At 38.8% G+C, this 263,264-nt stretch overlaps 5 protein-coding genes and 1 pseudogene across 21 annotated transcripts in view; 2 read left to right on the forward strand and 4 right to left on the reverse strand.

Annotated features, from left to right (window-relative positions):
• DISP1 (dispatched RND transporter family member 1) overlaps window positions 1-45,132 on the reverse strand; it is a 198,749-nt gene extending 153,617 nt beyond the window's left edge. For 2 of the 3 annotated variants that reach the window (XM_025368557.1, XM_025368565.1), the window contains exon 1: window positions 45,035-45,132. The gene's annotated coding sequence lies outside the window, so the exon portion shown is untranslated. The remainder of the gene's footprint in view (window positions 1-45,034) is intronic. The other variant, XM_025368575.1, reaches the window with a different exon arrangement.
• Window positions 45,133-107,151: 62,019 nt separating this feature from the next.
• On the reverse strand, window positions 107,152-120,159 carry FAM177B (family with sequence similarity 177 member B). Of its 2 annotated transcripts, XM_025358361.1 has the most exons (6): window positions 120,053-120,159; window positions 119,362-119,498; window positions 111,340-111,528; window positions 110,978-111,044; window positions 108,177-108,274; window positions 107,152-107,817 (listed from the first exon to the last, which is right to left on the reverse strand). In XM_025358361.1, the coding sequence occupies exons 3-6, from the start codon at window positions 111,511-111,513 to the stop codon at window positions 107,680-107,682; spliced, it is 477 nt and encodes a 158-aa protein (XP_025214146.1). In that variant the 5' UTR covers window positions 111,514-111,528; window positions 119,362-119,498; window positions 120,053-120,159; the 3' UTR covers window positions 107,152-107,679. The 2 variants fall into 2 exon arrangements, with proteins under 2 accessions (XP_025214146.1, XP_025214151.1); XM_025358366.1 differs by lacking the exons at window positions 119,362-119,498; window positions 120,053-120,159 and adding an exon at window positions 117,623-117,760.
• Window positions 120,160-122,146: 1,987 nt separating this feature from the next.
• BROX (BRO1 domain and CAAX motif containing) lies at window positions 122,147-144,743 on the reverse strand. Of its 5 annotated transcripts, none has more exons than XM_025365982.1 (13): window positions 144,352-144,743; window positions 141,487-141,603; window positions 138,247-138,353; window positions 137,929-138,025; window positions 134,780-134,875; window positions 133,022-133,094; window positions 131,621-131,726; window positions 129,918-130,007; window positions 128,327-128,412; window positions 127,444-127,525; window positions 126,969-127,119; window positions 125,632-125,791; window positions 122,147-124,691 (listed from the first exon to the last, which is right to left on the reverse strand). In XM_025365982.1, the coding sequence occupies exons 2-13, from the start codon at window positions 141,585-141,587 to the stop codon at window positions 124,605-124,607; spliced, it is 1,236 nt and encodes a 411-aa protein (XP_025221767.1). In that variant the 5' UTR covers window positions 141,588-141,603; window positions 144,352-144,743; the 3' UTR covers window positions 122,147-124,604. The 5 variants fall into 5 exon arrangements, with proteins under 5 accessions (XP_025221767.1, XP_025221747.1, XP_025221786.1 ...); XM_025365962.1 differs by lacking the exon at window positions 144,352-144,743 and adding an exon at window positions 143,881-144,023; XM_025366001.1 differs by lacking the exon at window positions 134,780-134,875.
• On the forward strand, window positions 143,752-188,416 carry AIDA (axin interactor, dorsalization associated). 4 transcript variants are annotated; one of them, XM_025366024.1, is made up of 11 exons: window positions 144,802-144,852; window positions 144,959-145,089; window positions 153,449-153,518; window positions 162,384-162,437; window positions 162,804-162,858; window positions 168,956-169,019; window positions 169,578-169,684; window positions 179,876-179,998; window positions 182,660-182,782; window positions 186,172-186,289; window positions 186,434-188,416. In XM_025366024.1, the coding sequence occupies exons 2-11, from the start codon at window positions 144,980-144,982 to the stop codon at window positions 186,528-186,530; spliced, it is 921 nt and encodes a 306-aa protein (XP_025221809.1). In that variant the 5' UTR covers window positions 144,802-144,852; window positions 144,959-144,979; the 3' UTR covers window positions 186,531-188,416. The 4 variants fall into 4 exon arrangements, with proteins under 4 accessions (XP_025221799.1, XP_025221818.1, XP_025221827.1 ...); XM_025366014.1 differs by having other exon boundaries at window positions 143,752-145,089; XM_025366033.1 differs by having other exon boundaries at window positions 143,752-145,089; window positions 169,581-169,684.
• A 14-nt stretch (window positions 188,417-188,430) lies between these two features.
• On the reverse strand, window positions 188,431-243,507 carry MIA3 (MIA SH3 domain ER export factor 3). 7 transcript variants are annotated; one of them, XM_025365924.1, is made up of 29 exons: window positions 243,364-243,496; window positions 240,328-240,461; window positions 234,002-234,088; window positions 229,104-231,918; window positions 226,873-227,029; window positions 225,801-225,951; window positions 212,591-212,722; window positions 209,410-209,431; window positions 207,875-207,963; window positions 207,547-207,624; window positions 207,355-207,465; window positions 206,249-206,320; window positions 205,965-206,069; window positions 205,165-205,287; window positions 204,951-205,062; window positions 203,975-204,030; window positions 203,794-203,884; window positions 203,158-203,296; window positions 197,846-197,947; window positions 197,155-197,215; window positions 197,011-197,046; window positions 196,868-196,935; window positions 196,664-196,764; window positions 196,358-196,495; window positions 194,542-194,610; window positions 194,320-194,399; window positions 194,124-194,195; window positions 192,506-192,656; window positions 189,800-191,092 (listed from the first exon to the last, which is right to left on the reverse strand). In XM_025365924.1, exons 1-29 carry the CDS (start codon window positions 243,494-243,496, stop codon window positions 190,782-190,784), a joined length of 5,796 nt encoding a protein of 1,931 aa, XP_025221709.1. In that variant the 3' UTR covers window positions 189,800-190,781. The 7 variants fall into 7 exon arrangements, with proteins under 7 accessions (XP_025221726.1, XP_025221734.1, XP_025221709.1 ...); XM_025365918.1 differs by lacking the exon at window positions 194,124-194,195 and having other exon boundaries at window positions 225,801-225,946; window positions 226,730-227,029; window positions 243,364-243,507; XM_025365930.1 differs by lacking the exon at window positions 194,124-194,195 and having other exon boundaries at window positions 190,534-191,092.
• On the forward strand, window positions 216,403-216,842 carry LOC112633865 (annotated as a pseudogene).
• Window positions 243,508-263,264: the final 19,757 nt, after the last annotated feature.

Raw genomic sequence — 263,264 nt, forward strand, 5'->3', positions numbered from 1 at the left:
TACATATTAAAAGCAGAAAATACAAAAGACTCTCCAAATATGTGACTTTTTGCCTTCTTTGTGGTTAGTATTATATAAAGATTTGGTGAGGTACAATCAAGCAGTTTGGGACATAGTTCATGGGAAGTCAGCATAAAAATACTGTTTAAATATTCTCATCCCATCCCCATATTTAGAAAAATGCCTCAGTGAATGTGTAGAGCTCTGATATAAATATTTTCACATTAATGGAAGACAACTAAGTACATTGCTATACATATATTAGCCCTCTGCAAGTTATTTAAATTTATTTGTTTATATGTCTGTTTCCCCAACTAGCCTGTGAGCTGCTCACGGTAGATATCATATCCCATTCTATGCTCAGATCCTGACGCGGTGAGGTGCTAAATAGGTATTTGTTAAATGAAATGAGACATAGTCTCTGCCCTCAAAGAGCCTGCAATCCAGGACATCTGTAAGTCTAAATAGCTTAACTTTATCTAATATTGGACACATTTTTAAACATAATGTATCTGTATATAAAGAATATGAACTTTTGCCATTCCATACACAAAGTATAAAAATTAAGAATCCTACAAGTTTTTATTTTTTAAAAAAAGTCACTACTTACTTTAATTTTTACTTTTTTTGTAATTTACTCTCATATTGTTTGTAAAGTTTATTCCTTTTATATTGAGATGCTAATGGTTGCTAATATGTGTTGACCATTTTATACTACATAACTGGTACCATACTGACCATTTTATGTGCATTCTCATTTAATGTTCACAGTCACTCTAGGCGATAAATACTACACTGTCCCACTATCAGGCATGCAATTTAAAAAACAAACAGATAAGACAGAAGAATACAGTAACAGAACAATGTAGAACAGGATACAATGGAGATGGCATTTCAAATCAATGGAGAAAAGATAAATCAATCAATATTAATGTTGAAATAACTAGCTATCCATTCAGAAAAATAAAATATAAAATATTTCCCAAATAAATCTCAGGTGTACTAAAAATTAAAATGTAAAAAAACCAATAGGTTCACAGAAACCAAGACAAAAAAAAGGCATAAAAAGTAGTATGAAGTTTATTTTCATAAGCTTTATTCGTGACATAAAAGCCAGAAAAAAGACATTAAAAAAGAGAAAGATGGACAAAACTGACTATTTGCAAGTTTAAAATTACATGGCTCCTTCCTTTCTTCTATTATTTTTAACCATGGGGCTAATTCAAAAAAAAATTCATTCGGAGGAACTTCCTTCCCTCTTCCTTCCCTTTCATCCTTCTCCCTTCCCCCTGGGTTGCACATGGCTATTGGGGGTGGGGGTTGGTGTGTCTTACAGCAAAATATATTGACTTAATAGGAGCCAGGTTTCTACTGCAAGAGGAGGGAATTGCAAACATGGAAAAGGAAAAGGCCAGAAAATATATATATATATATATATATATATATATATATATATATATATGGGACTGGATTGGAATTGGAGGTATAGGTGTAAACTTAAAGTTATTTTTAAAGATGGTTTGATATAGAAAATAAATATGGATATATGTGTACCATCTATATTCCTGTGTGTATATGCACATACACATTTTTATATGTGTAAATACAATTTATAAGCTCTGTTCACTGACAAAACCTAAAAGAAATGATGTCTTCACAGCAATAAGCACACCCAGTGTTCAGATCTTTGTTTCTAAATACCATTCTCCACTAAAAATAACCAGGAACCTTGAGTGAAATGGCTGAGTACAGGGCTAGCCCAGGGAAAGTATAACATGAGCCTAGAATATCTTATTATGACAGAATTTAAGAAAGTTCTCAAATAACCATGAGGACATGTCAAAAGGACACAATAGTTAGCTTAACGTATGTTATTTCCACTGGCCATGCCTGGGATAATATGAGCATCAAAATAAATAAGGATAATACAATTTTACCTCTGTGGAAAGAATAATATGAGATGTCTGCATATCTAGACAAATACTGACAGAATATCCTTATTGGTGGTCAAGTTGTATTGAAAACAGAGGAGGGAAATACAGTGGAAACCACTTTAGTGGCATTTTTTTTAATCATTATTTTATATAGTAGATATAACAGTTTCACAACAAAATTTAAATACTGATGAAAAGCTACAAAAATTATCACAATGGAAATTATGTGATAACATAAAAAATTAGTCACAGTGAATTAAAGAAAAAATGTTTTCACTAAGAATCTGGCTGTTCCTCAACATGTATACATGTGGACAAGGACAGAATGTCCTGCTATCACATAAACTCAACAGTTTGAAAACAAAATTCTTCTCCATTCACCACAATGGAGAATCATAAAACTTCCCTTTGTCCTGTATTCCAGTTTTTGCCACAGGTCATACTACTTTCTGGAACCATAGGCCTTAGATTCATCTTTACTTCTACCTCCATGCTCACTCCCCATCCAATTCATTCTGTCTCTAAAATGTCATCAAATCTCTCCTCTTCCCTGCTTTTTTGATATGCAGAACTGCTATCCTAGTTCTAGTCATTATGAACTCACATTCCCTGTCTTTTCACTCTCATTTTTTGAGACGGAGTTTCGCTCTTGTTGCCCAGGCTGGAGTGCAATGGCATGATCTCGGCTCACCGCAACCTCTGCCTCCCAGGTTCAAGTGATTCTCCTGCCTCAGCCTCCCGAGTAGCTGGGATTACAGGCATGTGCCACCACACCCAGCTAATTTTGTATTTTTAGTAGAGACGGGGTTTTGCCGTGTTGGCCAGGCTGGTCTCGAACTCCTGAACTCAGGTGATCCACCCGCCTTGGCCTCCCAAAGTGCTGGGATTACAGGCATGAGCTACCACACCCAGCCTTTTCACTCTTTTCATTGCAACCTCCACACCGTCACTAAAGTTGTCTCTCTGTACAAACATTTTGAAAACAGAAAAAAAATCCATAGTCAACATACATAAAAATTAACTCAAAATGGATTATAGACCTAAACGAAAAAGCCAAAAACTACAAAATTTCTAGAAGAAAAATAGAAAGAAATCTTCAAGACCTTAGGCTAGGCAAAGATTTTTTTAGACCACATACAAAAAGTACAAGCCTTGTAAGAATAACTGATAAAATGAACTTCATCAATCAAAACAAAAATGTCTGCCAAGGACATTGACTAGTCACTAAAAATCCAGATTCACTGCGAATTGTTTTGAATATTAAAGCATGTCAAGTGGCTAATACATTTCCAAAAATTACATTCCAAAACAAATTTCTACCCCCAAAGTTATATATCATAGAGGGAGAAAAAAGTAAATTATCTTGTGATAGAGCTGACATTAAACCGTCTTGTTGAGATACAGATAGAGCCAAAACACACAAATACACACACATAAACAAATCAGTTCACAGTCATAACAAAAATAATTCAAAATAACCTAAACATATTGTTCAAAACTCCAGAAACTCACAAAGCACAGCATTAAGAAATATGTATTGTGCTCATGTAAATTGCATTAAAAATCTACATAATGTTTCCAAAACACTTGTTGAAACAGATTTAATATTTGTGGGATTTTTCTCTTTTACATGGAAAAAATACCTAAGTCAAAACAACTTTGAATAAAAAACATGCTGAGATTTTCTTTAAAGAGTCCTTTTAAGCAACAGTATCCATGGTCAAATGTCAAAACAACATATAAATCATTAGATTATATTTACTATCCATCTAATAATTGTCTTCCACTTCTTTTTTTTTTTTTGCTTTAGGATGACAAATGAACTGAAGAATTGATTTTGAATGCACTTACAATACTTCACTGTGCCTTTCTTTGGCATTTACCAAAAGCAAAGTAAATTAAATATTCTTTAAAAGAAAAATCATTTTGCAAAGCTCTTTAGCACTACCAAAAGCTAGCAATGGCAAAAACTGCAATTACGTTTGCACCAACCTAATATTTTAAGTGGAGATTTGACCTTTTTAACACTACATCACAAAAAGTCATTTTACCTTAATAAACTACAATTAGCAATTTTCCTGAAATATAGAGTCAAAAAGTTAAAGCATTCCCTTTTAGTAAATTCAGTTGGCTAAACCCTAAATGTTGAGTTTGAAGTTTTAATTGCTGCCCAGCAATTCCCATCCTTTTTTATACTAAAAATACCTCTTTCGTGGTCTACAACTAAATTTAAGCAATTGTTGAAGCTGCTGGGGAGTTATTCTAAATCTCACTTTGCTTCCCAGTGACTTAAACGACTCACACAGAAATACAATTATCAATACAAATCTCATTGTAATTGTTCCATTCTGTTTCCTTGTTACAAGGCATAATGCTGCATAATCCTTTTTTTGCATTCAGAAAAACTCAAATGTCTCACTAAGAAACAGCTTTGAAAATTGGCTCGTGGCCTATTTGCAAATGATACTAAGGCTTAAATACCTTTCCTGCAAAATTACACTAACTTCAAAATACTCTGGGATTAACCATTAAAATGTTTTTGTTTCGGTTACAACACTAATGAACACCAAATGTTAGAATTTGTTCTAATGGTGTAATACATCAAGGATTTTCTTAAAAGGAAAGGCTGGATCGGCTATCCATTATATAACTGAAGGCAGATTAGTCAGTACTGACACAGAGAATACTTGAAAGATTTAATACTTAAGCGTACAATCAAGCATAAGAAGTTTAATTCAGAAAACCTGCTAAATTAGCCATCATATTTTTTCCCTATAAAAATACCAAACTCCTGTTTTCTAAGCTACACTTGAAAGCCTTCCTTTCACTCCGTACACAAGCCACTTAACCTTCAACCTGATTTCCCCACTCCTATAAAATGAGGTGATGCTACTATGCTGTCTTATATCACAAAGGAATAAAAAGAAACAAAGGAAGCAAAAAGGGAATTGAGGGAATCTCAACACATCAGGTCTATTAAAGCCTGGTAAAAACAACTGATATGATGAGATTTTACGAAACAAATGTGTAAATGCTGTTTTAAAAATACAAAAACAAAGACTGGAGAATGAGCTACTCTGGATATATTCTAGAGATAAACATTTGGCATGTAAAAAGGTAGTACTTTAAGGACTATCGCAATTCCACGAGTGCCTTTCCTAGCCCCAACGCCACACTTCAACCGGGGTGTAATATATCTATATCTTCAGTGTAAAAACAAGAATGACATGATTTATCTACTTTTTCTGGGGCTTTTGCATCTTTTAATGCTGACTCTTCTGTGGAATGTTATCTGTTTGAGGCCTCCCCGATATCTAACCATCCTGGTTGCTACAAGTTCATCTTTCTCTTCCACCATGTTTTCATTTTTCTTTCTTGTCTTTTGATTGCTATTGTGATTTAATAGTTTGCCCTCAATCTGGACTTTTACAGAACTCAAGAAGCAGATGCTTTTCCTTTTAGTTAATTATTAATCACTCCTTTCAGCAATAATAGTCAAATGTTTGTTCTTGTTTGCTATTTTTATCACTGCTCAAAAGAAATTTCTTCCCCTTCCTTCATTAGAGAAGATCTCTCCCCTGCCTTATTTCCATGTTTCATTCTATTCTCAATTAGGATACAGATCACTCAGTAAATTTTTACAAGCCATACCACATTAGAAATTTGAAATAGACTACTCTATAAAGAAATGGTTTAGCAAGTAAATACTGTAAATAAGATACATGTAATAAAAGCTAAACCTTTTGAAAAAAAATTTTAAATAATGTCATTTATTTCAGAAGTACCTATATAATTCCAACTGAACTAATTACAAGTCACTGTTATTTATTCTTTAAAGGATTTCCACTCAGAATCTTCTACTTTGGACTATTTTGTTGGTATAATTTTAGATACAGCATTTGCAGTGATAACACTGCATTTCTTTAAAAACTATTGTTTGTTTTTTTTTAATACTATCTTAGATTTGCCTAGCTTCCTTGATTAGTCAAAAATAATGAGGTTTACCATTCTCTCATTATATATCAAGTGAGAGATTAAAGTCCTTGGTAAGTAATAGGTCTATAAATGCAAGGTCCAATGTTATATAAATTCAAGGAAGATGCATTGTACCTCAAATTTCTAATAACTTTTAAATGCCATTCCTAAAATCCATTTATTAACTATGAATGAACTAATAACGGCGTATTTTTGATGGGCTACTTTTCTGAAACCTCATCAAAATAACAGATCTACTGTTATACTGTCACAGAATATAGCATTATATACCAAAGAGCCGTCTGTGGAGCACAAAGTGCATCAGACAACCACAAGATTAGGAAAGAAAAGGTTCTGAGGTCAAACAATGTGGGAAATGTTGAGCTAAACAAAATTAAATCCATTTTTATTACCACAGGACTTCTTAGTACCATTAATAAATTATGTATACTGTGACTCTCCAAAGCCTGTGTGTTAACAGATGCATGTTTGTATGTTGGGAGGGGCAGTATTTATGCAATTGTTCCTCTATTTATGATTATAAAACCATATTACAGCAAGCCATCTCCCATGGAACATACTTTGGAAAATACTAATATACATGGACCACTGTCACTATTGATTGCTGTTTTTGATATTTAACATAAATCAATTTCTGCCAGATACTATATTTATAAAAGTACTAATTATTTAGGGAAAGAGGGAAGGCATAAAAAGAAAGTGTAGCTATTATCTCCTTCTAAAACAGTAATACCTAAAAGGACAAATAGTGTTCTGTCCATATTTAACCCTTCTGCTGTGGCTATAGAATAAAACAGACAATTCCTTTTTTTTTTTTTTTTAAATGACAGGTTTTATTTAACAGATGCCTCAGTGAATTTGGACATCTCATTTTTAATTAGGCTATCTGAGGGCTTTAAACAATCAAAATACCAAAAAATATCGCAAAAGGCTTTTAAAAAGAGCTGCATATAGCAGTAAATAAAATGTGAATTTAAGCACCTTGATTTGTAAACTATCAAACACAAACTTAAACTAGACTAGAGTTTGAATCTTCAGACCTCTTTCCTAGACCACTAAACAAGGCAAAGAATAGAAACACTCCAGTTCCTCAGGTACCAAAATAGCAGATATGGGCATTATCAGGTTCAAAATTCATTAGGTACTTATCACAAATGACAAAAATAATTGAAAGATGTCTAAAATTCCAATTCCTCTGGATTCCTCCTCCCATTTTTCCTCTGATATTTCAGAGATGCTTCAGTCAGAAAGAATACTTTACCAATACCAACAGAAAGAAAAGCACTCCAACAGTCACACATACATATTCCATCACATTTTGAAATAATGCCAAATTTTACCAATATCAACATTTTATCAATATAATTATTAGCATACAGACATCAAATACGTTTATAATAAATATCACTTTTTAAAATAAAACAGTATACTCACTAAAGAGCTTGATGATAAAAGACAAGTACAGTGAATATTACCATTTGAAAATTTCAATTTTAATAAAATTTACTGTAAATAACAACAAAAGCCTCACTAGTAAGGGCAGTCTTCTGGAGATGGAAATAATTTTTAGAGCTGGTACTTTTTTATTTTGAGATGGAGTCTCGCTTTGTCGCCCAGGCTGGAGTGCAGTGGCCGGATCTCAGCTCACTGCAGGCTCCGCCTCCCTGGATTCACGCCATTCTCCTGCCTCAGCCTCCCGAGTAGCTGGGACTACAGGCGCCCGCCACCTCGCCCGGCTAGTTTTTTGTATTTTTTAGTAGAGATGGGGTTTCACCGTGTTAGCCAGGATGGTCTTGATCTCCTCGTGATCCGCCCGTCTCAGCCTCCCAAAGTGCTGGGAAGAGCTGGTACTTTTTAAAAATAGGAGTCTGTCTAGTGTAGTGGTTAAACACATAAATTTTGGAACTCAGACATGAGTTCACGTCCCAGCTGTGACACTTACTAGCGGGATAACCTTGAGTGAGTACTTAACTTCTCTGTGCCTCAGTTTCCTCTTGTAAATGGAATATTAGCAGTAACCACCGTATAGAGTTTTTATGAGGATTAAATGGTTTGAGAACAGCACTAGGTACACAGTAAACAATGTATAAATGTTTGATAAACACATCTTTGTTTATGTGTTATGAGAGCCTACTAAAAAATAAAACTACTTAAAATAATGTATAATGAGCTTTTAAAAGAAGTCAAATATGTACAGAAAGAAAATAAAATATGCTAACAAAAGAAAAATTTACAGATGAAAAAGGTATGTATCCCACTACACTAATTAGCATATACACACAGATTTAGTCATTAATTAATTCATTCTTTCAAACATATATTAATAGCATTTTATATGTCTGGCACTGTGCTATGTAATGGAATCACAATGATAAATAAGATAAAATCTCTGTCCAAGATTAATCAGGTGATCTACTCACCTTTGCATTTATTATTATAATAATTTGATGACAGTTGTATATATATAGTATGTAACTAAATGGTATAACTATGCACAAAATTGGGGTTTTGTAATTATTTTTATTTTTTTAAGAACCCTTCTAAACATACTACAAACAAAAGCTGACCACTAGTGATACAGAGGGAGAATAAACATATCTAATCACGTGTTTTATTAACTCTTGTCTCAGAACTCAGTTGCTAAAGAATGTTGGAAATAATAACCTAGCTTTGGTAGCTAATCTTAAACTAATACTATTTTTGGTTATCAAATAATTTCCTTATTCTGAGAAAAACAAACAAAGAATAATTTGAAGCATGTAGTTTGCTTCTTTCCTCTTAGGCAAATTGGTGGTTTTCCTCACATCCTCAAACTTCTGTTATGGGTAGACTGACACTTTTCAACCTGCATTGCAGCGCTATGACATAGGTATCTTCTTTTTAACTAGGCCACTTACATCTTACAACTCTAGATTAGATTACTTAAGTATACACCATATACACAAAACTTCAATCAATACAAATAAATGTTCAAATGGTATTTGAAAGAAAACTTTTATAAATATATAAAAAGTATTAAGTCTACAGTCCTTTTAAGAGCAGACAGTAATGACCAAAATGATTATCTTCCTCTTCATGCTCTTGGTAGTTGACATTAGCAGCATATTCCTAAACTTAAATATTTAGGAAATGTGATAATACATTTTTAAGAACAGTCACTTAAACTTTCAGATTTCTCCATGCCTTGCTAGAATATTCCACTAGAGAAAATTAGTTGCCTCTGTTTATCTTTAAGTAAATTGATTTTTCTTAGTTTTTAATTGTGGTAAAATACATATTAACATAAAATTTTCCATCTTAAATGGCAATTTAAGTGTACAGTTCAGTAGTGGACCAACATTCACATTGTCATGCAAACAGTCTCCAGAACTTTTTCATCTTGCAAAACTGAAACTCTATATCCATTACACAGCTCTCCATTTCTGCCTTCCCCCAGTCACTGGCAACCACCCTTCTACTTTGTTTCTGTGACTATGACCACTGCAAGTACCTCATATAGGTAAAATCACACAGTATTTGCCTTTTTGTACCTGGCATATTTCACACAGCACAATGTCCTCAAGGTTCATCCATGTTGTAGCATGTGTCAGAACTTCCTTCCTCTTCAAGGTTAAATACTATTCCATTGTATGTAATGTCACATTTTGTTTATCCGGTCATCTAGGAATACTTGGGTTGCTTCCACCTTTTGGCTATTATGAATGATGCTGCTACAGATATGAGTATAAACTGATTTTTAATTGATTCATCAAAGTTTATACTGTCAGCATTACTGAATGGTACATATGAAAGGCAAGAAAAATAAATACAAAATAGATTTATCATATGGTTTTAATTTTTTTTTTTTTTTTGGAGACATAGTCTTGCTCTGTCACCCAGGCTGGAGTGCAGTGGCGCAATCTCAGCTCACTACAACCTCAGCCTCCTGGGTTCAAGCGATTCCTTTGCCTCAGCCTCTCGAGTAGCTGGGATTACAGGTGTGTGCCACCACGCCCAGCGAATTTTTCTATTTTTAGTAGAGACAGTTTTCACCATGTTGGCCAGGCTGGTCTCAATCTCTTGACCTCGTCATCACCCACTTCAGCCTCCCAAAGTGTTGGGACTACAACGTGAGCCCACCATGCCCGGCCTATCATATATATATATTTTTAAAGCGTGTTCCTTTCCATGGAATAACATAAAAAAACAGAAAATAACAAAAAGTCAATTTTTTTATTTGAATTGTCATGAAGTTCTATTTCTTTCACAATTAAGTTTAAAAGTATATCAAGTCAATTAAATGGTATCTTAGTCCACTTTGTGTTACTATAACAAAATAACATAGACTGGGTAATTTATAAAGAAAATAAACTTATTTATTTTTATTATTATTATTTTTTTTGAGACGGAGTCTCTGTCGCCCAGGCTGGAGTGCAGTGGTGCGATCTCTGCTCACTGCCAGCTCCGCCTCCTGGGTTCACGCCATTCTCCTGCCTCAGCTTCCCGAGTAGCTACGACTACAGGCGCCCACCACCATGCGCAGCTAATTTTTTGTATTTTTAGTAGAGACAGGGTTTCACCATGTTAGCCTGGAAGTTCTCGATCTCCTGACCTCGTGATCTGCCTGCCTCGGTCTCCCAAAGTGCTGGGATTACAGGCATGAGCCACTGCACCCGGTCAGAAATGTACTTCTTACCATTCTGAGGCTGGCAAGTAAAAGGTCAAGAGGCCCATTCTGGTGAGGGCCTTCTTGCTGCATCATAACATGGTACAAGGGCAAGTAGGCATGCAAGAGAGAGAGACCACAAGAGTAAGCTGAGCTCATTTTTATAATAACACATTCTCTTGACAACTCACCTCCTAGAGAACTAATTCTCTATATAATGGCATGAATCCTTTTATGATGGTTCTGCCCTATGACCGAGTCACCTCTTAAAGTTCCCACCTCTTAATACTGTTATACTGGCAATTAAACTTCCAACACATAAACTTTTGGGGAACACATTCAAACCATACCAAATGGTAATTAATTTTTATTTCTAACATAAACATATATCAAAACACTCTTTTTTTTTTTTTAAGTCAGGGTCTTGCTCTGTCACCCAGGTTAGAGTGTGGTGGCACAATCACACTTCACTACAACATTGATGTCCCAGGTTCAAGCAATCCTTCTATTTTAGCCTCCAAAGTAGCTGGGACTACAGCTGTGTGCCACCATGCCTGGCTAATTCATTTTTCTGTAGAGATGGGGTCTCACTGTGTTGCCCAGGCTAGTCTTGGAACTCCTGGGTCTCATGTGATCCGCCCACCTCCACCTTCCAAAGTGCTGGGATTACAGGCGTGAGCCACTGCACCCAGCCCAGCAAATACTCTTACAATTTTATGAGAAAGCTTAAAACAATGCCTGGTACTTTCATTAAACACCCTTAAAACTTCACTAATTCACATTTTTTCAAGCTCCATATTTCAAAGAGAAAACCTAAGATATCTGTTTTTAAGAAGCATTTAATCACATAATCAATGAAAGCTGCTTAAAGGCTTAAAATATCAAGGATGAGAAATTATTAAGTCTTGTACAATACTAAGCAAAAGCTTTTCTATTAGACAAATGTGCTTATGAAATGGACATAATACATATATACATGCCACAGCACTTGCTTCATCTTCTAGTTAATAACATTATTATTCTGTGTTCAATAATCCTAAAAGCTTAAATTATACCATTTAATTTCCATACCAAACTGGTGCTATTGTATAGCATTAGATATGCTACCTCATAGTATTCTTCTCCGAGCACTACTCAACAATAAATGCACTATTGGTCCTCATATTTACCTGGTAATTCCTTCCTTTAAGAAGTTTCAAGATTGTTTACTATGCTGCCACTGGAAAAAAATATGAAGTATCTACATGTACTTATATGGAAAGATATCTAAAATTCATTGTTCATGAAAAAGCCAAACTGCCAAGACAATTCTAAAAAGACACTCAAGTTTCTCAGAGGGGTCCGAATGGGAAGGTTAGTAGAAAAATACCTGTTCTTTTCGCTTCAAAACCCCATAGGGGATTTTTAAGGCAGTGAAACTATTCTATATGAACTGTGATGCTGGATACACATAAAATGATAACATTTGTCAAAACCCATAGAATAGTACAATAAAAGAATGAATCTTAAGGTAAACTTATGGCCTTTAGTTAATGTATCAATGTTTATTCATCAATTGTAACAAATATATCACATTGATGAGGATGTTAATAATAGAGGAAAACTGGAAGGGAAGGAATTAGGGGGTATAGGAAAGCTCAGTACTTTCCACTCAATTTTTCTATGAGCCTAAAACTGGTCTAAAAATAGTCTACTGATTAATAAAAATGAAAGAAAAGTGTAGTTATATTTTTCAATGACAAGTATAAGAAATATCTCTCTCATAATATGGGAAATAAAATTTTTTAATGTTAAGAACTCTTGGCCAGGCACAGTGACTTACGCCTGTAATCCCAGCACTTTGGGAGGTCGAGGTGGGTGGATCACTTGAGTTCAGAGTTCGAGACCATGCTGGGCAACATGGCAAAACTCTGTCTCTACTAAAAATACAAATATTAGGCAGGCGTGGTGGTACATGCCTGTAGTTCCACCTGTTTGGGAGGCTGAAGTGGGAGGATGGCTTGAGCCTGGGAGGCAGAGGTTGCAGTGAGCCGATTATGCCACTATACTCCAGCCTGGGTGACAGAGAGAGATCCTGTCTCTCTCACACACACACACACACACACACACACACACACACACACAAAATAATAATAATACATTTTTTAAAACCTCTAAATAATCATACAATTAATATTCAGATTCAGGAAATGAAATCAATACATACCATCTAATTGCAGGGCTTTCATTCAATGGGAGCACATATTTTGCCATTTAAAGTGGGTTAGTATCCAGAATATAAAAATGCATAGTATATACCAACTAAGAGATATCCTATGCAGGTGGGTCCCGCTTTTACCTCTATATACCAGATACTACACTACAAGGATCTATACTCTAGATCATTTCTCACCTTTTTTCCCTAAAATGCCTTTTGAGACAGGGTCTCACTATGTTGCTCAGGCTGGTCATGAACTCCTAAGCTCAAGCAATCCTCCCACCTCAGCCTCCCCAGTAAAATGAGACTGCAGGCCCATGCCATTCCACCCAGATTAAGGTCCTTTTTTGACCTTTTTTTCTCTATCATGTTCTCCCATAAAGTTTTAATACCTGAGTTTCTCCTCATTTAGAAAAATAATAATAAAACATTTAAAAATTTTTAATATCATAGATATACAATTATTTTGTATTATTATTAATAGGCAATCCCTCCATAAACTAAATTGCAATCTCTTGTTTCTATATCTTAAGGACCAAAAAGACGTAGTCAATTCTAATCAGCCCTTCTAAAATTTAATTGAGGATACTCTATATTGCACATAAGAGAGTTCAGAGAAGAGTTACTAAAGGTTTTGATAAATACTCCCAAATTGTTCATTAATGATTGTACTGTACAACCCTATCTAAAATATGCAATACTTATTTCAGAAAAAAATGGAGAACATGTCAAATATTATAACTTTTTGATGTATCAATAGTTTTTAACAGTATTTTCTACTTTGTTTATAGCAAATAGTACTTCTGCAATGGGAAAACCTTTATAATAAACAGTTTTAACTAGCTTGATTAAGCACTTGACACTTTTCCAATTTTCTTATTTAAATACAATTAATTTGCCATTCCATCAAAAGTGAAAAAGACAAGACTATGGCAAGAAGATAAAATCGTCATCAAGTAGAAACATCATAGGAATGGAAGAAAAGACCAAGTTCACCAAAGAAAAGTAAAAATAACTATTATCAATATTCAAGGAGAGAGATCCAGTATAGCATAGTGTTTTAAGAATGTGACTCAAGAAACAGAATGCATGGGTTTAAATGCCAGCTCTGTCTTTTCTTAGTTATATAACAAGGCAAGTAACTTAACTTGTCAAAGACTCAGCTACTTTATCTGGAAAATGAAGATACTAAAAGTCATTATCACACAGGTTGTGATCAAATGAGATAATGCCTCTAGCACAGAGACTGGTACCCAATAAACACCCAATAAATGTTAAAGACACAAAGACAGATGTATCAATATGTGGCACTAAGTAGGGCCCTTATAGCTCCTCAATTGCTCTACTAGGTAGGAACACTGCTCTTGAGCCATAGGGCATGCAGGTACACAGCCCCACTGTTTTCCATGAAGGTATCATTTGAATGATGACCAACTCATTACACAGAAGCCTTGTTCACAATATAGAAATTAACACTAATATTATGGAATATAAAAGAATAATCAAGAAACAGACAGTCATACATGAATATTGAACTGTATGACACCAGGGTCAGCATTCTGATTGGGAAGGCACAGAACCCTGAGAGTTGGATGATACATTTAAAAATCTTGAATCTCTGGAGTCCCAGAGTCCCAGGAACTATCAGATCCTGCAGAAATTAGCCTTTCCTTTGCTCAAGATGAAGCACATGCCTCTTCCTTACAAGATAACCTATGTCTTCCCAGATCTACCTCCACCTCTGGTTCTTGACCTCCAGACCAATCACAAATAACCATGTTTAGGAAGTGCTGAATCTGCTGAGGAGGAAAAGGTCTATATGGCTGAAAGAGCTGCACAACTTAGTCAACATGTAAAGCAAGAGCTGGAAGAACAGACTTAAGGCTGGATTCTGAAGACACTGGACCAAGGGAAATAGAATATGAAGTTGGATAAAAGAAGACTTACCTAACTGAGAGCACTCTCCCATTATACTGAATTTAACACCCTGACAAGGCCCCTGGAAATGATACTACAATATTAAGATGACTCTTGAAAGTTTGGAAAAAGTGGAGGCACACAGTAAGTGAAGGAGAAATGGCAGAACTGCTGTGGCAGATAGTAAATTTAGGGAATGAAAGGTTCCAAAGAAGTGGCCATGCTAGAGAGTCTATATGAAGGAAGGCTGAAAACTGCCTACTGACTATGCTCTATGAGAGGGCCCAAAGGGCATTACATTTCCCAAAGCATAAGCAATACACCAATGAAAAGGGCAACCATATTCCTGAGCTCAGTAGTGGCTGTCCTCATATTAATAGGAGATACTATGAGAAGCTGGGCTCCTTGAAGTACAAAGACCTGGCCCCCGTACCTAGATTTGGGACTTCTTTGCAGGTTAATCCCAGGTCTGGAGCTCCCCATAGGATCGACTGGTGTCTTGGATGCAGCTGCACTATGGATTAGCGTCTCCTTCTGTTGAATCTGCTTCACAATCCTTCACTTCCCCACAGGGGATGGTTGCCAAGAGGACTGCCAAAAAAATCTCCTGCATGCAAATTTCTGCCTCAAATCTGTGTATTCCCTGCAGAACCAGACCTAGGGCATTCTCACATATCTCAAAATGCTGGATTAAATCAAACAAACATTCCTTTAAATGCATAGTAAGAAATTAAACATTCAGAGGCCAAAAACAAGACAGGAACTGTAATCCAGAACAGTAAGCAGAAACTGATTATGGTTACTTAGGGGAGATTTACCAGCCTCAATAACCAAGACATTTGAATCTTAATACCTATTAACTGGCTGGAATGAGCACCAACCCTGGGACACAGAAAGTTAGAACTAAAAGACCCTCATAAAACCAAATTCCCCAAGTAAACATAACTATCTTGGTCTAGGTTCTAGGTGAACAAAAAAAATCTACACCAATAACTTAAATCCTGGGCCAGCCTTCACAATGGTTTGAAGTTCAAGTTTATACCACCTGTATGATCCAAGAAATTCAAGGCTCAGAAATGTATAAAAAGGGTGATCCCAGGCTGATAATATTCCTGAGATAACTAGCAGAAGCAAATGTAGAACTATTCCGGACCCATAGAATTCCCATATTTTAAAAAAAGCCTCACTAAAGATAAGCTCATAATCTAAAGCTGTAACGCACAAGAAGAAATAATTCACCATAAGGGGACAGCAGACACAAAAATTAGTAGGATTAGACATTAAAAAATTTCAACTGATAGTGCAGATGGAAATTATAAAATAAGTATATTTAAAATTATTAAACACATAAGAGACATTATAAAACATGAGAGAAAAAGAAAGACAATAAAAGACCAAAAAAAAAAAAAAAAAAAAAGACAATATCAAAAGACCAGGCAGATCTGAGGGAAAGGAAAAAACAAACAGAATTTTATATGAGCATTGAAATAAAAAAAAATACACACTGGGTTAAACTGCAGATTAGACACAGATAAAGAAATAATTAGTTTTTAAAAGGAAAATAGAGTTTAGGAAATTACTTAGAATGCAGAACAGAGATAAGGAGACAGAAAATAAGCAAATGGGACTAAGAAATACATAGGAGAGGATGAAAATGTCTAGCAAAATCTTCCATCAAATCAAGAAAGAATACAAAGGGAAAAAAAAAGCAATGTTTGAACAGATAATAGTTGAGAATTTTCCAAAAATGATGAAAGCCATTAATCATCAGATTGAGGAATCACCAGCATAACATATCCCAACTAAGACACAAAGAAATTACAAAACACCAATGACTAACAGGATATCTCAAAAGACCAGACAACAATGTCTCAAGATGAAGAAACTACAAGGTACACTAAAAACAAAAATTAAACAAACATAATAATAGTACATTAAGGAGAAGACTCTATGCTTGTATTATTGTCATTCAATAAGCATATGTGGAAAAGGGAAATCAGATGAAACAGCATATGAAGGAAGAAAACATAGAACCCTTCCTCTGAGAAAGAGGCATCTTGTCAGGCAACCAGGAATACAATTATTTTTTTTCTCAGGATTCATTAAGACAAGAGAAAGGAGGTAAGGAAGGATGAAAGAGAAAGGGAGAAGAAAAGTTTCTTTAGGAGGGACTATCAAAAGGTAGAATTAAAAAGTCTCTAAAGGCAAAAAAAAAAAAAAAAAAGAACGAACGAAAAAAAGGCTGGGCACAGTGGCTCAGACCTGTAATCTCAGAACTTTGGGAGGTGGAAGCAGGAGGATCCCTTGAGCCCAATAGTTCGAGACCAGTGTAGACAACATGGCAGCACCTGTCTCTACAAAAATAAAAATAATAAAAATTAGCCAGGCACGGTGGTATGAGCCTATAGTCCCAGCTACTCAGGAGGTGAGGTAAGAGGACCACTTGAGCCCAAGAGTTCAAAGGCTGCAGTGAGCCCTGTTCACACCTGGGCGACAGAGCAAGACCCTGTCTCAAATAAAGAAAAAACAACAAGAAAGTTAAAAGCAAAAAACAATCACAACTAAAGGATATTGTGGTTACCTCCCCAACATCCATGTTCCCTATTTTAATTTCTGAGTATCACTCCTGACACACATTCTATAAATTTTGGGGAAATATCACTACCCTTGCTCTAGAAATGGGACATGAGACTCAGATACAAGTTACTCAGTGCAAATGCTCCACCTTACTGGTTCAAGGGTCAGCATGGACTTAATTCAAGCCAGTAGGTCTAGACATGTTTTCTAGAAATTTCTCGGAAAGAAACTCTCTCTTCAACTGAATGATGTGATATGAAATATGATACCTGGAACTCCTGTAGCCATTTTGCAACTGTAAGGGAAGTCAGACTAAAAACAAAGATTAGAGCAAAGCTAAGAGAACTGCAGAGCAACAGAGCCACAGACTTGACCAAACAATATCTGAAGACTGACCTCTCTCTAAACTTTCCAGTTAATTAATAAATCCCCTTTCTTGTTTTAGCTAGGTATATTTACTATTATTTTGCAACTAAAAGCATTCTATTGGATACACATGGCACAAGGTTAAAGCTCTATTTGATTGATCACAAAAATTTCCTCTGATTTAGACTCAATATTGAGCTATGAAGTAGAAATTTATTATGTTAATAAATACATGTTGTATTTCAGAAATGCCTTAGGAAGAAAAACAAGACTCTGCCTGACATTGGAGATTTTCAGCAGACACACAACTGTAATTTGCCAGGTGCCAGGAAAACTGACCTTTCCCAACATCACAGGCCCTGTATGTGCTAACACAAATTATGCAGAAAGGGGCAAAGATGCTGCAGCCAAATGGAAAACAGCATTCTTAAATGAAGTTTGCTTCTGGAGAAATCCATATAGCACCAAACTCTTAAGTCTTTTTATTTTCATGCTATTTTGTTTAAATTGTCTCAATTTTTAAAAATTGAAGGATTTCTAATTAAAAATCAAAGACTGGATACATGCATTTATCTTCACTTGCTCCCAAAACCCCACTAACATGACAGTAAAGAAATGTTAAAAATTATAAACACTGAAGATAATGGCTGGAAGAGATAAAAGAAAACAAAAAAGTTAATAAAAGCTTGGAAGATGCAAAGCAGAAGTATAGTTTCTGACTTAGCAGAACAGAGAAAGTTGAAACCTAACATGTAGTTGAGAGAGAGACACCAGCCAGCCATGGTGGCTCATGCCTGTAATCCCAGCATTTCGAGAGGCTAAGGCAGGTGGATTGCTTGAGCCCAGGATTTTGAGACCAGCCTGGGCAACAGAAAAACCCAATCTCTACAAAAAATACAAAAATTAGCCAGGTGTGGTGGTGCATGCCTGTAGTTCCAGCTACTTGGGAGGCTGAGATGGGAAGAACTGCTTAATCCCACGAGGTCAGGGCTGCAGTGAGCCAAGATAGCACCACTGCATTCCAGCCTGGGTGAAAAAGCACAAGGCACTATCTCCACATGCACACAAAAAAGGAACACCAACAAGAAAATAATTCACAATAAAGAGTCCAGAAATGGGGCAGAGTTATGGCTAAGGCTAAAATCAGAAGGATGACAGAAAGTCCACATAAGGAACAATTAGATTTTAGATGCCCTGTTGGGTGTGGTGGCTCATGCCTGTAATCCCAGCACTTTGGAAGGCCAAGGCAAGAGGATCACTTGAGCCCAAGAGTTCAAGACCAGCCTAGGCAACATGGAGACTGTCTTTACAAAAAATTTTAAAAATTAGCCAGGCTTGGTGGCGCATGCCCATAGTCCCAGCTACTGAGGAGGATGAGGTGGGAGGATCACTTGAGCCCAGGAGGTCAAGGCTGCAGTAAGCTGTGATTGTGCCACAGCACTCCAGCCTGGGCAACAGAGCGAGACTCTGTCTCAAAAAAAAGAGAGAGTTTAAATGTCCCTCTACAACTCTGTGACTTGCATTCTGGCAGGAGAAAAGCAGTTTACTCTCTAGAAAAAAAAAAAAAAACAAAAAAAACAAAACTGAATCAGACAGATACCAGACTCTGGGACTACAAGCACAACTGAGTGTGAGGATAAGATACCGTACTGATGGCCAGGCACGGTGGCTCATGCCTGTAATCCTAGTACTTTGGGAGGCTGAGGTGTGTGGATCACTTGGGGTCAGGAGTTCAAGAACCAGTCCGGCCAACATGGTGAAACTCCATCTCTACTAAAAATACAAAAATTAGCCAGGCATGGTGGTGGGCACGCCTATAATGCCAGCTACTTGGGAGGTTGAGGCACAAGAATTGCTTGAACCTGGGAGGCAGAAGTTGCAGTAAGCCGAGATCATGCCACTGCACTCCAGCCTGGGTGAAAGAGGGGGACAAGGAAAAAAAAAAAAAAAAAAAAAAAAAACCAGATACTGTACCGAAAACAGGGAGATTCAATTTATACAGTGGTCCCTGATTTATAATAGTTTGATTTTACCATGGTGGGAAAAGAATATGCATTCAGTAGAAACTGTACTTTTGGTATGGTATGACCGTTCTGGTTTTTATTTTCAGTACAGTTTTCAAAAAATTACATAAAGTATTCGCTCTTTATTATAAAATAGGCTTTCTGCTAAATGATTTTGCCAAATTGTAGGCTACTATAAGTGTTCTGAGCACATTTAAGATAGGCTAGATTAGGCTTCATTAAGTTAGGTGTACTAAATGCATTTTTTTTTTTTTTTTTTTTTTTTGAGACAGAGTCTCGCTCTGTCACCCAGGCTAGAGTGCAGTGGCGCAATCTCAGCTCACTGCAACCTCCAGCTCCTGGGTTCAAGCAATTCCCCTGCTTCAGCCTCCCGAGTAACTGGGACTACAGGCGCCCGCCACTACGCCCGGCTAATTTTTTGTATTTTAGTAGAGACAGGGTTTCACCATGTTGGCCAGGATGGTCTTGATCTCTTGACCTTGTGATCCGCCCACCTCAGCCTCCCAAAATGCTGAGATTACAGGCATGAGCCACCGTGCCCGCCTCTAAGTGCATTTTTGACTTATGATATTCTCAACTTCCAATGGGTTCATCAGGATATAATGCTACTGTAAATTAAAGAGCATTTCTATACTAAGCAGTGAGATCACTCTCTACCTCTCAGTTCTCTTCCTTTGTTTAACTGTCAGAAACTAGTAGCAACTTGTACCTCCCAGGCAGGAGAAAGACTCTTCTTTGGAAAGAGAAAACAGCCCAAGAGAAAAGGCTATAGATAACTGGTCCCTAACCTTTTTGGCACTAGGAAGCGATTTCATGGAAAACAATTTTTCCACAGACCATGTGGGTGGGGGCAATGGTTTCAGTAGGAAACTGTTCCACCTCAGATCATCAGGCATTAGATTCTCATAAGGAGCTTGCAACCTAGATCCCTTGTATGCACAGTTCACAACAGAGTTCACACTCTATGATAATCTAATGCCGCTGCTGATCTGACAGGAGGCAGAGCTCAGGCCTGCCACTCACCTGCTGTGTGGCCCAGTTCCTAATGGGCCACAGACTGTTACCAGTCTACAGCCTGGGAGTTGGGGACCCCTGCTATAGATATTAAGAGTCAGCAATGTCTAAATAAAATAAATCTGATATTCAACTAACAGCCCTACAGTGAAACCCATGCACACAGAGTTTCCAAGATTTTTAGTATTAGCTAAATGTTTGAGGACCAACCAAGGAATGCTCCTATCATGAAATAAAGAAACCAAATCAAACAGAAAAACAAACAAAAATACAATGCACAAAGAAATTATTTTTTAAAAACTAAAATTATTTGGACAGAGGTGAAATTATAACCACAAAACAGTAATAGACTATAAAAATGAATGCTCAGAAAAGAAGAAAAGGCTTTGAAAAGTTTACTTATAATATTTTTGAGACACGGTCTCACTCTGTTGCACAGTGGCACAATCATAGCTCACAGTAACCTCTAACTCTGAGCTCATGCAATCCTCCTGCCTCAGCTTCCTGAGTGGATAAGACTACAGACATGTACCAATGCACCATGCTAATTTTTTTTTTTTTTGTAGATGGGGTCTCACTATGTTGCCCAGGCTAGTCTTTTAACTTCTGGCCTCAAGTGACCCTTCTACCTGGGGCTCCCAAAGTACTGAGATTAAAGGCATCAGCCATCGTGCTCAGCTGAAAAATTTAAATGAGAGCAGAACATTTAAAAATATATAACAATAACATTGGAAGAAAAGGCTTAGAAAATCTCCCAGACACTAGAAAAGTAAAAATTAGAAAATCAAAATCCAGGAGTTCAAATATTAGACAAAAGAAATGAGACAAAAGAAATTCTAGAAAAGAAAAAATGGGAATAAAATTTATCAGGGATATAATACAAGATAATTTCCCATAAACTCCAAGAAAACAAGTTTTAGAAAAACAGTAAATGTAATCATAATCACTGAGTAGCTCAAGTATGAATAATACATAATTTCAACAGTGAAGACACTAACCAAAAATAGTGATAACTCCATTAGGGAAAGAAAGTTGAGGGGGAAAGGGAAAAAACGTAAGTATAAAAAAGCTAAATCTTCCTTTGCCTTATTAGTAAGTCAACATACATGATTAAAATGGAAAAAATTTTAAATGGCAGCATAATATCGAGAGGATTATAAGTAGTTGCCTCTGGGGATAACCATTCAGGGATGAGAAAGGGTGGACCAGGGAACCAATGTTTTTCATTATATGCATTATATCATATTTGAGTTTTTAACATTAATTAAACCTATAAACTAACCTTTGTGAGAAACAATGTTTTATAACATTAAGTAACAAGAAATAGCTCTCCATAAATTTTATGGTATTTTGGTCTTAATTAAACGGTTTCTCATAAAAGTCTTCTTGCCCATTTCTTATTTTTTCATTCTAGATAAATTATATTTTTGGTTACCATTATGAATGACACTATAAAATTTTGTTCTCTAACTGGCTATTGCTAGTTATTTTATATACTTCTGTTAAATTGTTAAGAATCCTTGTTTTAATTGTTCTTAAATCCACTGATAATAGAAACTATTTCCATGATCATTACATTTAGCATTGCTCCCCACCCACAATAGATGGGAAGCAAATATTTAACAAATGATAGATAACACTGCTAGAGCACCTACTGATAATGTGTCACCCACTAAACTAGGCAATTTATAATCTCTAGCCTTCACAACTCTTTAAGGTAGCGTTTTGTTTAGGCCACTAGGTAGACTAATCAGCCGTAACAAAGAAATACCAAAAAAAACCAAGGGCTTAAAGAAGATAGAAGTTTATTTCTCTCTCACATAACAGTGCAAAAGTAAATGGATAACCTAGGGTGGAGAGTCAGCTCTGCTCCAGGGAACCCAGACTAGCCAGTCAGTTCTGCCGTCTTCATCAATTGGCGTCCATCTCTGGATCCAAGACTGCTGCCTTAATTCTTGTCATTTCCCAGCCAAAGAGAAAAAAGAAAAGAGGACATCCAGGACACATGGGTTTTTCTTTAAGAAGATGACCCAAAAAGTTGCCCGCATCTCTTCCTTGCACATCCCAATGGCCCAAACTTACTGGGCCCAATCTACCAGCATCTACCTGGGAAACACAGTTGGAAACACTTGGGTAGTCATGGGCTAGCTTAAACTTCAGGCAGGACTAGAAATTTTATTTCTGAAAAGAAGAAACGCAGAATGGCTACTGGAGTATATCTGGCAGTCTCTGTCATAGGTAGGTATTATAATCCCTATTAAAGATAAGAAAATTGAAAATCAGAGTTATTTGCCTACGGCCACATAGCCAGCAATGATTAAGCCAGGATTCAACTCCTCTTCTGTCTCTGGATCCCATACTATCTCCCTGCTAAATCATGCTAAATAACCATATATATATATAATATATATAATATATATATTATATATATTCTCTTTAATTTCTTGCTCAACTGGATGATTCTAACCAAATAGTCTTGGGTGTCCTCCTTAATACTATTTGTTTTATTACAAAATTTCCTTCCCTTAGGTGGGAAGGACCTTGATATTTAATTCTAATGCTCTCATTTTACACAGTAACTAAAACTCAGAGATTAAATGAGTTGTTCAAGGTCCCATAGCCAGTTACCGAAAAAAAAAGGGCAAGTAGAGACCCTGGGTTCCTCATTTTCATTCCAGTGCTCTTTTCACTATCCTATTCTATCTTCTAGTGAAAATAAAGTTTGTCTGTCATAATTATAGTCATTCCCAGATGTTAAATGGTTTAAAATGGTAATTTTTTTTCTTCCAAATGATAAGAAAGCACTAGTTCCAAGCAGATATTAAAGTTTGGTCACACATTACCACTTCTGTACATTTACTGAGAATTCATGAAGTAATGTTGTCTTTGGACTAGCATAAAGCTACAGGAAGAAACCTTCACAGTCACAGTAGTTTCTCTGTGTATCTCTAAAACCTAGCATTCTTACTTACAAACATCATGAGAGTAAAAGAATTTAAGCCTGTTTTTTTCCCCCAATTATGTTTACCTTCATTTCATGGTCACTTAAAGATTCTGGTACAAAGTGTGCCCTCAGAAAATAAAACAACTTATTCCTCCTATCTCAAAAGTCAAAATTATTCGTAGTCCACTAAAAGCTCTATTTGCTACTACTATCTTAAATACAAAATAGAGATCTAGGAAGTCTGCTGAATTAAGTTCAAATTTTTTAAAAATTTATTTTATTTATTTATTTTTTGAGACAAGAGTCTCACTCTGTCTGCCAGGCTGGAGTGCAGTGGCACGATCTCGGCTCACTGCTACCTCCTCTGCCTCTCAGGTTCAAGCAATTCTCTTGCCTCAGCCTCCCAAGTAGCTGGGATTACAAGGCATGTGCCACCACACCTGGCTAATTTTTGTATTTTTAGTAGAGACAGGGTTTCACCATGTTGGCCAGGCTGGACTCAAACTCCTGATCTCAGGTAATCCGCTTGCCTCGGCCTCCCAAAGTGCTGGGATTACAGGCGTGAGCCACCGCGTCTGGCCACTCGATTTTTAAATAGATGTCAAGGTTGCCTAAAAGTAGTATAAAAATTTGTCATTGCATACAACTTCTTTCCAGCTTCTCTCCTTCCTACTCCAGTAACAAGCTCCCCACTGAGATGATTCCAAATGCACCTGGTATTTTGCATTTAAACAAAATACATTTAAAATCATTTGGGAAAAAATTTTAAATATTTGCGAGGAAACAAATTATTTACATTGTTCATGTCATATAGCATGGTAGTGCTCATTGAGACTGGAAAATCAACTGTATTACCAAAGATTTTTTTAAAAAAGAAAAAAACTCCGATACGGAGTGAATATGATATAATAGGGATGTTCTATAGTCTGAATGAATCAAATTTAGTGTAAGAGAACCATTAATTATCTATGCCAAGTATACAAATATAATCCAAGTAAAATTAAAGAGTAAATGACCCTTTCAAAATTTGAAATTACCTTTTAAATGAAGCTGCTTCTGACAGCTTGGTATATGCCTTTTGAGTTACTAAATATAATTCAACAGAAATAAGATGGTGTCTGCTCTCTCAGAAATCTATGAAAGGAAAACATAATATATATTTAGTCTAAAAACAAACACCGAAACCCACAAGACCAACATTTGGCATGTTCATACTATATCAATAGTACTGTCAAATGATATACAAATAATTATACATTAAGCCTAGATCAAAAAATAATAATTACCACCATTAACTGAATCCCTACTGTGCACTTAGTACTGCACTAGGTACTTCACATGCATTGTTTTGCATCCTAACAACAACTCTGCAAGGGAAGTATTATTCTACTTTAAGGCATGGGAAAAACAGAGTCAAGTAAGTTGGATAACTTGCCCAATATCGCACAGCTCATGTGTAACAAAGCCTGGATGAGTCAAATAATTCACTCTCAGAAAACTAATTTGAAGGGTATATTTAACCTACTAAAAAGAATTATAGGGCTACTATCTGAAAATATAATCTTATCTATCCTCTATCACCACAGGAATGCTGATTTACATACATAAAAATATAAACAGGGTACCATTTTTTAAAGCAGTCTGAATTTCCATGTATAAGCTTAGTGTGCCCTACCTGGCTGTGACAGAATGTTTCAACAGTAAGACCTCGTGTACGCCTTTATGGTCTAGATCATCTTTCCCTGGACCCAACCCAAACTCCTATTCTGGCTTCTTCATTCAACTGCTATTCCTAAATTCCTGCCTATCTCTCTAAGTTTTACTGAAACATTTTTCATTTCAGGTTCCCATCTATTATCTTGTTTCTTTTTATTTGTGGCAGAAATAGAACTAAAAGAGAATCCCATTGTAACCACCCTCCCTCTTTACTTTTAAGGACCAGCCCACAAAGAGTTAGCTTATCTATCCAACTACAGGACAGGGTGCTATGCTCTGTTAATATCTTTTTTTTTTTTCTTTTGAAGATGAAGAAAGAATCATCAAATTTCTAAGGAAAGGGGGTAAGCAGAAGAAAAATGTTTTAAAGTTTTGAAACTTAGAAATAAATAAACACCATTCTGTAAGATGCTGCAGATGCAGCAGTACAAAATAGACGAAGTCTGTACTCACAGAGCTTACAACTTAAAAATTTGTGCCTTAGTGTTGTAGTTGCTCCAAATGATACTTAAGACACACTGCATGCCTCCAAAGACTCACCATGTACCAAGGACACTGGGCATTTAAACAGCTCTTTAGAATTTTATAAAATGCTTTCTTGGCATCTCATTTAAGTCTTATTGCAACAACCTCACAACAACCTACAACGGTAATGACTATTCCCTCTTTACTAATAAGAAAACAGATTAAGAAAACCTACATTTTGTGGCACAAATAATAAGAGAAAGAGCCAAGGTTCAAGCCTAGGTCTTCTAGCTCCAAATCTACTATACTAAAAGTCTCTGCATAAAAATGAATCTGGCTTCTGTCAAGTTAATTAGAGCTCAGTGCATAACATCTGAAATGAACACCTCATAACTCATACATCATACCATAGTTTTACACAGTCATGGCAAAGCAATGGTCATAGGAGGAAAGCAATTAAAGGGATGTAAATTCTAAAGAACAAGGCACAGCACCAAGCCTTTCCCTTCTCCTCAGAGAACCCCATTTCCTATACTCTCCACTGCAAGTCTTGCCACACAGTTTGAATATATAACTGAACTATTCCACAGTATCAGAGATCAAAAGTTAGTTTATAGTAATAAATATGTAGGGTACTAGAGGGTGGTCGTGGGGCATACAAATATTAAATACCACTAAATACCACTGATCAGAACCCATAGAAATGTCCTGGAACAACAAGTAGAGTGTACGGAAGAACCTACTTAATAATACCCACACTTTTGCTACACTAATATGAACAGTAGTGAAGTTATATTTGTGACTTATCTCAACTCTTATCACTTTGTTAAAAGTCTATTCTCAATCAGATATCTATCCTAAACTGTCTATAACAGAGGGTGGAAGTTGTAATTCTGCCTACTCAGTATGCGTTTCTAACCTTCTTTTCTGATTTAAACATCAGCAGCAACAACAAATAAACAACTACCTTGTGTTCGCAGAAGTCAAACACAGAACCCCCATGTCCTCAATTCCTTCCTCCAGTTGAAGAGATAGATGGGTACAAGATTATTTGGGTTGTGATTTATTTAAGGTGTGTTTGGGTTTTAATTTTCAACTTATTTAAATTTAAATTTAATGTGTGTAATCTAATTTAACTTACATTTACTTTCATTTTTTATTTCTTTGAGACAGAGTTTCCCTCTGTCACAAAAGCTGGAGTGCAGTAGTGCAACCTCGGCTCACTGCAACTTCCGCCTCCCGGGTTCAAGTGAGTCTCGTGTCTCAGCCTCCCAAGTAGCTGGGACTACAGGCACGAGCCACCACACCTGGCTGATTTTTTGTATTTTTGGTAGAAACGGGGTTTCGCCATGTTGGCCAGGCTGGTCTCGAACTCCTGACCTCAGGTGATCCACCCGCCTCAGCCACCCAAAGCGCTGGGATTATAGGTGTGAGCCACTGTGCCCGGCCTTCCTTTTAATTTTAAATTTGACTTAAAATTAAATTCAAGAATATCCAAAAGAAGTCAAAATAGCTAAAGTAATCCTGCATTTTAAAAGGTCTCAACTAAAAAACTTCTCTGTGAAATACTAAAATTTTTTATATTAATGATAAAATAGTTCTCTATCTCTTAGACCAGTAACCAAAAATGAAAGTTCTTATAACAATTTCTTAGACCTTAACATTAGAAATTTTTATAAAAATCAATGACTTGATGATTTCACAAATTTATCATCACAGATAGACTTAGACCTGTCTGAGAGGGTTAAGAAACTTACACAAGGTCATTAAGCCAACAAGTAGTAAATCAAGACTTAAACTTGGAAGTTTAGTTGCCCCAGGGCCTGTGAGATGAGTCTCACTCCATTGCCCAGGCTGGTGTGCGGTGGTGCAATCTCGGCTCACTGCAACCTCCGCCTCCCACATGCAAGTGATTCTCCTGCCTCAGTCTACCAAGTAGCTGGGATTACAGGTGCCCACCACATTTTTTTTGAATTTTTAGTAGAGACGGGGTTTCATCACATTGGCCAGGCTGGTTTTTAACTCCTGACCTCAAGTGATCCACCCACCTCGACCTCCCAAAGTGCTAGAATTACAGGCGTGAGCCACCATGCCCGGCTGCTATGTGATTCTTACCCACTCTACTTTTCTGCTTAATTGGTACCTGGCACACAACTGATACTCAACTGGTTACAAAATGAATAGATGATCAATCACCTCAGTGTTTCACAAACTTCAGAGTTTTCTCAAGATGGTACTCAAGGTCCTATATGTCCTAGCCCCAATCTTATCTTCCCTTACTCTCTAAAATGTATCTCATATATTATAACCAAACTGGTCCCTCAAACACATGCTGCAACTTCCCATCTTGTCCCAGGCTTCCTCTGCTGGGTACTTGTCCCCTACGCCTCTATGCCTCTACAAATCCTATCTTCAAGTACCAGTCCCAAGTCATTATGTATAAAGTTTTCTCTAATCTCTTTGTCTTGTGATGTCTCTCATGTGAACTACTATTGGGTTGGTGCAAAAGAATTGCAGTTTTTGCCATTAAAAGTAATGACAAAAAGCTTATTTTTTTTGACAAAAAGTGACAAAAAATGACAAAAAGTATAGAGCTTATTAAATTCAGCAATTCTAAGCTATAGGGTCTTTATGGACAATTCCTTATTCTATAAGAAATAAGAACTTACAGCTATTTATAAATCTACCTGGCATCAAACGTAGTTCCTATACACCATAGGCATTTATTATATATTTAATTTACTGAATTTAAGACACACTTATTATTCAAAAATAAACCTACTACCTCTGAAATAATCTCCCCATTTTTTACATATCATTGTCTAATTTATGATTCCACATGTGTATGTGTCCATACATATGTCAAACTAATCAATACTTAAAATGGGGTAGTAACTCTTATCAGATAACAATGCTGAAATTCTCAATGTTGACAGAACCCAGTTTTTAAAAGAACCATTAAAAAAGTATTTCACATTTGCACAAAGGTCAGCATATTAATGGTTCTGTACAACTAATCCATACACATATCCTACAGAAGAAAGAAGGAATCCAGGAACAATTTTAATAGTAAACATATATTTAAAACATTACAGGCATTCAAATCCAAAAGATCCATCAGTCACATGTGCCACCATAACAATTTAGGCGGGTTCTTCACAAATTTAGATATCATTCTTTAGGGATTAGGCTCCTTTCCCATTATGCCTAGAACAAAAAGGACCAGATCTAAATAAAATGCAGCAGTCACAGTCACACAGACACTTGAGTCACTGTCATCTCTGAAAGACAGCCACCAAATACCATATACACAAACTGATTTTATAAAATAAGTGAATGGCCTATCAGCCTTGCTAAAAGCTAACTGCTAATGGCAGAGACCGTGTTGGGAAGACCAACCAAAAAGTACCACAGAAATCTCTGCATTGAAATTTGTTTTAAAGAGGGTGGAAGGAGCCAGGCACTGTGGCTCACGCCTGTAATCCCAGCACTTTGGGAGGCCGAGGAGGGAGGATCACTTGAGGTCAGGAGTTCGAGACCAGCCTGGCCAACATGACTAAACCTTGTCTCTACTAAAAATACAAAAAAGTAGCCAGGCATGGTGACACGTGCCTATCGTCCCAGCTAATCAGGAGGCTGAGGCAGGAGAATCGCTTGAACCTGGGAGGTGGAGATTGCAGAGAGCCGAGATCGCACCACTGCACTCCAACCTGGGTGACAGAGCGAGACGCTGTCTCAAAAACAAAGGAAGGTTGAAGGAAGGATGGAAGGAAGAAAGAAGGCAGGAAAGAAAGATGAAATAAAAAGAAGGAAAGGAAGGGAGAAAAGTTCCAAAACCCATACACAAATTGCACAATCTTATTTTCATTGAAATGACCCCAAAAATAAAAATAAAATATACTTTCAAAGAGTCCTTTGAAAGAGCTGCTTGATTTCATGGTCAAGTTATGTGGTTTGTAAAACTTGAAGATATTCAAGTCAGTGATAAACACTAAATCACATGACCCACTTAAGGAACAGGCAGCGAAAAAATCATCTGGAGTTTATACTGGCTGTGCAAATGAATGTACTTAGTCATTACTGAACATCACGACTTACAAAGCAAGCAATTGTTTCCTTTCAAATCCTCATCTTTTCTATCAGTGCTAACAAAATTATTGCCAAAAACACTAAATCAATACCATCTGCTACAAAAACCTCAAAACATTAACCTTAACCCATTAAAAAATGTGAGTTAAACATCTTTTCAATTAAAATATTATTTTTAACAGTGTTCTATCAGGTAAGCAAAGCAAAACACAACACATATATCCTATGTAGGTAATCATATGAGAATATATGAAAAAAACAGAATATAGAAAATACTGCTCTAAAGTTATTTTCTATTTCTTGGCTGGGCACAGTAGCTAATGCCTATAATCCCAGCACTTTGGGAGGCTGAGGTAGGTGGATCACCTGAGGTCAGGAGTTCAAGACCAGGCTGGCCAACATAGTGAGACTCCATCTCTACTAAAAATACAAAAAATTAGCCAGGCGTGGTGGTGCATGCCTGTAATCCTAGCTACTCAGGAGGCAGAAGAATCGCTTGAACCTGGGAAGGCAAAGGTTGCAGTAAGCCGAGATCGTGCCACTGCACTCCAGCCTGGGCAACAGAGTAAGACTCTATCTCATGAAAAGAAAAAAAATTCAAAGAGAACTGATGAAGTAAGTTACCATCTCTTTGAAAACTGATATGCTTTAAGAAGTTAAGTCCTAAGAACAAATTTTGTAAAATTCCAATACAAAGATGTTTTGGCATTTTCATGGTAATTTCAGCCTTAATGTTACAAATTTTCTTAGAGCATCTGCTACCTAAACTTTACAACATGGCATCCCATGCACAGAGCAAGTAATCCTTGGTTCTTGTTTATCTTAGAAAAAGATGCAAGGGAAAACATACTTAATGTACTATTAAAAGATCTTTCTCAGATTTTTTTTCTTCCTCCAGAGGGCAGTTAATATAAACCTTCAGTAAGGGGAGTTTTCAAAAGTGCTTTTGGAAGTCATCTGTTGCTTCTTCATCAAACAAATAGTTCATTTCTTATGACTCTAAATGAAAGAGTTTTATCAGGTACTAGAAATTTTTTTTTTTTTTTGAGACGGAGTCTGGCTCTGTTGCCCAGGCTGGAGTGCAGTGGCCGGATCTCAGCTCACTGCAAGCCCCGCCTCCCGGGTTCACGCCATTCTCCTGCCTCAGGCTCCCGAGTAGCTGGGACTACAGGCGCCCGCCACCTCGCCCGGCTAATTTTTTTTGTATTTTAGTAGAGACGGGGTTTCACTGTGTTAGCCAGGATGGTCTCGATCTCCTGAACTCGTGATCCACCCGTCTCGGCCTCCCAAAGTGCTGGGATTACAGGCTTGAGCCACCGCGCCCGGCCTAGAAATTTATTTTTAAATAAATTTTAAAAAATCCTCTACGCATCCCCCAGCCCACAGGTTCAATACAAAATACTCCCATGAAGCACAATGACAACGTGGACTTTTATTTCTGGCAATGCAGCCCCATGGCTGGAGAACATCTAAAAATGTTGTATTAAGTGCTTAAAATTTTGTTTTAATGTATGGAAGAGCCAACAACAAAGTAAGAGAAATGCTCAAGGGCAGAAATAATTTTTTAAAAAGTACAAGTCTAGAGAGGTGAGTTAGTGCTGAAGCCAATGTTCCCTTGGGGAATCAACATATCCCTGGTGGAACGAACCTGATGGAGGACAGGAGCTATAGAAAATAGGGTAATAGGCAGCAAAACTTGAGGGCCTGTACAAAATGGAGAGCCTGAGCAAAGACTGTCTCACATAAAGCTCCTGAGGGGGGTAAATTAAAAAACAGTTAATCTTACAATCGATACACATGAAGGAATGGTCAGGGGAAAAAAGAGTAAATGCATATGGGTAAATCTAAACGCTGTTATTTCTGGGGCTGAAAGATCAAGTCCCAAAACCATAATATCTCATAAAAATAGTTCTTGTCAGAAGGAGGTTCAGGAGAAGGATAAAGATTGCATTTACATTTAGACTTTGTTAAGTATGGATATTAACAGTTCTATGGTAACCATAGAGAAAAGAAGAAATAGAAAACTTCCAACACAGTTCAAGGGGGGGAAAAAAACAAAAGATGAGAAGAAAGTATATGATATGGTAGAAAGAATTTAGGTCTTGGAGTCAGATATTCTGTGCATAAATCACAAATCTACATATATTTCTTCTAACCACAGACAAGTCACCTACTTTTAAAATTTCAGTTTCCTCATCTTTAAAAGAGGAATAATAATACAAACTTTTTAGCCTAATATTTGAGTTAACATGCAAGTACACTATACCTAGTACAGTCCTGAAACAAAGATTGTACACAGATACCTTTTCCTGTCCTGTTCATTTCATGACACGGAAGCATGCTCAACTAGTGAGGAGGTCATTATTTTAGGCTGCTGGATCAGACTATTTCAGCTTGAGTATCACAACTACTACATAGAATTTTTCCTTGACTTTCTATGTACTCCTTCCTTATTCAGGATTAAAAAGCTTCTAAATCAAATTATATGTAGTACCTCAAGTTTATTATTCCTAAACTATGCTTAAATATGTTTAGATTTTCACAAGGAAGATTAAGTTAAATTGAATGCAAATGCCCCTTCCACAGCAAAATGCCACGATTAACAATGCATATAAAATAAAACCCAGCTGTTACTTTTCAGATAGCTAACTACCCCTGACCTCAGTTCTAGAAATAAAAAAGAATGATTATTAATTATATAAATTTAAAGATGTATAACTCACCTATTAAAATTTGTCAAAGTTAAGAATGAGCATGTAATACCAAAATTTGATAAAATAACATCTTATTGCATGAAGATTATATCAGGAGTTTAGAAACTGTACTCCCAAAATTAAAGTGTCCAGTAAAAGCTTAGTAAGTCAAGCAATCCCAGTAACAGTATTATAAAAGTTGACTCTAAGAATAAAAAAAGTGATAAATTTAATTCAATAACCCACATATGGATGATCCATGCCCCTACCCCTTTTTATAATTCTCCAAGGCCAATTTTAAATTCTGAGTGGAATTTTTCTCTTCAACACAGGATGTTTCCAGAATTCCACCATCTGTACATTTACAGAATAAAAATTATGTATCTAAGACAAACTTCAAATGGCAAATCTGTCCCCCAAATTATAACATAATCCAAAAGAAGTACTGTACATGCTTTAACTGTTTGTCTCTACCGGTACAGAAGACTAACTTTAGAGCATATATGCCAAGAAGTCATCAAGGCGACACAATCCTTTTACCTGAAATAAAAATGCTAAAGGCAGAAAACGTCTTCCAAGAAACCAACTGGCAACCACTAAAACTAAAGATGAAAGTTTTATTAGAATGGAAATGGAAAACCTTGCATATATACACATACTCTAATAGAAAATGACATGGGGGAATGTTATATTTAGAAATCTTAAATAGGGGCTATATTATTTATAAAATGGGAGGTATCAGCTTTATAGTAAAAGAGTTAAGAGCTAAAACTCTGAAGTCAGATTGTCCAAATTCAATGGTTAAAGAAATTACATTTTAGTTAGTAGCTCCCTGATAGGAGTGGATAATCTTAATACCCATCACACAGCATTCAGCAGATATATAATAACGTAAAGGCCAATACCAAACAACCACAAATCATTTAAAAATTCTTAAAGTGTAGGCCAGGTGCAGTGGCTCATGTCTATAATACCAGCACTTTGGGAGGCTGAGGCAGGAGGCTCGTTTGACCTAGGAGTCTGAGACCAGCCTGGGCAACACAGTAGAACTCCATCTCTGTAAGAAGTTAAAAAACAAAAAAAAATAGCTGAGCATGGTGGTACACACCTGTAGTCCCAGCTACTCAAGAGGCTGAGGCAGGAGGATCACTTGAGCCCAAGAGGTTGAGGCTTCAGTGAGCTGTAATCACACCACTGGACTTCAGCCCAGGTGATACAGTGAGATCCTGTCTCCAAAAAAAAAAAAAAAAAAGTATTAATGTGTAAAGGACACTACTAATCTGCAATTGAGCCCAGAGCTCTAATTACTAATAATCAGGTTATAGTCTTAAAGGACTAAAGGAATATTACTATACTATACTGCTGCTGAAGTCATCTTGAGGGGCAACCATGAGGAATAATCAACTATACTAAGAAGAAAAATCCAGGATGGGCATGGTGGCTCAAGCCTATAATCCCAACACTTTGGGAGACCAAGACAGGAGGACAGCTTGAGCCCAGGAGTTCAAGACCAACGCAGGCAATGAAAGGAGACCTCTGTCTCTACAAAACAGTTTTTAAATTAGCCATGCATGGTGGTGCACACCTATAGTCCCAGATACTTGGGAGGGTAAGTCAGGAAGATTGCCTCAGCCCAGAAGTCAAGGCTGTAGTGGGCTATGATCTCACCACTACACTTCAGCCTGGGTGACAGAGCAAGACCCAGTATCAAAAACAAACAAACAATTTGGTAAGCACAGCAATTCAATCTGCCCAGCACATAGTTTAACTGCTGAGGGGGTGAGGAGGCTGGGATAACAATGTATTAGAGATACAAGCTATTCAGCTGGGCACAGTGGTGGCTCACGCCAGTAATCCCAGCACTTTGGGAGGCCAAGGCCAGCAGATTGCTTGAGGCCAGGAGTTCGAGACCAGCCTGGCCAATATGGTGAAACCCTGTCTCTACCAAATATACAAAAAAAATTAGCCAGGTGTGGTGGTGGGCGCCTGTAATCCCAGCTACTCAGGAGGGTGAGGCACGAGAATTGCTTGAACCTGGGAGGCAGAGGTTGCAGTGAGCTGAGATCGTGCCACTGCACTCCAGCCTGGGTGACAGAGTGAGGCTCCATCTCAAAAAAAAAAAGAGAGAGAGAGAGAGAGACAGGCTATTCCAAATGGCTTAGTTCTCCCAGGTTCCAGTGAGTTAAAAAAGGATCTATTGCAGAAAGTTATTAAAGTTTAGTTTGCATTTGACTTTCTTTTTTAAAATTTGTTAACTGACAGATAAAAATTGTATATATTTATGGTATACAACATGATGTTTTCATATACGCATATATTATGAAATGGCTAAATCAATATATTTGACCTTGACAGCCTATGAAAATCTAGGCAGTTTCTGAAAAAGTAACACCCATGTCTAAAACCTACAGTTGGGAATGAAAAAGAAAGACTCTGAAGAATGCTTGAATTCTTATACCACCACCTCCCCCACCACCAACATTCCCCACCCCTGGGGAGAAACTATTTGAGACCGAACTGTTAACTGGCAGCAACCACCATCAGCATCACCTGAACAGGCTTCTAGGGCAGCAATCTAATAACCACTCATTTAGTGGCCACTAATTTACTCTTCATTTCAAAGTGGTCTTTTTATCTAGGTTTAAAAAAAATGAAACTGTCTAAAAATTTTTTGCAGCAGCAGCGGCATATGGAAACACATTCATCATTACCCTCCATTATCCTTTTCAGCTGGCAATAACTTGGGGTTGTAAAGCAAAGAAAAAAGAGTTTGGGTGATTTTAATCAAACCTTGGATTCTAGCCCTGCCCTGCAGCATGCTGTAATATGAGAAAGGTTCCAGCCTCACATTCCAACAGAAACGAATTTTTATGTGAAGAGCCCCCCTCCATTAACTGCCACCTCTCCTTTCGTTACTGTTTTGAATCAATGCAGCAAATATTTTTAAAGTATCTGCTACTTTCAACTATGCTAGATGCTACATTAATTATGGTACCATCCTTGAAAAAAATAAATGAATTACATTTAACAAATGCTTACAGTGGAACAAAAGGAAAATAAAACACTTTTAGGAGTATGAAGACATACAAAAAAAAAAGTAGAATCAACATGCTGCTAACTCTTTCTAAAAAGTACTTTAAGTATCAGCACCAAATCATTTAAGGTGCTTTTGAAATGTAGAAGAAAACAGCGTATAAGCAAAAGCAGAAGGGCTTTAAAATAAGCTCCACCATTCACAGGTATCACAAGCTTAGACAAATTAATCACTCCAAAAGTCAAATATAAACATCTACCTTATATAAGGGTTGTTGTAAGAAATGAGTTACATTTCTCATTGCAGTGCAGTGTCTGGCATATATGATCAATAAATAGAGGCCAATATCATTAGGGGCATTTTCAACACATTTACTGGTGAATTTTCCTGTTTGGTGGAAAAAATTTATCATGTCAATAAAACTTATTACTGTTCTGAAAAACAAGGTAAAATAAGTTTCATAAATTAATATGTAACTTAATATATAAATTAGAAGTATTTATCTTATAACAAGTTGGGAGATGGGAAACTGCAACTAAGAGGCATATAATATTTCATCAGGGACTATTTAAATAAACAAACAAAAAAATGTAATGAGATTCTGAGGACCTGGAGAGGGAAAAAACGTATGAGAAGTAGCTATACCTATTAGTCAAGTTGAAAAAGGTCCTGTCTCCTCCCATTATTCTTCCTCCTCTTCTCAATTCCTATAGGGAAGAAATATGTTCTCAGATACTGGGAGTCAAAAAAAAAAAAAAGGAAAGAAAGAAAGAAATCTGAAGCAACAAGGTAAACAAGGAAGCAATCTACATATATTAAAATACTTTGCTAATTCTTTAGGTGAACAGAACTTTTCAGTTTTACAAGCTTCACTTCAAAATACATACACTTTTTTTTGCTTTTTACTTATTTATTTTTATTTATTTGCATAAATTTAAGGCGTCCAAGTGCAGTTTTGTTACATGGATAATGGTGAAATCTGGCCTCTTGTGTAACCATCACCCAAAGAATGTACGTTGTACCCATTTGCAATTTCTCATCCCTCACCCTCTCCCACCTTTTCCAGTCTTCAATGACTATTACTCCACATTCTACTTCCATGTGTATGTGTTATTTAGCACTTGTAAGTGAGAACATGTAGTATTTGACTTTCTAAGATAATGCCTTTCTAAGATATCTTTCACTTAAGATAATGCCCTCCAGTTCCATCTATGTTGCTGCAAAAGACATGACTGCGTTCTTTTTTAAGCTGCATAGTATTCGTGTGTGTTTGTTGTGTGTACATCACATTTTCTTTATCTAGTCATCCATAGTGGATGTTTAGGTTGATTCCGTATCTTTGCTATTGTCAATAGTGCTGCAATAAACATACTGAGTGCAGGTATCTTTTTGATATAATGATTAATTTTCCTTTGAGTACATACTCAGTAGTGGAACTGCTGAATCAAATGGTAGTTCTACTTTTAATTCGCTGAGAAATCTCCATATTGTCTTCCATAGAGTTTGTACTAATTTATATTCCCACCAACAGTGTATAAGTGTTCCCTTTTCTCTGCATCCTGATGTAATTTGGAATTAGGTCTATCAGTCATTCCACTATTTATTCTGAATTAACTCAGATAATTCAGACTAGCTAACAGGAGAGAAGCAGATTCCCTTTGGGAGAAGGTTAAGGGACAAGAAAGAGAAATGTACGATTTTAATGCATGGACACTTAGGAGATGAGAAAGCATCATTAACCAAGGAGAAAGTAACAGAGCAGAGAAAAGGAGGAGATTTTAAGAAGGTGTGCACCAAAGGCTATGGAACAAATATAATGATCAACATACCACTCACTGATATTTTAGCGGCAATAATTTGCCAGCATGTCTCACTCAAAGTGAAATGGTGCTGTAGATTACCAAAACTTATCAACTGTAGAACCGTGAAACAGAAAACCTTATAATTTGAAACACTGAGGTCTGGAAATATGCAGCTGTCCTATCTCATGATCCAATTGTATTAAATCATTTATGAAAATCATTATCATTGAAAATTCAATGTTTATTTAATTACATCTTTAAAAAACAGTTGGAATTACAGGAAAAACATGCAAACTTACTTCTTCCCTCAAAAGCCTCTGTCAAGCTTTGCTAAACTCTTTCTGCTTATAAATGTAGAAATACATAAATTTCTCAACTTAAATTTAAAACCTAGCATACAAAATGATATAGAGAGGTTCTTGTCAAGCTTGAAGGGTTCCAGAAAGAACTGCAAAGGCTAATAAATAAATCCTAATAAATAAATCTTCAAGCACTGCAAAGGCTCCTGAGAATGATAGCTAAACATACCAAGTCACTCTGATTCAAATGCAAATTCTACCAACCTTCTGAACGCAAGTGAAATGGTTTCCAGGTCTGGTTCAGAAAGAATTACACTACAAAGTTAAGGCAGATACTCTATGCCTCCTACCTAGTAATCTCACTACTGGATCTTGAGCCCAAATATGTCATTCAATCCTGTATAGTCCATTTTCACACTGCTATAAAGATACTACCTGAGACTGGGTAATTTATAAACAAGAGTAAACAAGAGGTTTAATTGACTCACAGTTCTGCATGGCAGGGGAGACCCCAGGAAACTTATAATCATGGTAGAAGGTGAAGGGGAACCAAGGCATGTTTTACATGGTGACATGGTGGCAGAAAAGAGGGAGTGCTCAGGGAAAACTGTCACTTTTTTTTTTTCTTTTTTTTTTTTTTTTTTTTTTTCCTTTTTTTTTGAGATGGAGTCTCTGTCACCCAGGCTGGAGTGCAGTGGCACAAGCTTGGCTCACTGCAGGCTCCACCTCCCAGGTTCAAGGCAATTCTCCTGCTTCAGCCTCCTGAGTAGCTGGGATTACAGGTGCCCGCCACCACACCTGGCTAATATTTGTATTATTTTTAGCAGAGACAGAGTCAGGCTGTTGGCCAGGCTGGTCTTGAACTCCTGACCTCAAGTGATCCGCCCACCTCAGCCTCCCAAAGTGCTGTGATTACAGGCATGAGCCACTGCACCTGGCCAAAAACTGCCACTTTTAAACCATCAGATCTCATGAGAACTTCACTATCACGAGAACACCATAGGGGAAACCACTCCCATGATTCAATCACCTTCTACCAGGTCCCTCTCTTAATACATGGGGATTACAATTCGAGATGAGATTTGAATGGAGACACAGAGCCAAACCATATCAAATCCTTAAGTGCTTTCATATCTTACGATGCATCATCCCAGAAAATGTCTTTTTTAACCAATTATCTTTGGAGCTGGCATCTGTCAAAATAGTTTATTTTTATTCAAATAGTTGTTTACTCAAAACCTGAAGGGAAGAACCCTTTAAAGAAAAATGTTACTTCAAATGCTTGTGCTTTCCACTCCTCTTCCCAACCCCATCTGAATAGTTACATTCCAAAGCAAAAAAAAAAAAAAAGGCAAGAAGAGTAATAAAATTAATTGGAGATAGCACTGTAGTTAAGAACATCATTTCAGTTTGAAGAGATGGAACCTGCAATGAAATACAGCCAAAAGGTGCATTGTTCATTCAAAAACAACAGCCCTGCTGATCACAGAGGTAGAGAAGTACTCTACATATGGCCAGACACACGCACCTGCTTAGAAATTATAAACTTGAAGGCAAAAGCATGCCAAAGACCCGTGGGATGGATAAGCATATTTCTGAAGTCACAAAAAAATAAAATAAAATAAATTTTAAAAAATAAAAATAAAAAAGACCTGTGGGAGTAACATACAGCTGTAGGAGGAAAAAGGGATCTCATTTTAGTGATATTTTCTAATAACACCCTCAGCCAGCTGCCATGTAAAATAAATGCTACAATTTATTGAGTACTATGTGGCAGGCATTATGCTAAGCACATTATATACATTATCTTGTATTTCCTATAATGACTATGTACAGTAGGTATTACTATGCATATTTTGCAAGTAAAGCATAAAGTTCAGTAACTTGCCTAAGGTCTCTTTTAACTGTGCTGAGATTGCAAGTGAGCAACAAATGACAATTATTATTATTACCATAATTCAGCTCAAATTAATGCCTGAAACCTGGCAAGCTTCTAGAATATCCATTTATGTCCTATAATGTTCTATACCCCAAGGAGTCCTTAAAATTCTCTTCTGGAGGGTTTCCAAGTACTTGGGTTCCAAAAGCACCATGCTTTCCTATCTTTAACTGCCTCCAGAAAGGAAGTCCTCTCAGTAACTTCTCTTGGTCCATGTGTTCCCTATCCTTAAGGTCTTTTCAAATACTCCTTGTGAATCACCCAATGGCTAGCTTGCAAATCCCTTCAAGCCCCATGGGTATCACACTTCACTATGTGCCCCAAGGAGTTATGTAGTCTACTCAGATATTTTATGATGTATCTACTCTCTGCTCTTCCTTCCCCTAATATAACTGAATAGCCCGACTATCACCTCCATTCTCATAACAATCAATTCATACTCCCTTAAATAGAGACTGAAAATCACCCTCCTTACAGAAAATTTGCCCTTGATTAGCTTCACTTAACTATAACTACTTTTGTAACAGAAAGGGCACTGGATTGGAAACAAAGAGATCTGGCCTCAAATTCTGGTTCTTTTACTAGGTATGGTACCTGGGTAAATCATCTTTCTGGGACCCTTTTGGTGAACATAAATGAGAGGAATCAGGCTAAATAAGCACAAAACTAATTCCCAGATCTAAATATTTAAGCAGAAAGATTAGCAAGAGCATAAACTTTAAAAAAAAATAGTTACAAAATTTAAAAATGTTTTTAAACACCTTAAAGTAAAAATATATATACAACGTATTAGCTGGGCGCGGTGGCTCACACCTGTAATCCCTGCACTTTGGGAGGCTGAGACAGGTGGATCACTTGAGGTCAAGAGTTCAAGACCAGCCGGGCCAACAGGGTGAAACCCCGTCCCTGCTAAAAACACAAAAATTAGTCAGGCATAGTAGCCAGTACCTGTAATCTCAGCTACTCCAGGAGGCTGAGGCAGAAGAATTGTTTGAACCCAGGAGGCCGAGGTTGCAGTGAGCCGAGATTGTGCCGTTGCACTCCAGCTTAGGCAACACAGCGAGACACTGTCTCAAAAAAAAAAAAAAAAAACACACATGTGTGTGTGTGTGTGTGTGTGTATGTATATATATATGTATATATAACATATTAAAACCACAAAAAGAGAGTAACTTTTAAATGTCAGAGAGTGGAGGGGCCATTAAATTGTCCATTTTCCATTCTTTGGCATGATGAAAACCCAGGTTTTCACTGCTTTTAAATCCCTTAAAAAGTAACTGGGCTATGAATTTTGATACTTTTATTAGTCCAGTCTCACACAGCTATAAAGAATTACCTGAATGGATAATTTAAAAAGAAAAGAGGTTTAATTGGCTCACGATTCCACAGGCTGTACAGGAAGCATGGCTGGGGAAGCCTCAGGAAACTTACAATCATGGCAGAAGGCAAAGAGAAAACCTGTGTGTCCTACATGGGTGGAGCAGGAGAAAGGACCAGCACAGGGGGAGATGCTACACACTTTTAAACAACCAGATCTTGTGAGAACTCTACCATGAGACAGCACTAGAGGGACAGTGCTAAACCATTAGAAACCACCCCCATGATCCAATCACCTACCACCAGACTCCACCTCCAACACTGAGAATTACAGTTCGACATGAGATTTGGGTGGGGACACAGAGCCAAACCGTATCAATATTCTCCTATTGACTATGCAATATTTTATATGCCCATATTAGTTTAATACACCAAAAGTATTTTAAATGCTGTCATGGTTAGCCTTATGTGTCAACATGGTTAGGTTATAGCACCCAGCTATTTAATCAAACACCAATTTAGGTGTTGCTATAAACATATTTTGTAGATGTAGTTAATGTCTACAATCAGTTGACTTTAAGTAAAGGAGATTACCTTCCATAATGTCGGTAGGACTCATCTACTCAGCTGAAGGCCTTAAGAGCAAAACCTGAGGTTTCCCAAAGAAGAAAGAAATCTGCCTCAAAACTACAGAATCAACTCCTGCCTGAATTTCCAGCCTGCTGGTCTGACCTACAAATTTTGTACTTGCCAACACCCACAATTGCATGAGCCAATTTCTTAAAATAAATCTCTTTAACAAATACACATATATATGTGATAATGGTCTGTTTCTCCAGAGAACCATAATGATACACTAACACAGTGAAAATCAAACGGGTACTATTTTGCTTCAAGAGGCTCCACCAGGTCATTCACACAAGAGGTGGGAGGGATTCCCCTCCCAGCCACCTGCAGGTAACCAAGGAGTGCATCATCTGTGTGGTATTTAAAAACTGTAACAAAACCAACTAAAAGTCTTTCTGCTATATTGTCACCAGGAGCTGGCAATTCTAAACCTCAGTGCTAAAATACTCTTTCCAACTATAGCAGACAGCTCCCACCATCAAGACCCCTAGTATGTCACTGGTAGTGGTCAACTTCCCCCACCCCCCATGCAAATCATTTATCCAATAGTTCTTCTATTCTTTAGGCTCTCAAAATTAAAAACAAAACTAATAATAACAACAACGGTTAAGGGCAATCAGTGTGTTTTCTATAATAGTTGCCATTGTGAGTTACAGCCTATCACTTTAATAGAAAAGTTCATCTATAGTGTCATGTGATGCCTCACTCAAAGCAAAACTGAGTCTACTTACATAATCCAACAAATTATGATTTAGTGTTAAAAGTATTTTTAAAACAACAACCTAAACAAGAGGTTCACAGTCATAACTACATGCCTAGAGGCCAGAAAATGTGCCAAGATTTATGGGATCACATTCAGCAGAATGGACAGGGCCCTACTAACAGGACTGCAGTGACTCATCCCCTTTTGAATCACCCTGAGACCCAAGTCATCTTGGTCACTATCGGAGAAAAGGCCTAACTCACCAGAAGAAAAGGACAGAAAGTGATACTAAAAGCAGTCAACCCTGTGTGAGTTAACCTCATTAAGGGCCACACGTTTCATCAGAGGCAGTGCAGCAGCTGGACCATAAGTTAGCAGATCAGCACTCTTTGGTAGCTCCTCGTCCAAAAACTGTACTTCCCCGTTGTAACAAATATTCTTGATTCTATCAAGTGGCGGGAAATGGCTTTCTAACTAGGGTATGCAGATAATTGAGAACGTACTATATAAGCAAATTGATAACCAAAGAGCATAGAACCAACGAGCTCAACTTAGCACATTACTTCATATTTTACAAACTAAAGATTAAGGAAGACAAATGTATGTATATATGAAGACAGTGTTTTGGTTATACCTATTTTGATAGTTCTTCCAATACAGACACTGTACATATTTCGGAAATAAAAAGAAATAGTGAATCTATAAAATAGCCAGCAGTTCACTGTACTTAATTGAAAACTGCCATTATTGGTTAAACTGTAAAATACATCTAAATCCTATGAAATAACAAAAATAATTTACCTAGATAGAAAGCTAAATTTACTAAACAATTAGAAGAAAGAATACAATTCCAAAGATTTTCCAGAATACGGGGCAATCAAACCTCAACATACCATTCATATATATAGCTAGCCCAACTTGCCCAAGAGGGCAAGTGTTCTTGTGTTTCAACAACGAGCACTTCCTCCAACCATGAACTAATGTCTAAAGACTTGCATGCTTTCTCAAGTGCTTTATTTCTCAAAAACCGTGGGAAAAGGTGGAAGAAAAATAAAATCAAGCCTTATCAGATAAACAATATTGTCTACTTAAAGAAATAAGATTAAATTGAGACATACACAGAAATTAACATGACAGTTAATTCAATTACTTTAGAGATCAGTGTTATCTCTTCATTTTGTAATTTGAAAACTTATTCAATATGCTCATTTACATATCAAGGCACTGTTTATGTTTAGGCCTTGCTTTACACTTGTAAATATCAGCAGTCCTCCTAAACATAAGGACATTATAACTGTGTATTTCACTCAAGCATAGATATTCAAGGCCATCAAGAATTTACAAACTAGCAAGACATCGCAGTACCAATATATATAAAATGTTCTAGTTTTCCTGAATTAGTTCAAGTCAGACCACCAAATCAGATCTAAAAGTTACCTGTAATAATACAGTAAACAAAAACGTCTAACAGTTGAAATATGAAACACCCGAAACACGCAAAGCAATCATCAACTCTCACCCTTCACCAATGACAGTGTTATGATTCTTCCCACTTTGTGACAAAATCCAATTCAACTACCATCTACTCCTTTCTAATTACACTGAGTGAGATACCATATTATGTAGATTAGGAAGCACATATTAATCACATCCAATAAAACATAAATACAAGGTAAATAACAACTAAATAATTACCTTTGGTAATAATAATGAGCCCACATACCAAACACTGGCCACTGGGAAAACTAAATGTGCTAATGTGTGTGTAACAACAGATCTTGGGTTATCAATATTTTTTAAAAACACTGATAATGGCAAATTTTTTTTATATATATATATATTCTCCTTATAGCAGAAATAAAAAGGAACAGTAATATCTTAAGAACTGCTAGTAATTTGCTGCACCCTGATGTAAAATTGCCTTTACTGGTTAAACTAAAAGACTAAACCCAACAAAATAGCTTTTAGAAAAAATGTGTTAGAAAGTTGGGCAGAAAAACAATGAGCTGCAACTGCAAACATTGACAGCACTGGCTTTCCATGTGATTATCACCATAATTCTAAAAGCATTTAGTTCATCCCATGACAAAGGAAATAAGACAAGCTAAACTCTGCAGGGTAGAGAGGAGTTCAAAAGGAAAACTTTGGTTGGCTTCCTTGGGTGAAGAGAACTTTTAACTACTATCAGTTTGACAAAGAAACGCAGAATGTGGGTGAAGCAAGAGTTCAAGCGGTCCCTAGGAATATACAATATTTTCCCGAAATCCACACGCGCGGAGCGGGATAGATTTCTTTTTAAAAAGTGCATGAATTGCAAATGAAGCAGTAGGAGTTCAGCATCCAATAGGTGGCTGGTCATCTTTCTGGTTCGTAAGGTCAAGACGCCCTTCTCATCTACGACCCGCAGAGAAGGACTGACTCCCTCCTCTCTAACCTCTCCCTAGAAGCCAACCTTTGCCATCTCATGCCACCCTCGCAGACAATCCGCCAGGACCCGGGACACGCCCCCACGAATGACTACTTTCCTCCGGGATGCATCTCTGCCCCATGTCATCCTCAACCTCCAGTCTCAGGGCCTCTTTGGCCTCAGGGTCCCCGGTGCCTCCCTCCCCAGCCCCTCACGGCTGCCCTTAGGGCTCTCCTGGTTCCCCGTTCTCAGTCCTGGCCCTTCTCGCACGCCTCGGGTCCCGGCTCTCCCTCCACACGCGCGGGAGGTGCCGCCTCTCCCGTCCCTACCCGGTCTCCCAGTCCCGCGGCGCCGGGCGGCGGCACGCCGAAAAGCATCCACTGAGGAAACAAGTGCCTGCAACGCTCCGGCTGCGAACTCACCTCCAGTCCGGGCTCTCAGATCCTGGCCCGGAGCCGGGCTTCCGCCTGGCGCGGTCCGCGTCGCGAGCGGGACCGGAAGTCCCGCCCCCCGCCCGCTCCCGGCCGGCTGGCCTCGCTTGACTACTGCTCCGCGGGAGAGGGATTGCTGGCGGCAGGCGGCGGGCGGCGGGCAAGGGGCAGAGGGCAGGGGAGCTTGGCTTGAAAGGGCGAGGCAGGCGCCAAAAAAATTCCCTTTCGCGCTCCTGCTCTTTCTAGTGTATCCATCGACCAGTGTGCAAATGCTTGACCAGGCGTCTATTCTGCTCAAGCCCAGTGAGGCACAAGATGACTCAGACACTGACCTCTGTCCTCACAATCTAGTTAAAAGTTGATATAAGTAAAAACAGAAGTAAATCACTCCGCAAGACAGTGCGATAATTCACATTATTATCACCTGCTGTATATGGCCTGTGAACAACCAGCCACTGCTGTAGGGACTGGGGATAGAGTGAACAGAGGACAGCCCCAGCTCTGGTGGAGCTTACACTCAGGGCGAGGAACTAGCTATAGAATAAATCTAGCTATAGAATAAAACTAGCTATAGAATAAATAAATAAATAAAACTAGCTATAGAATAAACAGCGGCGGCTCCCTGGGGAAGCTTATGCACAGAAACACAAATATGTAAGCAATGAAACCCTCAAGTGTTAGAGGCACTCTGGTGGTGCAGTAGGGAACGGTGCAACGTAGGGAGCTGGGCAGAGAAGGCTTTCTAGAAATAACGACTCTTCAATTGAGACTGAAATAAATGATGAATAAGAGTTGAAGGACAGTCAAGGTGGAGAAGGGCATACAGAGGAGAAGAATGGTGTGGAATGAGAGCTTGGCTTGTACCGGTAGCTGGCCAGGAGTTAAGCAAAGTGTCAGATGGCGGATGCAAGAGCAAGCATAATGAGAAAAGACAAGGCCAGATCATGAAGAACGTTGTACCTTATGCTTAAAAATTTTGGACTTCAGAGACTCCGTGCAACGGAATCCATGGTGTCATCTAAGGGAACAGACAAAACAGTGAGTCATGGGGTTGACTAGGGGGATTGTCCTAGTCATCAAAGAAAAATAAATAGATCATGAATAGCATGTTTTATCCTTGAGGATGCTTTCTCGAACTGCCATACCCAGATGTAAAGGCAAAAGATGGCTACCACAACCCTATAAAGGCAGGACCACAAGGGATCATACCCCTCAGGTTGCTGCATTGAGCAAATCACCCCAACCAAATGAGATACTAAGTGAAGTCACAGGGAACTATGGAATGAGCCCAGAAGAAAGAAGCTTCAATACCAGCTACAGTAATGAGGACTGTTGCATTTATTGTTTTCTTTGCTCCATTTCGTTCCTAATACTCTCTTGCACACCAAGCCCTTTCTTTGCCTTTTTAAAAAGGAATGGTATAATACATAAATTTTTCTTTTTTGCCGACAAAAGGCCATATGTTGCAATATATATGGAGATAGGATGACAGTAGAAGAAAATGAGGAATGGATATCATGTAGAAAGTCTGTACGTAGACGGCATAGCATTAACTCTAAAAGAGGTAAAAGATTACACCTTTGGGTTTTCTCCCATTGGTAAGGTTAGTCCATTTGTGGTGGTACATGAAATAACCGATTCACATAGCGGCAAAGTATGTTTTTGAAAGGAAGGGAAAAAGAGAGTGTGCATGTGGTGTGTGTGGTGTGTGTGTGTGTGCGCCCACACTGGGTGCCAAGAAGTAGAATGTAATAGACGCTCTGTGAAATGTTTCCTTATAGCTTCCCACAATTCCTTTTTTTGTAGGAATGGCTGAAATACATAGAGGCAGTCCTTTTATGGGCCACATATGCACAAGAGACCATGTCCTAGTGTGACCAGCTACGTGTTTGTTAAAGACTGAGGGGGATACCAGGATGCTGGACTTCCGGTGCTTAAACTGTGATAGTTTTGGGAAAACTGAGACAAACTGGTTGCGCTTACCATGTCCCCTGTCTACATTACAGATTAATTCAAAGGTGGTCATATCCTAAACCAGACCATTTAGACACTTTGCCCCAGAAATTTTAAATGAGACATAGAGAAACACAAAGAGAATATAGTTACTGAGTAGAACTGAGTCACAAATGGCAGTTCCCTAAAGAAAAAAATCTATCAAGACCCTTTACCAAAGACCCAGGACCTGCCCTGTTTCCTTTGGTTATAGGAGATATCCCTGTATAATTCCAAAACATTTTTTTTTTTTTTTGGCTAGTCAAAGAAGATTGCTGCTGCTTGCAACCAAAACAATCTTAAGGAGGTATTCATATCCAATCCTTGTTTAAGATAATGTGCTCCAAGAGTCCCTTCTGAATGGGCACTGAGCTGAATGCACAACAGTCATTGCCACAGCAAACCAGACCAGGTATGAACACTGAACTCAAACAGGCCTAGAAAGTCTCACGTCATGGATTTTGCAATGCACAATACAGGGCTCCACTCTTGCAAGCTAAATTAGAAATGTCGTCCAAACCTATAATTAGGTTAGGCATCAGTAAGATGTTCAAAACTGACGGGAAAAGGTGGAGAGCAACAGGAATGATGAGAAGGAAATAAGGATAAGGAGAGAAAGATGGAAAAAGAGAAGACTTATCTGAGAGGTGATCATCTTAGTTCCCTTTTTTTCAGTTTTTGATTCCCCAGTCCCTTGTGAGATCCAGCTAAATGTTCTGCCCTTAAGTTCTATGACAATTCCATGTCCTTCCAGTAAATCTCCCATTTGGCTAAGAATCGTTTTAGTAGGTTTCCCCTCTTAGCAATCAAACCCCAAGACATCAATTTATAAGACACAAGGTTGCCAGCTCATCCTATAGCATCCACCAGCGCTCTGGAGCCACTTTCTCTCCTCAGGCTCAAGAACAGGAGAAGGATTTGCACACCTCCATGGCTGCCTGGTCCATTCAGGAAAACCGTCACAATTACCATGGGTTTGATGACTTTAACTATTAAAATCACACAGGTGGGGAGAATCATGCAATCAGAGTGTAAAGCTGGAAGGAGACTTTGGAAACCATGCATGTCAACAGAGGAAGGAACTAATGCCCTTCCAGCTAGGCATAGTGGTTTTCCTAAGGCCAAATTGCTCGGTAGTCCCAGAGACAGGACTAGTTAACAATCTCCTCTCTCCCAATCCTGATCTTCCCAGTTAACTAACTGATCTTTGAATGTAGAAAGAGTGCAACACTTGAGGAAACTACTGTGAAATCCTTAAAAGTGCACTATTCAGTCTCCTCCCACTCAGCTCCTGATCTTTGGAGTTTACCCACGTCTGTATAATGGCATGAGCCTGACTGCAGAACTGTGAGAGCTATTCAAAAGCTATTTGTGGGTGACAATAGATAATGGACATGTGAATCTGAATCAGGAGAGAAAATTTTAAGGAAAATTTTCCTGCTTTTTTTTTTTTTCTGTACTCACCAACTGGCTCAGACAGGTAGATGGGTTAATTAACAGAGCTAATAAGGTTAGTTATTCATAAAGTTTATTTACACATTCTACATTCTCTTTGGTTCATACATGGGTATATGCCATTTCCTTACTTTTTTTTTTTTTACCACCAACATAAACATCGATATCATTTGCAGTTATGTCTGAAACTATATCCTCGTCCCTTTGTAATTTAGTGGCAATTTACTAAATTACTACTAAATCCAGTAATTTAGAAATTTGTGGCAAAATCAACTAGTCCACACTTGGAAGCAATCACAACAACATACTCTCTGCTATATTAACCATTTGGTGTAAACTTGCATTAACTACAGATTATGAATTGAGTGATAAATAAGGTCAGCCAGGATCTCCAATTAATAATTCCTAACTCTTCTGCAGCTTATTAAAGGCAAGATATTTTCTATGAAGATCTTAACAACTCTTAAAGTGAAAAATTAATTACTAAATTTAAAGTGCTATTTCCTTCCCACTCACCATCATCATCTCCAGAAATTTGGCACTGTTGCCCAGGCTGGAGTGCAGTGCTGCAATCTGGGCTCACTGCAATCTCTATCTCCTGGGCTCAAGTCATCCTCCGACCTCAGCCACCTGAGTAGCTGGGACTACAGGCATGCACCACCATGTTTGGCTAATTTTTTTTTCTTTTTTTCTTTTTTTTGTTTTTAGAGATGAGGGTCTCCTTATGTTGCCCAGGCTAGTCTTGATCTCCTGGGGTCAAGCGATCCTCTTGCCTCAGCCTCCCAAATTGTTGGGATTACAGGTGTGAGCCACCGCACTCAGCCCAGAAATTTTTCATCTTCCCAAAATGATACTTTGTATCCATTAAACAATAATTCCCCATTTCCTTCTCCCCTCAGTGTTTTGATCTAATTTTGTTTGTATATCCTGCAAAAATATTTTTAGCACTGATTCATATCTTCTTGAAGTAAATACATTTCTAATAGAAATAATATTTTGCCTTATTCAGCTCTTTACTCCTGTGGAATCCAAATAAAACATGTGATTTCCACAGGGATGCTGTTCTGCTTCAGACCGCTTTAAGACCTAAACCAATGGAAATTCCATGTGTAAAAGAAACATAACAGGGAGACTTGGCATGATACTCATTAACTAAAAACCTGGGTGGATGTGTTCCTAAGGATTTTTGTACACGTTAATACTTTTGAACTCCAATCCTGCTTGTTTCTCTGCAAAAGCAATGGGCATTCCACGTGTTTGATTGGTGCACAAGCCTCACTTTGTTTTCCTCCCAGGAAAATCAAAACTAAGCAGAGATACTCCCGCCAGAGAAAGCTTCACCTGCTAAATTCCACAGCAACTAATAAAACAAGCCTTTGTTTTCCAATAAAAATTTCACTCCATGGTTGGTAACTAAAATAGATCCACAGCTCTAATCCTAACTTGGAAATCTCACCAGTAGGTAAGTAACAGAATGAATTTTCAGTTCTGCATCTCAGTGATAAGAAACATTTCCTAAAACAGAATTAACTACAGGCTGGGAATGTTGAGGCAAAACTTTTCCTGTAGAAACAATGGATTCATGCCTTAAAGGGTGATACATCTCCTTTACATCCTGATTAGTTAGTGAGAAGTCACTTCTTTTATTTTTAGCATTCTCTTAAAAACTTTTAAAATCAAACAATAAAGCACAGGTTGATTATAGTTGCCTTGAGTACACGTGGTAGAACCTTAGCAGGTTATTTCTTTTCTTTTCTTTTTTTCTTTTTTTGAAACGGAGTCTCGCTCTGTCACCCAGGCTGGAGTGAAGTGGCAAGATCTCAGCTCACTGCAACCTCCGCCTCCAGGGTTCAAGCGATTCTCCTGCCTCAGCCTCCCAAGTAGCTGGGACTATAGGTGCCCACCAACACGCCCGCTAATTTTTGTATTTTTAGTAGAGACGGGGTTTCACCATGTTGGCCAGGGTGGTGTCGAACTCCTGATCTCAGGTGATCCACCCACCTTGGCCTCCCAAAGTGCTAGGATTATAGGCCTGAGCCACCATGCCAGGCCAGCAGGTTATTTCAGATTCCTCTGTATTTTTGTCCTGAGAGGGACCTTCTCCACACTGCGAATACTCACTACCCAGAAAAACGCCCTGCACATAGAGTTGCCAGATAAAATATAAGATACTCAGCTAAATTTGAATTTCAGATTATTTTGTAGCGTATGTCCCCAGTATCACACAGGATATACTTATAGTAAGAAATTACTCATTGCTTATCTGAAATTATATTTAACTGGGTGTCCTGCATTTTTATTTGCTCAACCTGGCCAAACCCTACTTACACACAAGTAAGGTTCTTTAAATATTTCTAAAGGAAAGTTTCCTTAAATATAATTAATGCAATTCCCCTAACCCCACCAAAAGTGTGAAAAGAACAGTTGACTGTCAATATACTATATAACTATCTAGCATTGTATACTTTTATTATTTTATAATACAAAACAGAAGCAAGACCAAAGGTCTGTGATGAGTATTAAGAATTAAACAGAAAGTGGGCCGGGTGTGGTGGCTCACGCCTGTAATCCCAGCATTTTGGGAGGCTGAAGCAGGCGGATCACGACATCAAGAGATGGAGACCATCCTGACCAACCTGGTGAAACACCGTCTCTACTAAAAATACAAAAATTAGCTGGGTGTGGTGGCACGTGCCTGTAACCCCAGCTACTCGGGGGGCTGAGACAGGAGAATCGCTTGAACCTGGGAGTCGGAGGTCGCAGTGAGACGAGATTGTGCCACTGCACTCCAGCCTGGCGACAGAATGAGACTCCATCTATAAAAAAAAAAAAAGGAATTGAACAGAAAGTGTGTAAGACTGAATCAGAGAAACTGACCTGATATCCATATGGCTATAAGATTAATAATTTATGGATCGGGTGTTATTTAGTATGGTAATCTAGGACGTTGCTTTCTTAGAGTGGACAAATGCTATCCAACAACCAATATCTTCATGTAATTACTCTTGAAGTGCTTTTCTGTGGATTTTTAAGGTCACGTTTTATTATTTTTATCAATTTTTTTCTCATGGCAGTCAAATAAGAATTTTGGTATTGGAGGAGTACAACCCAAATAATGTTGGAGGGATTTAGATTTATGTGGCATTTATGGAAAATGGAACATTGAGACTATATTTACAAATAAACATGCAGAAATTGCTGACTTTTCTCTCCACACCCGCATCAACATTCACTCCAGCAAAGCCAAACTGCGTATAATTTCTGAGACATCACTGCTGCCCTGACTCAAAGTCTTGTCTACATATGTCCTCTATGCTTCCAATCCTTCAGGCCTCAAAGTGAAGGTCCTTGCAAATGTCCTCTCTCCACCCCAGGTCATGCTTTTTTACCTAAACACAAAGGGTCACTGCTGAAACCCAATTCCACAAGTTCTGTGTGTGAAATACCTCCTTCGGTTTCTTCCTGCAGCCCCTCTCTACATGAGAGAGCGATCGATAACGTCAAAGACAGACACCATATTATCCTTATTAGCTTCATTAGCCTCTTGCCCAAAAGAACATTCTTATTCTTCCTCAACTAAGCATCGGCTCATCCATCTGGTCATGTAACAAACATTTAGAGAGTGTCTACTTCTAGATGCTGGGGACACATTGGTGAACAAAAGACAACAACTTCCGCTGTGATGGTTAATTTTAGGTATCGATTTGATTAACAAATACCTACATAGCTGGTAAAGCATTATTTTTAGGTGTGTCTGTGAGGGTGTTTCCATTAGTATACTGAGTGGTGAAGATCCACCCTCAACATAGGCAGGCACCTGAGGGCCTAGAGTGAGGCAAAAAGGCAGAGCAAAGGTGAATTCACTGTCTCTCCTGAAGCTGGGATACCCTTCTTCTCCTGCCCTGGAACATCAGAATTCCAGGTTCTCTGGCCTTTAGACACTGAGACTTGCACCAGCAGCTCCCTGGGTTCTCAGGCCTTTGGCCTCAGACAGAGAGGCCGTTGACTTCACTGGTTCTGAGGGTTTCAGATTTGTACCCAGCCATGCTACCTGCATCCCTGGGTCTCCAGCTGGCAGATAGTCTATCATGGGACTTCTCAGCCTTCATAATCACGTAAGCCAGTTCCTCTAATAAATCCCTTCTCATCTAGCTAGCTAGCTATCTCCTGTTTGTTCTGCCTATCTAGAAAATTAGGGCTAATATACCTACTCTTGCAGAGTTTACATTCTAGTTGGAGGAGACAGAAAATAATAAACCAATAAATAAATATGTTATAACTAAATATATTCATGTATCTAGCATGATGATAAATATTTATTTATTATAATTTAACAGGCTTAATTAACATAATCATAAATACTTTGGAAAAAAAATAGAGCACGATAAAAGGGCAGGGGTGGGAGTAGCAATTGCAGTCATCAAGAAGTGACACTGAAGCAGAGGCTCGAAGAAAGTGAAAAAAAAGTGACCGGGTGCGGTGGCTACGCCTGTAATCCCAGCACTTTGGGAGGCCAAGGTGGATGGATCACCTAAGGTCAGGAGTTCGAGATCAGCCTGACCAATATGGTGAAACCTTGTCTCTACTAAAAACACAAAAAGTTAGCGGGATATGATGACCTGCACACCTGTAATCCCAGCTACTCAGGAGGCTGAGGCACAAGAATCCCTTGAACTGGGGAGGCAGAGGCTGCAGTTAGCTGAGATTGCACCATTGCACTCCAGCCTGGGCTACAGAGCTAGACTCAGTGAGAAGGGAAGGGAAGGGGTGGGACAGAAGGGGAGGGGAGGGGAGGGAACAAGGAAGGAAGACCAGGGCAAAGACCCTGAAGCAAGAGCACACAAATCAAATTCTGGATATCCAGTTCTCTAGAATGCAACATGTTCAAACATATTTCACTTCCAGCTTAGGCCTAGACTGAACCTCCTGCTAGAAAGCTTGAGCTGCTTGCATTTCCATCTGCACAAGTCAGTCCAATGGACATTTCTTCTTTGCCAGTTGCTGTCCAGTAGACTTTGCCAATAGGGGGCAAAAGAAGGATACTGAAAGGAGACAGAGAAGGGACATTCTCTTTCCTGTGTGTTTCCTATTTCCTATCAGTATCACCTGGAATGGTCCTTCTCCCTGGGAATGGCTGTCAGGACCAGTTTCCAGCTTTTATCCTGCTTCCAAAACCAACTTCATCAGTTCCCCAAGAGTATCTGCTACTGAAAGGTGGCCCCTCCTCGAAGTCCCAGGCACCACTTCTGCAGCCCTTGCTCTTCCCTTTGTTCCTCCAGCCCTAGAGATGTGAGCTGCTTCCTGCAACTTCTGTCTCTCTATGACCTCAGTGCCCCCTCTTGCCTTTTCAGTTGTCCATCACCCACTTAGCCAATTCCCAATACTGAATTCACTCTGTTACAATAACTAATGTGGTTTCTTTTTATTGATATGGGGAGCTGGGAGGTAACCTTCCTGAAGTCACAAACAATGTTTTATTTGTCTCTGACTCTAAGCAATTAGCATGAAACCTAGCTTATAATAGAGTTCAATAATGATTTGTTGAATAAATAGTGAGCAAATGTCTTATCTGTTCACTGGCAAAGTAAATTCAGACAAATTCCTGGACACTTAACACCCAACCCCAACTTTCCCATTAAGTATTCAGAAAATTGCCTTGGCTTGCCTTGTCAGGGCCTTAATGTGAACAGCAACCTCCACCCCTCACTCCCATCAACCACACAGAGGGAGTCTGTGCCAGTCAGGAGGGAACACATGGAGAATGCAGGCAGGAACAACCACGTCCTTAGGCAGACCACCATTAGTCCGTGGAGGTTTTAAAACAAGAAGAGAGTGTTTGGGTTCAAATGATTTACTCAAATCATTAGAGATTGGCCCACTGCCCACCCAAACTCTGGCAAAACATGAGCCACTTTCTGACAGGGATTCATAGCAAGACACTAGTGGCTTATTTTCGTTTGGTCAGAAAATATGAAAGAACATCTCTCTGGGAATACCTGTGCATGAAGGAAATACCATGCCAAATTTTAAATGCTAGATTATATTTCTACTAGGAAATTTAGTTGTAATAAAAACGAAGCAAATGATACCTGAAGGTAGAGCAGAGTTGCACCAGGGCTTGCGTGAATGAGCATGCAATAAATATTTGCTAAGTTCTTCTATAGCCATTCTTTATCAAAGTTCTGATTTATGATGAAATCATTCGAGAGAACTCAGAGTGCTTTGCATCCCACAGCAAGCATATAAGAGATAAAATTTTGACACAGTATGGTTTTTGATGTACTTTTCCATCCTGGCCACTGTCTCAATACAAACTCTTCTGTTTGGATTATTATAACAGCCTCCGGACTAGTCTTCTTGCCACTAGCTCTGGGCCACACTCCACATTGCTATCAGTTATTTTTCTAAAACTCCCTTACTTAGTTCAAATCTCAGTTTTGTCCACTACTATCTGTGTGGTCTTAAGTAACTTACCTAACCTCTCTGTGCCTCAGTTTCATCATCTTAAAATGGGGATGATAATAGTTCTTACCTCATAGGGTTGGTACAAAGTCTAAGTTAATGTATCTAAAATACTTAGGACAATGCCCACCACAGTGAAACTGCAATATAAGTGATAGCTATTATTATTACAGTTGAAAGCACTAGTTGGCTTCATGTTGCTTATGGGATAAAATCCAATTCCTTAACAGACGTGGGTTTTCCTACTCAGAACCGCCAGTTATCGTTCCAGACTCATCCTCTATCTTTTCCCTCGCTACCTCTCCCCCAAATTACCTATCTTCTCACCCCTTCTGATAAAATCTAGTTTTCTCTTAAGAGGTTCCATGAAACAGACCTCCAACTACCCTGTCTTTCCAGTCTCTTCTTACTGAGTTTCTTTGCATGTGTTTTTCTTTGTACCTGGAATGTCTTCCTTCTGCCTCTTCAACTGTTACACCTTCAGGACTATCACAAATGTGACCCTATGAAGCCTCACAATGCCCTCCAAGAGGAGGTCATGAGTCTGGTCCTCTGGCCTCATCCACGGCTTCATATCTGTGTAGTGTTAATGACCGTACTACATGCTATCATTTACGCATTTACATAGCTGTCTCTTCCCACAGTAATTTACATTCCTGCAGAGCAGGAAATATACCCGAAAAGATGACTGTGCTTTCCAGTGACTGACATAGTTTGTGTCTGATAAATGACAAGGAGATAAACAAATCAACACATGAATCAATAGGGAAAAAAGCTATTTAAAACAGGCAGAAAGAATTGTCCATTATTTGAGACCTCCAAACAGATGTGAATGATGATCTTCCACCATTGCTTTAATGAGAAGTGGGTGAGTTTGGGCCAGATGACCTAACTTCTGACTCTAAGATTCCAAGAGAATCTGAAATAAAGCTTTGGTATGATGTGTGTTAGTGTATTTTGCTTAATATAAATGAATTCAAATTGGACTTTAATGTTATTATTTTATTTTACACCGTTCAATTTTTTAACTAAGAAGATATATTTAAATACACACAGACACACACACACACAGCATATGTAATATACCAAAAATTGGTTCTCTGGCTCATGAATAGTACAAAAGTTCACAGAAGAAAGAAAAGTTCACAGAAGTTCACTCATCTTCACTTGTATTATATGTAAAGGGTCATTCCCCAACTTGGACAATTTGAAAAATGCAAATTTAATCTGTTTCTTTTCAAAAACAAAGTCAGATACAGAGAAAGAAGAATGATAAAATGGTAGGTAAAGAAAGGTAGGTGCTATAAGGAGAGAGTTAAGGAACTGCCGTGAGACTAGAAAAAAAAAAAGATAATTGACAGTAAGGTGAACAGAGAGTGGTCTTAGATGACTCAGGAAAGCTAACTGTCTAAACAGTTCCAAATCTAAAATTAATGTGTTTATTTAAATAATACATGAAATGGAAAAAGTCAAGCAGCAAAACCACTAACAGTTTTTCCTTGACAAATATGCAGCATTCATAGATAGAAAAATACCTCTTTTCATTGAAGAAATTTCTCCCTATTGCAGACTCGGGTAGTTTACATTTCAGTGTAACATGAATCATTTCATAGAAGCAGAGGTGAAAGAATAAGCCTAAAATAAAATCACTTCTAGTTACTTTAACAAAACAAATATATGTTTAAAGTATTAAAATCATTCAATCTTGATGTGAAATGTAGTTTTTAAACAAGAAAAATAGTTGTTTTCGCCAAATCAACATGAAACACTTAAAATAGTCTATTACCCAACCAACTCAGTTTTCACCTTCCTCTTCCTGTGTATCCATAGTCTAAAGAAAAAGATAACTCTCTTGCTTTTTTTAAGGGCCCAAAGAGATCTCAGTTTACAAAGGTAGATAACATTCTTTGTATATATTCTAAGCATCAGTTTATCTTAAAAGCTGGACTTCCCTCAAACACTCCCAGAATGCCAGCATTCAGATATTCTTAAAACATCAAAAGCTATTTACTGTGGACTTTTTAAATGAGTTTGTTATGGTTGATAATAAACTTTTCTTGACAGCTAAAACATATGACAATAAAATATACAGTTTTAAACAATAAAAGTCTTTAAACCAAAGTGTCCAAATAAAAAGTATAATATTACCCAAAGCTTTAGACCAGTAATTTTTCTACAATTTTTAAGGGGAAGAAAAGTTTACTTTACATTTCATGTGGCATCTAGCCAGCAGATCTAATTGTAGGTTGGGAAGGGTGTAACTCGTAAGGGAAATGGGAGTCAGCCACCTTTGGTAAAGCTCATTATAATCTCAGGTATCCTATCCTATTATCCATGTAAGTATACTTATACTTGTCAGTTCACTGGAGGAAAGTTTTATTTCAAAAATTTGATCCCTGAACCTTTGACATGTAAGCCAATAATGATTTTAAATACTGCTGGGACAGGAACACTGAAAAAGGTAGGTTTCTTAGCAAAATTATGGAACATAATCATCACTCTCTCATATTTCCTCTGTGTTCCCACCCCTTGTTATGGTATTAACTAAAATTTGAGGTGGAAGCTGAAGAGGTCTTAAGCATTGATCCTCCCAGGAGTATTCTTTTATTTCCTTGGAAAATATTCATTTTAAAAAAAAGGCTTTCAAGAATTAATGAAATGAAGCATTAATAGTGGATTGACATATGGAACAGGAGGGCCTCAGTTTACCAGAACAGTGCTATGATCCCAGGCCCTTCCACTCTTCCTCCTGGGAGATGTGAAGCTCTGCAGAACTGCTGTCCCTCAGTCCATGTGCCCTTCCCCTTGTGTCTCTCCCTTCCCACCTCCCTCCTGTCCCTGCATCTAACTGCTCCAGTGTCACCATACATCCTGAATTCCTAGCTAAGAGTGAATGAATAAAAACAGATGTGCTATTTTGGAGAAAAATGACCTCTGGCCAAATCATAAACTAACTGAAAAGACCTGAAAGGAACCACCTATATGATGAGTCCTTTATCTGGTCCTCAGTTAAGGTCTAAGCACACAAATTTAGCCAGTATATTCCCTCCTCCTCATCAAATTCCTGCGTGTTTGCTGAAGTAGTTACCCACCTATGGTTCACATCAGACATCTTTCCTCTGTCCATTAGGGCTTGGCTGGAGAGTCTTTTGACCTGAATGATTTGTGTGAGCCTGCCTCAAAAAAATCAATTCTGGCAAATGAACTCCAAGTATTTGCAATAAATAAACCCTATCATTCTGGGATGGATGGCTTTCTGTTCTTGGACAGCTATTTTCTAGTTTGATGCTTCAGAACCATTGCCTGTGCCATTCCTTCCACCCACCCCTCCGGCTGTCTTGTACCAGCATTAGACTTTGCTCTTGGGCTCCTTGGTTTGTTTTTTGTTTTTTGTTTTTTTTCTGGTTCTCACCCAGAAAAATTTGCCCTTATTTCTATCATGAGAATGATTTCCGTTCTGAAAATATGATCCACAATATACACCAGTTCTTCCAGGAAAAAGCACATGCTCCCACACACAATTTTACATACAATTTCAATATACTCATGGATGATCCTGTTAAGTCCATAATCCCTTATCTTGGGAAACTGTGACGGATTACATAGGCAAAGTTAACCCAATCTATTAGAGACAAAGTATACCCTGCATTTATAAATGCATATGGTTCAACATAGCACAGTTCATTAGGGAACAAAGTTTGTGGGACTCTTTTTTTTTTTTCTTTGAGACAGGGTCTCACTTTGTTGCCCAGGCTGGAATGCAGTGGTACAATCTCAGCTCACTGCAATTTCCACCTCCCAGGTTCAAGCGATTCTCGTGCTTCAGCCTCCTGAGTAGATGGATTACAGGTGCCTGCCACCACATCTGGCTAGTTTTTGTATTTGCAGTAGAGACAGGGTTTTGCCTTGTTGGTCAGGTTGGTCTTGAACTCCTGACCTCAGGTGATCTGCCCACCTAGGCCCTCCCAAAATGCTGGGATTACAGACGTGAACCATTGCACCCAGCCTGTGGGACTTTTCTTGAGAAAACCATACTATCAGAACTAACCCAAAGTCTGCTCCCCTTAGGATACTTTCAAGATGTATAGAGTCAAAGATTCAGTCTTCACTTACTGTAGCTAGAGGAATGCCAACTAGTCTACAATTTTTGCCTAAGCCTCCATTTTTCTATTACCCAAAACATAATTTGAATTATCATTTCATTTGAAAAGTGTCACGAACAGTTTATATTTCCTTTTCCATGCCTTTACCTTCCCTACATCATTTTTTTTAGAGGTGAGGAAAAAGGAAACCTGATCAGGATAAGAAAATCCAACAGCATTTGTTAAGTACCTGTGGTGTTACCATTCGTGAGTTTCAGAGAGCAATTATGTGACAACTCAGGTTGCTGAAGTATAATCGAGTTAAGATCATTCTCATGTAGAACAAATCCTGAGATGTGAAGAACTTAATGGTGTCATTATAATTACTGAGGATTATAATTAATTATGGATTATGAGTGTCCATGAATTTGAAAATGACAGTTTAAGTGCAGTTTGGCTCTTTATGGAGACACTTTTACATTTATAGAGTGAAATATAAGGAATATAGTATTTTTAAAAGTACTTTCAAAGCCTTCTTGATAAAATCTATTATAAATCTCCAAACCACTAGTTAAGTTACTTTGAATCTGCAAATTCCTGAGTAAAAGGAGAGTAGATGGAAAAGGAGAGAAATAAGTAGAAATGTCGCAGTTGTTAAAAAGTGATATTTCTGCTATTCAACATTTTTGAGCATGCATACATTCTTACTACAGAACATTAAAAAGAGCATTAACAGCATGTTTGCAGGTTCAACATGTAGCCAGATAGAGTACAATGAAAAATACCACTGTGGGACATAACTCTGCAACCAGAGAAGGGATGAATTCCCGTCCCTCACATCTGCCTCATTGGACCATCTAAGGCAGGATGAACAGGCTGCTGTCTTAGGGAATGAGGGACCAAGGACCCAGGGGCTGCTCCAGATTCGGTGTTAAAGGAGGGATGTCCTGGTTAAGAACAGGGCTAAGGAACATCTCCTGAAGCTGTTTTCAAAGCGAGCCTATGGTTTTCTCTCACATTATAAAAAGTACTGCCCGTGGATTGCACTTATTTGGGATAGCTTGAGGAAGGGTAATGGAAGTTATCATGTGTGGGGGTTTCTTTAAAGTCCCACTCCGGAGCTTCTATTACACCTGCTTTCCTGTTTCTCCCACCCTCCCCATGCTGTTCTCAGAAATACCTTGCTAGCCACTCTTCACTGGATCTCTCGCCTGAGCCATACCCTTCTCTGCTTCCTGCCCTTCAGTGAGCTTTATTTTACTGCTAGCATCACCTCTACCTGCAAGTCCTGATGGAGGTGACCAGTCTTCTGAGTGAAGTTAGCTTACTGGAGGTTTCATCACCATGTCATCAGGGCGGCTTAAGATTCTTCATTAAGACCACTTAATGCAGCTGGGTGCGGTGGCTTACGCCTGTAATCCTACACTTTGGGAGGCTGAGGTGGGCAGATCACCTGAAGTCAGGAGTTCAAGATGAGCCTGGCCAACGTGGCGAAACCTCGTCTCTACTAAAAATACAAAAATTAGCTGGAGGTTTTGGCACACACCTGTAGTCGGGAGGTTGAGGCAGGAGAATTGGTTAAACCTGGGAGGCAGAGGTTGCAGTGAGTCGAGATTGCAGCACTGCACTCCAGCCTGGGTGACAGAGTGAGACTCTGTGTCAAAAAAAGACCACTTAATGAGTACAATTATTTCAGAGGGGTTTCAGTGACCAACCCTCATGGTGATAAAAGTGACTAGTTTCAATTAATCTATTCATTCAAGGGCTTTGCATGAATCTACTCATTTAATCCTTACAACAACTAGATATTAATTTTGCTCATTCTCAAGCTTTGTAATAAAGAGAGAGTATGTATTCTTTTGAGTAGCTTCATTCATTCCACATTATGGTCTTTCATTTCTGTGTAGCATTCCATTGAGCAAATGAGAATAGGATTTCCTAGCTTAGGTTTATATGAAGACTATTGTGTTAACAGCTCAACAGAGCAAGACAGGTTTTTTTTCTGTTTAATTCCAGCATGACTCATGTTTGAGTTACTGAAGTTCTTTAGACTTTTTTTTTTTTTTTTTTGAGACATGGTCTCGCTCTGTCGCCCAGGCTGGAGGGTGACAGCAACCTCCTTCCCCCGGGCTCAGATGATCCTCCCACCTCAGCCTCTGAAGTAGCTGGGACTACAGGCGCATGCCACCACACCCAGCTAGTTTTTGTATTTTTAGTAGAGACAGAGGTTCACCATGTTTGCCAGGCTGGGCTCGAACTCCTGAGCTCAAGCTATCTACCCACCTTGGCCTCCCAAAGTGTTGGAATTACAGGCATAAGCCACTGCACCAGGTCAGAAATATTTTCATTGCACTTTTAAAATTAAGGTTTAACTGAAAGAAAAGAAGAGGAAAGCATTTAGGGTTAAGAGTACTTGTTTGTACTGAGAGTTAGTGGGGGAATTCTGAAGCTATTCTGTGAGCCCTCTGAAGTTTTAAGGTGAATGCTAGATCTTAATAAAATTTAGCAAAGGGTATAGAAGAAAGGGCTTCAGAAGCTGAGGACATAACGTAGGGGACAGGAAAAAAAGAAGAAGTTAAATTTTTAGGTCAGAGTTCTCATTCTCTAGAAGTTAAATTTCCAGTAACTCTTCAATCCCAACTGGTTTCATACCTACAGAGAAGTGTGCTAGAGATCAACTCTGAATGTGTGTGTTTAACCCAAACTTCTAGATTTGGATACACTGACGCTTGAAGACATAGAAACTTGGATGGTCAGTTTCTTTTAGTTACCCCTTTTAAGTTCATAATTTGCAAGAGAATGGAAAATAACCCCACCATCTCTTTTTCAGAAAAGGAGAAAGTATATATTTTTGTTAAAATGTCAGCAAAAATGTATAATTCTCTTTATTCTTGCAGGAGTTTCCCCTTGTACAGATTAAATAAATATTTATTGAGCATCTACTGTGTGCAAGTCCCAGTAATAGGTACAGTAAGTACATATAAATGAGTGACAGACATTTCCTTCCGTTGAGGCACTTAAAATTGGGAGAATAGGTGAGTTAAAAATACAAAGAATCTGGACAGGCACAGTGGCTCATGCCTGTAATCCCAGCACTTTGGGAAGCTAAGGTGGGCGGATAACCTGAGGTTGGGAGTTCAAGACCAGCCTGACCAACATGGTGAAACATCATCTCTACTAAAAATACAAAATTAGCCAGGCATGGTGGCATATGCCTGTAATCTTTGGAGGCTGAGGCAGGAGAATTGCTTGAACCCGGTAGGCAGAGGGTGCAGTGAGCCGAGATTGCACCATTGCACTCCAGCCTGGGAAACAAGAGCAAAACTCCATCTCAAAAAACAAAACAAAACAAAACAAAAAAACACAAAGAATCAAAATTAAAGCTGCAGAAAATGAGGACTATGAGAAAGGCATGCGCACACCCAAAATGTGGTAAGGGAACCAAGAGAAAAGACTGGTAAAATCAAGTTTGGAACAGAGGAAAGTCTTTATAGAGAATTTGGTAATGGCATTGGCTTTAAAAGATGGGCCGATTTTGATAGTAGAGAGAAGATAGGGAGCTGCATTTGCCCAGTGAGGAAAACAGTAAGGGCAAAGCTATGGAGACTGGCATATTAGGAAAACAATGAATAATGCAACACATAATAATGCATAATAATAATACAAAAGAGAGATATGTTGACCCCTCCCTCCTGTGGTCCCAGTGTTCTGCCCAACACCATTTCTCCAAACATTTATTGCATTTACTTATTGTCTTTGTCTGCTAGGGCTACCATAACAAAATACCTACAGGCTGTGTGGCTTCAACAACAGAATTTGTTTTCTAATAGTTCTGGAAATCCAAAATCAAGACTGTGTTATGGGATCTTTGGGGTGCCATTTTTCTGGCTGGAAATATCTGTAGCTGGTGGTAACTTTGCCCAAATTTTGCTCGGGCCTTCTGGGCTCTTTTCTCCCACTTGGCTATAGGCAGGCTGCACTTGTCTCACACTACTGGCCTGGGCCCTATGCTTGTCAAGGATGAGCCAGGCATGGAATGGTGAGGGGTGTATAAATGAGTCTGGGGTCCGGCCACTGCAACCAGACAGACATGCTGGCTGCTGCAGTGGGGTGGGCAGCTTCAGGTGCTGGCATGGGTGCTAGCTCTCTGAGAAGCTGCAGCTGAACCAGATGCAACACAAGTAGCTCCCATGGTTGGCACTGGGGAATATGGTGACACCTGGAAGCTTGGAGATCCCAGGAACTGCAGGGCTTTAAAGAGGGAGTCACAGCCCTGGCTCGGGGAGCTCCGAGGTCTGGGCTCCTTGAAAGGCCACAGCTCATCTCTTCTTCTCTTTGCCTGCAACATGGCAAGCAAGGGGCATGTTTCAGCTCTGTTTGCATTATAGCTCTTTTAGCCCCCCCATTCAATGGGTCCTGAGTTCTTGTCCTGTGACGAGGAAGAATGAGGTATGCAGACAAGTGGAGAGTGGGCAAGATGAAGAGGAGCTTTATTGAGGGATAGAACAGCTCACTGTCCCACAGAGGGCAGCTCCTTTCTGTAGCCAGGGTGTCCCAGTGGCAAGTGTTCAACTCCTAGCAGAGAGGAGATCCTGGAGTAGGAAGCTCCTCTCTGCAGACAAGTTATGCCATTGTCTCTGCAGCTCTCAGCAGAGAGGAGTCCCTGGAGTGGGTAGCTCCTCTCTGCAGCTGTTCATCCCAATGTGTGCTCCACTCTGGATGAGCCCGGGACTTTTATGGGCCTCCGAGGGGAGGAAGTGTGTGCGATTGGTCCACGGGTGGCCATGGGTGGGCCTGGAAAAGGCACCATGAGTTCCTACTCTGGTCCATAGGACTGGCAGTCCAGCCCACAGTCTTCAGGCCCTCCCTTGCCTGAATGTGGAGCCTCACCAGGGATCTGCCCACTTCCACCCAGGAACCTGTCTGCCTCCAGCTGCCGTCCACGGTATCCAGGCTGTAGTTGACAAGGGGCACTTGCAGGCCAGCATCGAGCTGCCCTCAGCCCCCCTTGGCTTCCTTCCTATGCTTGTTGGTGCCCAAAGTCCAGAAGTGGCTGAGATGGCAAGGAGCTGGCATGTCAGTGCTGCCCCAAGTGTGTGCACACTTGGCCGGGCTCCAACGGTGCCTGGGCTCAGCCTGACTTTGCTTTAAGATCGAAGCAGGTGCCTACAGCAGGAAGAAGCCAGGCAGTAGGAGCAGGCACTTCCAAGCCTGTGAGGGTAGGAGGAGGCCTGCCGGGGCCCCTAAGAGTGTAGAGATGCCTGGGTCTGCAGCCACAGTTTGGGAGGCTGCAGTTGTTGGGGTGGAGGAGGGGCGGGAGGGGAGGTGACTCCTGCCTGCTTCATAGAGTTTGAGGCCTGGGTCTGCAGCCCCGGTTTGGGCAGCTGAAGCTGTGCACCAGAGGTTGGAGCGCCCACCTGCTCCTGGGCCCCAAGAGCACAGGGATGCCTGGGTCTGCAGCTGTGGCATCCAGGAAGCTCCTGTCCCAACTCAGAAGGGGTGGGGCTCCCACTCTCCCCAGCTCCTGGTAGCTTTATGGAGCATGCAGCCCGACTGTGCCTCCCTGCTGCAGCTGGCATGTTGGCAGCGGTTGCTCCAAATGGCCTGCCACTGTCATCACCTGGAAGTCCACGATCAAAGTGTTGGCAGGTTTGGTTCCTCCTGAGGTCTCTTTCCAGACTTGCAGATGGCTGTCTTCTTTCTCTCTGTGTCCTTATGTCACCTTTCCTCTGTGTGTGTGCGTCCGTGGTGTATCTCTCACCTTTTACAAGAGCACCGTCCTACTGAATTAGTTTCCTACCCTCATGACCTCATTTAATTTCTTTACCTCTGTAAAGGCCATATCTCCTAATACATTCTAAGGTACTGGCAGGTAGGATGTCAACATATGAATTGGGAATGGACACAATTCAATCTATAACACTTACTTAGTAACCTTCTGCTTATCATGAGGGAAGGGCTCTGGTCTTACTCATATCTCTACTCCATGTGCCTTAGTCCAATGCATGATACATAAACATTTCTTAATCCACTTTTTGTTGATTTAAAGGTAGAGTGCAGACTATGGAGGTTGAAGTCAGGTGATGGAGAGATTTAGATGCTAAGAATAGGAGTTTAAATGCTTAGAATAAAGAATGGGGGTGGGAGTTGTGTGGTGAGAAGTACTCTTCAAGAGAATTACTCTGTCAGCAATATAGAGGATTTGTTGGAGGTAAGAGGAAAAGGAGGCAGGAAAGTCTATCACTGTGGCCCAGGCCAGGGGCACTGAAGACCTGTTCCAAACCTTGGATGTGACAATTGATTAGGAATGGAAGCAAAGGAGAGAAAGCAGTTAAAAAAAAAAAAAAGTTTAGGTTTTTAAACTTTATTTTTAATTGACAAAAATAATTATGTGTATTCATGAGGTACAATGTGATGTTTTGATCCATGCACACATTGTAGAAAGATTAAATCAAGCTAATTAACATATCTCTCACTTCATCAATTTATCTTTTTTTCTTGTGAGATGTTAAAAATCTATTATTTTAACAGTTTTGAAATACACAATACATTATTATAGATCACTTAAACGTATTCCTTCAGTCTAAACTGAAGCTTTGAACCTTTTGATCAACATTCCTTCCCTTTTCCCACCCTTCTCCCCCGGACCAGCCTATGGTAACCACAACCATCTTTCTGCTCACTGTCTCTATGAAATTTACTTTTTTAGATTCCACATATAAGTGAGATCACCCAGTATTTGACTTTCCGTGCCTGGCTTATTTCACTTAGCATAACTGAGGTTTTTGAGCTTGATGACTTAAGAGAACAAGTGATGTTTCCATTCAAGTCAAAAGGTGGTGCTGTGGATGAATATGATGAGTTTGAGAAGCAGCTCAGCTACATGGATGCTACCTGAGAGATTTTCAATGTGGGAGATGCAAAGATAAGTTTAGTTCCTATCGCAATAGAAAGTTGAAAATGTGGGTCTGTTGTCCAAGAAAGAGCCGTAAGAGTAAGCTGCATGGTGGCCAAAACTTTGTCTGTTTTATTCACTCCTGTATACTCAGCTCCTAGTCAATGTCTGGCTTATATATAATGTTCAATAAATATTTGTTGAATACATGAAATAGGGATTGAGGAGTGATCTGCATTGCAGGCACTGCAGTGAGAGAGATGGTTGTTAAAATCGAGGGCATGAAAGAGGAGAAAGAGAGGAAGCAAGAATAAGGCCAGTTACTCCTACTTGACTTCAAATTATTTCACTGCCAATTATGTGAAACACAACAGGTAATTCTCAAAATCAAATAGAGAAAAATCAATCTCAGTACCTCTGCAAAAAAATACAGGCATTTGGGGGTGGGCAGGGTGTTGATAATGTGTTATCAAATAGCAACACCTAGTGATCATTCCCAAAAACAACATGGGGATTTTTCAATAAGCTTCTTAGTGAAGTTTTTCATAGAACTCAGACATGCAAAAAAGGAAACATCGAAATTACCAGTTTTGCAGGTGGTAGTAACGATGAAAATAATATTTGTATGACACTTGATAACATAAAATGCTCTCCTATACTTTATCTCGTTTGATAACTGATGGATATTATTGTAGAATAAAGGTGAGGTTGATGTAGAGAAGATAGTTGGGGTCTGGGCTACTTGTTATGATTGAATCTAGCACAGTGGTGGGCAGCCAAAGAGGAAGGTTTCATTTCTTAACAGGTTTCACTCCAACAATTTATCATAGAGTGTACGCAGGTCCTCACCTCTGCCTTTTGTTGCAGAAAAGGTGAGATATAAGCGGTGGTAGGCAAGAAAAAGGGGATTTAAAGAAGCATCTCTAAGGAGAGCCATGCAGTTACATGCACACACGCGTGCGCGCGCGCAAATACAAACACATACACATATGTATGCGCGCGCGCACACACACACACACACACACACACACACACACACACACACACACTCTTTCCCCTTCTATCCACAGGTGAAAACTTAATCCAGTTTGTCAGCCCCTCTTGTTGATTTGCATTTGAACCTCAGCAACCTTTTTAAATTTTCCTGCTCTCAGTCCTTGAATCCTGAATTCAGAGGCTGACTGCTCTGGGACTTGAATGCCAGTTCCAATACTTCCTTACTGCCTGACCTTGAACAAATCGCTTAATCTTCTGTGTCTCAGTTTCATCACCTATAAAATGGGAGTAATAACAGAGCCAACCTCCTAGGTTTGTTATGAGGTTTAAATGAGTTAATATCTCTCAAGCTAATTAAAAATGCCTATCCTATAATAAATGTTAGCAATTATTTTTCTATCATCATATTCTATTTGTTTACATTTTATGTCTTTTTCCCTGAACTTCAGTTTCCTTGAGTATAGAATACATTTTCTTCTTTTTTTTTAGAGATGAGGTCTCCCTATGTCGGCCAGGGTGGCCTCTAACTCCTGAGCTCAAATGATCCTCCTGCCTCAGCCTCCCAAAGTGCTAGGATTACAGGCATGAGCCACCATGCCCAGCCCCTTGAGTAGAGAATCTCATTCATCTCTGAAACCCTAACACTTAGATATGGCACGTAGTAGGACTAGGTAAGCAGTTAGCTTCAGAGATTTCAGAGGAATAGCAGGATGTCTGAAGAGTTTCCTGGAACATGCTGCTATTTAAAGCAGTTCATATTAGGGGAACCAGGCAGGCTGTCTAGTGTAGAGTTCTCAACTGTCTGCAACTTGTGAATGGGCAGTCTTGGGTAGTCTAAAAAGTCAGGCACAGCAACTTACAAGAACTAAGGATAACATGGGTAAAATGACTCAGGATTCAGGAACAGGACAGAAACTTTGATGTCAGAACTGGAGCAAACCCAAGGCTGGACTCTCACTGCATCTTTCCTGGATAGATTTGATAGTCTCCTAAGTCTCCCTTTTTTCAATTATTTCTCACACTGCCACCAGAGTTAGCATTCTAACACTCTCATTATGCCATTTCCTTGTTCATAAATTAAATGTTCAATGGCCCACTGTGTCAGCCATTGTCTCATTTTCAAACCCCTCTTCTATACTCAGCTTGGTGCTGCTGGGATCAGGACTTTGCAAACCACTTTTCTGTTTGCCAGCTGGTTCCAAGTTAGACTCTGCCAAGAGAGGTTGGTAGAGGGAGACTGCAAGGCTGGAGAAGAAAGAAGGAATTTCTTTCTGCTTCCTGTCAGTCTCACCCTAGTAATTCTTCCTTACCAGGCAGCAGCTGTTCGTTTAGTCCCAGTACCAGCACTTGGTTCCAGTTTGCAGTTTTTCCAACACTTACAGAGGCAGCCTGATCATTGTGGCTCCTTCAGAGACACCAGTGGCAGTCAGTCCATCCCCACCATGCCCAGAGGTCCAGGTCCCAGCCCCACAGGGCCTTTCCTCTGAGCTCAAAGACACCAACACTCCAAGGCCTGAGTTTTAGCTCTGCAAGGTTCTTCTTCCAAACTTACAAGTGTTTTTGTTTTGTTTAAATATTGATAAATATGTAACATGAAACTTACTACCTTAACCATTTTTAGTGTGCAGTTCAGTGGTGTTAAGTACATCCACATGATTGTACAGCCAATATCCAGAACTCTTTTCATCTTGCAAAACTGAAACTCCATACCCATTAAGTAATGACTCCCCATTTCCCCTTCCCCCCGTGTTAGTCCATTTTTGCACTACTGTAAATAACTGCTTGAGACTGGGTAATTTATAAAGAAAAGAGGTTTAATTTACCGACAGTTTTGCATGGCTGGGGAGGCTTCAGGAAACTTACAATCATGGTGGAGGAGGAAGGAGGCACGTCTTACACGGCAGCAGGTGAAAAAGGAGAGCGGGAAAAACCACTTATAAAAACATCAGATCTTGTGATAACTCACTCACTATCACAAGAGGAGCATGGGGGAAACTGCCCTCATAATCCAATCACCTCCCACTAGGTCCCTCCTCCACACGTGGGGATTACAGTTGGAAATGAGATTTGGGTGGGGACACAGAGCCAAACCATATCACTCCCACAGGCCCCTGGCAACCACCATTTCTATTTTCTGTTTCTATGATTTTGACTACTCTAAGTACCTCACCTAAGTTGAATCACACAATATTTGTCTATTTGTGCCTGGCTTATTTCACTTAGCATAATATCCTCAAGGTTCATCCACATTGTAGCATTTGTCAGAATTTACTCTCTTTTTGGAGTTGACAATATTTCATTGTAGGTAATTAAAACATTTTGTTTATCCATGCATTCATTGATGGACACTTGGGTTACTTCTGTCTTTTGGCTCTTGTGAATAACGCCTCTATGAACATGAGTGACAGTTTGGCTCTGTGTCCCCACCCAAATCTCATGTTGAATTGAAATATTCACTTGTCAGGAAAAGGGCCTGGTGGGAAGTTACTGGATCATGGGTGTGGATTTCCCCCTTGCTGTTCTCATCAGAGTGAGTGTGTTCTCACAAAATCACAAAACTTTAAACCACAAAATGGTTTAAAAGTATGGCACTTCCCTCTTCTCTCTCTCTCCCCTACCACCATGTGAAGACCTGTCTTGGTTCCCCTTTGCCTTCTGCCATGATTGTAAGTTTCCTGAGGCCTCCACAGCCATGCAGAACTGTGAGTCAATTAAACCTCTTTTCTTCATAAATTACCCAATCTCAAGTAGTTCTTCATAGTAGTGTGAGAATACAACATGTGTACAAACATCTCTGAGTCCCTGCTTACCGTTCTTTGGAATATATACCTAGCGGTGGAATTGCTACATTGTAGGTAATTCTATTATAATTTTTTTGAGAAACTGCCATACTGCTCCATACTTCCAAGTTTTAATAACTCCATATTCTCCTATTAGTTTCCTAAGCCCTAGGGAACAAAGCTTCTCCCTGAACCTGCTTCCTTTCTGATACCTTAGTTATTTTTAGTTCTTTAATACCTATTTAATAGTTATTTGTATTAAGTTGCTGCTCTTAAAATAACAGTTATGGTTAGTCTTTGTTGGAGATTAATTTTGTGGGAGGTGAACTTTACAAATTAATATTTAGTTACAGAGTATTCAGATTATATTATGATTGGATTTGAGGAATAATTAACAGTATTCTGATTGGATTCAGATAACTGTGTCCACTATTACATGACAAATCAAGGACAGGCTCTTCAGCACATCCTCCAAGTGCTTCTCATGCACTGCGCCACTCCCACTTGGCCCCAAACCAGCTTTCCAGCCATGTTCTTCATTTACCCTACCTTCCTCTCCAATGAGGCCTCTTCCCATTCTCCCCACAAAGTCTTCAGCCTGCTCACCCTATTTCCTCCTCTATATAGGAACAGCAGAACAGATGACTGGGTAAACCTGTTAGGTGTTGGACACCGCGGTAAGTACTCTCATGCATGTCATTTCATATTTTACTCAACCTTGTGTCTTAGACTGTTCGGTCTATTATAACAAATACCATAAACTAGGTGGTTTATAAACAAATTTATTTCTTGCAGTTTCAGAGACTAGAAGTCCAAGATCAAGGTGCCGGTAGATTTGGTGTCTGATGAGGACCTGCTTTCTGGTTCATAGTACAGCACCTCCTGACTGTGCCATGATGAAAGGGGCAAGCAAGGAAGCTCCCTTGGGCCTCTATTGTAAGGGCATTAATCCCATTCATGAGGGCTCTGCCCCAGTGACCTATCACCTCCCCCAAAAGCTCCACCTCCTAATATTATCACCTTGGGGGTTCGGATTTCAACATACAAATTTATCAAGGGACAGAAACATTCAGATGATAGCACCTTGTGTCATCATTTTCCTAATTTTGATCACAAGAGAATTAAAACTCAGAGAGGTTAAGTGACTTTCTTACGGTCATACAGCTAATTAGTTTCACAGCCGAGATTCCAGCAGCCTCAATATCTTTTTCCAGTGCTATGTGTCAAAACCCTATCTATTTTTCAACACTCTGTGAACATTCTACCTGTTCCATTAAACCTTTGCCAGTCCTTCTATGTGGAATAAAATCTTCGTTTTTCTCTTCACCAATAGCACTGTGTCTGAATCATTTTTAGAGGTGTTACAACATCATCTTACTTAGGTGGAGTTTCTGTTTACTATATTTTTGTCTCCTTGAGGGCAGGTATCATGCCTTCTTTACCTTCACACACCCACCACTGGCACTGAGCAGAGTGCCTTGTATATTATAATACCCAATAAATGTTGATGGGCTTGAACATCTAGGGATTACTTAGGGAGCTTTGCACCACCAGGATTCATCTCTTTGGAAAATGGCTATTTGGTTACCCTGTGACCCAGTGTTTGACTCTTGGGGTTTTGTAGGAGTCTGTATCAGTACAGTCAGATATTCCTTTTTCAGTGCTACAAACATATGCTGTTCACAAAGCTCACTGGAGGATCTCACATCTGGAATATAACCTCCCTTTGCTCCCAGGGTTCGGCTGCCTTGAAGTGGGAGGCATAAGGCCGTAAGGCAAATAATAGTGTTTAAGTCATTTGTTTTGTGTGGTTTCTATGTTTGTTGGGATTCACTTGACCAGCTAACATGGAAGAGGTTGAGATACATTATAATGACTGTTGTTTATCTCCTTATGTGCATTTACGGAGCACTTTGAAGGGATGTGAAAAAAGTGCTTAGATACTGTTTCAGGGGCATCCAGGACAAAGCCATGAGTAAAATCTAAGCATTGTGCCCTCTACAAGGGCTTCCAGATGAAGACAGCAAGCAGAGCGCACCTGGCCTCCACAAATCAGGCCATGTGTCCACTGGTGGTATCCTTCCGAGGGGGTGCCTTTTTCTCATTCACACAGAGGCACCGAAGGGTCTGGTGGAAGGGCCCTAACTGTGACCACTCCATCTGATGAAGTTTTGCCCCTAATTGCAAAAGGTTCCTAAAGTTTAGTCCATGGTCCATCAGAATTCCGTGAGTCACTTATGTCAAGAGATCCCTGGACCTTCTTGACGAAAACCTCTGAGGGAGACCAGGAATTTGTATTTTTAGCAAGTCCCCTTGAGTGATTCCAATGCACAGTCAGACCTGTGGATGCAGGTGTGTTGGCCATCTCTCACCCAATTTTTTATACTAGTATTTGGTCTTTTGTGCATTTTAGACTTGCCTCCCTATTGGGAGTGTAACTCCTGGAGGGTGGATATTCCACCATATAGTACATAGCCACTGAGCTCCTCACATGAAACAGGGTGTCAAGGAATGCATAAACTACGAGGGGCTCAGTTCCTCAACAACAGGAATTCATGAACCATATAAATGTCCATTTGATAAATACTGCTTGAGCACCTACTATGAGCTGGTGCTATGCCAGGGACTGAGGAGACATAGCTCTACCCACATGGTCTCTACCATCTGGGCTACAGGCAAATAAACGGGCAATTACAATAGATTGTGGCAGTGTACAAAGGAGAAGGGATGAGTGATGGGAGCCAGGGGAGAAGCAGCTTAGGCTTGGAAGGCCAGAGGTGCTCAGAGAATGCATCATGGGGAATCCTGGGAGTGAAAGGGTAGAAATCGTCATCTGGGCAAAAGAAACATGAGTGACAGCCTAGAGGTCAAAGAGAACTTTGTTAAGGGAGGCTGGAGAGTAGGTTCTAAGGAGAGGAGGGAGGTAAGGTTGGAGAGATAAACAGAAGCCAGCTCATGAAGGGCCTTGTATGCCACTGTAGGTACAGTGGACTTGGCCTTGGCATTAAGTGCAAATGTCCTTCCAGCACAATAGACCTTTTATGTAGGAGCAAGTTTGGAACCAGTGTCCTACAGCTTGAAGATTCCTGGCTCATCTGCTCAGGGTTAAAGGAAGAACATTGCTTTCCCCAGGAGGACTTCCAGACTGGCAATCTCCTCTCTCTGTTATGTCAGTCATGTTCCTTCCATCCCTCAGTGCTGGTGGGGGGTTGGGGGTAGAATACTAATATATAGGCCTGGCTAGAAAACAGTCCCTTTCATGGGATAAGGAAGATATATTGCAGGTTTAAGAGAATTGTTCAGTCTAGGAATTGGAAGAGCTGAAGAATGCAGTCTTGGCACAGGACCAAGAATACCAGGTGCTGAAACAATAAGAAAATTTAGATTTGGCTCTGCATGAGAAGACATTACTGAATCAATGTTAAATATTATGGTGATGTGGAAGATTACCTTTATTCTTAGGAGATAGTTGCTGAAGTATTTAGGCGAAAATTGTCATGATATCTGCAACTTACACACACACACCCATATATATACACACATACACACATATATCTATTAATATATCTATATACATACACACATATATACATATATATGAAAGCAAATGTGACAAAATATTAACAATTGGTGAACTGAAATAGAAGGTACCTCTATAGATGTTTACTGTGCTATTCTTTCAACTTTTGTGTAGGTTTGATATTTTGAAAATAAAAAATTGGGGGAAGAAGAGAAGAAAAGACTGTCAAGCATCTGGCACAATTCAGTTCTCAGACCTCAAGTTTCCTGTCCGTTTCTCTGAGATGATGGCAGTGCAAGATTTTCAACCTAGTTTATTGACAACAGGCTCAATTCAGCACTTTGGAGCTTCCAGAGTACATAAGATCTTGAAGATCTGTTTTGAAGTTGCAAAAATACAATTTCTGTCCTTCCTCAAAATCAAAACACACATGCTAAAAGACTAAGAAATTGTTTTGCATGCTCTGCAAGATTCTGTTGCTTTTTGTGTTGGCAAAGGATTTACACAAACAACCTAGTCAGCATTCATTTTTAAAATACCACATACAAAATTCAAAGAATGTTTCATTGTTTACGTTATATCTTCCTTGGGATTTTGGTTTTAAACTACCAGTTGAATTCTCATTTTAGGCACTCAAGATCTGTGCTGCTTTAAATAATTCAAGCACAACTGTATCATCTGTTCCCACTACATCCTTCACTCCAGAGATTTATAAAGTCTGTTTTTAGGTGATTGCACATGGACTTAAGAAATATAGCAAGGGGTTCTTTTGAGAGAAGAAGAAAATGACTTATAACTAGTGAATGCAATAAATGACATGAGGATAAGTATAATTAGCAAAGGAAAGCTGTATGCTTGAACAGTTTGCTCTGAGCTTCAACAAGTGGCACATGATATGCAATCTTCAGGAAAGTGATTTTTCAGGAAAACTCAATCTGATCAGAAATCTCTCAGTCTGCTTATCTTTTACCATCTATTCGTTCTGTAAGCATGTTTGGCAATATTCCTAAAGAAACAGAGCATGACCCCTTTTTCTAACGAGATGTTATCACACATAATTCACTCCCCATATTTCCACTGGATGTAAACCGTTGTACATTTCAGTGCAGTGAAATCAATCAGTCAGTGCTCCTCAAACTTTTTAACCTTTACCCAGAGAAAGAAATACATTTCCACAGAGACCTAATACACACACACATCTATAAAATCAAAACAAAAATTTCATGGAACTATTTTACTACCTGCTTTCTGATACTTTCTTTTTTATTCCACTTCTTTTTTTTTTTTTAAACTGATGTTTGAGGCTTATTTAATCAATTTCAAAACGTTTTGGTTCTGACCTTGAGGGTGAGGAACTCTGAAATAGAGGACTACCTCTTCAGACAAATCTTTCTGATGGAGAAATAAAACACCGAAATGGAAAAGAATAGGACAATTGTAGGTTCTTCACTCCACAGAGGTTTGGACAAAGAGCTAATGTCTGATAATTCAACAAAGAAAGTTCTCAGCACTGTGCATTCTGCCTGGCACATGATGGGCACTTAACAAATGCCAATCAGTGTCTGCAGTAATAGCATTTCCTACTTGATGTTCAGAGCACAAATCCTGAGAGTCTGCTTTTCTTTTATATCTTGTTTCTTAGCCTCTCCTCTGCATTGTCAGTGTTAGATACTACCACAGGCAGTAGTTTTGTTCTATTTTTTCTCTTCATACAATCAAATATCCTAGAACTGAGATTTCAAACATGAAAAAGGATCTGTTGGCTTATCAGCCAAAAGACAAAGTCTTTCTTTACTTTTCAGAGAGAGGAAAGAATTATGATTCCCAAGTCCAATTTAATTCTGCACAGATACACTGGAAATTAGCGTCTAGCCAATAACACTAAAATTTACTGCCTTATTTCCCTTCCTTCTGGAGACATATGGAGAATTGCTGCCCAAGAACAGCCCTCGCTGGATGGGGCATTTGGACACTGAAACCTCCTATTTTTGATACCCTGGAAAGACAGTCATGAGACCTCTAAGAAGGCAAAATGGCATCAAAGACTTAATGTTCTCTCCTGATGCCAACACTGTGGGTACTTCAGCAACACAATTAGATGAGAAATAGATAAGCATATTCCAGCAGGAGTCCAGATTGCTTAGTCCGCCTTCACTAGATTTCCAAGGTTTCACCATCTCTTCCCTATTCCAGCTAACCCCACCACTGAAGGCCCCAAGGAAAACAAGAAACTCTGTGGCTAGAGACTCCTGTCCGACTTTGTTGTTGCCAATCCCAGTTCCAGGGAACTGGAAACTCTTACTGCTGGTCTCCACCGTGCTTTGCATAGATAAGATTCTGCCCTCCATTGGGCATTGTCACCGTCTCTGCTCATCACTCCCAGAGCTGTGATCCTCGAGTTATCCAAGTCAGACTGAGTTTTGGTCACTTTTTTCAAAAAACCTTGTAGAATTAAATCACTTTTATATGTTGCAGTATTTTAATATATTTCCCCATCATGTTCCTTAGTAGTTCTCTCTTGAATGACTCATTATAATTATAAATGTTATATGACAAAAAAATTAAAAACTGTGTAATGTTCAAAATCACTGTAACCATCAACATTCACCTAAGTGATACCTGACACAGAGTAAGCACGTGTGCACACATTCATCTAAGTTCAACATCTGTGGATGCTCCTATGATTGTGCTTGAAGGCACTCAAGCTATTCTCTTTCAAAAGAATGAGAGTGTTCCCTCTTCCTCAGTTTTTTTGAAGAATGTGAGAAGGATTGGCATGAATTATTTAAGCATCTGATAGTTGGCAACCATGAAATCATCTGGTCCTCGGCTTTTCTTCGTTGGGAGATTTTCTGATTCAATCTCCTTACTCATTATTGGTCAGTTCAGATTGTCCATTTCTTTATGATTCAGGCATGGTAGACTGCATGTTTTCAGGAATTTGTTCATTTCTTCTAAGTTATCTAATTTGTTGATGTATAATTGTTCATAGTGGTCTCCTGTGATCCTTTGTATTTTTGTGGTTTCAGTTATAATACCTTCTCTTTCATTGACAATTGCATTTATTTCAGTATTTTTTTTTTCTTGGTTAGTCTAGTTAAAGGTTTGCCACATTTTTTACATCTTTTTAAAAAGCCAACCCTTAGTTTCATTGATATTTTCTATTCTCTTTCTAATCTCTATTTTATTTATTTCTCTTTTTCTTTGTAGAAGTCTCACTCTGTCACCCAGGGTGGAAGTGCAGTGGTATGATCTCAGCTCACTGCAACCTCTGCCTCCTGGGTTCAAGTGATTCTCATGCCTCAGCCTCTCAAGTAGCTGGGACTACAGGTGCGTGCCACCACTCCTGGCTGATTTTTGTATTTATAGTAGAGATGGGGTTTCACCATGTTGGCCAGGCTGGTCTTGAATTCCTGACCTCAGGTGATCTGCCCATCTTGGCCTCCCAAAGTACTGAGATTACAGGTATGAACCACCGCGCCCAGACGATTTCATTTATTTCTGCTCTAATATTTATTTCCTTCCTTCTGCTGACTTGAGCTTAGTTTGTTTTTCTAGTTCCTTGAGGTGTGAAGTTAGGTTATTTACTTGGTGTCTGTCTTTTTCCTTAATGTAGGCATTTATCACCATAGACTTTCCTCTTAGCGCCACTTTTGCCACATCTCGTAAGTTTTGATATGTTGTGTTTCATTTTCATTTGTTTCAAGATACTTTGTGAGTTTCTTTTGATTTCTTCTTTGATCTATTGGTTGTTCAGGAGTGTGTTGTTTAATTTTACGTATTTGTGAATTTTCTAAAATTCTTCCTATTGTCAATTTTTAGTTTTGTAACATTGTGATCAGAAAAGATACTTGATATGATTTCAATCTTCTTAGATTTAAGACTGCTTTTCTGGCCCAACATGTGATCTACCCTGGAGTAGGTACTGTGTGCTCTTGAGAAGAATGTGTGTTTGCTTCTGTTGAATGGAATGTTCTGCCTATGTTTGGTAGGTTGATTTGTCTATAGTTTTATTCACATCTGCTATTTCTTTACTAATCTTCTCTCTAGATGATCTATCCATTGTTGAATGTGGGGTATTGAAGTCCCTTATTATTATTGCACTGCTGTCTGTTTCTCTTTCTAGTTCTGTTAATATTTGCTTTACATATTTAGGTGCTCCAATGCTAGGTGCATATGTATTTTCAATTGTTTTACCCTCCTGATGAATTGACCTCTTATCATCATATTGTGATCTTCTTTGTCTTTTGTGACAGATTTTGTTTGTTTTTTTTTCAAGATAATGTCTGGCTTGCTGCCCAGGCTGGAGTGCAGTGGCACAACCTTGGTTCACAGTAACCTCTGCTTCCTGGGCTTAAGTCATCCTCCCACCTCAGCCTCTCAAGTAGCTGGGACTACAGGCACACGCCACCACACCTGGCTAATTTTTGTATTTTTTGTAGAGATGGAGTTTTGCCATGTTGCTCAGGCTGGTCTTGAACTCGTGCGCTCAAGTGAACCTCTCACCTAAGCCTCCCAAAATGCTAGCATTAAAGGCATGAGCCACAGCACCCGGCCTCTTGTGACAGATTTTGACTAAAATCTAGTTTGTCTAATATAAATGTAGCTACCCCTGCTCTCTTTTGGTTTCCATTTGCATGGAGTATCTCTTTCCACCCCTTCACTTTCAGTCTGTGTGCCCTTGAGACTAAAATGAATCTCTTGCAGTCGGTGTATTATTGGATCTTGTTTATTAATCCATTCAGCATCTCTGTGTCTTTTGATTAGTGAATGTAATCCATTTATATTTAGAATAATTATTAATAAATAAGGACACACTATTGCCATTTTGTTAATTGTTTGCTGATTGTTTTGGATATGTCAACAAAAGCACAAGCAACAAAAGCAAAAATAAGCATATGGGACTATATAAAACTGAAAAGCTATGGAACAGCAAATGAAACAATCAACACAATGAAAAGGCAACCTATGAAATGGGAGAAAACATATGCAAACTATATATCTGACAAAGGGTTAATATCAAAATGTACAACAAACTCCACAGCAAAAAAACAAGTAACCCAATAAAAAAATGGGCAGAGGATCTAAATAGGCATTTTTCCAAAGATGACATACAGATTGCCTACAGGTATATAAAGAAGTGCTCAAAATCACTAATCACCAGAGAACGCTAATCAAAAACCACAATGAGATATCACCTCATATCTGTTAGGATGGCTATCATCAAAAAGAAAAAAAAAAAAACAAGTGTTGACAAGGGCATGAAGAAAAGGGAACCTTGTACACTGTTGGTGGAAATACCAATTGGTACAACTATTATGGAAAACAGTATGGAGGTTCCTCAAAAAATTAAAAATAGAACTACCATATGATCAAGCAATCCCACTTTTGGATATATATATTCAAATGAAATGAAATCAGTACCTTGAAGAGATGTCTATATCCCCATATTCGTTGCAGTATTATTCACGATGGCCAAGATACGGAAACAACCTAAGTGCCCATTGACAGATGAATGAGTAAATACAATGTGTTAGATACAATGAAAGATTCTTCAGTCATAAAAAAGAAAAAATCCTGTCATTTGTGGCAACATTGATAAACCTAAAGGATATTATTCTAAAGGAAATAAGCTGGACACAGAAAGACAAATACTGTATGATCTCGCTTGTATATGGAATCTCAAAAAGTTGAACTCGGGCAGAAAGTAGAATGGTGGTTGCTAGGAGTTCAGAGTGGAGAAAATGGGGAGATGATGGTCAAAGAGTACAAACTTTCGGTTTTAAAATAATAAAGATCTAATATATAGCATAGGTGATAATAGATGGGTTAATTTGTGCATATCACAATGTATATGCACATGCTTCATCACATTGTACACCTTGAGTATATACAATATTTGTCAAATAAATATTTTAAAATAAAAGAGAAAAGAAAAATCATAATTCATTTTAAAACTATATATCAGTATTTAAATTGGTATCCTCATAGTTGTTTTTTTTTTTTTATCATTCCTACTAAATAAAAACTCATAGCCTGACATGGCGGCTCACACTTATAATCCCAGCAGTTTGGGAGGCTGAGGTGGATGGATCACTTGAGGTCAGGAGTTAAAGACCAGCCTGGCCAACATAGTGTAACCCTGTCTCTACTAAAAATACAAAAATTAGCCGAACGTGGTGGTATGCACCTCTAGTCCCAGCTACTCAGGAGGCTGAGGCACAAGAATCTTTTGAACCCCGGAGGAAGAGGTTGCAGTGAGCCGAGATCATGCCACTGCACTCCAGCCTGGACAACAGAGTGAGATTCTGTTTAAAAAAAAAAAAATCAGTAATCATATGGTAAAAATAATAATAATAATAATAAAAGAACAGAAAAATTCTTTAGTCTCCTTTTGTTTGTTTCCTTTCACTCCTCTCCTCTGCCAAAATTTGCAATCTGTTATCTATTCTTTCATGCTTCATTTGTATTTGTATAATCACATATAAACTATATTCAATAAGCTTTTCTTTTCTAATTAATGCGTGTTTTACAAATATGGGATCATATTATAGTTATTGCTGTGTGTCTAGTTTTTTTTTACTTTTTTTCCACTTGATACATTATGGAATTTCTCTCAATGGTATACATTCAATTCATTCTTTGGTTTTTTTTTTTTTTTGAGACGGGTTTTCCCTGTCACCCAGGCTGGAGTGCGGTGGTGCAATTACGACTCACTGCAGCCTTGACCTCCTAGGCTCAAGCAATCCTCCTAGCTCAGCCTCCTGAGCAACCACACCTGGCTAATTTTTAAATTTTGTAGGTACAGGATCTCCCTATGTGGTCCAGGCTGGTCTCAAACTCCTGGGCTCAAGCAATCCTACTGCACTGGCCTTCCAAAGTGCTGGGATTACATGAGTGAGACATCATGCCCCACTGCAACTCATTCTTTTCAATAATTAACTTATATTCCATGGCCTAATTGTATCACAGTTTCTTCCACCATATTGAAAGGCATTTACTGAGTTTCTAATTTTTTGCCACAAAAAAAACAATGCTGTGGTAAATAAATGTCTTTGTGTTTATATTTTTACATATTGGAATTTCACTTATAATAGATTTCCAGAAGGATTTCTCCATCAGTCTGTAAATTGTAAAACTTAAAATATATATCTGGATTGCTTTCCATAAAAGCTGTAACAATCCAAATTTCCACTGGCAATATGCAGAGAATAAGTTTTTTCACATTTTCATCAATAGTAAGTTTTTATTGTCTGCTAATTTGGTAGATAAGTTGAGATATCTCATTGTTACTTTAATTTGCATTTTCTCCATATTAGAAAATATTTTTGTTGGTTTATTGACCATTTGCATTTCTCTTCTATAAATTGACTTTTTATATTTATTTGTCTCTATTTCTGTATTCTGTTGATAATCTATTTGCAAGAGCCTTCTGACTGATATGCATATTCATTTCCTTATGTGTGAGTTATTTTTGTGGCACATACTTTTTAATCAATCTTTTTGTCTTCTGGTTTTGTTTTTATTTTGCCATATAACATTTTATATTTTATGTATCAAATAAATATATTTTATGTTTTATTGCCTCTAGGCTCCTGTCTTGATTAAAAAGGTTTCTCTCTCCAAACCCTAGCTTACACATATATTCTCTTAAAATTGTTCTATAGTTTTTGTTTATATACACAGCTTAAGTTTTTCTGGAAATTTATTTTTGTATATGGTGTGAAGTAGAGGCCCCAGTTTTATTCTCCTCTAGGTCAGTTGTGCCATAACCAATTTAAAATAAACCATTGTTTTTCCCGTTAACTAGAAATAGCAGTTTTGGCATACAGCCATGCATTGCTTAACAATGGGAATACATTCTGAGAAATGCATCTTTAGGTGATTTTGCCTTTGAATAAACATCACAGAGTGCACTTACATAAACATAGATGATAGAACCTACCACACATCTAGGCTATATGGTACAGCCCACTGCTCCTAGCCTACAAACCTGTACAGCTTGTTACTCTACTGATATTGTGGGCAATGGTAACACTGTAGTATTTGTGTATATAAACATAGGAAAGGTATGGCAAAAATATAGTATTATAGTTTTATGGGACCACTGTCATATATGCAGTCCACTGTTGACCAAAATGTAGTTCTATAGTGCCAGACTATATATTAAGTTATCATATATATACTGACATCTATTTCTGGACATTTTTTTCTCTTCTACTTTTCTTTTTGCCTATTACGATACCAATATCATAAGGTTAATACAAAGGCCAAGAAGGAGAAAATAGAAGTATACTTTTTCTATTGTCCATGCCCTAGGTGTGTAGTAGGCTATACAATTTAGGTTTGTGTAAGCACACTCTGTGATGTTTGCACAATGACAAAATCACCTAATGATGCATTTCTCAGAACATATCCTCATTGTTAAGCAACATCTGACTGTATGCCAAAAGCGCTATTTGAAGTCAATGGGAAAACAATGGTTTATTTTGTACTGGTTAGGACACAACTGGCCTGAAGGAAAATAAAGTTAGACCCCTGTTTCACACCATATACAAAAAATAATTTCCATAAAAACTTAAAATCCATATGTAAACAAAAACTATGGGACAATTTTAAGAGAATACATGTATAAGCTTGGGTTTGAAAAGAACTTTTTAACCAAGACAAACCTAGAGGCAATAATAGATAAAAACTATTCTCTTTGATGTGTTGTTGATAGAAGTAAGCGTCTTATATCACATGTGAAGTGGTATAATATCACTTGAATGTAGACTGTGCTATGTAAAGATGTACACTATAAGGCAACCAGTAAATTAACAAAACAAAGAGTTACAGCTAATAGGCCAATAAAGGAGATAAAGTCATATTTAATCCAAAAGAAGGAAGGGTAAGAGGAAAAAGAACAAAAAACCCAGATAAAACACATAAAAAAATAGAACCCCAACCATATTAACACTTATGTTAAATGTAAATGGTCTCTACATCCCAATTGAAAGGCAAACATTGTCAGACTGGTTGAAAAGTAAGATCCAGCTATGTGTTGTCCACAACAAACCCACTTTAAATATAGACACATGTAAGCTAGAGGTAAAACAGTGAAAAAAAATATCATCTTATGCAAACCCTGATAGAAAGAAAGCTAGAGTGGCTATACTAATATAGACAAAGTAGACATCTGGGTGAGCAATATTACTAGGGATAAAGAGAGTCAATCATAATGATAATGAGCAACTACCATAAAATTTTAGTACCTAGATCTTAACATATGTTTTAATATCTGGAAAGGCAAGTATCTTTCATTATTCTTCTTTTTCACAATTTTTAAAAAGTCTTTAACATTTAATCTTCTATAAAAGCTTTAAGATAATTTTATCTCATTAAGAATACAATGGTGGCCAGGTGCAGTGGCTCTTGCCTGGAATCCCAGCACTTTGGGAGGCTGAGGCAGGAGGATTGCTTCAGGCCAGGAGCTCAAGACTAACCTGGCTAACATAACATGACCCCATCTCTGAAGAAAAAAGAATAGAAAAGTGAATCTCATTGAAGTATATTCTATTTGCCTATTAATATTTGGAAGATTATATTGTCTTCCTAACTAAAAGCGTAGTTTTTTGTTAGTTCTTCTTTGATCCAGGATTTATTTAGTAAGGCACTTCTTAATTTTCAAGTAGAAAAAAATACAATTACCATCCTTTAGTTATTTATATTTAATGTAATTGGTATTTGATTAAAGAATGCTGCCTCAAAAAATATTTACTTTAAAATTTTTGTTAACCTTTATGGTCAAGGTAATACCAGCTTTGGAAAATGCTTCACAAACAATAAAATAGTTCTCTATTTACGGGACATAAAACTTTGGACTTTTATTCAGTCTTTATACGTCTTACGTTTTTTACTACTGTATCTATTGATCTGAAAGACATGAATTAAAATCTCTCAGAGTAACTGTACGTTTTTTATCAAGTTTTCATATTTTAATTAATTTTGACTTCATATATAATGCAATGCTCTTTAGTATATACATAATTATTACACATCTTCTTTGTAGATTGTGTCTTTTATCATTATATAATATTCTTTTTTATCCTGTTTCAAGCTTCTAAACTTACATTCCACCTTGTCTGATATTATAGTTGCCATTCTTGATTTCTTTTTGTTTGCATTGTATCTAGTGTTATTTGTCCATCCTTTTATTGTTAATCTTTGTCACCTTAAGCATGATATGTTGATATATCTGACATTTATAATCAAATACACTTATTTTTGTTTTTTACTCTATCAAAAAGTTTCTGTCTTAAATGGATAAAATTATCCTGTTCATACATAGTAAAATAACTGATGTGCTTCTTTTCATCACTTCCATTTTTATTTTTATTAGGTACTTTGTTTGTGGTTTTCTCTTTTCCCTTTTCATTGTTTTTGGTGGTGTAATAAAATTCCTATATAATTCTTGTGGGTTTTTTTGTTTCTGTTTTTGTTTTGTTTTAGTTTTGGTTTTTTGGGACACAGGGTCTCACTCTGTCATCCAGGCTGGAGTGCAATGGCACAATCATGGCTCACTGCAGCTTCAACCTCCTGGGCTCAAGCGATCCTCCCACCTCAGCCTCCCGAGTAGCTGGTACTACAGGCATGTACTACTACACCTGGCTAATTTTTGTATGTTTTGTAGCGACTGGGTTTTGCCATGTTGCCCCAGCTGCTCTCAAAATCCTGGGCTCAAGCAATCTGCTTGCCTTGGCCACCCAGAGTACTGGGATTACAGGCATGAGCTGCCGCACCCAGCCTTTTCTCCCTGTTAACTTGAAATTTTTACCATATTTTCCCATTCCTGATGGTTATCTTCTCTTCTCTGACATTTGTAACCAAATATATTTCTTGACTATTTCATCAAAAAAGATGCCACCTGTCCCCACCCAGGTGCTTTACTTACCACTGGTCTCCCTCCTAAGAATATGAAACCCTTAGAATGTTATTGCCCATTATCCATATCTGTTCTCCTGCCCCAAAATAAGATGAGACCCAAGAGTTGGTTTACTTCCCTTCTTTCTCTTTCCTCTATCCCTAGGTTTTGCTGAGATAATTTGGTACCTGTAATTTTAACTTTTTAGTAAATTTTTTCTTGCGGAAAATATTTTCTATTTCAAAAATTCAAATTCCACCTATATAATCCCACTCAATCATTATCTATTTAAATTTTAGTACACATTGTAAGGCTCATTTCTCATCGTTGTTTCCATCTCTTTTCTTCTTCTCTCTTGAAGTCTCTACACGGTCACATCACTATGGACCAAAGTCCATATTTTAGGACACACTCTTGATGTACTTTCGTTGGGTTTAGACAAGTGTATAGTGACATGTATCTACCATTATACTATCATACAAGGTAGTTTTTCCATCCTAAAAATGCTATATGTTCCCCCATTCATCCCTCTTTCCCACTACTATTTTTCACATGTAAGGTCTTTTAGATTTGTCATTCCAATCTTTTATTTTTATTATTTTATTTTCTATTTTTTTTGAGACAGAGTCTTGTTCTGTTGCCCAGGCTGGAGTGCAGAGGTGCAATCTCAGCTCACTGCAACCTCCGCTTCCTGGGTTCAAGCAATTCTCATGTCAGTCTTCCAAGAAGCTGGGAAGACAGGTGTGCGCCACCACGTTCGATTAATTTGTGTATTTTTAATAGGACAGGGTTTTGCCATGTTGGCCAGGCTGGTCTCAAACTTCTGGCCTCAGGCAATCCATCTGTTTTTGTTTTCTGCACCACATTTACTTCTCTGTATTTTTTGCCCTGTCCTTTGAGATACTGCTTCTGTTTGAGCTTTTGGGGAACTAATTAGTGTTTCAACCGTGAGTATCTTTTCCCTTCAATTTATCCACTAAATTTTTGAATGTAAGAGTTCTTTATAGTTCCAGAAAATACTTTGCTGTAACTTTGTGTCCCAGTTATATTTCCTAGAAGTTGCCTTTTCTGTGTATTCTGCTTGCTGTTTCTATCTGGCTGCTAGTCTTCATGAGTGCAGCATTATATAACTTTGCCTTCACATGGCTTTATTCACCGTTGGGACCCAGATCTACTTCCTTAGTGTGCTTTCAGCAGCAGCCATTCGGTGAGCTATAAGAAGACACATACATGGCTGGGCGCAGTGGCTCATGCCTGTAGTCACAGCACTTTGGGAGGCCAAGGCAGGTGGATCACTTGAGGTCAGGAGTTAGAGACCAGCCTGGCCAATATGGTGAAACCCCCGTCTTAATATAGAAAAATTAGCCAGGTGTGGTGACGTGTGCCTGTAATCCCAGCTACTTAGAAGGCTGAAGCAGGAGAATCTCTTGAGCCCAGGAAGCAGAGATTGCAGTGAGCCGAGAGTGCACCGCTGCACTCCAGCATGGGTGACAGAATGAGACTCTGAATTAATTTAAAATAAAAGAAAGAAAGAAAAGAGAGAGAGAGAGAAGAAGAAGACACATACAGCTGGCAAGTTGTCAGTTCCTTGTCAAGAAAGAAACCCTTTAACTTCCAGTCTCCTCAGCTATAGGGTGTGCTCTGCCAGCCTCAGGAGTAGGAAGGACCCAGCCTGCTTCTCCAATTCCCTCCATGCTCCCCACTTAGGGGCCAGGGAAACCAGAAGATCCCCCCAACCCCGCAATTCGCAGAGCACTTACAAAGGCTGTGGCTCCCCTTCCTCTAAGAAAACCCATAATTCACACACTCTAATCTCTGCCCCAGAGCTCTGCTGTAGATCTTCAACATCTGGTAGGATCCAGAGGGGAATAAAGTTCTTTCAAGGTTTTCTATGCCCCTGCTGTGGCAAAGCCCCAGGCCTTGTTCATATCCTCGAGAATGCACTTGCCTACTGCCCTCTGAGATCATCCACTCAGGACAGGTGACTGGTAGCTGGAGTGAGCAGAAGGACAGTATCAGGGCCTTACATTCAGTCTTCTGTACTCCTGTAAAAAAATATTTAAATGTTTGTTTTCTTGGTTGCTGTTTAAAATTATATGATTTTTAAACAATATAATACATGCAGTTTTTTAAAATAGTAAGAGAACCAAAAAGACATAATGCATTCCTAGCCGTATACCCATACGGCAGCCACAAAGATGTACTGCCCATAACTCCTTTTAAGAGAGATGCTGCCACAGGGAATGCGACTAACTGATAGCCTTCAGCTGTGGGTGACTCTAGGATCTGCCTCAGCTTTCTTTTTTTTGTTCTTTCATTTCTTTCCTTTTCTTTTTTTTGAGACAGGATTTCACTCTGTCACCCAGGCTGGAGTGCAGTGGCATGATCTTGGCTCACTGCACCCTCCGCCTCCTGGGTTCAAGCAGTTTTCCTGCTTCAGCCTCCTGAGTAGCTGGGACTACAGGCACTGGCCACTAAACCCACCACCATGCCCACCACCACAAAAATTGGCTAACTTTTGTGGGGTTTTTTGTTTGTTTTTTATTTTTTGAGACAGAGTCTCGCTCTGTCACCCAGGCTGGAGTAAAGTGGTGTGATCTCAGCTCACTGCAATCTCCACCTCCCAGGTTGAAGCGATTCTCCTTCCTCAGCCTCCTGAGTACCTGGGATTATAGGTGCCCGCCACCAAGCCCAGCTAATTTTTGTATTTTTACTAGAGACAGGGTTTCACCATGTTGGTCAGGCTGGTCTCGAACTCCTGACCTCAAGCCATCTGTCCACCTTGGCCTTCCAAGGTGCTGGGATTACAGCGCGAGCCACTGTGCCTGGCCCATTTTTTTGTGTGTTTTTTGTAGAGACAGGGTTTCACCATGTTGGCCAGGCTGCACCTGGCCTGCCCCAGCTTTCAAGCTGAGGCTATGTGCTTCCTGGGCAGTCCCCAGCCAAAAACTGGTCAAGAGAACTGTCACTTTTTGCCAACAAGGGACCCTTCCACGGGCAATCTTTGTTCTAGAGCTTCTCATTGGGCTGGCTGAGACTTTCTCAGAGCTGCCCTGCAGAAATATCTGAGGCTCTTCCTACCCAACCTCTTTCCTACCTCCTCTCCTTTCACAGCTGAGACGAGCACCATGGTCTGAAGGTTCTCCCTGCCTTCCCACTCCCTATGCCCCTTATCTTTCACAGATGTTATCCCCAAGAAATCTCTTGGGCTCCTAACTCTGTGTTAGTGTTGGCTTCCTAAGACCAACTGACACAATCCAAGAGAAATTCTTACATGTGAACATCACGAAACATGTACAAGAATGGTTTTGGCAATACTGTTCATAAGAGAAAAAACTGGAAGCCACACGAGTTCTCCAACTTTCATAGTGACAAAGAGGTACCACGAGTCATTTATTTACTTAATTAAAGACGAAGAATCTTAGAATTAAAATGGGGCTTTAGTTCAAAGATTTCAAACTAGCAGCCTTTGGGGACAAACCCATCCTACTGAAGTGTTTTGCTTGGCAGGCACAGCGTTATTTACAAATTTAATGCAAATGGCTCTAACCAGATTTAGTGTCTCTAGTTTTCCATGGTCTCTCCCACATAGTATTTTTACACTGGCCTGATTAACACATTTATGTTACAAACTTGATCATGTAGACATTTGAACTAACACCCTGTTAGTCCTGGAAATTGAGGCCAAGTGACTCACCCAAGTTCATATTCCTTAGTCCATACATACCTTTCCTGACCTTCACAGCATGCAATCCATGCCACTTGTATAGCTGTCATTTTTTTAAAAAGCATATTCAACAGGAGTGATATTCCCCCCAAGGAAGCAAAAATTGGTTCTGGGTTGGGGGCAAGAGTCTTGCTCTTTTTATGTATAAAATACAGATATACATATAGTACATAAATATGTATATAAAGTATATGTACAGTATTAAAATTTCACGGTGGGAGACAATTCAGAAAAGATGTCTGAAAAGGCCCCTTAGGGGACAATGATGTATAAAGGTTGAGAAACACTGAACCATACACTCAATAAATGTTTAGGAATTTTTTCTTTATGTAGGCACAGCAGACACAGCATTGCACAAAGCAAAACTGCTCCCTAATCTCAGGTAAGAGAGAGAGAGAGACTGAATTCACATGCCTGGGTTTGAATCTTAGATCTGCCACTTGCTGGCTGTATGACATTGGACAAGCTTAATTTTTATATTCCTTGGTTGTGTCATATGAAAAATGGTGGTAGGATAGTACTCTTTAAAGACTTGTGTGGATTAAACAATTGACATAAAGTAGTTAACATGATGCCTGGCACATGAAAAATGACCAATGAACATTAGCTATTAAGTAATATATGAATATATAATTTCAAATTGTTGCAGCCATGCTAAATATCAATTGCCTCTCATTTCCATATTCACCCTTCCTTGTTCACTCTGTGAAGATGGATCTGGGCCCTTTAATTTTTTTCCCTTTTGTTAGTTGGTAGTAGCCTTTGTCAGTAGAGGGAGCTAGAGAGACATTGAAGAAGGAGGATGTTTTCCTTCCTGGTTCTGAGGTGATCTCTCCAGAGGCTCCTGCAGCTAGGCGTGGCTTCACTACCACCTTGCTCCTGCAGCACAGGCAGCTTCTCCAGCACCAGGCCTCTGATGTGCACCCAGCAGCACCCAGCAGCACCCAGGAGACAGCAATGTCCCCAACATCCCTTCCCTCAGGTAGTTGTTGGTTTTTTTTTGTTTTTTGTTTTTTGTTTTCCCTCAGGTGGTTTTGTAACAGAATGCCTCCACTGAGACACCTCTCCATGAACAGCTTTTCCTAGCACCCTAAAGGGCAATTCTCTAGCAATTTCAGGGAGCAAGTTTCCAGCAAGTTCCATCAACATTAACCATAGTAATTTCTCTGCCACTCAGGGAACCAGGGCCTTGCCTTCTCCAATAAGGTTTGGATCTAAGCCCTGATTTATGAGGGCTCTTCCTTTGTATACTCTATGTCAGTCCTAGGGAAATTAGTAAATGCTGCTTCTATCTGCTATTTTTATATTCTTTAGAGTTCTCTGTACTTCTTACTAGCCAATCCCATGTTATAGTAATAATTCTTTATAGTAAACATTCCCTGTTCAAATTACCATGTGATTTCTCTCTTCTTTTTGGACCCAAGCTAATACAGCAGTCCTGAGACCAAAGAGTTCAAGAGCCACTGCCTTAGAACATTAGTTCCATGGGATATGAATAGCTATTAATTGGTGGTCAAAGTTTAAGACACTCTGAGTTAAGCAAAGTGAAATAGGATTCTCTACTGCAGGACATCTCAGAGGTAAAAAACATACTGTAAATCTGCAAGAAGGGATTCTGATATGTATCATTTCTCAATTTTATTTGACCATGGTGGGGTGTGTGTGTGTGTGTGTGTTAATGGAGCATTTTGTGGTACTGGTATTCTAAGGATCACACTATAGGAAATACTGAGTTAGCAGTTGTATCTACTAATTTGGAAACCACTTATTTGGCTGTTTCTTGGAAGTTGCTCACCTTTTTTAAATCTACTTTTTTGTCCCTTTATACACTACCTTATTGTTTATTCTCTAATTTATGGCTGCCCAGTTGAAGTTTTTTAATCTTTGTTTCTACAGTGGCAAATGAAAGGTTTTTACTTTTTCTTTTTCTTTTTTTTCCCCCTACTCTGGGGCACATTTCCAGATGTTCACCACAGGAATCAGTCTACAGAAGCTTCCAGTGTAATGGAGTGTAATATTTTTGTAGGTTGAGTCCTGGGCAAAGACAAACATTATAACATACTTTTTAAGTGGACTGGGGAGAGCAGTAATGGTCTAACCATTGAAAATGGCTTGCTCCATTAGGTTTCATATACAGATTAGTGGGTTGTTTTTTCCTTTGGAGTAATATGGGCAATTTTAAGTTTCTTCTTCCAGAAATATCAACGCAGAACAATGGTTTTTTCAGTTGTGTTGGAAACTGAGAAAGACTGTATGAAAAACTGCCACCTTCACATAGTAATTAAAGTCAGCTCACTAAATGTCACTACTGGATAACTTCTGAACTGTTATGCCTTCAAAAATATGTGACATAGGAAAAGATAGCTACTGATGACAAAGAATTGACTTACAGTAGTACATTCAGGGCCATGGAGAAATGTCAAAATTTTCATTTGCTCTTTAGATTAGGTGAAAAATAGACCCCACCCACCTTTCACCTCTAATCTTGACCTTATCTTTTTAATTAAATTCATTGTTGTGCCTTCCATATGCATAGGTCCTATGCTAGGTGTTATGGATACTACAAATGTACAGAACAGAATGGCCTTCCAGAGCCTCAGTGGGAGGGAAAGGAGCAGAAAGCCGGTATAGACATAGCCATATATGTATTGTCCTCATATTTGCATTTTAAAGTGATAAAGATGTCAGGAAATGTGAGAAGAGGGCAGGGGAAAGGAAAAATGAAAGGAAAGAAGGGGGAATCGAGCAAATCCTACTTCCATTTAGAAGCCAGGGAGTAGAAATAAGCTGCCAAAAACCTGGAGCCTGGTTAACCACTTCCTACCCAAGTTCTCCTACCCTCTTTCCATCCCCAGCCTAGGCACTGTCTTTCCTCTGGTATTAGAGCTCCTGAGATCAAAGATACACCACAGTGTGGTCATGCTTTTAATACCCTTTCACTTGCTGGGTATAAACGATGTGCCCAAGCTGCTGTGATGGCCCTGCTGGAGGAGGCTGTCACACCATCACTTAGATCATTTTATTTACAAACCAAGGAGGGATCCCGGAGGGTGCTGAACAATCCCATTGTTGGAGGGTTTATTTTTATTTTTATTTTAGAGCCAATTTGGTGGACAGAGAATTTCATTCCTTGTGGTAGGATATCATACTAGGGGTTCATATAAAACTTACTAGGAGTGCTTTTACAGACACAAATATCCAGGTTCCCATTCCAAGCCTCTTGAAATCAAGGTCTCCAAGGGTGTCTCTGTGATATGTGAATTTGTAAAAACTCATGGAGGAGATTCTTTTTTTTTTAGACAAGGTCTCTTGTTCTCTTGCTCAGGCTGGAATGCTGGAGTACAATGGTGCAATCACAGCTCACTGCAGCCTCCACCTCCTGGGATCAAGTGATCCTCCCACCTCAGCCTGCGCCCACTTTCAAGTAGCTGGGCACTAATTTAAAAAAAAATTTTTGGTAGAGACGAGGTCTCACTATGTTGCCCCAGCTGGTTGCAAACTCCTGGGCTCAAGTGATCCTCCTGCCTCGGTCTCCCAAAGTGCTGGGATTACAGGTGTGAGACACCATATTCAGCTAGAGATTCTTACATTCACCTATGATTAGGAACTGCTGCCACACAGGATCCCAGGTGCTCTCTTACACTAGGACTTAGAAAGATGCACAGTTTCTGTAAGAGAGCACCCAACAGGTGTCAGCAATTTGGGACCATCGTGTATCCTTTCCGCCCCCAAATTTTATTATGAAATATGGCCAAGTTCAAAGACTATGATAGTGAATACCCTTATATCCATAGCATCTTGATTCTATCATTAATATTTTACTGTCAGTTGAGATCACACCACTGCACTCCAGCCTGGGCAACAGAGTGAGACTCTGCCTCAAAAAAATTAATTTTTTTTTTACTCTACTTGCTTTATGATATATCTGTCCATCTATTCATCCCCCATCCATCCATGAATCCATCTTATTTTTGATGCATTTGAAAGTAAATTTCAGACAATAATATATTTCCTTCTAAATACTTCAGCATACAGATTGTTTTATTATTATTATTATTATTATTATTATTATACTTTAAGTTCTAGGGTACGTGCACAATGTGCAGGTTTGTTACATAGGTATATGCATGTCACGTTGGTTTGCTGCACCCATTAACTCGTCATTTACATTAGGTATTCCTCCTAATTCTATGCCTCCCCCTGCCCCCCACCACGACAGGCCCCGGTGTGTGATATTCCCCGCCCTGTGTCCAGGTGTTCTCATTGTTCAGTTCCCACCTATGAGTGAGAACATGTGGTGTTTGCTTTCCTGTCCATGTGATAGTTTGCTCAGAATGATGGTTTCCAGCTGCATCCATGTGCCTGCAAAGGACATGAACTCATCCCTTTGTATGGCTGCATAGTATTCCATGGTGTATATGTGTCACATTTTCTTAATCCAGTCTATCATTGATGGATATTTGGGTTGGTTCCAAGTCTTTGCTATTGTGAATAGTGCTGCATTAAACATACGTGTGCATGTGTCTTTATAGTAGCATGATTTGCAATCCTTTGGGTATATACCCAGTAATGGGATCGCTGGGTCAAATGGTATTTCTAGTTCTAGAGCCTTGAGGAATTGCCACACTGTCTTCCACAATGGTTGAACTAGTTTACACCAACAGTGTAAAAGCATTCCTATTTCTCCACATCCTCTCCAGCACCTGTTGTTTCCTGACTTTTTAATGATCGTCATTCTAACTGGCGTGAGATGGTATCTCATTGTGGTTTTTTGATTTGCATTTCTCTGATGACCAGTAATGATGAGCATTTTTTCATGTGTCTGTTGGTTGCATAAATGTCTTCTTTTGAGAAGTGTCTGTTCATATCTTTTGCCCACTTTTTGATGGGGTTGTTTTTTTCTTGTAAATTTGTTTGAATTCTTTGTAGATTCTGGATATTAGCCCTTTGTCAGATGGGTAGATTGCAAAAGTTTTCTCCCATTTTGTAGGTTAACTGTTCACTCTGATGGTAGTTTCTTTTGTCATGAAGAAGCTCTTTAGTTTAATTAGATCCCATTTGTCTATTTTGGCTTTTGTTGCCATTGCTTTTGGTGTTTTAGTCATGAAGTCCTTGCCCATGCCTATGTCCTGAATGGTATTGCCTAGGTTTTCTTCTAGGGTTTTTACAGTTTTAGGTCTAACATTTAAGTCTTTAATCCATCTTGAATTAATTTTTGTATAAGATGTAAGGAAGGGATCTAGTTTCAGCTTTCTACATATGGCTAGCCAGTTTTCCCAGCAGCATTTATTAAATAGGGAATCCTTCCCCCATTTCTTTCTTTCTTTTTTTTTTTTCTCAGGTTTGTCAAAGATCAGATGGTTGTAGATGTGTGATGTTATTTATGAGGCCTGTATTCTGTTCTATTGGTCTGCCTCTCTGTTTTGGTACCAGTACCATGCTGTTTTGGTTACTGTAGCCTTGTAGTATAGTTTGAAGTCAGGCAGCGTGATGCCTCCAGCTTTGTTCTTTTTGCTTAGGATTGTCTTGGCAATGCAGGCTGCTTTTTGGTTCCATGTGAACTTTAAAGTAGTTTTTTCCAATTCTGTGAAGAAAGTCATTGGTAGCTTGATGGGGATGGCATTGAATCTATAAATTACCTTGGGCAATATGGCCATTTTCACAATATTGATTTTTCCTATCCATGAGCATGGAATGTTCTTCCATTTGTTTGTGTCCTCTTTTATTTTGTTGAGCAGTGGTTTGTAGCTCTCCTTGAAGAGGTCCTTCACATCCCTTGTAAGTTGGATTCCTAGGTATTTTATTCTCTTTGTAGCAATTGTGAATGGGAATTCACTCATGATTTGGCTCTCTGTTTGTCTGTTATTGGTGTATAGGAATGCTTGTGATCTTTTGCACACTGATTTTGTATCCTGAGGCTTTGCTGAAGTTGCTTATCAGCTTAAGGAGATTTTGGGCTGAGACAGTGGGGTTTTCTAAATATACAATCATGTCATCTGCAAACAGAGACAATTTGACTTCCTCTTTTCCTAATTGAACACCCTTTATTTCTTTCTCTTGCCTGATTCCCCTGGCCAGAACTTCCAATACTATGTTGAACAGGAGTGATGAGAGAGGGCATACCTGTCTTGTGCCAGTTTTCAGAGGGAATGCTTCCAGTTTTTGCCCATTCAGTATGATATTGCCTGTGGGTTTCAGATAAATAGCTCTTATTATTTTCAGATACATCCTATCAATACCTAGTTTACTGAGAGTTTTTAGCATGAAGGGCTGTTGAATTTTGTCAAAGGCCTTTTCTGCATCTATTGAGATAATCATGTGGTTTTTGTCTTTGCTTCTGTTTATGTGATGGATTATGTTTATTGATTTGCATATGTTGAGCCAGCCTTGCATCCCAGGGATGAAGTTGACTTGATCATGGTGGATAAGCTTTTTGACGTGCTGCTGGATTCGGTTTGCCTGTATTTTATTGAGCATTTTTGCATCAATATTCATCAGGGAAATTGGTCTAAAATTCTCTTTTGTTTGTTATGTGTCTGCCAGGCTTTGGTATCAGGATGACAGCATACAGATTATTAAATGGAGTTTAATACTTCTTACAAATTTCATTTACGGTAAAATGTGTATTAAACAAAATGCACAAATCTTAAGTATGCATTGTGTAACCCAATGTACAGATCTTTGTATTTTAAACTGCTAACAAGAGAGAACATTACCATGACCCCAGAGAGTTCCTTCATGCCACTACCCAATCAATCCCCTCTCCTGCTTCCCACAGGAAATCACTGTTTTAATTTTTTTCAATCATAGATTAGTTTTGCCTATCCTAGTTTTTAAGATTTTGTCTTGTGGCATGTATACATATTCGTAGCTCATTCCTTTTTATTGTTGGGTTGTATTCCATTTTATGAATATGCCAGTTTGTCTTCCATTTTTAATTATTATAACACCATATATTCTTGAGCAAATAATCATTAGCATCAGACTGTATTTGTGAGGGATATTGCTACCTTGTACTGGGATCCACCTTGTACAAAGCAAATACACAACACGCAGTTACTTTCTCTAGGATTTTAAGTCTTAAGATATTAATGGGGCCAGGTGTGGTGGCTCACACCTGTAATCCCAGCACTTTGATAGGGTGAGGCGGGCAGATCACTTGAGTTCAGGAGTTCCAGACCAGCTTGGCCAACATGGTGAAACCCCATCTCTACTAAAATACACAAATTAGCTGGGCATGGTGGCTCGTGCCTATAATCCCAGCTCCTCAGAAGGCTGAGGCAGAAGAATTGTTTGAACCTGGGAAACGGAGGTTGCAGTGAGCTGAGTTTGTACCACTGCACTCCAGCCTGGGTGGCAGAGTGAGACTCTGCCCCAGTAAATAAATAAATAAATAAATAAATAAAGAAGGAGTGATTTGTGGAATATGAACTGTAGAGACAACTGAAAGAACAGATGAGATAGAATACTTTCAGTAGTGCTTTGAGTTTGTTTTTCGAGTAAACCTATTCCTGTGCCATGCATCTATTGTAATGATTTCTAATGTTTCTAACATTGCTGTAACCATATTTTACCATAATTACCATTTTATATATTTGCCTGTCCAATTAACTGGAGGCTCCTTAATGGCAGAGACTGCCTCCTTGGTATCCCCAGCACAGAACCTGGCACATAGTAAGCATTTAGTAAATGTTTCATGAAGTATTGAATGAAGAAAAAAAGCATTCATTGAATGACTTATTTACTCAAGCTTCTGCTTCCCAGTCCTTCTCTACGTAATTTAGGCAATATTTTCTTACGTCTACTTATTTCTGGCTGTGGAATATCAAATGTTGTACCAGTCACGTGTGCTTTGGTTTCTCACTAGACTAAAAACTAAAGGCAGGGTCAGGGATGTATCTTCTGTATCCCTTAACAGAGAAGTGGGGTGAAGTCAATATCACCTAAATGCTGGTTTTAAAAACATTTATATTTAGAATGATAGAACTCCCAGAAGGTGCCATGATCATAGAGTCCCAGCCCCTGGTTCTTCAAAAAGACCAGGTACGCCGAGAGGACAAAAAATGTCCTATGTATTTGGGTCTTCAGGACCCAGTACATGCCTGGCGGTAATTAGCATTCAATAAATATTTAGCAGAAACAACGAAAGAAGGAGGAAAGGGAGGAAGAAGGGGAGAAGAAGCTGGGAACTGAAGCTTAGAGTCATAAAATGATTTCGCCAAAACTTACATCAGAACCCAGACCTCTTCTTTCCTGGTCCAGCTCTGCTTCTGCTAAATTGTTTGAATTTTTAGCATTACTAATGTCAAAAATGGCATCTCTTTTCCTTTTACCGATGGCAATTTAATCATGAAAGCAGTTGCTTTGCTTCACTGCAGCTGTTGCCTCCACGTACCTGAAATGCCAGTGCTCCAGCTGTCTTGATTGAGAGGCCTAGTTTGCAAGAAAACAAGACAAAATACTTTGCTGCCTTAATTCCAGTGGGAATTTAATTTAATTAGCATCTGATTTACACAATGCACTTCTGACAGCTGTGTTTGTGGCGTCTCTGTGGAAGCAAGAAATTACCATCCATTGAAATCATCATCAAAGCTTATTTATCATCCTGCCACGTCTTTCCAGCCTTCAGCGTTGGGAACTTCTGTGTGTTTATTGCACATTCATGAAGGTTACAGTAAATAATACTCAAGTAAGTGCATCAGGATTTGTGGAGGGTTTAGTGCAGGCTTGTTCCAGAGCCTTAATAGGATGAATCTGAAAATGAGGCTTTGGAGGTTTGATCAAAGGACAGGTGTCTTTTAATGTTGAGTTTTTAAGAAACATTAAGGAACTCAAATGAGAGAACACTTACCACCTGGACAAAAAGGACATTCAACAGTGGCATTTGGAGCTTGTACAGTTACTGTTTGAACAGAGTAACTGTGAACTGTGAACTGGCTCAAGAAGAATGTGAGAGATTTGGGATGGACTTGCAATGAGGCCTCTCCTGAAGGAGAGGACTAGGAACCGAACTAGGGCAACCAAGGAATTGATGGTAAGGTCTTAACCATGTTTATGTTCCCTAGTGCCTAGCACATAATAAACAGTTGTTGAATGACTGATTGAATGAATGAGATCAGAGATGATTGAACTGGCTGCAGTTTTTGCGCCTAGTCGAGTCATTCACTGTACCCCTGTGTTCAATAAATGTATTATCTGAAGAATGATTAGCATGACTTTATAGATCATCATAATACCAGGGGGGGCATATTAGATGAGAGAGGTACTAGCCAAGTACAGAGAGGGGAGAGCTCACATCTAAATAAGTGTGCAAGGGAACCTTTCAAAGAAGAGGTTGCATTAGAGCTGGGTCTTGAGTGACACAAATGTTTTATTGGAGACAAGTGTTTTAATAAAGGAGGAATCTCAAGGACAGAAAGTTATGTGAAAAGAGATGAAAAAGCATGAAATAAGATATCTTTAAGGAGCAGGGAACTTGGCTTATAGAGATAAGAAAGGAAAGTTAGGCCTGGACATTGACTGACTTTGAAGAATTTAAAATTTTATTCTGTGACAATGTAGGACCTTTGAAAATATTTGAGAAGAGGAGTAACCTGATTAGATTCATGGTTTGCAAGAAAAAGCTCTGGCATAAAGGTAAAGAATAGACTGGCAGAGAGAAGGAGACTTTTCCTGTCTTTGCTAGAGAAATTTTCAGGGTTTCTGCCAGCAAAAGCAACAATCAAAACACAGGTCCATCAGTAAAGCCTGGAAACAGGATTAGTGACGCAGAAATGAGTTTCAGATGAATTATCAGGATTTAGCAATGGACAGATTGATGGCCGAGAGTCAAAGTGGCCCCTAAAGTACTGAAGTATCCAGCTTGGCTGACAGCAAGAATAGTGACGCCATTAAAAGAGGAGAAAGTTTAAAGGAGACACTAGTAAAATAAAAACTATTTTCTACTCTAGCATGTCATTCATACAACTGGCAAATGTCCACTTTCTTGGCACCACACCAGCTTTATAGAACAAGAACATTAGAATTAAAAGGCACTTTATAGATTTTCTAAGTTAGTGTTTCTCAAAGTAAGTTCCTCAGCCTGCTACTTCCGGAAATACTCCGTGCACAAGTGATTTTATGACCAAATACATTGGGAAATATTGTATACTGTGTATTTTTGTTTTGTTTTGTTTTTTTAAGACAGGGCCTCCCTTTGCTGCCCAGGCTGCAGTGCAGTAGCAGGAACATGGCTTACGGAAGCCTGGAACTCCAGGGCTCAAGTGATTTTCCCACCTCGGCCTCCCAAGTGGTTGCGACTATCTGCCTTTTGGAGCTTAATGAGGCATATTAGTTTATTAATACCCTGAAAAACTCTGTGGCAATGATACTTTTTTGTTTTGTTTAACCAAATTCCTCCAAAAAATTAAGTTTCTCAGATCCTCCTTTTTTATATAAAACTTATTTGGCTGCTGCAGTGGTTCACGCCTGTAATCCCAGCACTTTGGGAGGTCAGGTGGATCACTTGAGCCTAGGAGTTTGAGACCAGCCTGGGCAACATGGAAAAATCTCGTCTCCAAAAAAAAAATTAGAGGGGCATGGTGGCATGCACCTGTAGTCCCAACTACTTGGAAAGCTGACGTGGGAGGATGCCTTGAGCCTAGGAGCTCGAGGCTGCAGTGAGCCTTTTTTGTGCCACTGCCCTCCAGCCTGGGCAACAAAGCGAGGCCCTGTCTCAAAAAACAAAACAAAACAAAACAAACAATTTATTAATATTCAGAAGAACATACTTTAGGTAAAGCCAATCTAGTCCAAACCACCTCATTTCATAAATTAGAAAACCAAACCCATAGATAGTAAATTTTTCTAATGTCATATAACTTTTTAGTGGCAGAGTCAGGACTAGAATCTAATTTTCATGACTCATTATCCAGCGTTCTTCCCACCTCTCTAGGTTTCTAATTGCTATGAAGGTGATGATCGGTGTCTCTTTCCTAAACTACTATCAGCTGAAGGGTTTGAGACGCCATTTGCCCCATCCTGCCCACTTCCCTCACTTCCACCCCAGGCAAGAAGCTCTCTCAAACCCCTAAGGTTGGTGAAGAGCTTATTATGTGGTGAAGAGTATATTATTATATATGTTTCCCACACAATGACATGTCTCCTTAGATAGGGACTAAATTGAACCATTTATAACTGTATAAACATGAGGTGGAGGGGGTGAATATAACATATTTTGTTTTCCATAAAATCACACCTCCTATGGGAATTAATGCAGAGAAGGGCATAGGAATAATCTTTAGCACATGTTCTCATTGTCCAGTTTTCTATTTCTAGATATTATTGATAGGGGTTGAAGAGACCAAAGGAGATAAGGTAACACTGATGTGCCATTGGTATAGAGCTTTGATTAATGCTTTCACATACAGGATCTCAATTAATTCTCACCTTTCTTAGGGATGCTGGTTTTTTATTATCCTCATTTTGAGGACAAGTCTGATACTTGGCCTGTGTTATGGTCCCCCAGCTAATGACTAGAGATCCTGGAGTTAAAATCTAGGTTTCCTGGCTCTTGTCCTTTAATCTCCAAGTTCCCTTCTCAGATTCCAGGCATTCACGTTCCACCTCTGGTGGGAACTGCTGGGCCTGTCTTTTATCCACTCGCTGTCCCACAGCCAGCTGGATGGAAAGGTTTTAGTTCTCAGTTACGCAGTTCTATGTGATCGCAATTAATCTGTAGAAAGAGTGAACACAGGCCCAGGTACTTCTTTGTAAATATAAAGATGTTAAACGTCATTTGAAAGGTTTTTGTGCAAGAATGTGATAGTGTAAGCTGTTTAAATCTGGACTGTGTGAACTAAGATGAAGCGGAGAAGACAGCTGTCCTGCACACTGCATGATAAGAATATTGGCCAACTGGCCCATGTAATAGTTAACTAAATATGGTAGTTGTAACATCCTAAATGCATGTTGGGTAACAACTTTATCAGAGTTCTCTAGAGAAACAGAATCAAAGAGATTTATTTCAAGGGATTGGCTTACATACTTGTAGGGGCTGGCAAGTCTGAAATCTGTAGGGCAGGCCAGCAGGCTGGAAACTCATATAAGACTTGAGGCTGTAGAGGGTTTTTTTTTTTTTTTTTTTTTTGGTTTGTTTTTCTTTTTGTTGAGACAGGGTTTCGTTCTATCACCCTGGCTGAAGTGCAGTGGCACCATCATGGCTCACTGCAGCCTGAATATCCTAGGCTCCAGTAATCCTCCCACCTTAGCCTCCCGAGTAGCTGGGACTACAGGTTCATGCCACCATGCCAGACTAATTTCTGACTGTACAGGTGGGGTCTCACCATGTTGCACAGGCCAGTCTCGAACTCCTGGGCTCAACCAATCCTCCTGCCTTGGCCTCCCAAAGTACTGAGATTACAGGCATGAGCCATCATGCCTGGCTGATGCTATAGTCTTGAAGCAGAATTTCTTTCTTTTCAGGGGTTTGCTCTTAGAGACCTTCAACTACCTGGATGGGGCCCCAATCACATTATCTAGCATCATCTCCTTTACTTAAAGTCAACTGATTATAGATGTTATCTATGAAATACCTCTGCAGCAACACCTAGCTTAATATTTCATTAAGTAACTGGGTACTAGAACCTCGCCAGGTTGATATATGAAACTAGCCATTACATCAGCCAATGAGGAAAAGTTGATATTTTGATCAGTTCCTTAAAATTGGCACTAATAATTTTATATACAAAGTTTCGAGAACTACCTTCTTACAATTTGAAGAGAAAGAAGTAGGTTTTTCCACCATCACCACATTCTTGGGAGCTGTCTTACTCTTGGGGTCATCTCGCTCTGTCACTGAAACAAATTTTTTCCCCAAGACCCCAAAGACCATCATAAAATGCTTACCTTAGGACACATTTTCTACAGAAATTCACTCAATTCTGAAGAGAATTTTGTTTCTGCCACTTTGCCCTGATTTATATAGCCAGCCAGCCTGAGGGCAGGCTTGAAGATGACAGATTAAGAAAATGTTCCAGGAAAATAGTATCCACTTCCTTTTGAGTAATTTGTTGGGGGTCCTTCATTTTCTTTTTCCCAGTAAAAATAATTCCCACCCAGATTAAATTCAGACTGATAGAAACATGCCACTCCCCTCTAGTTCCCAACTTAAATGAAAACTTACAGAGAAGATTTGCCCTAAAGAGCTTTCACCACTTTTGCCCGAAAAGCTGACCACTGTGTTTCCCAGCTCTTGGCAAACCTATATAAGGTACCTGAGAATGAAAACGGTTCAAGGTGTACTTGGCTTCACTTTGCTGTAGGTAGAGGAAATAATTATATCTTGCAGTTGGAAGTGGTGTAATTTGGCAGAGGATAGAAACATTTACAGATAATTGAAGAACCACCTCACCAACAAAGATGAGAAAGACCCAAACAAATCTTGGCAGGACTGCCCATTCAGGGAAAGCCATTTGAAATATGTATGTATGAAGATAAAGGTGGAGCGGGGGGTGGGGGGCAGCGGGGCGGGGGGGGGAGTGTTGTTGCCTGTGTGCATTTGCTAAAGAGCTTCTTTGATCACTTGAGACTCCCTGAATTGTCACTCTGAAGGTTAAGGTTTATATGACTCCATCACTAGAAAGAGAAATAATAAAATTAACTTTCATTTACCTGCATTACGCACAATGGAGTATGGTCATAATAAATAACTAAAAACATCAAGAACCAGATACTTATTCAAATTTAGTTTATTAATTAAAAGACTTTCTGCTACATAATTTGTTTAATTGGGGATATTTCTGGCTTGGCAAGAGTCTAGGGCTTACATGTTGCTGGAAGGGGAAGTGAGTCACTCCTTTTCCAATGTATCATTGAATCTTGGAAGCTGCCAGATAGAGCAGGGCAATATGTTTTCTCCACATTTTGTTTAGCATCCATAAATTTACAAGGGGCAGAAATACCTCCTGGGAGGAAAAGGACTAGGACTGCAACTCCTTCTCTCAGGTTCAAGGGGAGAAAAATGAGTTAAGATGGGCTAAGATGACACTGACCAAGACCAGGTGGCATGAAAAGATAATAAAAGCTCAAGAGGAAATCTACTATAAAAGAGGGGGAGTCTGGACCCCTGACAAGTATACCAGTGTCCAGATTGTTGATGAAGAGCATTGGTTCTGATAGAGTATGGCCAGTGGTGGAACCTCTTCTGATATGGTTGTCCCCACCCAAATCTCATGTTCAGTTGTAATTCCCAACGTTGGAGATGTGGCCTGGTGGGAGGTGATGGGATCATGGAGGAGGTTTCTGGTGGTTTAGCACCATTCCCTTAGTGCTATCTTCATGACAGAATTCTTATGGGATCTGGTTGTTTAAAAGTGTGTGGCACCTTCCCCCTGTCTCTTCCTCCCGCTCTGGCCATACGAAGGGCCAGTTTTCCCTTTGCCTTCCACCATGATTGACGCCAAGCAGATGCTGCCATGCTTTCTGTACAGCCTGTGGAACCATGAGCCAATTAAACCTCTTTTATTTATAAATTACCCAGTCTCAGGTATTTCTTAATAGCAGTGTGAGAATGAACTAATACACCTTCCTACTGAGTCAACTTGACATTATGATTGTGCTTTGGTGAAAATGGTATGGTTCTCTGAGTAAAATATTTTATCGCTAAAAAGCTGTACTTTCTGGGAACCTAAACTTTTTGCTTTGGGATGTTCATGACTAATATTTCAGAGAAGGATTTTTCCTGGTATATTGAAAACCCCTTTGGGTGAATCAGCAGGTGGCAAATATGGGAATTGGCAGTGATGGTAAATAAAACAGCCAGATTCAACTTACAGGTAATGGTTGCCTGGTTAGCCCCCCCACACAGCGCAGTAAGGCAGGAAGCATATCTGATACAGCTCATTGAGTTTCATCTAGCCTTGAGGGAGTAAGGTAAAATCCCTGCACTCCTTCTGGGTGCATTATAGTTCTTGGATGAGTTTATCCTTGGAAGTCCTTAGGAATATTTAGGAATAAAAAATGCAGTAGTTATCCATTGCACTATAAGAAATTACCATAAAATTTAGTAGCTTGAAACAATAAACATTTATCTAATATTCTCTATGAGCCAGGAATCCAGGAGTGGCTTAGCTGGGAGGTTCTGGCTCAGCATCTCTCATGAGGTTGCAAGCAAGCTGTTGGCTGGAGCTGCAATCCTCTGCAGACTGGAGGAAGGCGGTCTTCCAAGCACGCTCATGTGGTTGTAGGCAGTCCTTGAGTTCCTCAAAGGTTGTTCACTGGAGATCCTTAGCACCGGTTGTTCCTTAGCACAATGAACTCTCCAAGTCTTAATCAGTTCAGTTCAGGATGCCATAATAGAATACTGTAGACTAGGTAGTTTGTAAACAACAGAAATTTATTTCTCATGGCTCTGGAGACTGGAAGTCTGAGATGAGGACGTCAGCATCATCAGGTTCTGGTGAGGGCACACTTCTGGGTTGCAGACTGCTGACTTCTCGTATTCTCACATGCTGAAAGACAGCCAGTTAGCTCTCTGGCCTTTCTTATGAGGGTGCTAATCTCATTTATGAGAGCTGCACCCCCATGACCTAATTACCTCCCAAAGGCCCCACCTCCAAAATCATCACACTGGGATTAGGGTTTCAACATATGAATTTGTGGGGGAACATATTCAGTCTGCTGCACTGGCTGAGTGTCCTCATAACATGGCAGATGGCTTCCTTCGGAATGAATGATCCAAGAGAAAAGTAGTGAGAAAGATCAAGACAGAAGCCATGGTATCTTTTAGAACAATCTCTGGAGTGGCATATCATTAATTCTGCCATATTATTTTGGTTACATAAATCACCCTGGTGCAGTGTGAGAAGGAACTACACGAGGTATGAATAGCAGGAAGTGGAGATCGTTGAGGACCATCTGAGAGGCTGGCCATACAAAGACTGAATGTCCTAATAATTTATCTGTTGGGAATTAAGGACCAACAGGAAAGTAGAGATTTTTGTCTGTTTGGTTGATAGTACCTTAAAAAAACAAAAAGAAAAAACTGGCACACAGCAGATGTCCAATTAATATTAAATAATGAATTAATTTTAATATTAAAGAAACTGTGGACTTATCCTGCAGGAACAGTCTGATAAGATCTGGTTGTTTGGTTCCATTTGTCCTCTTTATTATATTTTCCTCAAGATTCAACTGATTTGCATATGGTCACTGACCATAAGAGAATCTTTTCTTTTAGTGAAAAAGAAAATTAAATTGAGAGTATAACATTTGCTAGATAAAAATCCACTTCTTCAGTTCAAATATCACACTTTGTTTTGCCTAGTTCTTTTTTTTTTTTTTTTTTGAGTTTAGGAGCAGAAGTTTAATGGGCAAAAGAAAGAGAAAGGAGAGCAGCCCTCTTTCTCTCATGAGAGAGAGGGGTGTCTGAAAGGGAAAAGCCCACCTGGTTCCTTAGAATCATCAATAAGTGGATATTCAAGAAGTGGATAATTCTTCAGAAAAGTGGAAAAGTCAGCCGGGTGCGATGGTTCACACCTGTAATCCCAGCACTTTGGGAGGCCAAGGCGGACGGATCACGAGGTCAGGAGATAGAGACCATCCTGGCTAACATGGTGGAACCCCATCTCTACTAAAAATACAAAAAATTAGCTGGGCGTGGTGGCTGGCGCCTGTAGTCCCAGCCACTTGGGAGGCTGAGACAGGAGAATGGCTTGAACCTGGGAGGCAGGGCTTGCAGTGAGCCGAGATTGCGCCACTGCACTCCAGCCTGGGTGACAGAGCAAGACTCTGTCTCAAAAAGAAAAACAAAAAGGAAAGTGGAAAAGTCAAAAACAGTCCATTCCTAGGGCGATTCTGAAGCAAAATAGTAAGTAAACAGGCATAGATCGTTAGTATGACCGGACCCTTGACTGAAGTAACAAATGCTTGACTGCTAGACTTGGTCACTTCTTCTGCAATACGACAAAACCTTCAGATTTACTTCACCTTGACACTGGACTAACGGAACACGTCAGATGAAGAACTAAGACTGACTCTTCAGTGGGGACAAGTCATTCAGAATCCGTGAAACCAGGATTCTCATTCAATGTTGTATTAGTCAGGGTTCTCCAGTGAAACAGAACCAATAGGATAGATTTATAGAGACATAGGTAGATAGGTAGATAGACAAATAATTGGATAGATAGATACAATGAGATTTATTATGAGGAATTGAATGCATTATGATTATGGTGGTTGAGAAGTCCCGCAATCTGCCATTCACCAACTGGAGACCCAGGAAAGCCAGTGATGTAAATCAGTTTGAGTTAAAAGGCGTAAGAACCAGAGAAGCTAATGTAGTAAATCCCAGTCCAGGGGCAGAAGAAGGTGAAATGAGATGAGATATCCAAGCTCAAGCAGTGAGGCAAAAAAAAGGAGCAAATTCCTCCTTCCTTGGCCTTTTGTTTGATTCAAGCCTTCAGTGGATTGGGTGATGCTCATCTGCATTGGGAAGGCAACCCACTTACTGAGTCCAACAATTCAAATACTAATGTCATCCAGAAACACCCTCACAGATACACCCAGAAGTAATGTTTAATCTGGGCATCCTGTGGCCCAATCAAGTTGACATATAGAATTAACCTCATCAATATTAATAATAATAATTGATACTATGACTCAAGCATCTAATTAGAGCCACAGCTTTACATGCTTTTCCTTAATTTTAACATGAAACAGTCATGGGATACCTACCTAGCTCACCTCAATTTCCTTTTCCTGAGAACCATCCTTACCCAGAAATAGGTCCCATAACCATGTTGCTACTACAGGGCTCCATCTCCCTGGCCACAGTTGATTGAATTAGAGAGTGATACTTGACAAAAAGGAGCGAAACAGATTCTATTCCCACTATACTTTGAAATGGGGACGAAAGACTAGTATATCAGTCACTTGAACGGAAGAGTTATGAAGAGCTATAGAGTGGGCATCTTCCTCATGTGTGAGAAAGATGAGAGAGGGACAGAGAGTATCTGTTGGGTGCTTGCTTGTCACATTGTTCAGATCCTATTGAGACTAATCTCCCCTTGGCATCCATTTGATAACTCAGTGTACTTTCCCCAAAATTCTTTTTTGTTGCACAAAGATGGTTCAAATTATATTTGCTTCCTGCTTCCTGTCTCAAATCTGTTTTATATCTGAGAATGTTGAAAAGTTGAGTAACTTGCACAGGGCTACTGGGTTACAAAGAGGCAGCAGAGCTGAGGTTAAATCAATATCATATTAACCCTTGAGCCTACCATTTATCTCCTATGCCATTAGAAGAGAGTGTTTCCTTTTCTCAGCTATCTTAGGAGGCTCAGACTCCCGTAAAATTAATTATAGTCATGTGACTTGCTTTGGTGAAAGAAACATACACAGAGGTGACATGATTCATTCTTAGTGGAGATATTGATTGCCACTGCTTAACTCTCCATGCTGTTCCTTTTCCAGCAACCCCGAAAGCACATCACAGTATGGAGGAAACATAAGATCAAAGAAGCATGCAACACTGAGCTATCACATGGAGAACACCTGTCTGGGAAGCCACCTAAACTGACAGTGGACTTCTCAAGAGAAAGAAATAAACTTTCTTATTTTAGGACACTGAGATTTTGGAGGTGTCTGTGCAGCATAATCTGTCTTATCCTACTATATTCAACTAACAACCCCTTATGCTCCAGGACTACTTTTGTCTTTGATTTCATATTAAATTAATTCCAACTTCCTCTTCTTTTACAGCTACAATTTCAGTTATATATGGCTGCATAACAAACCACTCCAAAGCTTAAAACAACAATAAATTATTATTTCTCATAATTCTGTATAACAATAACAAGCAAAGTCAAGTCACCCCTATTTTACAAAGGAGACTGGAGCTCAGAAATCTGGACACCTCAAATAACACAACTAGTAAATGGGAGAAGTGAAACTGGAACTCATATCTTACTACTGCAGGCCCTGTGTTTTTTTTCTTTTTTTCTTTTTGTTTTTTACTATTAATGTATCACAGTTACTTTGGCTGACACACCCTGTGTTATCTAACAATGATTTCCATGTTTGATCTTTCCAGGTTTTGAAAATTTCTTGACAAATGAATAAGAAAATAATCCATTGAAAATATTTTTTCTAGAGCATATATTATTTATTGATTGTTTTAATTTGGAGGGATATACCTGATTCTCAAAGATCTTGATAATGATCTTATAACAGAGCTATTAGCAATGTTTACTTATTGTAAAGCAATCCCCAACTAAGCCAGGATGGTTGTTGGAAGTACACACCTATGTCAAACCCTGAAAGGGGATTTATTTAGACTTTGTGGTGCCCAAATTTTCTTCTGAGGAATAGAGCTTCTTTACTGTACCCTCATCCCATGACAGAGGATTTCAGCCAAAAACTCCCAGTCCCAAAGTTCCTTAAGGCATTTATGCTACTATGCAAATGTCAGTACTCATTGGACTTGTATCACTGGGGTGGAGTTGAGGTGGGGTGGCTTGCATATAAAAATTATTCTGAGAAAGTGTCAAAAATTACTCTCATTTTTGCTTGTAATTCCTGGATGCTTGAGACTAAGTTACACGGAGATTAGGATCAGATCTGGCTCAGAAGTGCTACCTCTGGTGTTGTTGCCATGGTAATCAATGGCCAAGGAACAGAGATCCAGGGAAACTATAGTCTTTGCTGCCATCATGAGTTAGGATCTGCCACCAGACCTTCCCTGGATGAGGTGCTTCACTGAGAAATGGCTTCTGCTGTGTCCTGTTGTATGGTTCCATACTCTCGGTCCCCAGCCTCCAAGTGACACTTTTCATTAGGAACCTCAGCTGCCTGGGTCTTTGATCCATTCCTTTCACTTTCGTTGTCACTTTTCTGTTTTGGAGAGAAATAAGGAAATGTTTAACTGTACAAACAAAGACCTCTGAACTTCTCCTCTTGTATATAATGCCCATGTAAGAAGCTTCTACTTTAAGCAATCTCAGGCTTCACACCCAACTACCTTCTTCTACAACACAGCTCATAGCATCCTAACTTCGCAGGAGTGAGGCAAATATGAAGAAGTGTCCTGGGGCAAGGAGAACAAGAAAAATAAGTCAGTCTGACTATGGGAGCTTGGTGAAACTGTAGTGCGTGATGACCAGGTGGGAAAAATACTTTTCTATACTAGCCTAAAGTTGAAGCAATCAATATTCCCATCTCAGGCCCCTTGCCTCCATCAGAGTGTCACATACCTTGTTTTGTATCCTATAGTACTCATTTAACACATACTGATATTTGGGTTGGGTAAGACCGAAGAAGACAGCAAATCTTCCACCAAGGAATTCACATGCTAAAAGAAAGAACAAGCACTTGCGTAAACTGAATTACTAACTAAAGCTTCGCATCAGTTGAGATGCCCAGAGTTTAAACTACTCTGCAAATGACCTATTACTATACCTAACTTCAAGGCCGACAAAACATTTCAATTGCCTTGGCCTCTCAAAGATTCTAGGATTCAAAGGAAATTTGTCAAATCTTCTATCTTTATATGGGATCATATATAAACTATTTTTTTCCAGATGTATATATCAGGAGAGATTTTCAATATATTTTCACAACAGGTATAGCATGGGTCCTGAGCAATCAGAACAGGTACTGCTCATTATCCCCATGCATACCAGCTAAACATCCTCTCCAAGTATATTTCAAATTAAACCCAAACTCAATCCAGTGTTACCAAGACCCACATCAGTAATTCTTCCATGCATCCAGACAGACTTCTCAGAAGACGTTTAAGGCCTTCCTTGTCTGCCTTCAGTAGCAAGGTGGCCTGCAGGCTCAGCACTGGGATTGTTAGAGTCAGGGATAAAGCGTAGCATGAATAATGAGCGGTTTCCTAAAGATGTCTCCTAGAAAAGTTTTCCTTTACGATTACAGGATTTCCGACAGCCTTCTCTTACCCCCCAATTATAGGACTTTCTGATTCCTCTGACTCATTCTGCCTCTTGGGATATTGCTCATATAGGGCATCAAAATGATGCTATTTTAAAATATGTCTTATCTTTTCATTAATATGCTATCTCTTTGTCCTGTTTATTTGCTGCAGTGTCTAGTACATGTGTAGAAGATAGGGTTTTTTTAATATTAAAATAAATCTTAGGAAGCTTTCCTGTTTATGACCTACTAGAATTTTAAATTGAAAAAGTTAATTACCAGTGTCATCTGGGTTCTAGCTCCATTCAGACAAAATATCTGTGTAGAGAGACCACAGCACTGACTGCTAGCATTTTTATGCCTCCACTACAATCTTGAAGCTCCAGTCAGGAGCATTTTACCACTGCAGTTCTGTTTGGAACTTACAAGGAAGCTAGGCTCACCATGCATCCTATCCCTGCAATCTTAAATCAAAACCCAACATGCAAATCACTCTGCTTCTCCATACTCTCAATCCCATATTGAGTTTTGCTTCTTTTACCCAGCCTAATCTTCTCTGATTCCCTCCCTCTAAAACAAATCTTTTCAAACCCTTTTGCCTTAACCTAAATGTAGAGAGCTCTCTGGAAGACAGCAATTTTTTTTTCTGTTAACATATTATGGTCAGGGTAGGGTTAGTATTCACTGGGATTTTCAATGTAACTTCCAAATCACTAACCCTCTGCGCTTGTGTAAAAGCACTTATTTCTTGAAGGTTCATACTATCTGCCTAAATCACCCCATCTTTACTTTTTACTGTAATCTAAAGACTCCCTGGTCACTTTCATGGTCCTCAAGCTAGCCTTAGCCAGTCACACTTCCATAGCTCTCTTAAAGTGCCTCCTCCATATGTCAGCATGCCCGAGTCTTCCAGGTCAGAGTCCCTATGCACTTCCTACCCTGGCAATTGTGACAACAAATTATAATTGCGAGCATGTTTGCTGGTCTATATGATTCACTGAATATTGAGTCCCTTTAAAGCAGAGACTGTCATTCATCTTTGTGTCCCAGGGTCCAGCACAGTGCTGAGCATATAGTAGACAGTTACTAATGTTTTTTAAATGAATGAATGAAGATCAGTTTCTAAGAGCTATTAATACAGCTTCTATTTTCTCAGACTCTTAAAGTAGTTTGCCTTCCTATCATATTCACAAGATGTGCAAGTTAGAAGGAAATGAGTAATTAGATGTTGTCAACTATGTCTTAAAAAAATTGGTGAAAGTCGGCCGGGCGCAGTGGCTCAAGCCTGTAATCCCAGCACTTTGGGAGGCCGAGACGGGCGGATCACGAGGTCAGGAGTTCGAGACCATCCTGGCTAACACGGTGAAACCCCGTCTCTACTAAAAAATACGAAAAACTAGCCGGGCGAGGTGGCAGGCGCCTGTAGTCCCGGCTACTCGGGAGGCTGAGGCAGGAGAATGGCGTAAAAACCCGGGAGGCGGAGCTTGCAGTGAGCTGAGATCCGGCCACTGCACTCCAGCCTGGGCGACACAGCGAGACTCCGTCTCAAAAAAAAAAAAAAAAAAAAAAAATTGGTGAAAGTCAAGCAAAATAAGATTTAGTATTTTAGTTGTTATAAATATTCACTTAGCCCATTCATTATGCCCCTAAAAGGGATCAATCAAGTTCATGTTTATAATAAAGCAGTTATGTTTAGGGAAGTTAGAAGCTTAGAACTGTGTCATACAACAATAATTGTTTTTTAACTTGGAAGTATATTTAGGTGAAGAGTCAACCCAGGGAGGACTGATTATTGCCCTCAAATATGGGAACCTTTGTCCTATGAAAGATGCATCTAGACCAGTTTTGTATGGTTCTAAGAAAGATAAGTAGGAACTTTAGAAGTAGATAACATTTGGGCCGAGATAAGAATTTCCTGATGAGAGTTGGTAAAAGATGAAGGGTCTGCCTGAGGATGCGAGGTTCTGTGCCTTTGGGAATGAAATCTTAGCCCAGATCTCACTTATTCAGGACGCGATGGAGTGGCTTACACAATTGGAAGTCCCACATAACTCTGAGGGCCTATCGATATATATGTATTTGTTTAGGATAGAAAAAACATAACCTTAGCACTACTTACTAGAAAATGAGGTGCTTGCTATCCGTCCTGCCCAAAATCGCAGGTAGGGTCCCCAGGAAAGTTTAGACTGAAAAAAGGAGAAATCGAGATAGAGTAATTAATAAGAGGAATGGTGACTGCAGATTTGTTTTAATGTAGAGATTTCAAAATGCTCTACGTAATATGTTCCATTTTCTCTGTCACAGATGAAGAGACTAAGATGATTAAAACTATAAGTTGCCTACGCATGGATCTAGAAAGCAAAAAAGGAGACCAAGGACTTAGCTTAAAGCTATTCTTTCTATACACCTTATCTGGCTCAATCTCTTATTCATTCACCGCCTCCCTCACCATGTTCCCTAATATTGATATACTAAGCTTACAGGGTCAAGTGTTGCATTTGTGCTCTGTTCCTCTTTTTCCTCTTCCTCCTCCTCCTCTGTGCTATATTCTTCCATGATGTCTCCGTCAACAAAATGAATAATCCTTTTAGGAGTCGTCTTTTTGGAAGGTACACTCTTCTCTAGGTCTAACTGCTGGAAACCGTCTATCTCCATAATGAAACAAAACAACTAGAAAATTAAAAACAGGGCACCTTAGGGCAAGTTACCCAGAGCTGAGAGTTATCTAGTTATTTTCAATGGATAGTAAAGACAGAATTCACAGGTAATCACAGTTGTGACCTCATCAATTCTTCAAATCCAAAAAAGGATTGTTCTGTTCTGTACCAAAATGGAAGAGATTTGATAAGTAGTGAAAATGTGAACTTTCAGTCTTCAAACAAAAGTGTCAACAGGGTTTTCTTACCTTTTGTTAACGTTAAAACCCATAATTGCTGGAAGGAAGGGGTCACTGCCCTGCAGAAGTTTCTTGATTATTTCAATAAATATTGAGAAGCAATGTAGGAAATGGTTAAGCGTACAGACTTCACACAGACAGGAGAAAACATGTGCAAAGTATATATTTGGTAAAGGACTTATTTTCAGAACATGTAAAGAACGATTACAATTCAATAGGTAAAAGTCAAATAACTCAATTAAAATATGGGCAAAATATTTGAGTAGAGATTTAATAAAGATATACAGACGATGAATGTCATTAGTCATTTGGAAAATGCAAATTAAAATCATAATGAGATATCATAACATACCCACCATAATGGCTAATTTTTTTTTGTTTTTTTGAAGCAGACTTTCGTTCTTGTTGCCCAGGCTGGAGTGCAATGGCATGATCTCGGCTCACTGCAACCTCTGCCTCCTGAGTTCAAGCGATTCTCCTGCCTCAGCCTCCCAAGTAGCTGGGATTACAGGCACTCACCACCATGCCTGGATAATTTTTTGTATTTTTAGTAGAGACAGGGTTTCACCATGTTGGTCAGGTGGTCTCAAACTCCTGATGTCAAGTAATCCACCCATCTCGGCCTTCCAAAATGCTGGGATTACAAGCATGAGCCACCGTGCCTGGCCTAAATTTTTTGGGGGGAGGTGCAGAGACAGAGTCTTGCTCTGTCACCCAGGCTGGAGTGCAGTGGTGCAATCATGGCTTACTGCAGCGTTGACCTCCCGGGCTTAAGCGATCTTCCTGCCTCAACCTTTTGAGTAGCTGGGACCACAGGTGTGTGCCACCAAGCCTGGCTAATTAAAAAAAATATTTTTTTATAGAGATGGGGTCTCACTATGTTACCCAGGCTGGTCTGGAACTCCGGAGCTCAAAAGGTCCTCCCATCTTGGCCTCCCAAAGTGCTTAGATTACAGATGTGAGCCACTATGCCTGGGCTGTTAAAAGTTAAACATAAAATCTTGTAATTTCACATCTAGATATTTATCCAAGAGAAATGAAAACATATGTCTCCCTAAAGATTTGTATGGAAATATTCGTAGCAGTTTTATTTGTGAACGCCCCAAACTGGAGTCAACTCAATGTCCATCAACTGATGATGGATAAACAAAATGTGGTCCATATATTTAATGGACTACTCTTCACCAATTAAAAGTAATAAATAATGAATATTTGCAACACTGTAAGTGACTCTCAAATGTATTATGCTAAGCAAAAGAAGCCAGACACTGCATAGTATATAATTCTATGTATGTAGAAATTTAGAAAAGGCAAAATTATAGTAGAAAACAGATCACTGTTTGCTAGGGGAGAGTGGGTAGGGGGTTAAGATTAACTATAAAGTGACAGAGGGAGCTTTTTGGGGTGATGGAAATGTTCTAATAGATATCATGATCATAATGTTGGTTACTTGACTGTATAATGTGTCAAAATGATTCAAATTCTACACTTAAAATTAGTTCATTTTATTGTATTTAAGGTATATCTTAATAAAGCTGGAAAGCTTTGGAGACAGACTTCCTGGATTTAAAATCCCATTATTTAATATCCCAGTGTCTTGGTTTTCTCATCTATAAAATAATAGTATGAAATGATACAGTGCAACCTTATAAAATTGTTATGAAGAGTAAATGAGTAAAGATAATTAAAGAAGTTAGAACAATTCTTAGCAAATGGTAACTGGTTAATAAAAGCTGGCTATTATTAAGTACCTATAATTTACTTAGCAGTGTATATGTCAGGCAGTATTCCAGTGTTGTAAGCATATGTACACATGTATTGTTGCTTTTTTTTTTTTTTTTTTTGAAACGAAGTTTCACTCTTGTTGCCCAGGCTGGAGTGCAATGGCACGGTCTCGGCTCACTGCAACCTCTGCCTTCCAGGTTCAAGTGATTCTCCTGCCTCAGCCTCCTGAATAGGTGGGACTACAGGCACCCACCACCACCCCTGGCTAATTTTTTGTATATTTAGTAGAGACGGGGTTTCACCATGTTGGCCAGGCTGATCTCAAACTCCTGACCTCAGGTGATCCACCCTCCTCGGCCTCCTAAAGTGCTGGGATTACAGGCGTGAGCCACTACGCCTGGCCTCATGTTGTTTTAATTAATATTTAAGATATTTTAAGATTATATCAACAAATATGGCTGAACTGATGTAGAATAATTCTTCCTATTCCAAACACGCAGAAATGCTGGATGAAATTAAATGAAAACGTTAAATCGTAAGTACACCAAGGAAGTAGAAAAAAGAGATAGCCCTAGGGATAGAGATGAGAGAGAGAGGGGCAGGGGGTTGAAAGCAAGTCAGCCAGTCTAGATGTCAGAATAAGAGAAAGAACAAAACTATAAGTATGAGCTGAAGCCAAGATGGTTGTTGGGGGGTTTGGAACCAGATATAGGCCTTGGGGCTGGAGTTTTAATACCCATAGAGAGAAGAGAGTCCAAATCTCAGATCCCATGAGTGTGGAGAGCTGAAATGAAGCCACCTGCATAAAACTAAGATAATAAAATACTATCTTATCTATAAAATATGGACAGGAAAATCTATCCCCTGGCTTGCAAAAGTAGCAAAGTATTTGCTATCTCCTAGCAACAAGGGTAGAAATAGTCACCTAAAAAAATTGGAAACCCCTGCCAGTACCACATGCTGGTGTGTGGCCCAAATTCATAGTCCTCATATGCTGTGAAAACCTAAGATAAAGCTGAGTGAACTAAAGGCAGTGTAATCCACTGAACTCTGTCAGACGCCAAGTACAAAGTCATCTTGGAGGAATAATTCAACAAGACACGGTATACTTAATCTCCACTAAAAACAATTCCTGGCTGGGCAAGGTGGCTCACGCCTGTAATCCCAGCACTTTGGGAGGGCAAGGCGGGCGGATCGCATGAGATCACGAGTTCCAGACCAGCCTGGCCAACATGGTGAAACCCCACCTCCACAAAAAATAAAAAATTAGCCAGGCATGGTGGCAGGAGCCTATAATTCCAGCTAATCGGGAGGCTGAGGCACTAGAATTGCTTGATCCCAGGAGGCGGAGGTTGCAGTGAGCCGAGATCATGCCATTGCATTCCAGCCTAGGCGACAGAATGCGACTCTGTATCAAAAAACAAAAACAAAACAAAACAAAACAAAACCCCCAGCAAATGCCTGCTGAGGATGTGCTTACTGTAAAAACTTACAAACTACATGAGGAAACTAAGCATCTGGAGGAAGGTTCAGCTGATGAGAAAACTGGAAATCCTCACCTGAGAATTAGGAATGATAGGACAACAGGAAGCTTTAAAACTAGTGTGCTTAATATTAGGTTGGTGCAAAAGGAATTCCATTTTTTGCCATTAAAAGTCATGGAAAAACCACAATTACTTTTGCACCAACCTAATATATTCAAAAACATAAAAGAGGCAAAATATAAAATCCCAAAAGAAGGTTGACTTGAAAAAAGTCAGAAAAACTGCAGAAAAAAATTGCAGAAAAAAATTATCGTCACATAGTGGTAAGTTGGATATTGATTAAGCATACGAAAAAATCTGAGAAAAGCTCTCACAATATAGTATAATTTATGTTGGAGTGTGGGGTGAGAGAAAAAGAGATACATATTTAATGTGAAAGAAACGTTAGGTGATAAAAAGAATAGATGAGAAAGTTCAGTACGTCTAATAGGAGTTTCAGAAGTGAATACAGGCTGGGTGCTGTGGCTCACACTTATAATCCCAGCACTTTCGGAGGTTGAGGCAAGAGACTCACTTGAGGCCATGAGTTTGAGACCAGTCTGGGCAACATTGTGAGACCTTGTCTCTACGAAAGAAAGAGAGAGAGAGAGAGAGAGAGAGAGAGAGACAGACAGACAGAGAGAGAGAGAGAGAGAGAGAAGGAGAGAGAGGAAGGAAGGAAGGAAGGAAGGAAGGAAGGAAGGAAGGAAGGAAGGAAGGAAGGAAGGAAGGAAGGAAAGAAGGAGGGGAGGGGAGTGAGGGAGGGAAGAAAGAGAAAGAGTTGAGCAAGGTGGTGCATGCCTGTTGTTCCAGCTGCTTGGGAGACTGAGGTGAGAGATTTGCTTGAGTCTGGGAGTGTGAGGTGAGGTTGCAGTGAGCAGCGATTGTGCCACTGCACTCTAGCCTGGGAGACAGAGAAGATACCATCTCAAAAAAAAAAAAAAAAGAGTTCAATATCCAGCTAAACAATAAGTGGGAGTAACGTAATGATATATTCAGACCTACAAAAACTGAGCATTAACCATTCTGGCATCTTTATTGAAAGATTAATAATAGGAAATTCTATGTCAAGAAGAAGAAAACTAAACCCAGAGGTAAGAAAAAGTAAGATGTCCCAGGCATGGTGGCTCATGCCTATCATCCCAGCACTTTGGGAGGGCAAGGCTGGGCCAGGAGTTCAATATCATCCTGGCCAACATGGTGAAAACCTGTCTGTACTAAAAAAAAAACACAAAAATATTAGCTGGACTTGGGAGCATGTGCCCGTAGTCCCAGATAATCAGGAGTCTGAGGTGGGAGGATCGCTTGAACCCAGGAGGCGGAGGTTGCAGTGAGTTGAGATTGCACCACTTCACTCTAGCCTGGGTGACACAGCAAGACTCTGTCTCAAAAAAAAAAAAAAAAAAAAGTAAGATGCAATAAATATAAGTAAAAAATTAGTAAACAGGATAACAAACCCAGGCGCAGTGGCTCACACCTGTAATCCCAGCACTTTGGGAGGCCGAGGCAGGTGGATCACGAGGCCAGGAGATGGAGACCATCCTGGCTAACATGGTGAAATCCCATCTCTACTGAAAATACAGAAAATTAGCCAGGCGTGGTGGCGGGTGCCTGTCCCAGCTACTCGGGAGGCTGAGGCAGGAGAATCGCTTGAACCCAGGAGGCGGAGCTTGCAGTGAGCCGAGATGGTGCCACTGCACCCTAGCCTGGGTGACAGAGCGAGACTCCGTCTCAAAAACAAAACAAAAAACAAAAACCAAAAACGCTATTTTGGTGGGGACAGTATAAAGACAAAACAGTATTAAGTATTAGATAATAACAAAAAATGTGAATTGACTTCTAAGTATTGTTTTGGGATAGGCTGGATAAGATATGTTGTTAAGTATGCATATTAACAATTGAAAGGTAAATAGACAAATAATGGAATTAGAATGTATAGCTTCAAAGCCAGCAGAAGAAAATAAAAAAGAAAAGAAACACTCTGAAAGAAGGCAAGAAAGAAGAAACAGTAAAGAAAAATCATGATTAAAGGAAACACTAAATAAAATATTAGCATTAATTCCAAGTAAGTCAATAATCATAATAAATGCAAATGGATTGTCAGCCATCCATTAAAATGAAGACTAGCAGATCAAATTTTAAAAATATTTTACGGGCAATGCAAACATGATTGAATACATACACATATATATTCATACATGCATACTCTTATATATATATGTACAAATAAATCACCAAATCTTATTGCTACAATGCTGAGTTTAATGCCTTTGTCAAAGGTCAGAGTTGCAAAAGATCTGCCAAAGGTTACATCTGTCATCCACAGCAAGATGATGTGATATCTGCCCTGTCTGGGGACCTCTGAATGGTACACATGGTTTCCCCTGACTTAGTGATGGTGTATCATAGAAAAGCCGCAGTAAGAAGTAGGAAGAGGTATTATCATTTAGTTTCTGATGCTGAAGAGCAGCAAAAAATACCCATTTTAATTTGGTATGTAAGATCAACAATATGTTAAGCATAATACTATTGCACAAATAAATACTATCAGTGCCATAAGAAACAAAACACATTCTGCAACAAACAAAAGAAAATAAAACATTTTCAAAAAGTAACTTACATGATTCCTCTGTATTTTTCATTAATTAGTGATGTTGAAAGTAGTACAAATTTTGATGTTATAAATTGTTCAATAGATGATAAAGTTAAGAGTTAAGGGTTCTGTAGGCTGAGGCCATACAGTGCGTTTGGATATGCTGACGTGGAAGTGTTCTCTTGCATGTCTTACAGGGTGGAACATGTTTGAGTTGTGGGAAGGTCAATATTTACACATCCAATATTAGCGAAGCCCAGTGGTTCTCAAAATTATTTTGTTATGAGAATCATCTGGGGGTCTTTTAAATAATTTCAAAGACAGGCCACACCTCAGACCACTTAAATCACAATCTCTGTGGGTGGAACTCAGGCACTAGTATTTTTTGAAGCTGTCAGGTCATCCCAATGTTCAGGCAAGTTTGGGGACCAGTGCCCTAAAGAGAGTGAGAAAAGAAGAAACTGAAACAGAAAGAGACTTGTGATTTAGGGATTCAGTGTATTACAGAAAGCTTAAACATCAGGCTAGTTGTAAGACATCTTGTCTATTTTTTTTCCAAGAGGCTTTCTTGCTTTTTACTTTCTGAACACTTCTTCACCCTGCCCCAAGCTAAAAAACTTAAATAACAGACATTTAAAAATAAGGCCTAAGAGTCTCATTATAGTCAATTTACTCCTCTTAAGACTGTCCAAATTCATACATTTCCAGACCAAATGAAACACACACACCCTCATCCCCTGTACACCTGGTTCGCCTCTATTAGCTTACAGACTGATGATATCTGTTGGCTCTCTGAAGAAAATACCAGTCTTCGTTCTTCACGATTATGGTGTTGTGCATTAATAGCCATACACATCTTTAAGTTCAGAGGGCTCTTTGGGAGGTTGGAGGGGAGTGGAGACTGTGAATGAGCACAAGAGTGAACACTAGCTAGCTCACAGCTGGTTTACTGAATGTTTTTCTGCCACCTAATGGGCATTTTAGAATATGCTATGCAAAATTCATCTTTGTAATCAGTGCATGTCACACAGAGGGGTCTCAATAGTGAACAGCTTGGAACTCAACTTATTTACAAAAACCTTGGGAGAACTGCTAGCTTCACACCTAGATGTGGATGTTTTGTAAGTGATCTTCTTTTGGCTTCAGTTTAATTTTTTTTCTTTTTTTTGAGACACGGTCTTGCTTTTGCCCAGGCTGGAGTGCAGTGGTGCAACCTCAACCTCCCACAGGTCTATGTGCCACATGCCCAGCTTTTCTTTTCTTTTTTTTTTTGGAGTTTTTGTAGAGATGAAGTCTTCCTATATTGCCCAGGCTGGTCTTGAACTTCTGGACTCGATCCTCCTCACCCGGCTCAGTTTAATTCTTGGGAGCACTTCTACATTTTGTTTCTTAAAAACCCCAAATATAAATTATGAAGGATAGTTCCTAAGTATGTAATGTAATTAACAGGCCATATAATCTCTCTGACCTTTTAAATATTGTATTACTCCAGGGCTCAATGATTGGACTTCTTCTCTTTTCTATCTGCTTTCTTGATGATCTCCTTTGGCCCTATGGTTTTCAATACCATCCACACACAGATGATTATAACATTTATATTCTCCAGGTCAGACTTTTTCCCTGAATCTCACAGATCCAATTACCTGCTTGACATCTCTCTTAGTTATCTAATGGACATCTCAATCCTAATTTGTCTAAATCTTTGCTCACGCTGTCAGTGCAACTCTCCCTCCATTCCCCCAACATGCACATACTCACACATTTACCTCTACTCTTCTGGCAGCCTTCTCATCTCAATAAATGGCAACTTCCAGTTGATTAGGCCAACTACACTAAAGTCATTCTTGGCTCTTCTTTAATCACACCTCACATCAAATCTGCCAGGAAATTCTCCTGGATATTTCTGGAATCATACTTTTCATTACTCCACTGCCACCACCCCGGTCTATCATCTCTCACCCTTGCTATCGTCTCTCACCTAGTTATTGCAGCGGCCTCCTAATTGGCCCCCTCCAGTCTATGCTCGAAAAGGAGCCAGAATTGTTAAATCCTAAGTGAGATCATGTCATTTATTTGCTTAAAACTCTCTAGTGGGTTCCCCTCTCACCTAGAATGAAAGCCAAAGTCCTCACAATGGCCTAGAAGGCTGTATATCTAACCCTTATGAGTTTTCTGATGCCATCTTGTACTACTCTCCCTCCACTGACATCACTGGAACCACACGGGCCTTCTTACTGCAATTCCTTGACCACACAGGTCCACCTTCTCTCTCTGCAGAGAGCTCTGTGCTGGCTGCTCTATTAGTCTTTCTTTCCTTAGACTGTTTCCTTGCTCATTTCCAGTCTTTAACTCAAATGGAGACTATGCTGAGTTCCGCTTTCAAGGCAACCTCCCATTGCCTTCACCACTACCTTCTGCATCTTACCTCCTGTTTCATTTTTTCTCCTTAGCACTTACCAACGCTGAACACTTCATATTCCACGTGTCTCTGTCTTCCCTCTCCTCCCTGTCCCGCTCCTTGGCAGAAGGCGAGGGTTTTACCTGTTATGTTCACTGCTGTATCTTCTGCCCCTACAATGCCTTACACGTAGCTGGAACTCAGTATTTGTTTAACAAATGAATCATACATGTAGTTAATGTTAATGGGTGGGAGGAGGTATATAACAGATTGGAAAAATAAGAGCAGACTTGTAACTTTCTCTCTTTCCTGCTTTAGAAATGACTATCTTCATTTAAGATTTTTCTGATTACATCTATCTACGAATCATTTCATTTTAATTAGCTCCTTCACTGAAACACAGCATTGTAATCTGTACCAAGAAAATAACACACTAGTTCTACATCTTGGCATTTAGTTTCAATAAGTAAATATACTATTTTAAGTATATAACACTTAAACATTTTTCTAGAGTTCTTGGCCATTTTCATTGATCTAGAAAATGTTTTCAAATGGACTATGTTAACATTCAGCTGAGAACTGACGTTGCGTCATTACACTGGAGCTAATGAGCGTTGCTTGCCCAGAGCTGCCGGTCCCCCTTCCTGCTTCCACCTTTCCTTCTTCCTGAGGTGGTTGAAAGGTCAAACCCCTGGTGAGAGGAGAGCCAAAGCCCCACTGTGCGCCTCAGATGCCGTTTCACAGCACAGTATTCACTGACATTTCTCTAGGCCCCTTCGCCTGAGGGAACTGGCCTGCTCCAATCAGTGACTTGCAGTGTGTGTGTCAGGGGCAAGGGCAGAGTGAGGAAAAATGTGAAATAAGAAATCACTGCTGTTCCTTGAGAATTACAGAGCATCACCTGGCAGGATTTTTGTATCCTTATTTTCAGTATTAAACCACACACATGCACCCCACTGCCTGCATGCCTGTCCCATTGTAGTGTTTCCCAACATTTTTTACATCATGGCAGATAGAGAAAATTGTTTGGAATTCTGGAGGCGACCAGCCTGGGAGCTCCAGCCACCTTAAGTGCTGCCCAGCTAGCCACCCAGAAGGCCTCGAGACAAACCACTTGAGAAGCTCTGCATTAGAGAAGCAAATTCAAGTCTGACATCTCAGGGGAGTGCTCTGAAAGTGACTATATAAGCTTCTACCAACCTCAAGAAAATCACAGGCATTAGATACATTAAATTGCTGAAATGATAGCTCTTTTTGAATATGCACAAATATAGTTTTCTGTTTTATAATTTGTCAACTCCCCTTCCAGATTAACTATTTTGATCCCTTTATTATTACAACAGTCTTAAATAAAAATTTAAATTTTAAACAAATTATTCAAATGTCAAATAAAATCTTTAGATACAAACTTACGGTAACCCAAAGTGACATTCCAAGTTTATTTTACACACATTAAGAGATAAGAAAGGCAGTATTTTCTAAAGCATGATTACTCTAATTCTAAAAGAATTCTGCATATGGTTTTATTTCTGCATGCATTTATACAACGCTAAAAGTGCTGCCTCAAGTTTGCAAGGAATAAAGTTTTCTACAGATTATTGTACAATGATAAACTCTTTAGCTTAGCATACCATAGTACAAATACTGCATCATGTTGGATTTTACTAAGCATGAGACATAAACAGGCCAATCAAAATCCTTTGAGGTTAAGAAGTGATAGGTACCAATAAACATAAGTAGAAACTGAACAAGTCAAGGAGTGTTGAATATTTAACGAACCCATGAAGCATAAAACAATTGATGCAAATATATCTGTCATTTTATTTTTTTTGAGGCAGGGCCTCACTCTGTCACCCAGGCTGGAGTGCAGTGGCATGACTATAGTTCACTGCACGTGCCACCACACTCAGCGAATTTTTTATTTTTTGCAGAGACAGGGTTTCACCACATTGTCCAGGCTGGTCTCAACTCCTGGGCTCAAGCAATCCTCCCGCCCCAGCCTCCTGAAGTGCTGGCATTACAGGCGTGAGCCACCATGCCTAGTTATCTGTCATTTTAGAACATTACTGTGAAGAATAATTTTGCACTGTTTTAACTGTTACTGGCTTAGTAAGTATAAAAATATTTGTCGAAAATGAAAGATCTCAATGAAATTGTAAGTAAAATTACTTTTATTTTCATAAATAAAAAGATAACCCATTATACACTTTTAGCTGAAGTAACGTTAGTTGTCACTGCCAAGTATGAAATCCATGTAATAGTTAACAAATAGTTACATCTCTCTATAACCTTCATGCAACTTCTAGATATGTGATAATTTCCCAAAATTTCAAACATTTCAAAAAACATTATATATAATGGGATATTTTAGTCACAAAGTGTTACCTTTGCTGAGTCAACAAAATATTTATCTGCTCACGTCAAAGATGCCTACTGATGTAAAGTAATACTAGTATTGCTGTATTTTACAGAAGTACTAAGCATATTACATTTTCCATTTCAGATATGGTAGTATCATTCCCAAAATTGTCAATGTGAAAATTTAGTAAGTAGATTAATAAGCACAAGTACCTAAGAGAAATAGGTCCCACAGCCAGAGAGTAAAGAGCTGGCATCAAGTACTGTTTAAAGTTTTGTCAGTAAGTGGCACACAACAAACAGACAAGTGATTCTGTAATAAAGACAACATAAAATAGAGTGAGATGTAATGAAGTATTTTTTCCATAGATACTGAAATAAAATTAAATGCCTGTTTAGTTATTACTCCACTTAATCCGGAAACTACAGCTTCAAATATTAATACTATGTTGCAAGCAGTATTTAGTATTTCTGTATGTTAAGAAAAAAACCTCACTGAATTTATGTACCTTTTTTTAAGGAGTGTAAACTATGATATATGATTTAAGTAATCACTTATTTGAATGCTATATTGATTCAGATTGGCATAATTACTCATTTTTCATAATGAAATGCGTATTCCTATTTCAACACTTTATGCAGATTTTATTTATTTCTCACAGGGCTGCTTTGTGGATTCAATAGCTTATCTATGTAAGTGTCCAGCACAGTATCTGGCACACAGTAAGCTTTTAGTGTATGCTACTTGTATTATTTATATTAAGTGAATCAATCTGTCACTTATAATAGAAAAATTATCTAATGACCCAGGAGAATAATCAAAAGATAAACCTACAGATGTGTGACTTCTCTTAAAGTATTATGCATCCACTATTTCCCAAATTACTAAACTAATTGTTTAAAATGTTACAATCTATTTTTAAGATCATATTGTATCTATATTTGTTCTCTGTGTTTGCTATGGCCTTTGGCCTAAACCAATACAATTCTGACAGGACATTATCAGAAAACCACATAAAAACAATGTACACTGAAATCAGGTAACAAAGGCATCTTACTATAACTTCTTTAATAAAGAAGTAGAGTTACCAGTGTAATTCAGGACAACCTACTCATTTAAGTTTAAAGTTTTTTCTTTACATCATGCAATATTTGACTTCAAAAAACATTTTCCATTCTGTCTTCTCTTATATATAAACATTAAGAGCTATTACAAAGTTCTGTCCTCTAAGTAAAAAATCCACTAGAAAAGATATTTGTAAAAATCATTGCAGGGTTACTGATACTGAATGAAGCACAGGGCTACTGGAACAGGGATAAGTTCTTGGATAAGGTCCCAACATACCTATAAAAACTGATTTTTTAGTAAATTATTGATTCTAACATATGTAAAGGATTTGGTGTGATAATTTTCTCATCTTTAAGTGACTTTTTATCCCCCACCAGAAAAGATAAATGACTGAGGATGTAAGTCTGTGCTCTGATTAACACAATGGAGAAATGGAAAAACTATCTCTGTTAAAAACTGATTCCTGTCATTATTCTGATATCAAGAGGAAGGAAAATAAATTTTTTTGTGTGTAGATAGAAAAACATATCTGAGGCCAGGCGCAGTGGCTCACGCCTATAATCCCAGCACTTTGGGAGGCCAAGGCGGGCAGATCAGCTGAGGTCAGGAGTTCGAGACTAGCCTGGACAACATGGTGAAATCACGTCTCTACTAAAAATACAAAAATTATCTGGGTGTGGTGGTACGTGCCTGTAATCCCAGCTACTAGGGAGGCTGAGGCAGGAGAATCACTTGAATCCAGGAGGCGGAGGGTTGCAGTGAGCCAAGATCGTGCCCCTGCACTCCAGCCTGGGCAACAGAGGGAGACTCTGCCTCAAAAAAACAAAAAAAAAAAGAAAAAAACATACCTGAAACCACATGATTTGGGCCTATATTGACCTGAAACTTATTACTATCCAGAGTTTAATAAAAAGACCCAACCCCCAAATATACCCTTTAGAGGCACAATAAAATCTTTCAAATGTTGTCCTGATTAAAAAGGAGAGGCTGAAAACAAAGCAAGAAACATCTCCACTGTATTAAAAATCAAGAACAAGTAAGCTGAAGGCAGATAACCCTCTGAATGTAATAGTTATTCTACAAGCTTCAGAGAAATCATTTTGAGAAAAAAGAACTGAAATTCTGTGGTTTATCTTATCTCCTGTTAGAGAAATTCTAAGTGCAAACTGTATTTCAGGAGTATTTTAGGAGATGTAGCACCCAGTGTCCTTTTGAGGTTTGATATCTGGTTCTTTCACGGGTTTCACTTCTTCTTCTGGTTTGGGTTTAGTCTAGGGAGAAAAAAACCACAGTTTAAGTACATAAACTAAGATTGAGAAAACAAACACCAAATCTTTTCCACTTCAGACTTTTAAAAGATGCTATATTAAATTATATAACACGGATACTGACAAAGCTATTTCCAGAAACTATAGACCAATTCATTTTAAGATATAATCAGAAAACAACATTTCAGTAGAGATGAAAACCTAGTTAGGTACGCAAAAATCAAAATACTGGTACTCCTACTCCATGCTCTTTTCTAAGTGAACTATCTATACATGTAGAACCCTAAAGCTTACACATAACTTATGACAGTAATAGGCTGTCTCTTAGGGCATTATTTTATAGCTGAACAGAATATAGTTATTTTAAGGAATAAATTTTAATATGGAAAGGAAATTATATAAATACAACTCAATCTCAAGAAAAGAGCAATGGCTGTAAAATAATTCCTGTTCATTTGTCACAGATCCCTAGTCTTTTGGTAGTTAGACCTCAAAATTTCCACTTAATTTACCATTTGATTTAGAACACCAAGATGTACTTAGATACCAATAAATAAAAGCATTCTTATTTTGCCCCTGGATTCACAGAATACTGAAATTAGGCCAAATCTTCAAACACTCTGCAATTTGCTAAAACAGAGTATTGCCACAGCAATACAAACATGGATGATCTTTTCTCCCACATTCTTCTTAAAGGAGGCACTGACAAGTTGTAAAGAGGCAAGATAATGTGTTGAAAAGAATGTCATTACGTAGAAAATCAGAAGACATTTAAGGCTTAGAGGTCTTATCTCTGAGAGTGTTCTACCACAGATTAAGCACTATAACTAGCTAACTTAACATTTAGACAAAGATATGTATCTAGAGAAAAATATCAAAATGCGAACTCTGAATTTTCCTTTAAACTTCTGTGAATGAGAGAGAAAGAAAAAAAATCTCATACACTGTCATCCTTGGGTCTTTTGGTGAGATCAAATGCAGCCAATGTTTCTGGTGTCCACTGAGCGCTTGTAGGAGGAAATTCGAAAGGTACAGGCTCTACGAGACCATAATTTGCTTTGAGTTCCAGCTGTGGGGCTTCTGTTGGAATTTTTTGAAAGTAACTGCAAAAAGTAATTTAAATAGCAATTCATTCATTTGTTCATTATTTGAGTGCCTAGTATGTTCAAGGTCCTGTTTGGGACAATGACAATTTAATGATGGATAAGAGGTTTTTCTGCCTCATGTAGGAAAGCGAAAAAGTCAAGAAATTTTGTCAATTACAATGCAATGCAATTGGAGCTACCATATATGTAGAGTGCCATGAGAATGCAGACAAGGGGAATTAACCCAGAATTAAGTTCAGTGACTTCCAAAGGAAGTGATTAAAGATGAACTAGGCATGTTTAAGGAAGTGAAAAGCTCAGTATGACTAGATGAAGAATATAAGGGGAAGAGTGTAAGGAGATAAAAGCAGGAATGAGATTGAGTCTACCCACCTACACAGATGGTGATCTACAGTTTGAACAGCACTGATTTAATAATGGAAAACCTCTTGAAAAAAAAAAAAAAAAACAAGAAAAACTGGAGAGAAAATTTATTTTCCTTCTTTATAGGTAGCTGAAACCAGAGTGAGATGAATATGCAAAGGAGGTTGAGAAGATATACTTAAAACATATGGAGGAAGAACGGCAGGGAAACAGAGTTCAGAGAAAATCAGGATACTGTGAGTGTCCTAATGAAGTGAACTCTATGTTAACAACTCATGTTTTAATTTTAAAGTCTGCTTTTATATATTATCCTCCTAAGTAGAATAAAAGGCCCTACACAATTGAAGTTTATCACCAATTTAAAGAGAAAATTAATGTGAAATGTAAACACTATATATATTTGAGACAGTGCCTCACTCTTGCCCAGGCAGGAGTGCCATGACTCAATAATGGCTCAGTGCAGCCTTGACTTCCCAGCCTCAGATGATTCTCCCACCTCATCCTCCTGAGTAGCTTGGATTACAGACGTGTGACACCATGCCCAGCTAATTTATTTGTATTTTCTGTAAAGACAGGTTCTGCCATGTTGCCCAGGCTGGTCTCAAACTTCTGGGCTCAAGGGATTCACCCACCTTGGCCTCCCAGAGTGCTGGGATTACAGTTGTGAGCCACCACGCCTAGCCCGTAAGTGCTATTCAGCATAAAACTTTTGAGAATAGAGACTAACAAAAATGGTATTACTAAAATATTAGTATTTTAATTATAAATCAATAATATTAATATTACCAAAATAATATTAAGCTGTACTCACATAAATCCATTTTCTCTCTGACATTTTTCTAAGGTGTTCTTCACAAGGTTTCCAAGTTTCCGAAAGAATAGATGTCCTGAAGGTTTGACTGTTGGTCCAGGTCCTTTGGTTTCTCCATATTCTTTACACAGTGCTTCTGCCTTTGCATACACTGCATGTGAAAGAGATATAAAGTCTTTTGATTATAATTAACATGGCCCATTTATCCCTATAAGGCTTTAAATTGGAGGTGGTAAGACATTTACTGCTCTTTACCTAATATAATAGCAATACCAATAATAATACTGTAAGTAGAAGGTGTGGATTTTCTACGGTTCTAGGTTTTTGAAACATTTTTTTCTTTTCTCCAATTACGTCACCCATTCCCATTTCCCTTTCATGAACTCAGCCAAAATCTCTTTAAGCACATATTCCCTTTTGTGATAAAGTCATTTGTTTTTTAAAGGGGAGTTAATATTCTGGCAGGAATACTCACATTTTTCTGCTTCTTGGAGAGACCTGATTGCTTCACCGCACTTATCACTAGCCAATAAGGTCTCACCATGGTAACAGTAAGCCTGATGAAATAAACAAATTTTTATTCATTCTCTCCCTTCAAGATGCTTTCCTCTATTATTGTTTTACGTATCTATCAGATAAATTAGTACCTTCACACACTGAAGTATCAATGCAATCCCTTACATTTCTTTATTTGAGTAAGCTCTTCTCCAACCTTTGTTCATAGAAAAGGTGGAAATATGTCAAGTCTTGAGCCAAAACAGCCTTCTAACCATGTACTGAGCTAAAGTTATCTGCCGAAATCTGTATTTAAAATTAGGAAATAGTAGATAAAGGAGGAAACTGTGCTAATGCAGAGGAAGAAGGAGGCATAAGAAATATTATCTACTCAGACCTGAAAAAGGTTTCCATGATCTCTCATATGATACTCTAATTAACAAAACAATAAAGTTTGGTGGATATAACAGACTGATATGTAACTTCCAAAATGATGTTTATTGATGGTTCTTCACTAAGCTAGGTGATATATTGTGTGGTATGCCTTAATATTAGAATTAGTAAATATGTTTCTCAATGCACAGAATGAAACAATTGAAAGAATTTCATTAAGTATGCTGAAAGTGGGTTTTGAATCAAACAATAATTCTATTGCTATAATCCACTTCTACAATCCTACATCATCTCTTTCCACCCACTTTAGTTCACAATGGTTGCACTGACTCTCAGTGAACATTTACTGAGAGTTAGCTGTCCATTATTTGTAAAATGCTAATGAAAGACTCTGGTGAGATGAGAGACCTGGCACTCCAAGGACTGGAGAAACAATAATTTACATTGTTTTTAGCATTATGAATACTTACATAAGCTGTGTAGAAACACATCTTCAAGTGAAGATATTTTCTCCATTTGGCAGAATATGCAGGCTCCAAACTGGATAAAGTATGATCTAAAGTTACATTTTAAAAAGCAAAATATAATTTCATCCTGATTCACTAGAAGACTTTTAGTTCATGTGTTCTGATGATAAAAGCAGAAAGAATGCCATTCGAGTCTAAAACTCAATAATTTAATTTTTTTTAAAAAAAACACCTTTACTTGATTTTCCCAAATCTATACTTTCAGTTACACATGATTGATTAAATACTATAGCAGCTCTTTGATTTGATGGTTAATACAACTTTAAGTTAAAGATAATGATAAAAACAGATTGTGACCAAGAACTTCAAAGTGAATACTGTTTATACCGTTATATTAGCTAATTTAAAAAACGTATATAATATAGCAAAGCAAATAGCAGACTAGTCACTGAAGTCAGAAATAGGATACTCTCCTCTCCACCCCCATCACTGAATTTTATATAAAACACACACATATTCACTCACATATCCTTCTACCAAACATCTCTCAAATCTATTTTTTCCTATTTGCTACTTTGCTGTATTTGCCAAAGCTTTCATCATTTCCTTCATAAACTTGAAGAATTTCTTAAGTGCTAAGTTAAGCTAGCCTATTACTCCTTCATGGAGCAAGCCTATCTCTAATACTGCAACTATAGGGAACTTCCTTAAATTCAAATCCAATCAAGTCAGCCTTTTAGTATTCTAACAGATCCCAAGAGTCTACAGAATGAAAGGTCAAAGGCTTACAAACCAATGTTTGATTCCCAAGCCAGCATACTTTTTCAAACTTTTCTTCAACCACTCATCCTGCGTTTCAGGTAAGAGCAACTGTCTGAAGTTTCCAGAATGTGCTAAGTTCTTTCTTATGTCTGTACTTACTATAGAATTCTGCACCCAAACTCTAAAGCTTCCTAGGGAACATAAGATTTTTATTTACACTTCACAATAAGACTAAAGCATCTTCTTCTAGAGTCCTTCTCTAGCATGCCCAGCTTGTTAAGGTTCCTAATTCACTGCTGTGGTGTCTTACTTCAGGATTTAATAATGGGGTGACATGTTCTTCTTCCCTAAACTGCAAATCTTTTCTATTTACCTCTCCTTAGCAACAAAAACAGTAACTATCCCATAAATAAAAACACATGCATGTTTCCTAAATAAGTAAATGAAGAGTAATAGGCTTATCACAGTAGCTGTGTTCTATGCCCAATCTCCCACTTTCTAGCAGTTAAATTACGGGTCATGTTAACTCTCTGGATTTCAGATTCTTGTCTAAAGCATAGTAACTATAAGATTGTTATAAAGACCAAAAAAAATTTTTAAGCCAAAAAAGCTGTATAATTTTATTAGACATCACTGGTTTTCCCTTCCATTATAAGTTATGCAGCATACTAAATATGAACAGCTCTATTTTAAATGCGATAAAGTATTACTCCAGTTTTGCAAATAATGACAGAATCTGAGAAACCTTTTGTTTTGTTCCCTATTAATTCAAGATCAAATAAATCTGAAAAGCTAAAGACTAAAAAATGTAACAACAGAATTAGAAGCTTACCAGCTTTTTGATAGAAATTGGCTGTTTCATACGCCAGTGCAGCAATTAGTCCAGGAGCATGTTTTAGTTCAATTGCTCGAGCAATTGTTACTGTAACCAAACACAATAAAGTGAATCTATAATTAAGTTCACTCTATTCATCCTAAATTCAATTATAATAGCAAAAGACAGTCTGACAATCTCTCTGGGATTTTAATACAGTTTGTTAAACGTTTTAACATGCAAAGTTATAGAAAATGCAAACATTAACAAACAAAAAACACTGAGCTTGTTGGTTCTGATGCCATTTCTTTAAATAAATCATCAGTGAATTACTAGCTAATCACAGACAATCACTACTACAAAACAGCATGACCTAACAGCAAATTCTTTTTTTCAAGACAGGGTCTTGCTATCACCCAAGTTGGAGCACAGTGGCTTGATCATGGCTTACTGCAGCCTCAAACTCTTGGGCTCAAGTGATCCTTCTGCCTCAGTCTTCCAAGTGGCTGAGATTACAGGTGCATGCCATGGCACCTGGCTAATTTCTTTTTCTTTTTTTTTGAGATGGACTTTTACTCTTGTTGACCAGACTAGAGTGCAATGGCGTGATCTCGGCTCACCGCAACCTCCACCCCCCCAGGTTCAAGCGATTCTCCTGCCTCAGCCTCCCGTGTAGCTGGGACTGCAGGCATACGCCACCATGCCCAGCTAATTTTGTATTTTTTAGTAGAGACAGGGTTTCTCCATGTTGGTCAGGCTGGTCTCGAACTCCCAACCTCAGGTGATCCGCCTGCCCACGCCACCCAAAACACTGAGATTACAGGCGTGAGCCACCACCACGCCCAGCCAACTGGCTAATTTTTTAAATAACTTTTTGTAGAGATGGAGGTCTTGCCATATTGCCCAGCCTGGTCTCAAACTCCTGGGCTCAAGCAATTCTCCTGCCTCGGCCTCCCAAACTGCTGGGATTACAGGCGTGAGCCACCAGCCCAGCCATCTTCAGAGGAACACTAGAGTTTGAAATAAAAAAAAACAAAAGCCTACAAAGTTTCTTAACTGTTTCACGCTGAGTGTCATTATTACTTGCCATTGAAAGGTGAAGACTTTAAGGTAAGCCAAAAAGTGAAAGAGAAAAAAGAATGAGCACAGGAGAGAGAGAAAAGACGAATTAAAGAATTAATGTTGTACTGTCAGAAATAACGTGAAATCAAAATCCTCTTAAAAAGAGCCATTAAACTGTAGGGCCTTTTCCTGCTAAGAGTGAAGGCAAATGCTAAAGGTAAACTTATTCCTTATTCAAAAATTTCTCAAAATCTAAAACCTGATTCTAGTTAATTCTGATTTTTATTTATTAATTAATTTTTTTGAAACAGGGTCTCACACTGTTGCCCAGGGTGAAGTGCAGTGGCATGGTCTTGCCTTACTACAGCTTTGACCTCCCAGGCTCAAGCCATCCTTCCCATCTCAGCCTCATGGGAAGCTGGAACTACATGCATGTGCCACGATGCCCAGCTAATTTTTGTATTTCCTGTAGAGCTGGGGTTTTGCCACATTGCCCAGGCTGGTCTTGAACTCCTGGGCTCAAGTGATCTGCCCACCTTGACCTCCCAAAGTGCTGGGACTACATGCATAAGCCACAGTGCCCAACGTCTGATTTTTAAAGAGGAATTAAATGACAATATAGACTTTCATTTAAAAAAATCTTACAATATTTAGGATACCTTCTTGAGCTTCAGCCTGACATTGAATAACGTATGCTTCTATGAGTCGTGACTCTAAATCTCTTCCTTTTTCTGCAGGTGTAATGAGTTTTGGGGTATGACTTTCCTGAGAACAACGACAAAAAAGACAAAAAATAAAGCAGCCAGATTTCATTTTAATCCAGTTGTTAGAGATGAAGAAAATGAAAGTTACGAGACATTCAATTTGGATGCTTAGCAGAAATTCGGGGTATAAACAAAAACTATAAAAACTTAACAACAGTGAGCTTATAAAGAATAAAAGTTCCTGTGTACTAAAACAGCTTTTATAAGAACAAGAAATTCAAGAGCAAAATTTAAGTCATGATAGATTGCTGAGATACCCAAGTCACACTATCATCTTGAAAAACATTAACTGAAATAGTAACCAAAATTCCTTTTGCGGGATAGCCTGAAATGTTCATTCACATTAATAATTAAAGATATAAAGAGGCTGGGTGCGGTGGCTCATGCCTGTAATCTCAGCACTTTGGGAGGCTGAGGTGGGCGAATCACAAGGTCAGGAGTTTGAGACCAGCCTGGCCAACATGGTGAAATCCTGTCTCTACTAAAAAATACGAAAACTTAGCTAGGCGTGGTGGCGGGCACCTATAATCCCAGCTACTCGGGAGGCCGAGGCAAGAGAACTGCTTGAACCAGGAGGCAGAGATTGCACTGAACCAAGATCGCGTCACTGCACTCCAGCCCGGGCAACAGTGTAAGACTCTGTCTCAAAGAGAAAAAAAAAAACCACTACAATTCTACATCTAACTCAGGATCAGAGTTTTCTAATCACTATAAAAAGCATCTTATTTTAACATGAAAAAACTCAACACTGGCCTCTAGGAGGCCTTCAATAAAGTGATTTAATTAGAATGAACTGGGGGGACATTGCTTAAAAAACACGATATTCTTTCTCCAAATTCCCATCACATCTCCCGGCAATTTAATATAATTAGAGTGCACTGATTGTCCCTCTAATGTTTTTAGTGAGATACAGAGAATACAATCAGAAGTTCAGTTTTGCAGAATCAGGACTAATCCTGGTAACTTCTGTGGAGAGTAATGAGGTAGGTAAGAACCATCAATACTTCTGCTTTCTTTTCTCCTATGTTTTCAAGGACACAGAAAAATAAGCACAGCACTAAAACTTTAGTTTTCTAATTATAAAAGTCACTGGTGATTTTAAAACAAAAATGGAGACATTTAATATTTAGTAACTGGCTGCACTCATCAGTAACATACTTAACATAAGGTAAACAGAACACATAGTACCTTTTTTAATATAATGAAACAATTCTTTCCCCATATCCCCCAAAAAGAAAAATTACTCAAGAACTAAAGCATTAAGAACAAATAATGGTTTTTGTTTGTTTGTTTTACCTTTAAATGTTTAAAAATCCCAGCTGCAATCTTTAGGCTTCGATGAACTTCTTTTGCTTCATCTTCTGTTATACTTAAAGAGAGAGGTTACATTAGTTAGAGGATGAATTCCATTTCTGGTATTAAAACACAACAACCAATACATTATTATATATCCAAAGTAGTCATTTATGTTTCTCACTGCTAATTTTCTTCCTTTTAAAAAAATCTGATTTTGAGGCCAGGCAGGGTGGCTCACGCCTGTAATCCTAGCACTTTGGGATGCTGAGACAGGCAGACTGCTTGAGGCCAGAAGTTTGAGACCATTCTGACCAACATGGCAAAACCCTGTCTCTACTAAAAATACCAAAATTAGCTGGGTATGGTGGCAGGCACCTATAATCCCAGCTACTTGGGAGGCTGAGGCACGAGAATCACTTGAACCCAGGAGGCGGCAGTTGCAGTGAGCCGAGATCGTGCCACTGCACTCCAGCCTGGTCTGGTGACACAGCAACACTCCATCCACCCCCCACCAAAAAAAAATTAATTTTGACACCTAGAAAAGGAACAAATACACATGAAATGTACATTTATAGAAAACTCGTAACAACTGTAAAGGATTTTGAATGCCAAGCCAATCAGTATTCCACAAAAAGGTCTTGAAAACAAGTATATGACATAAAGGTAACATTAAGATGGCAAAGTCTATCAATATGTCTCCAAAAAGAAGACACTACAAATGAAAAACAAGTATACGACATAAAGGTAACATTAAGATGGCAAAAGTCTATCAGTATGTCTCCAAAAAGAAAACACTACAAATGAAAAAAGAGAGACGCTAACTAGGGGTAAAATCTGCAGGCAGGCATGGTAGATCATGCCTGTAATCCCAGTACTTCGGGAAGCCAAGGCAGGAGAATCACCTGAAGCCAGGAGTTTGAGACCAGCCCAGGAAACATAGTGAGACCTAACCTCTACAAAAAAACAAAACAAAATAAAATCCGGACAAAGCCTTCTTATTTTTCCTTACAGACATTTGTACATAAATAAGACAAAATATTACATACTTAACGCATATATATGCTTAAGAAACACATAAATATACAATGGTAGCTATAATCATTACTCTGCTCTTATTTTAATCACCTACTTTACTTTAGAGATAATTTTACAACAGCACATACAATTTGACATCATTTTCAAGTGGTTGCATATTGTTTCCACGTATGGATGAACCATAAATTGAGTTTCCTATTGCTGTATCAACTATTGCTATTATAAAAATTGTATCACCTTTTATAATTCTTTAATCCTTCAAAACATCTTTTCACATACTATTAGCCTTCTGTATTTGTTTTCTGTGAATTGCCTGTTCATGTCCTTTGCTTTTCAATTGATTTGAGGGTCTTTCCTTTGCTGATTTATAAGAGTATACATTATAAAAACAATGTATCATATGAATTGCAACGTTTTTGACCAATCTTGACATTTGTTTTTTAACTTTATGGTCCTTTGATGTAGTTAAATAGTCATGCTTTTACTTTATGGTTTCTAGATTTGGGGTCTTACTTAGCAAGACCTTCCATATGACAAGACTATTAAAATTTATTTTACGTCTTAACACTAGGTGCCATAATTCTGACACTCAAAATACTAACATTACAAGGCAATCCTTCACATGTCCAAAGTGGTACTTTTTAAAATAGATTTTTAAAATAATGAAGCACCATATACTTGAAAAATAACACAGATGTACACAATTCTCTCCTTTTAACTTACTTTTCTTTTCCAGCCAGTCTTGAAGCATATTTGGTATACCATAAAGCTACATTAAATCCCATGGAAATTAATTCAAAAACAGCATCCTGCTGGGCACTGGAATTATAAACACGGATCATTAGGTTCTGTCAATTATCAAGACATCACACCATGAAGCCTATTGGACAAACGACTCAAAAGTACAAAGAAGTATATGCTAACTGGTATGTATGAGGAAAATGTGTTTCATACAGATGGGGAGATAAGACATACAGGTAATTAACTACAAATGCCTAAGTATAATGGTCCAGAAGGTACTATGTACTTAATAATAAGCATGGGAATAGGAGTTCCCAAAGTTTACTGTACATAGAGTAGCTTTTTAAAATACAGATTTCTGGGCCTTATCAGAAAGCCTGAGATGGGGCTTAGAATCTGTATTTTTAACAAGTACTCAGTCGATTCTCAAAGGTGTGGCTCTTATACAACATTTTAGAAAAATCAAATTCAGAAGATTGTTTCAGGCTAGAATAATTAAGAAGGTTTAATGGTATATATAAAATCTGAACTGTCCCTGGAAAGACGACTAGAAGGGAAGCAAAAGGACATCCCAGCTAAGGAAACAATGCCATCAAAGCACAAGAGGAGTATAAAAATTTTTCAGATAGAAGTGACCCAATGAGCTTGATTGAAGCAGATGGTATGTAAACAAGAAATGAAGGAAAAGAAGGGCAAAAAGAAAGCTGAAGGCAAACTGTGTAACATTCTGAATGCTTAGCCAATCAGTATTCCAGAAAAAGGTCCTGAACACAAGTATATTTTATACCTTGTTTGTTTGCTTCAGATTCTAAGTATGAAATAAAAACGGCAAAAGCATATCAAGCAAATAAGATATTCATAACAATATATATTCACTACTGTTCTTAGAAGAACCTGAAAATTTTTTACACATGATCTCATTTATCTCAACTGATGAAGAAAGCAGAATATTCTTATTTTACACATGTAATACTAAGATACAGAAAAGCTGCCCAAAAAGAAGAAGAAACCAGAATTATCGCTCTAGTTTTTCTTTTTTAGTTACTTGTTGCCCCTGTCTTAAGAGAAATGGAGATATGGCAACTTTTTAAATGAAAAAAAAAAAAAAAGTGTTATATGTAGTAACTAAAATATAACGTCTAAACTATCGTTTAGTATAGATTATAACATCCAAAAATGACAGTTATGAACAAACTTCTCAAAACAGTTTTATCCTCCTGAAAAAAATTTAACACATAGTGTAATAGTTTATTCTTTTCTGCATGGAAACTATTAAATGAATTACATCTGGAGATCTAGTGGACATGTCTAATTTATAACTTTACCTTTAAATAATATAACGGTTTGGCTAATTTATGTGAAGTCTCATAAATAACTCTCTTCCTTTATAATCCTTCATTTATGTCAACATGCCTTGTTTCCAAACACTCCATTTCTATGACACCACATAAAAGTAGTAGTCATAGCATCTATAATGGAAAAAATATTTTTCAGAACAGATAAACTCACAACATGATTTCTACTGAGTAAGTAGCAATCAAGAATAAAGTAATTTAGAAGTCTCACTTGTGCAGAATATTTAGTATTAAAGTCTTCATCACATAATTCTTCACGATCTCATAACGCTGCTGAAAAAAGGTTAAATAGTAGTTCACTTTTTTCTTTCTTTCTTTTTTTTTGAGATGGACTCTCACTGTGTTGCCCAGGCTGGAGTGCAGTGGCAGTGGCGTCATCTCAGCTCACTGCAACCTTGGCCTCCTGGGTTCAAGCGATTCTCCCGTCTCAACCTCCCAAGTAGCTGGGATTATAGGCACCTTCTACCATGCACAGCTAGTTCTTGTATTTTTTAGTAGATACGGTGTTTTACCACGTTGGCCAGGTTGGTCTCGAACTCCTGAACTCAAGTGATCTGCCTGCCACGGCCTCCCAAAGTGTTGGGATTACAGGCATCAGCCACTGTACTCGACTTTAGCTCACTACTACACGGAAGCAAAATGTGGCATGCTTGGAAAAGTGCCAAATTCATGAAATGCACACATTATAGAATCTGTCAAAATGACGACAGAGGTTTGATTCTTTAAAAAAGTCTTAATTCAAAAAAATTCCTTAATTTTGGATTAAAAACAAATGGGTCACATTAAAAAACAGAAAACAAGGTCTTAGAAAATCTGAGTATCCCAGAATATTATGAATTCTACGTAAAATATTCCCAAGGAAGGAAGAAAGGAAATGAACATTTAATGAATGTCTTATAAGCCTAGTACTGTTATCAGTCACTTAACAAAAATTTTCTTATTTTGCTTCTCACAAAATACTGTATCTGTAGCCCCAAGATACAGTTGAAGAAGCAGATGTTCATGCAGTAGAAAACCTGGACTTGCATCTAACTATGTACAAACCCAGTGTTCATACTCTTTCCACTGTAATATATAGCCTGCTCTGGTCTTTCATCAACCTCCACTCCTTCCTTTCTGTTTTTATAAAATAGTAATTCTAAAGCAAATTGAGATTAAAATATATGGGCATTTAAACAACAAAATGGTGTTGAAAAACAGTAGGTAAGTAAAAAATTAACATCTTTATGATCTATTTCCTGTTATAATTAAACCTATTAGAAATAGTTTCAAGTGAGCGATAAGCTCTGAAGAGAAGTTTTTAAAAAGAGTAGAAATAGGGAAGAGAGATAACGAAGAAAACACATCCTGTGAATCAAGAGTATAGAGTTGGAGAGAAAGAATGAGACAGAGAGACTAATGGAAGATACGTGACGTATCCATCAGCAAAAGAAAAGTAAGGGAAAAACTTAAATTCTGCTCAGCTTGAATGTAGGCACATACAGTTTGGGTTCCAAATCCTCAAATCATCCTTTGTGTGTTATTAAAGGTCAAGGCTGTTCAACTATAGTTGACATTTGTATTGATTACCTCAAAAATAGATTTGTTTGGGAGAAACAAATTATATTTTTACTTACTATGTACTAGGATTGAGCTCAAATTCTTTTAATTAATTTCCTGGTAAGAGAAAACGCAGACCTGTATTTTTCTTCTCCAAATACAGAGACTATGAGATAACCACTGGCTACACAGTTACAAAAACTGGCTCCAATTTAGTACTACCTTAGTGTTGCTTACCTTGGAACCTGTCCTTGTAACGTATCAGTCCACTTGAAATTTTGAATATATCGTAACTTGCTTTCTTGGGTAGATTCATCCAAAGAATTTATGAAACCTACAGAAAGTATAAGACATTTTAGTTTTAGAAGAAATATTGAGTGTTCTGTTTGGAAAAATTTTCAGATTACTTTTCCAGGTGTCTGAATGAAACTTCTTGCCCTTTTCCAAAGAATATAGTCTGGAAGAGTAAACTAATCAAATCTGAAAAGTCAAAGAATTAAATGTAAACTTCTAGACAGTTTTTTAAAAAACTTCAAGTTCATATGAATAACTAACCTTGTAAAAGTGAAAAATATGAATCTGCTGCATTCTTCATCATTTCTGGATTACAGCTCAAATCAGTGAACAGTTCAAGGAGTCGTGCCCTGGATGACCTCAAGTCACTTATAAGAGAGAGAAAAAGACAGTAAAGTTAGCTGTACTGCAATCAATCTCACATAAAAGTGGTTTCCAGGTTTCAGTGTAAAAGCTTTAAAATACACACACACACACACCCCCACCAGGTTTCAATGTAAAAGCTTTAAAACACACACATGCATGCACATGCCCACCTCCTCTAAGGGATTACCAAATACACAGAAATGAATTTAATTAGAACTAAATCTAGAGAAAAAATTTCTAATAACTGTTTTAAAAGTTGTACGAAAATAAACTCAGACCAATTAAAGAGGCAAATACTAAATTCAATTACATAATAAAAATGTATAGCAAGTTTTCATTAAAAAACAAACAAATGCATGCATTTAAGATGTGGGGAAAGAAGAATGAATAAAAAACTAAGCAGTTCACAGTAAGTTTCCTGAAAAATGAAAATTTATCTGTATATCATTTTAATATCTCCTTAAAGTTTCTAAATGTGACATAAAACACAAAAATGTGAAAATACACTGCATAAAAATATTTAAAAAATAAAATTACATTATATGTAATTACATATTCAATATATACATCAAGAATATGCAAAACATGTGGCCATTAGTTGTTTTAAAACTGCTCCCTAATCTATATTCTCCTTTACTTCTCTACAGCAATAAATGCTGTAGATCCACTTTTTCCTTCTTGAAATTATTTCTCCTTTGATTCCAATAACACCAAATTTTCCAGGTGCTCCCCTTATCATTTTAAAGTTCCTTTTATATTTTTTTCTGTGTCTCCTTTTCATTCCCAACTCCAGAAATGTTCAGTCTTTGGCTTTCTGGTTTTCTCTCTTTTGAGATCTCATCGATTAGTATAGCTTCAACTATATCAATTCCTAGCTCTCTATCGTTAGCTTTCACTTGGTTCTATTTCAGTTCCAAATCGAATTCAGAAGGCAATTAGCTTAGTGAGGCTTCCAAACTTACAATACACGGATATGACCAAAGACCCTTGAAATATGTGTAAACCATTAAAGAAAGACTAAATTTAAATGGTAAGCATCAACAGAGTAGAGGCTGTATATCCAGAATTGGGTAGGTGCCTAGGATAAAGCACATATTCAAAATTACTTGTTGAGTGGAAGAATACTAACTTTTCAAATATTTTCTTTTGAGATTTAGATTAAGGTAGCAGTGATGTTTAGAAGAGAGCACAGACTTAATCCTGAATGGTCTAGATGTAGTACTTATTCATTGGTACGAACTCTAAGGAGGCTTATTCCAAGAAGTGTATGTATGTATTGCCAATTACAAACAGCTGACTGAAAATGTGACTGGCTATCTTATGAATTAATCATTGTTTGAGGTATATCTCTAGAAGCTGGAAAGTGATTCAATTCCTGGACTAGGCAGAAATTTGAATCCTTAAAGCCTATTCTGCACTCAAATAGTTCGCTAGCATTTCCATATTGATGCTTGATCATCACCTACAACTCAACTTGTAAAGTTCTATTCATCTTAAATTACAGAATTTGAGAAAAATGTACCTCAGATATATTTAATTGAGGCTGTTCATTTTATAGATTAGGAATTAGGCCCAAAGAAGTTAAGGGACTTGCCCAATGGTACAGATAAAACAGCTAAGCTGGGACTTGCCTCCAGGAGTCTAGATCAGAGGTTGACAAACTACAAACTGTAACCAGTTTTTGTATATTCCACAGCTTATTTTTGTTCAGTCCTCAAATTAAGAATGGTTTTCACATTTTTAAAAGGCTTGTAAAAATGAACAAAGAATAATATGCAATAGTGACTGCATGTGGACCACAAGGCCTAAAATAAATACTATGCAGCTTTCAAAAAAAGTTTGAGGACCATTGGTTTAGATTAATAAGCCGATTATCCTATCTTTTGTTGTAATCACTTCTTCCCATAAAAGCGGCAAGTCTTCAGATTTTCCTTTATTGGTACCACCAATGTCTTAACCACTTAGGTTCTGTATCTCATATAGACTGAATCCTTTTCAGCCTCCCAAGGCAAATTAGTCAATCAGGTCCATTGACTCCTCCTTCAACACATCTTTTGCATTTATCGCTTTCATTTCAGCCAAACTGCTCTACTCACTATCACTAGCACAAAGGTATTCCTGACAGAAATAACCTTCTCCTTTCCCCTCTGACAATCTAAATCAAGAATACCCAAATATTTTTTTGGAAAGCACCAAATAGTAAACATTTCAGGCTTTTCTGGTAATAAGGTATCCATTGGAACTATTAAATTCTGGTGTTGTAGAGGAAAACAGCCAGAGGCAACCATATACAGTATGTCAATAAATGTGGGGCTGGTTGTGTTCCAATAAAAACAAGCAATGATCCAAATCTATAGGACAGTTTGTCAACTCTTGATCTAAGCCATACAATTCATTTAAGGCCTATCACAAGTACTTTTTCCTATGTGAACAGTTTGAAGGCATTTCAGGTCATAGGGATCTCTCCCTACTCTGAAGTCAAGAAGTTCAATATGTGGCCAATTTAAAATGTCCCTATACAGCTGGGCATGGTGGCTCACGCCTGTAATCCCAGAACTTTGGGAGGCCGAGGCGGGTGGATCACTTGAGGTCAGGAGTTTGAGATCAGACTGGCCAACATGGTGAAAACCCGTCTCTACTAAAAGTAGAAAAATTAGCAGGGCGTGGTGGCGGGTGCCTCTAATCCCAGCTACTTGGGAGGCTGAGGCAGGAGAATTGCTTGAATTGCTTGAACCTCTGCCAGGAGGCAGATGTTGCAGTGAGCCAAGATTAAGCCATTGCACTCCAGCCTGGATGAAAAGAGTGAAACTCCATCTCAAAAAATAAAAACAAAAATAAAAAATAAAAATTTTCAAACACTACTTTGTGTAGTCTCTTGTACTGTTGTAATACACAGATTAACTGTTTTACTATGATTGCTTTAGCCTCTCTGGGACTCATTTACTGATCTAAAATTAAGGATCCAGGGCTAGAAGACTACCAAAGTTTAAATAATCTATTATTTACCTGTTTACATGTCATTTATAAATTTATAACAAACTTAAAGTTAGAAACAGTGTGTTACATATTTTTGTATTGCCCATGGAACCAAAAAAAGTACCTTGCATCTAAGAGTGGTTTAATCAATCAACTTACTTGCATATTTTTGAAGCAGAAGGGCCAGTGACTACACCATAGTAATTAAAAGACACAGGAGCTGTGGCTTTTAATGGGTTCCTATGAAACCAATGGGTCATTTTCTCCAGATGTTTTCTACAGACAAAAAAGTAAAAAATGTACAAAAATTAAATATAAAATATTTAATAAACAAGGTAAATAGTATAAAAATTTATTTCAATAGTATAAAAATCTAATTCAAAAATTAGCCTGGCTAATTTTGTATTTTTAGTAGAGACGGGGTTTCACCATATTGGCCAGACTGGAATGAAACTCTTGACCTCAAGTGATCCACCCGCCTAGGCCTCCCAAAGTGCTGGGATTACAGGCGTGAGCCACCGCGCCCGGCCTCAGGTATGTTTTGTCTATTTATGATGGTCTATGTTCAAACCAGGCCTATAAAAAAAAGAACAGCATTTGAAAATCTGCCCACAATAACTTCAATCTTAACATACCTATATAGGAGCAGTAATGTTTAAACTCTAACATACATAAAAATCACCTGGGGGTGGGTGGTTTTGTCAAATGCAGGCTCTAAGTCATTAGCCTGGGGCAGGACCTGAGATGCTGATGCTGCTGGTCCCCACACACTTCTGAATAGCAAAGTACTAGATTTTGGTTGGACAACTGCAAGTAAAAAGGGCACAGGACCAGATGAATGTAATTTCCAAAACGGGTTCAAATGGTAACCCTGATTATATTGCTAAGGCTACTTGTAATAAGTTTCAAGTTAATTGCTGTATTTCCGACATATTGCTGACAACAGTGGATTGGTTATAACATGTGTTCTACAATAAAATGTACTTTCCAAAAAATATCTAAAGAATATTCTTAAAATAAAAATGTAATACTTGACCAATAAATTCTATTATAAAATGGAAACACTGGGCTGGGTGTGGTGGCTCACGCCTGTAATCTCAGCACTTTGGAAGGCCAAGGTAGCTGGATCGCTTGAGCTCAGGAATTTGGGACCAGCCTGGGCAACTTGTTGAGACTCCGTCTCTACAAAAATCAGCCGGGCATCGTAGCCACGCCTGTGGTTCCAGCTACTGGGGAGACTGAGGGGGGAGGATCCCTTGAGTCCAGGAGATGTAGGCTGCAGTGAGCCCTGATCTCCCCATGGCACTCTAGCCTGGGCGACAGGGCAAGATCCTGTCTCAAAAAAGGAAAAATTAAAAAAAAAAAAAACTACCTAAGTGAGATGCCAACTTAAAAAAAAAAATTGAAGTTCCATACCCTCTACTTAAAAAATAAATGAGCGGTGGCTCACGCCTGTAATCCCAGCACTTAGGGAGGCCAAGGCAGGAGGATCACACAAGGTCAGGAGATCGAGGCCATCCTGGCTAACACGGTGCAACCCCATCTCTACTAAGAGTACAAAAAAAATTTGCCGGGTGTGGTGGCAGGCGCCTGTAGTACCAGCTACTCAGGAGGCTGAGGCAGGAGAATGGCGTGAACCCAGGAGGCGGAGCTTGCAGTGAGCCGAGATCGCGCCACTGCACTCCAGCCTGGGCAACACTGTGAGACTCCATCTCAAAAAAAAAAAAAAAAAAAGAAAAAAACAAAAAAGCAGCATGTCTTGTCTAAATGTCCTCGAGTAGGTAGTGCAGCAGATTTTACCGAGAAAGCCAAGGCGAAGACCTAAACATGGCAATTAGCTTCCAGGAAGCAACAAAGAAATTCTGGTTAGGTTTACTTAATTTGAAGGCACTGTACAAGCCTGACAATCGACTTTTCCTATTACTAGAAAATAATGTTGGCTGCACAGTGTACGAAATGCCTACATTAAGTGCTTCCTTTATGCTATTTATTTATTCATGACAAAGCCTGTTTTGAGGAGCACCACATATTTAACGAATAGAGAACGCAGTGTGTACCCAAGGAAAAACTGAGCAGGTTTATTTAGGACTCGAAACATTTAACGAGCTATTTCAGAAAATACCATCATCTACACATCTTCCATATAAATTCCGATAGCCTAATACAGCATCTACGTGCCTACAAATAAACTTAGAGCTAGTATCACACTCAGCACTTGATGCTGCGAAATCTTCCACAAATACTTCTTTTAATGCGGCCTCCTACTTCCTGGATGAAAATGTCTGAAGTTTTGCGTATCTTTACTTCAGGAAAGAAGAGGGTAAGTTTCTGCCCCATCTTCTCCCCTTCTGCGACCCGGCGCTCTTCAGTTTTCGGGAGTTCCTAGGGTGGGATAGAAGAAGGACACACCCACCCGCAGGGACAAGGGTGACTTTAGAGCCACCAATACAACATTCGGATCGAAGCTGTAAGCTAACACACTTCCACAAGATGACTCCCGTTCCTGACAAGGGATCCCCACTCCAGAGGCCCCGAGTCCCCGGAGTAACCTACCTGAGCGCCGCCCCCGAGCTCTGAGGGCCCACTTCCTGTTTACCACCCAGCCTCTTCCTCCCCTGCCCAGTCCCGTTCGAGGCGGCGGGCGGCGACCGTGCGCACGCGCCAACACTTGAGTTCCCCTCTTTCCAAACAGGCATTTTTGTGGAAAGCCGATACTGTCAACCCGGGAGAGGTGGCCAGACAACGGCCGAACGAACCACAGTTAAGCTTGTATTATAAGCTCTCCAAAGACCGATGGAGATGCGGGGCAAGGGGATTCAGCGGATCTAGCTGTTAATGCTACTGATTTGTGGGAACCAATATGGATTTTCTTTCTGTCGTTTGTTTGAAGGCATTAGAAGGAGACTTTCGGTCCGCTGTCCAGGGGTCTATGGAGACTAATGTAAAAGGGGGTGACCCTATTGCTTGAGACTTCGGAGAAACAGCGGGTATTACTGAGAAACACCCATCCTCTGACATACTTACCAAATTTCTCAGAGTCGGTACAGCAGTTCTTCTAAGGGAAGAATGGCAATATCGGAGTCCACAAGCGAGGAAAAAGAGGGAGTCGGAGAACCGAGCCTACAAAACCAGAGTGACGAAAAGCGAGGCCGGCGCCAAGTCGGAGTCACGTGGCCCGGCGGCCATGACAGCTACCGAGGCGGTAGTGCGCGCAGTTCCAGGGCGGGGATTGCCGCGGCGTCACAGTCCCCTCAAAACGCTCCGTTCATCAGCTCTTTCTAACTTCCCCTCCCTCGGTTTTCCTTTTGAGCTATGGTCTTTATCCCAGACAGGAAGAGAAGAGTTGCCCCTGCCTGCGGAGCGAAGGGAGGATGCCGCAATAGCTATGGCGGCCCTCGGCGGAGTGGGGCGGCCTCAACCTAACGCGGGGCGGGGCCTCGGGGGCGGGGTCTCGGCGGGGCGGTCGCTTTTGGAGCCGCAAAGTTTGGCTGTGGCGGCAAATGGGCTTGGGCGGCTCCTCGGCGGGTGGCGGTGGTGGCCGTAGCGGTTCCTCCTGGCCCTGTTAATGTCGGGGCCAGGCCCGGGGAGGATGGCGCCCTAGAACCCGGCCTTGCTGGGGTAGGGGCGGGAGGGGACGGGGTGGGGACCGGCCATGTCGGAGGTGACCCGGAGTCTGCTGCAGCGCTGGGGCGCCAGTTTTAGGAGAGGCGCCGACTTCGACTCTTGGGGCCAGCTGGTGGAGGCGATAGACGAGTATCAGATGTGAGTGACTAACCGCGGGAGCGGGCCAGACCGGCTCCAGTCGTGCGCCTCTCCCTTGTTTCTGTCGGTGTCTCTCATCACTGTATCTGCCAGCCAAGGCTTCTCAGGGTGGGGCCCCGCAGGCACTGAGGCTGAGATCCCTCGCCACCAGCCCCAGCGAGGCTGCTCTGGGGACAAGGGCTCCGCTCTCTGGGGTGACTCGCCTTCTTCCCCCTCCGCCTCCGCAGGGACAGTTCCATTCAACAGGTAGCCCTTCTTTCTTGGGGCGCCGGCCCTAGTAGGCTATCTACTTAGTTCCTTTCCACGGTCTCACGGGTCCACCACTTGGCAGTCAATTTCCTTTCCTCCTCCTCTCCCAGGTTGCCCTTCCTCGATTTCCCTTTGAAATTCTCTGAGGAATACTTGTGTGTTCTCCGCCCACGTTCCAAGAATGAGTGGCCTTGCTCTGTGTGTGTCTTCCTCCTTCCATGTGTAGGAAAGGAGGGAACTGGTTGCGATTGAGGGGAGAGGGTTCCCCAGGAAGCAGCGAGGGCCAGGGATACCTCTTCTGCCAAAAGAAGGGTCTCCTCTCGCGCTCCTTCTCCACCCCTCTTTCTGGTGAGCCGTGTTTTCAGAATTCCACCTCGATTTCGTTTCGGTTTCTGGGACTGTTATTTGGTAGGCTCTGAGTCCCACCCACCCCCTCGCTCGGTTGCCTTGGGTGGAGTCCGCGCAGGATGTGAACAGAAGAGAGCAAAATGTGAATTAATGGACCACGCACTGGAGCACCACTCCCTCCTTGGATCCCTCCTCCTTTTCCTGTATATAATGTATAGCCGCAGGGTACAAGTGAGTACCAGTTTCCTTGAGCAACCTAAGACCAATTTCTTGCCCTTTCTGGTTTCCTCAGAAAACTTCAGGGATGTCTTAAAAAATAAAAGACAAGATTTATATACACATAAAACCTTGCTTAGGTTTTTGCACATTTTTCTGAACTTAAGAACTGTCTGCCAAAATGCTATTGTTTGCAAACTCGCCATTAATTATTCTTTGTTTAAAGCAAGTTATTGTTTGAGATTTTACTGAGTATTAAACCATGTATGGTAGAATAACCCGGCCTTCCCCACCACCCCCTCTCCGCCCCTGACACACAATGATTTCTGGAAAGAATAAACGCTTCGTACTTGGAAGATCTAAACTCTTAGCCTGTCCCCACAATAGTTGTTTTTATCTATTAAGATAATTTAAATCTGTAGGTACTGACTTTGAATTGCCTGTAGTTTCAAAAAGCTCCGACAAAAACCCGTGTCCTGGGCCATTTTGTGATGTGTAACAACTAGTAGCATTTGTTTTGCACTTTCACATGATTTCATTTGCTCTTGCAATAACCCAGTGAGAATATAATTATTCTCATTTTACGAAATGAGGAAAACTGAAGCTCAGGTTAAACCGATTACTCAGGTCACAAGCTGATACCACTGAAATCTGGGATTTAAAGAAGAAAATCCAAATCCTATTTCTACTACAGAGCGCTTAAGATGCACTGAGAGTAATTCTGTAAGTGAATTAGACAAATTATAAGATTTTCTTTATTACCGGAGAACACACCCTTCCATACTGCAGCCAATTAGACAGTAAGCACCTATGTATACCCATTCTGTATATTAACTAATATTGCATAGCTTGAAATAGAAAGCCATATCTTACTTGTGATGTGAGACCTAGCAGCTGTTGACACTGGGCGGCTGACTTCACAATGGAAAGTGAAGAATACCATGTCCAATTGAAATTACAAAGGAAAATTGAAAATGCAAGCTGTTTAGTGTGAATTTCTAGGAACATGAAGGTGAGGGTGATAGGCACGTGCAAATCCATTGTTGGACCTCGGTACTAACCACTGAACTTCATGATTCTAGTAGTCCTCAAATTATAAAACCTGCTAGGGTCAAATTTCAATGAAGACATGTAATGATTGGCTTAATTCTGTAAACATGTAGGCTACATATAAAATGAGGTCAAGAGTTTAAAATTACTTAATATATCCAGAAATGAATGCAAATTATCTTTTTCATTTGAAATACCTGGGAGGAAAGGCTGCAGCAAAAGACATGAATTGAGGGCCACTATAATGATGTAAACAAGAATTGACAGGATTTAGTTATTGACTGGATATCGAGGGTGTAGAAGGAGAAAGAGTCTAGGATAATTGGGATTTCTAATTGGGTAGGCAGCAGTCTTTTTATAGCCATACAACATACAGGAGCTGCTTTATGGGAGGGATGTAGGGGGAGAGATAGTACATATCTGTATTATCATACTATCTCAGATAGTATGATAGTACATATCTGTATTATTACTACAGTAGTAATACTGTAGCTTAAACAGTTTCATTACTCAACAAGTAAGGGTTGGGGATACAAAGATGAATAAAATTTGATTTCTGCCCTCAAAGCACTGAGAATCCAATGGAAGATTTTGGAGTAACTGGGTGTTGCAATTATAGAAGTATGAAAAGAATAAGTGCTCCCACATTCCTTGCTATTTCCTGAAACGTAGTTCTGCCTTAGGGCTCTTGTATTTTTTTTTCTGGGACACTTTTTCCCCCATTATCTGTTTGGGTCACTTCGTCACCTCCTTCAGGTCTTTGTTCAAATATCCTCAGTGAGGCTTTCTCTGGCCACACCCTGTTTAAAATTGCAAAGTCTCTTGTCCACCCCCACTGCCTCTATCTCAGTTTCACACCTCCTGTTCTCCATCCTGCTTCATTTTTTTCCATGGTGCTTACCACAATCGAAAATATATTTTCTTTTGTTGTTGTTGTTTCTGTTGTTTTTTCTGAGACAGAGTCTTGCTCTGTCACCCAGGCTGGAGTGCAGTGGCATGATCTCAGCTCACTGCAACCTGTGCCTCCCGGGTTCAAGCAGTTCTCCTGCCTCAGCCTCCTGAGTAGCTGGGATTACAGGTGCACACCACCACGCCCAGCTAGTTTTTGTATTTTTAGTAGAGACGAGGTTTCACCATCTTGGCCAGGCTGGTCTTGAACTCCTAACCTTGTGATCCACCCGCCTCGGCCTCCCAGAGTGCTGAGATTACAGGCGTGAGCCACCGTGCCCAACCACAGTCAAAAGTGTATTTTCTGTATTTGTTTTGTTTACTGTCTCTCTCCCCACTGGATTGTAAGCTCTTTGAGGGTAGAGTATGGGCATATGTTGCAGGGTGTTGGGACGCTGTCTATTTTGTTCTCTACTGTATACTTAGTGTCCAGAGTAGTAATAGGCTCTCCACATGTCATTTGTTTAGATATTATGTAGTTATTCTACTGAATGGATGAATTTAGGAGTATGCTATGGGAGCGGAGCATTAAGGAGTCGATGCCAAACTACAATTGGAAGACTTAAATGAATTCTGTCAAGACTAAAATAGTCATCCAAAGTATTAGATGGTCAATTAAAAGTAACTGCATTTCGCTATCTGGGGATATGTGGCCCCTAACTTATGGTAGAGTGGCACAGAAACTGTTGCTCAGAATCAGGCATTTCACAGGATCAATCCTGAGGTATTTATCTAGCACATGGACACTCAGTAAATATCTGCTAACTGGTCGGGTGTGGTGGCTCACGCATGTCACTTTGGGAAGCTGAGGCGGGCAGATCACTTGAGGTCAGGAGTTCAAGACCAGCCTGGCCAACATGGCGTACTAAAAATACACAAAAAATTAGCCGGGCGTGCTGGTTTGTGCCTGTGCCCCAGCTGCTCAGGAGACTGAGACACAATCATTGCTCGAACCCAGGAGGTGGAAGTTGCAGTGAGCGGAGATCGTGCCACTGCACTCCAGCCTGGGTGACCGAGTGAGACTCTGTCTTAAAAAAACAAAGAAGTATCTGCTAAGTGAATCGATGAGTCTGAAGACTGGATAATGGCCACTTGTCTTTTTTCTTTTTTTTTTGAGACAGAGTCTCGCTCTGTCGCCTAGGCTGGAGTGCAGTGGTGCAATTTCGGCTAACTGCAACCTCCACCTCCCAGGTTTAAGCAATTCTCCTGCCTCCGCCTCCCGAGTAGCTGGGACTACAGGAGCATGCCACCACACCTGGCTAATTTTTTTTTTTTTTATTTTTAGTAGAGATGAGGTTTCACCATGTTAGCCAGGCTGGTCTCAAACTCCTGATCTCAAGTGATCTGCCTGCCTCGGCCTCCCAAAGTACTGGGATTATAGGCAGGAGCCACTGGGCCCAGCCCTACTTGTCATTTTTGCTGTGTTTTATGTCTCTGCTGCTGAAAGTGTGGTCCCCAAATTGGTGATGGTCTACAAACTGTTACTGCTGTGCAGTAAGGTAAGGAAAGAAATTGAGAGTAAACATGTGGAAAGTTTATAGCAACTTGACATCTCATGATATTTTTGAAATTGTATTTTATGTAAGTATTAGTCTAGAACAAATTTGGTGGAAAAGTGATCCTTTGCTACAGATGGTTTGAGAAGCATGAATTTCTGTGTCATGGAATGCTGTGGGGTTTCCAGGAGTTACTTATGTATGTGCTTAAGGTATGTTTAAAACTCTCCCTTGAGAATAGTCCTGTTTTACTTGTAGGCACCTTTGTAGGGTGAGATGAGTCTCTAGAGAAGAATATTTGACAGATTTATTTCACTTTTCCTAATAGAATGTCAACTTTTATTTGCTCATCTAATATTCAGAACAGTAGATTTCCCTCAGTGGACAAAATCAGGTGGCCGGGCGCGGTGGCTCACGCCTGTAATCCCAGCACTTTGGGAGGCCGAGGCGGGCGGATCACGAGGTCAGGAGATCGAGACCATCCTGGCTAACATGGTGAAACCCCGTCTCTACTAAAAATGCAAAAAATTAGCCGGGCGAAGCGGCGGGCGCCTGTAGTCCCAGCTACTCGGGAGGCTGAGGCGGGAGAATGGCGTGAACCCGGGAGGCGGAGCTTGCAGTGAGCCGAGATCGCACCACTGCACTCCAGCCTGGGCGACTAAGCGAGACTCTGTCTCAAAAAAAAAAAAAAATCAGGTGTCACTTTGTCTTAAAATGGTATACTCATTTGTGGATATAGAAAATTAATTTTTCATGTCAGCTTGAAAAGTTCTTTTTAAGGCTGGGCGCGCTGGCTCATGCCTGTAATCCCAGCACTTTGGGAGGCCTAGATGGGTAGAATACTTGAGCTCAGGAGTTCAAGACCAGCCTTGGCAACATGGCAAAACCCAGTCTCTACAAAACATACAAAAATTAACCTGATATGGTGGTGCTCACCTGTGGTCCCAGCTACTCAGGAGGCTGAGCTAGGAGGATTGCTTGAGCCCCGGAGACAGAGGTTGCAGTGAGCCAAGATCATGCCACTGTACTTCAGCCTGGGCAAGTTGTTTTTTTTTTCCTGTCTCAAAAAAAAAGTTATTTTACAAACAACTTTATTGAGGTATAATTTATATACATGAAATTCATCTATTTTGCTTGTACAATTTAATGATTTTTTTAGTGAAATTTACCAAGATGTGCAACCATCACTACAGATTTTAGAAAATTTCCATCACCCCCACAAGATACCTAGTGTTCATTTGCAGTCACTCTGTATTCCCACTCTAGCCCCAGACAACCACTAATCTACGTTTTGTCTCTATAGATTTGTCTTTTCCAGACATTTTATATAATTTAAATCATGCAGTATGTGATTTTTTTTTTTTGAGGCGCAGTCTTGCTCTGTTACCCTGGCTGGAGTGCAGTGGGGCGATCTAGGCTCACTGTACCCTTTGCCTCCCGGGTTCAAGCGATTCTCCTGCCTCAGCCTCCCCAGTAGCTGGGATTACAGGCGCCGGCCACCATGCCCAGCTAATTTTCGTATTTTTAGTAGAGACAGGGGTTTCACCATGTTGGCTAGGCTGGTCTCGAACTCCTGACCTCAAGTGATCCGTCTACTTTGGCCTCCCAAAGTGCTGGGATTACAGGCGTGAGCCACTCTGCCCAGCCTTGCGTAATTTTTAATAGCACGATTCTGTTTGAATTGAGCATCCTTCCTTTCCCTGTTGCCAATTAGCATTTGAACAGGAGTATAGCATTACACCCTTCTGACAGTGATTCTGCTTAGGTTGATGGCCACCACTGCAAATTATGTATAGAATTACTCAAAGAAAGAAACTCATTCCACACTGTAACTTCCCTGAGTTCAGGGATGTATAGTTGATGTTGTTAAGGATACAGAGTATGGATTCCTTGGGAGTACTCCATGCAGGTGGTAGGCCAGTAAGAGTTAGAAAAGAAACCAAGTACAGAACAAAGACAATGGCTATGTTGTTTCTATTTGTACCTTTTCCTGTACAGAATACACAAAAAGTGAGTCTATGAATGACATTTTAGGGAAAATATGAGACTTCCAGCTTTGGGAGAAAAGAAATAAATGAATGGAAGCAGTTCAACTAAGTAACACAGTGGAGCTATCTTGGAAATACTGAGTTTTTTTTGTGGCTAATTCTGCTTTATGTTAAGGAGGATGCAAACCTTTCATAAATTGGATAGAGGCCAGGAAGAATAAGGCACTTTATGCCTTATCTTTAAAGACATGATTGCATAGAACTCCCATCTAGTACATTTTATTTGGAAACATAAACTATCTTCTGCAATTGGCTTGGTAGAGAATCTAGCACTTGCTACCCTTTGTATTCCTGTTCCTATTGCCCACACAGAATAGTACATAGTATGTTTGGGAGTTTAATGTTCAAATTCTTTTGCTAGTTTTTCCCCTATATTTTTTAGAAATTGAGATAAATATCACATCACATGAAACTCACCAGTTTAAAGCATACAATTCCATGGTTTTTAGTGTATTCACAGTGTTGTGCAACCATTTCCACTGTCTAATTCCTGAACATTCCCATCACTCCCAAAAGAAACCCCATACTTGGTATCAGTTACTCTCAGTTCTCTCATCTCCTGGCCACCACTAATCTGCTTTTTGTCTCTGTGGATTGATCTGGTCTGGACATTTCATATAAATGGAATCATATCACATATAATCTTTTGCATCTGGCTTTTTTCATTTAGCATAATGTTTTTGAAGTTCATCTGTGTTACACATGTTAGTAGTACTTCATTCCTCTTTTTGACTGAATAATTTTCCATTGAATGGATATACCACATTTTGTTTATCCATTCATCAGTTGATGGACATTTTGGTTATTTTCACTTTTTGGCTATACATTTGTGTTCAATTTTTTTTTTGTAAACATATATTTTTCAGTTCTCTTGGATATATACCTAGGATTTTGAAATTGCTGGGTCATACAGTAACTCTGTATTTAACTTTCTGAGGAATGGCCAAATTGTTTTCCACACTGGCTGGTACCATTTTACGTTCCCACCAGCAATATCTGAGGGTTCCAGTTTTTCACATCCTGTCAGTGCCTGTTACCTTCTCTCTCTTTCCCCCATAAGGATGCAGTTTCATTTTTTAAAAAATTGTACTCATTCTAGTGGGTATGAAGTGATATCTTATTGTGACTTTGATCTGTGTTTTCCTAATGACTAATAATGTTAATCATCTTTTCCTGTGTTTATTGACCATTTTATATCGTCTTTGGAGAGCTGTCTATTCAAATCCTTTGCCCAAAATTGGTCTTTGTATAGTTGAAACCATAGTTTTATAGTTTAGTTTGTAAGGGGATTGACTTTTACAAACTAAACTATATGGGTTTTTTGCTGTCTCAGAAGTAGCTTTGGGTCCTCATTGTTGAGCTTGGACTAATAATATAGATCCATCCATTAAAAACTCATGCAAGGCCTAGCTGCTATTTGAAAGTGTAATGATAATTGGACAGACAATGATTTCTGTTGCTGATTGGTGGAGAATTTTCTTTATTTTCCATGAAAACATGTTTTCAAAAGTATATATTGATAGTAGGATGGATTATTACCACTTTGTCATTGCTGTAATTTGGATTAGGACTAATTTTACTACCAAATTAATGATAGACTGATAAAGTATCTCTGGTTGGTATTATCACTGGTGCTCTCTGGAAGTGTTTAAGCAGAATCTGGACAACTACTTATTGGCTTATTATAGAATAAAGTCACCCATACTAAAGAAAGTTGGATTAGATGCCCTTTGAGATTCTTTCCAGCTCATTTTTACTGCCTAGAGCTGAAGTTTGTCCCAGTGAAATGGTATGAAGAGTATTGTATCTTACTTTTATCATCATTGTATAAAGAGTTTGGTTTTTTTTTTTTTTGGAAGAGTTTGATTCTCAGTGTAGATTTATATTTTAAAAACAGGACAAGATATAATTGTACTTCACATTGTTAAAAAGCTTTAAATTGTTACACTTTGTTGCAGTAGTTTGCTTTTCTTGCGTTCTAAAGAACATGTTTTCTTCTTACAGATTAGCAAGACATCTCCAAAAAGAGGCCCAAGCTCAACACAATAATTCTGAATTCACAGAAGAACAAAAGGTACCATAAAATAATCTGTAGATATATCAGATTCCAAACAAAAAGTGTTTTGTCTTTTGAGTTCATTAAGCAAAACAAAAAACAACAAAACATAAACAAAAAACTGTTGTACTTAAGTAAAAAGAATGATACTGATTATGCTTTGCCTAACATTAAGTGATTATTTAGAGATATCATATGACATCACTTTAAAGCAATAAAATTGTTGTACTCAGCCATTTAGGCTTTGCTTAACTTTGCTTAACTTTAGTGGAGACCATCCATGCTTTTGCTGAAGAGGGGGAGAACCCAATCCACACTTTGGTGAAGATTGGGGAAACCCAGAGACTGGGGTGTGTCTAGAGTCCTTGGGAAAATAGAAAGATTGTGGGTAGTTGCATTCCACCTCAACACTTACTTGATTCTGAACTTTCATAACTCCTATCTATCTCCTCTCAGAATGAACAGACACACACAAAAAACAAAAGACCAGGACAAACCAAAACACTTCCCCACTGAAAAAAATTAGTTCAAGTCAAGAATTCGGCATAAAAATCCATCTGCAAAATAAATGCATAAGGTTGCAAAATGTTTCAATCGTGCCTTTTCTCCTTGAATTAAATTTTTTGTGTGTCAGGTTGAGTCTCTAAACTGTTAGTTATTATGAAAAATGGGCGACTGAAGCTTTAAAAGAGAAGAAATGGGAGGAAACAACTCCCATTTTCTCTTGGCTCAGAGTATCTAGTATTAAGTCAATGCTTAATCTTGTAGATAATGAAAAAAAAATTGTCAGTCTATCCCCCATCTTCTAAGAAAAGTGTGAAAACTATGATGACTTAATTTGTTCTCACTTATTCTTTCTGTACAAAGGGAGTGGTAATGATTTTTTTTTTTTTTTTTTTTTTGAGACGGAGTCTCACTCTGCCGCCCAGGTTGGAGTGCAATGGCCGGATCTCGGCTCACTGCAAGCTCCGCCTCCCGGGTTCAAGCCATTCTCCTGCCTCAGCCTCCCGAGTAGCTGGGACTACAGGCCCCCGCCACCGCACCCGGCTAGTTTTTTGTATTTTTTAGTAGAGACGGGGTTTCACCGTGTTAGCCAGGATGGTTTCGATCTCCTGACCTCGTGATCCGCCCGTCTCGGCCTCCCAAAGTGCTGGGATTACAGGCTTGAGCCACCGCGCCCGGCCGGTAATGATTTTTTGCACACTTTTTTTTTTTTTTTTTGAGACGGAGTCTTGCTTTGTCACCCACGCTGGAGTGCAGTGGCAGGATCTCCACTCACTGCAAGCTCCGCTTCCCGGGTTCACACCATTCTCCTGCCTCAGCCTCCCGTGTAGCTGGGACTACAGGCGCCTGCCACCACGCCTGGCTCATTTTTTAAAATGTATTTTTAGTAGAGACGGGGTTTCACCGTGTTAGCCAGGATGGTCTCGATCTCCTGACCTCGTGATCCGCCCGTCTCGGCCTCCCAAAGTGCTGGGATTATAGGCGTGAGCCACCGTGCCCGGTCTTTTTGCACACTTTTACAGTAAGCCTAACAACATTCATTTTAGTCTATTCATCTATGTTCATTTGATTCTTATTTATAGGAGTTTGGGAAGAAGCCCCTAAAGATTAGGGGCTTACACAAGTTTGTATATTTGCATTTTAAAATATTTTACACATATTTCTTACGCAGGTTTGTATATTTGCATTTTAAAAATATTTATGATCTACTTTATCTAATGTACTTTTTAATTTGGTATTTAAAAAAAAATTACTACAATTTAAAAGAATTTTTTTTTTCTTTTGGCTTGGTGCAGTAGCTCATGCCTGTAATCACAGCACTTTGGGAGGCCGAGGTGGGCAGATCACTTGAGGTCAGGAGTTTGAGACCAGCCTGGCCAACATGGTGAAACCCCATCTCTACTAAAAATACAAAAATTAGCAAAGTGTAGTGGTGCGTGCCTGTAATCCCAGCTACTAGGGAGTCTGAGGCAAGAGAATCACTTGAACCCAGGAGGCAGAGGTTGCAATGAGCTGAGATAGGACCATTGCGCTCCAGCCTGAGCGACAGCCAGAGCAAGACTCTTGTCTTGAAAATTTAAAAAAAAAAAAAAAAAGAATATATTTTTTTCTTAGTAGTTCCTAGTATGCACAGTAGATATTAGGAGTCTTAGGATTTTAGCCCTGGAAAATAATGACCACAGCGGAAATGACTGATTAGCTTAAGGAAAGGAGCCTCTGTAAAATCTGAAATTTCTCTAGGAATTGATTAGGAAATGATCAGCTGGCATCACAGAATTGGGAGTTACGGTACCTAAATTTTGATAAACAGAATATCAGATAGCTACATATATAAATAGCTATCAGAATGTGTCATGAATATGGAAACAATGAAAACTCAGGGAATTAAAAAATGTTTAATCTTTAATCACCTGTTTGAGTTACTTACATCCTGTTTCCAACACTGAGGTATAGGATATATGAGCCACATGACCTCAAATATTAAGTGATTTGACCTAAAACACACTAAAAAATATATTTAAAAAAAAAATACCACTGGGCATGGTGCCACATGTTTGTAATCTTAGCACTTTGGGAGGTTGAGTTGGGAGGATTCTTTGAGCCCAGGAGTTCAAGACCAGCCTGGGCAACATGGTGAAACCCCACTCTACTGAAAATACAAAAATTAGGTAGGCGTGGTGGTGTAAGCCTGTAGTTCTAGCTACTTGGGAGACTAAGGTGGGAGGATCACTTGAACTCGGGAGGCGGAGATTGCAGTGAGCTGAGATCATGCTACTGTACTCCCGCCTGGGCGGCACAGTGAGACCCTGTCTCAAAAAAAAAAAAAAAAAAAAAATCAAGAAATGAGCCTATCATATAATGATTAGATTAATGAGAAAAAATTAACTTTTTCTTAATTTTCTTTAACTTTCTAAGGCTGAAGCTGGTGTTTGATAATGCTATTTAGTCTTAAATTTATAGCTTTTCCTTAGCAGCCACATGACCACTGTATTTTTGGCCACAGGAGGCAGCATGACTTAGAGGACAGAGCTGAGACCTGGAATCAGAAGACTGGGAGTCTTGCTCTTGCTGTGGCTGTGGCCTTAATTTTCTTATGTACGAAATGAGGGACTGGAGAACTCTAAATGATCTTTAGAGTATCCCTGAATCTTCTCATGTCCTTTACTTTGAAGTGTTCTGCACCTCCTTCTTTACTAGAGGCCTGATTTTGGAGGCGTTTATTATTTATGATACCTGCCTAGGAGGCATTTGTGGCTGCCAGTTGAGCCTACAGAGAGAGCTTGTGCCTGCCTGCCTATTCTATGGGCTTGGATAAGGAACCCCAAATCACTGTATACTACATTGTGAATATAAGACAAGTTGTATGACTTTAAAAGTTTAATTTTCTTTAAAAATGCAAGTAAAACATTCACAGTGGGCCAAAAAAAGTCATACTGACATGTAGGCCTTATTTCAATGTCACATAAGGTAGAAGTTATCAGAGGCTCTAAATTAGTAAATAATTAGAAAACGGAGATCTTCCAGGTGTATTCTGGGGAACATTGGTTCTGAAAAATTGATAGATGTTATTTGAACAGATAGAGTTCGTGACTTCTTGCGACCTTTAGTATGCACATGTGTATGTTGAATATTTTAGAGTTTGGGCATGTAGTATTTTAAAATTTGTTTGCTTTTGGAAGTCTCCCTCTCCCTTCAAAGAACATTTCATTGAGTTTAGTGTTCTGAAACATATTATGGGAAATTTTGATATAAACTGTTGGATCTGCAAAATTAATTAAATGCCAGACCTAGCATGCAAGCCAAAGGAGAAAAAACTCAATTGTGTTTTCTTCAAAAGAGGAACGTGGAGAATGTTCTTTACATTATGCTAAGCAAAATTGTTCTTTTTTTGAATTGGAATTTTTATGCTTTTACTATTTTTAGTGTTTTTGTAGCAGTGACAAATCTTAGAATTATGGCAACCATTCAATAGTTTGTACAACTTTGAAAGAAGATTTAAAAAAAAAAACATACTTTGGCCGGGCAGGGTGGCTCACGCCTATAATTGCAGCACTTTGGGAAGCCGAGTCAGGCGGATCACGAGGTCAGGAGATCGAGGATGGCCTGGCTAACACAGTGAAACCCCGTCTCTACTGAAAATACAAAAAATTAGCCAGACTTGGTGGCGGGCGCCTGTAGTCGCAGCTACTCGGGAGGCTGAGGCAACAGAATGGCGAGAACCCGGGAGGCGGAGCTTGCAGTGAGCCGAGATCAGGCCACTGCACTCCAGCGTGGGCAACAGAGCGAGACTCCCTCTCAAAACAAGCAAACAAACAAAAACCATATTTTTAAAGTGCTTTTTTAATGAAACTTGTTACTGTCTAGCGCACAGTGAGCTCTTAAAAATATTTGATGGGCCAGGCATGGTGGTTTACGCCTGTAATCCCAGCACTTTGGGAGGCCGAGGCAGGCAGATCACCTGAGGTCTGGAGTTTGAGACCAGCCTGACCAACACGGAGAAACCCCGTCCCTACTAAAAATACAAAATTAGCTGGGCGTGGTGAGACATGCTTGTAATCCCAGCTACTTGGGAGACTGAGGCAGGAGAATTGTTTGAATCCGGGAGGCAGAGGTTGCAGTGAGCCGAAATCACACCACTGCACTCCTGCCTAGTCAACAAGAGTGAAACTCCGTCTCAAAAAAAAAAAAAAAAATTGATGAATAAATGCTATTCTGTGTCTTAGGTGTTGATATTTATTCGCATGTGATTGTTATTTAAGACAAGATTAATTCTGATTTTTTAGATACATTCTCGTTTTTGAGAGAATAACTTACATTCATTTTCACGGTATTTATTTTAAGTCTAACGAGCTCTAAAGCAGAACTACTGATCTCTAAACTTTATTAATTGGTGATAAATAGTATGAAAACTTCATTTTTTTATTCTTAATATTCTCGGCAATTTCTGGTGCAAAATTCATAACACTTATTTGGTCCTCTTTTATGATTAGTTCACTTAGCTTTCATTTCAGTTCCTGATAGTGTTGTCATTATAACAACTGGGTTTAGTAACCAACGAATAGCTGCCAAAAGCTTTCATTCCACTGAATTCCTGACTTTGGTGTAGTAGATTTTCTCAAGTAAGTTTCTGGACAGAATAGAATATCCTGTCTCATGATGCTTAGAAAGCATTTCCCTGTTTTGAGTCAAATTTGGTGGTAATAAGAATTCCAGCACTATATGCTTGTTTTATATTTTATAAGGCTCTCCTTTCCACCCTTACCCTGATCCCTTCCCCCCAGTTCTACCTTCACCACCTCCAGCTCCCAGCTAGACAGTAGATTACTGGCTGTTTGAATCTAAAAAATTAAGTCTGGATTAACTGAGAACATTCTACCTTATGTGTATTTTTTAAACCTATTTTTTCTTACACAGATTGAAGACATTTTAGCAAAATTAACTTAGCTCTTTAATTGTCCATTTCTATTCCATCTTTTCCTTTAACTGATCTTTTGAGCTGTCAATTTTCCTAGCAATCACAATCGCCAATATTTTGAAAATGAAAGCATTTTCCATTTTTATACCATATTGGATATGAGCAGTTAATTTGAGTGCTAATAATTCAAGTTTTAATTGTCAGTACATATACTCTGACACATGTGAACTTGTGCTTCTTAATCATTTTTCTGAGTCATCTGTTTCTAAGTGAAACAATTACAGTAGCAAGCGCTTGATTTTGATCTCAATACATTCTATATGTTTTAAAAGTTAATGCTATAGCCGAAATGATAGTGTTCTACTCCTTTTTAAATACTGAGGTTGGGTGTGGTTCCTTAAAATAGTTATGAATAATGCCTGTGGAGGTATTTTGCCATAGTTCAGTAGATTTCTGTATAAAAAACTGTTGCAGCCGGGTGCAGTGGCTCATGCCTGTAATCTCAGCACTTTGGGAGGCCGAGGTGGGCAAATCACCTAAGGTCAGGAGTTCGAGACCAGCCTGGCCAACATGGTGAAACCCTGTCTCTAATAAAAATACAAAAATTAGCTGGGCGCGGTGGTAGGTGCCTGTAATCCCAGTTACTCGGGAGGCTGAGGCAGGAGAATGGCTTGAGCCTGGGAGGCAGAGGTTGCAGAGAGCCAAGACCGTGCCACTGCACTCCAGCCTGGGCAACAGAGTGAGAGTCCGTATATTAAAAACAAACAAACAACAACAACAACAACAAAAAACTGTTGCTTCTGCTTCAAGAAATGTTTAAATTTAAAATAGTTTATTAGTGGACTCATAGTTGTTAAACTACAACATTTTACCTTAAATGTTAAAAGCATGAAATCGCATGGATTTTATAGTAAAGAGAGGAAAAGAAAGTAATGCTTTAAAAGACTTAGTAATTGACATATCTCACTTAATACAGACAAAATTCTTTTTAAAAATCAGTTTTCAAAGAACATAAAAGTATAGCTAAATGGTATTGATATAGAAATATTGCTTTGTTGTATATATTGCTGTATCGCATAGAAGGCATTGCTGGTCTGCCACCATACCACCCTGAATGTGCCCAATCTCATCTGATCTCGGAGGCTAAGCAGGGTTGGTCCTGATTAATACTTGTATGGGAGAAGGCATTGATGCCTAGGGCAAGTTACTTAACCTCCCTGTGCTTCAGTTTTCACACTTTTAAAATGGTTGTATCTAACTCATAGAGTTATAGTGAGGATTAAATGAATTAATGTTTGTAAATCACTTAGGAGAGCCTGTCACTTACTAAGTGCTCAGTAGTTGTTAGCCATCACTATTACTATTACATTTATGTTTAGAATTATTTACTAGTTGTGTTAGAATTGAGTGGTGTGTTTGAATAACAATAATTTGAGGATGTTGGATTCTATGTAGAAAAGACTATTGCTGGTTTCTATGCAACAGTTTGAGAGTGAAGAAATCTATGAATATCATGAAATCTTCTGTAGTTGCCATATATAAATGTAATTTTCAGATGTAATCTTTAAGTTTTCAGAATAAAATTGGACATCTTCTAAACTCTTGTATTGGGATTAAAAAGAATTTTTAGAGATTGTGGAGATGGTTCAATATTGTCACTTGTTCTTCGGCATCGAGTGATATCTTACTCAGTAGTGGTTTATTTTGTGAGTTGTTATATCAGCCGTTTATTGTACATGCTGTAGTTATGTAGCGCCCACTTGCATAAGTGCTGGGGCCAGGACAGCACTTGTTACTCCTCTTTGCTCCTTATTCACCTTCCAAAGAAAATTGATAAAAGAGAAAACCACCAAGTCCAATTTACTAAACTTTTGCAAGTTATCAATACATTTAGAAAAACATGCTTTTTTCCTTCCCAGAATATTCATTGTGTAGGCATTGCAGACATTGTACATAAATACTTTTATGATCTGGATTTATTCCTAATAAAAACTTAAGAAGCATCTCTTTTGGAAGGACTTAAAAGCCTTGATGGACATAATTCAGCTGCCTGCCCTGATACCTGTTTCTTATATGAATCTCTCTTTAATTTCCACCCTAGTTATTCCTATTTTTGTTCTGATTACTATTTACCTGGACAATTGAAATAACCTGATTGATTTTGCCTTTAGTCTTTGCCCTTTCCTACTTCAATCTATGTATACTTTTATTTCAATAGTCTTTTTTTTGAGATGGAGTCTCACTCTGTTACCCAGGCTGGAGTGCAGTGGCGTGATTTCAGCTCACTGCAACCTCCACCTCCCAGGTTCAAGTGATTCTCTTGCCTCAGCTTTCCCAGTAGCTGGGATTACAGGCATTTGCAACCACACCCGGCTACTTTTTTGTATTTTTAGTGGAGACAGTTTCACCATGTTGGCCAGGCTGGTCTTGAACCCCCGACCTCAAGTAATCTGCCTGCCTCGGAGTCCCAAAGTGCTGGAATTACAGGCGTGCGCCACCACACCTGGCCACAGTAGTCTTCTTAAAGGGCAGATCTGAAAGAGTTTTAAAAAAACAAAAAACAACAACAAAAAAACCTTCTGTGTAATTACTGCTAAAGTAATCACAGATTCTTCAGCTGGTTATTGGAGGTCCACCTCAGAATGACAGCCCCCTTCTCCTAACTTTACTTTCCTTCTGCTTTCAGTTTGAGACTTGAGACAATTGAACCGTGACAATTTTCTAAACTCTTTAATTTTAGAAATCCTCCTGGTCATTGGGGCTTGATTCCTAATACAGATCTTGTTCTGTTTCTTTAGGTCATATAATGGCATATCTTGCTAAAGCTCATACAATCAAATGTCTGCTTTCTTTTATAATGATTCTGTATTTGTCTTATCTCTCCTAATACAACATGAGCTTATTAAAGGCAAATGCTATCTATGCCCTATCATTAATATCCATTTTACAGCTCATGTTATATAAAACAGATCCAACTATAAAATTTATCACCGTTTATCACAATATCAGTTTTGCTTAGTGTTGCCTATGTATTTAATTAAACAAATTGGTGTTGGACTTAAGTCAAAATTAAATTAGTTATATCATTGTGCTAACTTTCAGATATTTTTAAGCCTTTTAAAAAGCGAATTTTAGGCTTTATGGAGAAGAAAAGGTGAAGCTTGGAACAGAAGATACCAGGCAGCCCTTCAAATCATATCTACAGCTGTCATCAAAGCAAACTTGAGTTAGAATTAGTTGTGGCACATTAGGTCAGGGGAGAATATATATACTCACCTTCTCTCCCTCATCCCAACCCTTTGCCTCTTATTTCTTTTCTCTGAAGTCTGAAAGATGCCAGAAAGAAATAAAGTTTAACTTATTTAAGAGAATTATGGATCTTTTATTAATAAAAATTAACTTGATGATTTGAACTAACAGTTATGACAGTTTTGGTATTTATAGCTTTTTCTATTCCTCTACAGAAAACCATAGGCAAAATTGCAACATGCTTGGAATTGCGAAGTGCAGCTTTACAGGTAAGGGGTTTTTCTCCTCTCTTATACAAGGAAAATAAATTATTCTGCATTATTCTCATAAAACATTAGACATTCATTTCAAAAGCAGTATTGTCTCAGAAGTGTTTTATAACAGCATATATTAAATTCATACTTTTTTAGTTCATGTTTTGTACATTGTAAAATAAAATATATGACTTTAGTTTTTTCTGTTATTTTTGGCCTGAGTGTTCCAAAAATAAACAAAAACCAGTTTGAGACTTTTCATTTTCTACCTTGAAAGCAAGAAATAGATTCCTTTTGAATATTTGGTTCTTGCCGCTTAAAAGACAGGGTGCAGTGAAATCTTTGTAGTGAAAAGATGTAATATGCTTATTTTAAATTTAGTCCACACAGTCTCAAGAAGAATTTAAACTGGAGGACCTGAAGAAGCTAGAACCAAGTAAGTTTAAGTTTATATTTTTTTGTGATACTCCTTTGGAAAATTAATCTATTATAGATGTTAAGGCTATTTAACAAAGATTCTGATTTGATTTATTTCTGTTAATATCTAGTCCTATGTGATTTTTTTGGGTGCTTTTGTTACTTCTGTAACATTTATAGTAATTATTTTTTGGATTTTATCTTCGCTATAGAATGTATGAGGTTGTACCTCATCTAAATGTGTATTAGCCTTTATTTTGTTTTGCTCACTTTAATAAAACCACAGTTACTTTGGTAAACATTTGCAGCAGCATCTAGTGGAGGAAGTAAAGCTTTAGTCATTGATGCCCATTTACACTACATGTCATTGAAAACTACAGTCCAGCTGTTGGAGCTGCTCTGCAAAATATTTCTTTGTTGTCTTCATTTTCCTTTCTCTTTAAAACTTTTTTGAAGTAAATAATTTATTCAAATGTTTTGGTGGTTAGCGTGCTGCCACGTAAAGCTTTTTTGCTAATTCGGATGAATGTTCTTTGCAATATGGGCAAATGCACAAGAGTTGAATATAAAACTGAATCTAAGTCAATATTCTCATTTTTCATTGAGACAAGATTGCACATCTTAACATTTTCATGTAAATAGAGTTTATTTATCCATCTAAGTCAAATTTCTAAGCAAGGAATCATAAAATCATAGCATTTTAGAACAGAAAGGAGTTTTAAGAGTCATATAGTTGAGTTCTCTCACTTTATAGTTGAACAAAGCTGAAACAATTTGCTGTTTCACTTCAACCCTTAGTAGCCTCTTCTAAGGAAAATTAATGACTGTAACTTGCATTATGTTGAACTAGGTTGGTTGGTTTTGCCAATGTATTCTTCAGAGTTTTAAAAAATGTCTTGAAAATCATGTCTGAAATTCATACTGATTGTGAAAATACATTTAATTTGCTTATAATAATCCTCAGTCACATACTACTTCTTACTCAAACATATCTCTTCATGACCCTGTAAAATTCCCTTCAATAAATTCGTCCTTCAAAGTCCCTCAGATGTCCCGTCCTTCTCTGTTCCTCTAGCCATATTAAACTCGGCTTCCTATCTTTTATAGTAACACTTTTTATATCCATCTTCATTGTTTGTCCTGTATTTGTTTCACTCCTCAAAGAGATTGTGAATAACCTTTGTATTTTTCCCACAGAGCCTAATTCAGTGCTTTGTATGTAGTATGGGCATGGCAAATTTTGTTACATTGAATAGAATTGAATGTCTTCAGGGAAACTTCTCTCATATTAGAAAATAATCTTTCAGATGGGAACAGTTACCCATTTTGCCTACCACAAAAATGAAACCCGTCAGTGGCAAAGAGAACACATGTTGATATTTGTGTGTGTGTCCCATTTCTAGAGTGTAAGCTTCAGGAGGGTGGCAGGTCCATGTTCTGTGAGAGCAGGCTGGGAGTGCAGTTTTTACTAGTGGGGTATGTCCCCGCATCTGCCATTCAGAGGTCCTCAGTGTGTAGAGTCTACGGAATGAGCCAGTGAGTCCCCAGCCCATGATGTACTTTGTGTTCATTTAATACCTTATATGAAATTATAAACTCACCTCTCCCCTTCTCTGCATCCTCCTAAAGTATAATTAGTACTACTAGTGGAAGGAAAACCCTATGTAAAGTTTAAGGTAAATCCTGTTTTTAAAGGACATGAGAATCCCTGTTATTCTGTAATTGATGAAAATGGAAACCTATTCTACAGAAAGTAAGAAAGGATCTGTTTTTGCTTCCAAAATTATCCACATAAATTAAATATTTGATACACTCTACACTTGCAGAAACAAAATAATGAAAGGTTATTATGCCAAAACAAACATTTCCTTTTCAAAGCATTGATACCTAAGAAAAGAAAATACTGTTTAATTCTTCTATTACAATACAAATGGAAGATATTCCTAGTAACTGATACAGTTTTCAACTTTTTAATTGGTGTTCTACACAAATTAAAGGTTGATTTTTCCCCCGTTTTATTATTAAAATATTACTGTACGTTTTTGTTTCTGATATGAAGGACACATGGTCCTTTTTGTCACCTGTTCGCCTTTCCCATTCTTAGTATCTAATACAATATTATGTTAGTGATTAACTGATATTTATTGAGTTGAAGTTATCATTTACTCACAATGAGCTATCATGTACAAAGTTTAGAAAGGATGTTCTTATAATTTAAAAAAAAAATAGTGCTTTTTAGTGAGATCTGAAATGCAAAGATTCTAGTCAGCTGACTAGTGATAGAGAATGAGTTGTACACTAATGTAGGTTTATACTTGTACTTTAAATTTTTCTGTGTAATTTCATGATTTTAATTCTCACAACACTCTGAGGAAATGTTCTCATTGTAGAATTGAGGAAACTGAGATTCAGAGTGGCTATGTGAATGTTCAAGTCATTGGCATAATTCTTGGGCTAGGATTTGATTTCAAACCTTCTAACTTTCATCTTCTGACACTTCTGCCTTGCTTATCAAACTTCTGCTATACAGTTGATTCTATTCCTTGAACAAGCCTGACTAGTTTCTGCGTCAGAGCCTTTGTTGTTGCTCCAGGCTGATCCCTGGGAAGCCCTTTCCCTACAGCTGCCTGCAGATGGTGCCTCTCATCCTAGGTCATGGCTCAATGTCTTCTAATAATTTAGTTTTGAAAGGCTTACCCTGACTACCTTAGCTAAAGTTTTCCTTCTTCTCTACTTAATCCATTTGCACACTCATCCTGTTTGTGTCCTTTATAACACTAATCACAGTTACATTATCTTACTTGCTGGCTTATCGCTTTTTCTGATGAGAGTCTGAGATCCATATATGAGGGCAAAGAATCTCTGTCTTGATCACTGTTCTCTTTAGCACCTAAATCAGTGACTGGAACATTATAGGCACTCAATCCATATTTGTTGAGAAGAAGAAAGAAAGAGAATAAATGAGAATCTAGACACAAGCCTCAGAGTTCTTTCTCACTGGAGGGTTTGGTATAGATTATATATATAAGAATGAATATACTATGGATTATGTATATAAGATTATATATATAAGAAGGTATAGATTATATGTATGAAGAGTATAGATTATATGTAAGATTATATATATATACAGGTATAGATTATATATATAAAAGAAGAAGATGAAGGAATGTTGGAGGAAGTCATGGAATTGCAACGTGCAGTCTCTGGTTTTCCTCCTTTGGGATGCCAATATGCCACAACCATTTTAGCTCTAAACTGCAGAACTCCAAAATTAAAGATTGAATAAATTGAATACAAAATCATGGAAGCCTTTTAGGTCTTCCAGTTAACGCCGTGAATTCACTTTAATGTAATCACGGGTAGTTACTGGACACCCATAAGGCCAGAAATGAAGCTGAATTACATACTTATAGTACCCTTCAGAGGTAGCTAGAATTGTAAGATGCCTCTCTTTAAGTATACATGTCGGAAGGTAACCATTGAAATACAGATTGATCACAGCCAGAACACAGGAGGTGGTCCCATATTGTTTGAAGACTTCTCTTCAGGATAAATCCCTCTTTGTGAAAGTGTGTATATAAATATGGAAGTACATGTGTGTATATACATATGTAAGTACCTATGTGTATATATACAATCATTTGTCACTTAATGACAGGGATGCAGTCAAGGAAATACAGCCTTAGGTGATTTCGTTGTGTGAGCATCATAGAGTGTACTTATACAAACCTAGATGGTAGAGCCTGTTGCTCCTAGGCTACAAACCTCTACAGCCTGTTACCGTACTGAATACTGTAGGCAATTGTAACACAGTGGTAAGTTTTTATGTATGTAACATAGTAGAAAAAGGATAGTAAAAATACATATAAAAGATAATAAATGGTATACCTTTATAGGGTACTTACTGTGAATGGAGCTTGCAGGACTGAAAGTTGCTCTGGGTGAGCAGTGAGTGAGTGATAAGTGGATATGAAGGCCTAGGACATTATCGTACACTACTGTAGACTTTATAAACACTGTACAATTAGGCTAAACTAAATTTATTGTAAAAATTGTCCTGTCTTTAATAACAAATTAACTTTAGTTTACTATATATAAACTTTATTAACTTTAACTTTTTAAAACTTTTTGACTCTTTTGTAATACCATTTAGCTTAAATACAAACACTTTGTACAACTGTACAAATATATATATATTCTATATATATATATATATTCTCTCTCTCTCTCTCTCTATATATATATATATATTTTTTTTTTTTTGAGACAGCTTTTGAGACAGTCTGGCTCTGTTGACCAGGCTGGAGTGCAGTGGCATGATCTCCGCTCACTGCCACCTGCATCTCCTGGGTTCAAGCAATTCTCATGCCTCAGCCTCTGGAGTAGCTGGGATTACAGTCATGTGCCACTAGGCCTGGCTAATTTTTTTGTATTTTTAGTAGAGACAGGGTTTCGCTATGTTGACCAGGCTAGTCTCAAACTCCTGTCTGCCAGTGATCCATCTGCCTCAGCCTCCCAAAGTGCTGGAATTATAGGTGTGAACCAATGCGCTGGCCACAAAAATATTTTTTCTTTATGTCCTTATTTTATAAATGTTTTCTATTTTAATTTTTGTTTGTTTTTACGTTTTAAACTTTTTTTTTTTTTTTTTTTTTTTAACAACTAAGAAACACACACACATTAGCGTAGGCCTATACAGGGTCAGGATCATCAATATCACTGTCATCCACCTCCACATCCTGTCCCACTGGAAGGTCTTCCGGGGCAGTAATACACATGGAGCTGTCATCTCCTATGATAACAATGCCTTCTTCTGGATACCTCCTGAAGGACCTGCCTGAGGCTGTTTTATAATTAACTTTTTTTAGGGGGAGGCTGAGGCAGGCGATCACCTGAGGTCAGGAGTTCAAGACCAGTCTGGCCAATGTGGCAAAACTCCGTCTCTATAAAAATACAAAAATTAGTCAGGTGTGGTGGCTCACTCCTGTAATCCTAGCTACTCGGGAAGCTGAGGCAGGAGAATCACTTGAACCTGGGAGGCGGAAGTTGCAGTGAGCCGAGATCATGCCATTGCACTCTAGCTTGGGCGATGGAGCGAGACTGTCTCAAAAAAAAAAAAAAAAGAATGAAAGAAAATTAACTTTTTTTTTTAATAAGTAGAAGAAGTACACTCTAAAATAATGATAAAAATATAGTAAGTACAATAAGTTCTATGTAAACAATATACTATAAAAAGCATAGTATATACTAGGCAGTTGGAATTTTTCAGCTCCATTATAATCTAATGGGACCACTGTCACATATGTGGTCTGTCACTGACTGAAACATTATTAAGTGGTGCATGACTGATTATAATAATTTTTAAGCCTCAGAATGCCAGGACTCAGTATAATAAATTTTATCATAAAAGAAATATGAGAATTATAACCTTGCTGCTACAAACTACCAGTTTGATGACATTGAGAGGAAATCTTCTCAGGACTGAGAATAAAACGTACTCATGTATCTCTAACTGGGCATCTTCTATACAACTTTTTTTTTTTTTTTTTGTTAAACAGAGTATCGTTCTTGCCCAGGCTGCAGTGCAATGGCATGATCATGGCTCACTGCAGCCTTGACCCCCCCGGGCTCAAGTGATCCTCCTACCTCAGCCTCCTGAGTAGCTGGGACCACAGGTCTGCACCCCCATGCCTGGCTCATTTTTATTTTTATTTGTAGAGACAGGAGTCTCCCTGTGTTGCTCAGGCTCAAATCTTTTAATTAAAGTACTATAGGGAGGAGGCCTTCTCTTTTTCTGGTACCCCATGTCTCACCTAAGACCTTGTAGATAGGATTCATTTTCCATGAGGGCTCTGAGACTCTGGAACTTACTCTTCTTGGAGATCTGACATTACTCTGAGGATACTGGTACCTAGAGTACACCATGGATATTTTAATTTTGCTAAGACCTTCAGTAGACAAATGTACTGTGTAGCTCTCAAATGGTGTAAGGCTGGGAATTTAAAAATATATATTAATATGCATAATAAAATGGATTAAAAATTAATCATTAAGATATAATTTTTTATTTTGCTTCACGGAAGAATTCATGTTTCTTTATCTTCTTATTCTAGTCCTAAAGAATATTCTTACATATAATAAAGAATTCCCATTTGATGTTCAGCCTGTCCCATTAAGGTAAAAGAAACATTTATATTTGTTTTCTTATTTTTTACCTCTTTTTCAGATATTTCTGGGTTTTCTTAAATATCAACTTTAGTATTATTGATATCATTGACATCAACAGTGATAACAGTATATCAGCATTTTATTTTATTTTATTTTATTATTTTATTTTATTTTTGAGATGGAGTCTTGCTTTGTCGGCCAGGCTGGCGTGCAATGGCGCTATCTTGGCTTACTGCAACCTCCGCCTCCGGGTTCAAGCAATTCTTCTGCCTCAGCCTCCCAAGGAACTGGGATTACAGGTGCACAGTGCCATGGCCAGCTAATGTTTTTGTATTTTAGTAGAGACGGGATTTCACCGTGTTGCCCAGGCTGGTCTCGAACTCCTGAGCTCAGGCAATCCACCCACCTTGGCCTCCCAAAGTGCTAAGATTACAAGCATGAGCCACCGCACCCAGCCTATCAGCATTTTTTAATATCAGTATCTTGCCTGGGAAACGAGTATTTGTGAGGCTTCTCTAGTATATTTAGTTTTGCAGTTCGTTGTTTTTTCTGCCCTTTTTCATGTAGAAGAATTTTGGCACCTGGTGAAGAAGAGAATTTGGAATTTGAAGAAGATGAAGAAGAGGGTGGTGCTGGAGCAGGGTCTCCTGATTCTTTTCCTGCTAGAGTTCCCGGTAGGTATCACTTATTAAAAATAAACATTACTTAACTGCATCCAAAGTCAGGGTGTTTGAAACTTACTTTGGTGTTTGCTAGTGGGGCAATACAACCACTCTAAAGCTCATGCTAATCTTAGGCAAACTTTATTGGCAGTAGCTATTTCATAAGTATGGTGTGAAGTTATCTTACTCTCCGTGTCAGGGGTCCTCAGGACCATCCCCATGTTCAGTGATTCTCTAGGATGACTCACGAGGCTCACTATATAGTTGTATTCATAGCTAGGAATCATTACAAGAGAATGCAAGAACAAAATCAGCAAACAGAAAAGCCATTCAGGCAAAGTCTGGAGGTAACCAGGTGCAGGCTTTCAAGAATCCCCTTCCTGTAGAGTCACATAAGATGTGCTTAATTTCCCATGCAACAAGTTGCAACAACATACATGAAATGCACAATATTGTCTACTAGAGAAGCTCTTTAGAGTCAGTGCCCAAAGCTTTTATTGGGGACTGGGTATGTGGGTACTTTCTGCCTGGCACAGACCAAAATTCCAGACTACAGAGGAAACAAGGTGTTTAGCACAAATCATATTGTTTACACAGTTTAGGCACAATGACCATTCTTACCAGGGAATGGTGGGAACCCTCCCCAAATCCAAGATCCCAGATGCTAGCCGTGGACTGACCTTGCAAGGAGGTTTTCTAAGAATAACAGTCTTAGGCCTGCTATGTTAATTCTTTTCTGTATACTGTCATAAGTACTTCTTTTGTTTTGTTTTCTTTTGACACAGAGTCTCGTTCTGTCACCTAAGCCCTGGAGTGCAGTGGCATGGTCTCGGCTCACTGCAAACTCTGCCTCCCAGGTTTCTAGCAATTCTCGTATTTCACCCTCTCAAGTAGCTGGGATTATAGGCACATGCCACCACGCCTGGCTAATTTTTGTATTTTTGGTAGAGACAGGGTTTTGCCATGTTGGCCAGGCTGGTCTTGAACTCCTGATCTCAGGTGATCCACCTGCCTCAGCCTCCCATAGTGCTGGGATTACAAGCATGAGCCATTGCATCCAGCCATAAGTACTTCTTTAATTAATCAATTTGTGGTGGTTAAAAGTGGACCCATGGGAGTGGATACTGAATAATTGCCCTTTCTTCCCCGTCTTGTTTTGAGGAAGCAAAGAATATATGGCAAACTTTTTTATTTCTGGAAGCTCTCCATGAGTATCTTCCCTCCCTGTAAATAACCTTGGCAAGCAGCCTGGGTAAATTTCTTGCCTCTCCCAATTACTGCTTTACTCTGTTCTGTTCTGTTCTGTTCTGTTCTTATAAAGTATAGTTTTTATTTCTGATAAACTAGTTTACTTTGGGAAGTATAGCAATCTGCTGTAATATTGTGATGCATTTTAGAAGAGATTCTAGAAGCTTTCCATTATAGTTAAATACAATCTGTGTGCTGTTCAGATAGCTTTCATCATAATTAATATTCCAGTATTTTGAATACTTCTTGAGGAGGAGTCATTTGGAGTAGGAACAATATAGGCTCGGACCAACAGATAGCTGGGCTTTTGAGTCTGGGCTCTGCTAATCACTAGTTGAGGTACTTTGCACCTGTGTCTTAAACCAATCTGAACTTCTGTTTCTTTATAAAATGGGATAATGATAGTGCCTAACTCATACATAAGGTTATTGTGAAGATTAACAAGATACTAAGTATAAACCATTTAGCATTGTATTGTTCATATGCTGAATATTAGTGGTGGCTGTTACTCTTATCATCATCTCTACATGGGGATAACAGTACCTACACTGCAGGGTTATTGGAAACATTGCAGGCACTATCAATCAATGGTAGCTCTTATTGTTAATAATGTTTCTTTGGTACAAGGGCATTATTTCCAATCTACTTTGCTTTATGAAGAGAGAGCTATATTTTTCTTGCTTTTATAGGGTATTTCAAGATTGCCAAGATGGTGAGATATTTTGCTGTTTCACTGACTCGATAATTTTTATTGCCTTTTCAAACTACATACTGTAATTGGTGTAGCTTCCAGTTCTATAAATTTCTGTCTGATTTGGTTGTTTTCCTGCTTACTGTACTTCTGTAGCAAACAAGAAGCAGATGATGTAAATCATGAAATGGGCAGATGAAGGTCTTTATGGGGTTCAGATTGCCCAGTTGAAAAGGAACTTCTATCATAAATCCATTTGCTATGTAAGATTAAGCCCAAACTGAATTTGTATTCTGATACAGCATTGTGATATTTCGGTTTCAGAGATACAAATGCATTACTGAACCATTCTAGTCCCTGAATTTTTTTCCCCCTAAAAGAAAGAGTATGTATAGTTTAATTAGCTATATTTGGTTTGGGATCATATTGTTCAGGGCCTGTCTTATTGAAAAATAGCTTGTAAAATTATATTCATTGACATAGCAAGATGATACTTTTAATTATAGAGCAAGAAAGAGTTTCTTGTGACCCAAAGGGAACACAAGATTTAAAATCAGTTTTACTGGGATATTTACATATGTGAAATTCACTTGGCTGGGCGTGGTGGCTCACACCTGTAATCCCAACACTTTGGGAGGCCGAGGCAGGTGAATCACCTGAGGTCAGGAGTTCGAGACCAGCCTGGCCAACATGGTGAAACCCCATCTCTACCAAAAATACAAAAATTAGCCAGGCGTAGTGGTGGGCACCTGTAATCTCATCTACTTGGGAAGCTGAGGCAGGAGAATTGCTGGAACCTGGGAGGTGGAGGTGCAGTGAGCCAAGGTTGTGCCATTTTACTCCAGCCCAGACCAACAACAGTGAGACTGTGTCTCAAAAAAAAAAAAAAAAAAGAAGCCGGGCGCGGTGGCTCAAGCCTGTAATCCCAGCACTTTGGGAGGCCGAGACGGGCGGATCACGAGGTCAGTAGATCGAGACCATCCTGGCGAACACGGAGAAACCCCGTCTCTACTAAAAAATACAAAAAACTAGCCGGGCGAGGCGGCGGGCGCCTGTAGTCCCAGCTACTCGGGAGGCTGAGGCAGGAGAATGGCGTAAACCCGGGGGGCGGAGCTTGCAGTGAGCTGAGATCCGGCCACTGCACTCCAGCCCGGGCGACAGAGCCAGACTCCGTCTCAAAAAAAAAAAAAAGAAAAAAGAAAAATTCACTCTTTTTAATATATACCTTTAATGAGTTTTGAACAACTCATATACTAACCACTACCACTGTTAAGCTAATGAGGTGTGAGGGTATGACGTATGGTTTGTAGATACGGTATGACCAAAAATAGTTTTTTTCTGATTTAAAATTTAAAAATGACTTTCTAGGCAGTCTGTCATGAAAAGAAAAAAAAAAGGTAGTCAAGCTTACTTACCTTTCTTGATATTAATCTCCTTCCTTCCTTTTCAAAATTTTTTCATTTCATAAGGCAAACATATTTATGTTATATAATTGGCTTAGCCAAATGGGAGTTAACTTTTCTAAAGATAGTCTTGGTAGATTTCATTTAAATAGAAAGTATAAGCTTATAGCCTATTATTTATAACCTAGAAATTTACTGATACTCTCGAATTGTAAAGCTATAAAATGATAAACCAAGGCAATATAACTTTAAAAATAGCCAAGACACAACTTTTTACAAGACTTTTAAAAGCATTTTCTTACTAAGTAATGTGATTCAAGCTCAAATAGTCCTAGCAGTTTCAGAATTATTATGCATAGGTACTGGTTCTTCATCTCTTACATAGGCTTATGTATGCATAAAACATTATTTTTGACACTCAAAATAAACAATGAAATTTACCTATTTAATGTCAAGCCTGTATTTATTTTCTGCTGTATAACTACTCAATTCTGAGTTGAACTTGAAAGAAGAAAACATGGATTTTATTTTCAGCTGAAATGAAGCAGTTTCTTTTCTTGCTCACACACATGTAAGAAAGTCAAAAACTGTGGCAAATGTTCATTGCTTTCCTGTGACTATCAGGGCATTCTTTTTTTTATGGAAATCCAGAACATGTTTAGGGGCCAAGCAGTTAATATCACCTGAAGTGTATGGTTATGTTTACAAACAACTTTAATCAGGTATAGTTTTAATTCAACAGACCTACATATAATATAATTTCAATGATAATGGCCCCTAAAATTTTTTCAAACTTTTAAAATAATTTCAAAATGAACTAACTTATATTTTCAAAGCCTTTCTCTTAAAAGCTTGAGGAACCCATGTTCTTCAACTGCTAATCAATTGCTAGCTAAAATAAATGGTATATGTATTTTAATATTTTACCACAAGTTCTACCTCTAAATGTAACTCAGCAATTCAAACAAATAAATGGTATCACCATGACCTGTTATCTATGTGCAATGCAAATTACAAAGATTTTCTATTGCCAGATTTTCAAGACACATTTCATGTGTTATCTGCCATCTACCAAATATTGTAGCCAGTTTGAGCAATATCTTTATCTTAAATTGCGTTAAAAATTATCTCAAAATAATGCAAAGCATTATCAAGTATATCTTTTTTTATTATATTTTGGCAGCACAAAGAAATATATACTCAAAACAAATTTGGATGACAGAGAAAATCAGATACGTACCAGATATGCAAATTTAATTACAAGTATGATAAAAATGGTAAAAACTAGCAATGCGTATATTATCAAAATGTATATATATTATCATATGTATGTATTATGATGTGATAATGTTGAGTTTGCATTTTAGACACCTCAATGAACTCTGTCCTGAAAGTGTAGATAAAAAAATTATGTACTCCTTGTTCATGACATTTAATTTTCAAAGCACCAAGACAACATAAGGACTGACCTTTCATTGAAGTACCAGTGCCTGTGACAAGCATCTATAAAATATTATATAAAAATCAAACAAACTTAATAAGCAAATTCAAATTACAATGTTTTCAGAAGATACAATCCTTAGTGATTTTCTGAGAAGGCTTTGCCTCTTTAACGTTCTGGTCTAGGTGATGATACACTACTATTTTAGAACAAAGACCATCATGCCATTTGCCCTTTTGGACCAAAAGAAAAATTTTCCTTTTGCTGTGGTATATGATGTAAACAATAGCAATTTTTTTTAAAAGCAGAAATAATGAGACAAAAAAGGAAATGGCAGCCTTCCTCTTCTCTTTGTGAGGACAGGGTCTTAAAGGATTTCCCTGACTTTAAGTTCCTTCCATGTGACCCCAGACTCCTCATCCATTCATAGTCTGGTTCTCCATAATCTCCATTGTCCAGAGTGCCTTTGGCCACACACAGAACTAGTCAATGTGAGAAGATCCTACTCCTTGCAGGGATCTCCATTTTTATCAGCTTCCTCTTGGAACAGAGGAGTTGTAAGTGAGGGGCCTCAAATATTCCTCCACTTTTCTCTGTACCAGCTGTAGGAGGGAGAGTGGTACTGATTGCTGGACACCTTGGTGGTCGGGGATTCACATGGCCAGCCTGGACAGAGGACTTGCTTGCACAGTCCCCATCTCTTCCCCATGGTGGCAGTGGCTATAACACACTCTTCTGAGAGCCTGCCTTGTTGCTAGGTTAGGCACTTGTACAGTTTTCAAAACATTCTTTTTTTTTTTTTGAGACAGAGTCTCGCTCTGTCATCCAGGCTGGAGTGCAGTGGTACAATTTCAGCTCACTGCAACCTCTGCCTCCCGGGTTCAAGCAATTCTCCTGCCTCAACCTCCCAAGTAGCTTCAATTACAGTCATGTACCACCACACTGGCTAATTTTTGTATTTTTAGTAGAGACAGAGTTTCACCATGTTGGCCAGGCTGATCTCAAACTCCTGACCTCAGGTAATCCACCCACCTTGGCCTCCCAAAGTGCTGGGATTACAGGTGTAAGCCACCATGCCCGGCCAATTTTCAAAACATTCTTGAGTGAACTGGTCTTTGTTGAAGAAACTTAGCCATTTCTGTGATACCTAGAACCCCTTTTCATTTTATTTGTGAGAATTTTGACAGTAGCACTTCAGTGAAGAAAGCCATGAGTTGACAGTGTCAGGGTTTTCTGTTTGACACCACAGTGTACAGCCCAGGGCAGTTCCTCAGAGGTACACGTGAAGACAGGGCGTGAAATCCAGCTTGGCCTTTGCTTGTTTGGGGCCTTCACAGCAGAAAAAATTTTCTTGAGTTCACCATTAGTTATACACCTTACAAATGCTGTAGCATGTCATTTATTGGTAAAATTTGTAGACTCAGTAGAGAAGCTATTTTTTTATAGTTTATCACAAAACCTCTTCAGGATATGGAAAGTCATCTCTGTGTGCACTTATTGTGCAGTTTGGGAGTAGAGCCTTTTAAATTTCTTATACTATATCTTGTCCTAAAAACATCTTGTAATTTCACATGCAGGCATTATGAGATCCTTGCCCACTGTGTGACTTTTCTTTCTCTGGGCCTTACGTTGTGCTATTAATTTCCTTTTTGAGCCTTTTTTAACTGAACATTACTTTAAAAAAAAAAAAAAAGCTTTACTCTATTTTAAATGGCCATTAGGATATCAAAATAATCAGTATCTTTACTTATCAATGGTTGTGACTTGTAGTTGCGATTTTTCAATTTTGTTGGATCCATCGCTGCATTGATAAAGTGTTTTTCACAGATGATGCAACTTGGAAATTATCCATCCAGGTACAACCTTATTAATAAGTAGGTCTCATCATTAAATGGACTTTTTTGTGTTCCCCAGTGCACTAGTGCAGTGAAAGGATTCAGAAGCTTGAAATTCATTGTTTTTACTTAGAATTGTCTCTATGCTTAGGCTTAGAACCTTCCTCTCCTAGCTCATACCTCTTCTTTAGAAGTCACATTGAATTGAAAAATTTCCTCCAGTTTTCTTTGCTACAAGTAGAGCATGTTTGCTTCAGCTGTTGGTGCATAAGGGAAGGTTGGGGCAGATAAAGCTGAAGAGGCTGACATCAGACTGCTGTATAGAGCTCATCAGCTACCAGTGGCTTCCCCTGTCTCCTGAAAAAAAAAAAATTAAATGGACCAAATCAAGTGAGCATAATCTTAACTGCTTACTGCCATATGAGGCTCAAAGACCTATAATAAAATTGCTATAGGGGCTGCATAGTCTCTTTTCATCACTGTGAACCTGCATTGCTCAGTACAAAGCCCATTGCAGGAACTGCAGATGGTAAAGTTTTATAAATGTAGTTACTTATTCTCATGTTACTCTATACAGTTGAATGCATCCATTTTTGTTTTAGAAATCTGGCTTTTAATACATTGCCTTGATTTTTAATTATTGTATGTTTTTATCTTTGACACACAAATATGTTAACTTTAATCTAGCCCTGGAATGATATGGTATTACCCTAGTATTTTATCTTCTTTCATGCATATTATATAAGGCAGTACATTGATAATATGTTTTCAGGCCACGTGTTTACTAGAGCATAATAACCTCTAAAACTGTAAAAATCATTTATCATTCAACAAAATATTTCTGAAACAAAGATCTCTTTATTACTAGTGCAAACAATACAAAAATGAACAGTTACTCATTCCCGTTTTTCAGGATGCTCACCATGTAAGACAGAGCCAAAAAAAGTACATCATCATGGTTAGAGGTGGACACATTATATTATGAGTGAACGAAAAAAGGACTGAAGGAGTTTAGCAAAAGTAATCTAGCCAGAACTGAGACTCGAAGGGTGTGTAGGAGTTGATTAGGCAGGGAGAGAGCACATTAGAAACCACTGAGAAATACACCTTTCTATACTATCTATCATCTTAATTACATAGCTTCAGCTGTTCCTTAGTCAAGATAAAACTGAACCTTCATGATGGAGTGCAATGTTTTATGTTCTACCTTGAATTAGGGAAGAACTGAATAAATTAGGTATCTTTCCGGCTTGGAATCACTGCCTCCATATTACATTGTTAGAAATATATTTAGTAGTTAGATTAAACCTTATTATATTCTCAGGCAGAAAAAAAAGTTTGTTGGTAAGGAAGAAAGAAATGTCAGCCTCGTTATTTCAACTAAAAGATCTAGACAATTATAGGTTATGAAAGTGATTCACCTAAAGGTAGAAGAATTTTTAATGTTTACTTGGGAGAAAATAGTCTATCATAAAAGGAACTTCTCTCTTTTGTCTGTCAGAAAACACCATAATCAAAGTCAAAATGACAAAGGACTAATATCTTTAATATATAAAGAAAATTTTAAGTTGTGACAACACCCTCAAAACATTAGAAAATTGGTTAAAATATATGAACAGATAGTACACACACACCGCCCCCCAAGATATACAAATAGCTCTTGAACATATTAGAAGATACTCAACTTCACACATGATAAAAGACATGCAAATTAAAACTACTGTTGCTGAGGCAATAGGGAAATGGGCTCATTCATCACTGGTGGGAATAGAAAGTGATAATAGTCCCTTTAAAGGAGAGTTCAGCAATAGCTCAATAATAACAAAAATATACAAGTTTTCTTAGTTTAGCAATCCTGTTCCTAGGAATTTTCTCTGAAGATACACTTCCAATAACGTGTAAAAAATATTTTTTTAAATACTTGCATATACACCAGGTTCTCTATTGAGGTGTTTTTGGTAATAGTAATCTATTAGAAACAACCTAACTGCCATATGAAGATTGGCTGAATGAATAGCCAATACATGGACTATTACAGAAAATAATTAGGAAAATCTCCATAAACTATTGCATGATTTTTTTTTTTCAGAATATATTGTTAAATCAGCAAGGTGCATATATCAAGGTAATTCACATTAGCAGATTAAGGAGAAGAATCTCATGATCTCAAGAGATGCCGAAAAAGTTTTCAATTACATTCTAATTTCTTTCATGATTTTAAAACTTTCTTAGCAGACCAAGAACAGAACATTTTTAATCTGATAAAAGGTAGCTATAATGACATTTAGTGCCTCAGTCATATTTAGTGATAAAATAGAAAGCTTTCCTTTTCAGATCAGGAACAAAACAAGGGTGCCTACTATTAACTATTTTCCTCAACAGTGCTTTAGAAGTTCTAGCCAGTGTACTAGTATAAGAAAAAGAAATAAAATATAAAAATTGGAGGAAACTTGTCCCTTTATTTGCAGATGTTATGAATATGTATTTAGAACATGAAAGAGAACCTATGGATAAGTAGTTAGTATTAATAAGAGAGTAGGGTTCCTGAGTATAAAATCTGTACATAAAAATCAGTTCTTCCTACCAGCAGAGGTATTATTAAAAAATCGATCCTATCTCTTTAAATAAGCAATAAGCGCTCAGAAAATGAAATATTATAACATCTATAATAGTATCAGAAAAATATCAAGTATCTTATAATAAACCCAACAAAAGAAGTATAAGACTTTCGTGAAGAAAAGAATAAAATTCCATTGAGAAAATTAAAAGTCTTTAAAAAGCTGAGAGATAACAGTTGATGGATTGGAAGAAGCAATTTCTAAAGATGTGATTCTTTCTAAAATTGATCTAAACTTCACTGCAATTTCAACAGGTGGGTTTTTTTTTTTTTCCCTTAATGTTCATAAGGAAAAGAATGGGAAATTAGACTGTAAGATTATTCCATTAAATACACAATTACTAAGTTGTAAATTATTTCCTGTATCAATAGTAACTAGTGGCAAATGCCTGTAGTCCCTGGTACTTGGGAGGCTGAGGTGGGAGGATCACTTGAACCTAGGAGGTTGAGCTGCAGTGAGCTGTGATTGTGCCACTGCACTCCAGCCTGGGTGAAAGAGTGAGACCCTGTGTCAAATAAAAAGTAATTTAAAAGGATTTGTTGATCAACTCTGGTATTATATTTCTCAAACATTAGGATAATATAAGAAATATTTTAAAAGTTTTTTCTTCTACCACTTCATACTGAGATGCGAAGTATATTATATAAATAAGCATATACAAAGTAATGAGTTTATTATTAATTATGTGGTAATTTATAATTGGGCTTCCTGGAGTGACTTGAATTTCTGACAAACTTGAATAATTTCTGCTTTAGTGGTGACTATGCGACATGGAAGTGCAGATTTCTCTTATGTATAATTAAACATTTGAAAAAAGTAATGCCAAGCGTTTGGGAGTTTTGGGAACCAAAATAATGCCTGGCTGGTTATTAAGTCAGTTACGAGCAAGGCTGTATCTTCTCTGTGTTTGTTAAAATGCTTATTGTGAAATGACATGAAGCTTTTATTGCTTTTTCCCTGTTGCCAGGTACTTTATTACCAAGGTTGCCATCAGAACCAGGAATGACGTTACTCACTATCAGAATTGAGAAAATTGGTTTGAAAGATGCTGGGCAGTGCATTGATCCCTATATTACAGTTAGTGTAAAGGGTAAGTAACTCTGTTTACTTTTTTTCCCTCAGGTGGATTTTATAATGTTGCTTCTTATTTGGGGCAGCTTTTTTTTGGTGGTGGGGCAAGGAGTCTTCTGTATGTGACAACTCGTTTTAGTTCATTCTATTATATAATGAGGCAAAGTCCCTGAAAGAGATCATCACTTCTTCACCGAACACTTTTGAGAGATTTACTTATTTTCTTATTTATAACTTACACTGTTTTGCTTTTAAGTTTTTCTTTGTGTATATCTTTTTATTCTTAAAATCCCACCTGGGGTGCTGGCTACACATCTTTATCAGCAGATACATCATTTAGGATACAGGTTAACAGAATATCCCTCACCTTCCAAAGGTGTGTAGGTTTGTTTGCAAAGCCCAGTGTTCTGTTCCCCTCCTGCGTTAGGCCCTCTCCTTCCTGTCCAAGAGAGAGGTCTACATTGGAGAGTCCTCCAAAGGTGGATGAGAATCAGGCCTTAAGTGAATGATCAGTGATGACAGGGAGGAGGACAGATCCATAGCATGCCTGCTCTGAATGTAATCCTGTGGAGCATTCAACAAGTGAAGTATTTCTCATCCTTAACTATGTTACTGTGGTTAGGAAGCATGATTATTCTTAGGATTTGGTTTTTTTCTCCTATCCAGTGAAAAGGTAGTTAACCTTTTCAGTCTTTCAGAGGGAAACCACATTGGTTGAATTCTTTTGTTGTTGCCAAACATTGTATATAGTACTTTCTTTATAAAGTACTTAACAGTCTTTTAAAAATAATTATTGGGCAATTGAGAATGAAGTTGTCATACTCCTATCCAGAAACAACTGCACAGCTAATCCAAGTGGTTTACTTTAATCTGTAATTTGAGGCAAGTCAAAGAAACAGATAGGGACTGAAATCAAATGAAGAGAACTTTTGTCAGTCATAGAAATAAATTCAGATTCAAAAGTTCATTAGTACCAATTAAAATAAAAAGGAATTTGGCCACAGAGAGGGATTATTTGGAGACCATGATCCACAGCACTAATGCTGTGAAACTTTAACTTCTGATGTTATCAGTTATCAAATATATGGCCTACTGGAAAGTATATATACTCTATATTATAGTTTGATCAGTCATTTACAGAACTGTGTAACTCATTCAGGAATGTACACTGTAAAACACAAAGATATTTAATGATATTGTAGTAGCTGTTAAGTTACCTTTGCATACATGTTGAACTAAAACATATTTTTGTAAATATCTTTAAGAACTGAAACAATCAATGAACTATATTGTTTTAAGTTCTCTAAGACAAATCTGTTGAGTAATACGTAAACACTTGAGTAGTCATTAAATGAGTCCATGTTGAATTTGATTAAACTGGAAGACCTGGATCCAGGAAATTAAAACCATACACAATAATTTAGTGTTCCGTCTAGTTGGTATAAAACAGGTTGTTATAACAAATATAATGAGAATTTAGATAATATTTGTAAAAATTATTCATTGATGGAAGGGTTTCATTGGCAATTTTCATGTCCATTTTTGGTCCTTAGATTTGAATACAGCAGGGGGATTCTGATAAGGTTAGATTTAAAGGCCTTTCCAAACCATACACTTGATCAAGTTTGGAAATTAGGGGTAAGGTCCCATTGAGGCATATTATTTACATTCTAAGTTTTTATTGCAGACAAAAATATAGTGGCCTATTTCCTAAGGAAAACAAAAAGTTCTTTTCACTTCTTCCCTATAAAGATGAAATTTTGTGTTCTACAAGCTTTCTTTTGTACCTGATTGAGACAGGTTTCCTCCTTCCCACCGCGAAGTCTCCCATCCCCTCACTCAGCCCCTCCACATGCCTCTGTGATCACCTGCAACTCTTCAGATACCTGCTCACACCAAATGGGAATTTCTATTAGTCCAAGAATTTCCTCTCACCTTTCTGCAAGCATCCTTATGAAATCTACTCCCTGTAGTTGGCAGGGTTTTTTTTTGTTTATTTGTTTGTTTTTTGTTATTTTGACACAGAGTTTCACTCTTATTGCCCAGGCTGGAGTACAGTGGCGCAATCTTGGCTCACTGCAACCTCTGCCTCCTGGATTCAAGAGATTCTCCTGCCTCAGCCTCCCAAGTAGCTGGGATTACAGGTGCGCACCACCACGCCTGGCTAATTTTTTGTATTTTTAGTAGAGACGGGGTTTCACCGTGTTGGTCAGGCTAGTCTTGAACTCCTGACCTCAAGTGATCCACCCACCTTGGCCTCCCAAAGTTCTGGGATTACAGGCGTGAGCCCCCATGCCCTACTTAGTTTGCAGTTTTTTGTTTTTTGGTTTTGTTTTTGAGATGTCACCCAGGCTGGAGTGCAGTGGTGCAATCTTGGCTCACTGCAAGCTCCGCCTCCTGGGTTCATGCCATTATCTTGCCTCAGCCTCCCAAGTAGCTGGGACTACAGGCGCCTCCTATCATGCCCGACTAATTTTTTTGTATTTTTAGTAGAGATGGGGTTTCACCGTGTTAGCCAGGTGAAACTGTGTTAGCCAGATCTCGATCTCCTGACCTCATGATCTGCCTGCCTCGGCCTTACAAAGTGCTAGGATTATAGGCGTGAGCAACCGTGCCCGGCCTGCAGTTTTTAAGTCTGTATACTTGAATGTTCCTAAAGAGAAACTTCTTTTCTCTTTAGATCTGAATGGCATAGACTTAACTCCTGTGCAAGATACCCCTGTGGCTTCAAGAAAAGAAGATACATATGTTCATTTTAATGTGGACATTGAGCTCCAGAAGCATGTTGAAAAATTAACCAAAGGTTTGTAATCCTAAATAATAATTGGCTTCTTATGGACAGAATTCTCATCTTATTTGTGTTTGTACATGTGAGGGACCTAGCATAGTTAGTATCTGGCAGAAGTAAATGTAACATAGTGTTTATTGATTTGAATAAATATACGTATTTTTAAAATTTAGAAATTAGGAATTGTGTTATCTACTTGTCTGATAACACTGTTATATAGTAAAACAATCTTTGATAATACAATTTTATTGTCTTGACCAACAAAATAAAGTTTTTCACACACTAAAGGGCTGGGAGAAGCAGGAGCACCCTAAGGCTCCCTGAGGATTAAGTTTAATGATTAAGTTTTAATCTTAAAATTAAGAACCAGGGTTTTCTTCCAGGATTTCTAGTTTGGTAGCACGATAACTTGCAGTTAATTGTTAGGAAATAGGAAAGGACAAAAGCAAATTTTTGAAACAGTGAGGTTACATTTCCAAGTACAGTTCTTAGTATTAAATACTTACCCATGCTTTTTGCCCAGTGAAAATTTCGGTGTTCTCCAAAAAGGTGACTTCAGAATCCCTTTATCACCTGAGGGTTCAATTGCAGTTTCTGAAATGTTCAAGCTCTATAGGACATTCAAGTGCCTTTTGAAGTGATTGCCTCGGCATCTGAAATATTTGATATTTCACTTCTCAAGTCTGATGCTGCTGCCTCCTCTGTTCTTCTACTAAAAGACCTTTCAGTGCTTCTGTTAGAACAGTGGTTCTCAGAGTATGATTCCTGGAACAGCAGCAGCACCTGGAACCTTGTTAGGTGGCAACCCCAGACATCCTGAATCCGAAACCATGGGGACGGGCCTAGCAGTCTGTTTTAGGAAGCCCTCTAGGTGATTCTGACATACACCAAAGCTCCAGAGTCGCTGTGTTGGAAGACTATGTATGTAGGAGGTGCTTAATAAATAGTGTTGAAGAAATTTCAGTTACAAAGTATGTCTTCTGAACAAAACTGTTGATTTGTTTCATTTCTTTAACTCTGTTGCCTTAAGAAATGTTTGTGATGTGGAGGGGAGAAGGTGGAGTGTTTCGTGGGTTAACTTTTCTATTTTATTACACTGTGTTCTTTCTAAATGACTCAACTCACCAGATAATAAAAGTAGAACTAGATTAAAAATTTGACTCTATTCGTTTTTGCCAGCTTCAAACATACTGTTTACCGTTACTGTAGTTTTAACTGATATTAGTGTTAATGACCATACTTTCATGTTTACAAACATTTTAACTTAATCTTCCCAGGATATTCTTGTTTTATGTTTTGTTCTTTCTTATAAAAAGCATGATGAGGGATGCAGGAAATATATTATTTACAAGTGATACAGATTAATAATTTAACTTCCTCGGAATGATGGTAACATATTTGAACTTTAGCATTGTTTTGAAATGTGACTTTATCATTCACATTTATTCAAACCTCAAGACACGATCATGAGGAGGAGATGGGTTTCCTAGCTGAAAAGACTCTGGTATCTTAAAAATCTTTGAGGTTTTCTAATGACAAAATGCCTTTGAGTGTTGTGGGAGGGAGAAGAGTAGCCACCGTTTGTGGAAATGGCAAGGTCACACACCTAGGGAAGAGATGTTACCAGTAACCTAACTATTGTAATCCTTTCGAGCATGTTGGGAGTGGATGGCTGAATATGCCCATCTCTCTCTCACCCACATCCCATTGTCTCCTGAACAACTGGTTTTTCTTTCCTCCCTTGCCATGTGATGTGGTCCATTTGGACCCAAGTGCCAATGCTGTACACACATTTCTGAACACTGCTGAACTTCTAATGACTTGTGAGTTTTGTCATCAGTGACAGTATTAAATGTATGTTGTCTTGGCCGGGCGCGGTGGCTCAAGCCTGTAATCCCAGCACTTTGGGAGGCCGAGATGGGCGGATCACGAGGTCAGGAGATCGAGACCATCCTGGCTAACACGGTGAAACCCCGTCTCTACTAAGAAATACAAAAACTAGCCGGGCGAGGTGGCGGGCGCCTGTAGTCCCAGCTACTCGGGAGGCTGAGGCCGGAGAATGGCGTGAACCCGGGAGGCAGAGCTTGCAGTGAGCTGAGATCCGGCCACTGCACTCCAGCCTGGGCGACAGAGCGAGACTCCGTCTCAAAAAAAAAAAAAAAAAAAAAAAAAATGTATGTTGTCTTTGAAAGCCAAGCTCCTGGACTGCTCTGGTTAAGGCAGTATTTAGAAGTAACCAGTGAAGAGTGAGACACTGACTTCCTTCCTTCACTTTCCATGCCTTCTTTAGAAATTCATTTTTCTTGGCCACATTGATGAGGCAACTTATTTCTCCATTTTTAGCTTTTTTCTGCAGGATTGGGGGAAGAGTTTATCTGTTGGACTTTGGGGACATAGGACTGTCTAAATTGCTTATTATTTTCTTTTTTTGAAACAGAGTCTTGCTTTGTCACACAGGCTGGGGCACAGTGGCATGATCATGGCTCACTGCAGCCTCAGTCTCCCTGGGCTCAGGCAGTCCTCCCTCCTCAGCCTCCCGAGTAGCTGGGACTACAGGCACCTGCCACCAAGCCCGGCTATTTTAAAAATTTTTTTGTAGAGGTGGGGTCTTACCATGTTGCCCAGGCTGGTCTCAAACTCCTGGGCTCAAGTGATCTGCCCACCTCTGCCTCCCAAAATGCTGGGATTACAGGCATGAGCCACCGCACCTGGCCAGAACTGTCTAAATTTCTCATTATCACTTGCTCATTGGAGGAGAGTGGCAGAATAGATAGATTTGCTCTTTGAACCTTTTGTCTTCTACAGCACTGCCTTGACACAAACATGCAGTTCCAGGAAAAACATCACAACAGTGCTTTGAATAATACTGCAAACGGTATTAGGGAAAGAGATAACATTTTACAGCTCAGCCAGCATGTGATTTATGTTGTTTGAATTCCAAAATACCCCCAAGATTGAATTTTTGAGTTTTTGTTTCGGGATAAGGGAAATAATTCAAGCTTAAATTTTTTTAGGAACTCTTTTAAATGCATTTTCTACCTAATGAGTTTCTATGTGTATTGAAGTATCTTCTTTGTTCTTCTGTGGCATTTCGTATTTTATAGCAGCTTATGATTCTACCTGTTTACATAACTGTTATACATTCTTGAAGCAGTCTAGCTCAAGAAGTTTTGCTATAGTTTGTAGAATTGGATGATAAGGAGAAATGTCACTCTTCTCAGATACAGACGAGTTTGGGGTGACAACCATAGTAAGTTACTGTCAAATCATTGAGACTGGCACAAGTTGTTTTGTCAAATTATGCCCGCTGTAGCTGTTCATATGCTTCTGGTGATCAAAGAAAATGAATTGACACACAAGAAATGTGCTATCTGTGGTTTATGTGGCTTGTTTTAATTCCTTAGGTGCAGCTATCTTCTTTGAATTCAAACACTACAAGCCTAAAAAAAGGTTTACCAGCACCAAGTGTTTTGCTTTCATGGAGATGGATGAAATTAAACCTGGGCCAATTGTAATAGAACTGTAAGTGGTGTGCATATAGAGTTAGTACTAATTTGATGGTGACTAGTATATATTTCTTCTAAATCCCCCATATCCAGTATTTAACCTTGGAAGAGTTCAGTTATCAAAGTGTTTTAAACAATCATCCTTCTGTTGTGATTACAGATACAAGAAACCCACTGACTTTAAAAGAAAGAAATTACAATTATTGACCAAGAAACCACTTTATCTTCATCTACATCAAACTTTGCACAAGGAATGATCCTGACATGATGAACCTGGAACTTCTGTGAATTTTACCACTCAGTAGAAACCATCATAGCTCTGTGTAGCGTATTCACCCTTCAACAGGCAGGAAGCAAGCCGTACCCAGACCAGTAGGCCAGAGGGAGTCCAGTGCAAAGCTGTACCACAGAATTCAAAGTCCAGCACATCACTGACATATAGGACTCCTTTGGATACAGGTTTATTGTAGATTTTGAAACATGTTTTTACTTTTCTATTAATTGTGCAATTAATAGTCTATTTTCTAATTTACCACTACTCCTACCCTGCTTCCTGGAACAATACTGTTGTGGGTAGGATGTGCTCATCTTCAGACTTAATACAGCAATAAGAATGTGCTAGAGTTTACACATCTGTTCACTTTTGCTCCAGTATGCTCTTTTGACTTAACTTCAAGCTTTGGGTTGATGTGGGTAGGGTAGCGTCAAACTGCTTTAAGAGGAATTGGACCAGTTCTGCGGCCTAAGAAGGTCTGTCTGGATGTTTATAGGCAGCTCCTCTGAAGTGGCCTAAATTCACCCTGATCTGATAGTTTTCCTGCTTAGAAAGTGTGCCTTGGCCAGATCAGTATCCCATATGGGAGTGTTCCCTAGGTTGTAGCTGTGATTGTTTCCAGATGACCAGATTGTTTTTCTGAAAATGAGCATATTTTTAGTCATGTTGATTAGCTGTTCTTCTACATCACATTGTTACTCTTTCTGATGATGATTCTAGGGTTAACATTGGAACCATCTCAAAGTAATTACAAATTTTTAGATGGGTTTACAATGTCTTCTAAACATGTAATCTAAAAATAATTGAGTCAGATGCTAACGAGATACTGCAGGCATAACTGCTGTTTTTCTGACAACTGATTGTGAAACCTTAAAGCCCGCATACCTCTTCTTATAGTGAGGAGTATGCAAAATCTGGAAAGATATTCTATTTTTTTTATATAGGTAGATAGGATCGCCATTTATTTCCTATTTAGATATACTGACATTCATCCATATGAAAATATGCAGGTCATTAGCTTACTATAATTTGACTATTTACTTTTGACTTAATGGGGCATAAATAAAACTTTCATAGTACACATGAGGTGGATATTTGATACACAGAACATTTGTGGTGGGCTTTCTGTGGGTTAGATGTAAAGCCCACATATTTTAATATTCACTATTTTAAATGAGCAATGCATGAGGGGAATGCAGTGTCAGTACCTGGCCTATTTTTAAACTAGTGTAATCACCCTAGTCATACCATTCAGTATGTTTGCTTTTTAAAATAAGTAACCACAATTAAGTTGTTTTAGCCCTTGCACTTCAAGAGATCTAGTCTTTACTTTCAGTTGTCTGTTAGGTCCATTCTATTTACTAGACGGATGTTAATAAAAACTGTGAGCCTGAACGAATTCTCGGCCAAATTTAGTCTTGTCTCTCATCTTGATTGGATTAATTCCAAATTCTAAAATGAGTCAGTCCACAATAGCTCTAAGGGATGAAGAATTTGCCTTACTTTATTGTTCACTCAGTTCCTAAGACTGTGAGTTGTCAAATCCCTAGACTGTAAGCTCTTCAAGGAGCAAGAAGCGCATTTTCTCCGTGTCATGTAATTTTTCTAAGGTGCTTGGCAGCACTCTGTACCCTGTGGAGTACTCAGTACCTTTTGTTTGATGTTGCTGACAAGACCTAAAAAACAATCCCTTAAAAAAAAACGATTAAAATGTAGCAAAACCGATGTATTATTTTTTCTTTTCTCATAAACCGTAAGATATGTATATCAAAGTGATAATTTATATGAAGCATCTGCTATCCTTCACATAAGTATGGTTTATATGAACTACAAATACCTTTCATCAACATTAAAGAAGCTTAAATTGAACACTGTGTGATTAGCTTAACTTTAATTCGGACTTGAATATAATGAGAAAATGAGTGATTGTCTTGCAGTTGACACAGAATATACTACATCCCACAAATTACTTACTTTCCAATGAAAAAAAATCAGCCATTGACGATGTCACTACAACTATAGCAGAAATGCCTTCAGGCTGAATATTGCTGCTTCATAAATAAGACAATTTTAGCAACTAAATCCAGACACAATTAGTTGGAGATGACTTCCGAAATAGATGAAACTTTAGAGATAGAAAAGTGATTTGACTGAGGGATGATACTCCCTATGCCATCTGCGTTTTGGCGCCCTGCTTTGGGGTTTGCTGCAGAAATGGTGCAATCAGATGGATGTGAGAGGAAGCAGTTATGAACTGGCTCACAACTTCTCAGAGAAGCTACACTGGAATCTCCACAGCTTGCCAGTTTCTCAATTATGTCAGATACAGAATAATCACCAAAAAAGGCTTTAGAGGGGAAAAATACTCTAATTTTGAATTTTAAAAATAGATTTACCTTTTCTACTTACCTTCCTAGATGGCATAATCTATACTTAAATGACATTTAAAATTAGAAATTTTATTAATTTCAGCATTGTTTTGTGTCCTAAAGAGACTGACAGGTAAATTCAAAAATTGTATTTGTGACTTAATCTTATTTTACATGGCTAAAAGTGGCCTATGCTCTTCTGTGGAGTTTTCCTCTTAATTTCTTCTATTCTTGATGTTAAATGGGAGGACATATAGATTGAATTCTCTTTTCCTGAAGAATTTATATATTCCTTATGAACTTTGACAGAGTTGCCTTCTTTCAAAGTCCTTATCTTTCTAAACTATCTATCTTCAGTTGTTTAGTATAAAGAGAAAATTGTTCCACACTGAAGCTTTTACTCCTTTTTACAAGATATTCTTAATCAATTAAATATCACAACAGTGACAAGACATACACTAGGTTTCAAAAATATTACATCATAGGACTTCAATGAATGGAAGAATATAACCTAGCAGCAAACAAAAGTATCAGCCTTTTATGATTTTAGTTTTAGTCTAGATCTTAAACTCCTTAAAAGGAGTGCTATTATTACTGTAATTAAAATGTCTGAAGTTAGTTCTTAGAAATGCTGTAGAGTATTTAAAGAAACATTGTTTTAAAGGCACAGTGTAGTAATGGATAAGACTTTAAGTATGCTGCAATTCCAGATGGTTAGTTACTGATTTTTAAATAAAAGCACCAATGTTTAAATATTAATTTTGGAATAACACCTGTCGCCCCCCTCTTCCTCCCTAAAAAAAAACTGATTTCAACCCTTGATTGCTGACCTAGGGCATGTTGTAAGCCTCATAGTCCTAAATCATTCTTTCTCATGGCATTATACTCTTCCAATCTTTTTATTATATTCCTCAAAAATCAGTGGCAAGGAATGGGAAAGACGAGACTGTACATTTTAAAATTTTTAAAGATTTCTGTACTTTTATGGCCATGACACATCATTTTCATTTTTCTGTTGTGTACCTTTTTTCTACAGGAATGGTAAAAGCAATAGAACATCAGGTCAAACAACTCTTGCTACTAATGTAAACTCACTCTCAGAAAACCATTCTAAATAGACAATGAGGATCATAAAGAAAGCATGTGAATGCTATACAAGTGGGAAATAAACTTCTTTGAAATGAAAAGACATCACTTGTAGAGTTCACAGGTGACGGGGTAGCAGCCGGAAGTGTGCCAACAGCCACCATCTTCAGTTCTGGGAGCCTGAGTGTACATGTTCCCCAAATCGCACAAGCCTCATTAACAGTCCAATGAATCAACAGACACTTGGGAAATATTAATAACAAATTTTTATGAGCTGTTACTACAAAGAACTTCAGCAAGAGGGGAGATGAAGTTTAGTGATCCTTTAGTAAACATTTTTTAGCGTAACAGTCTTTGTGACCAGATAGTTTAAAAAAAAAAAACGCTTATAAACACCATTGCTCCGTATTCAGCTGGTGTACACTAAAAATAGGATAATGGAAATACATGTTCTTAAAGCATTTCCACAGGAAATGTTCATATTTTTCATGACATTCTAAATCATTTAGCAATTACATATGCTACATTAGCTAAAACACAGGTATTCTTTATTGCACATTTCAAAGTTGTAAGGACGCTCTAGCTTAAAAGGTGTCTTATTTAGGGAAGAAATGACATTTCTGAATTGTTTGGCTCAAAAATGCACACTGCCAAGGCAGTGTAGTTCTAACAACAAACCTTTTAAAATAAACTTTTGGATTTTGAAGCCAATGAAATCTTTTACTGTAATGAATAATGCACAGTACACTTTCTCTCCAACAAAACGTCAGAGGTCATAGTTATGGGCTCTGTTTTAAAGCCTGTGAACAGTCCTGGCTAGTGCTCTGAGAGGCAGGAGGAGGATCATCTCTAGAGCCTGATGGCGGTAAGTCTCTTGCAGCAGGTGGTGGTGGGTAATCCTGGGGACCATGGGTTGGGGGTGGTAATCGGGCACCAGGAATAAAGTACTCTCTTGGGCCAAGTGGACCTAAAGGTCTAAATGGTGTGTGTCCAGATAAAAATTCCCGAGGGTGGAGAGGCAGGTCCCGTTTTCCTGGTGGAACGCCTGGTGCAAATTCTCTTAAGCCTAGTGGTGGACGCATACCAGGGCCTGGAAAACAAAAATTATTTCTAGTAAATTCCTAGGAACATATCTAAATTAAGATAATGCCAGGTATGTTAATACGGTCTGTCATCCTTTCTTTTTTTTTGGAGGTAGAGTCTTGCCTATCACCTGGACTGGAGTGTAGTGGAGTGACCATGGCTCACTGCAGCCTCAATCTCCTGGACACAATTGATCCTCCCACCTCAGACTCCTGAGTAGCTGGGACTACAGATGGATGCCACCACTCCCAGCTAATTTTTGTATTTTTTGTAGAGATGGCGGTTTCACCATGTTGCCCACACAGGTCTCAAACTCCTAGACTCAAGGGATCCACCCACCTCAGCCTCATCTAATGAATGGTGGGATTCATAAAGTGCTGGGATTACAAGCGTGAGCCACTGTGCCTGGCCTATCATCTTTATCTTAAAAAGAGATAGATTTGCACTCCACCATACCAAGAAGACAGACTAAATATGGCTTCATTGCAATAAAAATTTTGATAAATTCCATTAACTACTGTGTATCAGTTACAAATTTATGCAGTACACTTTGGGAGGCCGAGGCAGGCATATCACGAGGTCAGGAGATCAAGACCATCCTGGCGAACACGGTGAAACCCCGTCTCTACTAAAAATACAAAAAATTAGCCGGGTGTGGTGGCGGGCGCCTGTAGTCGCAGCTACTTGGGAGGCTGAGGCAGGAGAATGGCGTGAACCCAGGAGGCGGAGCTTGCAGTGAGCAGAGATCGTGCCACCACACTCGAGCCTGGGCAACAAGCGAGACTCCATCTCAAAAAAAAAAAAAAAAATTACGCAGTAGCTCAAGATGAAGCTAATAATGCCATAAAAATTAAGGTGCTTGCCCTGCTGGAAAAGGCCTTCCAGCTGCATCTAATTAAATTCAGCAGCATTCATTAGATAGCTGTTAAATTCTACCTTCTCTTTCTTATCTCCTTCCTTTGTATTCCCAAGGTGAGGATTGAGGGTTTATATCTTTCCCTAATATCCTGTGACCTACTGCTTATGCTTCCATTATGGGTGATTAGAAGCTTTATGTTGTAGAGTGTGTATATTTGTGACCTACAAGACATCTTAATTAGAGGATATATTTTATCTACCTTGCTATCCATTGCACAGCCTAGTACACAGCCACAAATGTTCAATAAACATGTGCTTAATATTTCTGGCTTTTTATGAATAGCCTCTTTCCTTGTTCTATTAGAGACAATTATTGCCCATCTAATCACAGGAGATTATGCAGCACCCTTTGTGTCCTAAGAAACTTGGGGAAAAGTTAACAATGTACTCAATCAGCTTCATCACTGCATTGCAAAGCCCTGCAATTGCAGTTGTATTAGCAAGGGACAGAGGGAGATGAATGTGCTTTACAAGTCAATCACTACTGTTCAGATCATCTTACCAAAGGGTGGAGGAAGTGGCCGAGGCCCGAAAGGTCCGCAGAGCTGAGGTGGTGGTCCATATCGAATGGGTGGTGGTATAGGGCCTCCCATAGGGGTGCTCATGAGAGGGACTCCTGAGAAAGGAGGGGGCCCTTTTGGAGCCATATTAACCTGCAGAGTAGAAGCAATTGAAGTTTTGAAATACTCTGGTATGACAGACAAAAGCACCAACACCAGTAAAAACTAAAACCCAATGAAGCAGGTATCAGGCATTTGTCCAAAGAGCAGAATTAGTGCAAAAAACTCTACCCCTCTCATTTGTTACCACTGATAGCTTAGAAAGGTTAAAAGTATGCCACAGGAGTGAACACTTGCTCTAATCGTACTATTGCTTACATCTGCAAATGGAAGGGAATGCACAGGTTATAAATGGTGGTCATTCCTGACTAATATAGAAGTTATGCCATTCATACGTCTATTTCTAAGGCAGTCACTCCCTCTGCACATCCCTCCCATCAGAGTAATTTCCATATTAAGGATGCAGAGAATGAATGGGAATGAAAAATCCATTCTCTACCATGTAATAGTTATTATTCAGAGTACCTTCTGTAGGCCTTACATATATTAACTCGAATTATCACATCTCTAAATCTCTAATAGGACCATCTTGTTCTAAATATGCAGGAACACAGGCACAGAGAGTATTAGATTTGCTGACGGTCACACAGCATGTAAGAGGCTGGCTGGAATTCAATGCCAGGTTTGACTCCAAGGCCACGTTCTTTCCACCTCTGCTTCTCCTGTCTCACAAAGCAGCCTCTACACTCTTTGAAGTCTCCTACTTCAAAGGGGTCTTGGATCTTATCCAAGCTGCCCTTGGATAAAAACATTTCTCAAGAGATGTGTATTCCTGGAGTCCTCTGCTGGAACTTGGAAGTATTTTCCAAGAGAAACAATGTTATGTACACAAATTACACAGGCACAGCTCTATCTACCTTCATTCACTAGTAATACTGTCTACTATGAGATACTGATTAATCATTTCCTATGGGAAAGTGGGTTGGAAACTCTCAATCATTAAACTTATTTTAATTTCAATGTAGAGAATCACGGTGAGGTATGATCAGAGCACTTACCAGCCATAACAGCTACACAAGTTACAAGAGAATATACTTATGTGAACACTGTTTAAGGACACTGCTGGGAACTGGCTCAATGGGTAATTATAGACTTTCACTATTCAGTATTTCACTTCCAGCAAACATTCTTCTGTTATCGATCTGTAATTTCAGATCATTCAAAATAGGGTTTGCCTAGTATACAATTGGAGGTATTCTTAAATACCACACTTCCAAATGAAGACATAGTAATGAATTACACAATTTACAATGAATTTACTTTGCCTAATAGCATTAAACACTGAAACACACAAGAGTGGGGACTTTTCACTTTTGTTTAAGTTAATCAGAGTTACAGCAGATGCTCTACACAGGTTAAATGTCTAACCAAACAGGAGAGAGGAGAAAAGGCCAATGAATCCATCAGGTTTCAGCATCACTCCCAAGTCAAGGATCAAAGTAAGATCAATATTGCCATGCAACTTAGAGCCCAGTTCAGTCCACACTTCTAAGTACTTACTGCTACTGGACGCTCAGCCAAAGATGTAATGCTGGGAACTGAGGGGACTTCAGGCTCTTGCAGAACAGTTTGCTTTTTTAAAAAATAAATGAGATAGTACAGGTAGAACACACAAATAGGAGATGAGGCAAAGACAGAGTTGTAGGAAAAGCTAAATGTCCTGAAATAACTAATTATTCAAAATGGGGGTATTTACCTTGCCTTCATCGATTACCCTGTTAGGGGAAGAGCCTCTTGAGCTGCTGTTCATCATGGCAGCTGTACCAGATCCTGGATCTGTTAAAGACCAGAGAACTGATTTAGACTTATTCCGACTTGTGTACTCTGTGAGAAGGATTAAAAAAAAAAAAAAAAAAAAAAATTCCTCTGCTCACTTCCTGCATAGTTTTAGACTCTTTGAACACTCTTGCTCCCTTACCAGAAGGAGAGGGTTTCCCAGATGCCTCAGCTGACCATCGAGGATGAGGTAGAGGCCCGTCCACTGATCCTTGAGAAAGAAATAACAGAGCCCTTATATGTATTTTTTGGAAGAAATAATCAATTGTGGACAGGTCAGGGTTCAAGTCTATCTGGAAAGCAATATTAAAAATGGGTCTCCCAATCCTTATGAAGGGAAATCACTTACAATTTATGCACGGACTTAAAGAATTAAAATAAAAACTGCCTTGCACTGAAAGAACAATAAATCCTGCACATTAATGGCTCTGGTTCTACACTTCAAGCTACAGACTTCCATGTATTGTATTCTACATGGTGATTTTTGTTCAGTGTATATGTAATCTGACTTCTGTATCTTACCGAGTATTATAGACATATTTAGGATTCAAAATAGACTTAACAGCGTTTCATACTATAGTAATGAGAAGTGGAAACATGTATGCCGCATAAACTATCAAGTTATTAAGGCTACTTTATAATACAGTTGACTCTTGAACAATGCAGGGGTTAAGTGTGCTGATCCCCTGCGCAGTCAAAAATCCACGTGTAACTTTTGACTCCCCAAAACCTACCTACTAATAAATAGCCTACTATTGACCAGAAGCCTTACCAATAACATAAACAGTTAATACATATTCTGTATATATATTGTATACTGTATTCTTACTTTAATAAAGCAAGCTAAAGAAAATGTTATTGAAATCATAAGAGGAAATGTATTTATAGCACTGTATTGTATTTGTACTGTACATGTACATGGTCTGTTTACAAGATGAACCGTCTGACTGAAATGACTGATAACTGCTACTGCACACTCCAATCTATGGTATATATCAAAGCAATTCAACTTTCTCTAGTAGTGTCATGACTCTGCTTCTGGAGAATACTTCCAGCATCACTAGTGGCATTTTATATGGGTCCCATGGTGTTATTCAAGGTTTATGGTATTGCACTAAACGTGAAAAATACACAAGAACCATGAGAGATTATGTTTACTGTGATACACAATTTACTGGAAAGATGAACTGCCCACATGCAGATTAACATCACATGGTGTTTTAAGTGGATACTCACAACACTTGAGCTCACTGTAGTAGCAACAGGAGGTGGTTATGAAATTATTACAGTAGTACAGTATGTACTACAGCTAATCTTACGCATTTATGATTTACAACTGCATCTTTACATGTGTTTATTTTTCCCAATTGTGAATGGTATCAGGTACATCTGTGCTTGTGCAAGTTTTGATAAATTTTAACTTTTAAAAATAGATCTTTGTATATTTTACAATAGTATATGATAAAATAGACTAGTATTTACATATATTTTATGCATTCACAACATATATAAATTTTTCTTAAATTTTTTTATATTTCTAGGCAATGTGGTTCATCTGCAAGTTCTTTCAAATTATTGCAAAGCTCCAAAAAATTTCCCAAGATATTTTTTGAAAAAAATCTGCATAGAAGTGGACCTGCACAGATCAAACTTGTGTTGTTGAAGTGTCAGCTGTATTTGGGAGAGGAATCCCACAGAACTTTAATTGAAAGATAAAAGCTTATACTTCAGAGTAAAAAACTAAGAAACAAAACAATAAAGGAAAGTAATAAATGCCTTCTGTTCTAAAGCAAAATCTTTCAGTTGAATACTTGCAGTTGAATCCACCAAGACAAAGTAAGAAATTTTCTTTTCTATACTGGACAGACCCGAATTCTAAAGTGTTTGCATTAGAATTCTCAAATAAAAGGGAAAAAACCACCCAAAAGAGTATTGCAAGGAAACACGTGAATGCTCACCAAATTCACTTCTAGGCATATCTCTTCGACTGAGTGTAGCAGAGAGAGGTCTCACGGGTGGCTCCACTGTCAATGGAGGGGAGCATTCTCCACCACTCACAGGGGATGGGCCAAAAGAGCCATTCTGGCTCAGAGGACCTAAAGATGACAGCGTCGTGTTAACATTTTAAGACAGACTTTTTTTCTTTACTCAGTTCTTGGGATTATTCCTAGGGTACCATACCATTACACACAGAAACAAAAAGTCACGTATATACATTTTACATCAAAAAACAGATTGCTGCCCTTTACAAGGTGCTCCCTTACCTCTCCGTGGAGGGTTTTGTGTATTTGGTCTTCCTGGCATTGGTTTTACAATCACAGGTTCTTCTTGCAGCATTGCCATCTTTTGTGTTAATTCTAATAATCTTGAATATAGAGAAAGAATATTTAAGAAAGACTTAAATGTGAAACAGAAACCAATTTCTTAAGACATCACACACTGAAAATACAGGCATCAAAATCACATACTTGTGTCTCAAGTTGGCAGCTTCCCTTTTCTCTTCAGCTATAGCTCTTTCTGCAGCACGAGCTTTGAGCTATTGAAGAAAAATATCCAAATTCAGCTGTGGGAGACTATGCACAAAATAAGGTAAAGAAAAAACAAATCTTACCCAGTTTTCATGAGCTTTCTTCTCATGGGTAGCGATCTGAAAAAGATAATACATCACAAAATATGCTTACAGATTCATTATAATAGCCTGTAGTAGTTATCAAAGAATTCCAGGCACTATATAGTAGGGCACTAGAATTATTACCTGGTTTTTAAATGACCGCTCTGTCTTCTGTAATTCATCCTCCATTTCTTCAATTCTCCGCCTAAGAATTGCACTTGGTTTTATCATTTAAAGCACAACCAAATGAAAACCCAAACCATCTTACTATGTTAACCTTTACCCTAACAACTGTACCCTAATACAGCTTATCCAGAAATATAAAGCATATTTTACATGGTTGGTTATAACAAAAGTACAATATGATGAAAACTAATGATACATAATTTCCTTTAATAGCTGGAGATTCTGAGTTGATAAATTAAAATTTCTTTAACTGTTCCTAAATATGTTCTCAAATAATCCTATTATTAATATCTTCCACTATAAACCTGTTTTCATCCTTTAATTATATTATAAAAAAATTTCCCAAAGTTAGGACTACTGGGTCTATCAAATGGCAAAATCACTTTAATGGCTTTTGACACATACAACAAACTGCCCCCACGCCCCCCCGACCCCCAGAACTGTTTGCATAAATCAAGTTCCCTTACAGTTTTGCCAACACTGGCTATTTGTTAATATTTTTCCATTTGTTAACTTAAAATACAGTTTTTCTTTTTTGTGAACTGATGTATTCATGTCCTCTAACCATTTATTTGTGCTTTGGTGCTAATAAAAAAAGTCAACACTAGTTTCATTAGCCACTGATACCCTCTTTAGAAGGTGAACTTACTTGTAAGTTTTTACTTCCTCTGCAGCCGAAACTGCCTTTTCATCTGCAGCTGACAGCCTGTGCTCTCTTTCTTGTCGTTCATACTCTTCTTGACTCAGTTTCCTAAGATAAAACTGGTTGTCAGTGGAAGTGTTTCTCTTTTCCTCCTGGCATTCTGTCTGAATACTCTAATAAAATCTCACTTCCTATCCTATTCTTAAAAACGCATAGATTATACAAAGTCATAGGAAGGAACTCAAACTGTTCTTCAGGATAAAAATCCAACTATGGCCTGTTGATACATCACCTGCATTTTCTAATGTCTCATAATTTTCTCCTCATTAGTAAATAATACAAATGTAAAAAAGCACTATGTGTCCCATGGGAAAGACTGTTGTGTTGAAATGATGAATGCGCACTTTTCTTCAATGTAGAAAGCCAGGACTGATCAATCTAACACAGTTAAGCTTATTAGGATAATGCAGGAGATAATTACTTCTCTTATTTCTAGCCATGGAAAGACCACTAATTAATTTTCTTATGGGCTGTTTCTCAATCCAAGAATGGTACCACGATAAAGACAGCCAATGAAAGCTTTTTAGAACATGTCCTTAACTGTGCAATTAACCCCAGAACATTTTCACACTACAGACATGGAGCTCTCCTACCTATTTCAATGGAATCATGATTAAGCAGAGAGACAAATCTGAGTATCGGCAATGTCTGTTGAACAGAAAAAGAATCCAAACTGTCCCGTAATCAGGGTGCTATGTACTGGAAACTGGTTTTAACCTGACAACCTTCAAGCTCAAGAGGTCAGCCAACTATAACACAGATTGTAAAGGCAGCAACGTTTAATGGTTTAAAAGTGCTACCTGTAGTTACCCTTGTATTTCTTTACTTATAGTTCTGATGCAAAAGGTACTTAAAAATTTTCTACAAATTGGAAACAAAAATAGAGGAGCTATAGTAAAATAGTAAAAAGGGTTATTAACACTAAAGAGAAAGAAGTGTATGTACTCTTTTACAACTGCTCATTCAATACTTCAGCAAATATTTCATGAGTGGCTATAATATACTAGTTACCTTGTAAGAGGCTAAGATAAAGGCATGGGTATGGTAAGTACCACCTCTGCACTAAAGGGGCTCACAGTTGAATGTGCAAAAGGTGCATGTAAGAACAGAACAATCCCTCTCTGACTCTGGCTTAGGAAGGGATGTGGAAAAAACAAGTCTTAAAGAAAGATTCAAGATAATTTTGTTTCCAATAATGGATGAGTTAGTCTGCAAACACTGAAAATAAGAACATATGGACAAAAATATAAAGAATGTGCTCGAAGGCATCAGAAAGCTAATAAGGCAGTGAAGAAAATCCAGTAGGAAAAAACACAGAATTATAAGTAAGCCTGGCATCTTAAGCCATTTTCCCCCAGGTTCATCCGTGCATTGAAGACAATGCAGACATATTAAGAAGGTTGAAAAGAACTTTCAACAGATCCCTGGGTTCAGAGAAACAAGAAGTGGAGTTCAGGACTGCCAATGAGAAGGACCCCTAGTAAAAGCCCTAGGCTTTGGGTTGAGACCAGAAAAGACCTGCACACTTGGAGTACTGAACAGGCAATAAAAACAATGTCCTTTAAAGGGACTAAGCCGTTTTTGAATGATTTTAATTGCTAACTGGAATAAAGTAATGACCACCCACTAGAGGTAATCTCATATATTTTCTGTAGGACGATAACATCATCTTAGACCTCAAATTTCCCCGACAGTTCACCACTCCATCAAAACCAACCAGGTATTCCACAAGACAAGACAATGCGATCACAATCTAAAAGACCAGAGAAACACACTCATAAGGGATCCACATAATAGGATTACCACATAGATTTTTTTTTTTTTTTTTTTTTGAGATGGAGTCTTGCTCTGTCGCCCAGGCTGGAGTGCAGTGGCACAATCTTGGCTCACTGCAAGCTCCACCTCCCGGGTTCATGCCATTCTCCTGCCTCAGCCTCCCGTGTGGCTGGGACTACAGGAGCCCACCACCGCACCCGGCTAATTTTTTGTATTTTTAATAGAGATGGGGTTTCACCATGTTAGCCAGGATGGTCTCGATCTCCTGACCTCGTGATCCACCCATCTCGGCCTCCCAAAGTGCTGGAATTACAGGCGTGAGCCACCGCGCCTGGCCTTACCACATAGATTTTAAAACAATTGTGCCAACATATTGAAGGAAGTATAAGTCAAGATTACACATTTCAGCAGAGGATTAGAAACTATAAAAGTGAAAAATAGTGAAATCAAAAAGAACTCAATGATTTTAGCAGATTAGACAACTGAGGTGAGATTTTAGCACATTGGAAGATAGGTCAGAAGAAAACAACCAGAATGAAGCAAATTCAGAATGTAGGAGGCACTGGGTGAGGGGTAGGAGTGGGAGAGCCTAGTATGTTTAATTGGATTCTCAGGATAAGTGAGAATGAGATAGAATTAATATGTGAAAAAAGAGTCCCCAAATTCAAGAGATGTTTATAACCTCAAGCAGTATAAATGCAAAAGAAAATGCAGGGGGGTAGCGGTGGAGGGGTGATGACAAAATCCTACATGTAGGCACTTCCCAAGAAAACTGCTGAAAAACCAAAAAGAGAAATGACTAAAGGCAGCTAGGGCAGGCATAATACATTTGAAAAAAGAGAAAAGAGAAAATAAGAATGATAATAGATTCCTCAAAGAAATTTTAAAACCAGAAGATAATTGGTTATCTTTAAAGCGCTAAAATTAAACAACTATCAAAATTCCATAACCAGCAGAAAGACCCTTTTAAAACAGAGTCAAAATAAAGACATTTCCACACAAAAGTAAACTCACTGAACCTGCATTAAAGTATATTCTTCAAGTAGAATGAACGTGATCCCAAATGGAAGACTGAAGATGTAGGAAAATGAAGGATGACAGGAACTATAAATAGGTGTGTAAATTGAGTATCAGCAGGTTAGCACTGTAAAAGACAAAACATTTTGTGGAGTTTGAGCTACACAGACCATTAAAATACATGACCACAATAACATCTAAGTCAGGAGGAAGTTAAAGCACAGAAAGAGGTAACTCCTCTATTAAGAAAGAGGTAACTATACTATATCAGACTTATTTTAATAAGTCCAGGATACATGCCGTGGCCTTTAACAAGAGGACAAGTAGAACAACTTGTAACCACCAAGCTTAAATAGAGAAGAGCAGAATCATTTAAAATACTCTAACAATTCAAAAAAATGAAAAAAGGAACACAGAACAAGCCATCAAATAGAGAGCAGATACCAATATGTAGATTTAAACTCAAACATATATTTACAAATTACATTTAAGAAGCAAATGAGTACTCAGTCTCTATGGCTACCTATTTATTTATGCTACAACTCACTCCAAAAAGACTTTTAGGAGCATAAACATTTGAGTAGGTAGGAGACTGCCAGGGAGAAACAATAAAGGACATTTTTACTACAGAGAAAACAACATACATGAAGACAAAGAGGTTTAGAGTGGCATGGAGGAACAGTTCAGAGTCTGCAGTTCAAGAAGCATCAGAAGAAACGACAGGAAATGCACCTGGAGAGGCAGCTCAGGACTAGCTGAGGGGAAAGTGGCCTCTACCTGTTAAGGAGTCTGGAATTCACCCTGAAGGGAATGGAGCATCCTTGACAGATTTTAAGCACATAATGACATGGACAGACTTGTATTTTAAAAAGTTCACTCTAGCAACTATATAGACAATCGGAACTGGGAAGAAGCTGTATAAGAAAGAGTGGAGATGGGGGGCCGAGCGCGGTGGCTCACGCCTGTAATCCTAGCACTTTGGGAGGCTAAAGCGGGCAGATCACGAGGTCAGGAGATCGAGATCATCCTGGCTAACATGGGTGAAACCCCATGTCTACTAAAAATACAAAAAAAATTAGCTGGGCGTGGTGACAGGCGCCTGTAGTCCCAGCTACTTGGAAGGCTGAGGCAAGAGAATGGCATGAATCTGGGAGACGGAGCTTGCAGTGAGCCGAGACTGTGCCACTGCACTCCAGCCTGGGTGACACAGTGAGACTCCGTCAGAAAGAAAACAAGGAAAGGACAGGACAGGACAAGACAGGACAGGACAGGACAGGACAGGACAGGACAGGAAAGGAAAGGAAAGACTGGAGATACGTGATTAGCTAGGGACTGGCATAAAAGATGACAAGGGCCTGAACTAACACAGTGACTTTAGGGGTAGACAGCAGAGTACAAACCAGACAAGGAGACTGAATGAATGTCGGGGAAGTTGAGTAAAATACTGCCACATCAATGGGTTAACTGTATAATGAAGAAAAACAGTTGCCATTTAAGTAATTCACATTACTATTGGAGGCAGAGAAGTGTTTGTTTTTAAAAAGTAATGAAATGGGGAATGTCTCTCTGAAGCAGAACAGGCATTTAGAGCTGGCCTGAACAAAACCTGGAAAATCTAAACTGGCTGCTTGGTGAGCAAAGAATTAGAAAAAACATTAATGGCATAGTTTCAATATTTAATGGCATACAGCAGTAGCAGTCTAAGCATTTTAAAAAGTTAAATTTGCTTAGCAAGAGAGGCCTTCTCACACACTGCCATATACACCAAAGAATAAAATATAAGAGCAAACACAAATAGCAACTGCCACAGATAACCTATTTTTAGAGAATTCAGATGTTTTTGTGGAGAAAAAACTTGAACTATAAAAATACAGCTTTCAAAAGGTGCCTCGCTCGAAATTTGAGACATGTATTTCAGAAGATTAATATCTAAATATACACGCCAAATAGTTTTATATTCAAAACTCCTAGTATCTTTGCCACAATTATATTTAGTTTGAACATTTGAATGTGAAGTCCAAAACTAAATGTATCTGCAATAAGTAAATTTTCCTTTTTTGAAGTTTTTATTCTACTAAAACACATGTCATACAAAATCACTCAGACTTTTTAAAGGAAATTACATAATTGACCACAAAGAAAGGAAAGTGAAACAAGTGGTGGAGCCACAGACAAGGCATGGCTAGATCTTCCAAAGAGAAGCACTCCACAGCAGCACCTGTCGGCACCAGCACACTGCTCCCCCTTCAGCGAGCTACAGGCAACAGTTTCTGACTACTGGTTAGAAAGGAAAGAAAAATGCAGCTTATGAGAAACAAAGCAGAAAGAAAGAAAGACAAATTTATACTAATTACAGATGTAAAAAAGTATAAATAATCCTAAAAAATGATAACAGTATCTATATTAGTTACACATTTATTTAGTCACATGACAATACAGTTCACAGGAAATGATGACAGTCTTACTTTTGCAAAGCCATCTCCTTCTGCTGATAGAGTTCATTCAGAATCTCCACTTTCTGCCTCAGGGTTTTGCATTCATCTTCCAGTCCAGCTTTGGCAGCTTGTAGTGAGTTGCGGTCATCTTCCAATTTCTTTATCTGGTCTGTAAAGGATAAAACATTGGAGTTTATTTATTTATTTATTTATTTTTTTTGAGATGGAGTCTCACTCTGTCACCCAGGCTGGAGTGCAGTGGCCGGATCTCAGCTCACTGCAAGCTCCGCCTCCCGGGTTTATGCCATTCTCCTGCCTCAGCCTCCCGAGTAGCTGGGACTACAGGTGCCTGTCACCTCGCCCGGCTAGTTTTTTGTATTTTTTAGTACAGACGGGGTTTCACCGGGTTAGCCAGGATGGTCTCGATCTCCTGACCTCGTGATCCGCCCGTCTCGGCCTCCCAAAGTGCTGGGATTACAGGCTTGAGCCACCGCGCCCGGCCTAAACATTAGAGTTTTATGTGTGTGCACAAGAACTTGAGAACTTGGTTGGGGGCTGGTGCTGAGAGAAATGAGACAAATGAAAGCAGGAAGCCGCTCTTTATCTTTCTAATGCAATTTTGTATCTTTCCAAGATATAGCAATTTCTTCTCAAGAAGCAACCTACCTTCCAGGTTACATTTAGTGGACACGGAGGCTCTTAGTTTAAGTTGTAAAAGTTTTAGATCCTCTTCAACTACCGATATTGCAGTCTGTGTCTAAAAATTGCAGAAGAGAGAAGTATTCATAAAAGTGAGGCATAGTAAAAGCATTCACAGGTAATTATGGGACTCTAAAAAGGACTATACCCGAGAGACATCCATCATCTGCTTAATCTGATTTTTCATCTTCTCATTCTGGTCACCTAAAAAACAAAAGGATTTCTTTCATTGCTTTTTCTTCCTTTGCTTTTTAAATCCATACTTTCTTTATTTACCCAAAACCAAACAATTGTCATGTTCAAACATTTAAAGAACAAACAAAAACAGAACAGGGTTAGACTGACTTTTAAGAGAACTGCAAACTTAAGACTGAAAAAGTGAATTCCCATTTGTACATAAACATGTTATACATGCCACTCTTGAGCAAGAAGAAACATGTGAGATAAAGCTCTTTCTTCTCTCTCATATCTACCTCCATCTGGGCTTAGTGTCTTATTCAGAAACATTCCCTCCTATTCTCCTCCAGAAACTGCTACCAGGTGTGGTTTAAACACCCACTACACAAGCAATATCCAACTTGAGACAGGGCATCTAGAAACACTGTCCTCATCAGTAAACACTGCTACCCTATAGCCTCCACTCTCATGGCCTTAGTTTATGGATCCAACCACCTCGGCACTCTCAAAACCAGTTGTGGTTTTCTTTCATGGCCTTAGTCAGTTTATGCCTCCAACCACCTCAGTACTCTTAAAAACAGTTGTGGGCCTTAAAACCACACAGCTACTGAGATGACAAGTTTTAAAATGTTATCTTCATGAAACTGAGAAACAAGTTTCTACTACTGTATGTGTTCAATACTTAGAGGTGTAAGACATGACCAGTGCAGCTCCCATGCACCCTTCTAGTCTCAATGTAAAAACAAAGTCAGTGTTCACTGCATGTTTATTGCTACACCACACCCTAGCAATCCACCTCTGCGCAATGCAAGCAGACATACATTCAAATCCAATATGTGTTTACAACTCGAAAGCTTAAGAGGAAATTCAGCCAGGTGAAAAGTAGCACTGGTGCACTTAAAGACAGGAAGGCAAAACAGGTCCATCCTCCTTGGGACTGATCTTACCTCCCACTTCTCCATTTGCTAATTCATCTGAATCATTTTCACCTTTATTTTGACCCTCAGATTCAGATTCACACTCTAACCGATTCAACTGTGTAATGCAATTAGTCAAAGCCTAGAAAAGAAGTAAAAGGGCATTAAGAGTCTTTCCATTTAATTCTACAGATTTCATGATAATTCACAAGAATTAAGCTTGTATTCATGAGAACGTACTTACATTAATATTATCATCCTTGTGAGTAAGAGCTACTTCCAAATCTTTTTGAGACTTCTCAAATGATTTGATTTGCTCACTGAGCTCAGCATGTAATTTACTCCAGTCTTCGATTTCCTGCTGCAACTGAAAAGTTAAAACACAAGATTCCCATAGGTTAGGGCTTTTGTACTGGAGACATTAGGACCAAGTGAATGAGACAGGGAAATAAGGAGCCATGCCTCTCCTTGGCCTATCACTATGTGCTAAGACCTTAGTTAAGCGGGAGGAGAGAGTGGTCCCAACCCTCAGAGCTACAGTGAGAACATCAGAGCTGTCAAGGAAATTGGATCTCGTTTATTGCATCCTTCAGAAAATGGTAGCCAATTCAAATAATTCACTTCCAGAAGGAACAGAAGGGCTCATCCTGCTATCTCCCAAGTCCAGACTCCTGCTCATGTAACCTTCCCTTGGCTAGTGAAGCAGTAACTACTCAAAGGAGGGTTATAAAATATCTAACTCTTAGGTCTAAAAAGCCAATCTATTACCCACTGGAGGCTACTCAAGTTAAACAGCAATTGGTGTTTGACAAAACAAGACTACACACTCTGATAGCCAAAATAAATTGTACAGAACAGAAAATCCAGAACAGATAGAGAATGTATACCTACACTCAATTTTGGAAGCATACTTTAAACTTTGCATATCTAAGAACAGAATCCTGCACATATATTACCTTAAAAATAGATCTGAGAAAAGGCATTCATGAGGTATGATACTGGGTTCTCTATTTTACATGACCTAGGACACGCACTTTCCTTTACCTGCTCTTTTTTCTTCTTAAGCCTAGCATTTTCTTCTTGAACCCGATGGCATTCAGACTTCACCTTCTCTTCACTAAGCTTAGCTTCATTAAGCGCAATCTGAACCTAATGCAAAACACTCCTATTAGTGAATTAATTCCAAAGAAAATTTAAAAAAGTTACTTTCCCAGCCCAACATCATGTAGTTTTCATTTTTTGCACAGTTTAGCACACATCAAACTTTTGCTCTGCAATCAAACTATAATATAGTATTAATATCCTGCAGGAATTATAGTCAGCTTTACCTCCGAAAATTCTGAGGCATTCATTGAAATAGCATCCTTTAACTTCTCTATAGATTTCTTGTTTTCTGATATCTGCCATGTAAAAACAGAACACAAAATGCATATTAGGATTTCAGTAGAAACACTGGGATATGTACTGAAAAGAAGAAACATCAACAAAGTATGTCCTAGAGCCATCCCCTATGTTTCAGGTAAAAGCAGGTGTTTCAGTTTTGCCCTAGGGAAAAATCAAGAACTTAAAGAGGTAAGGGAAAATAATCAAAGGCATAAATATTTCATGGCATACACAGCCTTCCTGGTTAGAATAAAATGTGGTAGATGACCAGACTAAAAGGTGAAAGAAGAGAAACTGAAAAAACTTTTAAGTAAACCAGTTCAAATCAATGTGACTTTTTTTTTCTTGTAGCAAGAGAAAAAAAATCCCCAAGGTACTTTAAAAATGCTCTTGCCTAAATTAAAAATGGTAGGACTGGAGTGAAAATAGACAGATCACCCATACAGAAGAATTCTAGATAATTTATGAAGATTCTGGCTCCTCAAGGGGACAGAGCATAACCCTTTTTCACTGTGGGCTGTGTTAGTAACTTCCTTCCAAAGGATACAATAATGCAAAAAGTTTTAAAAAAAAAAAAGATAATTTTACAGTGAAGAAATGTGGCAATACTACCTCAGTGAGGTCATCAAGATTAATAGGGTGTGGGATTTATGGGTACGCTCTCTACTATCTTTGCAACTTTTAGGTCATTCTAAAACTATTCTATTAATAAAGTAAAATGTTTACAGCAAAAAAAAAAAAAAAAACTTTGCAAAACAAAACAAAACAAAACACAAGGACTGTTGTTTCCTAGTTGTTCCACATGTTTCAGAGGACAGAGCCAAGCAATATGATAATTACCTAGGGTTGAAAACCAAAATACTTCCTAGGCCCATAAGAATAACTTCTTGTGTAAGTACTTAAAATTCCACAAAAATGGACAGAAGTAGGTTCAACTTCCCTGACTCGCACTCTTACTTCACGTAACAGCAAGGAAAATAAAGAGTTCAACTCAATCTACAAAAAGTTCAAAACCCAAATTGTTAGTAACACTTAGCAGCAAAACTCTTACCAAGTCCTGATTCTTGACATTCTGTTCTCTCTCTGACTCTAACATAACACGAAGATTTTTAGCTGCGTCACCCAGAATTTCATTATTTTTTTCAAGTGTCTTGATTTTATCCTACAAAAAAGATATTAAGGTTAGTTATAGTCATTACTTATACTTTTGTTTTAAAATGTAATCCTCAAAATAAGTTTTTACCTTAAATTTAATTGCTTCATCAGAGAGAATCATATTTTGTTTCCTGGTTTCCTGAACATGTTTCTTTGATTCCTTGATCTACATAAAATAAAGCATTCAGAATCCAGAAATATAAAGTATAGTGCTACCAGAACTCAATTTCAAGTGACTGACCTCTTACAGAGGAAAACAGTACTTTACACATATGACTGCTTAAGATCTGGATGGTTTATAGGAATTAATGGCATAATAAATATTATTTTAAAATACCATAGTAACTGAACTATAAGATAGGTGAAAATAATTCAAGCTGGGGCCATGGGAAAAAAAAACAAAAGAATAACTATACCTTCTGTTCATAATTTGACAATTTTTGTACAAGTTCTGTATTTTCTTTCATGATAATCTTCAACTTCTCAGAAATTTGCTGTTCCGTGACTGAAAAAAGAAAAAAATAATGAGGTTAATTATGATCACTAAATGAAACTGAATTACCCAATGGATCAGCAGCAAAGACATGTTATCTGGCACTATCAGGAAAAAGAACTTAGCATAACTATTATGGTTTTAAAAAGTGATATGGTTTGGTCTGTGTCTCCACCAAATCTCCTGTCAAATTATAGCCCCCAGTGTCCCCAGTGTTCAGGTGGGGCCTGGTGGAAGGTGATTGGATCACAGGGGTAGATTTCTCACAAGTGGTTTATCACCATCCCTGTGGTGCTGTTCTATGATGGTGACTGAGTTCTTGTGGAATCTGGTTGTTTAAAAGTATGCAGCAACTCCCCGCTAACTCTCTCTCGCTCCTGCTCCCACCATGTAAGAAGGCCTGCTCTCGCTTTGCCTTCTGCTATGAGTAAAAGCTCCCTGAGGCCTCCTCAGAAGCAGATGCCGCTATACTTCCTATAGCCTGCAGAAACATGAGCTAATTAAACTTCTTACAAACTACCCAGTTTCAGGTATTTCTTTTTTTGAGATAGGGTCTTGCTCTGTTGCCCAGGCTGGAGTTCAGTGGTACAATCTCAGCTCACTGCAAACTCCACCTCCCAAGCCCAAGCAATCCTCCTGCCTCCGCCTCCTGAGTAGCTGGGACTACAGGTGTGTGTCACCACACCCAGCTAACTTTTGTATTTTTTTTTAATAGAGACGGGGTTTCTCCATGTTGCCCAGGCTGGTCTCGAACTCCTGAGCTCAAGCAATCCTCCTGCTTTGGCCTCCCAAAGTGTTGGGATTACAGGCGTGAACCACCACACCTGGCCTTGGGTATTTCTTTATAGCAGTGTGAAAACAGATTAATACAAAAACCAATCTGCTAACAAGAATAAGGATGTAAAAATACTGTTACAATTTAAGAAAAATATAGTAAGAACCTTTATTTCAATGAGAGTCTAATTTATTTCCAAGATAGGAAATACAGTAAAATGTTATAGCTCAGTATTCCTCCCTGCATGAAGCATCTTTCTTCTCAGAAAATGGCATCACTTCAAATATGTCATTTGCAAAGAGAAATAAAAAACGCAGTCATGCTGATTTACATTTCTAGTCCTCAAATTATCTACTTAAATAAATATTTAATGTACTGACTAAATCATTAGCAAAGGAACACTGGTCACATGGAATAAATTGGTACTACATCAACATTTAAGGTCAATCTGCCTCAAATTAATTATCTTCTCCCTACTCCTGCAATTTGTTCCTCTTCATCTCCTATCTCAGTTGGTAGCATCACCATTTCCTCTATCATCCAACCTGGCAACCTAGGAATAGTAAAGTTTTCAGAAGCTATAAGTCAGTCAGACATCAGAAGTCACTAAAACTACTTATATATAAAACCCATATCAAACAACAATACAGAGGGAATAGTACAAAATAAGCCAAAAGATTTACCTTGATATACTCTACTCTTCACCTAGAAAAGAAAAATAAAATTAAATTTGATGTCAAACATTTTATTAATACATGTACATAGTTTCTAATACAACTGGCAGAATTGTAACCAAATGAGAATTTAATAATAGTTTGGTTTAGCATGAATCCACAAGATGAAAAAAATTTAAAAAGGTTAAAAAGCATTTCAAACGTAACCAGTAGTGATATGCTGTAGTCTGACAGATACAGCACTAAGGTAAATATCTTACTCTGCGGCTAAAGAGATGTTTATATATCTAAATGAGCACCAGTTTTATGAAATAAGCACTTAGCCTGAATAACAGAAATGGCTAATATTTTTGTAATAAATATATCAACATTTTATTTATTCATTTTATTTATTTGACAACTCCAAATAGCCAGAATGAAATCTAAAAACAATGACTACTCAAAAAGACTCTGAGGAAACAAAATTAAAGGTATGATCTTCGTACTAAGACACACACTTCTTTTGCTCACCAGAAAACATCTCAGAAATCCTATTCAAAATTGACTACTGGCTGAATTTAAAAATAATTCTATTAATACTAAACTAGATCATTTGATTTTCTTAGACCACTAAAAACAGTGCTCATAAACCTGACAGGGAAGGGAAGACTGCTAGAGGAAAATGCATAAGCAACAAGAGAAATGACAACTATCATCTTCCTGAAAGGGCAAAACCCAAATCATCCCCTAAAGACAGCACTAAATTATAGGACAAAAAAATCTAAGTAGTAACTAATTTTTTAAAAAGAATATTACTAAATTTCTTTGCAACCCAGAACATATTTTCCCTTTCAAATATTATGTTGATGAGATGCTAACACCAGTCCACAAATCATCCATAATCTCAGCAAATATACTGTTTACATAATATACTATATTACTGTATACAGTAATTAATATACTGCATACCTAATAATTACAGTATTTAAATCTCACTTATAATACCGTTGTTATAGGAATATGCATTCAGAAAATTCCAACATGGAAAGAAATTACTATCTCTCTAATGTCACGGCCTTGCTAATGAGAGTTAACTTTCTCTGCTCCATTTCACCCAAACTAATAGGCAAGTAGAGACCAAGGTTCCAAAAGTCAAGTGCTAAGGAACGACAGTTAGGACACAGAGCCTATACAACTTTCTAAAAAATGAAAATGGCGTCAGAATTTTTTTTATTAACAAATAGGAGAAACGAGAGGGAAATGTAAAATGTTTTCACCTTTTCCCCTTCCATTTACCCTTTGATTCTCCCTTTTTATCTGAGAAAAAGCATCACGAGGTTAGAGAAGGCCTCACAGGAGAAAAGACCCTTCTTTTTAAGTAATTTTACAATCAATTGTGAAAGCAGAGAAAATTTATTAATGATGATATATGTGATATAATTATGAAATCAGAAAAACAGTACTCAGTTTTAGAAAGATTGGCACACAATAATTTTGGCCATTTTAACTGTGAAGTTTCAATAGGAAGCTTTTCATCTGCAAAGTTCATTTACACAACATAATCTTCTCCCAATTATGTTAAATAACTATGAAGCCGAATGCTACATAGTATAATCATAAGTATGTACAAGTATGAGTATACACACTTATACATACATATGTTTAAGTCTGAAAGACAAATTCTGCACAGAAGATAAAAAAATTAATGGTGTGTCTTTACACAGGATATAATTTGTATTTCCAATAAAAAGATATTTTCTGAGTAAAACAGTACATGATCAAATCAGAAAATCTGGGAAATACACATTTTTTAAAAACTGAAAACTTACCTCATCTCCTAGATATAAGAATTTTTATCATTTTGTTGTATTTTCTTGCAGCATTTATTTTCTGTGTGTATGCTGATGTAATATACAGTTTATACCTTAAAGTCTTGGTTTCTACTTTTCTTCTACTTCATGTTAAATTGTGAGTATTTGTTGTGCCCCTATGTCTTTGAATTATATCAAGCAGCCTAATATCCCATTATATGAACATACAATAATTTAACAACTTTCCCACTGTGAATCATAGTAGGTTGTGTTAAAGTTTTCACTCTAATAAATACTGTTCTGCTGAATGCTCTTATGTAAGATATTTAAAACTTTTTTTTTTGAGACAGAGTCTCATTTTGCCGCCTAGGCTAGAGTGCAGTGGCATGATCTGCCTCCCCGTTTCAAACGATTCTCCTGCCTCAGCCTCCCGAGTAGCTGGGATTACAGGCTCTCGCCATCACCCCCGGCTAATTTTTGCATTATTAGTAGAGAAGGGGTTTCGTCTTGTTGGCCAGGCTGGTCTCGAACTCCTGGCCTTATGTGATCCACCCGCCTCTGCCTCCCAAAGTGCTGGTATTACAGGTGTGAGCCACCACACCTGGCCATGTAAGATATTTAATGCATGATCGGTTATTTCTTTGTTTTTTTGTTTTTTTGTTTTTGAGATGGAGGAGTCTCACTCTGTCACCCAGGCAGGAGTGCAGTGACGCATTTCGGCTCACTGCAGCCTCCGCCTCCCAGGTTCAAGCGATTCTCTGCCTCAGCATCCCGAGTAGCTGGGATTACAGGCATGTGCCACAACACCCCACTAATTTTTGTATTTTTAGTAGAGATGGGGTTTTGTTATGTTGGCTTGGCTGGTCTCAAACTCCTGGCCTCAAGTGATCCGCCTGCCTCGGACTCCCAAAGTGCTGAGATTACAGGCGTTGAGCCACTGTGTCTGGCCGACTGGTTATTTCTTTAGGATTGATTACTAGACATGATATTAATACAATATAAAAGGATATAACCATTTTTAAGGCTTATGATACACATCATGAAACTATTTTTCAGGATGGCTCTAAGGATTCCTAGTTCTACTAACAGTGTACATATGTCCTACCTAATTCTTTCTTTTTTTTCTTTGTGAGTTGAAATAAAGACCCACCTAATTCTTAATATTTAGATTTTGATATAAGGGACATATAAACTGAAGTTTTCCCATTGAGATTATACGCGTTGTCTTATCCACTTAAGAATTTACCAACACAAAAATTATACTAAATTATTGTACAAGGTTAGCTTGAATTAAAAGCATTAATATCTGTTCACATTAGAAACTGAAAAAGAAACAAAAGGGCTGTGATTATAAAACCATACTTGAATTTATGAGTTAAAGTATGCATTAATTTACTCACAACAAGGACAGTTCTCCAGAAGAAAACGGCAAACGAAACAATTCCCAAGAAGGCAGTGATAAGCACAGGTTTCCATGGCAATCCATAAAAATCAGGCCCAGGCTGAACATCATCAGGCAACGTAGCAACTAGCTGAAATGGGCATGTTAGAAATAATGAAAAACCTTAAAGAAGCTTACCATAAAGCAGTCACAAAGACTCATTCATAGAAATTCTAAACCAACTCTATCAGATACCTATCCCCTCAAAAATCTTCAGTAGCTCTCACTGCTTCAAGAAAAATAGGATACTGGGAGTCTCACACTTATTGTTTGGCTTGTTGTGTTCTGAAGTACTATGAGTCTGAATGTCTTTAGGTTGGGCATATATTTCTAGTTTACAATAGGCCCTGATACAATATGTTATCTAAAACATGGCTGGAATTTCTCTTGAATAGGTTGTTTTTTATTGCTGAAAAAACCACGTAAGATATAAAACTTTATATATATAAGTAACCAACTTTTTATGGCTGCAAATAAAACCAATATGATGATAATGAATACCACAAATAATGTGTTATTCCTCTAAGATTTAAAATCTTAAATCGACTCTTACATAAACAAAGAACAAATGCTAAGTTTGGATAGCTCCTGATAACTGATCTAGATAAACCGCTTTGAATTTAGTGCCTTAATTCTAAATGTTTCCTTGAAAACAGTGCATTAAACACCTGTCTGATCTATGCTGTTTTCACAGCCCTCTACAAGTACACTATCATACTGGTCCCATCCCCCAACAGAGCCGGGGGTTATGCGGAAAAGACCTGTAAGCCCTCTGTGTTTTGATCGTGACTTCACACCAGAACATAAAGTGCTGTAACTTCGTAAGTACGCAAAAAAAAAAAAAAAAAAAAAAAAGGGACGAAATCTCAAACACACTCCCATCTGCCTCCCTAAACAGCACAGAAACGTCTTGCTTTCCTCGGATCTGACACACTCCATTTCTCCTTTGCACAATCAATGCACCCACTCTGCTCAGAACTCTTCCACCCGCCTGTGACAGCTTGAGTCCCTCCCTGGGAATGGGGACTGTCACCTCCAGCAGCTTGGCTATGAAGGCTGCGTAGAGCACCGACAGGGGTCCCAGAAGTTCCGGGTCCCCCGGGGTAGCGGTGATAGAAGGCACAGTGGCAGGTACTGAGTCCATTGTGTAGAACAGCTGAATGCAAGCGACAATTCCCAGGGGAATGGCACTGGGTCCCCTGTCTTTCAGAGCTTCCTCCTGCGGAAAGGCCCCAGTTCAGGGGGCGGACTCTGGGATTGAACTTCGCCTTCCACTGCTGCCGGCACTTTCGCTTTATGCCGCCTATAAAGCACGTCATCAGCCACGGCCCCTGGCGCATGAGGAGGCACCAAAAGAGTTGGCCCGCGAGGGCGGGACCAGAGCAGACGGAACCAACTGTCGAGGGGGCGGGGGAGAAGAGCGAATGGGGAGCGGAAGACATCAAGTAAAGGGAGGCGGAAGTGACTGGCGCTTCCGCCAGGAACCTGCGACTTACAGAGCCCCGGAGTAAGGAGGCAGGGATCTACGTAGAGGAGGATTGTGGGCAGCAGCTGAGGAAAAGGAGAAAGGCAGGCCTCTCGTACCGGCCCGGAGCTGACCCTTCCTGTCACAGCGTGGAAGGACCACCGCTCAGAGGGGGCGCCGCTGCCGTGCGCGGCCTTTCTTCCCTGCCTACTCAGTCCTCTGCTTAGCGTTCCGCCTGCTGACCTCCATTGCACTCGCTGTCTCACATTCTTGCCGACACTCTTATTAAAAAGCCTTACCCAGGAGTCATGTCATCGTGTCACCCCCATGCACAGGGGTTCAGTTATGGGTCCCACTTTTTTTTTTTAGATGGTGGCTGCGGGAAAGGGGAGGGAGTCTCCCTATGTTGCCCAGGCTGGACTCAAACTCCGGGCTCAAGCCATCTGAGAAGCTGGGACTACAAGTGGCCGGCCACATCTTAAGGTTGGGGTTACATGACTTGTGGGAAAGGACAAGGATAATGAATAGTATGGAAATCACGTTCCAAAAGTTGAAGAAACCGGGGACATTTAATCTGGGGGAAAAAATGGTATCTGTAGATAAAAATACCATTTTTAGACCTTTAAAGGTTTATCTTCGAGTTGAATATAAAGTCAACTCAGAGGAACAATCAAGCAAGAACAAGCAGGAAAACCCTAAGAAAGAAGATATATGAAAGGTGTGGTACAAGAGGAGGGCAGGATCTGTAATAACAGTATGGCACTGGCCCAAGAATGCAGACCCACCACGGGGCAGAATAAAAAATCCAGAAATAGACCCCACTGCACTGGAAATTTGGGATACAGCAAGTCCGCCGGTTAATAGACTTTTTAATAAGTGGTATTACATATCTAGATAACAAGATGGAAAATAAAACTGGATCTTTTTCTCTCATTGTTCATAAATTCCAAGTTAATCAGAAACCTGAATGTAAAAAATGAAAACAAATGGTTGAAAAAATTGAGTGACTGTCTCTGTGTATTATGTGAGTGGGCAAGACCTTCCTAATTATGTATCAAAATCCGAAAGCAACAAAGAAAATGATTTGTAAATTTGATTACTGAAAAACAAAACAAAAAAAAACGCCCAACCCCATCCACAAAAATTGCAAAATAATCCAAGTTTGGCAATGGTAACCTAAGAAAAAATATTTGTAACATATTATGAAGGATTAATATTCCTAAAATATAAAGTGCTTTACAAATAAGAAGATAGCCACCAGCAAACCTATAGGAAAATGGGCTGAGGTAATGAACAGATCCCAGGAAAAGAAATGCAAATAATTTAAAAACATATGGAAACATGCTCTGCCTCACTCATAATACAAGAAATACAAATTGAACCTACAATGAAATATGATTTCTCACTTATCTTGGCAAGACCCAAACATTTGACAACACACTCTATAGGTGAGAGAATGTGGAGGAAGCAGGCACTCTCATTCTATGCTGATCTCTATATAAAATCATACAACCCCTATGATTTGGCAACGTCTCCAGAAATAACTTGTATATTTATCTACTGACTCAACAATCCCACTTCTAAAGATCTATCTCAAAGATACTGGGGATGTAACAACAAATGCTGAAAAAATATATGCACAAAACTGTATTATTCCAGCATTACTTATAACAAAAGACTAGAAACAACCAAAATGGCCATGAATGAAAGACATATTGAATACAACAGAGTATACTGTAAAGCTATGAAAGAAAGTAATTTTATATACTGCTAGGGCATGCTGTCAGAATACATTTTTTTAAAGGTAGAGAAAAGTAGACTACTACTTTTATCTAAGAAAGTCAGGATTTTTTTCTTTATAGCTTTGAGGGAAATATGACATTCAATACGTTATATGTTTTTAAAGTACACAGTTTGATCAGTTTTGCATAAGAATATGCCTGTGAAACCATCATCACAACCAACATAGTGAACCTCCCAAAGTCTCCTTATTGCCTTGGTAATCTCCTGCCCCTTTTCACCCCTCCCTGCCCCTGAAACAGAATTTCTGTCATAATAGATTAGTTTGCATTTCCTAAAGTTTTATATGTATGTAATAATGCACGGTTATATTTTCTCTGGCTTTTCTCAGCATAATAGGAAATTCACCCACATTGCTGCACATATCCATAATGGTTCATTTGTTTTTATTGCTGAGTAGCATTTCATTGTATGGGTGTGCCATAATCTGTTTATCTGTCATCTATGGATGGATATTTGATTTTTTCCAGTTTTAGGCTTTTATAAATAAAACTTCCAAGACTATCATGGAGATGAATCTGCCACAGCTAGAAATGCTCAAGAACCAGCTGGACCAGGAAGTGGAGTTCTTGTCCACGTCCTTTGCCCAGCTCAAAGTGGTACAGACCAAGTATGCAGAAGCCAAGGACTGTCTGAACATGCTGAGTAAGAGCAACAAGGGAAGAGAATTACTCATCCCACTGATGAGTTCGATGTATGTCCCTGAGTAGCTGCATGATGTGGAACATGTGCTCATCGATGTAGGAACTGGGTACTATGTAGAAAAGATAGCTGAGGATGCCAAGGACTTCTTCAAGAGGAAGACAGACTTCCTAACCAAGCAGATGGAGAAAATCCACCAGCTCTCCAGGAGCACACCATGAAACCGGCTGTCATAGAAATGATGAGCCAGATGATTCAGCAGCCCAGAGCCCTGGGGGCACCTCAGGCTACTGCTAAGACCTGAGAGTTTGTTGCAGAAATGGGGCAGAGGGATACCCCTTGGGCGTGGCTTCCTGGTGCCAGGGAGGGGAAAGGTCTTATGTTTAATGCCAATACATGTGCCAGCTGGGCAGAAAAAAATAAACTGTCAAAAACATTGATCTACAAGTCTTTCTATGCATGTATAATTTATTTTCACTTGGGTAAATGTGTCTCAGGTAAATGTTTAGGAGAAGAATGGCTGGATCATATGCCCAGTGTAGGTATGCCTTCTTAAGAAACTGACAAGCTGTTTTCCAAGATAGCTGTACCACTTCACATCCCCACCAGCAGTGTATGATACTTCCATTTCCTCCACATCTTCTCCAACACATGGTATAATCAGTTTTTTAAATTTTAGCCAATATAATAAGTGTGTAGTGGTAACTCATTCTGCTTAAAATTGGCATTTCCCTGATAATTATGCAGAACATTTTTTAATGTGCTTACTTGCAATTGGTATATCTTTCTTGGTAAAGTGTAATTTTACTGCATTACATTTTTTTAGATGAATGTTGAAGTTCTTTATGTATTCTGAATGCAAATATTTTATCAGATAGATGCTTTGCAGTGACTCTTTCCCAGTCTGTAGTTTGTATAACAGTGTTTTTTAAAGAGATGTTTTTATTTTGATTAAATCAAAATTATCAAATTTCTCCTTTATGAATCATACTTTTGATGTCAACTGTAAGAAATCTTTGCCTAATCCAAGTTCAACAAAATTTTTCTCTTAATTTTTCCTAGAAGTTTTATAGTTTTAGGGTTTACATTTAAGTTTATGAACCACTTTGAGTTAATTTATGTACATGATGTGAGGTATGGATCAATTTTTTGTATATAAATATCTAATAGTTTGGGTACCATTTGTTGAAAAGACTTTCCTTTTTCCATTTAATTGTCTTTCCACCTTTGTTAGAAGTCCATTGTCATACATGTATAAATCTATTTCTGGATTTTCTATTTTGTTCCAATGGTCTATTCATCTGCTGTCTTAATTACTAGAGCTTTATAATAAGTCTTGAAATTACATGATGCTTGGGCTATTCGAGGTCCTCTGCATTTTCCATATGAATTGTAGAATCAGCTTGTCATTTAAAAAACATCCTTCTGAGATTTTAATTGGGGTTATGTTAATGCAAGTGATCAAATTGGGGAGCTTAACAATATAGTCTTCTGACTCATAAACAAGGTCTATCTCTCCATGTATTTAGGTCTTCTTTAATTTCTATCAGCAATATTTTATAGTTTTCAATGCATATGTCTTACACACTTTTTGCCACATTTATCCGTAAGTACTCCATATTTTTGATACTATTGTACATGGAATTTAACTTCAATTTCCAATTGTTCATTGCTAGTACATATAAATACAATTGCTTTTAGATGTAAATCTTTATCTAGCAATCTTACTAAACTTAGTACTTATCTAGCAGATTTTTTCTACATCCCACCAGATTTTATGCATGTTGTCTGCAAAAAAAGACAATTTTACTTCTTTCCCAATCTGGACGCATTTTATTTCTTTTTCTTGCCTTAGTGCACTGGCTATTGCCTTACAACACTGAACAGATGTAATGAGAGTAGACATTCTTGTTTCACTTCTGGATCTTGGGGGGAAGACATTCCATCATTCACTATTAAGTATGATGTTCATTTTAAATCTTTCATAAAAGCGATTTAAGTTCCCTTCCATTTGTAGTTTGTTGATAAATTTATTGTTTTTTAAATTACACAGTAATCAATTTTAGATTTTTTTCAAAGTGGTTTTCTGTGTTTACTGAACTGAACATATGGATTATCTTTTTAAAGTTTGTCATTATGGTTAATTACACTGATTTTCAAATGTTAGAGAAACTTTGTATTCTCAGTATAAATCCTATTTGGTCATAGAGTATTTTCTTTTTTATATATTGTTGGATTTGATTTGCTAAAATTTTTGTTTAGAGTTTTTGTACCACTGTTGATGAGAGATACTGGTCTGTGGTGTTCTTTCTTACTTGTCTTTGTCTTTGCCTTGTTTTGATATTCTGGTAACATTAGCTTCATACAATGAGCTGAGAAGTATTTTCTGCTCTTCAGTTTAATAGATGAGTTTGTGTAGAACTTGTATTATTTCTTCCTCGTAAGTTTAATAGAATTCAGCAGTGAAGCCATCTGGGTGTGGGGTTTTCTTTCTGGAAAGGTTTTTAGCTATAAATCCAATTTATTTAATAGTCATAAGGTTATCTGTTTCTTCCCGAATGAGCTTTTGCAGTCTGTGTCTTAGACAGAATTTCTTCATCTAAATTGTCAAATTAATTGACGTAATTTGCTCATAATATTCCCTTATTATAATTCTAACATTTGAAGAATCTGTGGTGATGTCTTTCTGATTGCTGCTATTGGTAATCTGTATTCCCTGTCTTCTTTCCCTGTTCACTTTGGCTATAGGTTAATCAATTTTATTAATCTCAAAGAACCAGGTTTTGGTTACATTGATTTTCTCTTTTCCTTTTGTTTTCTATTTCATTAAATTATGCTCTTATCTTCATTATTTCTTTTCTTCTGCTTACTTGAGTATTAGTTTGCTCTTCTTTCTCTAGTCTCTTACAGTGGAAAATGAAGTCACTTATTTGAGACCTTTCTTTTTTCTAATATAGGTAGTGCTATACATTTCCCACTAGTGCTTTGGCGACATTGTACACACTTGATATATTTGTTTTCATTTTATTGTCTTTATTCCTTTTTTCTTTTCTTGAGACAAGGTCTTATTCTGTCACTTAGGCTGGAGTGCAGTGGTGCAATCCCTGCTCACTGCAGCCTCGATATCTTGGGCTCAAGCAACCCTCCCACTTCAGCTTCCTGAGTAGCTGGGACTACAGACATGTGCCACCATGCCCAGCTTTTGTGTGTGTGTGTGTGCATGTTTTGTAGAAACAGGATTTCACCATGTTGTTCAAGCTGGTCTCGAAGTTCTGGGCACAAGTGATCCTCCTGCCTCAGCCTTCCAAAGTGCTAGGATGCCACTGCGCCTGGCCTGTTTTCATTTTCACTGATCTCAAAATACTAATTTCTCCTTTTCTTTTTAAACTCGTAAGATGATAAGAAAAAAGTGTGTCACCTAGTTTCCAAATATTTGGAGATTTTCCAGATATTTCCATTATTGATTTCTAACTTAATTATATTGTGAAGAGAACACACTTTGTACTACTTGAATCATTTTATATTCATTAGACTTGTTTTGTGGCTGATAATATAGTTCATTTTGGTAAATGCTTCATGTGCACTAAAAAGTATATGTATTCTGCTCTTCTTGGGTGGAATGTTCTATAAACATCAATAAGGTCAAGTTGGTTAATGATGATGTTCATAACTTCTAGATCCTTATTGACTTCCTATTCTATCAGTTATTGAGAAGGGGTACTGAAATCTCTAATTATAATTGTAAATTTATCTATTTTTCATTGTTGTTCTATCCATTTTTGCTTCATGTGCTTTGAAGATACATTATTAGGAGCACATTCATTTAGGATTTTTATATCCTCTTAATTAATGGACCATTTTATCATAAGAAATGGATTTTCTTTATCCCTAGTCATGTACTTTGCTCTGGAATCTTCTTTGGTTTAATATAGCCACTCCAGCTTCCATTTGACTAGTGTTAGCATGGGATATCTTTTCTCAATCTTTTTAGTTTTAACTTTTTTTCTATCTTTTAATATAAAGTTTATAGACATCTTGTTGGGTCTTGCTTCTTTACCCAATCTGACAAACTTTTCCTTTTAATTGGGGTGTTTAGACAAGTTCCACCTACTGTGATTACTGATATAGTTAAAAGTTTAGCATCCTCTTTTTTTTCAATTTGTCCCACCTGTTCTTTGTTCCCATCTTCTTTCTCTTACTCTGCCTCCTATATCAGTCTTTTTAATTATTCCGATTTATCTCATTTATTGGCCTATTAGCTATAACTCTGTTATATTAGTGGTTGCTTTATAGGGTTTATAGTATACATTCTCAACTTATCACAGTCTATCTTCAAATGACACTACACTATTTCATTTATATAATAATAACTTTATGATAGTTACTACCATTTCTCCCTCTTCTGACCTTTACATTATGATCATACATTTAACTTTTACATATTTTCTAAACCCCATATTATACTGATATTTGTCTTTAAAGTCAATTAACTTTTAAAGATATTTAAATAATAAGAAAATGGTTTTATATATTTATCCACAAGGTTATCATCTGGCATTCTTCACTCGTTTGTGTAGTGCCATATTGTCATTTTCCATCAGTCTAAAGGACTTCCTTTAACCTTTCTTATGGTGCAAGTGTGTTGGTGAATTCTTTCAGCTCTTGTATGTTGTTGTCAGAAAAGGTCTTCATTTCATCATCTTTGGTTTTGAAAGATATTTTGCTGGGTTTGATGTTGCAGGTCAACAGTATTGCTCTTCAAGTATATTAAAGCTATTACTCCATTGTATGCTCTCATGCCTTATTATTGACAAGAAGTCTGATGTCATCCGTGACATAGTTCCTCTGTCTCTGTGTAAAATGTCTTTCTGCTCTGTTTTGAGCAATCTGATTATGACAGACCTTGGAGCAGTTTTCTTCATGCTTCTTGTGCTATGGGTTTCACTTAGCTTCTTGGGTCTGTGGCTTTACAGTTTTCATAAATTTTGGAAAAATTTCAGTCATTATTTCTTCAAATATTTTTCCAAATGCCTTTTCTCCCCTCTTATACAGAAATTCCAGTTATACATCTATTAGGCTGCTTGACAGTGTCCCACAGGTCACTGATGTTGTGTTCACATTTCTCAGGGTCTTTTTCCCCCTTTGTGTTTCATCGAGGATAGCTTCTATTGCTGTATCTTCGAGTTCACTAATCTTTTCGTCTACAGTGGCTACTCTGGCACGAATCCCTTCTAGTGCATTTATCGTCTCAGGCACTGTGTAGTTTTTCATCTCCAGAAATTTGATTTGGGTCTTTTTAAAAAACAACTCTTTCATGTCTCTCCTTACTTTTTTAACATCCAAAATAACAGGAATAGTCACTGTTTTAATACCCTTGCCTAAATCTAATATCTCTGGCAGTTCTTAGTTGGCTTTGATGGTTTGATTTTTCTCCTCATCCTGGGTCATATTTTCTTGCTTCTTTGCATGCCTGATAATCTTTGATTGTATGTCATGCTTACGAACACATATCCTTGAGCTTCGCTCTAGGATGCAATTCAATTACTTGGAAACAGTTTGGTTTTGAGTCTTAAAATTTGTCAGGCAAGACATTAGTAGCATTTAGTCAGAGGCAAGACCCTTCTAAGAACTCTGGATCTCCCTACTATTATTAGGTTTTCCAGGCACTATTTCTAGCCCTGTGTCAAAAACCATTCCTTCTGATCACTTAGATGATTTCTGTGACTTTGAGTAGTTCTGTTACACACATGCTAACGAACTCCTAACCTCCCAAAGTGCTGGGATTACAGGCATGAGCCACCACGCCCAGCCCATAGTATCCATCTTTCTGGTACCTTTTCCTGCGTATTTCAGATGTCTCAGTCTCCCTGAACTTTGATCTCTGCCTCCTCTGCAAGATGGGTGTACTCCGCTTGTGTTCCCCATCCCTGCACTGAGGTCAAGAAAGTACTGCCAGGTAGAAAGCTGGGATGTTGTAGAGCTCACCTATTTGTTTCCTTTCTCTCAGGGGTCACAAAATTTTGTGCTGCCTGTCGTCTCTACTGAAAAATACAAAAATTAGCCAGGCGCAGTGATGGGCACCTGTAATCCCAGCTACTCAGGAGGCTGAGGCAGGAGAATCACTTGAACCCAGGAGGTGGAGGATGCAATGAACCGAGAAGGCACCACTGCACTCTAGCCTGGGCAACAGAGCAAGACTCTGTCTCAAAGAAAAAAAAAAGATGGACACTATGAACAAAAAGAGTTCCAGAAATATGCAAGGAGGTCTCCCCTTCAGCCTCAGCCTGAATTCTAAACAGTATCTGTGTAGGGTAAGACTCCTTAAGGATGGGCAAAGAATAACTAAAGGAAAAAAGAACAACTGTAAGCTAAACAATTCCCAGAGTTGTCACAGGGCTGCGAGACATTTGAATTCCAGCTAGTCAGAGTGAACTGACACACAAAAAGTATGGCCAATAAGCAGTGAAAAAGTGCTCAGTATCGTTAATCATCAGGAATTACAATTAAAACCGCAAAGACATACCCACTACGATAGCTAAAATTTAAGACTGATAATACCAAGTGTTAGGGGAGGTGTGGTCAAATGGAAGTTTCATTAATTGCTGATGGAAGTATAAAATGGGACAGTCACTTTTGGGAATTATTGGGCGATGGTCCCATGGATTCTCTGCTTTTGTATATTTGAAATTTTCCAGGATAAAATGCTAAAATAAATTAAAATATAACTTCAAATATTTAAACGATTACTATGTAAAAAGAGAATTAGATTCTATAGAGGAAATCATGGAGGAAAATTTGGAGTCAGTATAAGAATGAACTAGGCAACAAAGGAATGTATAGCCTTGCAAGGTAGGCGGCTCACACAAGGAACTGGTGATGCACAGGTCCTAAAAAGGCAGGATTAGAGTACAGGGAATTGCTATGACTACTGAGAAGTTTTTTTAAGCCTTTCAAAAGTCAGAATTACACTTTATACCTCTTGGAATCTTTTATTCCTAGCACAATTTCTGGTACATATTTAGCCATCAAAATGCTCTTTTGACAATCCCTCTCAAGTCGGCATCTTATAACACTGTGCCTTTATATCTTGCCATTCATGTCTGTCATTCCCTGTTATCCCCTAATCACAGATTGTATCCTACACCACTCCTATATGCCCCAACCCAGGCCTAGAAGAGGGCTCTGTGTGTATCTAGAAATATGATTAATAAAAAATTCCTTCTACAACTGGGGCTGTTAAATTTTTCAAGTGATAATTTCATTCTGAAAACCAAATTCTGAATTCTGAGACTGTCTTAATCCCTGAAAATTTCATTATTCCAACTGTACAAATTAAAATACACACCTTTACCCAGGTGACTATCACCAGCACAAAAATAAATAATACTGAAAAACGGTTTGGATTTCCTACTTGTTTTCCATCCTGGTGGTCTTTCCCCTGAAACCCCCAGGTATTCAATGTCTTTCTATGCCCTTTGACCATCCAAATGAGAATTAGGTGAGGGATGAGATCTTACACAATGCCAGATGCTACACCAGATATTTTACATTACCATGTCATTTAATTCTTACCAACAATTGGAGTAGGTATTATCTAAATTTTTCAGATGAGAAAGTTGAGGTTCAAAGTTTAGTAATTTTCCCTAAACTTCTAATCGATAGTTTTGGGATTTGAAATAAAATCATCTTGGCTTGAAACCCATAGATTTTAACAGAAAAACAACAAAAATGCTCTTTCCTATTCGAGTCTTGAAATAACAGGACCTAAAGGAAATGGCTTTGGTGAGGAGCATACTTTCTCTGTAGCCCTAAGGGCAACCTGAGCTCCAACTTCGAGAGCTTGCTTGTTCCTCTAATTTAACAAGAAAAAAATGTCAAATTCTACCAAGTACCACAAGGGGGAGCTAAGTCCTAAAAAGCCTAGATAAGCTTCTAGACATTAAATGTCTCATTTGGAGCATGGCTCCCTTTAGAAAGATCTGAATAAATATTCTGCCGTAAGTGACTCTTGCTAAGAAGCAGACCTGACAATCCCTTTCCTGCTTAAAATCTTCCAAGGATGTCTGCCAACAATGGTCTGACCACTCACCATGGCACACAATTTCCTTATTTCCTTTCTGACTTTCCCTGCGTCCCTCCAACAGATTTTCCCCCTCTTAACTCCATACTTTTTTATTTTTATTTTTTCTGAGACAGGGTCTTGCTCCGTTGCCCAGGCTGGTGGGCAGTGGCACGATCTCAGCTAACTGCAACCTCTGCCTCCCGGGCTCAAGTGATTCTCCTGCCTCAGCCTCCCAAGTAGTTGGGATCACAGGCGTGCCCCACCCTGCCCAGCTAATCTTAACTCCACGCTTTAACACCACCAACTGGCGGGGAATAGTGGCTCTTGCCTGTAATCCCAGCACTTTGGGAGGCCAAGGTGGGCTCCCATGGGCTCAGGAGTTCGAGACCAGCCTGGGCAACATGGCAAAACCCCACCTCTACAAAAAATAGCCAGGCATGGTTGTGCGCACTTGTGATCCCAGCTACTCATGGGGCTGAGGCAGGAGGATCACTGAGCCCAGGAGGCAGAGGCTGCAGTGAACTGAGATTGCGCCAATGCACTCTTGCCTGGGCTACAGAGCAAGACCCTGTCTTAATTTAAAAAAAAAACAACAACAAAAGAAAACACCAACTACCCATGCTTCCCTGACTTCCCCAAATAACCTTTTCTTCATGCCTCCATTTCTCTGAATGTGTTTTCTGCCTGACTGCATGCTGCCCGCCCCACCCCCGCCCATCTCCCTCCCCTAGCCCTTCTATTTGACAACTCCAAGTCAAGCTCCCATCTATCTTTCAACTCTGCTTAAAGCATGTCTCAGCAAACTTCTGGCCTTTCCTACCACTCTCCCTCCACAATGAACCAATTTATGCCATCGATTGTTCTACCATCAGGTAAATACTTCTCTTCCTGCCCATTATCATATTACATTTCAAGTGAATGTCTTTCTCTCCTGGCTAAATTGAAAGGTTCCTGAAAGGAAGAACCATGTTTGACAGGTGTGCCTGTGCCCAGCTCCAGCACACAGCAAAGCCTCCGCATGTGCTGAACTAAGAGCGCATTAAAGCCACACACCTGTGGCTCATTTCAAGATCTCTCCTCAAAGGATCAAGAGTCATGTTCATAAAGACAATTTAAGTTCTTCACCTCATGCTCAAAATCAACTTAAAAACTGTAATAATCAACATTTTAGTTAAAAAAAAAACTATGTGTCAAACTTACCAACTTAGTTAAATAAAATATGAATGAATACATTAGAAGGATTGCATTTTCCAAAGCTGTGACACTTGCTGGCTCTTCGGCAGCTGTCTCTAGTTGCTTGTTTGCATCAATAGCATCCATAGGAGTGTCTTCTCCTGTAATTGGCCCTGGAATTGGGAGGAAAATAGATATTTTGTGCTTTAGAATAAGAATGGTTTCTCTTTTAAAAAAATACTGATTGAATATCCACTAAATATTAGGTACTGTGCCTGGAAAGTAAACATTCTCATCTCTCACTGGATGTTTACTGTGCACTGTGGTGAAATACTCTTTGTGTCAGTCAGTCTATCCCGGACTATTACACACTACAGTGTTCTGTACTGTCTCCTATGAGCTTATGCTATAAACATACTTGGACCCCTTCACTGTATTTTAAGAAGTTTTATTTACCAAGTCCAGATAGCAAATCAAAAAAAGAACTGCATTGCACTGTATTTTATTTGGAAAGAGAGGGGTAAAGCAGAGGAAAAACTGAATTTGTGAGTTTTAGAGCAGTGGTTCTCCAACCGTAATTTGCATCAGGTCAGTCTTTCCTGGAAGGCTTGTTAAACACAGACTGCTGGTCCCACCCCCAGTTTCTGACGCTGCGGGTCTGGTTGAAAACTACTGTTTTAGAGCATAAGGCCTTTTAAGAATAATATTTTAGATTGAAATAATTTATACAAGATAGTGACAGCCAAACACTGGTTTGTAGGTTAGTTACAGCCTCTGGTGTCTTTCCTATTTTTGATCTCCATCTGTCTTGACGCCTGCTTTTCTCTCAATTAGCTCTGGGATCCTTTTTTCATTTGAGTTTAACAAGTCTCTAGCTCCTACCTTTGACAATGAATCTCCTAGAAGGCCTTCTTTATGATGTCTCCACTTTGTAGAAAAAAATTAGCAAGCTTTACCTGGGTCCAAGTCTTTCTCAGTATTTGGCTTTGGTGACACTTCCGAGGCATGAGTGTCCCCGATCACACGCCAGTCCAAGTCTTTCTCAGCATTTGGCTTCGGTGACTCTTCCGAGGCATGAGTGTCCCGGATCACATGCTGGTCCAAGTCTTTCTCAGCATTTGGCTTCGTTGAAACTTCCGAGGCATGAGTGTCCCCAATCACATGCTGGCCCAAATGGGTGGGCTCTTCAGAAACCTGCATGTTAAGTTCTGCTGTGTTCTCTTGTGAGAAATTATCTTCATGCAGTGGTTGCATCTCTATAGGTGAGAAGAACACACTGGGTTAGGACAACTTGATGACATTACCTGTTAGGGTAATCCCACTGACCATACCAGCTCCAGGGCACCTCAACATTGCCCTCCATGCATGGGCATCCCATGGAGCATAACTGGGCAGGGAAATAAGAGTTTCACTTTATTCCATTTAAAGGATGACTAATCTACATAATAAAATCTACAGAGGAGTATTTCATAAATATATTTATGGTAGGGACTTCAGTAACATCTTTCCTTGGCAAATCAACCTATGCCCACACAAATAAATTTGCAAAAGAGAATTCTACTCAAGAGCAGAAATGTGAAACATCTATTCTGCAGAGAAGTAACATGAACTCTTGCATACACAAGCATGCCTTTCTCACAGAACTAGTACAGACAGGGACATTCCATGCCAGGGCAGCTTGCTGAAATGTCCTTCGAATACTTTCAAAGTACCTCTAAGAGTCAAAGAAAGTGAAGCCATCTCCTTTCCTAAGAGGCTCAGGGGACAGTCCAATGTGATCCACAGCAAAGGTGAATTTCCTTGTAGCCTGATATTTTACCCTGAAAATTCATCTGAATATTGCCTTCTTATCCAAAATACATGTTTTAATTAAATGCAAAAAAGTTCTCCTCCCCCAACTCTCAGGAAAAATTAGCACTCTGGAGTAGTACATTTTCCTGTGGCTTCCTGTCCCCTTGATACTCTCAATTCAGATACATCTGTCTGAAAAGCCGGGATACACCAGGTGCGGTAGCTCACACCTGTAATCCCAGTACTTTGGGAGGCCGAAGTAGGAGGGTCAATCGAGGCCAAGAGTTCAAGATCGGCCTGGGTAATATATCAAGACCCTGTCTCTACAATAAATAAAAAATTATTTGGGCACAGTGATGCATGCCTACTACAGGCTGAAATGAGAGGTTTGCTTGGGCCTAGGAGTTGGAGGCTGCAATAAGCTATGATCATGCCATTGCACTCCAGCCTGGGTGACAGGGTGAGATCCTGTCTTAAGAAAAAAAGAAAAAAAAAAAAAAAGAAAGAGGAAGGAAGGAAGGAAGGGTGGGTAAAGGAAAAGAAAAGAAAGAGAAAAGCTCAGATGCAGAGAACAGAACAAGGAACTAGGAATCAGAATGCTTATGTCAGGATATTGGCTCAGGGTTAATTCAACTGAATGGCTTCCACGCATCAAGCACTGCATTAGAAGGCATCCCTGTCCCAACCTTGATTAATCTGAATGAAAGACCTTTATGGCCCCGGAAGGTTTAACTGGAGTAAGCACTCCCAAGAAACAGGAAGGACAAGCCATCCACAAAAGACAAAATTGGGGAGAACATAGGAATTTAGCCAAGACATTGATCTAAAAGTTATACCAGTCAATCCATGGTTAGAGAGCAGTTATTTTACAATTGAAAAATTGTGTTCAATAAAACCCTTTCATAATTTTACATGACATTTGTATTTTGTACATTACTTTCTGGTTTATATCTCTCTCTTTCTTTAGGTTTTTTTTTTATTTTTATTTTTTTTTTTGAGACGGAGTCTCGCGCTGTGTCACCCAGGCTGGAGTGCAGTGGCGTGATCTCGGCTCACTGCAAGCTCCGCCTCCCAGGTTCAGGCCATTCTCCTGCCTCAGCCTCAGAGTAGCTGGGACTACAGGCACCCGCCACCACGCCCGGCTAGTTTTTTTTTTTGTATTTTTAGTAGAGACGGGGTTTCACCATGTTAGCCAGGATGGTCTCGATCTCCTGACCTCGTGATCCGCCCGCCTCGGCCTCCCAAAGTGCTGGGATTACAGGCTTGAGCCACCGCGCCCGGCCTTTCTTTAGGTTTTTACAAAGTTTCCTTTTGAAAATGCTAACCAGTCTCAACTATTCTAAGGGAAACAGCAAGAAATCCTTCTCCATGCTCCAGCCTAAAAGAAAGAAGGCAGGAAGGAACATGTGGACCTCCCTGTGTTGTCCCTCTCCTTTAGGCACACTGGAAACTGAACAGAGCTTCACAAGATAGGAGGCACCTCAGCGACCCACCCGCCTGGTTCTCCAGCCCAATTCTGCAAGACCATAGGCACCTCACCTTCCATTGCTCCACCCAAGCCTTCCTCTACAGGTGGTGCCATCACCAGTGTGGCTGTCTCCTCTGCTGTGGAGTGCTTGTACCTGACAAAATAGATGAGGTCTTGAATGTCATCAAGCACTGCAGCCTCTTCAAATATGACCTGCATTCCCAGATCTCTATGTTCGTCCACATAAGCATCAAGCATTTTTTCTGCTATGCTCAGAATTTGTGACTCAGAAGCACGGAAGACCTTATCTAGGACTTTTTCCATATTATAGGGCAGGCTCTCCTGCTGTGCTGACTTCAGTTTTGATGACATTTCTTGTAGCAAGGCTTCCATCTCATAGGCATTAAGGTACTTCTTGAACCGCTGCAAAGACTGTTGCTCTTTAAAGAAGCTGCTTATGATAAGCAAGTCCTCCCTCTTGTAACTATACTCTGGCTCTACACTTGTATGTGGAGTCCAGAGGAACAAGTCATCTGCAGGGTGTGTAGCAGCAGAACCCTGGCTTTCTGTGCCCATGTATTTCTCTGTGTTCTCATGGTCCTCTTTTGAGAGTTCTCCCTCAAGCTTCCCTGCAAGCCCTGAGGTCTTCAGATGTTCCTCAGGGTTGTTGTTCTTCAGATAATCAGAATCTTTATTCTGAAACATTTCACCTAATTCTGGAGTCTGAGTTTTTATGCTGTCAGAAAAGTCACTTCCTTCAGATTGCCTCTGTGCTTTCTCATCTGCCAGAGGGCATTCTTTTTCCACCACTGTATTTGGTTCCCTGCCTCCTGTGTTGACCCCTTTGGCAGCAGTCTCACTTTTTTTGTCACTATCTAAAATCATGCTAGTTTCTTGCTTGCTTTCTTCAATTTCTGGATCTGGATGAATGGTCCCTAAAACTGCTCTGTCAGGGACTTGCAGATTAACATCAAACTGCCTGCCCTGATTCCCAGGGTTTTCTTCTTTAGACCGTTTTGCACTTACAGCGTTTTCATCCTCTAGTAGTTCTTCAGAGGGATAATCGTCCTCTTCTGCTTCAGAAAGGAAAGCTGGTCCTCCTGTGCTGTCAGTTTGGTCTGTCTGTCCTACTCTCTGTGTGCCCTGCATTGCCTTGTGATGAAAAAACTCTTCATCCAAGGAGTCCTCTTCGGCTTCTCCCTCAGACAGCCTTATCTTCTCATTCATTTGCTTATTGACTGTGGCGGCTACATCTCTTTCTTGTTGCCAGGAAAGATTTCCTCCCAGAATGGGAACCTCATCTTTCAGTTCTCTGGGCAAATCAATCTCATCTGGAGAGGAGAATCTAGGTTGATTTTGAGTTTTAAGAACTAATTCCTCTTTCAATTCCTCACGTTGATGCTCCAGTGAAAGCGTGTGCGGTTTGGCCCCATTAACCAAAGCGTCTCCCTCCACACTGTCTCTGGATGCGTTAGGGTGGTTATCTCCCATGAGTGGTGCATTACCCAAGGATTCCTGTTGAATCTTTTTGTCATTCATTTGATTCCCTGCAGCTTTCTGTGCAGATTCACTCTCTGAGCCACCTTCCAAAATCTGCTCTCCAGGCTTTTCTTCACGGAGCATTCCTTTTGAGATATGAATAGCTGCTCCTTTTGGGTCATTTGCTTTATCATCATAAGCTGATTTTAATGTGTCTTTACCCTTTTCAGCAGCTGGCATAGAGTTGAGGTTATTGCTGTGAGCAGAACTGTGCACAGTCATGCCTTCTTGCTTTTCATCCTCTAATTCTGTCTCATCTTGTACCAGGCCCCTCTTGGATTCCTGAACTCCCCTCCCTTTTCCTTTAATGTGATGTTCTGTGTTTACTTCCGGGTCTTTGTCATTATTTGTTTTAGGAACATCTACAATCAAAAGACCATCATCTACATTGTCAGGGTCACTATAATCTGTTGCTGACTGTGGTTTCCCCAGTTTGCTCTCTGGGACTAACGCATCATCATCATCTTTTTCTTCCTCTGAACTAGAGCTCTCTAAATCCATCGTACCTCTATTTTCTTCACCTCCTGTGACAATAGAGAAGATAGTGTCCCCCCAGGTTGTTAGTATATTTTTATCATCATTTTTGATGCCAGGGGGCACAGTTAGCTCAATCTTATCCTCTTCATTTGAATTCTGCTCTTTATCTGTTGGATATTTCTCAACTCCAGACTTTGCTGGAGTTTTCACATCTTCCCCATCTGTAAAGGTAAGTAATGGCAACTCATCAAAGTCTTCTTGGTTCTCCTCATCTTCCTTTCCAACTGCATAATACTCAGCATCCAATTCCTCATCAAAATCATCTTCTAATGAAGTAACAAGTCTGGTTGTCTCATCATCAGATACAAGTGCATCAGCTGTTGAGCCAAATTTGGTTTTCAAGTCTAGAGTCATTTCTTTTTTCAAAAGTTTATAGGCATCAATCTTATCCTGTTCATTTGAGACCTGGGAACTATTGCTGGTTTGGTTGTTTTCACTTTCTGGCACTTTTAGTTTATCTTGCAGCATTTCTTCAAAAGATTCAAATGAAGGCTGCTCTCCCTGAGCATGATCTGCTTGGCTGTTTGCGTGGGAGTGGTGCTTCTGAGTTGTAAACTGTTCCTGAAGATCCTCAGTGTTTTCTGAGAATACACTATCGCTTTCCTCTGAGTTGGCTTCTACTGGTTCAGGTTCAGGTTCCCTTTCCGTAGATAATTCAGAGTTTTTTCCCATATCCTGTGAAGGTTTTTCTACAGCTTTCTCGGAATCTCCAGCTGCAGAATTGTACAGTTCCCAAAACCCTAAAAGTTCTTCTACATTATAATTATCAAAATCATCTCTTCCTCCATCAAAACAAACAAAATCCGTCTCCTGCAAGAAAAAGAAAAACATTAGTGTGTCAACAGCCAAGTGTCACCAGAGCAAACTCTTATCCATGTTAATGATTGAGATAATCTCAAATTCATGTTTGGCTCTAGAGGAGCTTTTGCATCAACACTGGGCACTGACTGTTCTTGGACAGTGGGTGGATAGGACACTGGAACCCACTTTCCCATCTGAGTAATACTCCTGGCTTCCCTTCATTCTCTCTTCCCCATGGGAAGAATGATTCATGTGGCTGGTGAGTTTGCTCAGTCCCATTCCTGTTTTCTGTTTGGGACCTGCTGGAGAGAAAACACATATTCTGCCCCTCCATGCTGTCCATTTGACAGAGACAGTCCCGCCTGGGGAGACCCCTAGTTGGGTAGCTCTGTCTGTGACTGGATAAGTCCATCTTAGTTTAGACTGCCATGTTAGAAAGCCCATTAGTTCTGCACACTCCAAACAGCTTTATCAGTAAATAACGGGGTCATTTTGATCTCCTATTTGCCCAATTTCTGGGTCTCCCAATTTGTTTTGAGCACAGGTGGGGAAAAGTGAGGTGTCATTTATTGGGTTCCCCAACTCCCAACATCTATGCCTGGTGTTCTGGGAATTCACTTCATAATAACGCATCCAGGAGGAGCTGAAAGACCATCAGCTTCTCTACATTGTGCCCTCTATGTCATACTTCTGTTCCCCCAGTCAGAAACAGGCAGAATCACCTGGCTGTCAGGTTCTCAGTCTACATGGATTTGGGACTCATATTTTCCTTGGACTGGGAAAGATAAATCAGCTTCAGAAGGAACTTACTGAGATACAGATGCATGAGATATAAAAATGTAAGAGAACAAAGAATGGTGTAAAGGAGGCTTCCCATTTTACTACTGCCACAAGAACAACTTGAAAACAAGGTTCACTAAGGTAGGTACCTGACTCCAAATAAGCATTCTAGGCAGTCACTAAGATCTGCTTTCAGGAATATTGAGTAAATCTATATTTTTCCTTTCCTCCACCGGTAAGCAAATTGACATACAAGGAGCCATAAAATGATGGAAAAGTTAAAAAAACAACAAAGATACTTTTCTTCCCCTAACTAAACATTCACAATCTTCTGGGGAGACTTGTCCAGTATACCAGAGATGAATGATTTCCCCCTTTCCATCATGCACACTTCTGAGCCAATTTTTTAAATATTTAAATATTAAATATATTTAAATCCTTTTAGTCATAAAGCCATTGTGCGCTATAGATAAATGCTCTATAGAACGTGTAGTTAGCGCCTTACAGATACGAGACTGGACCTTACCTGAAACTCTCTGGTTCCCTTTTCTAAATCTATAACTATAATCCCTTAAATCACTAAGGAGTCAATAATAAGAAAACCTTTGTAAGTTTGCATTTCTGGCTCAGTATAAAATTAGAGCTTAATTAATTTAACCTGATTTCTGTATCCTTAAAATGTCTAACAGCTATCCAATAAGTAGTTTTCAAATTTCTCCTTTTGCTTATGAAATGAAATTATTTGCCGTCTAACATTAATAAGTAAATACAAAACTACGGAACTCTTAATTTTTCACATATGACACAGGAAAGAAAAGCCTTGTATAAGAGTACACGGCCTTGGCCAGGAGTGGTGGCTCACGCCTGTAATCCCAGCACTTTGGGAGGCTGAGGCGGGCGGATCATGAGGTCAGGAGATCAAGACCATCCTGGCTAACAATGAAACCCCATCTCTACTAAAAATACAAAAAATTAGCCAGGTGTGGTGGCAGGCGCCTGCAGTCCCAGCTAGATGGGAGGCAGAGGCAGGAGAAAGGCATGAACCCAGGAGGCAGAGCCTGCAGTGAGCCGAGATCGCACCACTGCATTCCAGCCTGGGCGACAGAGCGAGACTCCAACTCAAACAAACAAACAAAAAAAGAGTACACAGCCTTATATAAGAATATCTAAACAACATCTATTTCAATATATTAGATAACTATCAGATTATGATAAAATCTCATTGAAATTATTTTGAAATTTTTCTTCTTTTCTAGGTAGTCACTTATAAGCCAACTTACAACTGAAGACAAGACAGAAATCCACAACTTACATCTGCTGGAACTCGTAGCTCTTCTTTGGTATATTCATGGACTACCTGGATTAAATCTTTTGGAAAATATCCAAAAATACGCCCAACCTATACAAAAGAATGGGCAAAAGGGACAAATATCAATCAAATTCTGTGTGAGAAATATAAATGAGAGACTTCTTAGTAGTGTAGAAAATATACAAATATATAGGTAAGTAGATATAACTAAGAGAGGTAGGTAGTTGCTGTTATAATTACACTGAGATTATTACTACTCTGATAATTTAAGTACAGAAAACTGTTAAGCGAACATTTCTAAAACTCTGGAAGTTTTCTTATTATATTCGGCTTAATTCTTTTTTTTTTTTTTTTTTTTTTTCTTTTTTTTGAGACGGAGTCTCGCGCTGTGTCACCCAGGCTGGAGTGCAGTGGCGCGATCTCGGCTCACTGCAAGCTCCGCCTCCCAGGTTCACACCATTCTCCTGCCTCAGCCTCCCGAGTAGCTGGGACTACAGGCGCCCACCACCACGCCCGGCTAGTTTTTTTTTGTATTTTTAGTAGAGACGGGGTTTCACCATGTTAGCCAGGATGGTCTCGATCTCCTGACCTCGTGATCCACCCGCCTCGGCCTCCCAAAGTGCTGGGATTACAGGCTTGAGCCACCGCGCCCGGCCTATTCGGCTTAATTCTAAACATAGTACATGTAAAGTTAGTGTTTAGAAGTAGATAAAAGAGCTATGTAAGGGAATATTATTGTATATTTTTATATTATTAAAACTATGCATAGTAAAGCTGGTTATAAACACAATTCCAAATAACCTCTAGCAAAAATGTACCTACCCATTTCATAGTATTGCTCACAACCCAGAACTTTTAAGTCATTCTTAAACAATAAACAACAGCCATGTAATAAGTAAAAAGAATGCAGAGTTTCTGAAATACATGACCACTACAACAAAAGGCAAATACAGCTGACCTTAAACAACACAAGTGTTAGGGGCACAGTCAAAAATCTGCACAGAACTTTTTTTGACTCCATAAAAACTGAACTACTAATAGCCTACTATTGACCAGAAGCCTTACCAATAACATAAACAGTCAATTAACACATATTTTATATGTTATATGTATATGTTCTCTTCTTACAATAGAGTAAGCTAGAGAAAAGAAAATGTTATTAAGACCAGGCATGGTGGATCATGCCTGTAATCACATTGGGCAGAGGCAGGTGGATCGCTTGAGTTCAGGAGTTGGAGACCAGCCTGGTGACATAGTGAGACCTCGTCTCTACAAAAATTTCTTTTAAAAAATTAGCAGAGCACGGTGGCATGCACCTGTAGTCCCAGCTACTAGGGAGGCTGAGGTGGGAGGATGACTTGAGCCCAGGAGGTTGAGGCTACAGTGACCCATGATGGCGCCACTGCACTCGAGCCTGGGTGATAAAGTGAGACCCTGTCTCAAAAAAAGAAAGAAAAGGAAAAGAAAATAAATGTTATTAAGAAAATCAGAAGGAAGAGAAAATATATTTACTATTCATCATTAAGTAGAAGTGGATAATCATAAAGGTCTTCATCCTCATCCTCTTCATATTGGGTAGGCTGAGGCAGAGGAAGAAGGGGAGGGGTTGGTCTTGCTGTCTCAGCAGTGGTAGAGGCAGAGGAGGTAGAAGAGGAGGCAGGAGACACAGGCACACTTGATGTACCTTTGTGGAAACACAATGTAATTTCTGTCTGGATTCTTTTGCTTCTTCATTTCTCTAAAAATGTTTCTATATGGTACCAACCCTTCTTCTACTGTTTGCTTTATTTTCAGTACCCCTATCAGAGAATGGTCCATGTTATAAAAGAAGTTAACAGCTGTCTTTTAACAACTAAAACCCTTCTATCAGATTGTCTGGTGTTGACTTGTTTTGTGGCCTTTATGTCTTCTTCCTCATTTTCTGGCACTGGTTTGGAAGCACCTATTTCCATCAAGTTGTCTCCTGTTAATTCCTCTGGTGTGGTGTCTATTAGCTCTTGAATTTCCTCAAGATCCATATCTTGAAACCCTTCACCCTCACCTTTTTAGCCATATCTACAATCTGTTTCATACTTTCTTGACTGGCTCTATCATAATCCTGTGAAATCAAGCACAACGTCTGGATACAGTTTTAGGGCTTGACAGCTTTTATGGCCTTTTCTATAATGATGATGGCATCTTCAATGATATAATCCTACCAGAACTTCATGATGTCCTCTCTATTGGCATGCTCTTCCAAGGCGTTGGTGATCCTTTCCATAAAGTATGGTATGTAATGAGACTTAAAGTTCCTCATGACCCCCTAATCTAGAGGCTGAACTAGAGATGCTGTGTTTAGGGCAAGTAGACCATTTCAATTCCTTTGGTGTTGAACTCACAAGGTTGTGGGTGGCCAGGGGCATTTGTCCAATATGAAAAGAACTTTAAAAAGCAGTTCCTTATTGGCAAGGTACTTCCTAACTTCAGGGACAAAGCATTGATGGAACCAATCCAGAAAAAGGGTTCTCATTATCCAGACCTTCTTACTGTACATCCAAAAGACTGGCAGTTGGTATTCAACTTTCCCTTCAAGACAGATAAAAGCAGAAGGCAGTCCTCATCATAAACCCAACTGCATTTGCACAAAGCAATGGAGTTGGCTTATCCCTTCTTGTCTCAAATCCTGGTACACATTTGTTTTTCTTATTTACAAATGTTCTTCGTGGTACTTTTCCCCCCCAGAATAGGGCACTTCTGTCAACATTAAAAACCTGTTCAGGCAGATAGCCTCTCTCCTAAATGATTTTCTTAATGGCACCTAGAAACTCTTCTGCTCCCTCTTGGTTGGCAGAAGCTGCTTCTGCTGTTGTCTTGACTTTCTTTAAGCCAAACCTCTTTCTCAAATTATCAAACTATCCTTTGCTGGCATTAAATTCTTCAGTGTTAGACCCTTCACTTTTCTTTTACTTTGAGTTGTTATATAATGACTTTGCTTTGTCTTGATTCACATTAGAGTCTATAGGAATGTCTTTCTAACAGCAAGCCTGTACCCACAAAAAAGCTGTATTTTTAATAGTACATAAAATGGTATTTTGCAAAAAGTGTAAGATTTTCATAACTGCTGGCATAGCTGCAATAACAGCTTCATGGATTTCCTTTTCTTTTTTTATAATGGTCCTTAAGCTAGATTTGTTAATCTTGCAACCACAGCTGCAAACCTCAATCTACAGCACATATCAAGCAATCAACTTTTTCTTGTAATGTCATTACTCTTCTCTGCTACTTGACAGCACTTCCAACATCACTAGTGACACCTTGTATGGGTCCCAGAGTGTTATTCAAGGTTTATAGTATTGCACTAAACACAAAAAATACATGAAAACCACAAGAGATCACTTTTTACGCACTATACAATTGACTGGAGAGATGAACTGCTCACATGGAAATGACATGGAAATGACGTGGAAATCACGTGGAAATGACAGCGTTACATGGCATTTTAAGTGGATACTCATAATACTTAAGCTCACTAGAACAGCAAAAGGAGGTGGCTATGCAATATATAGTACAGTATGTAGTACAATTAATTTATGCAATTATAATTTAATATTTTATCTTTACATGCTTACATTTCTCTCGACTGCAAAAGGCACCATTAAGATCTGCGTTTGTGTGTGTATGTTTCGATAAATTGTAACTTTTTATACAGATTCGTGTATGTCTTATGGCAGTAAAGAATAAAATACACTATGATCTACATGTAGCTTACACACTAATAACATATCTAACTTTTTCTTAATTTTTTTAGTAATTTCTATGCTATGCAGTCTGAGAGTTAATAAATTATTGCAAACCTCCACAAAATTTTACAATATATTTATTGAAAGAAATCTGCATTATAAGTGGACCCACAGAGTTGAAACCTGTGTTGCCCAAGGATCAACTGTATTTGCGGATAGGATGTATTATACTGCCATTTTCCAAAAGGATATTACAGGTAACTGGAGACAAAACAAAATTACGATGTAATACACACTAATCTGCACACCAAGCTTTTGTTTCATGCAAACCAAAATCTCTATAGAAAATAATTCCATTCATTTTCAGCACTAGTGAAATGTGCCCTCTTGAGAAACACACAGTCTTTTACTAGCTACTGTCTAAAAGGAAGAGGTATATCTTCCAATCATTAAAGGAGGAGGTGGCATGTAAATCAAATGCATGAAAAGAAAAAAAGACCATTATATCACTAATTCACAAAACATCTCCATTCATGAGTGCTCTCGTTCTATCTGAAAACTATCTGAAAGCCAGTAGTAGTAGTAAAATACTGCCATGGAGATTAGATAAGGGCAATTAAACTCTGTGTTATTGGCAGATCAAGTCTAAAATGCTAAGAAACCAAAAAAGACTGCAGAATGAAAACTAAGAAACAGAAATGAGAATCATTTTGAAAGCTGAAGACAGAGTTTTTAAATTCCTAAGAATAAGGTTCATCAAATTAGAGAGAAAACTATTTTATTAAGGGAGAACCTGGAAAAAGGAAACAAATCAGAGGTAGAGGTATATAGAGAAAGGGAAATACTATACATTTACCTTCCTTAATCTTTGTCAATTGGGACCACAGGTGGCATCTCATTTCTTATGATTTGACACAAAAAAAAAAAAAAAAAAAAAAAAATCATAGGTCCACATGACCAGAAGCAATCTTTATGTCTAATTTTGCTTTCACACATCATTTCTGCCAAGGTACTGTTGATTTCTTTTGGGCAGGGGGTGGGGGGGAAAGTAGAGTATTACCTTAAGAGAACAAATTCTGCATAAGATAATATCAGGACAAATACAAATAAATGCCAATGCCCTGTAAGGAAATACTGAAAAGGAAGACAGATAAGGCATGAGCCTTTCCATTAAAGAGTCTTTGACTTTATGTGAGCTAAGACAGTATACAAATTGACTGCCATACAAAGCAGTAAAGCAAATGCCACATGAACAGTGCAAACAAAGTGCCACCTAAACAATCACCAGGCAGCAAAGATCCCTTCTGGCTGGGTGCCGAAGGCAGCGTTCCTTAAGAAGGCAGGATGAGAGGTGCGACCCAGAAAGACTGACAGGACATCCAGAGGTGAATACGTGAATGAGCAAAACTGCAGTGGGAGGAAAATGTTAAGTCAAGTTCATTCATCCAAATGCTCATAGATGAGGAGAGAAAAAAAAAACTTAACTGTTCTATGAAAACCGCAGCCTAGATACATGGAAAAACATTTCCAAGAGTAAAGAATATCAACAAATCTCATTAGGTAGACTTGAAAGAAACAGAATAGATTTGTCTTCGTACAGAGGGAGCCACTTGGGATGCTCTCTAAATAGGAGAGCTGAATCTGACCAGTGGTTGTTTCCCAAGATTACTCCTGAGGAACCTGGAATGCCAACAAAATCAGTCTATTTTTCCCAAGGGGATTTCTTATTTTCTCTTTGTTTGTTTGTTGTTTTATTGAGAGTGAAAACTTTCATAGTTGGGGTGGGTATTTCTCTAAGTGGGGACAATCCTAAAGATATCGAGGACCCCTACTACTTAAAGTAAAAACACAGTCCACACATCACTCTTTCTAAAAAGGAAAGGACAATAACTCATAAGACAGGCCTCTCAATGAGGTCACTCCCAGTGAATATCCTCGTTAAAAACACTAAAGCATTGATTGCCATGTCTGGTATCAGGGCACCCATAAAATCAGCTGGGAACAGAGCCCCTGGGGTAACTTCCAGACACAAGTGTCTGAAAAGCAGGACAAGGATGAACCCAAAGCTGCAAACAAAAAACAAACAAGAAAGCACATGGGAAACACAACATTTTGCTTTTTTACAGACTTATAATAGCACAGATGATTAGGGAACTGTTCCCAAGACTGCCACTTTTTCATAAATAAAAATATAAACAAAGAAATATACATAAAATCAACTTTAAACTTACATGCCTGAAACACTCTCTCAAACATAGTTTACATAGTAAGTCTAATTCCTAATTCCTATGAATCTTTCTTTTTTGAAGCAATGAAGTAAAGAATTTTTCAGCTCTCACCATTTCAACCCCTAATATGTATGGAGTATCCTAGAGGTTGACGCTGAGGGGAACTTGCCAGAATCAGTTCTATTTCAGAAGACTCTGCTGAGCCCCTACTCTGTGCAGACCCAAGGTCTGCTGGATACACAGATCCATCTTTTTTCACAGTCAGGCAGAGAGGACAGGTTAACTCCATCAAGCGTCCCAAGAAAATGCAGTCATTTAAATCTACAGTGCTAAAGAAGCCAGTAAAAATTAAGCATATAAAGTATGTCAAAATTTTACTTACACTTCCAGCCCAAACTTCAGGCCATGCCCTTGCCAGTTTATAGTAAACATATACAGGATCACCTTTTTTAAAATTCACAAAACGACAATCCGGGCCTGTGAAATCTTCTAGAGCCTCACCGCGGTACATTAACACTGTATATAAAGAGAGAGAGAGAAAAAAAAATAGCCAGATATCAGGATTCAGTGTTCACAGTGCATATTGATTTATCAGGAAATATAAGAATCCCACTATAAACAACAACCAAGTTTTTCCAGTACTCTCTGGAATTTCTTTCATACGCTCAAAGAAAGTATCTCAAATCCTTAGAGCTTTACTGCTATAAATCATATCTTCTACAAGCAGACGGGGAAAGGAAAACCTTCTCTATTTTTCTCTATGGATAATATTGAGAAACAAAAAGCAATGTGTCAACTGCCACACATGGCTTTTCTCACCCAAGTGAAACTCTCGATTCCCTCTCTAACCTTCTAGTCCTCAATCTTTTCTGTTTCATATTCATAAAAAGCTTCCTTTTGCAAATGGGTAAATTCAAGCCCAGATGATGACTAGCTTAAGCATGACTACATGAAGGGTAATAGGGAGCTAGAGTACCCAGGAACCCCCAAGAGGTCAATTAACTTGAACTAACCACTAAAAGTCTCTATCTTCAAGTGGCTATAACCGCTACTATGTAGCAGTAAACACTGTCAATTTCATTTGCAGCCAAGTTGTTCCCTCAGTACAGTGTCTGGATAAATTGATGGGAAAGGATATCTATCACACCCTACTGTAGATTCAATTACATCACAAGGGAATCTTTTCTGAAAGTAAATAATGTTGACTGCATCCAACATTAAGTTTCAAAACAAAGGAAAAAATACCCTTATGTATATTTTTCTATAAACAAAATCAAAAGTCGACATCCCATTTGGCTGGGACTAAGCAAAACTATGAGAATAGGTCAGTAATTCAATCACGCTTGATCTAGAAACTGGTAGAAGCAGTACTTTTATTTTTGTTGACCACATACACAGTTTCCCATGTAAGACGAAATGGACAATAAATACGCTGAAATAGCAGAGACAAAGAAGGATGAATGGAAATAAGATTTTTTCCAAAAGCCAATTTGCTACAAAATACATTAAAAACCTGCCTTTAAATGGCTGTACATGCATATAGATTTGGAAGGGGTTACTTGTTTTTTGAAGCTAAACTCTGATTATTTTCCAACATGTCAGCTTTGTAGCTCAGATATAATTGAGTGTGAGGCCAGGTTTAAGGTGATGGACAATTTAAGGTTGAGAATAAGACCAGAATTGAAAATGGCAATGTTTTTCTTGCTCCCCCTCATAATAGATCATAGAGGATTTATAATAATATATCAAAGGCCAAAAAACTGCACCTTGTGGAACAGCTATTTGAAAAGCACACAAGGGCACCATACACACTCACATTACTAAACACTTTATACAACACAACACACACGCATCTAGATCTTGCTCCTGTTGATGCCTATTGTATTTGGTTTACTCTGTTTGAACACATACCATTTCTCAAGTTATGTTACAACCGTGAGCTCTTCTAACATCACGCCTTAGTACTGAAGAAGCACCAGTGATGTGATGATTCTCCAGGTACCTGTTTTGAGGGACCCAGGCAGGGCAACGCTTGCAAGCAAAGAATACCAACTATCTTGCCATTGCCAGCGGCAAATGGGTAACAGTGTGGTTTTGACCCAAGAAAACTAAAGGGAAAAATCATGGCAGTTGTACTGCTTTTGTAGTGTTTATTTACATCAACCATAGAGTTATCTCTAGGAATGGCTTCACACTCATTAGAGACCACTTTTCTTGATTAGTGTTGTAGAGATACAAACAGTTCATATTATGAAATTCGGTTTTCATAACATCAATTTGAATATAAATAGCTAAACCGTAGGGTTCTTGGCCTTCTTAAAATGAATATTTTTCTATAGGCATTGCTTAACAATGTATGAAAAACCGTTTCTGCAGCGGCTATCAGTAAGTTACAAGGCTGAGCCTGCCTGGGAGGCCCTAAAATGATCCTGGTCCGGCGAACACAGAGGGAAGAGGTTTCAACACACAAGTGGCTAAGGCTAAACCAAGCTTGGCTTATGAGACCCTTGGAGTATTTACTGTCATTCCTGTAATAACCCTCTTCATCCGAGCCTGAAGATCTGTGCCCTCTCCACCGCCCACCTCCAATCCCAGACTGGAGAGCAATTCCGCTTCCTGCGCACAGAAGAGGAGGCTGCCGGTCCCAGGTGGCCGGTGCAGATCCTCGGTCTCTTCGCAGAGCGAAAGATTTTGGTCTTCCTGCAGCCCTGCCTGGCAGTCTGCAAGGAGGCTTCCAAGCACAGAAACGACAGGATTGATCAAAGTCGGGGCAGAGACCTCGGAATACAATGAGTGCTTGGACTCCGGACTCGTCCCAAACCTAAACTCCCAATTTCTGTTCAAAAGGCGGTACAAGCCCAAATCCCAATAAAGCAGAAGGGCAAAGGAGCAGCGCCAGAGAGCCTTTCCTGAGAAACCCCACCATCAACCTGCCACTGGGAAAACGCCCACCGGCATCTGAGCCCTTAGCGCATCTGCCCGGGTAGTGCACCCACCGAGGTCCCCGCAGCGCGGGCAGGAAAGCTTTGGCTGCGGCGTGGGGAGCCCAGACGCGCGGCGCGCAACAACATCTACCCTCCCAGCCCGGGCGGATGGCGGGGGGTGGGAAGGGGACGCTGTGAGCCACTCCTGGGGAAGCCGGGGACCACCGCAAGCAACCCCCAGCCCCAGCAGAGGAAAATAAAACGCTGGCAACAAGTGGGAGGTGCAGCCCCCCATGGTCAGGCCCGCAGGGCTGGGCGCTAACAGAGCGGGAGAAGGCAGACACAGCGACCCGGAGCGCGCCCATCCCCGCGTTCCGCCCGTCCCGCCTGCGACCCCCGGGACGGCCCGCTGGGCTGCGGAACTCCGGCCCCCGCAGAGCCGAGGCGGCGCCGCCGCGGAGACCCCGGGGCCGGCCGCCCACCGGCGCACTCACTGCTGCATTCGTCGTCCGCGCAGAGTTTGTGCTCCGAGAAGCGCCGGCCAGTGCTGGGGTCCAGCTGGCCCGGTACCCGCCAGGGCAGCCCGAGCACGAGCAGCCAGACGAGCAGCCCAGGCGCCGCAGCCATGTTGTGGTCACTTCGGGGAGCCGGTGACGCGGAGGAGGAGGCCGGGGCGGGGGCGGGGATGGGGGCGGGGACGGGGGCGGGGACGGGGACGGGGGCAGGGACGGGGCGGGGGCGGGACGGGGGCGGGGACCGGGATAGGGACGAGGGCAGGGACGGGGCGGAGCGCCGGGGGCGAGTGGGAAGACAAGCGCGGAGGGGCGGCGCCCGGGAAGGTCTGAGCAGTTTTCGACTGACACGTCAGCAGAGGCTCTAGGAGGGATGCGGGAGACCTCCAGGAGGAGGACTGGCAGCCGCCTCGTCCTCTCCTCGAAGCTTTCTCCTCTGGTCGCTGCCTTGGCAACCAGGACTCTTAAGTGTTCTCCCTCGTCCAATCACCTGCCTTTGCCCCAGTCCCTCGCAGAACCTCCGCGTGACTCCATTCGTTGTTCACCCCTCCCTGCGCGCTAGGGTCCCTCAACCCTGCGCCATCTCAACAGGTCCCTTCTAGCCCTTTCTTGCAGCTTCTGGTTTGTGGCCTGTCCCGAACCAGCGCCCCTCCACTTCACCCCGCTACTCCCACTTTTGGTATGGTACCTCCTTTTCTGAACTACCAAATCCCACCCGCGATTTGCCACTATTAGTCTCTGGTTTCAGGCTCCCTCCCCTTCAGCCTCCCAGGGCTTCCTTGGGGGCACCATACCGTGATGCTCTTTATGAAAGCGGGAGGTGAATGGAATAGGGGGCTGAGGATGTAAATCAGAGCCTGTGGCCTGCTTGGTCTTTAATAGAAATGGGTAATATTCCTTGGGCTGAGATCTTGAGATTCCTAGATCTATATCCATAGGGAAAAAGTAAACTAACTCAATAACAGTGTGATGAGCTTCCATTTTGTACTTATTTCATGCCTGACATTGTATAAAGCACCCAGGGTGGTGGGAGAGGACCTTGTCTAAACAAGTCCACGACTTAGTGAAAACCAACTGACATGAAAATAACTAAACAATAAATGTCAGAGTAGGGAAAATTAGTTAATAGCAGCTAACATTTATTGAGTACTTTATGCCCAGTTGTTATTCTAGGGTCTTTCTACACATGAATTAAGATTAATTTAATCTTCACAACAATATCACCTTAGAGTAGTAGGTCCTATTATGATCCCCATTTCAGAGATGACTACCATAAGGCATTCAAACACCTAGTGAGTGATGGAGCTAAGATTCCAACCCAGGTGGTATGCTCCTTTTTAATCACAACTCTGTAAAGCCTCCATCAAGCAACAAGCAATTTTTGTACTTACTTTCTGAGTAGGAAAACAAAATCTTATTTAAATCATATTATAACTGGATTATTTATATGTGCAATTAAAAAAGCGGGGATGGCATGAGCAGATCAGCCCAGAGAAGAGTGGCTACAATGCTCTCCAGCCCTGGTTGAAGAACTTGGCATTTTTCTGTGACCAGGAGCTTCTCATTGCAGTCTCTAAGGTTATTCATCAACCTTGAACAACAAACCCAGCAGCTGGTTTCCCAAACAAATCATATTATTTAAAAGCAAGAAGAAAGAATGTGGCTTGTCTGTGCAATCCATTATATTGAATAAGGAAAAAATAGTAAACAGTTGCTCACTAATTTTTGTCTGTAGGAGCCGTGAGAGATCCTATTGGGCCAATGTAATTCCAATGCAGTCCTGAGAAAATATACATTTGGTAAGGTCATGAACAAGCACTCTCTATCCAAGTAGTAGTTCTGTTCATTCTTCATTTCTTTTCTACTGTGTATTTATTTGTTTTAATATCTTAGATGTGTCTAATAGGCATCTCTAACAATATGCTGAAAACCAAACTCTTTATTTTTTTCTCTCAAACTCTGCTCCTGTCAGTCTTCCCTATTTGAGATAGGAATAGGAATGACAATTTAATTCCTATCTTCCAGGTGCTTAAGCCAAAAACACACAAACCATCCTTGACCTCTTTTCTCTCACACCCGAGTCCAATCCATCAGACAATCCCATGTCTTTTTTAATAGCTTCATCGAAGTGTAATTAACCTACAATAAATTGCACGTTTAAAGGGTACAATTTGATAATTTTTGACATATGTCTACACCCATGAGACCATTACCACAATGAAGTTAATTAACATATTCATCACCTCTGAAAGAGTTCTCATGATCCTTTATAATCCCTCCCTCCCTTCTTCCAGCTGTCTTCAGACAACCTTCTGTCACTGTAGATTGGTTTGCATTTTCTAGAATTTGATATAAATGGAATAACACAGTATACATTCTTTGTCTGATTCTTTCACTCAGCATAAATATTTGAAATATTAAGAATCTGACCACTTCTCCCCATCTCCAGTGGCAGCAGTGCAGGCCAGGCCACCCATCTCTCACCCGAATAACTGCAATAGCCTTGTCATTTTCTTGCTTCTGCTCTTACCCTTCCAAAGTCAGTCTCAATAGTAGCTAAAGCAATAGTTTTATGATATAAATGTGGTAATGTCTCTCCCCTGCTCATAACTTTCCTGTGGCTTCCCATTTCCAAGTAAAATGCAATTACTTCTTTATGGAGTATACTGTCTTATTTAATTTTACTCCTCTCCCCTTTTACCCTCATTTCCTGACACTCCTCCTTTGCTCTGTTGGTTCCACCCAAATACGCCGAGCCTAATCCTGCATTCATGTATCTGCACTTGCAGTGTTCCTTCAGTCTGGAATAATTCCCCAAATAGTCTGCCTGGCTAACTAGTTTCCTCAATCGTGTCTCTGTAACAGTGCCATATCTTACAAGTGAGGCCTTCCCTGATACCCCTACATAAAACAGAACTCCTTCTCATGACTAGCTGGCTCATCACCCTGCTTTATTTTTCTTTAGAGCGTTTACCACCTGCCTTATGTTTATCTACTTTACTGCCACCCAACCTCCAATATAAGCTCCATGAAAGCAGGGGATTTGTCTGTTTTGTTCACTGCTGTAATATCAGTGCCTAGAACAATGTCTGGAATATATAAGGTACTCAACAAATGGTTTGTTGAATAAACCCATGGATCTTCACGTATTATAAATATATTATGCTATTAACCTAAATAAAGCCTCCATAAAATGAATAGTACCAAGAGGGAATATACCATGAAAACAAGGCATTTGGTGTCTTCCCCTCAGCGGCATCCTTAACACCAAAGACAGAACCTGAAAAGTATTTACTGTTGAATGAGGGTGTATTTGTTGCAGAGGGAGTGGATGAAATAGCACGTATTTTTTCCCTATATACTACCAGAATATTAAAGCAGATTTAAAACATGATTTTCTCTTATTTCTCCTTAGATTAGAATTAATAACAATTCGTTGATGAAAAAAACAAAATTCCAAAATGATCTAATTGAATATTATTACTTTACAAAGTGAATAATATTTAATTTGACTAATATTTACTATGCTTTTACATGAAAGGTCAGAGCGCTCTGTTACTGAAGAACTAGCTACTTAAGTGTGTAGATTTTATAGGGTTTTGATTTATCTACATTTTTGAAAAAATTACTTTCTTAAAAAGATATTGACAAGCCGGTGGATAATTAGAAGACAGTTCTCAACTGACCACAATGAAGGTAAGGGTGGTGGTTCTTCCTCCTAGAGTTTATAAAATTAGGGGATGAATCAGCATTCATTTTCACTCATAGCATTTGAATACGTGGTATTGATGTTTAACATAAACTCTAATCTTACGTGTATTATTTGGTAACACTTCAAATGGAATTTTCAAATGGGTCAAGATTGAGTAAGAGTTAAAAATAGATTTGTCTAGTTTTGGGTGGAAGATACATAGAAACATAAGATTGGAGGGTTTCTGACCTCAGGGAATTTGCAGTCTAAATGAGAAAACGAGATATCTGAAACAAATAGGAGACATCACAATAATATATATCATTGTAAACTTGCCATGGTGCCTAGCCATGAACATCCGGAAGGTCTAACACTGAAGTTACCAGTAAGAACCTAGTCTATTGCCAATGATGAAATCACTCAGTGTTTAGAGAATGGAGTAAAACATTTATTGAGGACTACAGCTTCCATCCAAGATGGAGTAACAGGGACAGGATTTACCTTTTCACATCAAACATCTAAAAGCCTGGACAAAATGTATGAAATATTTTCAGACACTGGACAATAAGCAATATAGAACAGTAATCCCTAAGATAAACTTGAAAGATGAGATGAGTGCTATGATTGTCCTTGCTTACTGCCTGGAGATTTCCAGGACACAGCCAGGGAAGGGAAACTTAAATAGGAAATCTTCTCGAGTTAAAGAGACAGATTTGAGAGTTTAAGGAAGCCAATGTAGCTAGAGTTCACAGGGCAGAGTCCAAGAGAGGGGGAAAAAAAAGCTACACGGAGAAGAGAGAATTGTACAGAGAGAGCGCCAGAGATCTACAGAGGATTTCCTTCAAGTCTTCAGCTGAGTAACAATAAGCATATATGTGTGAGGAACTAGCTGATGCCAGGAAAAGAACACCAGGGAGGAATGGAAGAGACAATTGTTAGAGTGCAGAACAGTTTGTATTATCACCAGCCAGAGTAGAAAATCTGTAATAAACAGGGCATCAAGTAAAGTATTCAGTAAAAGGGAAAAATTAGCCCAAGATTAGAGGCTACTCTGGTCCTGCCTAGCAAAACTTAAAAGCAAGCCTTGAAAAGATCAAAATGCTTCCAAGTAAATTAACTGCATTCCAGAGTAAAGCTCTAGCATATTTAAAAGAATACAAAAATATCTAACATTCAACAAGGTAAATTCATGATGTCTGGAATGCAGTGAAAAATTATAAGGTATGCAAAGAAGTAAGAAAATGCAACCCATAATGAAGAGAAATCGATCAATAGAAATTATTTAAAAAGACACTAATGATAGAATTATTACACAAGTATTTAAACACAGTTATAGTCCATATGTTCAAAATGCTATAGGAAAACATACGTATGTAAAAGAGAAGCAAGACATAAAAACAATTGAATTCAAACTTAGGTGAAAAAAACCAATGCCTGAGATAAAAAATACACTGGATAGGATTAACAGAAGATTGTATACTACAGAAGACAATATTAGTGAGCTTGAAGATGTCGCAATATAAACTCCTCACAATGAAACCCATAGGTATGAGCTGACAGATGTACAAAGCAAAAAAAGAAAAACAAAAACTTTTAAAAAGAAAAAAAATAAAACAATGAAACATGAAGAATAAAGAGACGGAAAGAAATGAATAGACTGTCAGTGTGCACAACTTCAACTAGTCCAATATATGTGTAATTGGGGTCTCTGAAGGAGATGAAGAGACAGAAAACATTTTTGAATAAATAATGAGTGAAGGTATTCCAAATTTAATGAAAACTCACAGATTCAAGAAGCCCAACAAACCACAAGCACAGGAAACATTAAAAAAACAAAAAAACAAAAAAACCAATGCCCATCAAATTGGCTAAAACCAGTGGTAAGGAAAAAAACTTTAAAAAGATCTACAGAAAATACACATAATATATAGAAAGGAGCAAAGATAAAAATGACAGTATACTTCTTTTCAGAACCATGTCAGTTAGAACGCAGTAGATCAACATTTTTAAGTTCTGAAAGAAAATAAAGTTGACATTCTGGAATTATATACCAAAGATGAGGTAAAGTCTTTCTTTCAAAGATGAGGTAAAGTCTTTTCAATGAATGATGCTAAGACAACTGAATATCCATGTGCAAAAGAATTAAGTTGAACCCTACCTCATACCACATATAAAAATTAACTCAAAATGGATCACAGACCTAAATGTAATAGCTAAAACCATAAGACTCTTAGAAGAAAACCTAGGGGTAAATCCTGGAATAGGCAATGGTTTCTCATCTATGACACCAAAAGCACAAGGAACAAAATAAAAGAACAGATAAATTAGACTTGATCAAATATAAAACTTCTACGCTTCAAAGGTTACCATCAAGAAAATGAAAAGACATTATATCAAAACAAAATTTAAAAAAAGAAAAATGAAAAGACAGTCACAAAGAACAGAAGAAAATATTTCAAAGTAATATATCTGATAAAGGACTTGTACCTAGAATACACAAGCAACTCTTCCAACTCAATAACAAAAAGATAAATAAATAGCCCAATTTGAAAACGGACAAAGGGGCCAGGTGTGGTGGCTCACACCTGTAATCCTAGCACTTTGGGAGGCCGAGGCAGGTGGATTGCCTGAGCTCAGGAGTTCTAGACCAGCCTGGGCAACACGGTGAAACCCTGTCTCTACTAAAATACAAAAAATTTAGCTGGGCATGGCAGCGTGCACCTGTAATCCCAGCTACTTGAGAGGTTGAGGCAGGAGAATCACTTGAACCTGGGAGGAGGAGGTTGCAGTAAGCCGAGATTGCACCACTGCCCTCCAGCCTGGGTGACACAGCTAGACTCCATCTCAAAATAAAACAAAACACAACCAAAATGGGCAAAGGATTGGAATAGACATTTCTCCAAAGAAAATACTCAAGGCCCTTATGCAAATGAAAAGATAGATACTCAACATCATTAGCTAGTAGAGAAGTGTAAATCAAAACCACAATGAGACACTATTTCATAACTACTAGGTTGGCTATAAGATAAAAGAGAATAACAGATGTTGGCAAGAATGTGGAGAAATGGAAACACATATACATTGCTGGTAGGAATATCAAGTGGTACAGGCACTTTGGAAAATAGCAGTTCCTCAAGAAGATAAACATAGAATTACCATATTACCCAATAAATCTACCCCTAGTTATATAACCAAGAGTACTGAAAACTTATATCCACACAAAACCTTGTCCACCAATGCTCATAACAGCATTATTCATGAAAGTAAAAAATGAAAACAACCCACACGTTCATTCAACTGATGAATTAATGGTAGGTATAAAATATGGTAGGTATATCAATACAATAAGGAACGAAATAATGATACATACTACAACATAAGCGACCTTTGAATGCATTTTTCTAAATGAAAGAACTTAGCCACAAAAAGCCACATACTGTGTGGTTCCATTTAGATGACATTTTCAGAATAGAAAAATCTGTAGACACAGAAAGTAGGGCTGGAAGAGATGGGAACTCAAGGACTGACAGATGAAGTGTACAGCGTTTCTCTTTGGGGTGATGGAAATGTTCTAAGATTGATTGTGATGAAGGCTGCATATCTCTGACTATACTAACAACCACAGAACTGTACACTTCAAGTGGGTGGATTGTATGGTATGCGAGTTACAGGTCAATAAAGCTGTACCCCTCCAAAAGACTCTCATGTCAAAAATTTCTAAATATGCAAAATAAAGCAAGACAAAATATGGTAAAATACATTTTCACATGCACAAATGCTGAAAGAATTCATCACTACAAGATCTACAATACAAGAAATGTTGAAGCCCTTTAGGCAGAAAAAAAATACCAGATGGAAATCTGAATATACAAAAAAGAATAAAAGAATGCCAGAAATGTATATATGTAGGCAAATATAAAATATTTTTCTACTTAAAATATATAAAACATGTTTCTTATTTTAAAAATCTCTTTAAAAGATAATTACCTGTTTAAAGCAAACTAATAACAGTATATCACAAAATATACAATATATGTACATTAAAATGAATGACAACAAAAGTATAAAAGCAGGAGAGAAGAAATAGAAATAAAGGTCTTAACCTATAGATGAAGTGATAAAATATTCCATGAAGGTATAGTATAATAAATTAAAGATATATATTATAAACCCTGAAGCAATAACCAAAAAAGCACAGTTATAGCTAGTAAGTTCACAAAGGAGATAACATGTGGTTAATTCAGAAGTAGATGACAAGAGTCAAAGGAAAAAAAACAGATGGGACAGATAGAAAGCAAATAACAAGACCCTAGATTTTATCAATCATACCAATAATCACATTACATGTAAATGGTCAAAGGCGGGATTGTTAGACACAATTCAAAAGCAATACCCTACTAGATGCTGTCTGCAAGAAAACACACTTGAAACATAATGACACAAATACATTAAATGTAAAAAAAGATAAACCATGCTAACACTAATCGAATTAGGCTAGAGAAGCCATATTAATATCAGAGAAAATAGATTTAAGAGCAAAGAATATTACCAGAGATAGTCATTTCATAATGTTAAAGAAGATAACTCATCAAGATGATACAACAATTTTAAATGTATATACACTTAATAATAGAGCTTTAAAATACATGAAGCAAAAACTGATAAAAACCTAATAGGAGACCTGCACAAATAGTTGGAGATTTCAACACCTCTCTCTCAATAATTGATCGAACAAGAACCCAGATAATCAGTAAGAATGTAGAAGCCTTAACACCATCAATTAACTTGGCCTAATTGATATTTGTAGAACACCCCACTCGTCGACAACAGAATACATATTCTTTTTAAGTTTTTGTGGAATATTTACAACAATGTCATGGGCCGCAGAACAATATGTTTTTAAAAATTCAAATTATGCAAAATATGTTCTATGCCTACATGGAATTAGAAATCAATAACAAAAAGATATCTGGAGGATCTCCCAAGTTTTAGAAACTAAATAGTATGGTTTGGCTCTGTGTCCCCACCCAAATCTCATCTTGTAGCTCGCATAATTCCCACATGTTGTGGAAGGGACCCGGTGAGAGATTATTGAATCATGGGGGTTGGTCTTTCCCATGCTGTTCTTATGATAGTGAATAGGTCTCACGAAATCTGATGGTTTTTAAAATGGGAGTCTCCCTGTACAAGCTCTCTTTTTGTCTGTTGCCATCCATGTAAGATGTGACTTGCTGCTCCTTGCCTTTTGCCATGATTGTGAGGCCACCCTAGCCATGTGGAACTGTGAGTCCAATAAACCTCTTTCTTTTGTAAATTGCCCAGTCTCAAATATGTCTTTATCAGCAGCATGAAAACAAACTAATACAGTAAATTGGTACCAGTAGCGTGGGGCGTTGCTGAAAAGATACCCAAAAATGTGGAAGCAACTTTGGAACTGGGTAACAGGCAGAGGTTGGAACAATTTGGAGGGCTCAGAAGAAGACAGGAAAATGTGGGAAAATTTGGAACTTCCTTGAGACTTGTTGAATGACTTTGATAAAAATGCTGATGGTGATATGAACAATAAGGTCCAGGCAGGGCTGGTCTCAGAGGGAGATGAGGAACTTGTTGGGAACTGGAGCAAAGGTGACTCTTGTTATGTTTTAGCAAAGAGACTGGCAGCATTTTGCCCCTGCCCCAGAGATTTGTGGAACTTTGAACTTGAAAGAGATGATTTAGGATATCTTGCAGAAGAAATTTCTAAAAGAAAGCATTCAAGAGGTGACTTGGGTGCTGTTAAAGGCATTCAGCTTCAAAAGGGAAACAGAGCATAAAAGTTGGAAAATTTGGCTGGGCACAGTGGCTTATGCCTGTAATCCCAGCACTTTGGGAGGCTGAGGTGGGTGGTTCACAAGGTCAAGAGATCAAGATCATCCTGGCCAACATGGTGAAACCCCATCTCTACTAGAAATATAAAAATTAGCTGGGTGTGGTGGTGTGCACCTGTAGTCCCAGCTACTTGGGAGGCTGAGGCAGGAGAATCACTTGAACTTGGGAGGCAGAGGTTGCAGTGAGCCGAGATCGCACCACTGCACTCCAGCCTGGTGACTCTGTCTCAAAAAAAAAAAAAAAAAAAAAAAAAAAAAAAAAAAATTGGAAAATTTGTAGCCTGACAATGTGATAGAAAAAAAATCCCATTTTTGGGGAGAAATTCAAGCTGGCTGCAGAAATTTGCACAAGTAACAAGGAGCCAAGACAATAGGGAAAATGTCTCCAGGGCATGTCAGAGACCTCTGTGGCAGCCCCTCCCATCACAGGCCTGGAGGTTTAGGAGGAAAAAGCAGTTTTGTGTGCTGGGCCCAGGGTCCCTCTGCTTTGTGCAGTCTAGGGACTTCATGCCCTGTATCCCACCTGCTTCAGCTGTGGCTGAAAGGGGCCAATGTAGAGCTTGGGCCATGGATTTAGATGGTGCAAGCCTCAAGCATTGGCAGCTTCCATGTGATGTTGAGCCTCCGAGTGCACAGAAGTCAAGAATTGAGGTTTAGGAACCTCCACCTAGATTTCAGAAGATACAAGGAAAGGCCTGGATGCTCAGGCAAAAGTGTGCTGCAGGGGCGGAGTCCTCATGGAGAACCTCTGTTAGGGCGCTGCAGAAGGGAAATTTGGAATGGGAGCCCCCATGCAGAGTCCCTACTGGGGCAATGCCTAGTGGAGTTGTGATAAAAGAGCCACTATCCTCCAGACCCCAGAATGGTAGATCCACTGATAGCTTGTACCGTGCACCTGGAAAAGCTGCAGATACTCACTGCCAGCCTGTGAAGGCAGCTGGAAGGGAGGCTGTACTCTGCAAAGCCACAGGGTTGGAGCTGCCCAAGACTATGGGAACCCACCTATTCCATCAGCATGACCTGGGTGTGAGACCTGGGGTCAAAGGAGATCGTTTTGGAGCTTTAAGATTTGACTACCCCACTGGATTAAGGACTTTGTTTTAGCCCCTTTGTTTTGGCCAATTCCTCCCATTTGGAATGGCTCTATTTATGCAGTGCCTTTACCACCCTTGTATCTAGGAAGTAACTAACTTGCTTTTGATTTTACAGGTTCATAGGTGGAAGAGACTTGCCTTGTCTCAGATAAGACTTTGGACTGTGGACTATTTTTTTTGAGATAGAGTCTCACTCTGTTGCCCAGGCTGGAGTGCAGTGGCACAATCTTAGCTCACTGCAACCTCCACCTCCCAGGCTCAAGTGATTCTCCTGCCTCAGCCTCCTAAGTAGCTGGGATTACAGGCGTGTACTACCACACCCGGCTAATTTTTGTATTTTTAGTAGAGATGGGGTTGCGCCATATCAGCCAGTCTTGTCTCAAACTCCTGATCTCAGGTGATCTGCCCACCTCGGCCTCCCAAAGTGCTGGGATTACAGGCGTGAGCCACCATGCCTGGCTGACTGTGGACTTTTGAGTTAATGTTGGAATGAGTTGAGACTTTGGGGAACTTTTGGGGAGGCATGATTGGCTTTGAAATGTGAAGATATCAGATTTGGCAGAGGCCAGGGGTGAAATAATATGGTTTGGCTCTGTGTCTCCACCCTAATCTCATCTTGTAGCTCCCATAATTCCTGCATGTTTTCGGAGGGACCCAGTGAGAGATGATTGAATCACAGGAGCAGGACTTTCCTGTGCTGTTCTCATGATAGTGAATGGGTTTCATGAGATCTGATGGTTTTTAAAATGGGAGTCTCCCTGTACAAACTCTCTTTTTGCCTGCTGCCATTCATGTAAGATGTGACTTGCTCCTCCTTGCCTTCCACCATGATTGTGAGGCCTCCCCAGCCATGTGGAACAGTGAGTCCAATAAACCCCTTTCTTTTGTATATTGCCCAGTCTCAGGTATGTCTTTATCAGCAGCATAAAAACAGACTAATACACTAAATAACAAACTTTTAAATAATGCATGAGGCAAAGAGGAAATCCAATGAGAAATAAGAAAGTGTTTCACAGTGATTGAAAATGAAAAAGAAAACATATAAAAAGCCACTAAAATCCTGCTTAGAGATAAAATTATCACCCTAATTTGCCTCTATTAGAAAAACCAGAAAGGTCTCAAATTAATATCCTCAGCTTCTACCTTTGAAAACTAGAAAAGGAAGAGCAAATTAAAACCCTAGTGAGCAGGGAAAAGGAAATAATAAGGATAAGATTTATGTAAAACAAAAAGAAAGTAGAGAAAATCAATGAAACTAAAAGTTGATTCTTTAAGAATATCAATAAAATTCATAAACTTCTAGTCAGACTGATCCGGGGGTTAAAAAGAGAGAAGATACTAAATACCAATAATAGAAATGAGAGAGAGGACATCACTACAAATTCTAGACATTAGAAGAAGAAATAAGTTAGACAACTTAGATAAAATATTTAGCCTCTGAAAGACACAGACTACCAAAGTTCATTCAGTTAAAAACAAGGTAACCTGAAAAGCCCTGTATTTATTATAGAAATTGATTGGTGGCTAGAAAAAAACAACCTTCCAGGCAAGGCACAGTGGCTCATGCCTGTAATCCCAGCACTTTGGGAGGCTGAGGTGGGTGGATCACCCAAGGTCAAGAGTTTGAGACCAGCCCAGCCAACATGGTTAAACGCCGTCTCCACTAAAAACACAAAAATTAGCCGGGTGCCGTGGCACACACCTGTAGTCCCAGCTACTTGGAAGGCTGAGGCAGGAGAATAGCTTGAACCCGGGAGACAGAAGTTGCAGTGAGCTGAGATCGTACCACTGCACTCTAAACTGCGTGACAGAGCAAGACTCCATAAAAACAACAACAACAAAAAAAAAAAAAAAAAAAAAAAAAAAAAAAAAAAAAAAAAAAAAAAACAAGAAAAAGAAAAAGGAAAAGAAAAACTTTCCAACAAAGAAAACTCCAGATCCAGATAAATTCAATGGTGATTTCTACTACACATTTAAGGCAGAAATAATACCAACTGTACACATACTCTTCCAAAAAATTCAAGAGAATGAAATAGGTCTGTATTAATTCTTTAACACCAGTACTACTCTGATATCCAAACCGGAAAACAACCTTATAATAATGACATTACAGAAGATTGTCATCTTCTGAACACAGATGCAGTAATCCTTAACAAAATTTTAGCAAGTTGAACCTGTCAGTATATAATGATGGTAATGCAGCACCACCAAGCAGGTTTTATCACAGCAATGCAAGGTTATCATTCAAAAGCCAATTGATGTAATTTATCATATTAATAGATTAAACAATAAAATCCATATGATCATCCCAATAGATGCCACAAAACCCTTCCTTCCTTTTTTTTTTTTTTCAAACAAAGTGTTCATGCTTGTCTCCCAGGCTAGGGTGCAATGGTGTGATCTCGGCTGAGTGCAACCTCTGCCTCCTAACTTCAAGCAGTTCTCCTGCCTCGGCCTCCTGAGTAGTTGGGGTCACAGGCATGTGCCACTATGCTCAGCTAAATTTTGTATTTTTAGTAGAGATGGGGTTTCACAATGTTGGCCAGGCTGGTCTCGAACTCCTGACCTCAGGTGATCTGCCTGCCTCAGTCTCCCAAAGTGCTGGGATTACAGGTGTGAGCCATAGCACCCGGCCCCCACATTTATTCCTAATAAAAACTTGGCTAAGTGCCGTGGCTCACACTTATAATCCCGGCACCTTGGGAGGCCGAGGCAGGTGGAACGCTTGAGGTCAGGAGTTTGAGACCAGCCTGGCCAATGCGGCGAAACCCTGTCTCTACTAAAATAATAAAAAATTGCTAAGCATGGTGGAGCATGCCTGTAGTCCCAGCAGCTTATAAGGCTGAGGCACGAGAATTGCTTGAACCTGGAGGCAGAAGTTGCAGTTAGCTGTGATCATGTCACTGCACTCCAGCCTGGGCCACAGAACAAAACTCTGTCTCAAAACAAAAACAAAAGCAAAAACAAAAGCAAAAACATAAACAAAAACAAAAAACTCTCAGCACACTGAGAATAGAAGGAAACTTTCCCAAACTGATAAAGGGCTTTTACAAAAAATCTACTGCTGGTGTCAGTCATGTTGGTGATTGACAGAAAACTTTCCCTCAAAGAAGGAAAAAGTCACAGAGGTCTGCTTTTACCACTTCTACTTAACAATGTAATAGAGGTTCTAGCCAGTGAAATAAGGCAAGAAAAACATAAAATGCTTACAAATTGGAAAGAAAGAAGTAAAATTTGCAGACAAAATGATTGGCACTATAGAATATCCTAAAGAATCTAAAATAAAGCCACTAAATTAAAAAGTGAGTTTAGTAAAGTTGCAGAATAAAAGATCAATATAATCTGACAACAGATGTGAAAAAACTGAGCACTGAAGAATACAAATCATTTTTTTTTTTTTTTTTTTTTTTTTTTTTTGAGACGGAGTCTCGCACTGTGTCACCCAGGCTGGAGTGCAGTGGCGCGATCTCGGCTCACTGCAAGCTCCGCCTCCCAGGTTCACGCCATTCTCCCGCCTCAGCCTCCGAGTAGCTGGGACTACAGGCGCCCGCCACCACGCCCGGCTAGTTTTTTGTATTTTTAGTAGAGACGGGGTTTCACCATGTTAGCCAGGATGGTCTCGATCTCCTGACCTCGTGATCCACCCGCCTCGGCCTCCCAAAGTGCTGGGATTACAGGCTTGAGCCACCGCGCCCGGCCTCGAATACAAATCATTGCTGATAAAAAGTAAAGAATAATTAAATGGAAAGCTATGCCATCTTCACAGATTGGAAGACTTAAATGTGTAATGATGTCCATTTTCCCCTAATTACTTGATGGACTTAATACAAGCCCAATCAAAATTCAGAAGGCTTCTTTGTAGAAACTGACAAGCTAATTTTAAGATTTATATGGAAATCATATAATAAGGACAGGGAATAGCCAAAATATCTTTGAAAAGAACAACAAAGTTGGAGGAGTTACATTGCCTTTACCAAGATTTATTATTAAGTTGTATTAATTATAACAATGTGGTATTGGTGTAAACACAGACATACAGGTCAATGGAACAGAACTGAGGGTCTAAAAATTGACACACACATATATAGACAACTGATTTTCAACAAACATAGCAAGAGAATTCAATTGGAGAAAGGTAATCTTTCTAATAAATGGTGCTGAAACAATTGCATAGCCATAACTAAAAAATAAATAAATAACTTCAATCCTTGCCACATACCATATACAAAATTAACTCAAAATAGATCATAGACCTAAATGTCAGAACTAAAGCTATAAAACTTCTAGAATAAAACATAGGCAAAGATTTTTAAATACACACACAACCACGATCTCTAAAAGAAGTAAATTAATCTATTGGGCTTAATAAAACTAAACACTTTTGGCTGGGCATGGTGGCTCATACCTGTAATCTCACTCTTTGGGAGGCCAAGACAGGAGGATCGTTTGAGCCCAGGAGTTTGAGATCAGTCCTGGAAACACAGAGGGACCCCACCCCCCAACTCTTCCCTCCAAATTTAAAAAGTTAGCTAGGCATGGTGGCACATACCTGTGCTCCCAGCTACTCAGGAGGCTGAGGTAGGAGGATCACTAGGGCCTGGGAGGTTGAGGCTGCAGTGAGCCATGGTTGTGCCACTGCACTCCAGCCTGGGAAACAGAAGGAGACCCTGTCTGAAACAACAACAAAAAACTTTTGTGCTCTCTACATTCACTGTTATGAAAATAGAAAGCTAAGCCACAGACTAGGAGAAAGTATTTGCAAAACATCTACTCAAAAAAAGAATTGTATTTAGAGCATATAAATAATTTTTACAACTTATCAATAAGAAAACAATCCAGGCAGGGTGTGGTGGCTCATGCCTGTAATCCCAGTGCTTTGGGAGGCCAAGGTGGATAGATCACGAGGTCAGGAGATCGAGACCATCCTGGCTAACATGGTGACACCCCGTCTCTACTAAAAAATACAAAAAATTAGCCAGGCGTGGTGGCGGGTGCCTGTAGTCCTAGCTACTCGGTAGGCTGAGGCAGGAGAATGGCATGAACCCGGGAGGCGGAGCTTGCAGTGAGCCGAGATCATGCCACTGCACTCCAGCCCGGGCAAAAGAGCGAGACTCCATCTCAAAAAAAGGAAAAGAAAGAAAAGAAAACAATTCAATTGGGGAAAATAGGCAAAAGATTTGAACAGACATTTCTTCAAAGTAGACATGCATATGGCAAATATATACATGAAAAGATACTCAACGTCATTAGCCATTAGTGAAATGCAAATCAAAGCCACAATATTATTATTACACATCCACTAGAATGGCTAAAATTGGAAAGGCTGATCATAACAAAGATTGACAAGATAAGGGCAATTGATATTTCATAACATTGCCAGCTAGAATTTAAATGGTACAATCAGTTTGGCATTTTCTTTAAAAGTGAAACCACATCTATTATATGAACCCAGTCTTTCCACCCCTGGGTATTTACTCCAGAGAAATAAAAGTATATGTCCACACTAAGACTTGTACACACAAATGTTCATAGTAGCTCCATTTGTAATAGTTAAGAGCTCCAGATGCACATCATCAAGTAAATAGATAATAAATTTTAGAATACTACTGGGCAATAATAAGGAACTATCAATACTAGCAACAGGGAGGTTGAGTGAAATAAACCAGATAAAAACAAGACATACTATGTAATTCCATTTATGTAAAATACTAGAAAATTCAAACTAATTTATAATGACAGAACACAGATCAGTTGCTGCCTGGTGAAGGGGCAAGGAGGCAAGATAAGGAAGAGATGGACACAAAGAAATTTGGGTGTCCTCCCCCTCGTGAATGTGGTGATGGCTTCAGGTGTATATGCATGTGTCAAAACTCATAAAACTGTACAATTAAAATACTTAAATATCCTTTATACTGAAGTAGAGTTGTCAAAAAAACTTATGTAGAGAAAATTTGTAAGTTAGACAGAGAGAGATAAAATTCAATTATCCTTAAAGGTAACTCAAGAGTTACAAACCAAGTAAAGCCTGGTAAAGGTCTTAGTAAAAATAAAAACACTATGATTGGTCACAATACAGTGAGTCAGAAAAATGATAACAAACATATATTTCTTTATTCTATCAGGTCAGCCTGCAAAATCTCATTTCCTGCTGGGCGTCATGATGTCTCTTTCCTTTCTTCCCTCTTCTGCAAGTTCTCACTTTTTGTGTGTGTTTGGCCAGTGTCTAGAAGATGGGTCCACCTTTATGCCTGTGCCCAAGGAGCCCTAAATTTGGCTCCATCCCTGAGGGTGGAGGATGACTCTGAATCCTCATCCATATTCTTCAGAGTGGGAACTCCTAAAAGATAAACAAGCCTCTCTTGCTGATACCAGTTACTTCTCTCAGTAAGAATAAGGGGGTGGGGCATACAAAGAACCCTGTCCTGCCACACAATAAGTGCTCAAATGTGTTTTACTACAAATTCTAAGCACTAATGAGTTAAAAGAAGGAGGAAAGTAAGTGATGGTGGTGGAATTTGAACTGAGCCTTAGTGAATACACAGAATTTAGATTCTAAACAGAGAGGATAGGGCAAATGAAGAAAACAAGATAGGAAAAGACACAGCAGTAGCAGAAAGCAATTTGTTTAAAGGACAGTACGGAGACCTAAACTTACTAGAGTGAAAGAGTTCTATTAGACAAGTGGGAGACAGGCTGGGTGCGGTGACTCAAGCCTGGAATCCCAACACTTTGGGAGGCCGAGGTGGGTGGATCACTTGAGATCAGGAGTTTGAGACCAGCCTGGCCAACATGGTGAAACCTAGTCTCCACCAAAAATACAAAAAATTAGCCCAGGTGGTGGCTGAGGCAGGAGAATCGCTTGAACCCAGGAGACAGAGGTTACAGTGAGCTGAGATCACGCCGCTGCATTCCAGGCTGGGTGACAGAGTGAGGCTCCATCAAAAAAAAAAAAAAAAAAAAAAAGAAAAGAAAGAAAAAACAAAAGTTTGGGCAGCTAGGATGGGTCAGATTATTGAGAGCCCTTGAAAATCAGCATGAGAATTTAGATTTAATAGAATAAAATACAGAAAGCTATCAGATTTTAAGTAAAGGGAGCATATAACTGCAGGGGAATTTATGCAAGTATCTTGTTCTGAAAGCCAGTAAGAACAGAAGTTTGTGTTGGGCATGGTTAGTAGGGAAAAATCTCTCCCAACAACTAAAAAGTCATGTCAAAGGCTATGATCTATTGGGAATGAGTCATCCATAATATAAGGTCTATCAGCATGTACTATTTGTCTAGTCCTGGCAAATATTATTCCAATTTCTATTGTACAAAGAAAGAAACTCAAACATCTCAAATTGCTACTAATATACAGACATATATGCAAGTTCCTGTTTCCGGTTCCACCTAATTTACCTTGGCACCATTTCCACAGAAGTCAAATATTTGGTGCTTTGAAACAAATGTAGAACAGATTGCAGGGTGTGGCCTGTACAACTCAATTTCCACAGTTTGACTTTTCCATGTAATTTTCAGATATAAATTACTTCCCTACCAGGGCAACAGTGGAGGCAGGGAATAGAGTCAAAAGCATTGGCTAGGAATCAGAAGTCTAATTGTGTGACTATAGGCAAGCCATTAGCTTTTCTGAGTCTCAGATCTCTCTTCTAGAAAATTGGGGCTAAAGTCAAAACTTTATAGTGTTTCTTTGAGAAGGCAATCAGATACTACATAAAAAGATTGTCTACTTATGTTATATAAATAATTAAACAGCAAAATTGCAAGCTGTTACAGTCAAGAGATGTTTGATGACGCAACAAGAATTGTTTGATGGCAAACCAATGACTTCTACACAAAGGAGACATTTTTAGATAGTACCTTCGCTGGAAACTGTTTTCTTCTCACTAAAAGTCAGCAAGACTGGAACAGCCTCCCAAGCTGTGGTTGGAAGATTGAAAGCGCCTTCTAGAGGAGACACTGAGAACTGAGAAGGAGAAAATAGATTTCTGAGAATACTATACAATCACAGCTGATTTGTTATAGATCATACATTAAGACAAACCTCCTGAATCTTCAGCGTTTTTTATTGATACGTGTAGTATAAAATTAGAAACAGGAACATAAGTACCATTATGAAAACTATACTCAAGTGTGGATACTGATCAACTGACACAGAAAAAATAAGAGTATGCTGTAATTGGTATGGAAGTTCATTGCTATCTAAATACATGTGGAATGTGAAATGGTATGGAATACATAAGAGGATCAGTGAATGACATTCAACCAGAATCATTACATATAGCATCTAAACATGACCTACTTTTGTTTATTTCTCACTGATTCCCTAGAACAATGCTGTCCAATAGAAATGTGTTAGCTATATACGCAATTTGAATTTTCTAGAAGTCCCATTTTAAAAAGTTAAACAAGGGCGGAGCAAGATGGCCGAATAGGAACAGCTCCAGTTTCCAACTCCCAGCGCGAGCGACACAGAAGACCGGTGATTTCTGCATTTTCAACTGAGCCTCTGCTGCTGACACCCAGGCAAACAGGGTCTGGAGTGGACCTAAAGCAATCTCCAACAGACCTACAGCTGAGGGTCCTGACTGTTAGAAGGAAAACTATCAAACAGGAAGGACACCTACACCAAAACCCCATCAGTACGTCACCATCATCATCAAAGACCAGCGGCAGATAAAACCACAAAGATGGGGAAAAAGCAGGGCAGAAAAGCTGGAAATTCAAAAAATAAGACCGCATCTCCCCCGGCAAAGGAGCGCAGCTCATCGCCAGCAACGGATCAAAGCCTGATGGAGAATGACTTTGACGAGATGAGAGAAGAAGGCTTCAGTCCATCAAACTTCTCAGAGCTAAAGGAGGAATTACGTACCCAGCGCAAAGAAACTAAAAATCTTGAAAAAAAAAGTGGAAGAATTGATGGCTAGAGTAATTAATGCAGAGAAGGTCATAAACGAAATGAAAGAGATGAAAACCATGACATGAGAAATACGTGACAAATGCACAAGCTTCAGTAACGGACTCGATCAACTGGAAGAAAGAGTATCAGCAATTGAGGATCAAATGAACGAAATGAAGCAAGAAGAGAAACCAAAAGAAAAAAGAAGAAAAAGAAATGAACAAAGCCTGAGAGAAGCATGGGATTATGTAAAAAGACCAAATCTACGTCTGATTGGGGTGCTTGAAAGTGAGGGGGAAAATGGAACCAAGTTGGAAAACACTCTTCAGGA

This window comes from Theropithecus gelada, chromosome 1 (assembly GCF_003255815.1).
Source record: "Theropithecus gelada isolate Dixy chromosome 1, Tgel_1.0, whole genome shotgun sequence".
NCBI classification, from domain to species: domain Eukaryota; kingdom Metazoa; phylum Chordata; class Mammalia; order Primates; family Cercopithecidae; genus Theropithecus; species Theropithecus gelada.

Excerpts from the sequence above, each read along its gene's own strand:
- FAM177B (XM_025358361.1), bottom strand. The coding sequence starts at position 111,513 with ATGGAGATAGACGGTTTCCAGCAGTTAGACCTAGAGAAGAGTGTACCT. Across the intron at positions 111,045-111,339 it reads CAAATGCAACACTTGACCCT|TCTAAACTTTCCTGGGGACC; the intron begins GTAAGCTTAGTA and ends TCCTTTTTTCAG. Across the intron at positions 107,818-108,176 it reads ACTATAGGATACAAAACAAG|AAAAGTGACAACGAAAGTGA; the intron begins GTATGTGACACT and ends TCTCCAAAACAG.
- BROX (XM_025365962.1), bottom strand. The coding sequence starts at position 144,023 with ATGCCTGTTTGGAAAGAGGGGAACTCAAGTGTTGGCGCGTGCGCACGG. Across the intron at positions 141,604-143,880 it reads AGCTCGGGGGCGGCGCTCAG|AAAACATCTGGAGAAAATGA; the intron begins GTAGGTTACTCC and ends TTTTGTCTGTAG. Across the intron at positions 131,727-133,021 it reads GGATTTTTAAACATTTAAAG|GAAAGTCATACCCCAAAACT; the intron begins GTAAAACAAACA and ends CGTTGTTCTCAG.
- AIDA (XM_025366014.1), top strand. The coding sequence starts at position 144,980 with ATGTCGGAGGTGACCCGGAGTCTGCTGCAGCGCTGGGGCGCCAGTTTT. Across the intron at positions 145,090-153,448 it reads GCGATAGACGAGTATCAGAT|ATTAGCAAGACATCTCCAAA; the intron begins GTGAGTGACTAA and ends TTCTTCTTACAG. Across the intron at positions 186,290-186,433 it reads GGGCCAATTGTAATAGAACT|ATACAAGAAACCCACTGACT; the intron begins GTAAGTGGTGTG and ends TTGTGATTACAG.
- MIA3 (XM_025365918.1), bottom strand. The coding sequence starts at position 243,496 with ATGGCTGCGGCGCCTGGGCTGCTCGTCTGGCTGCTCGTGCTCGGGCTG. Across the intron at positions 234,089-240,327 it reads CTGAAGTTTGGGCTGGAAGT|GTTGGGCGTATTTTTGGATA; the intron begins GTAAGTAAAATT and ends TCTTTTGTATAG. Across the intron at positions 231,919-234,001 it reads AGCTACGAGTTCCAGCAGAT|GAGACGGATTTTGTTTGTTT; the intron begins GTAAGTTGTGGA and ends TTTTTCTTGCAG.